This window comes from Carcharhinus amblyrhynchos, chromosome 13, assembly GCF_965287045.1.
Source record: "Carcharhinus amblyrhynchos chromosome 13, sCarAmb.v2.hapA, whole genome shotgun sequence".
Taxonomy (NCBI): domain Eukaryota; kingdom Metazoa; phylum Chordata; class Chondrichthyes; order Carcharhiniformes; family Carcharhinidae; genus Carcharhinus; species Carcharhinus amblyrhynchos.
The window spans coordinates 7,897,916-8,186,273 of NC_137336.1; the positions used below are offsets into that span (position 1 = coordinate 7,897,916).

Sequence of the window (288,358 nt, forward strand, 5' to 3'; positions counted from 1 at the left end):
AGTGAACAAGCCCGGTTTGGATCCTGTGACCCACTGAGGTGATGGAGGGCCCCTCATAACGGCTCACTCACTAGCCGAGGTTACCAATCCCTGTGCGAAAGGGTTAAATTATGAAGACGGGCTCCATGGACACAGTTTCTATTCTCTTGTGTAGAGAAGATTAAAGGATGATCTCATTCGGTTGCATAAGACGATTAAAGGATTGAATGGGGTAGATAGAGAGAAATGATTCTCCTGGTAGAGGTGTGGGGAATGAGGCAGCAGATCTTTAACATTAGAGCTAGACCAAGGAACGCTTCCTCACACAAAATCCCTGGAAATCTGAAAGTCTCCCTTGGGGTAGGGAGGTCAATTAAAAACAGCAAAACTCCAATTAATAGATTATTGTTAGGCAATTTACCCAGAACTATGGAACTAAAGCAAGTTAAGAGCAGATCAGCCATGATCTCATTGATTGGCAGAACAGACTGGAGGGGCTGAATGGCCTCTCCCAGTATCTGGTCACTTCTGGAAGTGAGGTTTGTCTCTGCGCATTGAATTTGTCTCTTCCTTTTTACACAGTCCGCATTCATCATGGACATTAACTTTTACTAAAAAGATAACTGGGAGAAGTCAGATTTGTTCTACCTCAGTGAGAATCAGTCACCTTGTGTGAGGAGGGGGAGAAAATATGAGGAGGCGAGAGACTAAGGTGAAAAATCCCAGTCCATCTTTTCCTGACAGCCCCTGGCTCAGCCTGACGTGACCAGCCTGACGTGCTTTCTGCTAATCCGTTGTGTCCCAGTGTGAGTTGCAAGGACCTGCAGCGTGCATGCGTCAGCCTCACCTCTCACCTCAGCAGGAGAGGGTTCAAATCCCACCACAGAGACTGGAGCACAAAATCTCGGCTGACACTCACAGTGTCAGTACTGAGGAAGTATCGCACTGTCAGAGGTCTTTTGGATGAAATGTCATCCCTCAGTTGGAATTAAGAGATCCCAGAGCAATGTTTTATCATATCAGGGGATATAATGTATATTATATCAGGGGAAGATGGTGGTGTGTCACTGGCTTAGTTAGCTAGGGTGATGCCCTGTGGACACAGAGTGTGTTACTGGCTCAGTTAGCGAGCGTAATGCTCTGTAGATGCAAGTTCAAATCCCGTCATGGCAACTGGAATCTAGACCTACAACTGAAAGTTAGCCTCCACAATGGTGGCCATGAAAGCATTGTCAATTATCATTAAAAACCCTACCTGGTTCACCAATGCCCCTTTAAGGAAAGAAATCTATTGTCCTTACCTGGCCTGGCCTACATGTGACTCCAGACCCATGGCAATGGGATTGGCTCTGAAATGGCCTCTCAAGCCACTGAGTTTAAGGGCAACTAAGGATGGGCAACAAATGCTGGCCTTGCCAGTGATGTCCACGCCCGATGACAGAATGAATTTCAAAGTATTTCTTCGGCACATGAGACTTAATTTGAAAGTTTGTGACTCAGGGATGTAGTAAACAGTGAGGAAAGTTGTAAGAAATTGGAGTAAAGGGCTGATTTAATGTGACGCATGGAAGTGTGAAGTGATTCATTTTGGCAGGAAGAATAATTAAAGGCAATATAAACAAAATGTGATATTTTTAAGGAAGTGTAGGAACAGATCCTGAGCTTTATAAGTGGAGCCATTGAGTACAAAAACAAGAGAGTTTAGCCAGGCTTTTTATAGAACTAGGCCTCAGCTGGAGACCTTTGGCCAGTTTGTGTTTTAAGAAGGGTCACAAAGCCTTGGAGATGGTGGGAAGTTTGCTAGAATTCCTGGAAAACCTTCCAGAACTTCCGGACAAGAGCAGCAAGTACCTGGGAACACCACCACCTGGAGGTTCCCCTCCGAATCACCCAGCGTCCTGACTTGGAAATATATCGCTATTCCTTCATTGTCGCTGGGTCAAAATAATGGAATGTCCTCCCTAACAGCACTGTGGATGTACCTACACCACATGGACTGCCGCGGTTTGGAAGGCGGATCACCACCACCATCTCAAAGGGTTGGATAATAAATGCTGGCTTAGCCGGTGATGTGCACAACCTGTGATTGAATAAGAAAAAGAATTGGCAATAGGGATAAAAGACCTAGGACCATGGAGAAAGAGGAGAATCTGGGATTGTTCTCCCTTTGAGCAGAGAAGGTTGTGGGGAGATTTGATTGAGACAATCAAAATCTTGCAAGGTTCTGATAGAACAAACAAGTAGAAACTGTTTCCAATGGCAACAGTTTCAGTAACTATAGGATACTGATTTGAGGAGATTGGCAAAAGAATCAAAGGCAACAGGTGGAAATTTTATTGAACATGGCAAGTTATTGTAAAGTAAAAAAGTTTATTTATTTGCCACAAGTAAGGCTTACACTAACACTACAATGAAGTTACTGTGAAATTCCCCTAGTCACCCTCTGTTCTTCCAGACTGCGGGAGGAAACTGGAGCATCCAGAGGAAACCATGCAAACTCCACACAGACAGTGACCTGAGCTGGGAATCGAACGCAGGTCCTTGGTGCTGTGAGGCAGCAGTGCTAACCACTGTGCCACTGTGCCCCTCATCATTTGGAATGCAGTGCTTGAGAGAATGGTGAAAGCAGAATCGATAATCACTTTCAAAAAGGAATTGGATAAATGCTTCAAATAATAAATAAAATTGTAGAACTGTGGGGAGCAGAGGGGGGCTCTAACTGGAGAATTCTTTCTAAGAGGCCACATGATCTGATGGTTCAAGTGGAATCCTTCTTTATTGTATTTCCAGTTATTTTGTGAGTCTAAGGGCAGAGTGTTCTTCTCTCCCATCTTTCTAAGAAGGTTCACGAGGATATTGCAGGGACTTGAGAAGTTGAGTTTCAGAGAGAGATTGAATAGGTTAGGACTTTATTCCCTGGAGCGTAGAAGAATGAGGGGAGATTTGATAGAGGTGTATACGATTTTGATGGGTATAGATAGAGTGAATGCAAGCAGGCTTTTTCCACTGAGGCTAGGGGAGAAAAGAAAACAGACGGCATGGGTTAAGGGTGAAAGGGGAAAAGTTTAAAGGGAATATTAGCAGGGGCTTCTTCACACAGAGAGTGGTGGGAGTGTGGAATGAGCTGCCAGATAAAGTGGTAAATGCGGGGTCACTTTTAACATTTAAGAAAAACTTGGCCGGGTTCATGGATGAGAGGGGTGTGGAGGGATAGGGTTCAAGTGCAGGTCAGAGGGACTTGGCAAAAAATGGTTCGGCACAGACAAGAAGGGCCAAAAGGCCTGTTTCTGAGCTGTAATTTTCTATGGTTTCTGTGGTAAGTCAATATTGACCCACTGAAACAGATGATGGTGTTGTTTATCTCACTGTTTTGTGTGAGAGAGCAGCCTGTGCACAAATTGGTTGTCGGGTTTCCTACATTGTTCCAGTAACGATGCTTCGAGAGTACTTACATAGAACGCTGGTAGTTCTCGGCAGGTCTGGCAGCGTCTCTGGAGAAAGGAACAAAGTTTGTGACCTTCCGATGGATCGGGTTTCATCCGCAGCATCTCACTTTGGCTCAAAACTATAGGATTGGCTTCAAAACGTTTTGCAATGTCCGGGAATTGCTCAGGTTGCTGTCAGAATGCAAGTTCAGTCTTTCTGAAAGTGGCAGAAATATATTTCCTGGAATTCCACTGGCAGGATCGATTCAACCTGTCAGGGTGGCTGAAGAATCTTTGTTGTAAAAGCAGCGTCGATGTTAATATGAGTTACACTGATCAGGCAGTTTTTGCTGAAGTATTCCATGCAACATCAGTGTTTGCAATTGAAGGTGTGTCACTGATTAATGGGCAATTTTGCTGTAATCATTTTTCCTTTGCTGGTCTCAGGCTCATCACTATGATGAAGGTAGAGACTGAGAGGTTGCTTCCCCAGGCTGGAGAGTCTAGACGAAGGGGCACAATCAGGATAATGGAGTCATTGAGGTTTATAGCATAGAAACAGACCCTTCGGCCCAACTTGTTCATGCCGCCCTTTGTTTTAAACCCCTAAGCTAGTTCCAATTGCCCGCATTTCGTACATATCCCTCTAGACCCATCGTACTCGATAATTGTCTGAACGCTTTTTAAAAAACAAAATTGTCCCCGCCTCTATTACTATCTCTGGCAGCTTGTTCCAGGCACTCACCACCCTCTGGACTCTTTTGTATCTCTCACCTTAATCTATGGCCTCTAGTTGTAGACTTCCCTATCTTTGGGGAAAGATATTGACTATCTAGCTGATCTATGCCCCTCATTATTTTACAGACTTCTATAAGGTTGCCCCTCAGCGTCCTACGCTCCAGAGAAAAAGGTCCCAGTCTATCCAGCCTCTCCTTATAGCTCAAATCATCAAGTCCCAGTAACATCCGAGTAAATCTGCACTCTTTCTAGTTTAATAATATCCTTTCTGTAATAGGGTGACCAGAACTGTACACTGTATTCCGAGTGTAGTCTTAGCAATGTCTTGTACAACTTCAACAAGATGTCCCATCTCCTGTTTTCAGTGTTCTGACCGATGAAACCAAGCATGCCGAATGCCGCCTTCACCACTCTGTCCACCTGTGACTCCACTTTCAAGGAGCTGTGAACCTTTACCCCTAGATCTCTGTAACTCTCCCCAATGCCCTACCATTAACTGAGAAAGTCCTGGTTCAATCCACCAAAATGCATCACCTCATATTTATCTAAATTAAACTCCGTCTGCCATTCATCAGCCCACTGGCCCAGTTGATCAAGATCCCGTTGCAATCGGAGCTAATCTTCTTGGCTATCCATTATACCACCAATCTTGGTGTCATCTGCAAACTTACTAACTATGCCTCCTATATTCTCATCCAAGTCATTAATATAAATGACAAATAACAGAGGATCCAGCACCAATCCCTGAGGCACACCATTGGTCACAGGCCTCCAGTTTGAAAACAATCCTCTACAAACATCCTCTGGCTTCTGTCATCAAGCCATAAGGCGCTAATCATTTAGGATGGAGATGGGGGGAAATTGTGAACCGTTGGAATTCACCTGAAGGTGTGGATGGCCCATCAGTGAATATATTTAAGACGGGAATAGACAGATTGGTTGTCTCTCAGGAAAGTAAGGGACATGGGGATTGGACGGGAAAGTGGAGTTTGTGCAAAATGTCAGCCATGGTCGTACTGAGTAACGGAGCAGGCTGTCAGGCCAAATGGCCAACTCTAGTTCTTATTTCTTAGGTCCTCGTGTTAGTGCTGGGGAATATAGGGCAGGAGCATGTTCTCCCACCGCAATTACATTATGGCTGATCTGAACCTAATGGCTTGTAAACATTGCCTCACATCCCTTACCATCCCTGGAAAACAATCAATCTCAATTTTGACATGAATAATCGGAACGCTGGCACAATGGTTAGCACGGTTGTCTCACAGCATCAGGGACCCAGGTTTGAATCGCGGTTTGGGTGACTATCTATGCGGAGCTGCCCCGTGTCTGTGTGGGTTTCTGCCGGGTGCTCTGGTTTCCTCCCACAGTCTGAAAGACATTCTCCCTCAATGTACCCGAACAGGCGCCAGAGTGTGGCTACGAGGAGATTTTCACAGTAACTTCATTGCAGTGTTAGTGTAAACCTATTTGTGACACTAATAAATAAACTTAAAACCTAAACTTAAAATTGCCATTTGTGGAAGAGAGTTCCAAAGTTTGTGTGTAGAAGTGTTTCCTAATTTCACTCCTGAATGTTTTGGCTTCATTTTTAGATTGTTCTCTCTTGACCCAGGCTCCACAACTAACAGAGTTATTCCCAACCTAACCTATCTTTGCCCCTTGACATCTTGAAAACATTGATTAAATCCTTTAACTTCCAGGGAATACAATCCTAATTTGCTTAGTCTCTACTTGTAGCTTAAACCTTGGAGTCTTGTTATCATTCTGCTAGGTCTATATTGCATGATCCTTCGAGGGCAGTTATTCTTGTTATGTTTGTGGTGTCCAGATCTGTTCAGGTTTGATCTAACCAGAGCTTTGTTTAGTTGAATAATGTCTTCCTTCATTTTCTATTCTAAATGGAGCACTTGCCTATTGTGTGGACAGAGTGTTGGCGTTGACTATGCTCGGTCAGGTATAGATGCAGAATGAAGCTTCCTCTAATCTGCCCCATCAAAATGCTTGACAGTCTCAGGAGCAGCGATCCCAGTGATCTAAGCACCTTGGGGGTTGGGGTGGTCAGATGATAAGCAGGAATGGCTTTGTTAAAGATAAATTGTGTTCGGTTAACTTGATCAAGCTCTTTGATCATTGAATCATGGAATCATTGAGTAGTTCCAGCCCAGAGGGGCCTTCAGGTTGTCATGAGCAATTCACCTCATAGAGACAAGGGTTCTTGATCCTTCCACCAGCAGATCCCTCATGATTGTGAACAGTTTTGTCAAATCTCCTCTGAATCTTTTCTTCTCCCAGGAGGACAGCCCCAGATTCTCCAGTTTAATGAGGATCCACATTCCTGGGAAATATTCTCGGGAATTGTTTCTGCGTCTCCTCTAAACCCTTCACATCCTTCCCAAAGAATTGGACACAACACTCCAGTTGAGGCTGAGCCAGAGTTTTATACATAAGCCATCTTGCTTTTGTAGTCTACGCCTCTATTTCTAAAGCTGAGGATCTGACTGCTTTATTAACCATACTCACAATCTATCCTGCCACTTTCAATAATCTGTGCGCATGTACAGCCAGGTTCTACTGCTCCTTCACACCCTTTAGAGATGTACGCCTTTATTTTATATTGTCTCTCTGCATTCTTCCCACCAATATGAATCACTTTCCACTTCCCCACATTAAATTTCATCTATCTCTTGCTCATTCTGTTAACCTGTTTATGTCCACTTGAAGTTTAACGCTATACCCCTCACAGTTTGCAGTACTAGCAGGTTTTGAAATTGCACCCTGTACATCAAAATCCTGGCCATTAATATATGTCAGGAAAAGCAGGGGTCTCAACACTGACCTGGGGAAAGTCCGCTCTAAACTGTCCTCCAGGCTAAAAGGCAACAGCTAATCTCTGTTTGCTGCCACTCAGGCAATTCTGTATCCATGCTGTTACTGACCCTTTTATTTCACGGACTCTAATTTTACTCACAATTCTGTTGTGCGGCACTTTATCAGCTGTCTTTTGGAAGTCCATGTACATCGCATTAACCGTACTACCCCCATCGACCCTCTCTGGTACCGCATCAAAAAGCTCAAGCAAATTCGTCAAAGATGATTTGCCCTTAAACAATTCCAGTCCAGCTTTCCTCAATTAATTCATCCAAGTGACTGTTAATTTTTTTCCCGAATTATTGTTTTTCACTGTTTCCCCACCACTGAGGTTAAACTTACAGGCTGAAAGTTTCTGGGCTTATCTTTACACCGTTTCTTAAACAAGTGTGCAACATTCGCAATTCTCCAATCCTCTGGCACCATTCCTGTGTCGAAGATTATGGCCAGTCCCTCTGCAGTGCCCCTGAATTATACAATAAATTATTAAATCTGCTTTAGTTTTTGATTTTTATATTAATGAATCGATGAAGTCTTATTTTAAAGTTGATTAATTTAGATTAGATTAAAAGCTTACCAGAATACTTACCTCACCTGCTTTCTGTTTTTCTCTCTCTCTATCTCTCTCCCTCTCTCTATCTCTAACTCTCTGTCTCTCTATCTCTAACGCCCCTCTCTCTCTATTTATGTCTCCCTCTCTCTTTCCGTCTATCTCTCTCTCTCTCTATCTCTATCTATCTGTTTCTCTCTATCTCTCTCACTATCACTCTCTCCCTCTCACTCTATCTCTATCTCCCTATCTCTCTCTCTATGTCTATCTCTCTTTCTATCTCTCTCAATCTCTATTTCTATCACTCTCTCCTTCTCTCTCTATCTCTGCCCCTCTCTGTCTATCTCTATCTCTCTCTCTCCCCCCTTTCTCTCAGTCTTTCTCTCTCTACATATCTGTCTCTCTCTCTCTATCTCTCTGTCTTTATCTATCTTTCTCACTATCTCTCCATCTGTTTCTCTCTCTATCTCTCTGTCTCTCCCTTTCTATCTCTCCATCTAATTCTCTCTGTCTCTCTCCATCTATATCACTCTCTCCCTCTTCCTCTCTATCTGCCTCTCTCTCTCTGCCTGTTTCTCTGTCTATCTCTCTCTGTCTCTATCTCTCTGTCTGTCTGTCTGTCTGTCTCTCTCTCTCTATCTGTCTGTCTCTCTCTGTACCTCTCTATCTATCTCTCTCTCTCGCTATCTGTTTCTGCCCCTCTCTCTCTGTTGGTCTCTGTCTCTCTCTCTATCTGTCTTTTTCTCTCTTGTTTCTCTATCTCTCTCTTTATCTCCCTCTCTCTGTCTCTTTATCTCTATCACTTTCTCCCCCTCTCTATCTGTCTGTCTATCTCTCTCGCTATCTGTCTCTCTATCTCTATTTCTACCCCCCCCATCTTTCTCTCTATCTCTGTCACTTTCCCCCATCTCTCTCTCTCTCTATCTGTTTCTCTCTCTCTCTTTCTCTTTATCTCTCTATCCCTCTGTTTCTCTATCTCTATCTCTTTCTCCCCCTCTCTCTCTCTACAATATATATACGATGTCACCTCGACATCACTTTGTGATTTCTCTCAGTGAGGAAGGTTAGAGAAAGGTTGCTGTTGTGTTTGTGGATTTTAAAATTGATAAAAATTTAATACATTTTGTTAAACAACCCCATAAGGGATTTAAAAAAGTGAAGCTAATGGAGGTAAAGGGTAGTGACAGTGTGAGTATCAAGTGGGGGTCAGTTAGCTCAGTAGGTGAGTTGATTTGACAGTGGTTCAGAATGTTGCCAATGAGTTGAGTCAATCCCTGCTCTGGCTATGATAGTTCAAGGTGGTTCGTCTTCTTACCCCATGCCTGATGTCGAGTGTATCTCATGCTATGTAACTTTTTGTCTCTCTCTAGTAGAGAGACAAGCCTATGCTCCTTTGTGCCTTCCACTGGGGAGGCAATGGCAATGTGTTACTGCTAGACTATTAATCCAGAAACTCAGCTAATTAATCCAGAAAATCAGATAACTCCAGCCTCTGCGAATGGAATTTCCAAACTCACAGACCACAGTCAGTAAGGATAGGCAACAACACCTCCTCCACAATCATCCTCAACAACGATGCCCCACAAGGCTGTGTTCGCAGCCCCCTCTATACCCCTTAAACACATGTGACTGTGTGGCCAAATTCCCCTCCAATTCTATTTTCAAGCTTGCTGATGACACCACCGTAGTGGGTTGGATCTCAAACAATGGTGAGACTGATTACAGGAATGAGATAGAGAATCTGGTGCAGCAACAATAATCTCTTCCTCAATGTCAACAAAATGAAGGAGATTGTCATCAACTTCAGGAAGCGTAAAGGAGGACATGCCCCTGTCTACATCAATGGGAATGAAGTAGAAAGGGTCGAAAGCTTCAAGTTTTTAGGTGTCCAGATCACCATCAACCTGTCCTGGTTCCTCCCCACCATGCCGACACTATAGTTAAGAAAGCCCACCAACACCTCTACTGTCTCAGGAGACTAAGTACATTCAGCATGTCAGCTACGACTCTCACCAACTTTTACAGATGCACCATAGAAAGCATTCTTTCTGGTGGTATCACAGCTTGGTATGAGCTCCTGCCCTGCCCAAGACCACAAGAAACTACAAAATGTCGCTCAATTCATCATGCAAATCAGCCTCCCATCCATTGACTCTGTGTATACCTCCCGCTGCCTCAGAAAAGCAGCCAGTTTCAAGGACCCCACGCACCCTGGACATTCTCTTTTCCACCTTCTTCCATCAGGAAAAAGATACAAAACTCTGAGGTCACGTACCAACCGACACATGAACAGTTTCTTCCTTGCAGCTGTCAGACTTTTGAATGGACTTACCTTGCATTAAGTTGATCTTTCTCTACATCCTGGCGATGACTGTAACACTACATTCTGCACTTTCTCAGTTCCTTCTCTACGAACAGTATGTTTTGTCTGTACAGCACACAAGAAACAATACTTTTCATTGTATGTTAATACATGTGACAATAATAAATAAAATCAATCAAATCAAATAATATTCATTCGAAACCCACCACAGCAGATGGTGGAATCTGAATTCCATAAAAAAACCTGGAATTAAGAACCTACTGTTGACCATGAAACCATTACCAATTGTCAGAAAAACCCATCAGGTTCACTAATGTTCCTTAGGGAAGGAAATCTGCCATCCTTACCTGGTCTGGCCTAAATGTGACTCCAGGGACACAGCAATGTGGTTGACTCTTGACTGCCCCTCAAGGACAACTAAGGATGGGCAATAAATGCTGGCCAGCCAGCGTCGCCAGTGTCCGACAAATGAATAAAAAAGATTGGCTTTGCATCAGAAAGCAATGGTGACTATTGTTCTCCAGTCTGGAGTGAAACATACAGTGAACTCCCTCGGGGGTTGATATTGGGACCATGACTTTTATATAGATTAATAATTTGAATTTGGGTACAAGGCGGGGACACAATTTCAAAATCTGCAGACGAGACAAAATTTGGAAATGTTGGAAACAGTGAGAAGTACAGTTACAGATGCTGAGGAGACACGCAGATAGTTTGGTGAAATGGGCAAACGTGACAGATAAATTTTAAATTAGAAAAGCGTGAAGCAATTGATTTCAGCAAGCAAGAAGTATGAGGAGTGGTAGTATAACCTCAATGTTAATGTTAAAATTGTACTGCTGTAGAATACATGTTTTAAATTGGTAATTAAACACAACTGTCCCCATTTGGGTAAGGGTTAGGGAATCACCATAAGAATCAGTGGGGCAGCACGGTGGCCCAGTGGTTAGCACTGCTGCCTCACAGTGCCAGGGACCTGGGTTCGATTCCCGGCTTGGGTCACTGTCTGTGTGGAGTCTGCATGTTCTCCCCGTGTCTGCATGGGTTTCTTCTGGGTGCTCTGTTTCCTCCCACACTCCAAAGATGTGTGGGTTAGATTGATTAGCCATGCTAAATTGACCCTTAGTGTCAGGGGAACTAGCTAAGGTAAATACATGGGATTATGGGGATAGGGCCCGGGTGGGATTGTGGTTGGTGCAGGCTCGATGGGCCTCCTTCTGCACTGTGGGGATTCTATCATATCAACATGTTCACTCTGGGTGGAACTGGGTGAGTCTTGTGAGGCAAACTAGAACAAGAGGTCACAGGTATAGGTTGAGAGGTGGTAGATTTAAAACTGAGGAACTAGTTCTCACAGAGGGTGGTGAATCTGTGGAACTCGCTGCCCCATAGTGTGGTGGAGACTGAATCATTGAATGGTTTTAAGAAGGAGATGGATATATTTCTAATGGAAAAAGGGATAAGGGGATACGGGAACAGGTGGAGAGGTGGATTTGAGATCAGCGAGAGATCAGGCATGATCTGATTGAATGGCGGAGCAAACTCGAAGGCTGAATTTGCCAACTTCTGCTCCTAATTCCTATGTATGTTCTGATGTTCCTAACTACAGATTAGGATGAATTTTAATAACTCTATCAGAGAGACAGGAACAATTTATTAACATTCTTCCTCGGCATTTTCCAAATCACTTTACGGCCAATAGCTTTATAATGTAGGAAACACGACAGTTATTTTCGACGCAGCAAGCTCCCACAAACATCAATGTGATAATGAATGGATAATCTGTTTTTTTAGTGATGATTGGTTGAGGGGTAATTATTGGCCAGAACATTCTCACTGTTCCTCATAGAATCCCTGCTGAACAGAAGGAGGCCATTTGGCCCATCGAGCCTGCGCTGACAACAATCCCACCCAGGCCCTATCCCCATAACCCCATGTATTTACCCTGCTAATCCCCCTGACACTAAGGGGCAATTTAGCATGGCCAATCAACCTACCCCGCATATTTTCAGACTGTGGAAGGAAACCAGAGCACCCGGACAAAACCCACGCAGACACGGGGAGAATGTGCAAATTCTGCACTGATAGTGACCCAAGTTGGGAATTGAACCCGGGTCCCTGGCTCTGCGAGGTAGCAGTGCTAACCAGTGTGTCACCATGCCACATGGTTTTTGTTTCCTGTTTACCTGAGAATGGCACAGAGACTGGTTCAAAGACTGTGACGGAGAGGTGTGATAGAGAGCGTGACAGAGAGTGGGACAGAGACTGTGACAGAAGCTGTGACAGAGAGTATGACAGAGGGTGGGACAGAGACTGTGTTAGAGAAGCAGGGCAGAGAGTGTGACAGAGGCTGTGACAGAGACTGACAGAGAGTGGGGTAGAGATTGTGGCAAAGAGTGGGATGGATCTAACAGAGAATGGGGCAGAGAGTGGGAGAGTTTCAGCTGATCTGAAAGACAGCACTTGTGCTAATGTTGTGCACTCACTGTGGGAACATCAGTCTGAATTAGTGTACTCAAATCTCTGGAGAGGCCTTGGTCACACATTTAAAAGCAAATTACTGCGGATGCTGGAATCTGAAACAAAAACAGAAAATGCTGGGAAATCTCAGCAGGTCTGACAGCATCTGCGGAGAGAGAATAGAGCCAATGTTTTAAATGTTGACTCTATTCTCTCTCCACAGATGCTGTCAGACCTGCTGAGATTTTCCAGCGTTTTTTCATTTTGGTCACATAAGGATCTGACCCTGAAGCAAGAGCCACTGATGACACTGACTGATGTTAATGGATCAAAACTTTCTAAATCGGGCCCCAAATTTCCTTTTCCCCATGTCCCACAACCTCACCCTGATCTCTGCCTTTGTTTCGTTAGCTTTGACCAGTCTTTCTGCTGCCCCGCTATGGCAATTTCAATCTTAGCCCAATTCTCTCGATACATTAATATATGGATGTCAGAGAGAGAGAGAGACGCAGAGACAGGGTGACGAGTCTGTTAAACTGTTAATTTGATTTTTAAATCCCCTTTCGATACCTGCAGCTTTCAAATTCCATTTTATTAGGGCTTTGTTTGCAGATAAGCACAATCTCGAATGCTTGGAGCAGAATCTAATTTTAGCTCTGACGTTCCTGGTGAGATGTTGGAAGAGAGAGAGAGCTGGCATTGAGGTGGATAACTGCTCTGCACTGTTCAATCACAGAGACCGGATGGAGGGTAGCTTTATCACTGGCTCCTGTGTATAAATAGTTCTGCAATAGTAAATCCTCCTGACATAACCTCAGTAAACAGGTGGTGAGGAAATGCACTGTTGTGCCAGGTTGAATTCGAGGAGAGTGTTTGATCCCACCCCACTCTCTGTCACAGTCAGTGTCCCAATGTCCATCACAGTCAGTGTCCCAATCTCTGTCACGGTCTCTGTCACGGTGTCCCGCTCTCTGTCACAGTCTCTGTCATAGTCAGTATCCCACTCTCTGTCCCACTCTCTATCCCACTCTCTGTCACAATCAGTGTCCCAATCGCCATCATAGTCAGTGTCCCACTCTGTCACAGTCTCTGTCATAGTCAGTATCCCATTCTCTGTCCCACTCTCTATCCCACTCTCTGTCACAGCTTCTGTCAGTCTGTGTCCTGCTCTCTGTCATAGTCTCTGTCACGGCCTCTGTCCCATCCCGGGCCAGTCGCTTTCCTTGGGCTGACCTGGGAGAAAGCTGCTCCGACATCGGCAATGGTGATCCCAGATATAGGTTCATCCAGGGTTTCCGGTGTGGAGGGTAAGCAGTCACTGACCTCTTGCTCAAAACGGGTGTAGAATGCATTGAGCTCATCAGGGAGGGGTGTATCGGAGCCGGCGATTTTACATGCCTTCATCTTGGAGCCTGTTATGTCTTGTAGACCTTGCCATAGTTGGTGGGGGTGGGTATGGCCAGCCTGGGACTCTAGCTTGGTCCGGTATTGTCTTTTGGCATCTTCGATGTGATCGCAAAAATCAATGTGAGCGTGACTGAACACTCTTCTTAAGATTAATTTGTTTTGGGAGGGTAAATATTTTCAGGATACTGGGGAGAACTCCCCTGCTAATAGATTCCTACAATGAGGTGGTGCACAGGAAGAGACCATTCAGCCCATCACACCTGGGACTCTTTATAAATAATGACCGAGGAAGGTGTTTGGGTTCACCTGAGAGAACAGGCGAGACATCTATTTAATGTCTGATATGCGAGTCAGTGCCACCAATGGCCTCAGTACAGCAACAGCCAAGGATTTGAGTTTGAGACTGCGGAGTGGGGCTTGTTCCAAAAGCCTCCTGACTCCGAGGTAAGGGAGCTGACAGCCAGTGAGCCAAGCCTGTCAGGCCGACATTCAATTATTATCATTATTTCACAGTCACAGCTTCTTTCAGATGCGCCCACGCTTCACAGATGCACCAATTCCATGGTTATTAACTCAATGAGCTGTTGAATGCGGAGCCGCATTTCTTCAAGTATATGTACTTAACCCAGCTGTCAAGTGGTCATTAAAGCTTCCAGTGGAAGTTGTTTAAAGGACAACACAGCTGCCTTGTTCAGAGATGTCTGCCATCTCGTTTATAAGAGATCTTTGGTCTGTGCGCAGTCAGGACCCTGACCTTCTGGTTGTTTGTCATTTTAACACACGACCCTGCTCCCATGTCCACAGCTCTGTCCTTGGCCAGCTGCAATGTTCCAGTGAAGCTCAACGCAAACTGGAGGAACAGCATCTCATCTTCCAACTCGGCACTTTACAGACTTCCATTCTCAACATCAAATTCAACACCTTCAGATCATTAGCTCTACCCCACCTCGGACCCTTTTCATTTTATTTAATTTTCAATTGTTCTCTACCTTTTATTTCTTTATTGTCTTTCTTTATTTTTCTTCCTCCTCTTTTCTCCTATTTTATCCTCCCTTTCCTTACCATTTCTCCCCTTTTTCTCAATTTTACCTCTCTCCCATCCATCCCCCCTCTTCCCCCACATTTTCATCTGTCACAGTTTACCCTCTGATTTCAGCTTCACTGCCATTTGGCCATTCACACCTTCTATTCTCTCTATGGATTGCTATGAGCAGCCTTTCCCTTTTGTTTTTGTGGCTCTGACTCATCTTTCATTCCCTCCCACTTTTAGCTTTGACAAAGTGTCTTCTGGACTTGAAATGTCAACTCTTTTCTCTCCTTACAGAAGCAGGCAGACCTGCTGAGATTTTCCAGTGTTTTCTCTTTTGCTTCTTGAGGGGTGATGTGCAGGGGACATGTAGCATCCAGAGGGCCTTGGGTTGGGGACCCCACTGGCTTGCTAACCATCTGGGAGACAAGAGGCATTGATTTTGCCCATGGTTCAGCGAGTGGACATTCCTTCTCTTCCTCAATGGTAGGAGCAGAACTGGAAATCCTCATCAGATTCCCACTCCCTCTAGAGTGGAATGATCTCTTTAACATCCTCCAGTCCTCATCTCAAAGGGGCTGAGATACAAAAGTATGTGGGGAGGCGGGGGGCTAATTGTGAAGAGGTCAGACCTCCATTGGAGTAAATCTGGATGACAGACCTCAGAAAGAATTGGCACACCTCGGAATGGACATGTTATTGGTTCATCAGAATGACTCTAGCACAAGAAAGGGATACACCTGGGAAGCCAGATTAAGTAAACTTGGCTTGTATTTGGTTCAACGTATAATGATGATATAAGCAACGTGTTTAAAATGATATTTGGGATTTGCTCGGCGAAATTTGTTGGGTGGCACGGTGGTTAGAACTGCTGCCTCGTAGCGCCAGGGACCTGAGTTCAATTCCAGCCTCGAGTCACTTTCTGTGGGAGCTTGCACATTCTCCCCGTGTCTGTGTGGGTTTCCTCCGGGTGCTCCGGTTGCCTCCCACAGTCCAAAGATGTGCAGGTTAGGTTGATTGGCCGTGCTAAATTGTCTCTTAATGTTAGGGGACAGGCAGGGTAAATATGTAGGGTTATGAGAATAGGGCCTGGGTGGGGTTGTGCTCAGTGCTGGTTCGATGGGCCAAATGGCCTCCTTCTGCAATGTAGGGATTCTATGATTCTATGAAATACAGAGCAACTGTATCAAGAACAAGGAGGCAGAATGGGTGCTGTTGAAACTGTCAAGACTGAGATTGATGGATCTTTGCTGGGGAAGGGTGCTGGGAGATATGGAGATGGATGGAGGTGAGGTACAGATCAGCCCTGATCAGATTGAATATTGCAATAGCATGGAGGGTTGTGTGGTGTCTGTGTGGAATCTGCAAGTTCTCCCCATGTCTGTGTGGGTTTCCTCCACTTTCCTCCCACATTCCAAAGATGTGCGGGTTAGGTGCATTGGCCATGCTAAATTACATAAGAACATAAGAACATAAGAAATAGGAGCAGGAGTAGGCCATCTAGCCCTTCGAGCCTGCCCCGCCATTCAATAAGATCATGGCTGATCTGTCGTGGCTCAGTTCCACTTTCCCGCCCTCTCCCCATAACCCTTAATCCCCTCTCTCATCAAAAACCCATCAACCCGCGTCTTAAAAATATTTAGCGAGGCAGCCTCCACCACTTCAACAGGCAGAGAATTCCAGAGATTCGCCACCCTTTGAGTGAAGAAGTTCCTCCTCAACTCCGTTCTAAACCGCCCCCCCTTTATCTTGAGGCTGTGCCTCCTAGTCCTACTGTCCTTCCTGAGCGGGAAGAGTCTCTCCACCTCTATCCTATCCATCCCATTCATCACCTTATACGTCTCAATGAGATCTCCCCTCATTCTTCTAAACTCTAACGAGTACAAGCCTAGTTTATTCAGCCTCTCCTCATAGCTCAACCACCTCAACTCCGGAATCAGCCTAGTAAACCTCCTCTGCACCCCCTCCAAGGCCAAAATATCCTTGCGTAAGTGCGGCGACCAAAACTGCACACAGTACTCCAGCTGCGGCCTCACCAATGCCCTATACAGCTGCAGCAAGACACCCCTACTTTTATATTCAATCCCCCTCACGATGAAGGCCAGCATCCCATTCGCCTTCCTGACCACCTGCTGCACCTGCAAGCTGGGTTTTTGCGACTCATGCACAAGGACCCCGAGGTCCCTCTGCACCGTCGCCTGCTGCAGTTTTTCTCCACATAAGTAATAATCCTTCCTACCATTATTCCTACCAAAGTGGACCACCTCGCACTTGCCAACATTAAATTCCATTTGCCAGTTCCTGGCCCATTCGCCCAGCCTATCTAGATCCTTCTGCAGACTCTCCACACCCTCCGCGCAATTTGCCGTTCCACCAATCTTGGTGTCATCAGCAAATTTCGACACCCTACACTCGGTTCCCTCCTCCAGAGCATCTACATAAATTGCCCCATAGTGTCCCGGGATGCATAGGTTAGAGGGATTAGCGGGGTAAATATGTGGGATTACAGGGATGGTGCCTGGGTGGGATTGTTGTCGGTGCAGACTTGATGGGCTGAATGGCCCCCTTCTGCACTGTAGGGGTTCTATGATTCTGTGAATGGCCTCATTTGCTCCCGATGAAGGCTTCATGGTTGGGAAGGGGCACTGGAAACAGGTTGCAGAGTGGCAGAGGATTCACAATATCCAGTGCAACAAATTGTAAGTTTTTAAATCCCTTGGCAGGTGTTTGAAAGTCATGACATTGATAGCAACATGCATACCACGTCCCGTTATAAATCTATTAAAGCCTTCCAGTCAATCTCATTGGCCACCAGAGCTAATATTGTCCCATGGACATCACTATTATATCCTATTTTGATATGGCTGTAATCAAAGACAGTGGGTCCTAGAAAGACTTGGCGCGCCACACATTCTCAGTCCGACCTCAGTCCCAGATCACCTTGTTCTAAAACAGTGCATACTCTGTCCATTTATAGCCTGTGTACCATAATATTATCTTCTTCTGAATAGTTACGATCAATAACGTGCCTACCTTTCAATCACAGGGCACCACTACTCCCAACTGTGTTCTTTACGCAATCGCTCTTTAAACAAATAGGGATGTGGACATTTCTGACAAGGCCAGCACTTATTCCCCATTCGTAAGGCGGAAACTAGAAACAGGAGTAGGCCGTTCGGCCCTGCGAGCCTGCTCCGACATTCAATATCCTCCCCCCTCCATCACCACCACCTTCTCAAGTTACTCTGTGAGAAGGTGGTGGTGAACCCCTTCTTGAGCCTTTGTGGGTAAACCCACTGTGCTGACAGGGAGGGAGTTCCACAATTTTGGCCAAGCGATGATGAAAAGAACAGTTAAGATATTTTCAAGCTGGTATGGCGTGCGTGATTTGAAATTTCAGGTGGTGGTGTTCCGATATGTCTGCAGTTCTTCTCATCTAAGTGGTAGAGGTTTGAAGGTGCTGTTGCAGAGGGAGTCTTGTCCAGTTGTTGCAGTGAATCTTGTAGCTAGTACACACAGCCACCACTGTGGTGGAGGGAGTGAATATTGAAGGTGGGGAATGGAGTGCTGATCAAGCGGGCTGCTTTTTATGTTTGAGCTTTTTGAGCGTTGCTGTAGGGAATGTGCCCACGTGACAGAGGGACTAAGATACTTCTGGACAATTTCTCCATCCTCTCATTGATTTTGCTGTTTAAAAGCTTACGCAGACCCAGGGAAATGAGACTGCCTTTCAGTTTAATGTTGAAGTGGCTCCTGTTGTAGGATGATGGATACAGTTCAGCAGGATTGAAGAGTTCATACATTGGTGAACCGAAACGCTACAAATCCACGGTGTAGGTACAAGCTCGGAGCTGTCTCCGTGCTGGCTGGTACACACGGCTCTGTCCAACACTAGACTGACTGTGGGTGCAGATCATGTGCTCTCTTACATCACTGTGTGGGTGGTACTCAGCCCCACATTAACCCTATATGTTCCAAACCCTAATACAACAGCTGTGAAGGCTGAATGGTTAAGGCATTGGAATCAAAATCAAGTGAGGCTTTCTGGAGCTGGTTCTAACCCTGCTCACTGCGAGCCTGACTAAAACTTTGTGGACAGCACGATGACAGAGTGGTTAGCACTGCTGCCTCACAGTTCCAGGACTTGGGTTCAATTCCGGCTTTGGGTCAATGTCTTTGTGTGGAGTTTGCACTTTCTCCCGTGTCCGTGTATGTTTTCTCCGGTTACTCCGGTTTCCATCCACAGTCCAGTGACAGTGAAGGAACGGGATATATTTCCAAGTCACCATGGCTAGTGGCTGGGAAGAGAATCTCCATGTGGTGGCAATCCCAGATATCTGCTGCCCTTCTACTTCTAGAAGGTAGAGGTCCCCTCAGCCGTCCAGTTAGATCTATCCTCCTGCTCAATCCCCATTGCCGTGGACATTTAGCCAATTCCTTTCTGCTTCAGGGACTGTGTCCCAGATCCTAACATTGTGTGACTTTGTCTCGATGGTGCATTTGCAGACAATCTGTGGAATGACCAATCACTGGAAATAGATCCGGACCTCCCTCCGGGGTGGAGAACAATCCGGGACACGAGTGGAACCTACTATTGGCATGTACCAACTGGCACCACACAATGGCAGCACCCAGCGTGCACCTCAGATATCAGCCTGGGCTCTGAGAAGCTCTCAACAGCCCTGTCACCAACCCTGGAGCACAAGGTGAGTGAGAATGGAACGCTCGGAGAGCAAGATCCCCATTTTAATCTGCGGTGTGAGCAAATCTGTGTGTGTGTGTGTGTTCCAGTGTGAATGTATGTGTGCATGTGCCAGTGTGTACATATGTTCATATATTCATATGTAAATATGTGTCTGAGTATATGCATCAGTGTGTATGCTCATGTGTTAGTATGCATACCAGTGTGAATGTATGTATTTATTTATGTGTGTTCATGTGTGAGTAAGTGTCTGCGTCAGTGTGTGTGTGTGCAAGTGTGAGTGAGTGTATGTGTGTGCATGCACATTTTGGGTATCTGTGTGTGTGTGTGTGTGTGTGCAGGTGTGTGTGTCATTGTGCGTGTGTGTATCATTGTGAGTGTGTGTCATTGTGACTGTGTGTCATCGTGTGTGTGTGTGTCATTGCGACTGTGCACATGAGCTGTAAGAGTGCGTATATGAGTGAGTGAATTTGAGTGTGCGATGGTCGCTGTGAATGGTGTGAGGGAGTGAGTATTATATTCTCCGGGAATGAGTGTTATATCAGCATTTCTGAGTCTAATCCTCCTGTTTCTGACTCTCCCAGGCTGTTGTCCCAGGCGCTGCCGCAGTTAATCGTGTCTCTCGGGCAGGCAAGTTTGAGAGCTCGATGCCTGCTTCCTCATCAATAAATCTGGGGTAAGGCAGCGTTATCCCGTCTCCTCAGCTGGGGAAGAGGGTATTACTGGATCGATATTCCAGCTTTTCTCAGTGAGGGAGCAGTGAGAGAGCCCTTCAGTATCGCTGCCCTGAATTCAATTAAATTAACTGACAAATTGAATCAATGTGTCCCCTATAACACATCAAATATCAGCTTTAGCAATGAATCACAGACTGCAGTATCCAGTCTGTTGCAATGCTGGGTGACATATACTAAGGCAGAGCACCTGGACACCCTGTGTTTGAATGTCACACCTTCCACTGAATTGGAAAACCACAGAAACATGGACAACATACAACACAGCACGAGGCCACTCGGCTCATCGTTGCCATGTCAACCGAGAAAGCACTACCCCGTCTAATCCCACTTTCCGACGACTCCTTGCCTGTAACCTTGTAGGTTACTCTCCCACAAGTGGGGACAGGGGGAGACATTGTGGTAATGTCGCTGAGCTTGCAATCCGGGAGCCCAGGCTAATGCTGTCTGGGGACGTGGATTGAAATCCCACCTCGGCAACCGGTGGAATTTAAATTCAATCAATAATCTGGAATTGAAAAGCAGTGGCTCTCAGTAACGGAGACCGTGAAACCGTTGTCGGAGAGACCCCGCTGGTGAAATCCGCTGGCCTTTCCTGGTTTGGTCTGCAGGTGGCTGTTCACTGAAGTAGCTTAGCAATCCGCTCAGCTCACAGGCAATTAAATTTGGGCACCCCACTGGGAAAAAGATACGAAAGTCTGAAAACACACACCCAAGAACAGCTTCTTCCCTGCTGCCATCAGACTTTTGAATGGTCTGATTACTAAGCTGATCTTTCACCTCGCCCTGTTGATTACTGTAATGCTATATTCTGCATCCTCTCCTGTCCTTTGCCCCTATGTACTCTATGAATGGTATGCTTTATCTGTTTAGCAAGAAACAAAACCTTTCACTATATCCCAATACATACGACAATAATAAATCAATCAATCAATCAAAAGCTGGCCTTGCCAGCGATGCCCAGACAAGAATTACTTCTCAAAAAAATGTGTATGATGTGGTCCCATCTCTGTCAGTCAGAGAACGAAACACTTTCTCCTCAACTCCCTCCAGCCTTTCCATCGATTACTCAATGTCCTCTCCTCATGGGAATTGCACTTTCCCATCTGATTTATCTAGACCCCTTGTAATGCTGTGCGCCTCAGTTATATCTCTCGTCAGCCTCTTTATCCCACGGCAAACATTCCCAAACGACGGTCCAATTTTCTTTTCTGAAATGCAAAATATCACTGACGCTGGAAGTCTGAAATAAAACCTGGAAATATTCAGCAGGTCAGGCGAGAGAAACAGAGTTAACCTTTCAGGTTGGTGACCTTTCAGCGAACTGGGAAACTTGAGAAATGGATTTTGAGCAAGAGAAGGTTGGTGGGGAAGGGGTGATGGGGACAGGGGGAGAGTTAGTGGGGAAGGGGAGGGGTTGGGGGGGCCGGTGGAGAGCAACCTCTCCAATCTTTTCTCATAGCGAAAATTCTTCAGTCCTTGAAGCATCTGTATAAACCTTCCCTGGTGTGGTCACATAAGAACATAATAAGAACATAAGAAATAGGAGCAGGAGTAGGCCATCTAGCCCTTCGAGCCTGCCCCGCCATTCAATAAGATGATGGCTGATCTGATCTTTCTTTAAACGTGATGATCCCTGAATGATTACTCATCCGGGGTCCAAGACTCTCAGAATCTTGGTAAAACTACGTTCCTAACATTATTTTAATGCAATTAATTCAAAGCAACACACAGTTCCAACTCCCCAGTCTATTTCAGGGTTTATTTCTCTTTAATCTCCCGTGCTCAGTCTTTGGGGGTTCCTGTCTTCACTCCACGGGTAATTATTTTTAAAGCGGAGCTTCTGAAAGGGTCCATCCACTCTGTGCCTCTGGGATCAGAGACCTCAATCAGCCCATGGCAGGAAAATATAGAATCCTACAGTGCAGAAGGAAGCCATTCGGCCCATTGCTTCTGCACCGAACACAACCCCACCCAGCCCCTATTCCCATGATCCCATGCATTTTTCCTAGCCCTTCTGATACTAAGGGGCAATTTAGAACCTAACCTGCACATCTTTGGACTGCAAATCTATCTAGTTCCTTCTTAAAGATATATGTTTCCACAGCCCTCTGAGTGAAGGAATATATCCTCATCTCAGTCCTAAATGGCACAGCCTGTCTCCTGAAACTGTGCCCTTTGTTCTAGACATCCTGCACGAGTTGAGCAACTAATCCAGGCTGACACACCCGATGCCAGCGCACAGGGAATGCTGCACAGTTGGGGCTCTGTCTTTCAGATGAGATATTAAATCGAGATCCTGTCTCAGGTAGAGATAATGGACCACGTCTTTTCTCAAAGAAGAGGAAGAGAGTCCTCCCCAGAGTCCAAGGACAATATTAATCCCTCAGTCAAGATCACAAAAACCTTATCATTATTATTGCTGCCTGTCTCTTCATTCATGCAAGAGATGTGGGCGTCGCTGGCTGGGTCAGCATTTAATGCCCATCCCTAATTGCCCTTTGAGAAGGTGGTGGTGTACTGCCTCCTTTAACCGCTGCAGTCCATGTGGTGTAGATGCACACACAGTGCAGTTAGGGAGGGAGTTCCAGGTTGTGACCCAGCGACAGTGAAGGAATGGTCAACATGTTTCCAAGTTAGGATGATGAGTGATTTGGATGGAACCTCCAGGTGATGGTGTTGCCAGGTATCAGCTGCCCTTGTCCTTCTAGATGGGAAAGGTTGTGGGTTTGGAAGATGCTGGCAGGAATTTTATCAGCGCATCCACCCCAGAATCAGAGCGGGCAAGACTCGCAGAACAGCATTCTCCGTTGGCCGTGGGTGGAATCTTACAAGCTTCAGGCGGGCGAGGTGGTACAGTTCCGGACGCTGTTTAAGGAGCGCTGTTGGGTTCCTGCACTGCATCTTGTAGATGATACACACTGTTTGCTGTGCAGAGATTGGCTGTCCCCTTTCCCACATTACAACAGAGACTACAATTCAAAATTGTCCGTTATGTGTGAAGCATGTCGACTCATTCACTGGATGTATGGTGGCACAGTGGTTAGCATTGCTGTCTCACAGCGCCAGGGATCCGGGTTCAATTCGGGTCACTGTCTGTGTGGACAAACAAAGAACAAAGAACAAAGAACAACACAGCACGGGAAACAGGCCCTTCGGCCCAACGAGCCCGCGCCGCCGTCCCACTGTCTCAGTGACTTATTCATGATTTTAGTCTACACCTAACGTGCGAGGATCAGGGAGGTCCAATTTAGGGACAATTTAGTACCCAATCAATCAGCCTAAAAGCTGGAGTGTGTGCATTCTCTCCGTGTCTGCGTGGGTTTCCTCCGGGTGCTCCGGTTTCCTCCCATTCTCCAAAGATGTGCGGGTTAGGTTGATTGGGTATGCTAAATAGCCAATTAGTGTCTAGCTAGGATAAATGCATGGGGTTATGGGGATAGGGCCTGGGTTGGATTGTGGTTGGTTCAGACAGGATGGGCTGAATGGCCTCCTTCTGCACTGTAGGGATTCTATGATGTGCAGAATATTGTTCAAATACAAGCCTTCCTTTCTTTTAAGAAGAAGTGCTCCATTTGGGACACCCTGAGATTATGCGAGGTTTTATAGTTCAATCTTTACCACTGATTTCTCAATTCAAATGGTTCATTCCTCAATAATACTTTCCTGTGTTGCAGAGCTGAGCTCCCGTGGCAGGACAGCAGCCTTCAGCTCAACAGTGATCCAGACTCAAAGGTACAGCCAGCTTCTGTCTCCTTTTTTTTATATGGGGAGCTCTCCAAAGTGTAATCGTATGTATAATTTACACACGGGACGATAAATTGGCCCGGATTCCCAAAAGAACTGTAATCCGATCCACGTTCACCACCACCACACTGATGACAAGCTCAGTCGAAGCAACTTCTCTCTGAAGTGCTGGATTCTGACAGTTCGCCGCCCGTGTAAAAGCCCATCTTTGTCATCTGGAATACTGTCTACCTTATCCGAGGAAAGATATCCTGGCATTGGAGGCAGTCCAGGGAAGGTTCACTGAGTTGATCCTGGATATGGAGGGATGAGAAGAGGTTGAGTAGATTGGGTCTGTGCTCATTGGAGTTTAGAAGAATGAGAGGTGACCTTTTTGAGACACACAGGATTCTCGGGGGGGGGGGAGGGGTGGGGTTGACAGGGGAGATGTTGAGAGGTTGTTTCCCCTTGTGGGAGAGTCTAGAACCAGAGGGCAGAATCTCAGAATAAGGGACTGCCCATTTACGACAGACGTGAGAAGGAATTTTTTCTTGCAGGGGGGAGCGAATCTGTGGAATACTTTACTGCAGAGTGTTGTAGAGGCTGGGGCGTTCGGTATGTTCAAGGCTGAGAGAGACAGATTTTTAATCAGTGAGGAAATTGAGGGTTATGAGGATAAGGAGCCAAGCGGAGTTGAGGATTATATTAGATCAGCCATGATCACATTGAGTGGTGGAACAGAATCGATAGGCCGAAAAGCCTACTGCTGCTCCTATGTCTTTATGATCTTATGCTATTGGCTTCATTCTATCTCTTACACAAGGTATCACAGTATAGCTTCACTGACAGAAGGGAAAATACTACAGTGTTTTTTACTAGTTATATTTCTAAACTGAAGGCCCCAAGGGGTTTTCTCACAGTGGAAATGGAATACAAGTGTGTGGAGGTTACATTAGAGTCCCACAAAGCCCTGGTCACACCTCCTCGAGAGTGACTGCCTTCAGCTCTGGCCACCAGGAAGGTGATATTGGCGTTGGAGGGGACACAACACAGATTCACCAGAATGATCGTAGAGTCATAGAATCTCTACTGTGCAGAAGGAGGCCATTCGGCCCATTGAGGCTGCTCTGCTATTTCAGGGCTAAATGGGTGAAGTTGTGAGGAGAGGTTTCAGAGCTTATTCTCATATAGGCCTTCAGAAGATTGGGGGATAATCGAACTGAACTGTTAAAGATACGTGAAGAGTTTTGCAGGATAGATACGGACTATTTCTTCTGGTGGGTGGGGTGGGTGGTGAAGGGGGCTGTGGGGGTGGGTGGCAGTGGAGTGGGGGGGTCGGGGGGAGTCCAGAGCAAAGGCAAAATAAACTTAAGATTCACTTGGAGTGATGTCAAGGAGCACTGTTTCATACAATGGATGCTGGAATCTGCATTACTCTCTCTCACAAAACTGTTGGGACTGACAGTCAACTGAAAATGTCTGAACTCAGACTGATAGATTTTTATTAGGGTTATTAAGGGACATGGGAAATAGGAAATATCAGGAAGAGCCTGCTCCATCATTCAATTAAATAACGGTGAATTCTACTCAATGCCATTTTGCTCCCACTATCCCTAATCTTTTTATTAACTAGAAATCTATCGATCTCTGCCTGGGACACACTCAATGGCTGAGCTTCCACAGCCTCTGGGGTAGAAAATTCCAAAGATTCACCACCCTCTGAGTGAAGAAATTCCTCCTGAGCTCAGTCCTGAACAACCTGCCCCTTATCCTGAAACTGTATCCCTGGTTCTCGATTCCTTCCCCCAGCCAGGGGAACATTCTTCCTACACTTACCCTGTCGTGGCCTGTAAGAATTTTGTGTGTTTCAGCGAGATCGTCTCCCTTTCTTCTAAACTCTAGAGAATTCTGACCCAGTCTCCTCAATTTATCCTCATAGAATAATCCTGCCATTCATGAATTAGGTGAACCTTTGTTTCACTCCCTCTGTGGCAGGTATAATCCTTCCTTAGATAAGGAGGGCAAAACTGGATTCTACACTCTGTGGAACCACGACAGGTAGATAAGAGTTGATTTGATTTGATTTCGATGTGTTTTATTATTGTCACATATATTAGCATACACTGAAAAGTATTGTTTCTTGCATGCTATATAGACAAAACATACTGTTCATAGAGAAGAAACAAGAGAGTGAAGAATGTAGTGTTACAGTCATAGCTAGGGGGTAGAGAAAGAAATCTTAATGCAAGGTAAGCCCGTTCAAATGTCTAATGGCAGCAGGAAAGAAGCTGTTCTTAAGTCGGTTGGTACATGACCTCAGACTTTTGCAACTTTTTCCTGATGGAAGAAGGTGGAAGAGAGAATGTCCGGGGTGCATGGGGGGGTCCTTAATTATGTTGGCTGCTTTTCTGAGGCACTGGGAAGTGTAGACAGAGTCAATGGATGGGAGGCTGGTTTGCTTGATGGACTGGGCTACATTCAAGTTGCGTCTTACTCTTCTAAACTCTAGTGGATACAAACTTAGCCTTTCCAACCTTTACTCCTAAGAAAACTAACCTATTCCTGAGCTCTAGCTGGTGGGGAGAACACCAGAATATTATGAACTGTATATGTTGATGTATTATACTGACTTTACAGGCTTGTGTGGAGCATAAACTGTGTCCTAGAGCAGTGAAGCTGAATGTCTTGTGTGGTGTAGTCAATGGAATGTGGCTCACTGTGGCATTTTCTAACTTTTGCTTCCTGAAGGAGCTAGTTTAATATAATATTTCCTCAATACCTAATAGTTTTCATTGTTGCTGCTCACTTTTTCTTTTATTACTTAATATGTTTGACAAATAAAGTTTAAGTTACAGTGATGGTATTTCTGGAGTTCTTGTGAGAATGTGTCATTGTCTGACATGTAGCTGCTGCTGCATAGTTGGGAAATGTGGTAGCTGATTTGCACGCAGCAAGATCCCACAAACCGCACTGAGATATTGTTTTGTGTGACGTTGCTTAAGGGATAAATATTGGCCCAGGACATAACTCTCCTAGCCTTCTTCGAAACAATGCCACTGGATCTGTTAAACCCATCTGAGAAGGTAGACAGGGTCCTCGGGTTTAACGTCCCATCTGAAAGGTGGCATCTCTGACCGTGGAGGAATCCCTCAGTGGTGCTGGAACGCCAACCTAGATTTTGTGGTCAAGTCTTCAAGGTGGAGCCTTGAATCCACAATCTCGTGACTTAGAGGAGAGTTACCCAGTGAGCGATGGCTGACACCTTCAAGAAGTTAATTGGAGAAGCGATGGCCTAGTGACATTATCGCTAGACTATTAATCCAGAAACTCAGCTAATGTTCTGGAGACCTGGGTTCGAATCCCGCCACGGCAGATGGTGGAATTTGAATTCAATAAAAAACAAATCTGGAATTAACTGATGACCATGAAACCATTGTCGATTGTCCAAAAAACCCATCTTGTTCACTAATGCCCTTTAGGGAAAGAAACTTGCCACCCTTACCCGGTCTGGCCTACATGTGACTCCAGATCTATAACAATGTGGTTGGCTCTCAATTGCCCTCTGAAATTGCCTAGTAAGCCACTCAGTAAGGGCAACTAGGGATGGGCAATATATACTGGCCAACCAGCGACACCAATGTCCTGCAAATGAATAAAAAAATGAATCCCAAACGTCAAAGTAGATGGAGATTTGGGTCCTGGTCACTCTTGCTTTGCTCTTGCCTCACTCTTGCCTCCAAATTTGTAATTCTGATATTAAAATAAAGCCCACATCAGTGTTACCTCATCACACTTCTTCTTGGTGTGATTCCTTTGCATATTGAGGGAACAGAAACAAACCTTGTCCTTTTTCTGGCCCAGGGATAGAATGCAAGCATAGCCCTCTGTGGAATTTGATGTTGGTCTCCTGTGCTTTCTCCTTTATGCAGTGCTTTGCAGTGAGGTCTCTGGGTTGGGTGGAGATTCCAGAAGAGGATCTGACTCCGGGGAAAAGCAGCATTGCCGTGAACAACTGTATCCAACAGCTCTCCTACAGTAAATCAGAAGGAAGACCGAGTGGGCTAGCCTGGGGAGAGGTGGGTTTACTCACTGATGTTGCCTCGCAGTGCCACTCCCCACTGATTGGTGTAAAACTTTCAAAGCCTTTGATAGAAATTGTGTTAAACTGGAGTGGACTCGAGCTCTGGGGACATTCCGAACCCTGAAGTATTATACGTTCATAAGAACAGAAGATATAGGAGCAGAACTAGGCCATTTGGCCCATTGCAACCACTCTGCCATTCGATCATAGCTAATATGTTCCTCATCCCCATTTTCCTGTCTTTTCCCCATAACCGTTCAACCCATTACCAATTAAAAATCTGTCTAAGTTCTCCTTAAATTTACTCACTGTCCCAACATCCTTTGGGTCTTTGGGGTAGCGAATTCCACAGATTAAAACTCTGTTTTAAATTTGCTACCCCCTTATCCAAACACCATGACCCCTCGTCCTCGAATGCCCCACCAGAGGAAGTGTCCGCCCCACCTTGACTTTATCCGTATAATATTGAGGTGAAACTACTCACAACCAGTCCCCAACATGTTGTACTTGGCTGGTGAGGTAGTGTAGTGCTCAGCTGATCTAGAAACTTGGAATAATAAATCCAGAAAACGGATTGCAAGTTCCATTGTGGATTTGAACTCAGAATGCTGGAAATTAAAAGCCGCCTGACTGCTCTCTCTCTCTCAGCTGGATGTTGACCAAGCTAGTGGTACAGTACGAAACACTAATACTGTTCTTGATCATGGGTTTATTGACAGAATGCAGCATTAGAAATGTCTGCTTTCTAACAACAGTGACCCAGCAATCACTCCTCGAATAAAAACAAATTTACAGCTCCTTAAAGGAATACGGTGAAATAACTCCGCCAAGGCTGGTGTCCCTCCACCAAATCCGGATTTATTTACAATAGCTACTAATATTCGGAGGGTAGTTCCCAGTACAGACTGTACACCCTGAGTGCCTGTAACGCCAACACTCTGTATTATCTGCAGGCTGCCCAGAATGGTCAGCATAAACTCAATCAGGGAGCTCATACTCTAACAGGTCCAATTCACAGACCTCGTTAAAGTAATTAAAAATGGCAACAGAATACAAAACATTAAAGGAAATGTGTCTAATTCAATTAAAATGTTTTTTTTTTCTGGGGCTGATGCATTCCCATCCCTGTGGTGCTCACCAATCATGAGAGGCCTCAAGCGTGCTGGCAGACCCCTCATTGTTCCCCCTCCACGGGCACCTGGGCAGGGACGTACCTGCAGAGTCGGGGCAGAAAGGTGGATCTCGCGGCTCCCCTGTCAGCTGCCTGGAGACGTGACCTTGGCCTGGAGCAGACCCACGAGGAGATCCTCCCCTCCATCGTCACCGCCCCCCCCGCCTCCCCCCTGCACTGGATGGATGAGTATTCAATTAAACAAATCTCTTCATCTGTGCACCTTAACAATGTAATGAACAAAAAAGAACATACCGTTAACCCAGGGCCCAGCCTGCACCACCACACCAACATGGCTGACTCTTAGCTGCTCCCTGAGGCGGCTCTACAAGTCATTCAGTTGTGTGAAAAACTGCCGCAAAGAACTCACCAACACCATCTCCTAGGGCAAACAGGGATGCGCAATAAATGCCATGCCTGCCAGTGATGCCACATCCCCTTATTTTTGTTTTAAACAATTATTTGATCATTGGACAGAGTGCGATATAAATCTCGCACTTTCGATGTGATGGAACGTGCTGGAAACACTTGGTGTCTCCGGAGAGGGTGAAAGAGACTGGGGGTGGGATTCTCTGGCTGCGCTCACTCCGAAACCGGAGAATCCCGCCTGAGGTCGCTGGACCTTTACATGGTCCACCCCCCCCCACAACTGCCCGCTGGGGGTCCTGTGGTGGGCGGGACAGGAGAACATTCCCCTGGAGTTTCCAGGTCACTGTTTCACTGGATTCAGGATTGCGAAGCTGTGAATTCACAAGCAAACAATTTATCACCATCACCCCAGACCACAGCCAAGGGTCAGAAGGGGTTTAGACAAAGTGAACTGCGCACAATTCGATTGAAATCGCTGAAAATTAAATTGAGAAGAAAGTTAAGGAAGATCCCCATCCTTGAAGAGCCTAACTGGGGCCAGTTAGAGACAGCAGTGGGAATTTGTGTGTGGAGCCGGAAGAGATTGGAGAGGCATTGAACCAATATTTCTCTTTGGTGTTCACGCAGGGGGACATAAATGTAGCTGTGGAGAACACTGGGTTACAGGGTTGTAAACTGGACAGTATTGCAGTTGATAAGGAGGATGTGCTAGATATTCTTGAGGGTTTGAAAATAGATAAGTCCCCTGGGCCGGACAGGATTTACCCTAGGATTCTCTGGGAGGCAAGAGAGGCGATTGCAGAGCCTCTGGCTCTGATCTTCAGGTCGTCGTTGGTCACAGGTATAGTGCCGGAGGATTGGAGGATGGCGAATGTTGTCCCATTGTTTAAGAAGGGGAACAGAGACTTCCCCGGGAATTATAGACCGGTGAGTCTTACTTCTGTTGTGGGTAAGATTTTAGAAAAAATTATTAGGGATAGGATTTATAGTTATTTGGAGAGTAATGAATTGATTGGAGATAGCATGGTTTTGTGATGGGTAGGTCGTGCCTTACTAACCTTATTGAGTTTTTTGAGAAAGTGACCAAAGAGGTGGATGGGGGTAAGGCAGTTGACGTGGTATATATGGACTTTAGTAAGGCGTTTGATAAGGTTCACCATAGAAGGCTTCTGCAGAAAATGCAGATGTATGGGATTGAGGGTGATTTAGGTAATTGGATCAGATAGTAAGTATTCGTCATGGAGTTCAGTTACGAGTGGTGTGCCTCAGGGATCTGTTTTGGGGCCACTGCTGTTTGTAATTTTTATAAATGATCTGGATGAGGGTATAGTTGGGTGGATTAGTAAATTTGCTGATGACACCAAAGTCGGAGGTGTGGTAGATAGTGAGGAAGGGTGTCTTAGTTTACAGGGGGACTTGGACAAGTTGCAGAGCTGGGCCAAGAGGTGGGAGATGGAGTTTAATGTGGAAAAGTGTGAGGTAATTCACTTTGGCAGGAATAACAGATGTGTAGAGTATAGGGCTAATGGTAGGACTCTGAATAGTGTGGATGAACAGAGGGATCCAGGTGTATGTGTACATAGATCCCTGAAAGTTGGGAATCAAGTAGATAGGGTTGTTAGGAAGGCATACGGTGTCTTGGCGTTTATTGGTAGGGGGATTGAATTTAGGAGCCGCAGCGTCATGTTGCTACTGTACAAGACTCTGGTGTGGCCGCACTTGGAGTATTGTGTGCAGTTCTGGTCCCCACATTATAGGAAGGATGTGGAGGCTTTGGAGAGGGTGCAGAGGAGGTTTACCAGGATGTTGCCTGGTATGGAGGGGAGGTCCTATGAGGAGAGACTGAGGGATTTGAGGTTGTTTTCGCTGGAAAGAAGGTGGCTAAGAGGGGACCTTATTGAAACATATAAGATGATTAGAGGTTTAGATAGGGTGGACAGTGATAGCCTTTTTCCTCGGATGGAGAAAGCTAGCACGAGGGGGCGTAGCTTTAAATTAAGGGGTGGTAGTTATAGGACGGATGTCAGGGGTAGGTTCTTTACCCAGAGGGTGGTGAGGGATTGGAATGCCCTGCCTGCTGCAGTTGTAAATGCGCCTAGTTTGGGGGCGTTTAAGAGATCCGTGGATAGGTTTATGGATGGAAAGGGTTTGGTTTAGGTTAGAGGGTCATTGCTTTTTAACTGGTCGGCGCAACATCGTGGGCCGAAGGGCCTGTTCTGCTCTGTAATGTTCTATGTTCTATGTTCTAAAACTCATTGGGAGCATGTGGCTCCGAGCTCTGTATTACAAAACTGATGTGGAGATGCCGGTGTTGGACTGGGGTAAACACAGTAAGAAGCCTCACAACATCAGGTTAAAGTCCAACAGGTTTATTTGTAGCAAATGCCACTAGCTTTCGAAACTGGCTATTCCTTTGTCAGGTGGAAGGAATAGCCAGTTCCGAAAGCTCGTGGCATTTGCTACAAAGAAACCTGTTGGACTTTAACCTGACGTTGTGAGACTTCTTACTCTGTTTACAAAATGGACACAGAGGCACTGGAGAAGGAGCAGTGAAGGTTTACAGGATGATAACAGAACTGAGAAAACATTGAAATTCTTTTCTTTGTACAAGAAAAGGGGCTAAGAGTAATGTGAAAATGATTCAATGTTTTGATAAGGTCAGAGATAGGGAAGATGTCTCTACTTGTGGGAAAGATCAAACTAATGAATAAACTCGAGAGTTCATGGAATCATAGAGTCCCTACAGTGCAGAAGGAGGCCATTTGGCCCATCAAGTCTGCACCGAAAATAATCCCACCCGGGTGTTATCCCTGTAACCCCACATACCCTAGCTCGTCCTGCCAGTAAGAGGCAATTTAACATGTCCACCTAACTGGCACATCTTTGGATTGTGGGAGGAAACTGGAGCACCCGGAGGAAACCCACACAGACATGGGGAGAATGTGCAAACTCCACACAGACAGCCAACAAAAGTCGGATTTGAAGTTGAGTCCATGGCATTGTGAGGCAGCAGTGCCAACTGCTGTGCCACTGTGCCGCTCCAGTTGAGATATGTAATTCTGCGAAAAATACTTGGTGGTTTCTGGCTCTTAAGAATAAGGAATAAGAGAGTTGGGTAACTGGTTGGGTAAATGAAATTTCAAACTGGGTGAATCGACCTGGGGACAGGGGGATGTCAGACTGGAGATGGGGATGTCAGGATGAGGACAAGGGATGTAAGGATAGGGGCAGCAGGATGTTAGACTTGGTATAGTGGGATTTTAGGATGGATACACTGGGATGTTGTGAAGGGTACAGCTAGTTGTTAGACTTGGTATAGTGGGATTTGGAGATGGATACATTGGGATATTGTGATGGGTACAGCGGGATGTCAGACTTGGTACAGTGGGATTTTGGGATGGATACATTGGGATGTTGTGGTGGGTGCAGCGGGTTGTTAGACTTGGTACAGTGGGATTTGGGAATGGGGATACACTGGGATGCTGTGTTGGATAAACTGGGATATTGGAATGAGTACAATGGAAAACTTGTGGACAAGTTTGTTTGGTTGAATCTGATCATTGAGACTTCTGACGTTCCTCCTGCAGGGTCAGGATATGGTGATGATTCTCAGGAAGGACACTCTCAGCCTAGTGGACCCTGTGGACCACAGCTTGATTCATTCTCAACCAATCATCAACATTCGAGTGTGGGGTGTTGGTTGTAACAATGGCAGGTGAGTTTGGACTTTCAATCCCTTTGCATTCTCGGGGGGCAGGAAGGAGTTTTGCTGAATGGACTGTGCAGATATTTCAAATAGGAACTGTTTCTGAGAGGCTAATATCCCTTGTTGTGTTTTGGGATTTGGGGACATTTATTGTCCATTAAAGTTTTGATCAATTTACTTCAGTGAGCAACCAAAGCAACCAGAATGTGAACCACAGTCTCAATCAGTTCAATTAACTTCAACTTGGCAAGCGTAGAGGGCGGGCGGCACTTACAATTGAATTAAGGCTGAAAGTTTGAACTCTCAACTCAACACCTCTACAGTTGCAGTGATCTCAGTGTCCCATCCATTGCCACTTAGTGATGAATGTCAATGAGCAATGAGCTGGATGTATTGTCGAGATGATCGCACATTTTATATATAGTAAACATGTTAAAAAGCTGCAATCCCGATCTAATTACCTCCCTCCCAGGCTCAGTGAGTTAATGAACTGCTCACTGGGTTTCTTCATGGGATGTGGGCCTCACTGGCAAGGCCAACATTCTTTGCCCTTGAACTGAGTGCCACATTTTTCTGGCTCTGGAGTTGTATGTCGGCCAGACCGGGTGAGGATGGCAGATTTCCTTTCCTAAAAACATTGATGAACTGGATGGTTCCAGCCAATGACAGCTTTGTGGTCACCATTACTGAGACAAGCTTCCAATTCCAAATTTTATGAATTTAAATTCCACCAGCTGCCTTGGTGAGATTTGAACCCATGTCCCCAGATCATTATCCTGGCCCATGGATTACGAATCCAGGACAACTACATCACCACGTGACGGTACAACTGCGCCACCATCTCTCCAACATGATTGTGGATTGGTGGGTTACGGGCTCAAAACCTAATCTGTGTCATAGAATGAATCCTAGGCCTATAATGTTATAGATTTCATAGAATCCTACAGTGCAGAATTGGCCCATTGAGTCAGCACCAACCACAACCCTACCCAGCCCCTATCCCTGTAACTCCATGCATTTCCCCTAGCTAGCTCCCCCGACACTAAGGGGCGATTTAGCGTGGCCAATCCATCTAACCCGCACATCTTTGGAGTGTGAGAGGAAACCGGAGCACACGCAGGAAACCCATACAGACACGGGGAGAATGTGCAAACTCCACACAGAAAGTGACCCAAGCCAGGATTCAAACCCAGGTCCCTGGCATTGTGAGGCAGCAGTGCTAACCATTGTGTCACTGTGTCGCCCTAGTCAATGTGAGGGTAAACTGACAATTTACTCTCAGTACTTCTGGGCTGGAAGAGGGGGTGGTGGAGTGGGGGTAAACTCACCCTCTGTAGCTACGACACAGCACCAGGAGTTGAGGCTGAATTGAGATTTCTCTTTGACTGTCGAATAGCCTTCATGATCCCATGTAAGGAACAATCTACCTGAATCAACAGATGAAGAACACAGTGGGTGCTCAGGGAATCTTAACCCCAGCAAGGAGTTGGCTAGGAGCCAGGGGTATACCTGTTTGAAAGATGCGTTGTTTTTTAACCAATGTGAATGGAGATTGTGGGGTGGAATGTTCAAAGAAGATGGAAGAAATGATCCTTTTGGCTGATGATCTGCCCAACATCGAGTGGGAGATCATGGAGAGCGCTTGGAACAATTCGGTTGTTTGCTGGTTTGACGTTTGCTCACTCAATGATTTTCACCAACTTGTCGCTTCCACTGGGCCTTATTTATAAACACAAAGGATCATGGGAACAGGAGGAGGCAGTCAACCCTCGAGTCTGATTCGCTGCCATTTAATGAGGTCACTGATGTCCATGTTTCCAGGATAGTGCACAGTGGGACCCAAAAGAAATGAAAGGGAACCTGAACAGGAGAGAATAGCCGCTCCCAGCATGCTCATGTTAAAGGGTACATTGGCTAATCTGAATCCCAACTTTAGCGACTCGATTTGATTGCGTTAACTTCAGTACCCGGACTTTAAGTTGTTAAAGAGAGGTTGGACAGGCTTGGGTTGTTTTCTCTGGAGCAGAGAAGGCTGAGGGGTGACCTGAGTGAGGGGTTCACGATTATGAGGGGCACGGACAGGGTGGATAGGGAGCAGCTGTGTGCCTTAGTTGAAGGGTCAGTTACGAGGGGACACGAGTTAAAATTGAGGGGCAGGAGGTTTAGGGGGGATTTAGGGGAGAAAAAGTGTTTCTCTCCAGAGGGTGGGGTGCGCTGCCTGGGAGGGTGGTGGAGGCGGGTCACCTCACGTCCTTTAAAAAGTGCCTGGATGAGCACTTGGCACGTCATAACATTCAGGGCCATGGGCCAAGAGCTGGCAGGTGGGAGTAGGTGGGCATCGGTGCTGAGTCGATGGGCCAAAGGGCCTCTTCTGCATTGTAGCATTCTGTGAGTTAACAAGAATCTATCAATCATGTTTTTGCATGTTCATTTTTCCCCATCCCAGCTTCAACAGGTTATTCTACTGGGGGGGTGGGGAGGAGAGAGTTCCAGTATTTTATTACTCTTTGTGGGAAAAGGTGCTCCCTGAGTGATGTGGCTGGAAATTTAAGGTTGTCCTGGATCCTGTTCTAGATTACACCCCGTCCCTCCCACACCCTGCCACTCCCCCCACCCCCGTCCCCCCCTCCCCACCTTGACCCCGACCCCCACCGGAGGAAAGAGTTTCCCTCTGTTTACTCTGTCGAATCTTTAATTAGAGCCTCCATGTCTTGCTATTTTATACTGGGATGAATACAGAGTCTCGAGGTGTAATCCCTTTAGGCCCTTCTGGTGAAGGTTAAACTCAGAGAGCTCCTGTAAAAGGCAGGACCCATTATATTCATAGAATCCCTACAATGCAGAAGAAGGCCATTCAGCCCATCAAGCATACACCAACAACCTTCCCACCCGGCCCCTATCCCTGTAAGCCCATATATTTACCCTGTTAATCCCCCTGAGACTTATGGACAATTTTGCATGACCAATCCCCCTAACTTGCATGTCTTTGGACTTTGGGAGGAAACCAGAGCACCCGGAGGAAACCCACGCAGGCACGGGCGAAGAACATGTAAACTCCACACAGACAAACCCAAGCTGGGAATTGAACCCAGGTCCCTGGCACTGCGAGGCAGCAGTGGTAACCACTGTGCTCCCATGCTACCCTTCATTTGAAAGGAAATTTAAAATCTACACCATCTGCCTCCTGCTCGGTATAAAGGTAGAAAATGCTGGAAAAGTCCAGCAGGTCTGGCAGCACCAGTGGAGAGAGAGAAACAGGGTTAAAGTTTCGAGTCTGTGTGACTTCTTCGGATTAGGAATCAGTCACAAGTTTAAAGCTTGCTCACGCTCCTTCTCTACTCAATGCAAACTGCAATCCCTTCCCCCACTGCCCGCTTGCTATTTGATTACCCTGATGTCTGTTGCTTTTAGCAGTCCGTGTAGAGAAGTGGTTGAAGGTCAGATCTGTATTATCCAAACACTGCTTGGATTGAAGGACACGCATCCCCAAGTGGCCGATGACTGAGGGACATTAAGGCTTTGCTGAATCTGACCTTGGCATCTCTGATAGCCATCCTGAATCCTTGAGCAGAAAACCTCTCATTCATTCAACTCCCTGAGAGGACAGGCGGAAATCTTTTCACTCCAATCTCGCTGCAGTGTATGAAATAGCACAGGGTGGTGCTGAAAGAATCTGATTGATAGGGACGTGGATCAGCAACAAAGGAATGGGTCAGATACCAGAGGGAGGTTCTCCACACAGAGGGACACCTGCCTGCAATAGCCTGCTGGGCTGGAAGGGATAATAAGCTGAAGGGACAGAGCCCAGTGGGAGAGTTGAGAGGGTTGGGTATTGGGGGGGCGGTCAAGGGGTAAATTAAGGGTGGGCGCGAGGGGGTTAGGAGTGAGAGTTAAGGGGCTGGAGGAAGGGACTTTGGTACATGAGTTCAGGGAGTGAAGGGAAGGGGTTTGATGGGGGAATTGAGGGAGTGGAGGAGGGGGTGTGCTGGAGGAGTTAAGGAACTGGATGGAAGGAGTAACATGGATGAGTTGAGGGAGTGGGGGAGGGGGCTTGATGGGAAGTTATGTGCAACGTATAAAGGGAGAGTTGAGATATTGGAGGGAGAGGATTTGGTGGAAGAGTTTGGGGACTGAACTGAGAAAAATCAATCCTGAAAAGCGTTCTGACTGTTACTATGTCCATATGAACCCTTGTATCTCGATTCCTCGATGTTGGCCTGTACTGGGTTTGTTATCATAGACCCCGACTGATCCCCTCAGTGACTATAAACACTGAATAATCCACACGCTATCTATAGCTACTTAACCCCAGTGGACACCTCTCCTGTCCTCATTTGATTATCTGTAATCCTCATTATTCATGTTGCTGTTTGACCTCCAGGAGCTTTGATGGAAAGCTGAGCTGAGCTTTGTATTTATCAGTTACAATGAAATTGATTTGTCAGGACTGATCTGTTAGTGACTCTCCAATATCGGATAGAGCTTACCATTCCGCACTCACTGCATTTTAATTCCAGATCAGAGGTGTCATGGGACTCAGGGCTTTTGAACTATCTGGAGTCAAGAGAATCATTGAATACTGCATCAGAGACCATTCAGAACATAAGAACATAAGAAATAGGAGCAGGAGTAGGCCATCTAGCCCTTCGAGCCTGCCCCGCCATTCAATAAGATCATGGCTGATCTGTCGCTGCTCAGTTCCACTTTCCCACTTTCTCCCCATAACCCTTAATCCCCTCTCCTATCAAAAACCCATCAACCCGCGTCTTAAAAATATTTAGCGAGGCAGCCTCCACCACTTCAACGGGCAGAGAATTCCAGAGATTCACCACCCTTTGAGTGAAGAAGTTCCTCCTCAACTCCGTTCTAAACCGCCCCCCTTTTATCTTGAGGCTGTGCCCCCTAGTCCTACTGTCTTTTTTGAGCGGGAAGAGTCTCTCCACCTCTATCCTATCCATCCCATTCATCATCTTATACGTCTCAATGAGATCTCCCCTCATTCTTCTGAACTCTAACGAGTACAAGCCCAGTTTATTCAGCCTCTCCTCATAGCTCAACCTCCTCAACTCCGGTATCAGCCTAGTAAACCTCCTCTGCGCTCCCTCCAAGGCCAAAATATCTTTGCGCAGGTGCGGCGCCCAAAACTGCACACAGTACTCCAGCTGCGGCCTCACCAATGCCCTATACAGCTGCAGCAAGACCTCCCTACTTTTATATTCAATCCCCCTCGCTATGAAGGCCAGCATCCCATTCGCCTTCCTGACCACCTGCTGCACCTGCAAGCTGGGTTTTTGTGACTCATGCACAAGGACCCCGAGGTCCCTCTGCACCGTCGCCTGCTGCAGTTTTTCGCCATGTAAGTAATAGTCCTTCCTACCATTATTCCTACCAAAGTGGACCACCTCACACTTGCCAACATTAAATTCCATTTGCCATTTCCTGGCCCATTCGCCCAGCCTATCTAGATCCTTCTGCAGACTCTCCACACCCTCCGCACAATTTGCCGTTCCCCCAATCTTGGTGTCATCAGCAAATTTCGACACCCTACACTCGGTTCCCTCCTCCAGATCATCTATATAAATGGTAAAAAGCTGAGGCCCCAGCACCGACCCCTGGGGCACTCCACTAGTCACCATCCGCCAATCCGAATAGCACCCGTTGACCCCCACTCTCTGCCTCCTATTTGACAACCAATCCTCTATCCACGCTAACACCCTACCCCCAACTCCATGTCCCTCGACCTTCTGCAATCACCTCTTGTGAGGTACTTTGTCAAACGCCTTCTGAAAATCTAGAAAGACCACATCCACCGGCTCTCCTCTATCCACCGCCCTAGACACATCCTCATAGAACTCCAGTAAATTTGTCAGACACGACTTCCCTTTAATGAAACCGTGCTGCGTCTGCTCTATCAAGCAATTCCCTTCAAGATGTCTCGCAATTTCCTCCTTAATGACAGATTCTAACATTTTACCCACCACAGACGTTAAACTAACCGGTCTATAATTCCCTGCCTTTTGCTGGCACCCTTCTTAAACAACGGCGTAACATTAGCCGTTTTCCAATCATCCGGCACTTCCCCGGAATCCAGCGACGTCTGGAAAATAACCACCAAGGCATCCACTATAACCTCCGCCATTTCTTTCAGAACCCTCGGATGCATTCCATCCGGTCCTGGGGACTTGTCCACAATCAGCCCCTCCAGTCTGTCGAGCCCATCAGACTGGATTTTAGCCAAAAAACAGATGACTGTTTTTGGGTCAAAGGATGGGTTGGGAGGAGGGGTGGTGGGGTGGGTGTGGGGGTGGGGAGGGGGGTGGGTTTGGGGTGTCAAATGCTGAAAAATATTTCCCAACATAAACTCACCTCGAACCAGTCCATTTATGGCTTTATCCAAGCCTGGCGGTTGGTTGAGTGAACCAATCTGATTGTAGTGAGGATTTTCTTTTAAAGGGTGGCCGATTTCTAAAAACTGAGGTTCAATTTGAAAAACTCGCAAAAGGCAAAGTTTCTATTCAAAACACGTCACCAAAATTTATTTTAAACATACGATCATACAAGACAGACAGTACATTAACACACGGCCAGCTGTAGGAGACCCTCAGAGGGTCAAACAGCCCCAGTTCAGCGCTGTGAATCCTCTCCAAAGATCTAAGGCACTCAGCCAAAATACAGAACAATTATACCTCTCATTAGCTAAGATACACCTCCTTATTAGCTTAGATTCAATTTCATTTAGTGTTAACATGTCAGTCCAATACAAGACAAGGGTATCTCAGTCAATTGCAGTATACCACTCGATATAATGATATTTCATTTGTCTATTTAATTTGGACATCTTCCCACTTTGACTAAACTCACTTCCTGGTTGCAATGTAGTTAAGGATGCTTCCATAGCTGGCACATCGCCAAGACAGAGAGGTATGTGTCGTTCTGAGCCCTAGAAAGACACTTAAGCCTGGACAATGTATGCCACAATAATATTACAATATTTGTCCTGGGACCTGAAACTTCCCTATTTCTGCTGACTAATGGATTCCTTGCTCTGAACTTCAGATATTTGATAACCGTTATATTTTGCAGCATTCGCATTTTTTGACTGAGACAAACAACACTTTGTACATTAAAAATACATTAATACTTCAATATATATTTTAAAATCGTATTCATTTTGTTTTAATACTGTTATTGCATTCACATATGAACAAACTGTTAACATTAACCCATTAGGTAGAATCATTTAACCCTTTCTAGTTACTCTGTCACCATAAGACTACATCTGTCTGTGAATCAGATGTAGCTGATTTAAAATTCCCTTCTAATTTGATCCAAGGAGGTAGGTTGCTATTTTAAGTATGGTAATGAGGCTTTCTAGCTTGATTGACAAGCTAGTCTTCCAAACAAAGAATCCAGTCAGTGATATCGTTGACGCTGTGGGGAAATCCTCAACTGCAGTTTCCCCATGACTTTCTGACTAAAGTGATCCTCCTCACGGTTTACATTCTCACCAAATTTTGTATCATCGCCAAATTTAGGTATGTTATTCTTGGTCTTATTATCTAAATCATGAATATAGATTGTAAATAGCTGGGGCCCCAACATGATCAGCTCATTAGTTACAGTTTGCTGCTCGAAAGAACATAAGAACATAAGAACATAAGAAATAGGAGCAGGAGTAGGCCATCTAGCCCTTCGAGCCTGCCCCGCCATTCAATAAGATCATGGCTGATCTGTCGTGGCTCAGTTCCACTTTCCCGCCCTCTCCCCATAACCCTTAATCCCTTCTCTTATCAAAAACCCATCAACCCGCTTCTTAAAAATATTTAGCGAGGCAGCCTCCACCACTTCAACGGGCAGAGAATTCCAGAGATTCACCACCCTTTGAGTGAAGAAGTTCCTCCTCAACTCCGTTCTAAACCGCCTCCCCTTTATCTTGAGGCTGTGCCCCCTAGTCCTACTGTCTTTTTTGAGCGGGAAGAGTCTCTCCACCTCTATCCTATCCATCCCATTCATCATCTTATACGTCTCAATGAGATCTCCCCTCATTCTTCTAAACTCTAACGAGTACAAGCCTAGTTTATTCAGCCTCTCCTCATAGCTCAATCCCCTCAGCTCCGGTATCAGCCTAGTAAACCTCCTCTGCACTCCCTCCAGGGCCAAAATATCCTTGCGCAGGTGCGGCGCCCAAAACTGCACACAGTACTCCAGCTGCGGCCTCACCAATGCCCTATACAGCTGCAGCAAGACCTCCCTACTTTTATATTCAATCCCCCTCGCTATGAAGGCCAGCATCCCATTCGCCTTCCTGACCCCATTCATCCCTACTCTCTGCCTCTTGTCCATTAACCAATCCTCTACCTAAACTAATACAATTCCAGGGCCCTTGTGCGCTAACCATTTGCATGGTAGCTTTCTGAATGCCTTTGGGAAATCTAAGTATACTACATCTAATGGTTCCCCTTTATCTATCATGCTAGTTATAACTATTGTATTGTGCATCTGTGTGCCATTGTGATGCAAAGGCGCTTGGCAGAGTAAAGGTTACCAGAGAGTAACACTGTCCGTGGTATGTTGTATTAAGTCACGTGGTAACAGACTCAGAGACAAGTCTACCTGCATGGAGACGCAGCATCATGTAAGATAATGTATGGGATCTGTGAATAATTAGACTAACAATAAACAGTTAATGTTTACAAATACAAATCTCAAGACACTTCTCATCACTGAGACACCACTGCAGCCACGAGATACATAAAGAACAAAGAAAATTACAGCACAGAAACAGAGCCTTCGACACTCCAAGCCTGCATTGCCCATATGCCCAACTGAACTAAAACCTGCTACTCTTCCAGGGACCATATCCCTCTATTCCTATCCTATTCAAGTATTTGTCAAGACGCCTCTTAAAAATCACTATTGTATCTGCTTCCACTACCTCCCCTGGCAGCGATCTCCAGGCACCCACCACCCTCTGTGTAAAATTTTGCCTCACATATCTCCTTTAAACCTTGTCCCTTGCACCTTAAACCTATGCCCCCTAGTAATTGACTCTTCCACTCTGAGACCTTCTGACTATCCACTCTGTCTGTGCCCTTCGTAACCTTGTAGTCTTCTATTACGTTGCCCCTCAACCCCCATTGTTCCAGTGAGAACAACATAGTTAGCTGTGGTGGGATCATCATACAACAGGGTGATCTGCTGTGCTATGAAAAGTGGCATTTTAAGCGATGTATCTAGAACAGCAACCCAAGGTTTGAAAAACTCAAAGCAGCTGGACGAGGGAGATGTACGCCTAAGAAGAAACGCTGAAGAAGCTTCACTACAGTCTTAGAAATTGAGGAATCCACCAGAGTGAGTAGACGTCCTTTGCGAAATCCCTGTGTGATACAGAATGAATGTACCTGCTCAGATCACAGAGACTTCTGAGAGCAACAACAAACATTGCAAGACTGCTGAGTGACTCTGAGTGAAACCTGGTCAGACCACAAGGTTAGCAAAAAATCATTAAGACCCTGCGTGACGCTGAGTTAAGGCCATTGGTTAGATCACAACATGTTGAGGAAAAGTACAAAGATTGCAAGGCTCTTAGTGGTGTAGAGTCAAATGCCAAAAACCTTCGACCTCATCCGTGGCTAGGATTCCCGGGAACCGCTGCAGTGAATGGAGAATCGCAGAAGGCTTTAAACAAGGTCCTGTATAACAGATTAGCAAATAAAATAAAAGTGCTGGTGATTGGGGCGTAGTGTTTTGAGATGGTTGGCAGGCAGGAAACAACAAACGGGAATAAACAGGTCTTTTTCTGAATGGTGGGCAGTGACTAGTGGGATTAGTGCTAAGATACCAGCTACTCACAATGTATACTGAGGATTTAGATGAGGAAACTAAATGTATTATCTCCAGATTTGCAGATGATGCAGAGCTGGGTGGGAGGGTGAGCTGTGAGGAGGATGCAGAGATCTTTTAGTATGATTTGAATGAGCTGATTGAGTGGGAGAATGCAAGGCAGATGCGGTATACTGTGGATAAATGTGAGGTTATCCACTTTGGTAGCAAAAACAGGAAGATAGATTATTATGTAATTGGGTATAAATTAAGAGAGGGAAATGTACAATGAGTGTCCTTGTACGTCAGTCGCTGAAGGTAAGCTTGCAGGTGCAGCAGGCAGTAAAGAAGGCAAATGGTATGTTGGCCTTCATAGCGAGAGGATTCGGATACAGGAGCAGGGATGCCTTGCTGCAGTTACACGGGGCCTTGGTGGGAGCACTCTTGGAGTATTGTATGCAGTTTTGTTGCCCTTATCTGAGGAAGGATGTTCTTGCTACAGAGGAAATGAAACAAAGGTTTAAAAGACTCATTCCTAGGATGGTGTGACTGAGGTTATGAGGAGAGATTGAGTTGGTTAGGATTATACTTGCTGGAGTTCAGAAGAGTGATGGAGGAATCTCATAGACACTTAGAAAATGCTAACAGAACATGCAGGGTAGATGTAGGAAGAATGTTCCCAATGGTGGGGGAGTCCAAAACCAGGGGTCACAGTCTGAGGAACTGGGGTAGGCCATTTAGGACAGAGTTGAGGAGAAATTTCCTCACCTGGAATGGTGAGCCTGTGGAATTCCCTACCATAGAAAGCAATTAAGGCCAAAACATTGCGTGTTTTCAAGAAGGAGTTAAATTTAGCTGTTGGAGCTAAAGGGATCAAAGGATATTGGAGTGGCAGGGGAGTTGGGACAGGTTACTGAGTTGAGTGATCAGCCATGATCGTAATGAATGGTGGAGCAGACTCAAAGGGCTGAGTGGCCACCTCCTGCTCCTATCTTCGATTGTTCTTCAACATCAAATGCGAAAGGAGTGCCTGACCTTTCACTAACATGATGTGGTGACTGAGAGAATGGAAGAAAAGCAGAAGCAGCTCGAGGAGACTCTCCTGAATGACAGAAAAATACAACTGAGTCACAAAGGGGTTTTGCAAAGAAAAGGAAAACCCATCAAAAGAGCCTCCGTCGCTGCGAGCTTCTCTCGGGTCAAAATGTGGAAAATTGCAAAGAGAAACAAAACTAATCTAACGTCACAATGAAGAAACTAAGCAATGTTCTATCTTCCAGCAGAAAGCCGACAGCTACAAGCATACAGAAGAGATGTAGAGGCACTTGAATGGCAAAGAGGGGGGCACTGAAAGGAAAAGCCTTAGAACGTTCCAAGCTGCAGGCAGGAAAGGAAAAGACAAAGAAAAGAAAAGGAAATCTGACCCGAAGGCAGAAGAAGAAAATGGGTTGGTTGTCTCAGACACACTGAAATCCACTGAGCTGAGTGAAAAGGCCCATTAGCTTCCAAAACAACTGGAAAACAAAATAGAAGTTTGGCCGAGATTGGGAAACAAGTGGGAATAAAGGTTCCCTTTGTGGAATGCCAATGGCTAGCAATATCCCACAGAAACAGAAAACTTTAGAAAGGAACAGAATGCACATTCGCCTCAGAATGTGGCCGGAAAAAGCAGCCGTGTTGTTAACAAAGCGAATCACAAATCAAAATGCAAATTAAATGGAGAAAACCAAGTGTGAGACAAACAGGGCACTTCCTGCACGTCAGCACACTGACAGACTGACAGAACCTCCAAAATCAAGATTGTCTGAATCAGTAACACCAGAGACCCTGCAGTGAGAGAGAAGGGATAGCAAGTAAACACTGTATTGCAAACAGTTATACTCTGCGAGAAGGGATGGAAGTTTTCTATTGAAAAGAAAGCAGGATGTTATGGTATGTATTTGCATGCCATTGTAATGTAAAGATACTTGGTAGAGCATGGGACTGAAGTATAACAGCTCTCACAGTATCATGTGTAATGAGAACGGACTCAGAGTGAACACTCTGGAAGCCTAGCTACATGGAGAAGCAGCAACATACTCGACAATATCTGGGATCTGTAAACAACTAACGACTAACAATAAATAGTTCATGCTTAAATGTGCAAGTCTCAGGATCTTATCATTGAGACTTGTAAAACAAAACCCGTATTATAATAACATCCTCAAAAAGTTCTAACCATTTTTCAAACACAGTCCTTTCATAAAACTAAATTGACTTTCGTAGAAGTTCTACTGTGCAGGAGGCCATTTGGCCCATCAAGCCTGCACTGACACAATCATGCCATGGTGTGGAGATGCCAGCGTTGGACTGGGGTAAGCACAGTGAGAAGTCTCACAACACCAGGTTAAAGTCCAATGGGTTAATTTGGTAGCACAAGCTTTCAGAGTCTCACTCCTTCTTCAGGTGAGCCTCACATTCCAACCATTATCTTGTAAATTGAGTTTGTGTCTCTACATGCCCTGTTTGTTAACACAACTCATCACTCACCTGAAGAAGAAGTGAGACTCCGAAAGCTTGTGCTACCAAATAAACCTGTTGGAATTTAACCTGGTGTTGTGAGAATTCTTACAATCAGGCCTTCCCCCTTAGCACCATATACTTACCCTGTTAATCCCTCGACACTAAGGGGCAATTTAGCATGGCCAGTCAACCTAACCTGCCCATCTTTGAACTGTGGGAGAAAACCCACTTAGACATGGGTGAAAGTATAAACTCCAGATAGACAGTCACCTGAGGCCAGAATTGAATGTGGGTCCCTGGCGCTGTGAGGCAGCAGTGCTAACCACTGTACCACCGTTCCATCCACAACTTTGTTTGATCATGCTATGCTTTTCTATGTGCATTGGTAAGACTTTCTCAACAACAGGTTCTAACAGTTTCCTAACAACTGATGTCAGAGTAACTGGCCTGTCGTTAGCTCCCTGTTTTCTCTTCCCCACCCTCCCACCCCCACCCCTCCACCCCCCCCATTCTCCAATAGTGATGATACGTTTGCCAATTTTGAATCTTCTCAGGCCATTCTAGAATCTAGGAAATTTTGTAGAATTGTAATGATGGGCCATCCACCATCTCTCCAGCTATCGTTTTTAGATCCCTAGGATATTGGCCATCAGATCCTGAAGGTTGGTGAACTTTAGTCCCTTGAGTTTCCATAATTCTTTATCTTTGCTTGTGTTGATTACTTGAAGCTCCTTGGTTATTTGCTATCTGATATCCAGTTTGTGTCTAATATGAAGGCAGACACCAAGTATGTGCTTGGTGTCTTTGCCATTTCCTCATTCCCCATGAATCCTTCTCCTGTTTCTGCCTCAAAGGGGCCAGCAATTATTTTAGCTAATCCCCTCCTTTTTGGATACTTGACAAAGCTCTTACCATCTATTTTAATATTCCTGGTTCGTATACTTTAGTTTTTTTTATTTTGTTAATTTTTTTGATGCCCTTTACTGGTTTCTAACTCTCAGGTTTGCGAGTATTCTTTGCAACATTAAAAGCCTCTTCTTTTAATCTAACACCACCCTTAATGTCCATGTAGGTCAAGGATAGAGCTTTCTTGCTAAGGTTTGATATTTTAATGAGATGCATTTTTGTTAGACATTTTGAATTGTTTCTTTAATGGCTTCCTGTTGTTTATTTATGACCATTAGCCTATTTACTCAATCAATCTAAGCCACCTCTCTCCTTACACGGTAATTGGCTTTGTTTAAGTTTAAGACCCCCGCTGAGGTTAGAATACATCATTTCCAAATTTAATATGGAATTCAATTATATTGTAATCATTTTTTTCCTCAGGGTACCTTTTACTGTAAATTACTGTGCGTCTCAGTGCACAATACCAGATCCAAAATGGCTTCATCCCAAGTTGGTTCCACACCATATTATTGCAGGAAACAAAAGCATTTAACAAACTCATCCTCCAGACTACTTTTGCCAATTCAATTTGTCTAGTTTGCACGAAGATTAAAGACCCCACAATTATAAAATTGGCTTTCTTAAATTCTCCAAATTATTTCTTGCTTAATGCTCAGACCAACTGTATAACTTCAGCTAGGGATTCTTTAAGTTGCTCCCATCAGGGTTTTATGGTCCTTGTTATTCCCAACTCCACTCAGACTTAGTCTGCTCCAGTTTTAAGAATCCTGTGAATCATTCTTTGACTGGGTGGGTGGGATTTCCCCAAGACCAGAAAATCCCGCTCGAAGTCAATAGACCTTTGCAGAGGGTTGTCCGCCTGCTATGATTCCTATGGCAGGCAGGGGGGGAAATTCCATCCAGAGTGTTTTGTCTTTCTCATTCTCCCTACCCAAATTTATCACCTAACACTTCGTCGTGTTGACTTTCATTCTCCGTGTTTTCCCTGTTTCACCCTGTCAATGAACTCCCTTGAAGTCTATCATCCTCTTCCTCACTGGTTATTATAGTTACAAGTGTAAAGTAATCTGCAAAGTTTGAAATTGCTCCCTATGTGCCCACGTCATTAATGTACATTTAATTCAGCGCTCCGTGACCAGGACCCAGCAGGAGTCAGGGATCCAGGACTGGGAAACCAGCAAGAATTAGATCCCAGCAACCATGATGCCATCATGAGTCAGGATTCTGGAATATTTCACCAAAGATTTTTTGATTTGCTTCAGTTTATTATTGTCACATACATTAGTTTACAGTGAAAGGTATTGTTTCTTGCACACTGTACAATCAAAACACACCGTTCATAGAGTACATAGGGGAGAAGGAAATGAGAGGGTACGGAATGTAGTGTTACAATCGCAGCTAGGATGTAGAGAAAGATCAGCTTAATATAAGTTAGGTCCATTCAAAAGTCTGACAGCAGCAGGGAAGAAACTGTTCTTGAGTCGGTTGGTACGTGTCCTCAGACTTTTGTATCTTTTTTCCCGATGGAAAAAGGTGGAAGAGAGAATGTCCGGGGTGCGTGGGGTCCTTAATTATGCCAAGGTAGCGGAAAGTGTAGACAAGGTCAATGGATGGGAGGCTGGTTTGCGTGATGGATTGGGCTACATTCACAACCCTTTGTAGTTTCTTGTGGTCTTGGTCAGAGCAGGAGCTGTGATACAACCAGAAAGAATGCTTTCTATGATGCATCTGTAAAAGTTGGTGAGAGTCTTAGCCACAGCCAAGTTACACGGCCAATCTGTGGAATTTATACTCAAATAAAAGCAAAGTGCTGTGAACGCTGGAAATCTGAAATAGAAACAGCAAATGCTGGATAAACTCAGCAGGTCTGGCAGCATCTGTGGAGAGAGAAATGTTACTGTTTGGAGTCCATATCATCCTTTTTTAGTTCTGTAGTACGATCATATGGACTTGAAGCAGAACTCTTTCTCTCCCCACTGATGCTGCCAGACCTGCTGAGTTTATGCAGCCTTTTCTATCTTTACTTGTGGAATGTGTACTTGTGTACCAGTTAGTTATTGAAGTAATAATAAGTTCTTTTGTTTCGATCTCTAGCTTTCTTTCCCCCTTTAAGACACTCCATCAAATCTAATTCTTTGATCAAGTTTTTGCTTATCTGCCCAACTATGTCCAAATGAGGATCAGTGTTAAATTTTGTTTTATAATGGTCCTGTGAAGCATCTTAGGACATTTTATTAGGCTCAGTATGCTGTATAAATATAAGTTGTTTGGTGATATAAAATATTTATATAAAATATCAATTTAAATGTTCTATGATTTTATTGATTAATGGATTGATTTTCTTTATGCTGCCATGGAGACAGAGACAGGTAGAGTCTCAATTTTTATGTCCTTTAAGTCTTCTTCCAGCAAGTCCATTTTTAAAATGAAAATGTTACGTATTAAACTGTTACAAAGAGCAGCATTTTTATAATCTATAGACTGCTTTCCTGTATAGGTTGTTACAGAGCAACTTGGTCCTCAGTGACTGAGGGTAACGCAGTGCATTTCCTTAATTAATCAGATTTTAAGATTGAGAATGAGATGAGCAAGGTGGCGAGGGTGGTTTACAATGAAATTGGGTACAGAATAGGGAGGAAAAGGAAGATCAGATAGAGGGAGAGCAAAGACAGGCAGGAAAGAATAGTAAGAAGAAAAAGTCAAATTTGACCTTTTTAAAATCTCTTGCAATTGATTGTATGCAAAAATAAAATTCAGCTGTCCAAAAGATGTGCGAGTTAGGTGGATTGGCCATGCTAAATTAACCCCAGTGTCAAGGGGATTGGCAGGGTAAATGTGTGGGGTTACGGGAATAGGGGCTGGGTAGGATGTGGTTGGTACAGATTTGATGGGCCAAATGGCTTCTTTCTGTACTGTAGGAATTCCATGATTCTAATTTGTTGCCTTTCTGGTCCAGAGAGAATGACTGGTGCTGCATGAATCATTTTCATGGGTTCTTACGCTCTTAATTGCCAGCCCTATCTCTCTGCACCAGTGTGACCAGGGGACTGGCAATTATATCGAGTTTTCCACAATTGCCAAACATCTCAAAGCACTGAAGCTCTTTTCTTGTGTGGTGACTGTTGGAATGTGGGAAATGCAGTCTCCAAAATGCACACAGCAAACTCCCAGTGTGATAGTGACCAGATAATCTGTTCCTGTGCTGGCGATGAAGGAATAGATATTGGCTGGGACTCCGGGATAAAAAACCTGCTCTTCTTCGAAATAGTGCCATCCGCCTAAGATGGCAAATGTGGCCTCAGTTTAATGCTTAATCAAAAAGGCAGCTCCTCTAACAGTGCAGCACACTCTCAGTGCCACATTGAAGTTTGATTTGATTCTGATTTGATTTATTATTGTCACGTGGATTAACATACAGTGAAAAGTATTGTTTGCGCTATACAGACAAAACGTGCCGTTCATTGGGAAGGAAAGGAAAGAGTGCAGAATGTAGTGTTACAGTCATAACTAGGGTGTAGGGAAAGATCAACTCAACGCGAGGTAGGTCCATTCAAAAGTCTGACAGCAGCAGGGAAGAAGCTGTTCTTGAGTTGCTTGGTACGTGACCTCAGACTTTTGTGTCTTTTTCCCAAAGAAGGAAGGTGGAAGAGAGAATGTCCGGGGTGCGTGGGGTCCTTAATTATGCTGGCTGCTTTGCTGAGGCAATGGGAAGGGTAGACAGAGTCAATGGATGGGAGCCTGGTTTGCGTGATGGATTGGGCTACATTCATGACCTTTTGTAGTCCCTTGCGGTCTTAGGCAGAGCAGGAGCCCATACTAAGCTGTGATACGACCAGAAAGAATGCTTTCTACGATGCATCTTTAAAAGTTGGTGAGAGTCGGAACTGACAGGCCAAATTTCCTAAGTCTCCTGAGAAAGTAGAGACGTTGATGGGCTTTCTTAACTATAGTGTCGACATGGGGGGAAACAGAACAGGTTGTTGGTGATCTGGACATCTAAAAACTTGAAGTGCCAACTAGATTAAGTCCCGGGGGTTGTATTTTATGTGCCCATGTTCAGTATGTTTTGGACAGGGTGGGAGGGGTGCCTGCCCATGCCCAACCAGCCCACTCCACCACCTTTCTGCTCCACCCCTGAGCTCACCCCCATTATATGGCAGCCTTGCCACCATATTCAAGGAGGTAATCAAAGGCCAGTTAGGCTTGTTGCCATGCCAATTGACCCTGGTAAATGCCGTGCCATCAAACGTTTGGTTTAGGCAGTCAGGCAGGAGTTGATTTTTTTTTAAACAAAGCTCTTCAGAAGGTAGGAAGGAAGGAAAGTTTGATTTTTGGGAGCTGGCTTATCATTGAACCTCTCTACTTACTTCCTTCCCACCCACCTGCAGCCTTAACTCTGCACCTCCCCTGTACTTACCTCCTTTCCCCCCACCCTACCACCCCCCCTCACCTGCGCAAACCTTCCCTGCCCAAGACCCCAGAGTTCTGCCTTTGGGAACCCCAGGGCAAACTTCCTTCTTCACCTGCAGTCCCAACGGTGGCCACTAGTGTGCCCTTGCAGTTGCCAAGTCCAGCCTTCGAGGGTGGGTCTTCATCCCCAGTGAGGGACTGTTGTCCCGCTTAGCTCTCGTTTAGACCCCCCCCCCCCCCACTCAATGTTTAATAGCTGCAGAGTGGGTGAGGGTAGACATGTTAGCTCTCTACCCAGTTTGTTTCCTGGGTGGGGCTGTTCAGCTGTCCAACACCCCCATATTATTCAGTCCTTGGAGCGGGAGTTGAATTCAGAACCTTGTGGCTCAAGAGCAAAAGTGCCATCAGCTAAACCACAAATGCCATTTGGAGTTAATGTTCGATCCAGAAATTTCTTCTGTATAATGGAAGGAGCTATTTGTGTGAAGTGGGCCGTGAGATTAATGATAGAACATAGAACATAGAACACTACAGCACAAACAGGCCCTTCGGCCCACGAGTTGCGCCGATCACATCAACACCTACCAACCTACAGACCTATCTATAACCCTCAATCTCATTAAACCCCATATACTCATCCAGAAGTCTTTTAAAAGACCCCAGCGAGTTCGCCTCCACCACCACTGACGGCAGCCGATTCCATTCACTCACCACCCTCTGAGTGAAAAACTTACCCCTAACATCACTTCTGAACTTCCCTCCTTGCACCTTAAATCTGTGTCCTCTCGTAGCAACCATTTCAACCCGGGGAAATAGCCTCTGAGAGTCCACCCTATCTATTCCTCTCAACATTTTGTAAACTTCTATCAGGTCGCCTCTCAACCTTCGTCTCTCCAGGGAAAAGAGTCCCAGCTCCCTCAACCTAACTTCATAAGGCATGCCTCCCAGTCCAGGCAACATCCTTGTAAATCTCCTCTGTACCCTCTCAATAGCTTCTACATCTTTCCTATAGTGAGGCGACCAGAACTGCGCATAATACTCTAAATGAGGCCTGACAAGGGTCTTATAAAGTTGCAGCATTACCACCCGACTCCTAAACTCAATCCCTCGATTAATGAAGGCCAGTACACCATACGCCTTCTTGACCACCTCCTCCACCTGCGAGGCCGATTTAAGAGTCCTGTGGACCCAGACCCCTAGATCCTTCTGCTCTTCAACACTACTCAGACTTCTGCCCTTGATAGTGTACTCGTTCATCCCGTTGGTTCTGCTAAAATGGACGACTACACATTTATCCGCATTGAAGTCCATCTGCCACTTCTCCGCCCAGTCCTGCATCCTATCTATGTCCTGCTGCAACTTTTGCCATCCTTCCAGACCATCCACAACACCACCGACCTTAGTGTCATCAGCGAACTTACTTACCCATCCCTCCACTTCCTCATCCAGGTCATTTATGAAAATGACAAACAACAAGGGTCCCAGAACAGATCCTTGAGGCACTCTGCTGGTGACTGACCTCCATTCAGAAAAAGCCCCATCCACAACCACTCTCTGCCTTCTGCAGGCAAGCCAATTTTGGATCCACAAGGCCAAAGGCCCTTGGATCCCATGCCCTCTCACCCTCTGATGTGGAGATTGGACTGGGGTGAGCACAGTTAGGAGTCTCACAACACCAGGTTAAAGTCCAACAGGTTTATTTGGTAGTACAAGTTTTTTGGAGTACTGCTCCTTCATCAGGTGAGTGCAAGACTCACACCTGTTAGACTTTAACCTGGTGTAGACTTCTTACTGAGTTGAGATTGATGAAGTATTGGTTAAGAAATCAGATTCTGGACATCTAAAGTCCAGCTAGTTAAGAAAAATAGAGAAATTAAGAAAAGTTTCCAAGAAGTTGGGAGTTAATGGAACAGAGGAAACTGGGAACCGGAACAGATTCCTGTTCAGTAATTACTGCTCAACATCACAGAGAGTTGAAAAGACATTGAATTGTGAGGGGCCAGAAAGTTATCTGCAGTGATGCTCAGATTTGTGAGAAGTTACTACAGTCTGGGAGACACTATTTGCAATAATTGTGGAAATCAGTGACTGGACCTCGGAGTTTGTGAAAAAGCCTTTAAGACAAAGAAAACCTGAAGGGAGAGACGAAAATAAACATGAAAATGAAAACATGCACACGCACACACACATACATGCGTACACACACAGACACGCGCACACACACACACAAACACATGCATGCACAAAAAGACACGCACAGCTACACACACACACGCGCGCACGCACATACACTCTCACGTGGACACAAGCACCAACAAGACTCAAGAATAATAAGGGAACAACAATTTATACCTCTTGAGAAAACAGTGCTGATTGGTTGGAAAGCGAACTCTGATTGGTAGAGGCGTTACCGTGGAGAATACAATGGGGAACAGTTAACTGCCAAGCTTTTATTCAAATTCAAATAGATAATGCTGATTGGCCAAGGCATTTTCATGGGGAATGACTCTCAGAATATTTTACCTTCAGGATATGCAAATGAGATTGAGCAGAACGACAAGGAAAAGAAACACTTGTGGAGACTAACAGAATCTCTTGGGAAATGTGTTTAAAATTTTCCATCAACCTGTAATAATGGCCTGGACCTCTTGGTCAGTGGTAAAGAAATGGCTCTCATTGCCTAGTGCAAAGAAAGCTGCACAAAAAAAATCTAGTGGGGTGGATTTCCCGCTTCATGCGAGCTGTTTGAAGGTGACTCCAAGCTAAGGGGATCTCCAAGGTGTCCAACCACATCAAGCAAGATATTCAGCCAATCACACTGATGTACTCTTACAGACAGTGAAGCAGGAAGTTAAATGGGTGAAAGTTTTCACTTTTCATTCAAGCTTTTTGAAGAGCAAAAATTGGGATTATGCACAAAGGATTAAAAATATCAAATAAGCCTTATTAAAAATATGTAAAATGGAGAAATTGAACATAAGAACATAAGAAATAGGAGCAGGAGTAGGCCATCCAGCCCTTCAAGCCTGCCCCGCCATTCAACAAGATCATGGCTGATCTGTCGCGGCTCAGCTCCACCCTCCCGCCCTCTCCCCATAACCCCTAATCCCCTCACCTATCAAAAACCTATCAACCCGCGTCTTAAAAATATTTAGCGAGGTAGCCTCCACCACTTCAACGGGCAGAGAATTCCAGAGATTCACCACCCTTTGAGTGAAGAAGTTCCTCCTCAACTCCGTTCTAAACCGCCCCCCCCTTTATCTTGAGGCTGTGCCCCCTAGTCCTACTGTCCTTTCTGAGCAGGAAGAGTCTCTCCACCTCTATCCTATCCATCCCATTCATCATCTTATACGTCTCAATGAGATCTCCCCTCATTCTTTTAAACTCTAACGAGTACAAGCCTAGTTTATTCAGCCTCTCCTCATAGCTCAACCCCCTCAACTCCGGTATCAGCCTAGTAAACCTCCTCTGCACTCCCTCCAAGGCCAAAATATCTTTGCGCAGGTGCGGCGCCCAAAACTGCACACAGTACTCCAGCTGCGGCCTCACCAATGCCCTATACAGCTGCAGCAAGACCTCCCTACTTTTATATTCAATCCCCCTCGCTATGAAGGCCAGCATCCCATTCGCCTTCCTGACCACCTGCTGCACCACCTGCAAGCTGGGTTTTTGCGACTCATGCACAAGGACCCCGAGGTCCCTCTGCACCGTCGCCTGCTGCAGTTTTTCGCCCCGTAAGTAATAATCCTTCCTACCATTATTCCTACCAAAGTGGACCACCTCGCACTTGCCAACATTAAATTCCATTTGCCATTTCCTGGCCCATTCGCCCAGCCTATCTAGATCCTTCTGCAGACACTCCACACCCTCCGCACAATTTGCTGTTCCCCCTATCTTGGTGTCATCAGCAAATTTCGACACCCTACACTCGGTTCCCTCCTCCAGATCATCTATATAAATGGTAAAAAGCTGAGGCCCCAGCGCCGACCCCTGGGGCACTCCACTAGTCACCATCCGCCAATCCGAATAGCACCCGTTGACCCCCACTCTCTGCCTCCTATTTGCCAACCAATCCTCTATCCACGCTAACACCCTACCCCCAACTCCATGTCCCTCGACCTTCTGCAATAACCTCTTGTGAGGTACTTTGTCAAACGCCTTCTGAAAATCCAGAAAGACCACATCCACCGGCTCTCCTCTATCCACTGCCCTAGACACATCCTCATAGAACTCCAGTAAATTTGTCAGACACGACTTCCGTTTAATGAAACCATGCTGCGTCTGCTCTATCAAGCAATTCCCTTCAAGATGCCTTGCAATTTCCTCCTTAATGACAGATTCTAACATTTTACCTACCACAGACGTTAAACTAACCGGCCTATAATTCCCCGCCTTTTGCCTGGCACCCTTCTTAAACAACGGCGTAACCTTAGCCGTCTTCCAATCATCCGGCACTTCCCCGGAATCCAGCGACGTCTGGAAAATAACCACCAAGGCATCCACTATCACCTCCGCCATTTCTTTCAGAACCCTAGGATGCATTCCATCCGGTCCTGGGGACTTGTCCACAATCAGCCCCTCCAGTCTGTCGAGCACCGCCTCTCTAGTAAAGTGAGATTGTCAGGACCAGCAAAACTTTTTAACACTAATTATGCTTATTTTTATGGCTGAAAATCCAATTCACACCCCATTCAACAAGATGTCATTTTTTAAGAGTTTTTAACAACGCAGCTAATACCTTAAAAATGGAAATGTTTGCTGATTGCAATCCCTTGGGGTTGGGGCAGCGGGGGACATCTACAGCAGGCCCTATGGAGAAGGATAGATTCGCTGAATGCACTTCTCAACTTCCATGTGTTACTGTACACATGCGGAATCTGAGAAATGCTGTCAGTTTCACAGAAGTGATGACAGTGAATGCTGACAGTTTCACTCTCATTACTGTAGCAAAGTCCGGCCCGATGTTATTGTAATGCACACACTCATCTGCATTTCTCTTAGATAAATTCTTTACTCATTTGTGAGGCATGGGCGTCGCTGGCTGGCCAGCACTTATTGTCCATCCCTTTTTGCCCTTGGAGAGCGGTTGACAGTCAACCACATTGCTGTGGTTCTGGAGTCACATGGAGGCCAGGCCAAGTAAGGACAGCAGATTTCCTTCCCTAAAGGACATTAGTGAACCAGATGGGTTTTCCCGACAATCGACAATGGTTTCATGGTCATCAGTAGATTCTTAATTCCAGGTCTATTTTATTGAATTCAAATTCCAGCCGTCTGCGGAACTTGAACACAGATCCCCAGAACATTAGCTGAATTAATAGTCTAGCAATAACACCACTGGGCTGTCACTCCCTCCTAAATAGACAATAATTAGTTTATTGATAAACTATTATGGCATCAAGTGCTGGATTATGCTGATGATGCAAAATAAAGGCGTATTTACAATTTATAACATGGTTGCAGACAATCATTAAAAGAAAGTGGAAAATAATAAAAGGATTGCACCATTAAGAACATTTAAGCACACTAATGATTACAATCAATGCGGATCTCCTTAATGGATAGAATAACAATGAAAGGTCTACTACACTCAGCATTTTGCAGTAAACGCTACCGGTCATTAGCAGGATCTTCTGGTCCCATCCATCAAGGGATTTGCCACTGAAGTCACTGGACGTTTGACTGGCTCACACAGTGATTACTACTATAGTTTTTTTAATTTGTTGGACATGGGCGTCGCTGACTAGTCAGCATTTATTGCCTATCTCATTGCCTGAGCACAGTTGAGAGTCAACCACATTGCTGTGAGTTTGGAGTCACATTTAGGCCAGGCCAGGTAAGGACAGCAGATTTCTTTCTCTAAAGGACTTTAGTGAACCAGATGGGTTTTTACAACGTCTGACAATGGTTCCATGGTTACTTAATTGTAATTGTAATTACTTGTGGTAAATGAAAGGATTGGCTATCTCCCTTCATTGGGTGTAACCCCTGAGCATTACCCAATAACCAAGATAAGTCACCTCCTCTGCTCGAAAAGTACACCTTACTCTCTTTAGGCACTCTCCTGCCTCCTGCAATCTCCTCAAAACTTCATCCCAAATGTTCCTCTTCAGTGAGGTGGACTAAATAATTAAACTAATGACAACTCTGAGGAAACACTGCAGTAAACTCTTCATATTTCACTAGAAGATGGTGCAAGCCAGCAAAACCCTGAATGGTAGCCGTGTATATTGGTGTAACCCCTCGTGAGTATTTCTGGTGACGTATTCTCTTAATGTATCATCCGGTTCTAACTTTTAGTAAGGATGACTTATGTTCAATTTGGTAAACACAGTAAGAAGTCTCACAACACCAGGTTAAAGTCCAAGAGGTTTATTTGGTAGTAAAAGCCACTAGCTCTCGGACCTCTGACCCTTTGTTAGGTGAGTGGGAGTTCTGTTCACAAACAGGGCATATAAAGGCACAAACTCAATTTACAAAATAATGGTTGGAATGCGAGTCTTTACAGGTAATCAAGTCTTAAAGATACAGACAATGTGAGTGGAGAGAGGGTTAAGCACAGGTTAAAGAGATGTGTATTGTCTCCAGCCAGGACAGTTAGTGAGATTTTGCAAACCCAGGCAAGTTGTGGGGGGTTACAGATTGTGTGACATAAACCCAAGATCCTGATTGAGGCCATCCTCATGAATGCGGAACTTGGCTATCGGTCTCCGCTCAGCGACTCTGCACTGTCATGTGTCGTGAAGGCCGCCTTGGAGAAAGCTTACCCGAAGATCAGAGGCCGAATGCCCGTGACTGCTGAAGTGTTCGCCAACAGGAAGAAAACAATCTTGCCTGCTGATTGTTGAGCGGTGTTCATTCATCCGTTGTCGTAGTGTCTGCATGGTCTCCCTAATGTACCATGCCTCAGAACATCCTTTCCTGTAGTGTATCGGGTAGACAACGCTGGCCGAGTTGCAAGAGTATGTACCGTGTACCTGGTGGATGGTGGTCTCATGTGAGATGATGGCATCCGTGTCGGTGATCTGGCATGTCTGGAGACAATACACATCTCTTTAACCTGTGCTTAACCCTCTCTCCACTCACATTGTCTGTATTTTTAAGACTTGGTTACCTGTAAAGACTCACATTCCAACCATTATGTTGTAAATTGAGTTTATGTCTATATGCCCTGTTTGTGAACAGAACTCCCACTCACCTGACGAAGGAGCTGTGCTCTGAAAGCTTGTGGCTTTTGCTAGATGGCCTACTCCTGCTCCTATTTCTTATGTTCTTATCAAACAAACCTGTTGGACTTTAACCTGGTGTTGTGAGATTTCTTACTATGTTTACCCCAGTCCAACGCTGGCATCTCCACAATTTGGTGTATGTCAGACTCCCAGCCAATTTCACAGACAGACCCTCTGTTTTGGGGATGGGATACCTATCCAGTTGTTCAGCCTGGTTTATCGCCAACTTGTAGTGCCCGCAGATATGGACGATCTTGTTTGGTTTAACTACTGGCACAATGGGTGCTGCCCACTCTGCAAATTAATCAGGCCCAATCATGCCCAAGTCTTTCAGCTGTTTTAGCTCCATCTTTACTTTTTCTACGAATGTGTAAGGCACAGGTCTTACTCTAACAAATCTTCCAGACTTACATGGATCCCTTCTTACAACCCTTTAATCTTTCCAAATTTTTCTTGGAATACTTCTTTTTATTTCCTAATGACCTCATTTTGGTCCACTTCTTTTATCTTAAAGATTTCCAGCCAATTCAGTTTAATCTCTTGGAGCTAGGAGATTAAACCCAGTCCTTGGTCTGACATCACCATCAGCGATAGCTGTGCTGACTGCTCTCTGTAATTCACAGGGGTTTCAGTTGTTCCTGCATGGTGGCACAGTGGTTAGTACTGCTTCCACACAGCGCTAGGGACCCGGGTTTGATTCCTGGCTTGGGTCATTATCTGTCCAGAGTCTGCACATTCTCCTCGTGTCTGCGTGGGTTGCCTCCAGGTGCTGCGGTTTCTTCTCACTTTGTAACTCCTGGATGTACTTTCTCGGCACTCCCTATCACTGTTGCCATTTCCATCGCCTTCTTAACTGTCAACACAGGCTCAGCCAACAGTTTCTTTTATATAGTTGCATTATCTACACTGCACACCAATCGATCTCTTAACATATCATTTAAAGCTGACCCAAAGTTGCAGTGCAACCCGCTTTGTCATTGCTACTAAGGTTGCAGCGGTCTCTGTTGGGGCCTTTCCCATCAAGTTAAAGTTATATCTTTGCCAAAGCTTTAAGATGGTAATGTTTTTAAGGCAAGGATAGATACATCATTGAACAGTAAAGGAATTAAGGGTTGTGGTGAGCGGGCGGGTAAGTGGAGCTGAGTCCACAAAAAGATCAACCATGATCTTATTGAATGGCGGAGCAGGTTCGAGGGGCCAGATGGCCTACTCCTGCTCCTAATTCTTATGTTCTTATGTAATGTCCATTTGCTAGCTCAATGAGCTCTGCAAATGTCTTCATGTCAAGAGCATCTGGGGACGTTAAATTTCAGATCAAGTTATCCCAAATGCGGTAAGCAAAATAACTTTCTTCATAACCTCCCCCTCCATTCCATTAGCTCTGAAAAAATATTCCAACCCTTCCACATACCGCATCCAGTTCTCAATGGTCTGGTCAAAGACTTCTACTCCCCTGAGAGAGGTTCCCTCTTTTTCAGTCTTTGACTAATCTGATTCACTCGGCAGTTTTGCATTGACATTCTCTTTGAATTCCTTGTCAGTGGAATCACTGTGATCTATCTCATTGCCAATGTGGTAATTGTAAAGATTGGCAACCACCAGTTAGTATTTAATGACCTATAATTGTTTATTTACAAGTGGATAATTAGACAGATAATTGTACAGATAATTATACTTTTGCAATGTTAATGCTTCCAGCTGTAGAGTCTGGCTGCAAAAGCCCACTCCCTGCACCAAGTCACCTGCGTTCATTCCCCATTGGATCACATGACCCTCCCAGTGTACATCCCGTAAAGGGGCCATCTACTCCAGTTGGAATGTCCCAGCCCCATGTTGTTAGATTTAGTAAATCAATGATTTACACACAGTTTACGAGCTTATAAAGTAAGGGTTTGGCCTCTCTCATAGTCTATCCACCTTATATCTCAATTGTGGAATGGTGTTTTTTCTCCTTAATTCCATTGTCCGTTCACTCTCACATGGTTGTGGCAAAAGGTAGTCCCAATGGAAGCTAGGGAGGGGGCGGCACGGTGGCACAGTGGTTAGCACTGCTGCTTCACAGCTCCAGGGTTCTGGGTTTGATTCCTAGCTCGGGTCACTGTCTGTGTGGAGTTTGCACATTCTCCTCATATCTCCGGATTCCCTCCCACAATCCAAAGATGTGCGGGTTAGGTTGATTGGCAATGCTAAAAAATTGCCCCTTAGTGTCCAGGGGATGTGTAGGTTAGAGGGATTAGTGGGTAAATACGTAGGGATAGGGAAGCAGGGTCTGGGTAGGATTGTGTTTGGTGCAGACTTGAAGGACCTCTTTCTACACTGTAGGGTTCTATGATCTAATTCAGAAACTTTTTAGCGAAGTCTAGACAGATCTTTTCTCACCGTCTAACAAGGGATTATAAGGTTCAGTTTTCCGATTGTCGGGAAGTAGTTTTGGTTTCAATTTCCATGCTTGTTTTTTGCATACTTTAGAGTTTGTTCCATTGCCTCGTCCATCATGGAATCGGAGCGGTGAGGGGGTGGGGTGGGGGTTGGGGGGTGGGGGGAGGGCAACAACGAAAATGCCCGTTGACCATGAGCTGGAATTTCCAGTCTCACTCGAGTAAAATCCAACTCATGATCTTTAATAAATCCAGCATTCCAAACAAACCTACGCTGCGTATTCAACAAATGGGTCTGACATTACTGTGAAACACAGTGAAACGGACAGGCTGAGATAGGCCCTGAGGTTTGAGAAGATGTGGATTTGTGCTATTAAGCATTTGATGTACTTGGTAACCCCACCGGAGGTCACTTTGAATATAGATTCTAACACGTTAGTGCACGTTTATTGTGCAATCCCAGCATGGCCTAGGAACATAGAAAATAGGAGCAGGGTAGGCCATTCAGCCCCTCGAACCTGCTCTGCAGCCATTTAGATCATGGCAGGTTTTCTACCTCAATGCCATTTTCCTACACCAACCCCATATCCTCTTGATATCATTAATGTCTACAAATCTATCGATCTCTGAATGAGCGTACTCAATGACTGAGCCTCTACAGCCTCTGGGGTAGAAAATTCCAAAGATTCACCACCCTCTGAGTGAAGAAATTCCTCCTCTGCTCAGCCCTACATGGCTTACCCAGTTTCCTGAGGGGGTGTCCCATGTTTCAGGACCCCCTCCCTCCAGCCAGGGGAAACATCCGTCCTGTGAGACCTCTGTAGGTTTCAATGAGATCGCCTCTCACTCTTCCAAACACTAGAGAACACAGGCCCAGTCTCCTCAATCTCTCCTCATAGCACAAGCCCACCATCCCAGGAATCAGTCTGGTGAACCTTTGATGCACCCCTGTCTATGAGGGAGGATTGGGTTTGAGAGAGGAAGGCGTGTTGGAGTTATGAATGAAACACAGTCCTGTAGAGTTGCATTTTTGCAGCTTCAGTCTCATGTAATTCACTGTTTACAGAATCCATAAAATCCCACAGTGCAAAGGGAGGCCATTCAGCCCATTGAGTCTGCACCGACCACAATCGCACCCAGGCCCTATCCTGATAACCCCTTGTATTTACCCTAGCTAGTCCTCCTGACACTTAGGGGTAATTTAGCACGGCCAAGCCACCTAACCCTGTTGGCTGTTGCCCATTCATTCAACAAAATGATTGCTCCTTGACATGTGACAGGCGTCACCTTGATCATGACACCCAGAGAATCAGGTCATCCACACATTTATAGTGATGAATAGGTATGGTGATATCAATACAGATACTGTTGATGGTAGCTAAACATATAATCAGACCCAATTTGCTTCCTGTTAGGGTGCCTGATCAAAAACCACAAAGTATGTTTTGAAGCCTAACTAGATTCCAACAGTTTTTTTTATTTTGGCATTAGTGTGAGGATAAGGTGTTTCACTCCAGGAATGATTCTATTGACCCACTGGGGAGCATTAATCAAAACAAATCTTATTTAGCAATACAGTTTAACTTTAGCAAATGAAATCACTTAACTTTTACCAATTGAAATACTTAAAAATGACAAAGTACACTTTTTAACTGCTAACCTATCTCTATTAGTTCCAATGTAAATAATATTCCTCTTATAGACTTAAACTCCTCTTCAAAATCAGTTAGCAAACAGTACAGGTTTACATGGTTTTACTTGTTAAAAGTCCTTGAGCCTTTGAACACCCCTGGAGATAGAGATAGAGAGACACCTGTCTTCTGACAGTCAAACAGCAGCCTCTAGAGAAAGAGAGAGAGAGACAGAGGCACATCTTGCTTCTTTCAGAACCAAGCAGAAACTGCCTGCTTTTCCCTTGAAGCTTAGCTCCTCCTATTAACACATGGCTCTGCCTTTTCTTAATCATCCTAATGAAAATCCTACTCTGAAACCCCAGAGGAAAAAAATCTAAGTAAACAAATGCATTCATGAAGATTAAAACAAACACCTCAATAGCTTAAGGTCATTTATTCTCCTGTGTTCTGAGCTGCCTGGTGCAGAATAACTGGCACCGTGCAAACAGATCTGAATTTTAAACATGATACAAATACATTTCTTAAAGGCACAGTGATGTCACAGACCTCAAAATAGAACATCACCCAACTAGGTCTATTCAATTCTTATCAAATGCATTGTTATCAACACATGATGGCTCACTCCTAATTGAAGGCGATGTCATAATCTAAAGTTTGAAAGTTTATTTATTAGTGTCACAAGTAGGCTTACATTACACAGAACAAAGAATAAAGAAAATTACAGCCACAGGAACAGGCCCTTCGGCCCTCCAAGCCTGCACCGACCATGCTGCCCGACTGAACTAAACCCTCTACCTTTCCGGGGACCATATCCCTCTATTCCCATCCTATTCATGTACTTGTCAAGACACCCCTTAAAACTCACTATTGTATCTGCTTCCATTACCTCCCCCAACATTTTGGAAGGTCTAGTACAGATAGGAAACGTACTGTAAATGGCAGCACCTTTAAGAGTATTGATAGGCAGAGGGATCTGGGTGTACAGGTACACAGGTCACTGAAAGTGGCAATGCAGGTGGAGAAGATAGTCAAGAAGGCATACAGCATGCTTTCCCTCATCAGATGGGGCTTTGAGTTTAAAAATTGGCAAGTCATGTTGCAGATTTATAGAACCTTAATTAGGCTGCAATTGCACACTACCAAAAGGATGTGGAGGCTTTGGAGAGGGTACAGGAAAGATTTACCTTGGCAGCGAGTTCCAGGCACCCTCTGTGTAAAAAAACTTGCCTCCTACATCTTTAAACCTTGCGTCTCGCACCTTAAACCTAGTAATTGTAATCTATTAACCCCTAGTAATTGACTCTTCCACCCTGAGAAAAAGCTCATGACTATCCACTCTGTCCATGCCCCTCATAATCTTGTAGACTCATAATCAGGTCCCCCTCCCTCTACCTCTGTCATTCTAGTGAGAACAAATCAAGTTTCTCCAACCTCTCCTCATAGCTCATGCTCTCCATGCCAGGCAACATCCTGGTAAATCTTTTCTGTACCCTCTCCAATGCCACTTGTCACGGTCCTCCATTCAGAAATGTACTCTTCCACTGCTACTCTCTGTCTTCCATGACCGAACCAGTTCTGTATCCACCTTGCCAGCTCACCTCCGATCCTACGCGACTTCACCTTCTGCACCAGCCTGCCACGAGAGACCTTGCAATGAACACTGCAATGAAATTACTGTGAAAATCCCCAATTCACCACACTCCGGCACCTGTTCGGGTACACTGAGGGAGGATTAAGCAGCCAATGCACCTAACCAGCACATCTTTGGGAGGAAATCAGAGCACCCAGAGGAAACCACGTGGACATGGGGAGAACATGCAAATTCCGCACAGTGACCCAAACCAGGAATCGAACTCGGGTTTCTGGCACTGTTAGGCAGCGGTGCTAACCACTGTGCCACCGTGCCGCTCATACATAGCTTTGCTGAAACTATTTGGCATCTGCCTCCTTTTGCTTTATGTACACCTTGGCTGACAGAGGCAGTGATTAAATATCTCACTGTAATGGCTTTTATTTTACACTAGTCATAGAATGCTGGTGTAATCTAACACAAACTACTTTATATGCACTAAGAGCTAAATAGCCTCCAAAGATTTCGTTGGCGCAGGTTTGATTGCATTCAACAAACATTTAGGACTCAATTTGGCAAAAAACCTGAAAGAATTACAAACTTAATTACTCAGAGTATTGTCCGTACATTTAGAGTTCGAGACAACAAGATCGGGTTCCAGGAGAGATCGGAAAATTGGACAGTGGAGATACTTACTAGCGCAATGATATATATCAACAGACAGACAGGCGAACCAGCGAGATGGGCGGAAACAGGGAGATGGGCAGACAGGCGGACAGAGCGGGATGGGCAGACAGGCAGACACAGGGGATGGCAGACAGTTGGACACAGCAAGATGGGCGGATACAGGGAGATGGGCAGACAGGCAGACACAGGGAGATGGGCAGACAAGCGGACATAGAGAGATGGGCAGACAGGCAGACACAGGGAGATGGGCAGACAGGCAGACACAGGGAGATGGGCAGACAGGCAGACACAGGGAGATGGGCAGACAGGCAGACACAGGGAGATGGGCAGACAGGCAGACACAGGGAGATAGGCGGACAGGCGGACAGAGCGGGATGGGCAGACAGAGCGGGATGGGCGCACAGGCAGACACAGGGAGATGGGCAGACAAGCGGACATAGAGAGATGGGCAGACAGGCAGACACAGGGAGATGGGCAGACAGGCAGACACAGGGAGATAGGCAGACAGGCAGACAGAGCGGGATGGGCACACAGGCAGACACAGGGAGATGGGCAGACAAGCGGACATAGAGAGATGGGCAGACAGGCAGACACAGGGAGATGGGCAGACAGGCAGACATAGAGAGATAGGCAGACAGGCAGACAGAGCAGGTGGGCAGACAGAGCGGGATGGGCAGACAGGCAGATACAGGGAGAGAGGCAGACAGGCAGACACAGCGAGGATTTGCATATTGGTCTTGATTTTTTAATTAATTTTCCTGAGTTTAGAAAGTAGTTCCCAGGGTGTGAACAATAGAGACAAGGCCACATATTTTAATCGTTCTTAGTGCCCCGAGAAGGTGATGATGATTTAAATTCTTGAACCACTGCAGCCCTGGTAATGAAGGTCCTCCCACAATGCTATTAGACTGAGAAGTCATGGAGAGGGAGGAGGCCATTCAGCCCCTCAAGCCTAATTCAGTCAGAGACTCTGGCTGATCTGTATCTTAACTCCATGGCTCTATATCTCTAAAAATGATCAGCTAGCAAATATTTATCAAGCTTGGATTTTGAAGTATTGAGTGGCAGCGATTGTTTTGTTGGTGGGAGAGAGGTACGCACCTTTACCAATCTTTGTGTGAAGAAATCTTTCCAAATTTCACTCCTGAGTGGCCTGATTTGAACATGATGGCCCACTTGCCCAGGCCTAGACTAACTCCTCTAAGCTGTCCATCTCTCTCTATCCTCACAACATCCTAAGAACCCCAATCAAATCAGGCCTAGGCCTTCAATATTACAGGGAATACAAATTTCTCTCCTCAATATCAAATTCTTCAAGCGCTGGGAACATTCCTGTGAATCTGCATTGAGTTGTGGCAGGTTGTAGTGGGCTGCTCTTGGATGTTGCTTCGGGAGTTGCCTATTGCTTCATGTCGTTAGTGTGCTTAAACTGGACCATCTCGAGGGCAACATGACAGCTCAGAGACTATCTCTGTTGCTGTGCGGACACATGGATTTGGGCCTGTGTCTGTGGGAGTTTGCACGTTCTCCCCGTGGTTGCGTGGGTTTCCTCCGGGTGCTCCGGTTTCCTCCCACATCCCAAAGATGCGCTTTTAGGCTGATTGATTGGGTAACAAATTGTCCCTATATTGGACCTCCCTGATCCTCGCACATTAGGCGTAGACTAAAATCATGAATAGGTCACTGAGACAATGGGACGGCGGCGTGGGCTCGTTGGGCCGAAGGGCCTGTTTCCCGTGCTGTGTTGTTCTTTGTTCTTTGTTTGTTCTTTGAGTTCCCGGAGCCAGTACATCCTTCCTAAGGGATAGTTCCCACAGCTGTACATAATTCTCTCGATGTGGTCTAACTAAGGCTTTGTTGTGATGGCCAATTTTAACTTCCTCAACACAGACTGGGATTTTCTTTAGTGCCAAGGACTAGGATGGGGTAAAGTTTGTTCAGTCTGTCCAGGAGTGCTTCTTGAGGCAAAATGTAGATAGGGAAAGGGCTATCTTAGATCTGGTATTGGGAAGTGAGCCCAAACAGGTGGGTGATTGATGTCTCAGTGGGTGACCATTTTGGGAAAGTGATCACAAGTCTATAAATTTCAAGATACTTGTGGAAAAGGATAGAAGTAGTCCCAGAGTGAAAGTACTAAACTGGGGGAAGGCTAACTACAACAGTATTAAGGCAGGAGCTTGGAAATGTAGACTGGGGGTAGGTAGCTGTTTGAGCATAAATCCACATCTGATATGTGGGATTTCTTTAAAAGTCAGTTGTTAACAATTGAGGATAAGCATGTAAAAATGAAGGATAAAGATAGCAAGATTCAAGAACCCTGGATGACAAGAGAGATTGTGACCTTAGTGGAAAAGAAGAGGGAGGCATACATAAATTACAGAAATTGAAAATGGTTAAAGTCTTTGAGGAATGCAAAGATAGGAGGAAACAGCTTAAACAGGGACTTAGGAGGGAAAAAAGGAGCAATGAAATGTCCTTGGCAGGCAGGATTAAGGCAAATCCCGAGGCTTTTTATGAGTATTTAAGTTGGAAGAGGGTAGCCTAGGAAAGAGTAGGCCCACTCAATAGTGGAGGGAATTTGTGTGTGAAGCCAAATAAAGTGGGTGAGGTCCTTAACAAGTACTTTGCATCAATATTCACAAAGGAGAAGGATGTGGTGGATGGTGAGTGTAGAAAGGAGGATGTTGACTTCGTAGAACATGTTGAAATAAAAAGGGAGAAGGCATTGGAGGTTTTGAAAAACATTAAAGCAGACAAGTCCCCAGAATACTGAGAGACGAAGGAAGAAATGGCTGAGGCCTTGGCTAAAATCTTTACCATGGGTGAGTTACCAGAGGATTGGAGAGTATCTAACATTGTTCCTCTGTTTAAGAAGGGCAGAAGAGACAACCCAGGAAATTACAGGTCTGTGAGCCTTACATCAGTAGTGGGGAAATTATTGCAGAAGATTCTTGAGGACAGGATATACAACGAACAAAGAAAATCACAGCACAGGAACAGGCCCATTGGGTCTCTAAGCCCACACTGACCATGCCATGGCTGAACTAAAGCCCCCTACTCTTCCGGGGGCCATATCCCTGTATTCCCATTCTATTCATGTATTTGTTGAGATGCCCTTGAAAAGTCATTATCGTATATGCTTGGAGTTCCAGCAGCGAGTTCCAAGCACCCACCACCCTCTGTGTAAAAAAATTTGCCTCGTTTAAATCTTGCCCCTCACACCTTAAACCTACGCCCCCTAGTAATTGACTCCTCCACCCTGGGAAAAAGCTTCTGACTATCCACTCTGTCCACGCCCCTCATAATCTTGTAGACTTCTATCAGGTCACCCCTCAACCTCTGTCGTTCCAATGAGAACAAACCAAGTTTCTCCAACCTCTCATCATAGCTAATACCCTCCATACCAGGCAACATCCTGGTAAATCTTTTCTGTACCCTCTCCAAAGCCTCCATATCCTTCTGGTAGTGTGGCGACCAGAATTGAACACTATATTCCAAATGCGGCCTAACTAAGGTTCTATAAAGTTGCAACATGACTTGCCAATTTTTAAACTCAATGCCCCGCCCGATGAAGGCAAGCATATTGTATGCTTTCTTGACTACTTTCTCCACCTGTGTCGCCACTTTCAGTGACCTGTGTACCTGTATACTCAGATCCCTCTGCCTATCAATACTCTGAAGGGTTCTGCCATTTACTGTATATTCCCTATCTGTATTAGACCTTCCAAAATGCTTACCTCACATTTGTCTGGATTAAACTCCGTCTGCCATTTCTCCGCCTGTCTCCAAGCGAACTACATCCTTCTGTACCCATATCTGGAACAGAATAGACTTATTTGTGATAGGCAGCATGGTTTTGTGAAGGGGAGGTTGTGTCCCACAAACTTGGTTGATTCTTTGAGAAAGTGACAAGAAGCATTGACCAGGGCAGTGGATGTTGTGTATATGACACGCTGGCCTTCATCGGTTGGGACACTGAGTGTAGGAATTGGAAAATCAGGTTGCAGCTGTATAAAACTTTGGTTAGGCCGCATTTGGAGTATTGTGTACAATTCTGGTCACCACACTACTGGAAGGATATCGATGCATTGGAAAGGGTGCAGAGGAGATTTATCAGGGTGTTGCCTGGCTTGGAGGACATGGACTACGAAGAAAAGTTGAACAAACTTGGATTGTTTTCACTGGAGCATCGGAGGATGAGGGAGGACCTGATAGAGATTTAGAAGATTATGACAGGCTAGAGTGAATAGTCAGAGTCTATTTCCCAGGGTCGAAGGGTCAGTTACTTGGGGGCATAGGTTGAGAGTGAGAGGGGAAAGTTTAAAAGAGATGTAAGGGGCAAGTTTTTTACACAGAGGGTGGTGAATGCCTGGAACGCGCTGCCGGAGGAGGTGGTAGAAGCAAAGTCGACAACAACATTCAAGAGGCATCTGGGTAGATACATGAATAGACAGATAAAAGAAGGATATGGACCACATAGAGGCAAGAAAATATTAGGTTAGTGAGGCATCTGTGTCAGCACAAACTTGGTGGGCCGAAGGGCCTGTTCCTGTGCTGTAGTGTTCTTTGTTCTTTGTGTAGCTGTAGGAAATTCCATCCTCTTCATATTCTAGTCTTCCATTTATAGAGCCAGAAAAAGTACTTTGGCCCATTGAGTCTCCACTGACAATATTCACCACTAAAGTCGCACTTTAAAGTCGCACTTGATACCATTTTCCAGCACTTGCCCCATATCATTGACGTTTCAAGAGATCATACAAATATTTTTAAATGTTGTAAGGTTTCTGGCCTCCACTACCTCCCCAGGCTGCACATTCCAGATTCCCACCACCCTCTGAGTTTTTTCTCAAATCCCCTCTGAATCTCCTGCCACCAAAATTATGCCTCTCATGATTGACCCCTCATCCAAGGGGAACAGCTGCTCCCTGTCATAAGGACATAAGAACATAAGAAATAGGAGCAGGAGTAGGCCATCTAGCCCCTCGAGCCTGCCCCGCCATTCAATAAGATCATGACTGATCTGAAGTGGATCAGTTCCACTTTCCCGCTTTCTCCCCATAACCCTTAATTCCCTTGCCTACCAAAAACCTATCTACCCACGTCTTAAATATATTTAGCGAGGCAGCCTCCACCACTTCAACGGGCAGAGAATTCCAGAGATTCACCACCCTTTGAGTGAAGAAGTTCATCCTCAACTCCGTTCTAAACTGGCCCCCTCCTTATCTTGAGGCTGTGCCCTCTAGTCCTGCTGTCCTTTCTGAGCGGGAAGAACCTCGCCACCTGTACCCTATCCATCCCCTTCATCATCTTATACGTCTCAATAAGATCCCCCCTCATCCTTCTAAACTCCAACGAGTACAACCCAGTCTATTCAGTCTCTCTTCATAGCTTAACCCCCTCAACTCCGGTATCAGCCTAGTAAACCCCCTCTGCACTCCCTCCAAGGCCAAAATATCCTTTCTGTTTTTATTTTAGATTTCCTGAAGTTGCAGGGTTATGGGGGGGGGCAGGCAGAAAAGTGGAACAATGTCTACAGTCAGATTAGCCATGATCTTATTGAATGGTGGAGCAAGCTAGATGGACTGAATGCCCTACCACTACTCAGATTGTTGTATGACCTTAGGAGCTACATTGCTCATGGTTTTATTTCCCATTTAGCTTTTGTACCCTTTTCTAACAGCCTCACATGTTAATTGAAATCCATCTGCCCCCTCACTGAATCCATCAACGTCTGGCTGTAATTGTTACCCTCGAATCGGGGCAAACGACCCCATGACAAAGACACTCAAACTCTCAAATTATTATAGAGCAAATCTCCTTTATTTTACTTTACCAATTTACCACAAAATTACACCAGGCATCAAGCTTTGTTATACACAAGATATTCATCCTCTGTTAACTGTTTATACTTTGAAGATTGCTCTTTCGCACTTCTTTCTTGCCAACTGGTCTATTCTTAACCTTCCCTCTGTTAAATTCTTTGTTGAATGAACATTGTCCCAAAGACACCGGTTGTCTACATAACATTATATGGGTAAACTTTTCCCCACATTCTCCCTTGTATAACATTTCAGACAATATTGGACAAGTTCATAGCACCTTGAAAGTGGAGTCACAGGTGGACATGGTCATAGATCATAAATCATAGAATCCTACAGTGCAGAAGGAGGCCCTTCAGCCCATCATGTCTGCACCAACCACAATCCCACCCAGGCTCTACCCCCATATCCCCACATATTTTACCCGCCAATCCCTCTAACCTAAGCATCCCAGGATACAAAGGGGCAATTTTAGCATGGCCAATCAACCTCACCCACACATCTTTGGACTGTGGGAGGAAACCGGAGCACCCGGAGGAGAACGTGCAAACTTCACACAGACATTGACCCGAGCCAGGAATTGAACCCAGGCCCCCTGGGGCTGTGAAGCAGCAGTGCTAACCACTGTGCTACCGTGCCACCCGGTGGTGAAGAAGGCATTCAGTACGCTTGGTTTCATTGGTCAGAACATTGAATACAGGAGTTGGGACCTCTTGTTGAAGTTGTACAAGACATTGATAAGGCCACACTTGGAATACTGTGTGCAATTCTGGTCGTCCTATTATAGAAAGGATATTATTAAGCTAGAAAGAGTGCAGAAAAGATTTACTAGGATGCTACTGGGACTTGAGGCTGGATATACTGGGGCTCTTTTCCCTCAGCGTTGGAGGCTTAGGAGTGCTGGTTTGAGTTATAAGGAGAGGCTGGACACACTGGGACTTTTTTCTCTGGAGCATAGGAGGCTGAGGGGTGATCTTTTAGAGGTCTAAATCGGGAAATCCGGGTGTTGTAAAATCGTGAAAACTGGCACTATTCGTGTAGCCGCTTTATGCCCGATTTTACAGCATTTTACAGCCACAAAACGGGTGTAAAGCGGCAGTAAAATCCTGCCCTTAGAATCCAATTTGTTTTTAAAAGTAAGAGAGTAAAAACAGTTGAGATTCCTTTGATTGTCCTCAAGGCTCAGATTGTTGCAGCCAGTTTAGGTCTGGTTTCTGGATACAGTTAACTGTAGAAGATATTTCAATTCTCAGGAGATCTTAATACATTGATAGATTTCAGATATGTTGGCTTCTTGAACCAATTAATTGACTTGTTCTGAGAGATAGAAGGAGAAAGAGAGAGGGATTTTCATTCTTCTCAGCCTTTCTCTGCTGTTGAATTCTCTCTTGCAAAAGTCTCCCACCAGGATCTGTGTGTGTGGCCGGTTGTATTTCTCACCTGTTGTGAGTTTCCGAGGAGCTTTAGGGTGGGTCTGTCTGCAGCAGGAACTGGTTCAACGTCCAGCGCCTTCCATCTGCAATCTCTTCCTTCGACAATATATAGAGACATATAAGATAATGGAGGGGATGGATAGGGTAGAGGTAGAGAGATTCTTCCCACTTAGAAAGGATAGCAGAACTAGAGGGCACAGCCTCAAGATAAGGGGGGGGGGGCGGGGGGGGGGGCAGTTTAGATCGGAGGAGGAACTTCTTCACTCAAAGGGTGGTAAATCTCTGGAATTCTCTGCCCATTGAAGTGGTGGAGGCTACCTCGCTAAATATATTTAAGTCATGGGTAGATAGGTTTCTGATAGACAAGGGAATTAAGCGTTATGGGGAGAAAGCGGGAAAGTGGAACTGATCCACTTCAGATCAGCCATGGTCTTATTGAACGGTGGGGCAGGCCCGAAGGGCTAGATGGCCGACTCCTGCTCCTATTTCTTATGTTCTTATGTTCAATGATGAGTTGTGATGGAACTGCAAATCGGCAATGTCTCTCTCTTTAAACTCCCTTTTGTGTCTGGGGTGGGAGTGGGGGTGGAGATGGGGGCAAATGGGGAGGGAGGGTGGGGAGGAGTGGGGGAGATGTGTCTCGTTTGCTTGTTCAGTGGCCTTGCATTTTTAGATAGTTTGCTTTGTCTCATTTCGAACTGCAAAGTCAGCAGCAAGTTTGAAAATCATGTTTTCGAAAGTAAAAGAGTAAAGCTTTATGACACTGAGGCCCTGATTTTACCGGAACACGTGGCCAGGGCCAACAGGGAATGCCGTTCCATGAACCTCGCCCGTCCCGATTTTGGGTTGGCCGTTCCTTTAAAATCAGGGCCCTCTGTAAAGGCGAGCTAGCGGGGTATAGACAGAGTGTGGGGAGTCAGGCAGACTATAGACAGAATGATGCTTCACCACAATGGCCAGGAGGTTACCCCACCCACCCCGCCAGCTCCCCCACCCAGTGGGATATTACAGCCCCGCTGAGGTAAATGGCAATTTCGCTGACCCACCAGGGGGAGGCGTGCCGTGTTGGGGGAGGTTAAATCCTGGCCAATGTTTTCTGCCGGCTGTGGGATATTTGCTAGCTGTGTTCACTATTGAATCTGTTTCTTTCCCTCCGGGTAGAGATTTTGCCTACGTGGCGAGTGACAAGGACACATGCATGCTGAAGTGCCACGTCTTTCACTGCAACACGCCTGCTAAAGCCATCGCCACCGCCCTCCATCAGATGTGCTCCCAGGCAAGTCCTCTTCATCTCTCTGGGCAACCTACTTCACGGCCGGGCTGTATCCTCTCTATCTCGACAGTGAATGCTGCTTTACCCCCTCGCTAACCCAACACTGGTTCACCATGTCTGCCCCATAAATGGTGTTTCTTATTATTCATTCACGGGGGATGTCATTGGTGAGGCCGGCCCTTGTTGTTCGTCCCTCGTCACCCTTGAACTGAGTGTCTCACTCGGCCACTTCGGAGGGCTGTTAAGAGTCAACTACATTGCGGAGGGTCTGGAGAAACATGTTGGCCAGACTGGGTAAGGACGGCAGATTTCCTTCCCACGAGTGGTCGATAGTTTCACCATTACTGAGACCAGCATTCAATTTCGGATTTTATTAACTGAATTTAAATTCCACTGGCTGCCGTGGTGGGATTTGAACCCCATAGTATTTATTTGTGTCTCTGCGTTATTAATTCTGTGACATTAACCCCAAGCATACATCTCCCTACAATGGTGGAAGATAAAGATTCCTTTGAGTGTAAGTTGAGTTAAGCTAACCTGTACAGGTTGAAAGTTTAAGTTTATTTTATTAGTGTACAATTAACGTTAACATTGCAATGAAGTTCCTGTGAAAATCCCTTAGTCGCCACACTTCAGTGCCTTTTTGGGTACACTGAGGGAGAATTTAGCATGGCCAATGCACCTAACCACATTGTTTTGGACTGTGGGAGGAAACCCACACAGACCCGGGGCGAACATGCAGATTCCGCACAGGCAGTGAGCCAAATCAGGGATCGAACCCAGCCCCCTGGCGCTGTGAGGCAGCAGTGCTAACCACTGTGCCACTGTGCCGGCTGGTCAAAAATCCTTCAGTGTGACAGTCAGTGGCTGCCTGGACACGCACAGTGGGGTCACTTCAAACTTTACCTAACAGTATAAAGGGGGTCAACGTTGATTTAGAAATGGTCCAATTCTCATTGCTATTTGCTCAAAGTTAAAACAACATCATAAATCACCTAATAACTCCCACCCATTCATCTAGAGTATTAACACAATCATCCAGCAGTGTGTTAACCAAATCCACACCACCCTGAAATCTAATCCCTTCTCCAATTTATTGCAGATCATGGCGGAACGAGCAGTGACGAGTGACTCATCCAATGTTGTGGGAACAGAGGAAGACATCTCTTCGGTCGACCTGCCTCTACAAGGTACCTTTACCTTTATGATGAATTATTCACTTAGCAGAGCTTGTTTACTGAGGTAGGAAGTTTACAACTGAGTCCAATAATAGTCTGGTAGAGTTGCAATTTCTTGGGCAGGTAATAAAAACTCACGATTTTGAAAGACTGATGCTGACGTGATTCAGTGGGTAGTGTTCCTACCTCTGAACCAGAAGCTCTGGGTTCATGACCCACTCCAGGACTTACTGGTTACGGAAGGTACATTCATAACACAGCCAAACAGGTTGGTTATCAGCCTGTAACTCCTTCCAATAAGTCTGGTGGCAGGTGGTAAGAAAGGGGAAGTTTGCTGGTCAGCCATACTGCAGAAGGCAGTGACAAATCACTGCAGCTCTTTGCCCAGATATGACCCATGGAGATCCATCAAAGATGCCAAAAGACAGTACCAGACCAAGTCAGAATCCCAGGCTAGCCACACGGACTCCCGCCAACTGTGGCAAGTTCTGCAAGATGTAACAAGTTATAAGATGAAGGCAGGTAAAATCACCAGCACCAATGTACGGTTCCCCGATGAGCTCAACGCATTCTATGCCTGTTTTGAGCAAGAGGCCAACGAGAGTACACCCCCCCATCCCGGACGAACCTGTATCAGAGATCACCACTGCCAACATCAGAGCAGCCTTCTCAAAAGTCAACCCACGGAAAGCGATTGGCCAGATGGGACAAGCACCCAGGTCCTGCGCACTCACAGACGTTTTCAACCTCTCTTTACACTAATCTTGAAGAAGGCGACCATCATTCTTATACCAAAGAAAAGCCATGATTATCGTCCAGTGACTCTGACATCCATTATTATGAAGTGATTCGAAAGGCTACTGATGGCACAAATCGATTCCAGCCTCCCAGACCACCTGGATCTACTACACTTCGCCTGTTGCTGCAATAGGTCCACACCAGTTGCCATCTCCCTAGCCCTGCACTCAATCCTGGAACACCTAGGTAACAAAGACATATGTCAGTCTCCTATTCGTAGACTACAGTTTAGCCTTCAAATTCGTTATTCCTAAGAGACTCCTCTCCAAACTTTGTGGCCTAGTGGTCAGCTCCTCCGTCTACAACTGGATCCTAGACTTCCTCACCCACAGACCACAGTCAGTAAACTTAAGCAACAACACCTCCTCCACGATCATCCTCAACACCGGTGCCCCACAAGGCTGTGTTCTCAGCCCCTTACTATACCCCTTATACACCTATGACCATGAGGATGGTCGGGGTGTGTGGGATCCTTAATTATGCTGGCTACTTTTCCAAGGCAGTGGGAAGTGTGGACAGTGTCAGTGGGTGGGAGGCTGGCTTGTGCGGTGGATTGGGCTACATTCATGACCTTTCGTACTTTCTTGCAGCCTCTCTCAGGAATAGACAAATCTCAGTGACCAGCTGTCTCCCGTTCTTTTCCAGTTGATTTCCTGAAGGCTGTAAGACAATCTGTGCAGAGGTTTCATGTGCAGTATATTGGCTGCCTCCCTGTGGCCAAGTCAATGGGTGAGTAAATCCCTTTGTGAAAGCTGACAATAGCCATGTTATCACTGAGCTCTGATCAGTGCCCGCATGAAGGGAAATGAGGCAAAAATAATCTCTCCAGCGCAAAACACAAACTTCTTATTTAAGCAGTTTTTAGAAGTATGAACTGTTCCGTTCTGCCAAGTTTTGTATTTAATGTTTATTTATTAGCCGCAAGTACGCTTACGTTAACACAGCAATGAAGTCACTGTGAAAATCCCCTAGTCACCACATTCTGGCGCCTGTTTGGGTACACTGAGGGAGAATTTAGCACGGCCAATGCACCTAACCTGCACGTCTTTGGACTGTGGGAGGAAACTGGAGCACCCGAAGGAAACCCACACAGACACGGGGAGAACATGTAGTCTCCACACAGACAGTGACCCAAGCTGGGAATTGAACCCAGTTCCCTGGCACTGTGTGGCAGCAGTGCTAACCACTGAGCCACCATGCCTCTCCCTTCTTTATTTTCCTGTAGGTGACTACTTCAACAGGGGAATTAGCACAGACCGCAATAATTGGAATTGAAAAAATTTTCTTATCCATTCTCAGAATGTGCGTATCATTCACGAGGCTAGTTTTTCCATAGCATCCCTTCAGTGCAAGAGGCCATTCAACCCATTGAGTCTGTACTGACTGTCAAACAGAATAACTTACCCAGGCCAATCCTCCCACCCTACACCTGTAGCCCTGCACATTTACCATGGCCAATCCACCCAACCCGCACATCTTTGGACACTAAGGGACAATTTTGTCTGACCAATCCATCTAATCTACACAGCTTTGGACTAATTATTGCCCATTCCTGCCCACCCTTCAGAAGATAAAGTAAAAGTAAAGTAAAGTTTATTTATTAGTCACAAGTAGGCTTACATTAACACTACAATGAAGTCACTGTGAAATTCCCCTAGTCACCACAGCCCAGTGTCTGTTTGGGTCAATGCGTCTTTCGGAATGTGAGAGGAAATCCACGCAGACACGGGGAGAACATGCAAACTGCACACGGACAGTGACCCAAGCCAGGAATCAAACCCAGCTCTCACGCGCTGTGAAGCAGCAGTGCTGACCACTATGCTACCGTGCCACTGCTGCAGCCTCTGTGGTGTAGGTACACCCGCAGTGCTGTTAGGGAGGGAGTTCTAGGACTTTAACCCCATGATAATGAAGGAACCTGAATGGCATACAGAGTATTCAGAGTTGGGGATAAGGGAGATCTCAGAGGAGTGTTCCAGATATGGACGGTATAATGTCAGTGTCTTTATTGTAGACACGAATTGTAGAAGAAACCATATCCTCAATCTTTGGAAAGGGTGAGTGAGTGAGGTTGTGCTGTTGGTTCCATCAGCTGGTTAATCTAGAATTGGATAAATAACTGGACTACAATGATCAGCTCTCCTCCTGGGCAATCTGAGCTTTTGATGAAGTGGCTGCTTGAGAATCAGATCCAATCCTGTGCCTCAACCAAGAATCTATTTTGTAACATGTGATCCTATATTGTGAGAGGGCTAAACTGGAACTTACCTCCCGGGTAATATTGATCATGGAAGGATGGTGTGAACTGACTGTTTAATGACTTGATGCTGAGTTGTAAATGTGCCTGCACATCAATGGGACATTCCAATAGAGGGTAAACAATGTGTTCAGTTTGAAAGTGGGAGGATGTGAAGTTTTAGAGCCTTTCCCATCTTCAATATTCACTTTGCAGTAAATGAAATACTTCTGAGGTGTAGTCACTGCTGTAATATAGGGAAAGGTGGTAGTCAGTTTGTGCACAGCAAGCTCCCACACACAGCCAGCTGATAAAGACGCAGGTCATCTGTTTTACTGATGTTGGTTGCGGGATAATTGTTGGCCAATGACACAGACAGGAACTTCTCCTGCTCCCCTTTGAAATTCATGGAATCCCTACAATGCAGAGGGAGACCATTCAGCCCATCGAGCCTGCACTGACCCATCCAGACCCTGTCCCCATAATCCCATGTATTCACCCTGCTGATCCTCCTGACACTACGGGGCAATTTATCATGGCCAATCAACTTCGCCTATACATCTTTTGGACTGTGGGAGCACCCGGAGGAAATCCACGCAGGCACGGGGAAAAATTGCAAACTCCACACAGTCAATCAAGGCCAGAGTTGAACCTGGGTCCCTGGCGTTGTGAGGCAGCAATAATAAACACTGTGCTATGTGCCTCCCTATTGACTGTGGATCCTTCTTATCCACTTGAGAAGGCAGCCCAAGCCTCGGGTTAACGCCTCATTCAAAACAAGACTTCTCTGACAGTGCTGCACTCTCCCAGTACTGCACTGGGAGTGGTCGGTGCAGATTTTGTGCTTAGGTCTCTGGAGTGGGATTTGAACCCATGAACTTTTGACTCATTGGACGGGATTTTACAGCCTCACTTGTCTCAAAATCGTAAAATCCCTCCGCTGGTCCACCCCTTGGCCGCTCCGAACCCCGTGGTGGGACGGGCAGTAAAATTCCAGCTTTTGAGACCAGGCTGACATCTTTGTGTTAAGCATTTGTGTTGAAAGGTCACAGATCAGAAATAAATGCTTCTGTTGTTAATTCACATTTGTGCGATCTTTGTTATCATATGCTTTTATCAGTAGATATTTTGTTGCAATACTGGGCCTTTATCCAGTAGAGTTTAGAAAATGAGAGGTGATCTTATTGAGATATATCAGATTCTGTGACAGGGTAGATGTTGAAAGGTTGTTTCCCCTTGGGGGACAGTCGAGGACCAGAGAGCATCATCTCACAGTAAGAGAGTGACCCATTGAAAACAGGGACCAGGAGGAATTCCTTCTCCTGAGGGGAGTGAATCTGTGGAATTCTTTACCGCTGTAGGGGCTGGGGCATTCAGAATATTCAAGTCTGAGAGAGACATTTTTAACCAGGAAGGGAATCGAGGGTTGTGGGAATAAGGTGGAAAAGTGGAGTTGAGGATTATCACATGAGATCAGTCACAATCTCATTGAATGGCAGAACTGACCTGATGGGCCGAATGGCCTGCTTCTGCTCCTAAAGTCCCGTACATCGTCTCAACCTCCTTTCTGATACCCTACACTGTGAATTATTCGCTGCCGTTACAAACTAATTGAGCCAATTGACCAGGACACCTAATTGATTTTTGATTATCTCCAAGCATCTGCTGCTAACCCGTTACATTCTAAAGTCAGAGGATGCTCACACATCCTGACACCTTATCAATTTATACCAGTTCTAACCGGACTGGTATAGCTTCATCCAGTTCCAGACAGACATGTAAACTAGGGATGCAAAAATACACTTACATTCTAAATGTTAATGTTTATTTATTAGTGTCACAAGTAGGTTTACATTAACACTGCAATGAAGTGATTTTGAAAATCCCCTAGTCATCACGTTCTGGCACCTGTTTGGGTACACTGAGGGAGAATTTAGCACAGTCAGTGTAGCTAACCAGCACGTCTGTCGGACTGTGGGGAGAAATCGGAGCACCCGAAGGGGACCCACGCAGACATGGGGAGAATGTGCAGACTCCACACAGACAGTGACCCAAGCCAGGAGTAGAACCCGAGTGCTGTGAGGCAGCAATGCTAACCTCTGTACTGCCCCCTGCTACAGACATTATTTTTTTGTTAATATCCAATTCAATCCAATCAAAGTCCAACTCAAAGTTTCAGCAAGTGAGACATTCCAGGTCCGAGTTGACAAGACAGGCTCACCACTTCCTGTCTTGGGCTTGATCTACATGGTCCAAGCTGATTGGAGCAAGAAATTGCACCTTCTCCAAGGCTTGATCCAAGCAGATGGAGATGGCAGATGGAATATAACGTTAGCAAGTGTGAGTTTATCCACTTTGGCAGAAATAATAGTAGGAGGGATTATTATTTAAAAGGTGAAAAGCTGCAGCATGCTACGGTGCAGAGGGACCTGGGGGTCCTTGTGCATGAGTCGCAAAAATCCAGTCTGCAGGTGCAGCAGGTGATCAAGAAGGTGAATGGAATGTTGGCCTTTATAGCGAGGGGGATAGAATATAAAAGCAGGGAGGTCTTGCTGCAACTGTACAGGGCACTGGTGAGGCCGCAGCTGGAGTACTGTGGGCCATTTTGGTCGCCGCACTTGCGGAAGGATATATTGGCCTTGGAGGGAGTGCAGAGGAGGTTCACTAGGCTGATACCAGAGATGAGGGGGTTGGACTATGAAGAGAGACTAAGTAGACTGGGTCTGTACTCGTTGGAGTTTTGAAGGATGAGGGGGGATCTTATAGAGACGTATAAGATAATGAAGGGGATGGATAGGGTAGAGGTAGAGAGATTCTTCCCGCTTAGAAAGGATAGCAGGACTAGAGGGCACAGCCTCAAGATAAGGGGGGGGCGCAGTTTAGATCAGAGTTGAGGAGGAACTTCTTCACTCAAAGGGTGGGGAATCTCTGGAATTCTCTGCCCATTGAAGTGGTGGAGGCTACCTCGTTGAATATATTTAAGTCACGGGTAGATAGGTTTTTTGATAGACAGGGGAATTGAGGGTTATGGGAGAAAGCGGGAAAGTGGATCTGATCCACTTCAGATCAGCCATGATCTTATTGAATGGCGGGGCAGGCTCGAAGGGCTAGATGGCCTACTCCTGCTCCTATTTCTTATGTTCTTATGATCTCATTTGCATCTTAACCAAAAGGCCAAGATGCTGCTTTAAAAATATTGCTTCAAATGAAGCCTCTGTGTAACCTCATGGCTTCAACATGTGCAGGATGTCAAACTACACTTGATCTTAGCCAAAAGCCTGAGAAGCCCCCTACTACAGACATGTGTTAAAGCTGCAGAATTTGAAGACATAACTATTTTACTAAGGCATGATTTTTCTCAATCAGTATTTCACTGGCACATATTTTATACGGATAGTTACATTAAATATATTTTTATATCAGTTCCTGGTTTAATTTGTTAATGGAGTATTTCTATTGTTTTGAATTCTCTCAATGTTGTTTTATTTCCAGGAATGAAGCTGGTGAACGGAGTGATCCGGAGTTTGTTGGATTCAGTGGACAGACGTGACTGGTCGCCAGTTCAGCTGCAAGTCACGGATACCACGCTGTCCGTGTGTAAGGGGGAGGTGAGCCCACGTTCACACCACTCACTCCATTTTCATTTTCCCGGGCCTCAATCCTGTGGGAACGCAGTTCACAATCAATCCGGAGGAACTCGTTGGCGGGAATTCTGTGGCCGTTCAGGCCGGCGGGATCTTCTGCCAGTTTCCCGGCAGTGTGGAGTGGCTACAATGGGAATTCTCACTGGTGGCAGCGGGACTGGAGGATCCTGCCGCCAGCACCGCCCAGTAAAGCACCACGGCAGGGCCAGAGAATCCTGCCCGTTATTCCGTCCGATCACGTTTCACATCACTCCTAGGAAGACTCCCTCCCTGTCTTTACTGATGTCCCATTTGGGATTGAGCAATGGCTGTGTGGCCAATGGTGAAGGTAACCCCACGGTCTACTAGCATGGTCCAGCTGGGCCGAATGGCCTGTTAGAGTTGGAAGTTGTACAGAGCCCTTTCTCTCTCGATTTTATCCATAGTACTCTGGTAATCCGTCTGCTGAAAATTTCCTGTTTTGTTCCTTCTAATATCCAATTAAGCTCCTGTTCCAGCACCTTCACTGCTTTGGAACCAGTAGTCACCTCCTTTAAGCACAGTGGTTAGCACTGCTGCCTCACAGCACCAGGGACCTGGGTTCAATTCCAGGCTTCAATCACTGTCTGTGTGGAATCTGCACATTCTCCCCATATCTGCATGGGTTTCCTCTGGGTGCTCTTGTTTTCTCCCACAGTTCGAAAGGCGTACTGGTTAGGTGCATTGGCTATGCTAAATTCTCCCTCAGTGTACCCAAACAGGCGCCAGAGTGTGGCAACTAGTAGATTTTCACATTAATTTCATTGCAGAGTCAATGTAAGCCTACTTGTCACACTAATAAACTTAGCATCGGACTGTTAGCTGCGCTTCAGTGGGTAGCTGTCTCGCTTTCAAGGTGGAAAAGTGCAGATTTAGAAAATAGATGCAGGAGTAGGCTATTTGGCCCTTTTGAGTCTGCTCCGCCATTCATCTTGACCATGGCTGATCATCGAATTCAATATCCTGATCCTGTCTCCCCCCTCATATCCCTTGATCCCCATAACCCCAAGAGCTATATCTAATTTCTTCCGGGATTCACGCAACATTTTGGCCTCAACTAGTTTCTGTGGTCGTGAATTCCACACATTCACACCCTCTGGGTGAAGAAATCTCTCCTCATTTAAGTCCCACTCCCGAGTACAGAATTTAAGGCTGACACTCGAGGGCAGTGTTGTGGGAGTGCTGCACTGCCGGAGGTTCAGTCATTTGGGTGACAATTGACTGCTCTCTCAGGTTGACCTGAAAGATTTCAGAGCTACTTTTTCACAAAGGAGCAGGAGTGGTCTCTTGGTCAAGAGTTCTTCAACCAATGCCTAAGATACATTATTTATTGATCTCAATACTGTTTGTAAAGTTTTCTTTTACTTCATTTATACCTTTGTCCCACCTTTTCTATTACCTCAGCTTATCTCTAGGCGCTCACACAGAATGGTGTGGTGCAGTGTGTTGTCATTGGATGAGTAATCTAGAGGCCTAGGGCAAGATTTGAATCCCACCATGGCAGATGGTGAAATTTGAATTAAAAGTCTAATAATGACCGTGAAACCATTGTTGACTGTTGTAATAACCCACCTAGTTCGGTAATACCATTTAGGGAAGGAAATCTGCTGTCTTTATCTGGTCTGGCCTACCTGTAACTCCAGGTCCACCGTGGTGAACTCTCAAAATGTCCTCTGAAATGGTGGGCAGTAAGGGATGGACAATAAATGCCCACATCCCAAACATAATAAAGTGCGTCACTTGGCAGTTCTTTGGAATGTAAATCTGAACATTTTTTCACATTATAATGATTGCTTTGTAGACAATTCTTAAAGCATCCTTTCCACATTGTATTGAGGAACACCTTTCGTTGTCTAAGCTTCTGGCCTTTGGGAAATGGTATTTGGATAGATATTCTAACAGAAGATGGCACAAATTGGGCCTAATTCCATGAACTGAAATCACCCTGAGCCATTCACGAGCAATTGGTCCTATCATAAAAAGCATTACAAGGTCAAAAGGTCATTGAATATTCAGCACAGCCACAATCCATCCCTGACAAGTGAATTTCAATATTGATAAGCGTGACGTACAGAGTGTAGAGGCTTCATTATCTTTGAAAAATAAGTGTCAAAATGAGGTTTAGAAGCAAAGAGGTCTGGCATACAGATCAGGAAAAGGTTAGGACTTTGGTTAATAAGATAATTAAAAAATAGACAACACACCAAGGTTAATTTCTAGAGCAGCATTTGATTTGGATAAAATTAGATTTTGTTGGAAAGGGAAATGGAACAGGAACAGCTATTAGTGAGTAATACGCACTGGGAATAAAAAGTAAAGAGTGAGAAATTAGAGGCGGTAGATGGAATTGTCCAGCTGTTCATGCCTCCCTGTCACTGCCAGTGAGAATGGAGAATTTGATTGGGCTTAGACTCATTGGAGTGTAGAAGAATGAGGCGCCATCTTAATAAGCTATGAAGAATTCTTAGGGGGTTTGGCAAGGTGGATGCTGAGAGGTTGTTTCCCTTGTGGGAGAGTCTCGGACCAGAGGGTATCATCTCAGAGTAAGGGGGTCACCCATTGAAGATAGAGATGAGGAGAAATTTCTTCTCTCAGAGGGGAGTGAATCTATAGAATTCTTTACCGCAGAGGCTGGGCCATTAAGTATGTTCGAGGATGGGATAGACAAATTTTTAAGGGAATCGAGAATTATGAGGACAAGGTGGGAAAGTGGAGTTGAGGATTATTGTATCAGAGCATTGAATGGTGGATCAGTCTCGATGGGCCGAATGGCCTACTTCTGCTCCTATGTTTTATGGTCTGTCCTTGCTGTGAGTTGAAGGATTTACAGGCTGGTAACCTGATTGGCTGAGTTATGAATTCACCCACCTTGACCATCAAGTCATGGGGTGGGATTCGAACCCTTTTATCTCACTGGCAGGGATCACCCAGGACATCCCCTTTTTCATAGGGCAGATGTGAAAAAATTGCTTCCACTTGTGGGGGAGTGCAGAACACGGGTCATAAATAGTCCCTAATAAATTGAACAGGAAATTCAGGAGAGAGCTCTTCACCCAGGGCGTGGTGAACATGTGGAAGTCTCCAGCAGAGAGAGTGGTTGAAATGAATAACGTGGATGTATTTAAGAGAAGGTTAAATAAGTAAAAGAGGGAGAAAGGAACTGAAAGACGTAGCAATAGAATTTAAATATTAGTCTCACAAGAAGGCTTACATTAACACTGCAATGAAGTTAATGTGAAAATCCCCCCATCGCCACACTCCAGCACCTGTTCAGGTACAACGAGGGAGAATTTAGCACGGCCAATGTATTCAACCAGGACGTCTTTCAGTGTGTGGGAGGAAACGGGAGCATCCGGAGGAAACCCATGCAGACACGGGGAGAACATACAAACTCCGCACAGACAGTGATCCAAGCCAGGAATGGAACCCAGGTCCCTGGCGCTGTGAGGCAGCAGTGCTAACCACAGTGCCACCTTGCTGCCCAACTGAGAGTGAAATGAATAAGGATGGGAGGAGGCTTGCATGGAGCATGAACAGACCAGTTGGGCTGAATGGTCTGTTGTTGTGCTGTAAATACACTGTGAGATGCCCCTGCCCCAGACGCCTGGGCTGACTAGAATGGGATGTATATTTTTTGAACAGTCTGTACTCTGTGTTCTGTTCAGGAGAGCAGGGAGCCGTGGTGGGAATGCCGTGTGCGCTACTTGACGTTTCTGGGGATCGGGAAGGACCCGCGCACTTTTGGCCTCATTGTGGACACGGGACTCCAACGCTTCGAGTGCCACGTTTTCTGGTGTGAGCCTGACGCCGGCTGCATCTCCGAGGCCATTCAGGCTGCTTGCGTGGTGAGTCTTGTTATAGCATCAGGTGTTGTAAAAGGGGGCCACTCGGTCCATCCCACATGCTGTTATTCCCATTCTCTACTGTTCTTTCCCCATTGCCCTGCAACTTAGAATCATGGAGAAATTGAATCTTGTATCATTTAAGAAGGACTTTGGGCAATCGTTTATGTGTTTGCTCTTAGAAAGAGCTATCCAATTCATTCCACTCTGCAACCATTGAGAAATTCATTGGCCCAGAGGAACTGAACCAAAGCTAACAGAATCTATAGCATGCACACCTGTAGAGGTTGTACACCTACAGAGGTGTAATGAAAAGATATGAGTGTAGAGTATTTCTTTCCATTTTATTTTATTTGTAGGGCGTGGCTGCCAGCATTTATTGCCCATCTCTAATTGCCCTGGTGGCGAGCCGTATCCTTGAACTGCTGCAGTCCATGTGGTGTAGGTAAACCCACTGTGCTGTTAGGGAGGGAGCTCCAGGATTGCAACCCAGTGACAGTGAAGGAACGGCTGACATACTTCCAAGTCAGGAAGTATATGGTGTGTGACTTGGAGGAGAACCTGCAGACGTTGGTCCCCATGTGTCTGCTGTCCCTGCCCTTCTAGATGGTAATGGTTGGGGGTTTGTAAGGTGTTGTTGAAGTAGTCCTGGTGAATTAGTGGTGTATCGTGTAGATGGTGCATGTAGCAGGTACTGTGCATCGGTGGTGGAGGGAGTGAATGTTGAAAATCTTAGATAGGCTGTTTTGTCTTGGCTGCTATCGAGCTTCTTGATAGCTGGAGTTCCACTAATCCAGGGATTTATGCAGAGTGATTGGGAGTGTTGGGGTTGTTCTCCTCAGAGGAGACAAGGTTAAGAGGAGATTTAATAAGGGTGTTCAAAATCATGAAAGAATTTGTAGATGTGCAAGGAGAAATGGTTTCTATTGCTGTATCGATAACCAGAGAACACAAACATAAGGTAATTGTCAAATGAACCAGCAGGGAGCTGAGGAGAATCCTTTCCCCAAGCAAGTTATTGTCAGTTGGAAAGTGCTGTCTGAGTGGAATCAGATATAACAATTGTTTTCACAAGAAGGTTCGGGAAGGAGACAGTCATCAACTTCAGGATGCATAATGGAGAACGTGCCCCTGTCTATATCCATCAGGACAAAGTAGAAATTGTTGACATTTTCAAGTTTTTAGGTGTCCAGATCACTGTCCTGGTCCCCCCACGCCGACACTAAAGTTAAGAAAGCCCACCAAAGCCTCTACTTTCTCAGAAGGCGAAGGAAATTTGGCATGTCAGCTCTGACTGTCACCAGCTTTTACAGATGCACCACAGAGAGCATTCTTTCTGGCTGTATCACAGCTTGGTATGGGCTCGTGCTCTGCTCAGGACCGCAAGGAACTACAAAGGGTCATGAACAAAGCCCAGTCCATCACTCAAATCAGTCTCCCATTCATTGACACTATCTACACTTCCTGCTGCCTCGGAAAAGCAAAATAATTAAGGACCCCACACACCCCAGACATTCCCTCTTCCACCTTCTTCTGTTGGGAAAAAGATACGAAAGTCTGATGTCACGTACCAACTGACTCAAGAGCAGCTTCTTCCCTGCTGCCGTCAGACTTTTGAATGGACTCACCTCGGACTAAGTTGATCTTTCTCTGCACACCAGCTAGGACTGTAACACTACATTCTGCACCCTCTCCTTACCTTCTCTATGAACGGTATGCTTTGTCTGTATAGCACGCAAGAAACAATACTTTTCACTGTATGCTAATACATGTGACAACAATAAATCAAATCAAATCAGAATGGTGGAAATAGAAGAATTTTCAGGGCAGTCGGTAAGGAGTAGGGGTGGAACTAATTGGATAGCTCAATCTAAAAGCCTGTACGGATATGATTGGCCAAATGTCCTCCATTTACACTGTGACCTCTTCCTGAAATTGGCATTGAATATGAGCTGTGTCAGGTTAGACTGAGCTGGATTCTATGATGAAGCATCCTTTGAAAGAGAGAGAAAAGATTGAAAATAATTCTCCCCAATTCTCTTTCCAAGGAATGATGCTGCCCCCTCCAGCTCCTGGGCTTTCTGCCCCTCTTTGAGTCCCATTGAGTTAACCGAGCTCTGCCCGCGCTCCTTGTGTGGTGTTGGTTAACCCCATGATGTCCTTCTGTCCAACAGCTGCAATACCAGAAGTGCTTGGTGGCCGCAACACCCTCATCCAGACCCAAGAGGGCCATCCGCTCGCCGTCGCCCCCCGCAGGTCTGAAGAAGCACCTGTCGCCCCCGGTGATTGACGGGGCAGGACCCGCACCCGGACCCCTCCTCTCTGCCCCCAAGTGCAGCGGTGGCTCCAACCTGAAGCGCGGCGTGCTGGCACTACTGGACACTTTCAAACATAAACAGTCGGTGTTACAAATACCGTAGTGTCGCGGAGGAAGGTGCTGGGGATGGGGGGGTGGAGAGAGCAGGGTGTGTAAGGGGTAAGGAGCTGCATTGGGTGGGGGGGGGGGGGGCACGAGGGGGAAGGAGTTATGTTGGGTGCAGATGGGGTGGGGTTGGGGGGGGGGGGGAGGGAAAGAGTTGGGTTGCTATGTCAGTTGATGATGATGGATGATGGGGAGGAAAGGTGTGAGGAGGAGAGGGCAGGGAGCTATTAGGCAGAGGGGTACGTGGGGGAGGCGAGGGAATGGGAGACGTTGAGGGGATGGAGGGAAAACACAGGAGGGAAGGATAGAGTTTTAAACAGTAGTGTATCTGAGGTGTTTGACAATTCTAGAAGTAGCTGTGAGTTGCATCCATTTTAATTTTGTACAAATGTTGTGGAACAAGGGGTAACGTTGCCAATTGGAAAGTTGAGGTTTGTACGGATGGTTTGGGATACGGAATTCCATCCGATTCTGATTTTGGCTGCAGTTCACACCAAGAGGGTCTGAGATTCCTTAAGCTGGGCTTCCCAATCTGGTGATGCCAGCGTGTAACGCTGCCCCTTCCCCGGCCACCTGCTGCTGCTTTCTGGAAGAATTCCCAGGGAAAAACAGGATCGGCAGGTTCTCTGAGCCCGTGGTTGTAAAGATTCGAGGGCTGGAGGAGGCCATTTGGCCCCTCGAGCCCTGTTCTGCCTCTCGGTGGGGTCATGGCTGATCAGGATCTGAACTCTAGTTGCCCATATTGGTTCCATATCCCCCCCGTAATGGGGAGGAAGTGCTTCCTGACATCACCCCTGAACAGCATGGCTCTGATTCTTTTTTTATTCATTCGTGGGACATGGGATTCTCCCATCCCGCTGCGCTGTGCCGAGAAATTCCAACGGTGCCCGATCCGTGGGATCCACGTTGGGCGTCCTGTACCGATAGCGCCGGATTTCCAGCGGTGTCAGCTCCATGCTGGAAATTGGCAGAGAGCCGCATAAATTATTTAAATAAACACTTACGTGTATTTGAAATACAATTAGCAGGCCCGGGACTGAATCCACTAGCAATTGGGGCCCCCCAGAGGGTGGTGCCCCCTGGGCATCGGCACCCTGGCAGTGCTAGCCTGGGTCCCCGGCACTGCCCAAGGGGCAAAGTGCCAATTCTGAGGGGGCATCTTGGCACTGCCCACTGGGCTGGGGGCACTGCCCACTGGGCTGGGGGCAGTGCCAAGGGGGTGGGGTCTAATAGGGGTGATGGGGTGGGGCCTGATGGGAGCAGCCGGTGGGGATGGCGGGGGGTGGGGGTGCGTTTTGCTGCCACTCTGCATTTTGGGATCGAGCAGAGGAAGGGAGGTCGGGCATCGGGTCAGGCAGAATAAGGGGGGGGGGGGGGGGGCATCAGTGTGGGGAGAGTGGGGGAGGGGAGCCTGCTGGGGGGGGATTTGGACTGCAAGGAGAGGTTAGGACTGTGACAGGGAGGATGGGTTGGGGGGAGGGAGGATGTGGGAGATGAAGGCTAGGGGGGAGGGGGCCGAGGCTGGTCTGGGCATGCACGGGGGGGGGGGGGGGGGGGTGCCAGCGATCAGGCCGTGCAGTGTCTCAAGTGCGGCATTGCAGGGGTCGTGGGGCTGGCCAGCAATCGGGAGGCCAGCAGACAGGGGCCACTGCGCGTGTGCTGATCTCAGCACCAACAGATTGGTGATGCGCAGTGACCCGCTCAGCGCTGTAGTGCCAGCCTCTCCTGCGGGCCTAGACCCCACTCCCTGCTCTCCAATGTAATTCACACTGGGGCACTCTGCAGTGCACAGAATGTGGGAGATTCTGCTTTGAACTCCCACTGGAAACAAAAACAGCGTGAATTACTCCGGTTTTCACGCAAATTTAACACTCAGAATTTTTGGGGGAGAATTCCACCCATGGGTTCAAATTCATAAGACCATAATATCTTGCAAAATGTAAATCCAATTAATAAAATATTTGGAATTGAACATTAGTCTCATGGTGACCATGGAACTTCATCCAGTTCACTAACGCCCTTTAGGGAAGGAAATCTGCCGTCCTTACCCGGTCCGGCCTACATGTGACTCCAGAGCCACAGCAATGTGGGCGACTCTTCATTGCCCTCTAAAATGGCCGAGCAAACCAAGGCATGATGGGATGGACAACAAATTCTGGCCTTGCCAGTGATGTCCTCATCCCACAAGAACTAAAGTACGATTTTAAAAAGCCCAATTTATGTAACCTTTCCTGGTAATCTCGTGCTCTTAGGCTCGGTTTCTCTCCAGTGAATCCCCCTCCAAAGTCGCTGTGGTAGCACCTGTCCCAGTGCGACCTTGGAGGGGAAAGACTCACTCCCCTCCCATACCCACCAGTGCCCACCCCCCTGCCCCCTGCCATCACCAATTAAGATCGTGGGATTCTTTTACATCGAAGGCAACGTTCGGTGAGAAGACACACCAGCTGTATAAGGTGCTGGTGAGGCCACCCCTGGAGTTACTGTGTCCAGTTTTGATCTCCTTACTTGAGAAAGGATAGACTGGCACTGGAGGGGGTGCAGAGGAGATTCACCAGATTGATTCCAGAATTGAGAGGGTTGACTTAAGAGGAGAGTCTGAGTAGACTGGGGCTATACTCATTGGCATTCAGAAGAATGAGGGGAGATCTTATAGAAACATGAGACAGTGGGACGGCGGCGCGGGCTCGTTGGGCCGAAGGGCCTGTTTCCCGTGCTGTGTTGTTCTTTGTTCTTTGTTCTTTGTTCATATAAGATTACGAAGGGAATAGACTAGATAGAAGCAGGGAAGTTGTTTCCACTGGCAGTGAAACTAGAACTAGGGGGCATAGCCTCAAAATAAGGGGGAGCAGATTTAGGACTGAGTTGAGGAGGAACTTCTTCACACAAAGGGTTGTGAATCTGTGGAATTCGCTGCCCAGTGAAACAGTTGAGGCTCCCTCATTGAATGTTTTTAAGGCAAAGATAGATAAATTTTTGAACAGTAAAGGAATTAAGGGTTATGGTGAGCGGGTGGGTAAGTGGAGCTGAGTCCACAAAAAGATCCGCCATGATCTTATTGAACGGCGGAGCAGGCTCGAGGGGCCAGATGGCCGACTCCTGCTCCTAGTTCTTATTTTGTCCTTCCCCACTGTCAGTGCAACCCTTAGCCTTCTGGATTCAGGTTACTAAACCCCCGCGGAATCAACACCCTTTAGTCTGACCAAGCCTCTCCGAAGGCTTCAGAAGGAATCATGCCAGCTCCCAGTTGGCGGTGAATTGTATTGAGACCCACGAGTGGCAAAGCGGGCAAGCTGTCCCAGGAAAGGTGGGTAATCTCTCCCAGGATTAAAGGCCAACAGGCCCCATGGAGTGGGCTGGTATTCAATGGGGTTTGGTGGATTAGCAGATGATCCAAAGGGTTAGATGTTTGGGGCTGAGATGATGGAAAATTTCTCTGGAATTCAGAGGGCTAAGAATCTTTGGAAGTCTCCAACCTGGAGGGCTGTGGGTTCTTGATCATTGAGTATATTCAAGGCTGAGATCGAGAAGTTTTGGAGCATTGAAGAATAAGGGATAGGACGAGTGAGTGGCGTTCAGGAAGGAGTGACATATGGTCTACTTCTGTTCCTATTTCTCATTTTTGAACTTCTTTCCAGGTGGTCTTCCTTGGTACGGGAAAGCTGGCACTGGGCTCCCGTCAGGGGGATTCAAAGGGGGAATGATGGCGTAGCCAGGAGTTCATATCAAACTCCCTTCTTGTCACTGGCAATCTTGGACTCTTGGCGTTTCACCCATTAAAGTTGCAGCCAATGAAAAATGTTCTTGAAGGTGATGCTATACAAAGCGAGCACAGGATTGGTGGGAAGTGATGTTGTCAACAACCCGTTGTTTATTAAATAAATGAAAATGTGAAAATGAGCATGGTGACAATTTTTAATCATTTGAGTCTATAGACATCAGGAGAATTCTTCTGACAGCAACTCAGCCTCACTACTGCAAATGTCCTTTGCAAATTCTCTTTGTGTTTTGCTCTCACTTCTTTAGCTCCTGCAAAAATGTCTGAAGTTTATTCCCTGACAAAATGAATGAGAAAAGACCGGCCTCCCCCTCCTCCCTCACTGCAGAGGCAACAGGAGATAATTCTCGATGAGGTGAACAGATAGGGTAGGAGGGGAAGATTGGAGAGAAACTGAGAAAGATGAAAGTTCAGCTAAGTTTATTTATTAGTATCACAAGTAGGCTTACATTAACACTGCAATGAAGTTAATGTGAAAATCCTGGGTCGCCACACTCCAGCATCTGTTCAGGTACATAGAGGGAGAATTTAGCTTGGCCAATGCACCTAACCAGCATGTCTTTCGGACTGTGGGAGGAAACTGAAGGAAATCCATGATGTGGAGTTGCCTGTGTTGGACTGGGGTAAGGACAATAAGTAGTCTCACAACACCAGGTTAAAGTCCAATAGGTTTATTTGGTAGTATTTACGGAGGGGGGGGAGGGATAGGGGAAGGGGAGGCAGGTCTTTTCTCATTCTTTCTATCAGAGAATATACCTCAGACGTTTTTGCAGGAGCTAAAGAAATAAGAGGGGAGCAAAATGCAAAAGAAGCGAAGAAAGTCCATGCAGACACATGGAGAATGTACAGACTCCACACAGACAGTGACCCAAGCTGGGAATCGAACCCAAGTCCCTAGTGCTGTCAGGCAGCAGTGCTAACCAGTGTGCTACCATGCTGCTCCAGGGTGGGAATATGGAATAGCAGATAAGTGGAAGCTCTCAATCTTGGTAACAAAATCCATAAGCTCTGTGTATATCTTGCTGTAAGTGAGAATGAAGAGGACGAGGGAGAGGAGGTTTAAGGAGAAGGTTTATAGTGAAGGAGTTCCAGGTTTTATCCAAGATATTCCTGGACTTTTGAACAGTCCAGCTCTACTTCTAATTAACCTCTGACCTTCCCTCTCTGCCTCCCACATTAACCAATTCATGGTCCTCCCACTTCAGTTACTGCTCCCCTCCCCTTCAAAACAACTTCCTGCCCTCTAGTAACACTGAAACACTCCTTATCAGAACGCTGAGGAAGAGTTATATGAACTCGAGACTTTAACTCTGTTTCGCTCACCACCACCAGACCTGCTGAGCTTTTCCAGCAATGTCTGTCTTCATTTTTTGTCAAACTTTCCTTCCTTATGCTGTCTGGAATCCCTCACATGGCTGGCCACAACATCCTCTTCCAACACCCTCTCCACCTTCGACCAGCAGGGTGGGGCTGCTCTCACCAGGTCCCATTTTTATGTCTAATTGTAACCAGAGCTCTCTTTCTCCTCCTGCATGCCGGTCCCCTTCTATTGTTGTCCAATTGCTTGTCCCTTGGTGATAGCATTGCAAATAGGTGACTTTCCACATGTAGCCCAGTGCCACCCAGCTCCATCTCCTCCCCACATACTACCAGTGAAATGTTGGATTGACTACTCCTGTCTTACCCTCATTCAGCAGAAGTTACTGCAGAAACTCAGGCCATCAGTAATGGTTGAGTTTTCTCTGTCCGAGTACAGTGCTCACTCAAAGCAGCTGACTCAACTCAATTCTGAAGCAAAGTCAAAACATTAACTCCCGTTTCTCTCTCCACAGAGGCTGCCAGCACTTTCTGCTTTTATTTTAACTCAGTGGTGTTGAAATATAAGCAACATCAAAAGTTAGTTTATTTATTTATTAGTCACAAGTAGACACATTAACATTGCAATGAAGTTACTGTGAAATTCCTAGTCACCACACTCCGGCGCCTGTTTGGGTCAACGTACCTAACTAACATGTCTTTCAGTCTGTGGGAGGAAACTGGAGCACCTGGAGGAAACCCACGCAGACACAGGGAGAACGTGCAAACTCCGCATAGTGACCCAACCCAGGAATTGAACTCGGGTCCTTGGAGCTATGAGGCAGCAGTGCTAACCACTGAGCCACCCACACGGTGGCAACATGTCGCTTGTGAACCTTTGGAATTGAGGCAGCACGGTGGCACAGTGCTGCCTCACAGCACCAAGGACATAAGATCCCAACTTAGGTCACTGCCTGCATCGAGTTTGCACATTCTCCCCATGTCTGTGTGGGTTTCCTCCAGGTGGTCTGGTTTCCTCCCACAGTCCAAAGATTTGTGGGTTAGATGGTTTGGCCATGCTAAATTGTCGCTTAGTGTCGGGGGGACTAGGTGGGATTGTGGCCAGTGCAGACTTGATGGGCCAAATGGCGTCCTTCTGCACTGTAAGTTTCTATGAATTCGCTACCCCAGAGAGCTGTGGGGTGCTCAGACGATGAGCATGAAGGTTGAGATCTTACAGGTATTTGGAGATGAGACAGGGTTGAGAATCAGCGATGATAACTGAAAGGTGGAGCAGGTTCGAGGAGGCCAATGTCCTACTCCTGATTCTTCTCATGGACAAACAGTGCTGATTTTCACTCTGTTCACTGGGCCCTCACACAGGTGGCAGGCCCACTTGGTTTATGAAATAAAAACAAAACAAAAACCTCACAATTCAAAGTCTTTATTTACAATCATCTTACAAGCCTGTTGCAGGCAGTGCTACGCTGGTGTGCTGTGCCATGCCACTGTGGCACCATCACAAGGCATGAGTGATGGTTCTGTTGCGCAGTTGTTGCACGTACTCCTTAGCCTGGTCAAAGCCGGTGATCTTCTTCTCCACCGGGGGGCCCCCTTCCACCAGCTTGACAAAGTAGTGGCAGTAGACTCTGTCCATGATGCCGAACATCCCTCTGCCGTGGTAACGGATCCTCTTCAGATACTGACCCTTACCGGAGAACGACTCGGCTGGGAAATGGGAGGTGCCGGGGAGGGAGAGAGAAAGAAAGAAGGGAGGGGGTTAAATTAAATGACGCCTTTCAGGAGATAGTCTGCTCTGCTCTTCCCTGCCTTTGAGTTCTGTGGCTCAGCAGGTAAGCAGTGGCCTGGTGGTATTATTGCTAGACTATTAATAATCCAGAAACTCAGCTGTTGTTCTGGGGACCCGGGTTCAAATCCCGCCACAGCAGGTAGTGGAATTTTGAATTCAATAAAAAATAACTGGAATTAAGAATCTACTGATGACCATTGTCGATTGTCGGAAAAACCCAATCGGGCTCACTAATGTCCTTTAGGGAAGGAAATCTGCCCTCCTTACCTGGTCTGACCGACATGTGACCCCACTGCCAGTCGGACTCTCAAATGCCCCTCGGGCAACTAGGGATGGGTAATAAATGGTGGCCCACGAATAAATTTTAAAAAAGCTAGGACAAGAGGTTCAAGTTTCATTCCAGAACTTGAGCTTAAGTGCCAGCCCTGAGGGAGTGCTGCACTGTCAGAGGTGCTGTCTTTTACAGAAGGCATTAAACTGATACCTGGGAACATCATCACCTTCTTTTGGTGGTTGTCACTATTCTAAGGAGGAGCAGAGGAGTTCTCACCAGTGTCCTGGTCAATATTTACTCTCTAATCTCCATCACATTATCCGATTATTATCACACTGCTGTTTGTGGGAACTTTCTATGCACAAATTGGCTGCCGTGTTTCCGACATTGCAAGAATGACTATACTGCAATGATTGATTTGCGATCCCAACAGATCTGAAAAGCAAGATATAAATGTAATCTTTTTCCATTTCAGATGAGCATCACTTTTGGTGTCGTGGTAACGACATTGGGCTGGTCATCCAGAGGTCTAGACTGATGCTCTGGGGACAGATGTTCAAATCCCACCACAGCAGCTGGGAAGAATTTTAGTTCAATTAATTACTAAATGTGGAGTCGGAAGCTGGTGATGCCATTATGAAAATTCACTTCACTAATGCCCTTTAGTGCCTTCACCTGGTGAAGCCTACCAATCCCAATTCGCAGCAGCGTGGTTCACTGGGATGTCCTGAGATTAGGAATTGTGTTATATCGATATAAAAGTACAGTACTGGTGACGGTGAGAAATGATTGGAGTGGGTCTTTACCTACATACAGGTTGGATCTGTACTCCAGATTGTGGTTCCTCACTGCCATTTCCTGAGCTTCCAAAAGAACCTGAAGGAGACAATGAACAGAAACACAATACAACAAAACATGTCAAAACCCAAGAGAGAGAGAGAGATTGAATTTATATACTGCCTTTCACAAGGCCAGGGTGTTGTAAAGCACATTCCAGCCAATGAGGTGCTCTCAGTATTGTTACTGTTGTAATGTGGCAGCCAGTTAGCGCACAGCAAGCTCCCACAACAACTTCTGCTTGTATCATACCTTTAACATGATGCTGTCCTGTTTACAGAATCATACAGCCTCCTCCGTACTGCTGTCAGACTTTTGAATGAACTTACCTTGCATTAAGTTGATCTTTCTCTACACCCTAGCTATGACTGTAACACTCCATTCTGCACTCTCCCGTTTCCTTCTTTATGAACGGTATGCTTTGTCTGTATGGCACGCAAGAAACAATACTTTTCACTGTATGTTAATACATGTAACAATAATAAATCAAATCAAATCATAGCTATTGGCACCTCTCCATGGTACACTGAAAAAGGAGGCCATTCAGCCCTTCAAACCTGTTCCTCAATTGGATCATGGCTGATCTGTGTCTGAATTCCACCTCCATGTCCCTGCTACCCTTATAAAACACATGATCATGAGGACTCCATCAGACTTAGAAATATCATTCCTCCCACAGTGCCACAGGCAGGATATTTACTTAAAGCAGTTTCCAGTGCCATTCTCTTACATCTGACTTAGAAACTCAGGGATTGAAGTTTTGCTCCAAAATCGTGTGCACAAAATCTTAGCTGACCCTCTGAGTGCAGAACTGGAAGAGCCCCACACTGCAGGAGATGCAGTTTTTCAGATGAGATGTTAAACCGAAACTCCAGCTGCACTCACTAGTTACAATTAACATGAGCTTTGCTCAGTGTTATTGGTTAATTGCAATTACACCTGTGCAACATCTTTGCTTTAGATTCCTCTGAACCTCAATAAACCATCTAGTCTAATAATTAGACTTTGGATAAGATGTTAAACTGAGGGCCTGTGTGTTCTCTCAGGATTTGGAAGATCGATATTTTCAAAGTAGCCAGGAGTTCTCCCAATGTCCAGGGCCAAATATTTATTCCTCAACCAACATCACTTAAGGGCAGCATGGTGGCACAGTGTAAAGACTGCTGCCTCACAACGCCAGGGACCCTGGTTCAATTCTGGCCTCGGGTCACTGTCTGTGCAGACTTTGCACCTTCTCTCCGTGTCCATATGGGTTTCCTGCCACAGTCCAAAGATGTGCAGGTTAGGTTGATTGGCTGTGTTAAATTGCCCCTTGGTATCGGGGGATTACGACACATTACAGATTACATATATGTCAGTATGTGGGGTTACGGGGATGGGGTCTGGATGGGATTGTTGTCAGTGCAGATTCGATGGGCCAAATAGAATCCCTACAGTGCAGAAGGAGGCTATGTAAAACAGATCGTCGGGTTATCACATTGCTGTTTGTGGGATCTTGCTGTGCACAAATTGGCTAGCATGTTGCCTACATTACAACAGTCATTACACTTCAAAAAGTACTTCATTAGCTGTAAAGTGCTTTGCAATGTCCTGGGGTGGTGAAAATTGCTATAGTAATGCTTTCGAAGTGGCAGTGTTTATAAATCAGCCCAGCAGGCAGGTTAGTGCTGCCAGTAATCCAAACCCCCTTGCCCTTCCTCTGATTCTCTTACCTCCAGCATAACCTTTGCTCCCTTTTTGTCATTGAACTGCAGCTGGGCAACTGCCTGGTCAAAGGTCATCCCTCTGATCTGCAACATGAACGTTGGAGTTAAAATCCTTCACATGGTTACATGAACCTCATGTAGCAACTCACCAAGGCTCTTTAGCATCCATGACCACTGCCACCTACGAAGACAAGGGCAGCAGATACCTGGGAACATCATCACCTCCAGGTGACCCACCGTCCTGACTTGGAAATTTATTGCCGTTCTTTCGCCGATGCTGGATCAAAATCCTGGAATTTCCTCCCTAACCGCACTGTGCGTGTACCTATATCAGATGGGCTGCCGCAGTTCAAGCTCACCAGCTCTTCCCAAGGGGTAATAAGAATGGGCCATAAATGCTGGCTTAGAAATACATACATTTGCAAAAATACAAATAAAGACAGGAGGAAAGTTGGGAGCAAAAAGCCATGTTTGCAGGATTGGTGGGTTGGGTTCAGTCCAAGCACTGACCAGAGCTGTCCACTTCTTCCATTTGGATTTTGTCTCTGTCTCATCCTGGGCGAGTCCTTATTTTCGGGATGGTTAGAAACTGGATTATATGCAGAAGGTGAACAGGTGACGACCCTCCTGCTCTGTGCAGCCTGGTCGATTGACACTTTTATTGGGGTATTAAGGCACTCCTTGGAAACTTGTACCGGAATGGGGTAGATAGAGAGGGGGAATCCAACAGGATGGAGTCTCATCTCCTCAATCCTGGGACATTGAGTGAACTCCTGATCACTTTGGCAAGGGATTACTGCCTCACTCAGCCAGCCCGTCCTGGTCCCAGTGGTTTGACATTATTCGTGCTGGTTAATGAGTGAGACCAGGCAAGCCTCCTGAATCCCCAACGACAAGTGAATGTCCCGGAGACGGAGAGGGTGGGGAATCCTGGTCAGCAGTGGGAAGAATGGGACTGCGATGCTGGGCCTCTCTGTTAAATCCCCTTTCACTTACTGTCACTCAGTCACTCGATTCCAGGTTGTATCAAAGGAGGAAAACCCAGATCCAATCTCCCCACGGAAACAGGCTGATGCTTCAACATAACATTACCATAATAACCAGAAAACACAGACTTAGCATTTATACCAAGTACATTGCCACAATAACCATAAAACACATTACCATTTACAGCACTTATATTACTAAAATAACCAGAAATACGGATATAGCATTTTCACCAGGTACGTTACCACAATAACCATAAAGCAAGCCTTTACCTGTCTTTATTAACTGAAGCATTGAATATAAGGAAAGGGCAATAATGAAGCTGCTGTATAAAACACTGATTAGGCAACAGCTAGAGTGCTATGTACAGTTCTGGTTGCCACATTATTGGGAGGATGTGATTGCACTGGAGAGGGTGCCGAGGAGATGCACCAGGATGTTGCCTGGATTGGAGCGTTTCAAGCATGAAGAGAGGTTTGCTAGGTTGGGGTTATTTTCCTTAGAGCAGAGAAGGCTGAGACGGGGCTTGATTGAGGTGTGCATGATTATGAGGACAGAGATAGGACGGGTAGAAAGAAACTTTTCCCCTTAGTAGAGGGGTCAATAACTGGGGGCATAGATTTACAGTAAGGGGCAGAGGATTTAGAGGAGATTTCAGGAAATTCATCCAGAGGATGGTGGGAATCTGGAACTTGCTGCCTTAAAGTGTGGTAGAAGCGGGAACCCTCACAACATTTCAGGACCATTTAAGATGAGCACTTGAAATGCCATAGCATCCAAGGCTACAGACCGAGTGCTGGAAAATGGGATTTGAACAGATAAGGTACTTGATGGCTGCCACAGACATGATGGGCTGAAGGGCCTCTTGCTGTACTGTAAAACTTGATGGCTCTAAATAATTTATTTATTAATGTCACAAGTAGGCTTGCATTAACACTACAATGAAGTTACTCTGAAAATTCCCTTACTCTAAGACTCTACCATTTTCACCAAATTACCACAATAACCACAAAATAGACTTACCATTTTTGCCAGATACCACATCTTGTCCTTGCTGTATTTGATTTGCCTCCTGCAGTGGTAAACCTCCTGTTGAAGCATAACGGACCTTTTACAATCAAACTCTCCATTCCTGCCACAATGCCTGGGCTGTGCTGGCACAGTGGGAGCACAGAGCCCGAGAGACTGCACATTCTGCCTGTTCTTCAGCAGAACTTTTAAAAAATGCTTTCATGGGACATGGGCATCGCTGGCTTTATAATTACAGATTTATTATTATTCAAATTTAAACTCCACCAGCTGCTATGGTGGGATTTGAACCCGTGTCTCCAGAAGTATTAGCCTGGGTTACTGGATTACTAGTCCAGTGACATTACCACTGCGCCACCTCAGAGAAGCATGGCAATGAGAAGATCAGACTCTGATACCTGAACCACGTGCCAACAGCTTCAGCCCTCCCACCCCTGGCTTGTGTCTGTAGGGAGCATTTTGAGCTGTGGTGATGTCTAAGTATTGCATCATCTTGGGATCGAACTCCGTCCCATAGACAGGTGGCCCGAGCTGGGATTCAAGCCAGTGACAAAAGGTGAGGTGTGCAGAGTTACGTTTGATAAATATTCAGAAGCCTCAGCTCAGGATCACCTGATTTGGACTTGTCCATGATTATCTTGCGCCATGGGAACTGTTCTGGTTTTCACGTTATAAAAAGATGGCAGAAGCTCTGGCGAAGACAATAAGAAAGGATTTTGTAGAATGGTAACAGAATGAGAGCACAGACTGAACAGTCTGGGATCCATCCTGTTGGTGGAGTGGTAATGTCACTGGGCTGGTAATCCAGAGGTCTGGGCTGATGCTGTGGGGCCAGAGGTTCAAATCCCACCACAGCAGCTGGGAAGAATTTTGGGCAGCACAGTGGCACACTGGTTAGCACTGCTGCCTCACAGTGCCAGGGACCCAGGTTTGATTCTGGCCTCAGGTCCCCATCTGTGTGGAGTCTGCACATTCTCCCTGTGTCTGTGTGGGTTTCCTATCCAGTTTTCTCCCTCAGTCCAAAGATGTGTTGGTTAGGTGAATTGGCCATGCTGAATTGCCCCTTAGTGTCAAGGGAAATTAGCGGGGTCTGGGTGGGATTGTTGTCTGCGCAGGCTCGATGGGCTGAATGGCCTCCTTCTGCACTGTAGGGACTCTATGATTCTCAAGAAAAGAGAAGGCTGAGGGTGTGATCGAGGTCTGGAAAATTATGCAAGGATGGCGGGAAAGAAAATGCTTCCAATTGTGGAACACTGTGAACAGTTTTGATCCCCTTATCTAAGGGGAGATAATACTGACATTGGAGGCAGCCCAGGGAAGGTTCACTGGTTGATCTGGGGTGTGGAGGGATTTTCTAATGAGGAAAGATTCACTAGTTTGGGCCTGTCCTCATCAGAGTTTAGAAGAATGAGAGGTGACTTTATTGAGACATAAAAGATTCTCAGGGGGGTTTGACAGGGTGGGTGCTGAGAGGTTGGTCCTAGATTGTCCCTCAAGGGGAAACAGAGGGCATAATCGCAGAGTAAAGGGGGTTGCCCACTGAAGACAGAAATGAGGAGAAATTTCTTCTCTCAGAGGGGAGTGAATCCGTGGAATCCTTTATCATAGAGGGATGTAGAGGCTGGGGCATTAAATATGTTCAAGACTGAAGGGAATTGAGGGTTATGGGGATAGGAAAATGGAGTTGAGGATTACCATATCAGATCAATCATAATCTCATTGAATGATGGAAAAGACTTGACAGACTGATTGGCCTGATTCTGTTCCTTCATCTTCTGCTCCTGCAGGAGTCCGGAATGAGATGCCATAAATCCAGGTTAATCCCTAATAGATCCAGTATGGAATTCGAGAGTAATGTTGTTACCCAGAAAATGAGAAAGTGATTGAGGTGAACAGAGCAGATACATTTTAGAGGAATCTAAATAACCTTTGATTCTATTTGCCACTGATAAAGATTAGATGAGAGTGGGAGAAGGCCCATGTGAAGCATAAATGGCAGCATTGACAAGGCGGATCGAATGGCCAGTTTCTATGCTGTACATTTTAAGAACAAGTGCAGCAAACCTACCACAGGTCTGCGAGGCTCGTCTGGAAGCTGTGGAGGGTAAAGCACTCGGTTCTTCCGCTCCCAGTTCTTTGCGGGTAGAGTGAGGCTGGTGTGTACGCGGGACTGTGGAACGATACTGCATGATGCAAGCAATCTGTGGAGGAGGAGAATGACAAAAGTTACACAGGAGATAGGAGAAGGCCAATTGGCTCCTCAAGCCTGCTCTGGCATTCAACAGGGTCACGGCTGATCTCAATACCATTTTCCCACACGATCCCCATATCACTTGATGGCATTAATATCTAGAAAGATATCAATCTCTGTGAAAAACATAGAATTCCCACAGCACAGGAGGCCATTCAGCCCATCGAACCTGCACCAACAACAATCCCACCCAGCCCCTGTCCCCATAACCCCACAAATTTACCCTATTAATCCCCCGACACTAAGGGACAATTTACTATGGCCAATCCACAAAACTTGCACATCTTTGGGCTGTGGGAGAGTGAGAGTCCTGTTCCCGATGTCCAATTAGGCCAACATTTATCACAACCAGCTTTATAAAAAGCAATTTAACTCGTCATTATCCACATTACTGTTCGTGGGAGTTTGCTGTGCACAAATTGGCTGCTGCATTTCCCACATTACATCAGTGACTATCCATCAAGTAAAGCATTTGGGAGATTGTGAAAGGCGCTACAGAAACGAGCTTCTTTAACCAAGGACACGGATTGTGAATGAGGTCTTACCTGGAATGAATGTGTGTTAGTAAATTCCTCACAGCAGCAGCACCTTGGAGAGAGAGAGAGAGAAGGTTAGAGCAGGAGAGAGACAGGGAGAGAGAGGGTTAGAGCAGGAGAGACAGAGAGAGAGAGAAAGAGAGGGGGTTAGAGCAGGAGAGACACAGAGGGAGAGAGAGGGTTAGAGCAGGAGAGACAGAGAGAGAGAGAAAGAGAGGGGGTTAGAGCAGGAGAGACACAGAGGGAGAGAGAGGGTTAGAGCAGGAGAGACAGAGAGAGAGAGAAAGAGAGGGGGTTAGAGCAGGAGAGACACAGAGGGAGAGAGAGGGTTAGAGCAGGAGAGACAGAGAGAGAGAGAAAGAGAGGGGGTTAGAGCAGGAGAGACACAGAGGGAGAGAGAGGGTTAGAGCAGGAGAGACACAGAGAGAGAGAGGGGGTTAGAGCAGGAGAGACAGAGAGAGAGAGGGGGTTAGAGCAGGAGAGACAGAGAGAGAGAGAGAGAGGGGGGGGGGTTAGAACAGGAGAGACACAGAGAGAGAGAGAGAGAGGGGGGGGTTAGAACAGGAGAGACACAGGGAGAGATGGGGGTTAGATCAGGAGAGACACAGAGAGAGATGGGGGTTAGAACAGGAGAGACACAGGGAGAGATGGGGGTTAGAACAGGAGAGACACAGGGAGAGATGGGGGTTAGATCAGGAGAGACACAGAGAGAGATGGGGGTGGTGTTGGGGGAGTTTAGAGGGACACAGACACAGAGGTGTGGGGGGACAGTGTGTGTCTCAGAGACACTCTCTGAGCTGGAGAGAGGGTGGGGGATGGTGGAATTAGAGGGGGGAGGGGGGGACACAGACACAAAGAGAGAAGGCCGGGTACAGAGACACAGTGAGTGTGTCTGAGGGACACTGACCCTGAGCTGGGCTCCAGGCCGCCATGTTGCTGCTTCAGACACAACCAATCAACACAGAACAGCAGAGCAGAGCGATCACTCACTCCGCGCTCGACAGCGCTGCCTGTCCCCGGGGCTGTGTCTAGGTGTGTGTCCGGGGGCTGTGTCTGGGTGTGTGTCCGGGGCTGTGTCTGGGTGTGTGTCCGGGGGCTGTGTCTGGGTGTGTGTCCGGGGGCTGTGTCCGGGGGCTGTGTCTGGGTGTGTGTCCGGGGGCTGTGTCTGGGTGTGTGTCCGGGGGCTGTGTCCGGGGGCTGTGTCTGGGTGTGTGTCCGGGGGCTGTGTCCGGGGGCTGTGTCTGGGTGTGTGTCCGGGGGCTGTGTCCGGGGGCTGTGTCTGGGTGTGTGTCCGGGGGCTGTGTCCGGGTGTGTGTCCGGGGGCTGTGTCCGGGTGTGTGTCCGGGGGCTGTGTCCGGGTGTGTGTCCGGGGGCTGTGTCCGGGTGTGTGTCCGGGGGCTGTGTCCGGGTGTGTGTCCGGGGGCTGTGTCCGGGTGTGTGTCCGGGGGCTGTGTCTGGGTGTGTGTCCGGGGGCTGTGTCTGGGTGTGTGTCCGGGGGCTGTGTCTGGGTGTGTGTCCGGGGGCTGTGTCTGGGTGTGTGTCCGGGGGCTGTGTCTGGGTGTGTGTCCGGGGGCTGTGTCTGGGTGTGTGTCCGGGGGCTGTGTCTGGGTGTGTGTCCGGGGGCTGTGTCCGGGGGCTGTGTCTGGGTGTGTGTCCCGGGGCTGTGTCTGGGTGTGTGTCCAGGGGCTGTGTCTGGGTGTGTGTCCAGGGGCTGTGTCTGGGTGTGTGTCCGGGGGGATTGCAAAAGTGCCCGGGACCCGTCCCCACAAACTGCTCCACTCTGGGAGCCCAGACACAGAGGGTGATACAGCCCCAGACACACAGAGGGTGATACAGCCCCAGACACACAGAGGGTGATACAGCCCCAGACACACAGAGGGTGATACAGCCCCAGACACACAGGGTGATACAGCCCCAGACACAGAGGGTGATACAGCCCCAGACACACAGGGTGATACAGCCCCAGACACACAGGGTGATACAGCCCCAGACACACAGAGGGTGATACAGCCCCAGACACACAGGGTGATACAGCCCCAGACACACAGGGTGATACAGCCCCAGACACACAGAGGGTGATACAGCCCCAGACACACAGGGTGATACAGCCCCAGACACACAGAGAGTGATACAGCCCCAGACACACAGGGTGATACAGCCCCAGACACACAGAGAGTGATACAGCCCCAGATACACAGAGAGTGATACAGCCCCAGACACAGAGAGTGATACAGCCCCAGACACACAGGGTGATACAGCCCCAGATACACAGAGAGTGATACAGCCCCAGATACACAGAGAGTGATACAGCCCCAGACACACAGAGAGTGATACAGCCCCAGACACAGAGAGTGATACAGCCCCAGACACACAGGGTGATACAGCCCCAGATACACAGAGAGTGATACAGCCCCAGATACACAGAGAGTGATACAGCCCCAGACACACAGAGAGTGATACAGCCCCAGACACAGAGAGTGATACAGCCCCAGACACAGAGTGATACAGCCCCAGACACAGTGATACAGCCCCAGACATAATAGATATCTCTATATATATAAAACACATACAGATCATCCACAACCCCAGACAGTATATCTACACCTTCCACAACCAGGCACAGGCAGAATATAGGTAGAAGAGGTTGTATGTATATTTATATCTTCCAGACACATAGACAGAAAATAGAGAGGGGGGAATATAGTTAAAGTTTTTTTTAGTCATAAGTTAGGCTTACATTAACACTGCAATGAAGTTACTGTGAAATTTCCCATGTCACCACACTCCAGCGCCTGTTTGGGTCAATCCACCTCAACAGTACGTCTTTCAGAAGGTGGGAAGAAACCAGAGCACCCGGAGGAAACCCACACAGACACAGGAAGAACGTGCAGACTCCACACACACACACACACACAGTGACCCGAGGCCAGAATTGAACCTGGGTCCCTGGTGCTGTGAGGCAGCAGCGCTAACCACTGTGCTACTTTGCCACCCTGATGGAAAGAGAATAGATACCTATATGGTAAGAGAGAGCAGAGAGAGAGTGAGAGAAGAGGATAATAAAGAGAGAGAGAGAATAGAGAAAGAGAAAAGACAGGTAGAGAGAGGGAATAGGAGAGCATAGAGGGTAGAGAATCGAGAATGAGATAGAGAAAATTGGGAGGGGAAGAATAGAGAGAGAGAAAGAGCAGAATAGAAAGATAACAGAGAGAATAGACAGGAGGATCAAGAGATAGAAGGGGAGAATAGAGAGTTAATAGAGAGGGAGTGCATAGAGAGTAGGTAGAATAGAAAGATAGAGGGAGAGAATACAGAGCAATAGAGAAAAAGGAGAGACAGAGAGGGAGAGAGAAGAAAAAGTGATACATTTCCCACAGTCCATTGAGAAAGGAAACAGGGGGCGAGACAAACATCTGGAAAGAGACAGAGTGGGAGAGATTAGACAGAGATAGATATACACAGAAGGATAGAGACATATACAGCGAAAAAGAGGGAGCGACAGTACTGGATATACACAGAAGAGGGAGAGATAAGGGAGACTGAAAACAGAAAGAAGTACACATGAACAGGTTCAGTTCCTGGCTTGGGTCACTATGTGGAGTTTGCACATTCTCCCTGTGTCTGCGTGGGTTTCCTCCAGGTGCTCCAGTTTCCTCCCACAATCCAAAAGGTTAGGTGCATTGACTGTGTTAAATTCTCCCTCAGTGTACCCGAACAGGTGCTGGAGTGTGGCAACAAGGGGATTTTCACAGTAACTTCATTGCCCTGTTAATGTAAGCCTACTTGTGACTAATCAATACTTTTTAAAAAACACATCCTAAAGATTAGAGAGTGACAGATAAATGGAGAGGCAGATAGATAGTGAAAGAAACAACATATTCTAAAGCTCAGAGGCACAGAGAGAGAGGTAGACTGGTGTGCATAGAGAGAAACTGAAAAACAGACTTGCCAGATGGTGATAGAAGGAAACAGGGTGAAAGAGACTGGAATATCACATGGAGAGAGAGATACAGGAATAAGATAAAGATATTCAGAGATATCAGGTTTTGCAGGATGGGATATACAAATACTTTTCAAAAATATACTTTATTCATAAACCTGTAAGAACATTACAGAACATCACACAAAGAGCAATAATATTCTAGTTCTTTATATTCATCCTGTAACTCTGAGATGCTTCAATAAAGAAAATGTTTCACAATGTGTCTCATGATCTTATTGAATGGCGGGGCAGGCTCGAAGGGCTAGATGGCCTACTCCTGCTCCTATTTCTTATGTTCTTATAAATGTCACAGTTATTTTAAAGGTTGTCCACATAGAAAGAGCTGCACTGTGAGGTGCTCCAGGACAACTCAGATCCATTCACTGTGTGTGTGGCTTCAAGGTCTTAGATATTCCTCCATACAGGGCTGGGGGAGAGGGTGAACACAGAGGGGGACAGGGACAGAGAGAGAGGGGACAGGGACAGAGAGAGAGGGGACAGGGACAGAGAGAGAGAGAGAGGGGACAGGGACAGAGACAGAGGGGACAGGGACAGAGAGAGAGGGGACAGGGACAGAGACAGAGAGAGAGGGGACAGGGACAGAGAGAGAGGGGACAGGGACAGAGAGAGAGGGGAGGGTGGTTTCAGAGGGAGAGGCAGAGGGAGAGAGAGGGACAGAGGAGGAGGGGGGAGAAAAGAGGGACAGAAAGAAGGTTAGAGAGAGGGACAGAGGGAGAGGAAGGGACAGACAGAGGGAGAGAGGGAAAGGAACAGGGACAGAGGGGGAAAGGAGGGACAGCGGGGTAGTGAAGCGTGGTTTGAGGGTAGGGGAGGGACAGGGACAGGGACAGGGACAGGGGGAGGCGCATACAGAGGAAGCGGGAGGGACAGAGACCGGGGCTGGGGGAGGAACCGGGGCTTCACACGAGGAGAGGCCGGGCCGGCCCGAGAGCGGGGCAGCTGCACAGAGCCGGGGCCGGTGTGCGGGAGGCCGAGGGCCGGGAGGAGCGGAGCCGGGACCCCGGGGGGGAGGAGGAGCGGAGCCGGGACCCCGGACCCCGGGGAGGAGGAGGAGCGGAGCCGGGACCCCCGGACCCCGGGCGGGAGGAGGAGCGGAGCCGGGACCCCGGGGAGGAGGAGCGGAGCCGGGACCCCGGGGAGGAGCGGAGCCGGGACCCCCGGACCCCGGGCGGGAGGAGGAGCGGAGCCGGGACCCCCGGACCCCGGGGAGGAGCGGAGCCGGGACCCCCGGACCCCGGGCGGGAGGAGGAGCGGAGCCGGGACCCCGGACCCCGGGCGGGAGGAGCGGAGCCGGGACCCCGGGGAGGAGCGGAGCCGGGACCCCCGGACCCCGGGCGGGAGGAGGAGCGGAGCCGGGACCCCCGGACCCCGGGGAGGAGCGGAGCCGGGACCCCCGGACCCCGGGCGGGAGGAGGAGCGGAGATGCCGGGGAAGGTGCTGACTCCCTCCCCGAACTGGTACTGCAGCCGCTGCAGCGACACCAGCCCCCGGGGCATCCTCGGCTTCGGGGCCAAGAACAGCGTCTTCCTCCTGGACATCAGCCCCAGGCAGCCCCTCATCCTCGGTACAAACTGCATTTATATATCGCCTGTCCCATCCCAGCACCCAGCAAAGGCGCTTTACTGTCATTCTGCAGACACCCCCACCCTCTAAACACCCTCAACATCCACCCCCACCCTCAACATCCACCCCCACCCTCAACATCCACCCCCACCCTCTAAACACCCTCAACATCCACCCCCACCCTCCAAACACCCTCAACATCCACCCCCACCCTCTAAACACCCTCAACATCCACCCCCACCCTCCAAACACCCTCAACATCCACCCCCACCCTCCAAACACCCTCAACATCCACCCCCACCCTCTAAACACCCTCAACATCCACCCCCACCCTCTAAACACCCTCAACATCCACCCCCACCCTCTAAACACCCTCAACATCCACCCCCACCCTCTAAACACCCTCAACATCCACCCCCACCCTCTAAACACCCTCAACATCCACCTCCATCCTTGAATCCGCCTCAAAATTCACCTCCTTTTGCCCTGACCCAATCCCCCTCCCCCTCAGCCCTCCCTATCTCAGTAACCCCCCCTCCCCAACCCTCCCTCTCTCAGTAACCCCCTCCCCCCGACCCCCCCATCTCAGTAACCCCCTCCCCCCGACCCCCCCATCTCAGTAACCCCCTCCCCCCGACCCCCCCATCTCAGTAACCCCCCTCCCCCCGACCCCCCCATCTCAGTAACCCCCCTCCCCCCGACCCCCCCATCTCAGTAACCCCCCTCCCCCCGACCCCCCCATCTCAGTAACCCCCCTCCCCCCGACCCCCCCATCTCAGTAACCCCCTCCCCCGCCCCCCCGACCCTCCCTCTCTCAGTAACCCCCTCCCCGACCCTCCCTCTCAGTAACCCCCTTCCCCCCGACCCTCCCTCTCTCAGTAACCCCCTTCCCCCTGACCCTCCCTCTCTCAGTAATCCCAACCTCCATTTCCCCAGCCCTCCACAATTCTCTGCCCTCTTGAGTATTTCCATGTTTCAGCTGCCTCTGAACTATGCCTGGAATCACCTCCTTATCCTTCTGCGCCTTGCTTGCTCGTCTGTGCCTCGCGTAACGCCCTTTAAGATTCCTCTTAAAACCTCTCTCTTTAACCTATCCTAATATCATCTTACGTGATGCGGATCAAATTTTGTTTTATAATGCCCTTCGTGAGATAGTTCGGGCTGTTAGAGGTGCCATATAGATAGAAATTGTTGAGGTCAGAAAGTGGTGAGCCTTATGCTAAAGGCAGAGATGTTGAAGGGGGAATAGTGGGGGAGTAGTGAGTGGCACAGTGGTTAGCACTGCTGCCTCACAATGCCAGGGACCTGGGTTCGATACCAGCCTCGGGTCACTGTCTGTGTGGAGTTTGCACATTCTCCTCGTGTCTGCATGGGTTTCCTCCCAAGTCTGAAAGGTGTACAGATTAGGTGGATTGGCCATGTTAAATTGTCAGGGGGATTAGCAGGATAAATATGTGGGGTTATGGGGATAGGGCCTGAGTGGGATTGTTGTTGTTGCAGGGTCGATGGGCCAAATTGCCTCCTGCACTGTACGGATTCTATGATTCTAATATCAGAGATTCCTTAGACTGGGAGGGTTGTTGGGGAAACTCCAGACTGGGAATAATAGTGGAGACATAACCCCTAATGATCTTCAAATGGAATTGGATCAGTAATGAGTGGGGAATGGAACTGGGAAAATTTTTGATTCCACTGACATGTATTTATCAGGATGATGTTTGCTTTTTTTAAACTCTGTTATCTTTCAGCCCCTCCTGATTTATAGCTGAACGGGAGAGGTGGGGGAGGTGAGAGATTATCAGAGAGTTTTAAGCTATGGGCTTATTTGCTGTGCAGTGCTATTGTGGAGTTTAACTGTCATGTGCTGTTCCTTTATCTTTCCAGGAGAGTTGGTGGGTCATGCCGAAAGGGTCACTGGGTTCACCTTTAATCACCACCCCGGGCTAACAGATACCTGCGCCAGTACATCTGATGACGGCACTGTCAAAGTGTGGGACATTCAGACTAAAACTGTACTCAAGGAGCACACGGCCCACCAGGTCAGTCATCCTGACACCGTCCAACTGCGGTTTTGATCATTTACCCGTTGATTTTTCTGACTGGTTCGTTATTGCAGCTTTGATTTGTACCAAAGAAAGTATTTCTGTGGGGCCTCCAACAATGTCCAGAATGCCCAGTGTCTAGTCTAATGTGGAGACTAGGGGATTTTCACAGGAACTTCATTGCAGTGTTAATGTAAGCTTACTTGTGACACAAATAAACTTTTAAAATAGAACTAAAGTTTATCTAATTCAATCAAAATGTCATCTTGGGGACCAGTGATTCACTGCAGCCCCCTGGCACCCACCAATTACATAAGAACATAAGAACATAAGAAATAGGAGCAGGAGTAGGCCATCTAGCCCCTCGAGCCTGCCCCGCCATTCAATAAGATCATGGCTGATCTGTCGTGGCTCAGTTCCACTTTCCCGCCCTCTCCCCATAACCCTTAATCCCTTCTCTTATCAAAAACCCATCAACCCGCTTCTTAAAAATATTTAGCGAGGCAGCCTCCACCACTTCAACGGGCAGAGAATTCCAGAGACGGAACACGTTAAGCGTGCCACAGACTCCGCATGCTCCCTCGCCAAGGACGGACTCTCTTTATAAATACTCAAAGTACTTAACTAAACAAATACCATTGTCTCTTAACAATATAATTAACGTAACCGTTAACACAGATCATTGATCTGATTTATTATTGTTACATGTATTAACATACAGTGAAAAGTATTGTTTATTTCGTGCTATACAGACAAAGCATACCATACATAGAGAAGGAAACAAGAGGGTGCAGATTGTAGTGTTACAGTCGTAGCTAGGGGGTAGAGAAATATCAACTTAATACGAAGTAGGTCTATTCAAAAGTCTGATGGCAGCAGGGAGACATTGTAATAGAGCATTGTTGGTTTAAAAAAGTTAGAAAAGAGGTTTAGAAGCATAGAATGAGAGTAAAAGATAGAATTAGAGGGAATGCTGGGGTCAGCTCGCGAGAACTCATCTTGCTGCAGCACCATCTTGGATTTTGTTTTGCACTGATCTTTCATCAGAATAAAAATATATCAGGGGAGAAACTGTATTTAAGTACATCCACAAGTGGTGGAGGTACCTGAGAACAGGGGAAGGGAGGAAGTTCTTGTTATTAGCCAAGGGTGCTTTATTTTCATTCTTTTGCCTCTTCCATGAACGTAGAGTGAGGGAAGGTGTTAGTCATGGAGGAATGGTAAGTGTGGATGAATATCCAATCTCCAACCATTTTGGTATGTGGACTAGGCGCAATAGGCCAGCTCATCATTCATGGTCTCAGAATATGGCGGCATTTAGGATTGTGATAAGAGATTTATTTACTCAGAATCTTTGATATTCTCCACCCCAGAGGGATGCTCTGGGGACAGCACGGTGGCACAGTGGTTAGCACTGCTGCCTTATGATCCTAAGAACCCGGGTTCGATTCCTGGCTTGGGTCACTGTGTGTGGAGTCTGCACTTTCTTGCTGTGTCTGTACGAGTTTCCTCCCACAGTCCAAAAATCGTGCCTTTTATGTGGATTGGCCATGTTAAATTTTCCCTCAGTATACCTGAACAGGCGCTGGAGTGTGGCGACTAGGGGATTTTCACAGTAACTTCATTTCAGTGTTAATGTAAGCCTACTTGTGACACGAGTAAATAAACTTAAACTGTTTGTGAGTGTTTTTGAAGCGGGGTGATAGATTTTTGGGCGCTAAAATAATTTGGAAAGTGTGCCGAAACTTGGAGTTGTGGTAGATCAACCTTGATCTTATCTGGATGGTGGAGCAGGCTGGGAGGTGTTTGTGTGGCCTCTAGCTGCTCTTTCCGATGTCCCTGCGTATAATTAACCCCAATGTTTAATTTGTTGCAGAGTCCCATCACCGCTGTCCATTGGTCTCCCCTGAAGAAGGAGCTGGTGGTGTCCGGGGATGAGAAGGGGATTGTGATCTGTTGGTGGTACAACAAAAATGACATCCACCACTTCTTCCCAGAACCCAGAAACATTTTCTGCCTGTCCTGCTCTCCTCACAATGAAGACCATGTGGCAGTGGGGTAAGAGAGGAAACTGTGTGTGCCTGATCTTTCCAAACAGCTCGATGTAAATTGTCACCAGTCAGTGAGATCCATTTAACCCAGTGTATTTTTATTTGTTCATGTGGCCACGTTACCCATCCCTAATTGCCCTCTGAAAGTGGTGGTGAGCAAACTTGAATACTGGTTGGCACAGTGGTTAGCACTGTTGCCTCACAGCGCCAGAGACCCGGGTTCGATCCTGGCCTCAGGTCACTGTTGGTCTGGAGTTTGCACGTTCTCTGCGTGGGATTCCTCCCGTAGTCCAAAGATGTGTGAACTAGGTGGACTGGCCATGCTAAATGTACGGGGTAATGGGAATAGGGCAGAGGAAATGGCCTGGATGGCTCTTGTGGAGAGTCGATGGAGATGCAATGGGCCGGATAAGGTAAGGACGGCAGATTTCCTTCTCCGGAGGACATTACTGAACCGGATGCTGGAAAATCCCAGCAGGCCTGGTAGCATCGGTTATGAGAGAAAAGAGCTGATGTTTTTCTAAAGCTTCTTTAGCAGCCACAGAACGTCCCAAAGTGTTTTAAGACTTTTTATGACGTATAGTCACTGTTGTGGCATAATAAACGTGGCAGTAAATCTGCACACAGCAAATGCCCACTTTGGATAACACAGCTGAGAATCAGGCCGAATATAGGTTTTGAGGAGAAGAGAGAGTATGAGAAGAAACTGGCAGCTAACTTAAAAGGAAACCCAAAGCCTTTTATAGGCACGTAAATAATTTTTAAAAAATTCTTTCATGGATGCGGACATCGCTGGCTGAGTCAGCATTTATTGCCCATCCCTAATTGCCCTTCAACTGAGTGTCTTACTCAGCCATTTCCGAGGGCAGTTAAAAATCAACCACATTGCTGTGGGTCTGGAGTCCCGTGTAGGCCAGACGGGTTAAGGACAGCAGATTTCCTTCCCTGAAGGACATTAATCGACAATGGAGTCAGTCACTGTTTAATTCTAGATTTTTAATTGAATTCAAACTTCACTTTTCTTCTTCCCCTTCTGCAGGTACAAAGATGGAATGATTGTCATTATCGATATAAACCGAAAGGGGGAGGTGATCCGCAGGTTGCGGGGTCACGATGGTGAGATTCACTTCCTGTCCTGGTGTCCACAGCTCTGTGAGAAAGGCCTGTTTGGCCACTGCGACACCACCTCAGGTAGGATAACTAGCCACCACCACCTCCAGCACTGCAGTAACAAGTTAACCCCACTGCGTTCAACCGGGGCTAGACTGAGCACTGCCTAAATAGAATGAACAGCTTTACCTGGTACTGTTCATTAGTGGGCCTTTTGGACTGACTAGTGAATGCTAGCGTCTGTACTCCTTCATTTAACCTCAACACCCTATTCTTCTATTTCTTTATCATGCATTTGTCAACTTCCTCCTTTGAAATGTATCTAAACAATTTACCTCAACTGCTCCCTCTAGCATCAAGACCCACATTCTCACCATTCGCTGAGTAAGGTTGTTTCTTGTGAATTCCTGTCAGATTTATGAATTAACATTTTATATTGAAGGCATCTAGTTCTGCTTTCCCTTACAAGTGGATGTATATTCTCTATGTCTGCTCTGTTAAAGCGTTCAATGATTTTATAGACCTCTATCAGATCAGCCTTTCATCTTCTCCTTTCTTGAGAAAACTCAATCTTTCTTGATAGTTATAACTTTTCATTTCTGGTATCATCCTCATAAATCTTCATTAAACCTTCCAGCCACTATATCCTTTTTGCATTATGGAGACCAGAACTGTCCATAGTATCTAAGTGTGACCAAACCGAAGTATAGATAATTTTTTTTCTATCTAGGATTATTTGCAGTGCAGTATTTGGAATTTTTATTGCACTTTTTCAACCTGTAGATCGTTGTAGCATTGCAGGTGGTTGAGATTGGATCTTATTGTTGTAAAAAGTGTCAAGAAAGTTTTACTCTGTATCTAACCCCGTGCTGTACCTGTCCTGGGAGTGTTTGATGGGGGACAGTGTAGAGGGAGCTTTACTGTGTATCTAACCCCGTGCTGTACCTGTCCTGGGAGTGTTTGATGGGGACGATGTAGAGGGAGCTTCACTCTGTATCTAACCCCGTGCTGTACCTGTCCTAGGAGTGTTTGATGGGGATGATGTAGAGGGAGCTTTAGTCTGTATCTAATCCCATGCTGTACCTGTCCTGGGAGTGTTCAGTTTTAGATTGGATGCTATTTTATTCCTCGTAACTGATGCACCATTGATTCACCAGGTGTAAATTCGAGTTGATTTTTGTTTGTCACCTAGAAATGGAGGGGCTGAACGGTGAACTTGTGAAAGAGGGCACTGCCAAGGACTGTTTCCTGGCATCCGGGAGCAGAGACCAGACAGTCCGCATCTGGAACTCCACAAACGGCAAAGGTGATTTTCTTCTGTTTCTTTGAATGTTATTTCTTTCGCCAAAAGAATGAAACTGAGCAAACGAGCCTAAAGTCTCCATTCCTGAAAGGAATTAGTGCTGGGATAGAAATTCACAAATCCAGAATTGCTGAAGGTACAAAGATTATGTCAAATGAAGCATAAAATTTCTCTAAGACGTTGATAGATTAAATGAATGGATTTCAGTTTGGGAGAATGTGAGGGCGTCAGGTGCCTGAAAGGGATAGAATTGGGGTCTTTCTAAAGCTCAACAAGTGGAGGTGCAAAGAGATATGGATGTCTGGGTGCACCAGTCATTAAAATGTCATTGGGAGGCAGTGGATGCCGTGGTGTTGTCGCTGGGCTAGTGATCCAGAGAGCCAGGGTAATGCTCTGGGGACCCAGGTTTGAATCTCACCACGGCAGATGGTGAAATTTAAATTCAGTAAAAATATGGAATCTACTGATGACCATGAAACCATTGTCGATTGTCATTAAAAACCCAACTGGTTCACTAATATCCTTTGGGGAAGGAAATCTGCCGTCCTTACCCGGTCTGGCCTACATGTGACTCCAGAGCCACAGCAATGTGGTCGACTCTCATCTGCCCTCTGAACAAGAGCAACTAGTGACGGGCAATAAATACTGGCCAGCCCGCGACGTCCATGTCCCACGAATGAATAACAAAGAAAATCACTGAGTGAGGTGAAGGGCTGGAAGATGGGGTAGAAGTTACTGTTCAGCGATACAAAGACCACATCTGGCGTACTGTGGGCATCTCATCTTAAGTGGCCTTGGAGGGATTGCAGTGTAGATGTGCTGGAATGATATCTGGACTGTAAGGGTTAAATTTCAGTGAGCGATTAATCAAACTAGGTTCCCCCTGGACCTAGATGGCTAAATGCTGATTTGATCAAAGGGGGACAGTGTTCTATTTTTGCTGGGTGGGGAGCCTATGAGTCAGGGGAAGAAAGTATAAAAATCAGAGTGTAATGTCCGAACTACATGAGAGGTTGTGAACTTTAAACAAAATGAAGAGATAAGATCTGCACGTGCAGATTCAAAGTAACACACAACAAGTTTATTCAAAGAGATGCTCTCTGTACAGAGCACATTCTGAAAGGAAAACAGTGGCCCTAATGACATCACCATCAAATCATTGAAGTAATCATATAATCACTTAAATATATTACATAGAACCAGACCTTTCAGGAGTGAAATTAGGAAACATTTCTACACTGAAAGGTTACAAAGAATTTGGAGCCCTCTCTCTTGAATTGATGCTTGATCAGTTATTAATGTTAAATCTGCAATCGAGGGAAATGTGGCAAAGCTCACACACAGGTCAGACATAATCTCATTGAATGGCGGCACAGGCGTGAGGAGCCAAATGGCCTCTCGCTGTTCGTGTGTTTCTGTAGTTAGCTCTGAAACATCAGCATCAAAACCCACTCTCTGGGTTATTACCACATTGCTGTCTGTGGGAAGTTGCTGTGTACTAATTGGCTGACACATTTCCCATGTTAGGGAAATGGTCACATTGGCTTTGGGATCCCTGAGGTCACCGAAGGTGCTATAGAAATGCAGCTTCTTCCCTCGCTTGAAAGGTCGATCACAGGCTCAAGGTGAGAGGGGCGAGGTTTAACTCCGATATCAGAGGGATGTTTTTTTACGCAGAGGGTGGTGGGGGCCTGGAAGGCGCTGCCAAGTAGGGTGGTGGAGGCAGACACGCTGCGATCGTTTAAGACTTACCTGGATAGTCAGATGAGCAGCCTGGGATTGGAGGGATATAAATGAATGGTCTAGTTGGACCAATGAGCGGCACAGGCTTGGAGGGCCGAAGGGCCTGTTTCCTGTGCTGTACTGTTCTTTGTACGATTAAAATGCGGGTATCTGAGGCAAGATTGTCCTCAATGTGCAACAATACCATTGGATCACTCGATTTTTTGGTAATGTTGTCAGAGGAAGCTTCACACTTGCTCCAATGGGCCTTGTGCAGAGCAACAACAGTAACAGGAGAGTGTATTTATATAGCGCCTTTAATGTAAAACCTCCCCCGGACAGTTCACGGCCAGCGACCGAGCAGCGACTTGAAATGCTTTTCTTTCCTTCCAGGCGTGCTGACCCTGAAGCTGCCGTCGATGAAGCGCAGAGGAGTGACTGACCTGGGGATGAAGGAACGGATTTGGCTCACTGTGCTTTGGCCTCAAACCCGTGTCACGCAACTGATCTCCAGCAGCTTTGGGTAAAGAGGCTCCCCTCGGCTTCCCGACCTGTTACACAGGCTGATCGCGGATCAGGTTTCAGCAGGGAAAAGCATGGGACGATATACAGTGCCAATCTGCTGGGATTACAAGGGTTTACATTTCGGGGAGGGGTTTCCCCCACGGGTTTGGCGGGTGATTTCATCAAACTATCCCATTCCCTTAACAACTGCCCTGCCCCCACCCCCTGCCCCCCGACTCCCTGTGCTCTCTGATCTCCATTAGCCCTTGCACAAGCAACATCTTGATGTTAAATTCAGATCCTTAATTTCACATTTGTGGCAGCCTGTTGGTTAGCACTGCTGCCTTGGGACCCAGGTTCAATTCCCAGCTTGGGTCGCTGTCTGTGCGTTCTCCCTGTGTCTGCGTGGGTTTCCTCTGGGTGTCCCGGTTTCCTCCCGTAGCCCAAAGATGTGTGGGTGAGGTGGATTGGCCAGGGTAAATTACACTAAATTAATGGATGGGGAGAGGGGCCTGGGGAGATTGTGGTTGGTGCAGACTCGATGGGCTGAGTGGCCTCCTTCTGCACTGTATTCTATAAATTCCTCTGTAGCCTTGCCCCTCTTCTGACCTCTAATTTGCACCAGCCCCAGAACCCTCCCAAGGTTTCTAATTCTGGCCTTTTGTGCGTTCCCAGTAATAATTGCTGCATCGTTGGTGGCCGAGTCTTCAGTTGCCTGGGTTCCAAGCTCAGCAGTTCTCTCCTGACACCCTTCCACCTCTCTTTCCTCCTTCAACACCTTTGAATATCCTACAAAGGTTCTGTGAAAATCTAAATTGAGGTTTATCCAATGAGTTAAAAGAATTGATGGAGGAAAAGGAAAGAACTCTGTTTGGGGAGGGGTCCCGAACAAGGGGGCATAACCTTCATAGAACCCCTGCAGTGCAGAAGGAGGCCATTCGGCCCATCGAGCCTGCACCAACCACAATCCCACCCAGGCAAAATTCCTCTAACCCTACGTTTACCCTGCTAAACCCCCTGACAGTAAGGGACAATTTAGCGTGGCCATCCCATGCTAAACCTGCACGTCTTTGCACTGTGGGAAGAAACTGGAGCACCTGGAGGAAACCCACGCAGACATGAGGAGAATGTGCAAACTCCACAGAGACGGTCACCCAAAGGCTGGAATTGAACCTGAGTTCCTGATGATAAAGTCAAAATCCCAAAGGAGAATGGAGTTATGGGTGGACTTGACGAGTTTGAGTCTTTTGCTAATGATATTATAGGAAGCTTCCCACTTGGTTCCGTGAGCCATGTGCAGAACACGGTCTCACTAATTAGTTACATAAGAACATAAGAAATAGGAGCAGGAGTAGGCCATCCAGCCCCTCGAGCCTGCCCCGCCATTCAGTAAGATCGTGGCTGATCTGTCATGGCTCAGTTCCACTTTCCCGCCCTCTCCCCATAACCCTTAATCCCCTTGCCTATCAAAAACCTATCAACCCGCGTCTTAAAAATATTGAGCGAGGCAGCCTCCACCACTTCAACGGGCAGAGAATTCCAGAGATTCACCACCCTTTGAGTGAAGAAGCTCCTCCTCAACTCCGTTCTAAACCGCCTCCCCTTTATCTTGAGGCTGTGCCCCCTAGTCCTACTGTCCTTTCTGAGCGGGAAGAGTCTCTCCACCTCTATCCTATCCATCCCATTCATCATCTTATACGTCTCAATGAGATCTCCCCTCATTCTTCTAAACTCTAACGAGTACAAGTTATACTTCGAACTCCCAAAATCTCCCGAACATGTCATTTCCAGTGATGTTAATGGAGAAATATTGCTATGCAGCATGTTGGTAAGGTCTGGAATGTGCTGCCTGTAAAAACTGATTCATACAAACATATATAGGAGGCCATTCAGCCCATCTAGCCTGCTCCACCACTCAATAAGATCATCAAATTTACTGAAAACGATATCAAAGTAAAGCTTGCCAGACCTGGTAATGATGGCAGATTTCCCTCCTGAAAGGACAGTGGTGGGTTTTTATTACAAATGCAATGGTTTCACATCAGAATTTTAAGTTCAGATTTTTATTCAATTCTGATTTCACCATCTGCTGAGGTGAGATTTGAACCTGGGCCCCCGGAGCATTACCCCAGGTGTCTGGGTTACTAGGCCAGTCACCGCCTCCCCTGAGAGAAAGGAGTCAAAAGATATATTGAAGGATGAGAGGAGGCCAGCGTAGGCCCAATGGGCAGAATGGCCTGATTGGGTGCGGTGTAGAGTGTGATCCTGAATGCCTTTCTTTGCAGGGGGGAGCTGCTGCTCTGGGATCTGACTAAATCTGGGAAGCAGAAATGGACTCTGCTGGGGTCAACATCAGAAGGACAGAACCACAACCGGATTGTCTTCAACCTGAGTTCAGTCTCCCTCCAGAATAACAGTGAGCTCGTGCTCTCAACTTCGATGGACCGAGATGTGAGTGCTTCAGATCATTTCCAAAGCTGCTGCACTGGTGTCTGAGATTACAGTCATATCCAGCTGTACTTAAACAAACATTCCAGCCACTTTATACATCTCGTTTTAATCGATTTTTACCTTCAGCTCCCCCCTGCTCCTTACTCTGACCCTCCTTCACTGCTGATATCAGGCAGAGGATACCAACTGGTTTAAAGGCTAAAGATTATTAGTGTCACAAGTAGGCTTATATTAACACCACAATGAAGTTACTGTGAAGATTCCGTTGTCACCACACTCCGCTATCTGTTCAGGTCCACTGAGGGAGAATTTAGCCTGGTCAATGCATCTAACCAGCACGTCTTTCGGACTGTGGGAGGAAAGCGGAGCACCCGGAGGAAACCCATGCAGACATGGGGAGAATGTGCCAATCCCACACAGACTGTGACCCAAGCTGGAAATCCAACCCAGTTCCTGGTGCTGTGAGGCAGCAGTGCTACCCACTGTGCCACCGGCTGTAGGTTGAGAGAGGAAAATGTACAATACAAGGATATACTCGCCACAGAGGGAATGCAACAGATGTCCACCAGACTAATCCCTGGGATGGTGAGATTGTCCAGGGAGGAGAGATTGAGGAGAGTGGGTCTGTGTTCTCCAGAGTTTAGAAGAATGAGAGGTGATCTCACTGAGTACAAAATTCTTACGGGGCTTGGCAGAGTAGATGTAGCAAGGAGGTTTCCCCTGGCAGGGGGCTAGGGGTGGGGTGGGGTCAGGTTGGGGTGCCAGTCTAGAATAAAGGGGCACCGTCTCAGAATATGGGACAGGCCATTCAGGAGCGGGGCAAGGAATTTGAGGATGGTGAATCTCGAACTCAGAGGCTGGAGAGGCCCAATCACTGAGTGTGCTCAACGCAATAATCTGAGATATTACAGATATTAAGGGAGATGGTGAGAAATGGCATTGAGGTGGATAATCCATGGTCACGATCTAGCTGAGTGGGACTGAATGGCCCATTCCTCCTATTTTCTAAGTTTTCCCCTTCTGCGTCTGTCTCCAGTAAGTTAAGAACCTCACTGACTGCTGCTTTCCTGTGTCCTAGGTGAAGTGTTGGGATCTGAACTCACTGGAATGTTCTTGGACACAGCCCACACTTGGTGGCTTTGTCTACAACTTGGCTTTCTCACCTGTGAATGTCGGCTCACTTGCTATCGGTGTAGGGGACAGTATGATCAGGGTGTGGGACACCCTTTCCCTCCAGAGTGCCTACGACATCAAGACCCTCTGGCAAGGAATCAAATCCAAGGTGACATCTGTAAGTAGCTGACCATGCATTTCTCCCTCCCTCTTTCCCCCCTCTCTCTCATGCTCTAATGTGCAGGTTCATGTAGACAGGCCCTGGCACTCACTAACCAAACTCCCAGCAATGGGTGACTAACCCCACTGCCCAGTGGGAGGGTTGAAGACTCTGAGGAGTGGGAGAATCGGAAACCCTTCTCGCGTTTTAAAATGAAGCATTTGGATAAGCACTTGGCGTGCTGTAGTCTCGAGGGCTACAGAGCTGGGGAGTGCCAGTAGGCTGGAACAGCCTTTCTTTTCTCTTCGTGAACATGATGGGCTGAATGGCCTCCTCTGTGCCACAGATATTCAATGAATCTATTACTCTACATCTCCACCTTTTGCAGCAGAATATTAAATTCTGCATTGCGCCCACAGCAGGAGACCATTTGGCCCGTCACACTTTGGCTAGCTTTTCGAACGAGCTTGCCAGTCAGTTCCACTCCTCCACTCTCGCCTCAGCCCTGTGATTATTTTTTTATTACCGACCGCAATCCCACCCAGGCCCACTTACCCAGCTAGTCCCCCTGACAGTGAGGGGCAATTTAACACGGTCAATCCACCTAACCTGCACATCTTTGGACTGTGGGAGGAAACCCACGCAGACACGGGGAGAATGTGCAAACTCCTCACAGACGGTGACCCAAGCCGAGAATTAAACTCGGGTCACTGGCACTGTGAGGTAGCAGTGTTAACCACGGTGCCACCGAAGATCCACAGCAATGTGGTTGATTTCTAAGTGCCCTCAGTTCATGAGCAATTAGGGACGGACAATAAATACTGGCCCAGCCAACGGCGCTCACATCCCCATGGAAAAAAAATTGTTAGTTGAGTTCTTATTGATTGTGTTTCTGTTGCAGTTGTGTTGGCACCTGACCAAGGAGGGCACGCTGGCATTTGGAACGGATGATGGCAAAGTGGGCATTTTTGACATTTATTCAAACAAGTAAGTAAAGAAAGAACATGGATTTGTATAGCGCCTTTCACTACCTCAGAGTATTCCAAACCGCTGAACAGGAATATCAACAGTGATTCTGGCCTCTCATTCAGGAGCTTGTGGGTTCAAGCCCCACTCCAGGAATTGAGTATTAAAAATTGAGGCCAACAGTTCTTGCTCAATGCTGCAGGAGTGCTGCGCTGTTGGAGGTGCAGTCTTTCCACCGAGGTGTTAAAACCAGGTCCTCGTCTCCCATCCGATCGGCAGTTCAAAGATCCCACGTGTTGCTGGAAGAGCACGGAAATTCTCTCTGGTGTCCTGACCAGCATATATCTTTCAACCAACATCACACAGTTGTTCTGGGTCTTTATCACATTGAACATAAGAACATAAGAAATAGGAGCAGGAGTAGGCCATCCAGCCCTTCGAGCCTGCCCCGCCATTCAATAAGATCATGGCTGATCTGTCGCTGCTCAGTTCTACTTTCCCGCTTTCTCCCCATAACCCTTAATCCCCTCTCTTATCAAAAACCCATCAACCCGCGTCTTAAAAATATTTAGCGAGGCAGCCTCCACCACTTCAACGGGCAGAGAATTCCAGAGATTCACCACCCTTTGAGTGAAGAAGTTAAGAACATAAGAACATAAGAAATAGGAGCAGGAGTAGGCCATCTAGCCCTTCGAGCCTGCCCCGCCATTCAATAAGATCATGGCTGATCTGTCGCTGCTCAGTTCCACTTTCCCGCCCTCTCCCCATAACCCTTAATCCCCTCTCTTATCAAGAACCCATCAACCCGCTTCTTAAAAATATTTAGCGAGGCAGCCTCCACCACTTCAACGGGCAGAGAATTCCAGAGATTCACCACCCTTTGAGTGAAGAAGTTCCTCCTCAACTCCGTTCTAAACCGCCTCCCCTTTATCTTGAGGCTGTGCCCCCTAGTCCTACTGTCTTTTTTGAGCGGGAAGAGTCTCTCCACCTCTATCCTATCCATCCCATTCATCATTGAAGTTTGTGGCATCTTGCTGTGTGCAAATTGGCCACTTTTTTGTTGCATTACAACAGTGAAGAATTACTTCAGTCTGCCTTGTAATACCTCTGAGGCCATGGAAGAGGTTGGAATACGAGTCACTCTTTATGTCTTTTAGAAAAGACTTTGAAGTGTGGCCTTGTGTCATAACATAGGAAGCACAGGAGCCAATTTGTGCATTCCAGCCCCATCTCTATATCTGTGATTCTCTGCAGTGTCCAAATATCTATCGATCTCTCACTGCCATGAACCTATCCATCAACCTGAATGCCCACTGCTCTTGAGTGGAAAATTCCAGTCCATTCACAACCCTCTGAGTGTGAAGAAATTTCTCCTTATCCCAGTCCAGAATGTCTGATCCATTTGTCGAGAGACTGTGACCGCCTCCCCCTCCCCCCCCCACCCAATAGTCCTAGTCCCTCAGCCTCTTTGCATTTGTCCTGTTGGAGAATTTGATACATTTTGATGAGATTACCTTTCATTATTCTAAACGCCAGAGAATACAGGCCCATTGTAATCAACCTTCCCTCGGATAACCCGCTCATCTTGGGGTACAGTTTTGTGAACTATCTTGCTCCTGCTCTCTCACAGCTATGACCTTTCTTGGGTGAGGAGGCCCAAACTTTACAGAATATTACAAAGATAATCTCTTCAATATACTGCAGTAAGATTCCTGTCCTCTTGTATTTATTTTCTTCATTTGTGGGACACTGGTGTCACTGGCTGGCCAACATTTATTGCCCATCCCTAGTTGCCCTTGGAGGGCAGTTGAGAGTCAACCACATTGCTGTGGCTCTGGAGCCACATGTAGGCCAGACCAGACAAGGACAGCAGATTTCCTTCCCTAAGGGACATTAGTGAACCAGATGGGTTTTTCCGATAATTGACAATGATTTCATGGTCATCAGTAGATTCTTGATTCCAGATATTTTTTATTGAATTCAAATTCCACCATCTGCTGTGGCGGGATTCGAACCCAAGTCCCCCAGAACATTAGTTGAGTCTGTAGATTAATAATCTTGCAATAATACCACTAGGCCATCGCCTCCCCATTCTGACCGTGGTCACGCTGGATATTAACTTGCTGTTGTTGCTTATAGGCCGCCTCAGATTTCCAGCTCTTACCACAGGAAGACTGTTTACACGCTGGCCTGGGGACCCCCGCTGCCTCCCATTGTGACTGGTGAGTACCCGCTTTGTGCTGTGACATGACACACGTGATTAACCCTTAACCTACCCGCTGACGGCCTCTGGGCTTTTTTTCCTCTCTCTGTGCCAGGCGCGGATGGTGATGGACCGGGCATGACCTTGTACAGCTGTGCGGGAGAGGGCATCATCCTCCAGCACAACCCCTGGAAGCTGACAGCCGACGCCCAGGACATTAACCGGTTAATCCGGGAGACCAATGGAATCAAGGTGGGTGTGATGCCAGGTGCTTTGTGAGGAACCTCAGGAAGATGCAGCTTGCTTGACCTGACTGAATGGTGGAGCAGGCTCGAGGGGCCAAATGGCCCATTCCTCCTACTTTCTATGTTTCCCCCTCTGCATTTGTCTCCAATAAGTGTTCAGTGTTGAGATTTTTATCTAGATTGCATCATCTGTAAATGGAAAACAGTAAATCTTTAAAGAAAATTAGAAAAATGCACATTTCTATAGCACTTTCCACACTCACTATGAGCCGGGCAGTGGTTGGCATTGCTCACAGGGCTGTGGGTTCGATTCCCAGCTTGGGTCACTGTCTGTGTGGAGTTTGCACATTCACCCCGTGTCTGCATGGGTTTCCTCCGGGTGCTGTGATTTCCTCCAACGTTCCAAAGATGTGTGGGTTAGGCTGATTGGCCATGCTAACTTGCCCCAAGCGCTCTCTTCGGCTCATCGAGTCTGCACTGACAACAATCCCACCCAGGCCCTATCCCTGTGACCCCACATATTTGCCCTCCTAATCCCCCTGACACTAAGGGGCAATTTAGCATGACCAATCAACCTAACCTGCACATCTTTGGACTGTGGGAGGAAACCGGAGCACCTGGAGGAAACCCACACAGTCAGGGGGAGAATGTGAAAACTCCACACAGACAGTGACCCGAGGCTAGAATCGAACCTGCCTCCCCAGAGCTGTGAGGCAGCAGTGCTAACCACTGTGCCACCTGTGTGAGTTCTTGAGTGTTGTTGGAGCTGCACCCATCCAGACAATGGGAGAGACTAGATGATCACTGCGTTTTATTGATAAATTCTCTCTCTTTATTGCCTTCCTGCCTGCTTTAGCATAAACTCCCCGGTCGCAGTGAACTGAACTGGAAACCTGATGGTAAAATCCTGGCTATTGGGAATGATGACGGGTGAGACGAAAATATCCTATTTCTCAATCTACTTCATCCTTTATTTAGAGATATATTAGTGTGAGCTCTTATATGCTCCTGTTACCTTTACGGAGACTTTTCCATTTTCTCGAGATTTTTCTAGACTACCATTTATTGCCCGTTGAGAAGGTGGTGGTGAGCTGCCTTCTTGAACAGCCGCAGTCCCTGAGGTGTGGGCATATCCACGAGTCTCACTGGGGTTGTGGAATTTGTAAAAATGGCTGCAGTGTTTGCACACGGAGTAAGTTTTGGGTGGCTTCAGTGTAACTCAGTGCAAGGGGCGTTGAGGTTGGTTTAGCTCAGGTAGAACATAGAACATTACAGCGCAGTACAGGCTCTTTGGCCCTCGATGTTGCACCAACCAGTGGAACCAATCTAATGACCCTCTAACCTAAACTATTCCAATATTATCCATATGTCCATCCAATGACCATTTGAATGCCCTTAAAGTTGGCTGGACAGCGGGTCGGTGATGCAGAGCGTGCACAGGGTGGGTTCAATTCCCAAACCAGCTGGGGTTATTCATGAAGGCTCCACCTTCTCAACCTTGCCCCTCACTTGAGGTGTGGAGCTACTCAGGTTAAGCCACCACCAGTCAGCTCTCTCCCTCAACGGGAGATATTGAATTTGACGACCAGCCATGATCAAAATGAAGGGCAGAGCAGGCTGGAAGGGCCAAATGGCCTACTCCGGCTTCTAGTTTCTATGAAACCTAGTCCTCTCAAAACATATGAATTAGGAACAGTAGGCCACTCTGCCCCCTCGGTCCTGTTCTGCCGTTTAGTAAGATCGTGCCTGGTTTGTTGATCAATACTTCTTTTCATTCCTTCATTGGACACGGGTGTCACTGGCCAGGTCAGTATTTGTTGCCCATCTCTCATTGTCCCTTGAGAAGGTGGTGGTGAGCTGCCTTCAACCGCTGGAGTCCATGTTGTGTAGGTACACCCACAGTGCTGTTGTGTGGGGGGGGGGGGTGAAGTTCTTTGACCCAGCAATAGTGAAAGAACGGCGATATAGATGGAGTACAGGAGAATTATGTTTGTGGGGAGAAGTGTAAAGGGGACCCCCAACAGATGTAGGATTCACAGAATTGTCCAGTACTTTTGGTCTCGCTGGGGCGACAGAGGTTGAGGGGTGACCTGATTGAAGTCTACAAGATTGTGAGAGGGTTGGACAGAGTGGATAGTCAGAAGCTTTTTCCCAGAGTGGAAGAGTCAAATACTAGGGGGGCATAAGTTTATGGTGCAAGGGGCAAGGTTTAAATGAGGTGTACGAGACAGATTTTTTTACACAGAGAGTTGTGGGTGCCTGGAACTCATTGCTGGGGAGGCAGTGGAAGCGGATACGGTAGTGACTTTTAAGAGGCATCTTGACAAGTACATGAGTGAGATGGGAATGGAGGGATATGGTCCCCAGAAGATTAGGGTGTAGTTAAGTCAGGCAGCATGGTCAGTGCAGACTTGGAGGGCCGAAGGGCCTGTGTGCTGTAACTTTCTTTGTTCTTTTAGTATGGAAGGAGAGCATTTTGATTTGATTTATTATTGTCACACGCGTTAGTACACAGTGAAAATTGTTGTTTCTTGCATGCTATATAGGCAAAGCATACTGTTCTTTAAGAAGGAAAGGAAAGAGTGTAGAATGTAGAGTTATAGTCAAAGCAGGGGTGCAGAGATCAACTTAATGTGAGATAGGTCCATTCTAAAGTTTGATGGCAGCAGGGAAGAAGCTGTTCTTGAGTCGGTTGGTACGCGACCTCAGACTTTGTATCTTTTTCCCAACAGAAGAAAAGTTTTTAAAAGTTTATTCATTAGTCACGAGTAAGGCTTACATTAACACAGCAATGAAGTTACTGTGAAATTCCCCTAGCTGCCACACTCCGGCGCCTATTCAGGTCAATGTACCTAACCAGCACGACTTTCAGAATGTGGGAGGAAACCGGACTACCCGGAAACCCACGCAGACATGAGGAGAACGTGCAGACTCCACACAGACCGTGACCCAAGCCAGGAATTGAACTCAGGTCCCTGGCATTGTGAAGCAGCAGTGCTAATCATTGTGCCACCCACAGGAAGTGGGAAGAGAGAATGTTGGGAGTGTGTGAGGTCCTTAATTATGCTGGTTGCTTTTCTGAAGTAGCGGGAAGTGAGGCTGGTTTGCGTGATGGATGGGGCTACGTTCACGACCCTTTGTAGTTTCTTGCAGCCTTGGGCAGAGCAGGAGCCCATACCAAGCTGTGATACAACCAGAAAGAATGCTTTCTATGGTGCATCTGTAAAAGTTGGTGGGAGTTGTTGTGGACATGCCAAATTTCCTCGGTCTTCTGAGAAAGTAGAGGTATTGGTGGGCTTTCTTAACTGTAGCGTGGGTGTGGAAGGAGGCCGTTTGGCCCATCGTACCTGTACTAGCCCTTCAAAAGAGCAACCCAATTTGTCTTGCTGATTGGCTGAGATGTGGCAGGGGCAGAGATTGGAATGCTTTTCTTGTGTCCTTACCTCATTGCTGTTCACTTGTTAATCTGACCCTCAACCCTCCTCCCTCTCCCTGGGTGTTGGGGCCTGTTGTGTGTCGGTTGGTTTGCTATCCTGATTTTGTGTATTTTTTTTCCTACCCCTGGCTTCTAGATCGATTGAGATCTTCCAGGCTCCTCGCTTGAAATTGCTGTGTAGCATTCAGACCCATCACAAGCTGGTGAATGCCATCCGCTGGCATCACCCACATGGCACACAGCCTGACCTCAGCTACCTGATCGCCTCTGGTTCCAACAGTGCCATCATCCACATTCATAACGTCAAGAGCATGCTGGGTAAGCATGCCTTATTCTTTCAAAACCCACCATGGTCCTTACCCTACTGGGGTTCTGGGATTAGTTCCACATTGTCCTTTGGGGACAGATGTTTATGCATGTGCAAGCTATTTGACAGTGGGAGCCATCGTGGCCAGGCGTGTGTCCCACACCCCCCCCCCCGCTCCACATACTTGAGTCACTGCAAGACTGGTTTAGTGAATCATTGAACCCTATAGTGCAGAAGGAAGCCATTCAGCCCATCAAGTCTGCACCAAATGCAATCCCACCCAGGCCCTATCCTCATAACCCCATGCATTTACCATAGCTAGTCCCCCTGACACTAAGGGTCAATTTATCACAATTCACCAATCACCTAATCCGCACATCATTGGAGTGTGGGAGGAAACCAGAGCATCCGGAGGAAACCCACACAGACACTGGGAGAATGTGCAGATTCCACACAGACAGTGACCTGAGGCTGGAATCGAACCTGGGTCCCCCGCGCTGTTGAGCCGCAGTGCCGACCGCTGCCACTCCTAAGCCGTCTTTGTCTGAGAGTAGCAGTGAGTGAGGAGGAGTGGGTGCGAGGGGCTGAATGGCCTTCTCCTCATGGCGAGAGCAGGCAGGGAGTTCCCCAGGTGTACACAGTGGGCTCAGATGACTGAGCTCCCCGTGGGCTCCTGCTGCCAGCTGTCTCCTGCCATCACCAGCTTGAGAGCAGACTTAGTCTGCTGTGTGCACCAAGCAAATTGCTCTAGTGTTAGCGCACACTCTCACTTGTTCTCCCACTCGCTCCCTTCCTATCACACACAAACTTGCTCACACAGTATCTCCACCACGCAGTGTGGAGATGAAGGTACAGCCTTGGTCAGCTTCAGGGCTGTTCAGTCTCTGGGGCTGGCGGTTGACGGGTTTCCGGTAACGCTGAGCGCTGCGCTGGTGTGTTTTGGCGCTTCCTCCTGCGTGATGTGAGTCGGGGTGGGTAGAAGTGCCACCCTGAAAGAAAGCCAGTAATTCCCCCTCTCTCTCTCTCTCTGTGTCTCAGAGGATCCCCCGGACACACCGCTAACCGTGACTGAACCGTTCAGAACGCTGCCGGGACACACCGCAAAGATCACCAGCCTGGCCTGGAGCCCGCACCACGACGCCATGCTGGCATCCGCCTGTTACGACGGCACGGCACAGGTACGTTCCCGACGGAGGAATCCGGGAGTTAAGGCAGAGGTCAAAAATCACAGACTTTCCGAAGTATGTTCAGGTATTCTAACCAGGGATCTGAATGATTGAGGCACCAACTCCTTGTATCCTCGTCCTGCATGTAGCTCTCTTCTAAAGAGCTGACGCAGGCATGATGGGCTGAATGGCCTCCTCCTGCCCAGTAGGGATTCTATAGAGTGGTTACAGCGCAGGAAGAAGCCATTCGACCCATCCATTCTGTTCTGGCTGTGCAAGAGCAACCAATATGGTCCTGCTCCCCACCTCACCCTGCAAACGTTTTCTCTTTAATTATTCAATTCCTTTTTGAAATTCCCAATTGAATCTGCTGCTCTCAGGCAGCGCGGCCCAGAAATGAGCCATTTGCTGTGTGAAAAATGTATCTCCTCGTGTCGCCGGCGCTGCTTCTGCCAATTAACTCAAATCTGTGTCCTGTGATTTGCCAAACTTCCACCAATGGGTCCAGTTTCTCTCTCCCTCTCTCTCTAATCTGCCCACACTCCTCGTGAACCAGCGCCGGATTTCCTCGCAACTTTCTCCTCTTCAAGGAAGCAGCCCCAGTTTCTCCAACCTGTCCACATCACAGAAGTTCCTCATCCCTAAATCTTCTCTGCACTCCTCTCCAAAGCCTTCCCGTGTTCCCTCGTGTGTGACAGATCACAGTGCAGAAGGAGGACATTTGCCCTATCGAGTCTACACCAACCACAATCCCACCCAGACCCTATTCCTGTAACCCCAAGTATTTACCCTGCTGGTCCCTCTGACACAAAGGGACAATTTTCCACGGCCAATCAACCTAACTCTCTCACCTTTTGGAGATCTGGACAGATGCAGTGCGTAATGGGAGGTTTACGAGGAGGTGTTTGTGGACTGTGGGAGTGAAAAGTCTGACAACACCAGGTTTTAATCCAACCGATTTATTTGATAGTAAACGCACAAGCTTACAAGATTCACCTGACGAAGGGACTAACCCCGAAAGCTTGTGCATTTACTATCAAATAAATCGGTTGGATTAAAACCTGGTGTTGTCAGACTTTTTACGGTGTTTACGCCAGTCCAACGCCGGCATACCCACATCATGACTGTGGGAGTAGCAGGATAGATCACGGCGCCGTCTCTTTCACACGACATTCTTTATTTCCTGCGCTTTATCCCCTGTTGCGAGCTCCCTTTGTGAAACCCTTGTGGAATGCCTCCTGTTTTGCAGGTGTGGGATGTGCTGAAGGAGGAGCCTTTGTGTAACTTTCGGGGACACATCGGGAGGTTGTTTGGGGTCCAGTGGTCTCCGGTTGATGCTGACTGCGTGTGGACGGGAGGCGATGACTTCACGGTGCGGCTGTGGGAAATTTCCAAACAGGAGCACACCCGACCACCCAAAGGTGCTGACTGCAGCTTCTCTATACCGAATGTTGTCTCGTTATTGCCGTGCCTTTTCAGTTTTAAAGTTTATTTATTAGTGTTAACAGTAGGCTGTCATTAACACCGCAATGAGGTTACTGTGAAAATCCTTTAGTTGCCACAATGTGGCGCCTGTTCGGTAGGAAACCGGAGCACCCGGTGGAAACCCATGCAGACAAGGAGAGAACGTGCAGACTCCACACAGACCAGTGACCCAAGCCGGGAATCAAACCTGGATCCCTGGTGCTGTGAGGCAGCAGTGCTAACCACTGTGCCACCCAACTGAGTTGTTCAGGATTGTATTCTCTGGAGCCCAGAAGAATGACGGGGGAATCTCCTAGAAACATATAAAATTCTAACAGGACTAGACAGGGTAAATGCAAGAAGGATGTTCCCGATGATGGGGGTGTCCAGAACCAGGCGTCAAAGTCTGAGAGTACCATTTAGGACAGAGATGAGGAGACAGTTCTTCACCCAGAGAGTCGTTATTCTGTGGAATTTGCTACCACAGAAAGCAGGTGAGGCCAAAACATGAGTGTTTTTAAGAAGCAGTCGGATTTAGAATTTGGGACAAAGGGGATCAAAGCTTATTGGGAAAAAGCAGAACTCAGTTGGATGATCAGCCATGATCATAATGAGTGGCAGAGCAAGCTTGAAGGGCTGAATGGCCTACTCCTGGTTTCTATGTTTATAAAACATATAAGATCCTCGGGGTCTTGACAGGATGGAGGCGGGGAGGATGTTTCCTCTCGCGGGAGAGACTAGAATCAGAGGCTGCTGTTTAAAAATAAGGGGTCGCCCACTTAAAATGAAGATGAGAATGTTTTTCTCAGAGAGGAGCGAGTCTGTGGAATTCTCTTCCTCAAAAGGCGGCGGAAGCAGAGCTTGTGAATATTTTTAGGGCACAGCTAGACAGATTCTTGATCAACAAGGAGGGTGAAAGGTTATTGGGGGTAGCCGGGAGGTTACAGTCAGATCAGACAGGATCTTATTGAATGGCGGAGCGGGCTCGAGGGGGCCGAGTGGTCCACTCACGCTCCAAATTCGAATGTTCAATGTGGACGCCTATGTGGATAGGAGGCGATAACTTCACTGTGCTAAACCATTCAGGAGTGAAGTTGGGAAGCACTTACTCACTCAATAGTTGGTAGAAATCTGGAATTTTCTCTTCCCCTTGTTGCGAAGTTGAGTTTGTAGAGATATAAGGGAATTGTAAAAAATGTGAAAGGGAAAGGAAACAGCACATGGTTCCTTTAAAAGCTGTTTTTGAATTTGGTACTAAAACGCAGAGTGCACAGAGCCTCCAGGTTGCAACACTTGTTTCAAAAGCACCGATCTTCAGGGCTGACTTGGTAACTAGTTTTCTCATTCTGCCAGCCTATCGGTTTTAAAAGGACCATCAGCTATTAAGAGCCTATTAGTTTTGAATTTGATAGTGTCGACAGCATCAGACCAGTCCCGGTTTGAGAACATTGCGAGGTCGTCGCAGGTATAAAGGCCAAAACAGCAGCCTTTTCCAGGAGAACATCTCCCAGAGAGGCCAGGGCAGCCATTCAAAAAGCCAGCATTCATCTCTCGAGCAGCTCCCCACTCCTGCCAGTTTAAATATCTCTTTAGAGAATTATCCAGCTGTCAACAGGATACCGAGTCAAAAAGACTTTACAGAAAGCAGACAACTACAGATAAATTCCAAAAGCTTTTGAATTCCATCAGGTCTAGTTGTATAATTTCTTTGAGAGTGACGAAAACTCTGTTATTACTGCTTTGGTAATGAGTGTTCCTTGTATTATTGAACGGCATTTCAGTCGAACCATACCTTAGTTACGATGTTACTTGTTTAATTAAAGTTCCTGGTTACTTAATTAAAATACCTTGTTAATTATTCACTTAAAGTGAGTGTCAGGCCTTTATATTAATGAACCTCTAAGCATTAGTTAAGAACAGATAAAACCTTTCCAAATGTTACGACGCGAGGTAAAGGGGATTAGTCTCTGTGTTCTAACATCCTCCCCAATCTTCCCAAACCCTGAGAATGCGGGGAGATAATTGGAACTTTCAAGATTGACAGATATTTATTCGGTGAGGAGGTCGAGGGGTACAGGGGAAAGGCAGGTGAACGGACATTAGTCGTGGCCTGATTGAATGGCAGGGGTGGGTTTGAGAGGCTGAGTGGCCATCTCCTGTTCCTGGTCTGGACGTTATAAATGTGTCTGATTATGGAGCAGTGATTATTGGGCGTGACTAATCCTGATGCTTTGATTCGAAAAGGTTGAGGGTGGAGCAATACGAAATGTTCTTTTTCAAACCAGGGAAGAAGGCGGTGGAGCTGGAGAAGAAAAGGGCCAACTGCTCCAAACCCAAATCTAAAAAGACCAAGAAGCGAAATGAGAAAGGGCAGGAAGAGGAGAATCGGGAGAGCATTGCGAGCAGCAGAAACAGTCTCGCTGATCGCGAGGAGGAGGAGGAGGAAGACTGTCAGGACGAGGCTGAAGGCCCAAGACTGGTCAATGGGATCTCCCAAACTCCAGGTACCAGTTTGACTTCTTTGACCCCTTCCCCTGATGTTTGTTGTGGTGTTGGCCATGTTTCAGTGGCAGAGTGGGATGGGGGAGTCATCTCCTGGAGCTCATGGCTTCAATGACTGGAGCCTCTGTAACCCATGCTGATTATGCTCTAGCGTTAGTACGGAGGGAGTGCTGCACACTCAGAGGTGCAGTCTAGCAAACCTGGTTTGCCCATTGCGGCCTGCTCCCACAGCTGGCATTTGGCAGGGGAGATGGGGGCTGTGGTTTTGTGGTAATGTTACTGGATGGGTAATCCAGAGGCCTAGGCTAATTTTCTGGGGACGTGGGTTCAAATCCCACCATGGCATATGATGTAGGAGCAGAATTTAGCCATTTGGCCCATCGAGTCTGCTCTGCCATTTCAATCATGGCTGATGCGATTCTCACCCCCTTTTTCCTGCCTTTCTCTGTAACCTTAGATCCCCTTACCAGTCAAGAACCTATCTATCTCTGTCTTAAATTCACTCAATGACCTGGGTTTTCTGTGGCAAAGAGTTATACAGATTCACCACTCTCTGGCTGAAGAAATTCCTCCTCATCTCAGCTTTAAAGGAGCGTCCCCTTCTCTCTGAGGCTGTGCCCTCGAGTTCTAGTCTCTCCCACTAGTGGAAACATCCTCTCCACGTCCGCTCTATCTAGGCCTCTCAGTATTCTGTAAGTTTCAATTAGATTCCCCCTCACCCTTCTAAACTTCGTCAAGTATAGACTCAGACTCCTCAACCACTCATATGACAAGCCCTTAATTCCTGGGATCATTCTTGTGAACCTCCTCTGATGTTACGTACATTGAAATAAATGTGAAACTGATGCCTCTTTCTCTTTCTCTCTGTGTCTCGCTCCCTCTCTGTCTCTGTCTCTCTCTTTCTTTCTCGTTCTCCCTCTCCCTCGTTCTCCTCCATTCCTTCTTGGCAGCATCACTGGAGGAGCCCGGGGTACAGGAGAAGATGGGTCCCATGGTTCCCAACACCCTGACAACCACAACAAACCAAACTCCGCCGGTGATGAAGGAGCGACTGAAAGATGAGAGGAAGAGGGAGAGACCAGGTAACTCTCTCGTTTGGCTGAGAAGATACATTGAGAGGTTTCTGCTTGTTCCTATGAGGATTCTGAGACCCGAGCATCTCTGTGTAGAGTTAAACACGCTCCGCTAATGTATATTCAGCACTTCTCTCCATTGAACTTCCCCCTCCCCCTTTCACTGTGACAATGTGAGTTTAATACCGTCAAATCTGAAATCATAGAATTCCTACAGGGCAGAAGGAGGTCATTTGGCCCATCGAGTCTGCACTTATCACAATCCCACCCAGGCCCTATCCCCATAACCCCATGCATTTACCCCGGCTAGTCCCCCTGACACTAAGGGGCAATTTATTATGGCCGATCCACCTAACCACCACATCTTTGGACTGTGGGAGGAAACCGGAGCACCCGGAGGAAACCCACGTGGGCACGGGGAGAATGTGCAAACTGCACGCAGACAGTGACCCAAGCCAGGAATTGAACCCGGGTCCCTGGCACTGTGAGGCAGCAGTGCCAATCACTGTGCCACCCTGCTGCCCTTGAACCAGTAGCACAGCCTGAGAGGGTGTTATGGACAGGGAGTTCCACTGCGTTTGCCCATGAGCGCACTCGGCACTGCAGCGGTTTGCAGTTGCCTTCAGTCTTGCAACTGACCAGGAAACACTTACTGTCTGCCACCAGGCACGCCCGAAGGATTTACCAACTGATAACCAATGTGTTTGGTCGCACGTCTCCCGTGGCCATCAAGTCCTGAAGTGCGGTTTGACCCAGGGCTCCTGGCCTGGAGGTAGGGGCAATACCCATTGTGCCACTTAATTCAAATCAACAAACCAGTTCAAATCAATCAAATCAAATAACTGAGTTCCAAATCCACCACAGAAAATGCTGGAAAAGCTCAGCAGTTCTGTCAGCACCTGTGGGGGGAGAATAGGGCTTTGTCATGACGAAGGGTCATGCAGACTCGAAACGTTGGCTCTATTCTGTCTCCACAGAGACTGTCAGACCTGCCGAGATTTCTGTTTCAGATTCCAGAATCTGCATTTAGCCAAATCTACCAGCTGACTGTGGCAATGAAGTTAAAAAGAATCTGAATTTGTACATGGCCGTTAATATTGACAGAATGTAGAAACAGCCTTGAGAGAGCGGTCACTGTTGGAGATAAGTGCAGCTGTTTACAGTGCTGAGTCTCTTGAACCAGCCTGCTGCTATTTGTGTTCCCCACCAGCCTCTCCCACCCTGCTCCATCTGATCCCATCAACATCTCCAACATTTCTCCATCTTTACTTAGAATCGTGTAGATGGAGGCCATTCGGCCCATCAAGTCTGCACAGACAACAATCCCACCCAGGCCCTATTCCATAACCCTGTATTTACCCTGCTGGTCCCCCGGACACTAAGAGGCAATTTAGCACGGCCAATCAACCTAACCTGCATGTCTTTGGACTGCGGGAGGAAACCCACGCAGACACGGGGAGAACGTGCAGACTCCACACAGTCAGTGACCCAAGCGAGAGTCAAACCCAGGTCCTTGGTGCTGTTAGGCAGCAGTGCTAATCACTGTGCCACTGTGCTGACCTGAATGTGGCCTCAATCTCTCAGCCCCGCCCATTCCCGAAAACCTTTCACCTCCCACCACTTGTTAATCATGAATTTACCTGGATTTGCCTTAAAAAATATAGAACACTACAGCACAAACAGGCCCTTCGGCCCACAAGTTGCTCCGATCATATCCACACCTACCAGGCCTATCTATAACTCCCAATCCCATTAAATCCCATGTACTCATCCAGAAGTCTCTTAAAAGACCCCAACGAGTTCGCCTCTACCACCCGACGGCAGCCAATTCCACTCACTCACCACCCTCTGAGTGAAAAACTTACCCCTGACATGTGGGTAATATTTAGATGGGTGATGTTGACAACTACCAAGAACTTGCATCTCTGTGGCGCAGTGAGTGTAAAAGGTCTCAGATCTGCTTCTCGGGAGCAGTGACCCAGTGTCTGCTTCCTTGTGTTGCAGAGGTCGCAGTGAGGAAAAAGAAAGGACGATCTGCCCTCCCGCTCAGTACGGCCAATGATCACCGATCAAAGGACGAGCTCCACGCGGACTGCGTGAATCTCGCAAACATCCTCTACTCGAAAGGTGAGCCGTGCACAGGAAGAGCCCACCACATTCTGAGTGTGGAAGGAAAGGATCTGTATTTATGTGGCACCTCGAGACATCCCCAAGCACTTCATTGCTGAGTAAACATATTCAGGGACACAGCCTCTCCTTGATTCAATAGAAAAAATGGTTCTTCATATATTTCCCCTTGTGGTTTATGTTGGCGACCAGATCAGAAACTCCAGGGTATGTTATGGAGTTAGCCTAGACCCCAACTTTATTTGATTTTGGCTTTAGGGTGAGCGTAAGATGTTTCACTCCAGCTGTGACTCCAGTGATCTGTTGGGAAGCTTTTATCAAAACAGACTTTATTGAACAACACAGTTAGAATATAACAGAAAGAATCAGCATAACTTTTACCAACTGTAAGGTTGTTAAGAAGGCGTACGGTGTCTCGGCGTTTATTGGTAGGGGGATTGAATTTAGGAGTCGCAGCGTCATGTTGCAACTGTACACAACTCTGGTGCGGCCGCACTTGGAGTACTGTGTGCAGTTCTGGTCCCCACATTACAGGAAGGATGTGGAGGCTTTGGAGAGGGTGCAGAGGAGGTTTACCAGGATGTTGCCTGGTATGCAGGGGAGGTCCTATGAGGAGAGACTGAGGGATTTGGGGTTGTTTTCACTGGAAAGAAGGCGGCTAAGAGGGGATCTTATAGAAACATATAAGATGATTAGAGGTTTAGATAGGGTGGATGGTGATAGCCTGTTTCCTAGGATGGAGAAAGCTAGCACGAGGGGGCATGGCTTTAAATTAAGGGGGGGTAGTTATAGGACGGATGTCAGGGGCAGGTTCTTTACCCAGAGGGTGGTGAGGGACTGGAATGCCCTGCCTGCTGCAGTTGTAAATGCGCCTAGTTTGGGGGCATTTAAGAGATTGGTGGATAGGTTTATGGACGAAAAGGGATTGGTTTAGATTAGTGGGTCAATGTTTTTTTTTAGAAATAAGACTGGTCGGCGCAACATTATGGGCCGAAGGGCCTGTTCCGCGCTGTAATGTTCTATGTTCTATGTAATACTTAAACATGACAAGATGTAAGTTTTAACAACTAACTATTGTTCCAATTTAAGCAATAACCTCACTACACAAATCCCTCTTCAGACTAAATTAGCTTAATATATAAGCTCACATGGATACTAGATTCCCAGCCTTTTAACATGTGGGGACAGATATATCTATATTCTGACGCCCATACAGCAGCCTCCAGAGAAAGATCCACCCCCAAACAGCAGAAACTCAAGAAGGAGACGTATTTCCTGTAGATCCCAGCTTCCAAAATCCAGAGAGAGGAAGAGACAGAGAAAGCTATCTCTCTTTAAAGATCCCAAGCAGCAGATGACTTGATTTCTCTCTGTAAGCTGAGTCACATGATTTTTTCTGTCAATCAATCTAATCAAACCCTACTCTGAAAAAGCCCAGGGGAAAACGCTGAAATGTCAGAACAACATTAGCCCAGATTAAAACAAACATTCTCGCAATTAGGATTATTTATGCTTCTGCAGTATCATCAGGAGCTGCCAATTACAGACAAAATGGCATTGGATAATTAGAATTGCCTGCTCAAACAAATCTTGCACAAGAAACATGGCACAAATACATTTCTTAAAGGTACAGTATTGTCATACTTACCCTCCTAGCTCTCGTGCCATCACTGAATGGGGTCTCTCACTTCTAAAGCTGTCATAATCTTGAACGTGTCTCTTGAATCTCCCCCTTGATCTCCTTTGCTCCAAAGAGAAGAACCTCAACTTCTCCCACCTAATCTTGGAACTAAATTCCCTCATCCCTCAAACCATACTGGGAAATCCCCTTTCAAGGGCCCTCCTACCCTCCCTGTAACATTGTCCAATATCTGATTGCCCCTTTTCCATGTCTGTGTTTGGACATCTAAACGGGAACAGGAAATTTTTTATGCTGCCTTTTGACAAATAGCCGGCCTTGGGGGAGGTGATGGCGTAGTGGTAATGTCACTGGACTAGTAATCCAGAGATCCAGGGTAATTAATGCACTGGGAACACCGGTTCAAATCCCACAATGGCAGCTGGTGGAATTTAAATTCAGTTCATTAAAAATCTGGAATTATAAAGCTAGTCATAATGGTGACCATGGAAGTGTCACTTATCATTGACTATCATTGAATCTCTACAGTACATAGGGAGGCCATTCGGCCCATTGAGTCTGCACCAACTCGATGACAGAATATCTTACGCAGGCCCGCACCCCCGTCTTATCCTTTAACCCCACTCATTTACCATGGCTAATCCATCTAACCTACACATCTTTGGACTGTGGAAGGAAACTGGAGCACCTGGAGGAAACCCGTGCAGACACGGGGAGAATGTGCAAACTCCATATAGACAGTGACCAGAGGCTGGAATTGAACCCGGGCCCTGATGCTGTGAGGCAACAGTGCTAATCAGTATGCCACCCATTGTCATAAAAACCCATCTGGTTTACTTAGAGAAGGAAATCTGTTGTCCTTACCGGGTCTGGCCTACATGTGACTCTAAGCCACAGCTTGACTCTTAAATGCCCCTCTGAAATGGCCGAGCGAGACCCTCAGTTGAAGGGCAATTAGGGATGGGCAATCCCACACTCACAGCCCAACAGAGAATTTAAAAAAAGTCGAATAGGAGCAGGAGCTGCGGTGTTGCTTGTGTTCAAATAATTAAATAGCAAATGATGATTTCCACAGTATTTACCACCCTCGGTGAATGTTTAACTCGTGTGTTGGTTTCAATGCATGTTCCTGATTAAAACCTGTGCATGGGGACAGCGCACTGAATTTTACAATTCATTCCCAGGATGTGAGTGTCACTGGTAAAGCCAGCCATCATCACCCATCATTAACTGCCCTGGTGGTGAGCTGCCATCTCCGTAACTATAACCGAGTGTCTCACTCGGCCATTTCAGAGGGTAGTTGAGTGTCAACCGCATTGCTATGGGTCTGGAGTCACGTGTCGGCCAGACTGGGTAAGGACGGCAGATTTTCTTCCCTAAAGGACATTAGTGAACCAGATGGGATTTTATTCCAGATTTATTTCATTGACAGAATTCCCCAGATGCTGTGCTGGGATTTAAGCTTGTATTTCTGGATCATTAGTCCTTGCTTCTGAACCAGTCCTGTAACATAACCACAGTGCTGGCTTACCCCTCAGCACATGCGATTGCCTGTTCTGTCCGGGAGGTTATCTCTCTAACTGTGCTTTCTGTCCGTGTTACTGTAGAGGGCGCGAGACAGAGTCGACCGGGGGCACAGGACGAAATCCAGCTGGGTCTCTTTGTGGACCGACCCGCTTTGTACAGGATGTTTGAAGAGGAAGGTAAGGCCCAAGCTGTCTGCGTCTGAACACGTGTTCCGTCTGGACTGAGCTGTCTGTGCCGGAGCCCTCGCTCCGTCTAGACTGAGCTGTCTGCATCATTGCACTGACATTTAGATTATTTTATAGAAATGACCTTTATTTCTTGCTGCAGTTTGAGTAATGGACGTGTTTGCTTGACGTGTTTGCTTGATGTTACTGAACAGGTCGGAATCATCTAGAGGCCGGGCACCCCGAGATTTGTTACCAGCTGATGTTGTGGAAAGGAGATGTTCGAGGAGCCTTGGAGATGGCCACCGAGAGGGGGGAGCTGAACGACACTTTAGTTGCTATGGCGCCTATGGGTAAGTTTTCTTGTCCCAATTTTTTTTTACCGGTACTCTGAGCCCCTTGGCTTCAACATTCACCCCCTCCACCACCGACAGACGGTGTGGACCCCCTCCAAGACGCACTGCAGCAATTCACCCAGGATCCTTCAACAGCACCTTCCAAACCCATCAACCCTCTTCTCTAGATGGACAAGGGCAGCAGATACCTGGGTATTCCACCACCTGGAGGTTCCGCTCTGAGTCACTCACCATCCTGACTTGCAAATATAAATATCTATCGTGAAGCTCACTGAGAAATCTCCACCCTAAACAAATCTCTTCCTCCCTCCCAGCTGGCTATGCCGTTTGGATGAAGACGATTGAGGCTTTTTCCAAACAGCTGTGTTTCCAGGAACAGTACGTCAAGGCTGCCACTTACCTCCTGTCCATTCACAAGGTCTACGAGGCTGTGAAACTGCTCCAATCTCACCAGCTGTTTCGGTAGGAGGGGTGGGGCAACAGGGGGGGTGGGGCGATGGGGGTTGGTGAGGGGAGTGGGTGGGGTGTGGTGAGGGGGGTCTGTATTGGGACAAGGGTTTGATGTTGATGTGTGGGACTTAGCTCTTGTTCCTGCAAACTGTGGGTTCACTGCCAGCCCCTTTGACTTGAGTATCAAATTCAAACTGGCAATTCCCAGTGCTGTAGGACCCCAACAATGCAGAAGGCCACTCGGCCCATCATGTCTGCACCGGCTCTCTTGTGTCGAGCCCCATGCACCCATCAATCCTGTGTTCGCTGATCCTGATAATGTCTCCATCTACAATCTTTATCTTTATTTTCAAATTCCTGTGTGGCTTTTTCCTCTCTCCTATCCCTGTAATCTCCAACATCCCTCTGAGATATCTGTACCTGTCCAGTTCACTTCTTGAGCATCCCCAATTCCCATCTCTCCACCACTAGGCCATGTTTTCAGCTGTTGGAAGTCCTGGAATTCCCTCCCTAAATCCTTTCCCTCTCTCTCTCTCTCTCTCTCTCCTTTTCCTTCTCATCCTTTAAGATACTCCTTAAAATCCATCTCTGTCCTGGTATCTCCTTCCGTGACTCTGTGCCTGGCTGTGCTACTGTGAAATGTCTTGGGGATACTTTCTGATGTTAAGGGTGCTATGTAAACGCAAGTTGTTGTTGTTGTTGTGTATGACGCTGTCCCTGTTTCAATAGGGAGGCCATCGCCATTGCCAAAGCCCGTCTACAACCCGACGACCCACTGCTGAAGGAGCTTTATACCAACTGTGCCAGCGTCATGGAGCGAGATGGCCATTACACCCTCGCTGCTAAATGGTAAGACTTCAGCTGCGGCAAAGAAATTGTCCGGAACGTTCCCCAGATTGCCTCGCGCCCACCAGTTCCCAACTCTGGGTGGAATTATCCATGGAGGAGTCATCACGTGACCAGCTGCTGCCAATTGCCGTGACCCTGCCATTGGTCAAATGACCCACCCATCGTCACGGAACCCATCTCCTCCCTCTCCCCCAGCCAATTGGAAGGCCAGCAAACTCTGCAGCTGATTGGACGATACTTGACCGTCTGTCAAACAGCCTTTTTAAATTCAATTTCGAATATTTTTATAACCGAAACTCAAAAAAGGAAATGAAATCGCACCAAATATTTATTTAACGTCTGTCTTTCATTTTGGGAGGGTTCATAGAACCCCTACAGTGCAGGAGAGGCCATTTGGCCCATCGGGCCTGCACCGACCCTCTGACTGAGTGCTGAGCCACGCCCCCGCCCTATCCCCATAACCCCACACATTTCCCAAGGCCGATTCACCTAACCCGCACGTCTTTGGACCGTGGGAGGAAAACAGAGCACACGGAAGAAACCCGTGCAGACACGGGGAGAATGTGCAAACTCCACACAGACAGTGACCCAAGCTGGGAATTGAACCCGGGTCCCTGGCGCTGAGAGGCAGCAGTGCTAACCACTGTGCTGCCCAGGTGTTGGCATCCCTGGTCACATCTGGCTTCTGAGTGAAGGAATCACCCGTCGTCTTGGTCTCCCTTTCTTTTGCGTTGGAAAGTCGAGCTCTGTGGTTGATGGCCAGGGTAGGTGTTCCGCTCGGTTTCAGACTGACCAGCGAGGTGCCTGGTTTGAAGCTCAGACCCAGTGCTGTGAGGTGATCTCGGGATGAGTACAGAGCATCATTTAGAGAGGGTGATTTACGTTGTTGTGAAAGGGCAGAAATGACATGAGGAGAGAATGAACGTCCCTTGTTCACGTCTCACCTGGAAGTGGAAACACCGTCAGGCATGGGGGGGAAGGTGAAAGTAGATTCACCAGAAGGAGCTGAGAGATTTTACCCATCAGGAAAGCTTGAACTGACTGCAGCTTTTTACTGTAGAAAAGGGAAGGTGGTGGGAGTGGCAGGAGTGGTGGGAATGGTTTGACCCAGTGGCTTATTTCCATTGGGAACCTCAGTGTAAGTAGATGGTGGGTTACAGGTGATCAACGAGCGGAAATCCTGGCTGATATGTGAAAACATAGAAACATAAAAGATAGGAGCAGGAGGAGGCCATTTGGCCCTTCGAATCTGCTCCACCATTCGTTACGATTATGGCTGATTGTCCAACTCAATAGCCTAATCCTGCTTTCTCCCCATAACCTTCGATCCCATTCGTTCAAAGTGCTATATCCAGCTGCCTCTTGAATACATTCAATGTTTTGGCATCAACTACTTCCTGTGGTAATGAATTCCACAGGCTCACCACTCTTTGGGTGAAGAAATGTCTCCTCATCTCTGTCCTAAATGGTCTATCCTGAATCCTCAGACTGTGACCCCTGGTTCTGGACTCTCCCACCATCGGGAACATCCTCCCTCCATCTACCCTGTCTAGTCCTGTTACAATTATATGAGTTTCAATGAGATTTCCCCTCGTTCGTCTGAATTCCAGTGAAAACAATCCTAACCTCGTCAATCTCTCCTCATACATCAGTCCCGCCAACCCTGGAATCATCTCCTCTTACATCACCCCAGCAGGAATTGATTCCGAAATGTGCCGGGGGTTTATGAGGGGGTTCGCTGTGGGGTGTATGGAGGGTTGGGGGGGCGGGGGTTGGATCTGAGATCTTGTGGTTTCAGTAACAGTGATTGGCCAATCCCTGTTCATTTTGCAGCTATCTAACAGCCGATTCGCCGTACGATGCGGCCAAGATCTTGGCAAAGAAAGGTGACGTGGCTTCGCTGCGGACTGCGGCAGAGGTGGCCTCCATCGTCGGTGAGAAGGAGCTGTCTTCCTTATTCTCCTCCAGATGTGCCTTGGATCTGATGTCTCTGCACAACTGGCTGGGGGCCCAAGATATCCTGCGCTCACAGGAGAGTTTGTTGGTGAGTACGGGGGAGAGTGTTAATCTTCAGCCTCTTTCCTGATTGGGTCCCGAATCCCCAGAACTGAGGGGTGTGACCATTAGAAGTGTGTAAACAGCTGGCCCTTCTGTCTCCTTGGGCGGCACGGTGGCACAGTGGTTAGCCCTGCTGCCTCACAGCATCAGGGACCGGGTTCAGTTCCCGGCTTGGATCACTGTCTGTGTGGAGTCATGATGTGGAGATGCTGGCGTTGGACTGGGGTGGTCACAGTAAGAAGTCTCACAACACCAGGTTACAGTCCAACAGGTTTATTTGGAATCACGAGCTTTCAGAGCGCTGTTCCTTCCTCAGGTGAATGAGAAAGGAGCAGCACTCCAAAAGCTCGTGATTCCAAATAAACCTGTTGGACTTTAATCTGGTGCTGAGAGATTTCTAACTGTGTGGAGCCTGCATGTTCTCCCCGTGTCTGCATGGGTTTCCTCCGGGTGCTCTGGTTTTCTCCCACAGTCCAAAGATGTGCGGATTAGGTGGATTGGCCGTGATAAATTAACCCTAGTGTCGGGGGGATTAGCAGGCTCAATGCTGCTCTGACATTCTGCCAAATAGGGGCCATTGGATTTTTTTCTTTGTGTCCAACCGGAGAGGGCAGTGGAGCTCGGGTTCAACATCTCTGGGAAACAGCACCCCTGGCAGGGCAGCACTCTGTCCGTACTGCAGCAGGAGTGTCAGACTGGAACGCTATGCTTAAATCCAAGGGCTGGGCTCGAACCCACAACCTTCTGACTCGGAGGCGCCTGCTACCAACTGCGCCACAGTCGTTGCGTTGATGACGGCACCTCAGGGTGCCTTTGTGCCACCCAGGAGCCGGCTTCAGGATTTGGATGAAGGAAAAGCTGCTACAGGATGGTGTGGGTGGGGGCGGGCGTGTGTGTACCGCTAATCGCCAGCTGTGTTTATCTGTTGGTTCTCACCTGAGTCGCGCCTTCACCATGCCGACATCTGCCTAACCTCTGGCTCCCGAGGCCTGTTCCAGCTGTAACTGTGTTTTCACTCTGTGCTCTCAGGGGCAGAGGTTGGTGCTGTGTACGTACGAGTTACTGTACCGGTACCTTGCCGATAGGGGTGTGATTCTGTGGAGGAGCATGAACACCCCGTGCTACAACGACTGGACCTTACGTCAAGACGAGCCGCTCGTTACCTCGGTCACCTCGGTCTGGCAAAGCGAGTTTGGCATCACGCGGGATGCCACGGAGCGGCTGCAGACGGCTCACCAGCAGCTGAGGACGTCGGAGCGTCCAGAAGCCTCTCCCAACACTCATCCCCGGCTGGTAACTACTACTTCTCTCTTCTCTTGCTCCCTCCGTCTGGCATGTCCTCCCTCCATCCCCCACCCGCACCGTTTACCCTCTTTGTTTCCCGATGCAGTTGCCTCCTGTTTTGAACCTGAGAGTCTCCCTGGGCTGATTGACTGCTGGAGGCATCGTGGACAGGGCTGCCCAGGGTCCGTATCTCAATACCCAACGGCTGTGAGCGGGAGACAGGAGTGTGATTGGGTTTCATATCTCCCCAGCCCCCTTTCTGTCCAGCTGTTAGGGAGGGGGAGTTCCAGGATTTTGACCCGGTGATGGTGCAGGAACGGTCGATGCGTTTCCAAGTTGGGGTGGTGAATCTTTGTCACTGTTGTCGGATGAAGGATAAACTCCTCAGCCCCGTGTCAGGCCGGTGCCTGGAGAGAGCAGACGGGGCCCCCGTGTTTGCTGTACGCAGGGTCACGCTGTGGTTCAGTATGGGTGGAACAGTGCCTCATTTTGGATGAGCCAATCCGAGAGAATGGAACATAACATTTAAAAGAAAGCAGGAGTAGGGCCCTCGGGCCTGCTCCATCACTCAACAAGATCATGGCTGATCTACCTGATTGGGCCCTCAATTCCACTTTACTGCCTGTCCCCCTTGACACTCTCGTCAATCAAAAACCTGTCCAACTCAGCATCGAGTATACTCGATGACCCAGTCCCCACCGCACCCTGGGGGAGAGATTTCCAGAGATTAATCACATCACCTCCATCCTGAATGGGCGACTGCCAGTGTGCGGAGTTCTGGATTTCCCCAGAGCCGAAACATCCTCGTAGTATGTACTCTCTCAAAGCCCCTTCAGAACCTTTCCACAGAATACTACAGTGCAGAACAGGCCCTTCAGCTCCTCGAGTCTGCACCGACACATCAGAAACACCTGAACTCCCATCTGATCCCACCCTCCAATGGTCCGTAGCCCTGAATGTTATGACGTGCCTAGTGCTCACCCAGGCGCTTTTTAATGGATGTGAGACATCCCACTCCCACCACCCTCCCAGGCAGCAAATTCCCAGATTGTCATCTCTTTCTGGGAAAAAAGGTTTTTCCTCAAATCCCCCTAAACCTCCCACCCTCACTTTAAACTTGTGTCCCCTTGTAACTGACCCTTCAACTTCTCAATAAGGTCATCTCTTATTCTTTTAAAAGCCAATGGTTAGAGGCCCAATCTGCTAAACCTTTCCTCCAAAACAAATCCCTTCCTCCCCAGAACCTTCCCTGAAATACTTCCAGTGCGGTTGTAGCCTTAAGTCTCAAGAGTGAAACTTGAATGTTCTAGTGCGGAGGAGAAATGAAGAGAGGTTCAGAAGCTGTGGAAAGAGATGACGTTGAGTTAAAGATCGTGGTGAGAGTTCCAGTAGTCCATGAGTAGAAGAGGGTGGAATATTCCATCCATATATCCAGGGATAGATGTTAATATTCTGGTGGAAGTAACAGGAATCTTCCTCTCTCTCAGCTAATGCTGCACTTGGCTCAGGAACTGAGTCTTGCTGTAACCTGGATGCTGCAATCAGACTGGACGCAGGGGGTCACTGTCCGGCTGAAAGCTATCCTTCGCTGTTTCAATGCCGAAGACTTCACTTTGATGCAGGAAATCAGCAAGATTGTTCTACCTGAAGGTAAGTAAAGCTCCCTCTACACTGTCCGCATCAAACACTCCCAGGACAGGTACAGCACAGGGTTAGATACAGAGTAAAGTTCCCTCTACACTGTCCGCATCAAACACTCCCAGGACAGGTACAGCACGGGGTTAGATACAGAGTAAAGCTCCCTCTACACTGTCCGCATCAAACACTCCCAGGACAGGTACAGCACAGGGTTAGATACAGAGTAAAGTTCCCTCTACACTGTCCGCATCAAACACTCCCAGGACAGGTACAGCACGGGGTTAGATACAGAGTAAAGCTCCCTCTACACTGTCCGCATCAAACACTCCCAGGACAGGTACAGCACGGGGTTAGATACAGAGTAAAGCTCCCTCTACACTGTCCGCATCAAACACTCCCAGGACAGGTACAGCACGGGGTTAGATACAGAGTAAAGCTCCCTCCACACTGTCCCCCATCAAACACTCCCAGGACAGGGACAGCACGGGGTTAGATACAGAGTAAAGCTCCCTCTACACTGTCCCCATCAAACACTCCCATCACAGGTACAGCACGGGGTTAGATACAGAGTAAAGCTCCCGCTACACTGTCCCCCCATCAAACACTCCCAGGACAGGTACAGCACAGGGTTAGATACAGAGTAAAGCTCCCTCTACACTGTTCCCATCAAACACTCCCAGGACAGGTACAGCACAGGGTTAGATACAGAGTAAAGCTCCCTCTACACTGTCCCCATCAAACACTCCCAGGACAGGTACAGCACAAGGTTAGATACAGACTAAAGCTCCCTCTACACTGTCCCCCCATCAAACACTCCCAGGACAGGTACAGCACGGGGTTAGATACAGAGTAAAGCTCCCTCTACACTGTACCCCCATCAAACACTCCCAGGACAGGTACAGCAGGGGGTTAGATACAGAGTAAAGTTCCCTCTACACTGTACCCCCATCAAACACTCCCAGGACAGATACATCACAGGGTTAGATACAGAGTAAAACTCCCTCTACACTGTCCCCATCAAACACTCCCAGGACAGGTACAGCACAGGGTTAGATACAGAGTAAAGCTCCCTCTACACTGTCCCCCATCAAACACTCCCAGGACAGGTACAGCACGGGGTTAGATACAGAGTAAAGCTCCCTCTACACTGTCCCCCATCAAACACTCCCAGGACAGGTACAGCACGGGGTTAGATACAGAGTAAAGCTCCCTCTACACTGTCCCCCATCAAACGCTCCCAGAACAGGTACAGCACGGGGTTAGATACAGAGTAAAGCTCCCTCTACACTGTCCCCCATCAAACACTCCCAGGACAGGTACATCACGGGGTTAGATACAGAGTAAAACTCCCTCTACACTGTCCCCATCAAACACTCCCATCATAGGTACATCACGGGGTTAGATACAGAGTAAAGCTCCCTCTACACTGTCCCCATCAAACACTCCAAGGCAGGTACAGCACGGGGTTAGATACAGAGTAAAGCTCCCTCTACACTGTCCCCATCAAACACTCCCAGGACAGGTACAGCACAGGGTTAGATACAGAGTAAAGCTCCCTCTACACCCCCATCAAACACTCCCATCACAGGTACAGCACAGGGTTAGATACAGAGTAAAGCTCCCTCTACACTGTCCCCCATCAAACACTCCCAGGACAGGTACAGCACGGGGTTAGATACAGAGTAAAGCTCCCTCTACACTGTCCCCCATCAAACACTCCCATCACAGGTACAGCACGGAGTTAGATACAGAGTTGAGCTCCTCTACTCTGTCCCCGTCAGACACTTTAAGGCAAGAGAAGAGAGGTACAAAATGGTCCAGTGGGACAATTTTTTCACACAAAGGGTGATGAGAGTCTGGAATGAGCCAGCAGAGTCAGTAGTAAAGGCAGGTACAATTTTACCTTTTAAAAAGCATTTATACAGCTACAAGGGTAAGACGGGTATAGAGGGATACGGACCAAATGCTTAATGGTAAAAACTGGGCGGCGTGGACAAGTTGGGCCAAAGGGCCTGTTTCCATGCTCTGTGACGCTAGTAATAAATCTGTAAATTCAGAAGAAACTTCTTTCCAAGGGAATTGTGAGAATGTGGAAATCGCTAGCACAGGGAGTGCTTGAAAGTGAGATGGAATTCAGGGCAGTGTTGATGTTTAGAAGAATATGATGGTAGAGTCAGCTGAAGAGGGGGTTGGAGGAAGCCCACGTGGAGCGGAGACATCAGCCTGACACGGTTTTGGTTAAATGACCTTTTTTTGATGTAAATACTTTGCGTTCGTGCTGTTGTCTCACTGTCCTGCTCTCTCTTCGCTAGGAGCAGATTTCGCCTCTGACCTGGAGGTCAAGCTGGCTGACACTGACCCTCTCGGCCTAGCAGCTCTCCAAAGCCTGCGCGCGTTCCTGTGTTACGGACAGGTGTACGAGCTGTGGTGGAAATTGGCCAAAGATCATTCTGGAATGTCACCGGCGGGCAGGCAGCAGAATGGCGCAGAGGAGCAGGTTGAAGTGCAGCGTGCAGGTGGAGAAGAGGAGGAGGATCCTCAGGCAGAGGGAGGGCGGACAAGCCCAGGCCCGGCGACTGAAGCCTCCGGCCTGCCCGACGCAACGCCGGAGTCCCTGACCGCGGCCGGCGAGCTCCTGGCCAGGTGCGCTTGCTGTCTCTCGCCCGACCACGCCAGGCACCAAGCCTTGCAGAGGCGCTTGGCTGACGTCCAGCGGGCTGTGACGGAGTTGGTCAGTCAGCATCAGATGCGATCGTCTGGGGCAGAGGGGACGCCAGAAAGCGAGGCAGAACCAGACCAGGACACCGAGCCGCAAACTGAGCCAGCAGAGAGCTCCACCCCAAACCATCGCAGCTCTGAGCTTCCTCTAAGGTATGACATCCATATTATAGGCCTGTATCCCTCTATAGCCATCTTACCCATGTAATTGTCTAAAAGCTTTATAAAAGACAAAATTATACCCGCCTCTACTACTACTCTCTGACAGACACTCACAACCCTCTATGTGAAAAAATTGTCCCTCTGGGTCCTTTTATATCTCTGACCTTAAACCTATGCCCTCTAGTTTTAGACACCCCTACCTTTGGGAAAATATATTGACTATCTAGCTGATCTATGCCCCTCATTATTTTATAGACTTCTGTAAGATTTACTCCTCAGCCTTCTACGCTCCAGGGAAAAAGGTGCCAATCTATCCACTCATTCCTTGTAACGCGATCCCTCGAGCCTACTCCGCCATTCAATAATACCACAGCTGATCTGAATGTAACTTCAACCCCACGTTCCTGCCAACCCCTGATAATCTTTCACCCCCCCCTCGTTAATTCAGAGTCTATCTAGCTCTGCCTTAAAAATACTGAAAAACTTTGCTTCCACTGCCTTGTGACACAACCGTGTCTAATTACTAGCCTGGTTCCTGGGGCAAATGGAATGTCCACGATGAGAGATTGTGTAGACTGAACCGGAATTCCCTGGAGTTCGGATGAATGGGCGGTCAGTGCACAGGAACAGCTGGAATTCTCGAGCTGTTTGACAGGGTCAATGGGGGCGGGCTGTATCCCACTGATTGGAGAGTCTGGGACTCGAGGATCACTGACTCGGGATGAGGGATGGGCCATTGCCAACTGAGGAATTTCAGAAGGTTACCAATCTTTGGAATTCTTAATGCCAGTGAATGTTCAGCCAATGTTTGATGGATTTTTGGGCATGAGGAATCTGGGGAGAAGGTGAAGAGAAGGTCAGCCATGATTAGCGGAGCAGCCCCGAGGGGTGGGTATGACCAACTCCTGTTCCTCATTGTCATTGGATAGCGCATAGTAACCAGGTGCCTCTTTAACCTGTACTTAACCCCCTCTCCACTCACATTGTCTGCACCTGTAAAGACTCACATTCCAACCGTTATCTTGTAATTGAGTTTGTGTCTGTATATGCCCTGTTTATGAAACAAATCCTCCACTCACCTGACGAAGGAGCAGCGCTCTGTGAGACTTCTTACTGTGTCCACATCAGTCCAACACCAACATCTCCATCTCATGGTAACCGGGTGACAGAGAGCAGAGAGACACTGAGCGTTCAGCTCACGGTTGGTTGGCGGGTTAGCTGGTTCCTGGAGGTGTCTGGTTGCAGTGGATAGGTTGCAAGAGTGACCTTGGTGTTCCTGATGAAAGGAAGCTTGCCAGGTTTCCCATAACTCCTTGGCAACTTCAACATCGCCTTGCTCCACTAGCCAACATTTCCACACATTCCCGCAGCTCCCGGATCTCCTGGGAGTGGCAGAAACTTGTAAGGTTTGACAAAGGAGGATGCTTTCTCTCAGGCTGCATTGTGGCCTGGGGTCAAGGGGCTGAGGATGGCCTTTGGCCTCCTGGGTCTGCGTCGGGGCCCAGGAAATGCGTTGGGCCTGGGCCGAGAGGGCCAGTTTGGGACATGGGATCGCAGCTGAGATAACCTACACAACAGCCATGGACAGGAGCCACTCTTTCCAGCGTGACCATGATGAAGGGAGGATGTCAAAGCCAGGGAGACTGTAGCCCTGTTGTACGTCACGCAACCTGAGCTGGCACCAGGAGAACAACGGGATGGGGCTGGGTGGGGGTGTGGTGGTGGGGGAGGTGGGGAACTAAAGGATAATTCCAAAACTAAGTGTCTTTTCTCCCTCTTGCCTCCACAGTAAAGAAGGGCCCGACTCCATGATGACTCTGATGGAAAAGTTACGTGGCATTAACCAGCAGCAGTCAGAGCTGACTGAGGGTGTGAAGGTACAAACGTTTCACTGCACTGTCCCCATCTCCAGCAGCTGTAGCATCGCCCTCTTCCCCACCACTCGTGCGCCCCCCACCCCCCCCCCCCCCTCCCAGATCGCCCTCACCCCTTGAAGGGTAGTCAGCGTTGTAATGGTGAAGACAGAGCAGCTAAGGGTGGTTATGTGACCAGATGAGTGATCCAGAGGCCTAGGCCAGTGTTCTGGAGATACGAGTTCAAATCCCAGCTCGTACTGAGGGCAATTTCAATTCAGTTCAGCAGAGCAAACCTGGGATGCCTCGGTAATTGGTCAACAAGGAAGTTACTGAAGTGTCGTGAGGGAGGTCCTCTGGGGGAGGAAATCTGCCGTCCTTACCGGGTCTGGCCTACACGGGACTGCAGAGCCACAGCGATGTGAGGACTCTGAACAGGCTGAGCGAGTCACTCGGTTACATTCAGGAAATAGTGAGCACCGTGTGGGTGAACTTTCAACACACGGACTGCAGCTCTGTGCGGAGATACCACCACCTTCTTGAGGGTGGTTATTGTTGGAGGGTAAATGCCAGCCTTACCAGTGTCACCCACACCCTTTCAACGAATAAATAAAGCCAGTTGGCAAACTCCTACAAACAACAGTGTAATAATAGCTGAATAATCTGTTTTTGTGATGTTAATTGAGGGATAAATATTGGCCTAGAAACTGGGGAGAACCCCCTGCTCTTGTGAATAGCGATGTACATTCATCTAAAAATACAGCATCTCATCCGAAAGATAGCACCTCTGACAGTGCCGCACTCCCTCAGCACTGACCCTCTGACACTGCGGCACTCCCTCGGTACTGACCCACTGACAGTGCCCCACTCCCTCAGCACTGACCCTCTGACAGTGTGGCACCCCCTCAGCACTGACCCTCTGACAGTGTGGCACCCCCTCAGCACTGACCCTCTGACAGTGCGGCACCCCCTCAGCACTGACCCTCTGACAGTGTGGCACCCCCTCAGCACTGACCCTCTGACAGTGCGGCACCCCCTCAGCACTGACCCTCTGACAGTGCGGCACCCCCTCAGCACTGACCCTCTGACAGTGCGGCACCCCCTCAGCACTGACCCTCTGACAGTGCGGCACCCCCTCAGCGCTGACCCTCTGACAGTGTGGCACCCCCTCAGCACTGACCCTCTGACAGTGCGGCACCACCTCAGCACTGACCCTCTGACAGTGTGGCACCCTCTCAGCGCTGACCCTCTGACAGTGCGGCACCCCCTCAGCGCTGACCCTCTGACAGTGTGGCACCCCCTCAGCACTGACCCTCTGACAGTGCGGCACCCCCTCAGCACTGCACCGAGAGTTTGAGTCTGGATTAGGATTTAAACCCACAATATTCGGTTTCTGATGTGAGAATGTTACCCTGTGAGCCACAGCTGACACTGAATTAACTTGCTCTGTTTGTGTGGTGCATTAACACTGGCACAGATTAGGTGGGCTGAATGGCCTCTGTGCTGTACACTCAATGGAGGTGACAGGCCGTGTAGGAACTGAGCTGTGATTTCTGGGTGTTTAGTAAATGTCTTGGCTCCTCTCCCTCTCCCCCTCTCTCCCCCACCTCTCTCCCCCTCTCTCCCCCACCTCTCTCCCCCTCTCCCCCCCACGACTACCCACCCCTCTCTCCCTCCCCCTCTCCCCCCCTCGACCCCCCCGCCCTCCCTCCACTCTTTCCACCCCTCTCCCCTCTCCTCCCCCCCCTTCTCCCCCTCCCTCCTTTCCCCCCCACCCCCCGTACTCTGCTCCTTTCCCTCTCTCCCAGTTCCTGATTGTTTTTCTCTCTTTTCTTCCAGCTTTATCCTTTCCCCGATGTTGTGGAAAGCTGCCTCGTTCTCCTGTCCATCTCCTCGCTCGTTCCCTCCGCCCTCCCGTGCGGGCTCCGGGAGCGGGCCCTGACACTGGCTCAGACCTACGGGTCGGCAAGGACAGAAAGGGCAGTGCAGAGATTCCTCCGGGAAGTGGCCTGAGAGCACGGACACTCGTTGGGAATGCTGCTATCGGAAGTTGTGATGTGGGGTCCTGGAGCCCGGGGGGGGGGGGGGGTGGGGGGGGGGATCAGCTCCTTGGTTTTTCTCCTCATTTTTAATCTTCACCAATCAGTTTGAGGCCCCCCCCAATCTTTGGGTTATGTGAGTGGGCTGAGAGTTATACTGCTGGCTGCGTTCAGCCATTCAGTCTGGTGAAAGGGCAGACACACACACATACCTTGGGGAGGGTATTTATAACCCAGTCAGTTACTGTTACACACACTGCAATCCTGAGATTACTCATCCCAGCACTCACTCACTATCGTCAGGAGTTTATTTTTATGGTTTATTTCTCTCTCTCCCTTTATGAATTTCTGTATTTCTGGAACATCTTGATGTCGATTCTAACATTTCACCACTTTTTCTAGTTCTGACTAAGTGAATATCACTGAGCATCTCTGTCTGACTCTCCTCATGTCCCTCACTATCTCTTTCTGCCTCAATATTACTGCCTCACTTCCCCCCTTTCTCCCCCTGCTTCTTGTATATCTCTCTCTCTCTCTCTCTCTCTCTTGTTTATCTCTCTCTCTCTCACTTCTCTCCCTCTTGTTTCTCTCTCTCTCATTTCTCGCTCTCTGTCTTGTTTCTCTCTCTCTCGTTTCTCTCTCTCTCCCTCCGCCTCTTTCTCTCTCTCTCCACTTCTTTCTCTCTTTCTCTCTCTGCCTCTTTCTCTCTCTCTCTCCCTCCGCCTATTTCTCTCTCTCTCCACTTCTTTCTCTCTCTCTCTCTCCACTTCTTTCTCTCTCTCTCTGCCTCATCTCTCTCTCTTTCTCTCTCTCTGCCTCTTGTCTCTCTCTCTTTCTCTCTGCCTCTTGTCTCTCTCTCTCTTTCTGCCTCTCTTTCTCTCCCACCTTCCTATTGCTGTGTTAATTTGAGAGTGATTTCTTGTGGGTGATTACAGGCAGACAAAGCCTCCCCTCCACCCCCCCCCCCCCACCCCCGCACTGCCCACCACCACCCCCACCACCCTGCCCCATATAGAATATCCAGCTCACACATTTACCCTCTGTGCTAAATGCAGAAAACTCAATCGACCTGAGTCACATCTCCACTACCCCCCTCACCTCCGCATTGTGTACACGGCTACAGTTAGACACATCCCAAGGAAAAGAACTTTGCCGCTGCCCTTCCCATTCAAACCTGGCCAGCCCTCACATTTTAGTGTCACCTGGAGTTGGATAGTAAAGAAGCGGGAGGTTAGATCAATGCAGCCCAGGCTTGACACTTTGACACAGGATGTTGCGATCCGGACTAGTTCAGGAAGCTTACTGGCCAGACCCTGGTCAGAATTCCCAGGGGAGTGAGATTGTGAACTAATGAATAGTTCAGCGGGGTATTAAAAGGGGTTTCCGTTTCAGCATGGATACCTTGGGGTGGGGGTGGGCTTTACCATCTTTCCGAAGCTCCATTGATGAAGTTACTTTGCTGTTTGACCAACAGTGAATAGAATAGTCTTTTTCTAATTTGTAATTGGGTTGTGAATATCATCTTTTTATACTAACAAACATTAATAAAAGTTATGCTACCAACGGTGATCTCAACTCTGCTTCTTGTTCACTGGACTTGTTCTCTCCTTGTTGTCCTTATTCATAATCCTGCTGCATCAAGTGGGATTGGCACGGAGTTGGTCTCCGCACCATAAAGAGAGCAGGACCACACCGGGAACAGTTACAGGACCATGTTATATCGAGCATTTATCTAACCCCATGCTGTACCTGTCCTGGGAGTGTTTAATGGGGACAGTGTAGAGGGAGCTTTACTCTGTATCTAACCCCGTGCTGTACCTGTCCTGGGAGTGTTTGATGGGGACAGTGTAGAGGGAGCTATACTCTGTATAACATTTATTAATTTGTCTGCATTTTTGAATGTTGTGTGTAGATTATGCTGAACAGACAATGAAGCCACAGAGCAGTTTGATCACTCTACTAGTGAATGATTACCAATGGGGACTAACTTTACAACTGACCTTGTCTCCTCATTGTGAGACCATGACCCCTTGAAGTCTATCCAGTGATCGCTACAACACGGACAGCTCAACCAACTTAGGGGAGAAGATACTCAAAGAGAATATTCATTTGAGGGGTTGGAGGATTGATGCAAACACAAATAAGGAGCAGGAGTGAGCCATTCGGCCCCTCGAGCCTGGTCTGCCGTTATGGCTGATGGACCGTGGTCTATTTTACATTTGCACTGACTCCTGATAACTATTGACTCCCTTCTTTAATACATCTCCCTTCGATAAGCCTGCCTCCGTATCTAATGAATGTTTTGAGAGGTTAATGCTGGCATGTTCCAGATCCCACATCATTACAGGTAGCTGTGTAGAACTGCTCTTAAACTGCTCCAATCTGTGGAGCCAAAGGGACCTCGGGGTCCTTGTGCATGAGTCGCAAAAACCCAGCTTGCAGGTGCAGCAGGTGGTCAGGAAGGCGAATGGGATGCTGGCCTTCATAGCGAGGGGGATTGAATATAAAAGTAGGGAGGTCTTGCTGCAGCTGTATAGGGCATTGGTGAGGCTGCAGCTGGAGTACTGTGTGCAGTTTTGGGCGCCGCACCTGTGCAAAGATATTTTGGCCTTGGAGGGAGTGCAGAGGAGGTTTACTAGGCTGATACCGGAGTTGAGGGGGTTGAGCTATGAGGAGAGGCTGAATAAACTAGGCTTGTACTCGTTAGAGTTTAGAAGAATGAGGGGAGATCTCATTGAGATGTATAAGATGATGAATGGGATGGATAGGATAGAGTTGGAGAGACTCTTCCCGCTCAGAAAGGACAGTAGGACTAGGGGGCACAGCCTCAAGATAAAGGGGGGGTGGTTTAGAATGGAGTTGAGGAGGAACTTCTTCACTCAAAGGGTGGTGAATCTCTGGAATTCTCTGCCCGTTGAAGTGGTGGAGGCTGCCTCGCTAAATATTTTTAAGACGCGGGTTGATGGGTTTTTGATAAGAGAGGGGATTAAGGGTTATGGGGAGAGGGCGGGAAAGTGGAACTGAGCCACAACAGATCAGCCATGATCTTATTGAATGGCGGGGCAGGCTCGAAGGGCTAGATGGCCTACTCCTGCTCCTATTTCTTATGTTCTGATGTTTTGTATTCGGTCAAACACACTTGAGTGCAGAGAAAATAGCAAACTCTCAATTAGCGGAGGTGGCCTCTAGATGGCACTGACACCATCCTCTCCATGGATATCATCACCTCCCGTTTACACAGTGAAACCATTGTCGATTGTCATTGAAAAGCATCCATCTGGTTCACTAATGTCCTTTAAGGAAGGAAATCTGCCATCCTTGTCAGGTCTGGCCTACATGTGACTCCAGAGCCACAGCAATGTGGTTGACTCTCAACTCTTTCCCTGAAATAGCCGAGCGAGAAACTCAGTTGTATCAATCGGTACAAAGGAATGACACAGGACGGACCACCTGGGATCAATTGAGGCACCGGAAAAGGCAACGACAAACCCAGCCCTGTCGACCCTGCAAAGTCCTTACTAACACCTTGGGGGGCTAGTGCCAAAATTTGGAGAGCTGTCTCACAGACGAGTCAAGCAACAGCCTGACATAGTCAGTCTCACGGAATCATACCTTACAGATAACACCCCAGACACCACATTCCTGGGACATCATTCAATACCATCATTGGCTGATCTCATCTCTGCCTCAACTCCACTTCCTGCCTGTTCACCAGAGCCCTTCAAACCCTCGTTTAAAAATCTGTCCCCCCAAAGTCCCGACATCTACTGTACTCAGGAGTAGTAAATTCCACACACTCACCACTTCTCACCTGTTTTAAATGCTTATCCTAAAACTATGACCTCTTGTTCCAGATAGTCCCACAAGAGGAAACATCGTCTCCACGTCTACTTTGTCAAAACCTTTTATCATCTTGCACACCTCAATTAGATCCCCCCCTTATTCTTCTAAACTCCAGGAAGTATCAGCCTAAACTGTCCAATCTCTCTTCATCTGATAAACCCCTCATCTCTGGAATCAATCCAGTGAACCTCCTCTGAACTGCCTCCAATACCACTACATCTTTCCTCAAATACGGGGACCAAAACTGTGCCCAATATTCAAAGTGCTGAAGGGAGGTTGAAATGTGAAGGATTTTACCTTTTTAAAAGGGGGATGGGGAGGAGGAATGGGATGATTGAAAAGGATGTCTGGGCTCGGGTAGAGGGCAAGAGTGAGAATTAAAGGGATCCGTTTATACATAGGGTCTATTTAGAATACATAAGAACATAAGAACATAAGAAATAGGAGCAGGAGTAGGCCATCTGGCCCTTCGAGCCTGCCCCGCCATTCAATAAGATCATGGCTGATCTGTCGTGGCTCAGTTCCACTTTCCGGCCCTCTCCCCATAACCCTTAATCCCCTCTCTTATCAAAAACCCATCAACCCGCTTCTTGAAAATATTTAGCGAGGCAGCCTCCACCACTTCAATGGGTAGAGAATTCCAGAGATTCACCACCCTTTGAGTGAAGAAGTTCCTCCTCAACTCCGTTCTAAAACGCCCCCCCTTTATCTTGAGGCTGTGCCCCCTAGTCCTACTGTCTTTTTTGAGCGGGAAGAGTCTCTCCACCTCTATCCTATCCATCCCTTTCATCATCTTATACGTCTCAATGAGATCTCCCCTCATTCTTCTAAACTCCAACGAGTACAAGCCTAGTTTATTCAGCCTCTCCTCATAGCTCAACCCCCTCAACTCTGGTATCAGCCTAGTAAACCTCCTCTGCACTCCCTCCAAGGCCAAAATATCTTTGCGCAGGTGCGGCACCCAAAACTGCACACAGTACTCCAGCTGCGGCCTCACCAATGCCCTATACAGCTGCAGCAAGACCTCCCTACTTTTATATTCAATCCCCCTTCGCTATGAAGGCCAGCATCCCATTTGCCTTCCTGATCACCTGCTGCACCTGCAAGCTGGGTTTTTGCGACTCATGCACAAGGACCCCGAGGTCCCTCTGCACCGTCGCCTGCTGCAGTTTTTCTCCACGTAAGTAATAGTCCTTCCTACCAAAGTGGACCACCTCACACTTGCCAACATTAAATTCCATTTGCCATTTCCTGGCCCATTCGCCCAGCCTATCTAGATCCTTCTGCAGACTCTCCACACCCTCCGCACAATTTGCCGTTCCCCCAATCTTGGTGTCATCCGCAAATTTCGACACCCTAACAGTTGTCACAAGGAGCTGTTTTGGGAGGAACAAGGATACCATTTACCAGGGAGAATTGGAAAATGTGCAAGAGGAAATCCGGTTCGAGGGGACGGGGAGTTCATAGGGCTACCAAACCTCCAGGATTGGCCTGGAGCCTCCAGGAACTGAAGATGAGTCTCTGGGACGTTGCTGTGTCCTGGAGAAACCTCGGCAGGACATTATTGGGATTTTTTTCTTTGAACATTTCTCTCTATCAGATGTAGAAATATTGACAATTGTGGAGAAAGGTTGTCTGTCTGACAGTTCAGGCTTCATCCAATTGGGTAATGAGTGTTTTTACTTTCCAGTTGGACTAGGAAGGTCAGTGTGTCACAAGGATGGATGTCTGGACCGACTAATGGCTGCAGCTTGGGGGCAAGTCATGTGATGAAACCTCCAGGAATACACTTCCATCAAATTTGACAACTCTGAAGTGTGTTGCCGGGATGGGGGGTGGTTAGCTCTTGTGAAGAGAGTGAAGACATATTGGGATCCTCCAATGCTGAATTTGCACAGTTCCACAATGGACTTTTATCAGGTGGGGGGGGACAGGTAGGGATGGAGTGTAGCGGAGCGGAGGAGTTGAATTGGATAATTAAAGTAAAGTTTATTTAAAGTTTATTTATTAGTAAAAGGAAGGCTTACATTCACACTGCAGCAAAGTTACTGTGAAAATCCCCTAGTCGCCACACTCCGGCACCTGTTCAGGCCAATGCACCTAACCCGCACACCTTTCAGACTATGGGAGGAAACCAGAGCACCCGACGGAAACACACGCAGACACGGGGGGAACATGCAAATTCCATACAGACAGAGACCCAAGCTGGGAACCGAACCCAGACCCCTGGCGCTGTGAGGCAGCAGTACTAGCCACTGTCTCACTGTGCTGCCCACAATTAGGATGCGGTCTGTGCTCTTCTGGTAACCCAATTAAACAGAAGGTTTGACGTCTGAATGAGGAAGCAGGGATATGGTAGAGTTTGAACAAAGGACAGGAAAAATTGGAAAGAGGTTCATGTAGATACTAAACATGAGCATTGAGTGGGACTGTTCACAGAATCCCTATAGTTCAGAATGTGATGACAGTGCAATCGATATAGATATTTACATATATTTATGTTTAAGGGAAATGTTTAAAAATTCAGCTTTTCTCTAGGGGTAGTTGGTATGTCTGGGGGGAATGCAGCTCAGATGTGGGGGAGCAAGATAATTACTCATTTCAACCTTGCAAGTGGTTATGTTAAGAAGGGCTAATGGATTTTTGTTTACTTGAATTCCTCTGAGATTCCTGATGAGAGTGATTGACAGGGTCATGTGATGATGTGGTTTAGGTGTCTGTAGCAGAAAAAAATGCTTTTGCAGAAAGTAATTTAGTTGCAGCTAAAACCCGGTTCAAGTTAGAAGAATTTTGCAGGCTTCTGGAAATCTACCTCTCTCCAAAAGCTTCAAGACTGTTAAATGTTAAGTCAAGTATGCCTGGGTTTGCTAACTATTTATTTAAAAGTGGATTTGATTTTGTGCATGAATGGGGCTTGTTTGGAACTGTGACTGTCATCAGCTAGCAGTTGTTTGCTTTCATTTCTAAATATTGTTCAACTGTTAATAGTTAAGCTGCTTCATTTGTTAGAGCTATATTTAAACTGTGTAATTAAATAATGTTTGTTTCACTATAGAAGATCTCTACTTTGTCAGTGGGATCACTCCTGGAGAGGAATATCCAACCCTCACAAAACAAAACATGAGGTCTAGTCTGACTTCCCAATATAACTGGGGGTTCTGGTGTGGGCCCCTGATAAGGAGGAAGGCCATTCAACTCATCAAATCTGCGCCAACCCTCTAAAACAGCAGTCTACCGAGGCCCACTCCATCCCCATAATCCCAGGCCTTGATCATGGCTAATCCATCTAACCTGCATATCTTTGGACATTAAGGGAGAATTTAGCATGGCCAATCCACTTGATCTGCACATAGAACAATCATAGGATCCCTACGGTCTAGATGGAGGCCATTTGGCCCATTGAACCTGCACTGGCAATAGTCCCATCCCAGTAACCCCATGTATTTACCCCCGACACTAAGGTTCAGTTTAGCATAGCCAATCCACCTAACCTTCACATCATTGGACAGAGAGAGGAAACCGGAGCACCTGGAGGAAACCCAGGCAGGGAGAATGTGCAAAGTTCACACAGACAGTCACCCAAGGCCGGGTCCCTGGCACTGTGAGACCGCAGTGTTATCCACCGTGCCGCCCCTGTACAGCATTCTGTGGAGCTGCTGTTTCAGTGACTGGAACCATCCCACTCAGCACAGAACAGGAGCAGGAAGGAAAAATACATAGTACAACTTTATAAAGACTTCTCTGTCTGCACTGCACATGATGTCGTGTCATTTACGAGGAGGTGTGGGTTGTGGAACAGTTTTGCATACCATTCACTCTCCATCATCAAACTGTTTTTATTCCATGAGGGACTGTTATTCCTCGCTTGTCATTTGCAAGTCTTAATAAGTGAGAATTTAGCAGGGTGTATATAGAGCTGACCACTAATAGCCAGTTTGTAGATTCTGAGCTGAACTTTTACTTACAGCCTCTGTCTCCCTCTGACTGTGCCTGGGTACCTGGAATTGTAGCCACTTCACTTGCCCAGTTAATGGTGGGAAATTGGGAAGAGTTACAGAACAAAGAGATCTAGGGATACAGGTTCAGAGCTCCTTGAACGTGGAGTCACAGGCGGACAGAATGGTGAAGAAGGCATTTGGCACACTTGGCTTCATTCATCAGAACACTGAATACAGTTGAGATGTCTTATTGAAGTTGTACAAGATATTGGTAAGGCCACACTTGGAATACTGTGTGCAATTCTTGTCACCCTATTATAGAAAGTATATTTTTAAACTAGAAAGAATGCAGAAAAGATCTACTAAGATGCTATTGGGAATTGATGGTTTGAGTTATAAGGAAAGGATGGATAGACTGGGACTTTTTTCTCTGGAGCGTAGGAGGCTCAGGAGTGATCTTACAGAGTTCTATAAAATAATGAGGGATATAGATCAGCTAGATAGTCAGTAACTTTTCCCAAAGGTAGGGGAGTCTAAAACTAGAGGGCGTAGGTTTAAGGTGAGAGGGGAGAGATACAAAAGTGTCCAGAGGGGCAATTTTTTCACACTGAGGGTGGTGAGTGGCTGGAACAAGCTGCCAGGGGTAGTAGTACAGGCGGTTACAATTCTGTCTTTTGAAAAGCATTTAGATAGTTACAAGGGTATGATGGGTATAGAGGGATATGGGCCAAATGTGGGCAATTGGGACTAGCTTCGGGGTTTAAAAAAGAGGGCGGCATGGACAAGTTGGGCCGAAGGGCCTGTTTCCATGCTGTAAAGTGGTGCCACCTGATTGCAGAATTAGAGGATGGTACAACAAGCCAGGAGGCCATTCAACACATCAGATCCATGCTAGCTCTTTGCGCTTTCCTGCTCTTCCTTTAAAACCCCACGTTTTAATTCTCCAAAGTGTTGTTCTGAACCTGCTGCATCTCTGAAGGCCCCGACACCCTCCAAACCCAACAGGCAGATGGGTGTGTTAACCAAATCAGCTGCGTGTCTGTCCAGAACGGGAACCTTATTGAAAGGTGAAACGTGTTTGTAAAGTTTTTCATCTTGCACTCATCAGGACAAACACAGGAATACCAAATTTCAAACAATCACAGCAATTTATACTACAGGAGGAAAAGGTGCTGATTGGTTGGCAAGTCACTTCCAAGTAGGACAGCACGGTGTGGCACAGTGGTTAGCACTGCTACCTCACAGCGCCAAGGACACAGGTTCTATTCCGCCCTTGGGTGATTGTAGAGGGGATTAAGGGTTATGGGGAGAGGGCGGGAAAGTGGAACTGAGCAGCGACAGATCAGCCATGATCTTATTGAATGGCAGGGCAGGCTCGAAGGGCTGGATGGCCTACTCCTGCTCCTATTTCTTATGTTCTTATGTAGAAGTTTGCACATTCTCCCTGTGTCTGTGTGGGTTTCTTCTGGGTGCTCCGGTTTCCTCCCACACTCCATAGATGTGTCGGTTAGGTGGACTGGCCATGTGTGGGGTAGCAGGGTTCGAACAAGGGGACAGCCTGCGTGCGATGTTCTTTCAAGAGTCGGTGCAGACTCAATGGGCCAAATGGCCTCCTTATTCGCTGTAGGGATTCCATGGATTGGCTGAGGAGTTGCCGTGGAGAAAACAGGTTGGTTGAATCATCCGGGAGTTTGGGCAGCCCATCAATCTCTCGTGGCTTTTTCCATGGCAACGCTCAAACACCAGCATTGATTGGGTGGGCCGAATGGCCTGTTCCTGTGGTGGAAATATTGTCCAATCAATGTAATGGAATTGGAGGATGTAGTGTCGTGGAGATGATGGGACGATTGGATTGTTTGAGAACTGGGAATACAGGTGTGTCAGGATACATCCCATGGCTAGAACTTCCAACACCTTCTACCAGCGAGACCAAGTCAGTGACTGCTCACCAGACCCGCCGCGGGCAAACCTGCTGGAAAATTCCGGGTTACACATACCTGCTCAATTTTCCTCCATTTTCTGCTGAGATCTTAGAGGATTACAGGACAGAAGGAGATTCCAGGGATCGTTTACAGAGTATCAGTAATAGCTAATGTTTATACAATGGATATCTCAGCCTGCAGAATCTAGTGTCTCACTCACAATACCTATAAATACAGGTAGTGGATATGCCCGTTAACAGCGGAAGGAGCTCTCTCTGTTGTGTTGGAATCACATTGATAATGATTGTTGACAGCTCATTAGTCAGGGGTTCCAGTCACATGAAGACAAGACCCTGTCACAGGGAACATAAGAACATAAGAAATAGGAGCAGGAGTAGGCCATCTAGCCCTTCGAGCCTGCCCCGCCATTCAATAAGATCATGGCTGAACTGTCGTGGCTCAGTTCCACATTCCCGCCCTCTCCCCATAACCCTTAATCCCCTCTCTTATCAAAAACCCATCAACCCGCGTCTTAAAAATATTTAGCGAGGTAGCCTCCACCACTTCAACGGGCAGAGAATTCCAGAGATTCACCACCCTTTGAGTGAAGAAGTTCCTCCTCAACTCCGTTCTAAACCGCCCCCCCCCTTTATCTTGAGGCTGTGCCCCCTAGTCCTACTGTCCTTTCTGAGCAGGAAGAGTCTCTCCACCTCTATCCTATCCATCCCATTCATCATCTTATACGTCTCAATGAGATCTCCCCTCATTCTTCTAAACTCTAACGAGTACAAGCCTAGTTTATTCAGCCTCTCCTCATAGCTCAACCCCCTCAACTCCGGTATCAGCCGAGTAAACCTCCTCTGCACTCCCTCCAAGGCCAAAATATCCTTGTGTAAGTACAGCACCCAAAACTGCACACAGTACTCCAGCTGCGGCCTCACCAATGCCCTATACAGCTGCAGCAAGACCTCCCTACTTTTATATTCAATCCCCCTCACTATGAAGGCCAGCATCCCATTTGCCTTCCTGACCACCTGCTGCACCTGCAGGCTGGGTTTTTGCGACTCATGCACAAGGACCCCGAGGTCCCTCTGCACCGTCGCCTGCTGCAGTTTTTTGCCACGTAAGAAATAGTCCTTCCTACCATTCTTCCTACCAAAGTGGACCACCTCGCACTTGCCAACATTAAATTCCATTTGCCATTTCCTGGCCCATTCGCCCAGCCTATCTAGATCCTTCTGCAGACTCTCCACACCCTCCGCGTGTCAGTGGTGCATTTTCCTCAGTTTGGACCTTGAATGGACACACATCACTCAGCCTTCCATCTCCTCCTCATGCCAGCTGCCCAGTGCCAGTTTCCACCAGAGTAGAAACACTTCCCATCCTTGCTGGGTGTGCCCATCCGCCCAAGACTGCATTAGGCAGGGGAAGTGGAACTTATTATTAGAGAAGGCCCAGGACTGAGAGTCCATGAGTGGCTAATGGTTTACGAGTGATAACTAGCAGCTCAGGGAGGAGTGTTGGTGACGGGCCAAGGATGGCACCAACTGCAAGGTGCCGAATGCATAAATTGAGGATGTAGTGGCAATGGGACAGGGCAGAGGGATGGAGGAATGGGGCAGAGAGCGGTGGGATTGGGACAGGGATGGGACAAGGGGATGGAGAAATGAGGCAGGTGGTGGGGAAATGGGACAGTTGGATGGAGGAATGGGACAGGTGATGGAGCAGGGGTTAGGGAGGAGGCACTATAATGGAGAATGGAAGTGATATCATGACAGGCTGAAACGTGGATGAAGGAATGAGCCGGGTGTTTGCATCTTGGGGTAAATGTTTAATCTGAGACTCACAATGAACCTTCACTTGAAGAAGTTCTGCTTCTGTGTGGCCAGTTTTATTTTCAATGTGTGACCTTTTTAAACATTTTTTGCACATGGATTAGTTAGCAAGAAGCACCATAGCTGTGTGGCTGCATACACACACAGTTTAATGTGAACATTGCTCACAACCTTTACCAAAGCTTAGCTGAAAAATGGAGGTGTCGCTGTGATTTAGTGAGGAGATCTCACACCTGGGACAGCACATTGTTGGTTCAAGCCCCCAAGGTGTATTCTGAAGCCAGACTAGACTCCAACAACATTTTTGTTTTGGTGTAAATGTGAGGAGAGGATGCCTCACTCCTATTCCACTGCCAAATTTTATCAAAACAAGCTTTATTCATAACACAGTTTAAACATAACTCTAACAAAATGAAGCAGCTTAACTTTTAACAGTTGAACAATAGTTAAAAAAAAGAAAGGAAACAAATTTAATTTCTAACTTATCACTATTTCAGTTCCAAACAAGCAACATTCCTCTTAGATGCAAAAATTCATAAATACAGTTAGCAAACCCAGGCATACTTGCTGTAAATTGGATTAACACCTTTGAAGCTTTCAAAGAGGTTTTGATTTTCAGAGCAGTTTACGAACTTTTGTCTTTAAACAATCCCAGCCAGAAACTAAACAGAACTCTTTTACTCTGATACGTACCTAGCTCCGCCCATTAACCACATTATCACATGACCTAAATCCATCTTCTTTTCCTTTAATCAAAAACCCCAGAAATCATAGAACTCTACAGTGCAGAAAGAGGCCCTTTGGCTCATCAAGTCTGCACCGAACTCAATCCTACCCAGGCCCTACCCCCATATCCCTACCTATTATACCCACTAATCCCTCTAACCTATGCATCCCTGGACACTAAGGGGCAATTTCTTAGCATGGCCAATCAACCTAACCTGCACATCTTTGGACTGTGGGAGGAAACCGGAGTATCCAGAGGGAACCCATGCAGACACGAGGAGAATGTGCAAACTCCACACAGACAGTGACCTGAGCCGGGAATCGAATCCAGGACTCTACAGCTGTGAAGCAGCAGTGCTAACCACTGTGCTACCGTGCCACCCATGTACTATACTGTACCGTGCCAGGAGACCTTTACTTTTGTAAACAAGAGTTCATTAGCTCTCTCCTAAGTAAACACTGCATGGTTAAAATGAGTAATTACCCTGTTCTCCCAGCATCTGAGCTGCATTCCCTCCAGACATACCAACTGCCTATAGAAAAAAATGAATTTTAAAATGTTCTCCTGAAACATTATAAAACACACAATGGCTGGAATCTCCAACCTCCCAGCCACATGTTTCCCGCTGCTGGAAGGTGGCGCGTTGTTTGGTAGCAGCGGGATTCTCTGGTCCTGCCTCTGGGAGTGGGAATTCCCATTGATGTCACCCCACGCTGATGGGAACCTACGGGCGGGGATGCGCTGCCAGCAGGACTGGAGTATCCCACCGGCGTGGATCTAGATAGGCTGGGCGAATGGGCCAGGAAATGGCAAATGGAATTTAATGTTGGCAAGTGTGAGGTGGTCCACTTTGGTAGGAAGAATGGTAGGAAGGACTATTACTTACGGGGCGAAAAACTGCAGCAGGCGACGGTGCAGAGGGACCTCGGGGTCCTTGTGCATGAGTCGCAAAAACCCAGCTTGCAGGTGCAACAGGTGGTCAGGAAGGCGAATGGGATGCTGGCCTTCATAGCGAGGGGGATTGAATATAAAAGGAGGGAGGTCTTGCTGCAGCTGTATAGGGCATTGGTGAGGCCGCAACTGGAGTACTGTGTGCATTTTTGGGCGCCGCACCTGCGCAAAGATATTTTGGCCTTGGAAGGAGTGCAGAGGAGGTTTACTAGGCTGATACCGGAGTTGAGGGGATTGAGCTATGAGGAGAGGCTGAATAAACTAGGCTTGTACTCGTTAGAGTTTAGAAGAATGAGAGGAGATCTCATTGAGATGTATAAGATGATGAATGGGATGGATAGGATCGAGGTGGAAAGACTCTTCCCGCTCAAAAAAGACAATAGGACTAGGGGGCACAGCCTCAAGATAAAAGGGGGGCGGTTTAGAACGGAGTTGAGGAGGAACTTCTTCACTCAAAGGGTGGTGAATCTCTGGAATTCTCTGCCCGTTGAAGTGGTGGAGGCTGCCTCGCTAAATATTTTTAAGACGCGGGTTGATGGGTTTTTGATAAGAGAGGGGATTAAGGGTTATGGGGAGAGGGCGGGAAAGTGGAACTGAGCCGCGACAGATCAGCCATGATCTTATTGAATGGCGGGGCAGGCTCGAAGGGCTAGATGGCCTACTCCTGCTCCTATTTCTTATGTTCTTATGTTCTTATGAATGGCTGGAGAATTCCAGTCCATACATCATTTCCATTTCACCACTATTATCACGCATCTTAAACATTCACTCCCTGTGCCACTGATGCTCAGTGGCAGCTGTGTGTACCATCTACAAGATGCACTGCAGCAACTCAACACCGCAACACTGCTTCAACAGCACCTTCCGAACCCCAGCCCCCTCTACCATCTGGAAGGACAAGGGCAGCAGAAACATGGGAAAACCACAACTTGCAACTGCCCCTCCAAACCACTCACCATCCTGACTTGGAAATATATTGGCCGTTCCTTCACCGTCGCTGGATTAAAACCCTGGAACTCTCTCCCTAACAGCACAGCGAGTGTACCTACACCACAGGGGCTGCAGCGGGTTCAAGAAGGCAGCTCACCACTACCTTCTCAAGGGGCAATTAGGGATGGGCAATAAATTCTCGCGCACAATCTGTGAATGTATTTTGTTTTATATTGCAACGGGGGCTGTTTAGGACCCCCCAGTCTGAACACTTTCACTGTGTACAGAAAAACCATGTCGAATGTAGATTAGTGAAAACTACCACAAAACCGGAGTCACTGGGGGAAAATGAAGCCGGCAACAGCTGCAGAAAGTAAGACTGCGAGGCCTGTGTCTCCATTAAACTGATCCGTGTCCATGGTTACCCTGCAAATTTAACCCATCCCATAAATAAACCAGTAAAAGAATTGACTGGAGCTGGAAGACTGACAGTGTAGCAGTTGAAAATTAAATGGCGACACCATACTTAAAAACTCTTAAAAGGGCGATTCCACCTTCTTGCTTTCGAAATGGGGACCACCACTTGCAAAGAGAAAATTATCAGTCGGAGTCTATAAATGTACTGATGGATTCAGCTTGTGGAATCCTGTCTGAAGCATCATTCCTCCTCTGCAAATTATTCCCGTCCCATTCCGATAATATCCACCATTCATGTAGCCGATTTAACCTGGGAAAACTCCCTAAGGCATTTCAGGTGGATTGGCCATGGTAAATTGTGCCTTAGTGTCTGGGGGATTAGCAGTGTAAATATTTGGCGTTGCAGGAATAGGGCCTGGGTGTGATTGTGGTCAGTGCAGACTCGATGGGCTGAATGGCCTCCTTCCGTACTGTCAGGATTCTATGATTCTGTCCTTGCTCCATTTTTCCGACCTATTTGCGCATTCCTCAAATCCGTTCGAGCTCAAAAATCAATCGATCCTCAGTTTGAATTTACAGAATGACTCAGCGTCTCTGGGATGCTGAGAATTCGAAAGGTTCAGTTCTAAAGCAACTATCCTGGGACTGTGACCTCCAGCCTGTCAGCATCCGCTCTGTCAGATATCTGAGAATGTATTACACACCAGTCAGACCACCTCTCAACTCTGCTGGCCCCCAGAGTCTCCCAATGCCCATTCGACTCAACCTCCCCTCAAAACACAACCCTCCAATCCCGGGAGAGATGGCACCAATGCCATCCACGCCACAGATATGGGGAGAGGGATGCAATTGGTCAACTCCACTGTGGAGAGACTGTGTGTGAATGAATGTTCGGCACGGAACATCAGGAGCAGGTAAGGGCCATTCAGCCCCATGGGCCTATCCCACCAATCAATAAGGTCGTGGCTAATTTCAATGCAGCCTCATCTCCACTTTCCTGCCTGTTCCCCATAACCCTTGAACTCCTTCTTGATCAAAACAATCAAACTCAGTCTTTACAATATCCAATGCCCCAGCCCCAACTGTTCTGTGTGGAAGAGAATTCCAAAGGTTCTTTGTGAGAAGAGATTTCTCTTTATCTCCCCCCATCTTTAATCTGTCATTCCCTCCCCCCAAGTTCTAAATCTCCCCACAAGGGAATCATCCTCCCAGCATGCATCCTGCCAAACCCCCTCTCAATCTTCTATTTTCAGTAAGATCACCTCTCATTCTGCGAACCTCCAATGGGTACAGGCCCAACGTGGTCAACCTTTCCTCCGAAGGCACCTTGTGTAGATGAATAGATCTGGTTCTGGGCTGGTAGATCAGTAAACAGAAGGTGGTGAGTTCAAATCCCACAATTGTTTGCAAAACGGAATTAAATAAATCTGATTATTTCTGCACCACACCAGCCTATTGCTAATAGTTATTAAATGTAGAAACTAGAAGCAGAAGTAGGCCATTTGGCCCTTCCAGCCTCCTCTGCCATTCATTTTGATCATGGCTGATCATCAAATTCAATATTCTCCCATTTCCCCAATCCCTTTAGCCCCAAGAGCTATATCTAATTTCTTCTTGAAGTCAGGCAACGTTTTGGCCTCAACTACATTTCTATGGTAGTGAATTCCACACATTCACCACTCCCTGGGTGAAGAAATTTCTCCTCACCTCAGTTCTAAAAGGTTTGTCCCTTATCCTCAAACTATGACCCCTAGTTCTGGACTCCCTCACCACTGAGGGCATTCTTTCTGAATCTACCCTGTCTCATCCCGTTAGATTTTTATAAGTTTTTATGAGATCCTCTCTCATTCTTCTAAACTCTAGTGAATATAATCCTAACTGACTTAGTCTCTCCTCTTGATAACTAATTCACTGATGTCCTTCAGGGGTAGGGAAACACTCACTCCTGATCTGATCTCAATACTATGCAGCTGACTCTCAAAACCTTAAGGGAGAGACACTGTGTATAACTTTATACAGTTATCTATATCCCCAGAGCTAATTCAATAAAAGGTCTCTATTGGGTTCCAAAACTATGCTTTGTGATGGAACAGCCTGATAGGCGTAGAGGAACATAGAAGATAGGAGCAGGAGGAGGCCATTTGGCCCTTCGAGCCTGCTCCACCATTCATTACGATCATGGCTGATTGTCCAACTATAGAAACATAGAAGATAGGACCATCACATGCACTCCCCACCCCACCACTGATGCACAGTGGCAGCCATGTGTATTATCTACAGCAACTCAGCAAGGCTCCTTAGGCAGCACCTTCCAAACCAGTGACCTCTACTATCTAGAGGGACACGGACAGCAGATACATGGGACCATCTACAAATTCCCCTCCAAGCCACTCACTGCACTGACTTGGAAATGTATTGCTGTTCCTTAACTGTCACTGGGCCAAAATCCTGGCTCTCCTTCCCTAACAGCACTGTGGGCATGCCCACACAGTAAAAAGTCTGACAACACCAGGTTTTAGTCCAACCTATTAGGACAGCTCAAACACCACCTTCTCAAGGGCAATTAGGGATGGGCAATAAATGTTGGACTTGTCAATAATCCAAGATCTCCTGTTCACCGCCCCCACCCAGATCCAATCTGATGCAAACAGGGAGAGGGCAGATTTGTAAAACAGAGACAGAGAGAGGGGATTGCAGCAAAGCACGGCAGCTCTTTGTTAGTATCCCGTCCAGGGTTCAATTCTCCGACGGGGAGCTACAAAGTTTGCCCTACAGCGCACCGTAAAAAGTCTGACAACACCAGGTTTTAGTCCAACCGATTTATTTGATAATAATTATTTGATAAATCGGTTGGACTAAAACCTGGTGTTGTCAGACTTTTTACTGTGTTTACGCCAGTCCAACGCCGGCATACCCACATCATGACTACAGCGCACCGGCAGGGTGTCTTTGGACAGCGTGGTGGAACTGTGGTTAGCACCGCTGCCCCACAGCACCAGGGATCGGGATTCGATCCCCGGCTTGAGTCACTGTGTGGAGTCTGCATGTTCTCCCCGTGTCTGTGTGGGTTTCCTCTGGAGGCTCCGGTTTCCTCCCACAATCGGAAAGATGTGCTGGTTAGGTGCATTGGCCGTGCTAAATTCTCCCTCAGTGAACCCGAACGGGCACCGGAGTGTGGGATTTTGACAGTAAATTCATTGCAGTGTTAATGCAAGCCTACTTGTGACACTAATGAATAAACCTAAAAATAAACTTCAGGTATGGCCTCGCCCAATCCGCAGTAAACTCAGGGGGGACATGGGTCACATTACGATCTTACTCCTTTATCTTTAACCTCCCGCATCATTCCCTCCTGTACCTCTTTGCTGACAAATGTAAAATGATTTGCAATCCCCTTTGCTAGGGGGAGGGAGGCACAGGGTGGGTCACGGTGCAGAATCCGCAGCCACTTTAAAATAGAAGCAGAGTGGGTTGAGCCACTGCAGTCTGCGCCACGTCAGGGAAGGGGGAGGCGTGGGCTGGGAGCCAGGCGGACAGAGGGAGGGAGCAAAGCGGCTGGAGAGGCAGAGAGAAGTGGACTGACTCTCAACTCGGCCAGGGTCGCCGCAGGCACCGGGGTGAGTATCAGAGAATTGTAAAATCACACACAGGACAACACATCCACTTGTTTAAACAAATGTAGCAAAGTACTCAGATTGTGTTTAAAAAATATATACATTTTTATCAAATAGAGACACAAAGTTTTTTCCTAAATGGGTAAATTTCATCTTTTGATGAAGATAAACTGTGTCAAACTATTTTCTAGAAGGATACATGAAATGTATCGAACCGGTTAGAAACATTCAAAATATTTAGTGTACAGAAGGAAGGACATTAAAGTAAGTTTGTTTTAAAGTTTAAGTTAAAATTAAATATTTTTGTGTGGGGGAGTGGAATAATTCAGTTGAAGATTGTTGGGTTATTTTAGAATGGTCTCAAAATTTAGAATGGTTTCAAAATTTAGAATGGTTTCAAAATTACCAAAGAAACGATAATTAAAATGAAATTGTTAGCTTTCAGAATAAAAACAACAGTTCTTTCAAAAGACAAGGTGCTAGCCAAGGGGATTTATGATGTATATCTTTTATAATGCAGTCTGTAAATCGCAGTGTTTTTTTTAAAAAAAATCATCCTTTTTTTTGTTAGCTAAGAGCTGTCAAGGTGATTCGAGTTTTCCAAAACCTGTAGGGATTAATTTTCTCTCCCCGCGGAAGATCTGAAATGGTGAAAGTCTGTTTTCCCTGAGAAGCGGTTCTAATCCGAGTGGGTTTTGATTGGGATTTCAGTTGAGAAATAGATGTCCCCTTTTTCGAGGCGCTGCAGTTGGGGACGGGGTTCTGCAGTGCTAGGGCGTGAAGACTGCATTGACAAGACACCATTGTGGATCAATAAATCCTTACCCCCGCTGGGAGATGTGTTCCTCTGGCAACTGCAGAGAGAGAAAGAAGTATTGAGTTGTATATTATTTAACTCCCCCCATTTATTATCGATTGCGTCTCCCCCCACCAAAAAAAATACACAATTCTGTAAACTGATTCTGTATCGGGTGGATTTGAGTCAACGACAGATTTGAAGATTGTGGTATTAAAGTGAGAAAACTGGATACCAATTTGTGCAGGCTCTGCTTGTAAAATGATTGGATTGTAGAGGGGGAAAGCCTGGCAACGCCCAGCCACCTGAGGAAGGGACAAGCTGTCCCCAAAGCTTGTGGCTTTTGCTACAAATAAACCTGTTTGGACTTTAAAATGGTGTTGTGGGATTTCTTTCTGTTTGACCCCTCAATAGCCAGGACAGAATAAAACTTGTACCTTTTTTTGTTTTTACAAAGTTTACCCACTCCCTAAAACCACAGCAGTGATTATAATTTTAACACCGTTATTGCATGTTATATATGTGAATTCTGACTAATCTGAATCCTGGTGCGTTTGGGAGTAATGTCTGTTTTCTCCCCAGGGTTTCTTGTCTGGTGCAGAGCTCATGTGGCGTTTACACACGGATGTTTCTACAGTTTTATGTTTCTTAAAATACAAACCTAGGTGATTGTTTTGGGGTTACTAGAATATTGCAGTAGGAAAGAATTCTTTTTTAACATTTCTTTTGCCTATAAATTCAGTTTCCACTTGTACTGAAATTGTGTTCTGCATTTCTGCTGGAGATTTGATAACACAGTAAGGAGTCTCTCAACACCAGGTTAAAGTCCAACAGATTTAGTCGGTGGTAAATGCCACTAGCTTTTGGAATGCTGTTCCTTTGTCAGGTGAGTCTTACTGTGTTTACCCCAGTCCAATGCGGGCATCTCCACATCGAGATTTGATAACACAGAGGAAGGAGTGACCTCTGTCCTTAAACCCCTTGCTGTTTTATAAATGGGGATGGAATTAAGGCTCAGTCCATACAGTAGTGCAAACTGGAACCATTTGAACCTGTTGGGTGTTAACCAGGCTGAGCAGGTTTATTGAACTCGTGATCTCTGGCCTTGACTAGCCTGGTACCACAACCACTAGCCAACTTTTATTCCCAGTCATATATTACATTGAATTACATAAATATACAGCACTGAAAAAATAGTCCCAATGGCTCTGTGCCCCCACAATCCTTTCCCTTTTAAGAACATAAGAAATAGGAGCAGGACTAGGCCAACCAGCCCTTCGAGCCTGCCCCGCCATTCAGTAAGATCATGGCTGATCTGTCGTGGCTCAGTTCCACATTCCCGACCTCTCCCCATAACCCTTAATCCCCTCTCTCATCAAAAACCCATCAACCCGCGTCTTAAAAATATTTAGCGAGGCAGCCTCCACCACTTCAACGGGCAGAGAATTCCAGAGATTCACCACCCTTTGAGTGAAGAAGTTCCTCCTCAACTCTGTTCTAAACTGCTCCCCCTTTATCTTGAGGCTATGCCCCCTAGTCCTACTATCCTTTCTGAGCGGGAAGAGCCTCTCCACCTCTATCCTATCCATCCCATTCATCATCTTATACGTCTCAATGAGATCTCCCCTCATTCTTCTAAACTCTAACGAGTACAAGCCTAATCTATTCAGCCTCTCCTCATAGCTCAACCACCTCAACTCCAGCATCAGCCTAGTAAACCTCCTCTGCACTCCCTCCAAGGCCAAAATATCCTTGCGTAAGTACGGCGACCAAAACTGCACACAGTACTCCAGCTGCGGCCTCACCAATGCCCTATACAGCCGCAGCAAGACCTCCCTACTTTTATATTCAATCCCCCTCGCGATGAAGGCCAGCATCCCATTCGCCTTCCTGACCACCTGCTGCACCTGCAAGCTGGGTTTTTGCGACTCATGCACAAGGACCCCGAGGTCCCTCTGCACCGTCGCCTGCTGCAGTTTTTCTCCACGTAAGTAATAATCCTCCCTACCATTATTCCTACCAAAGTGGACCACCTTGCACTTGCCAACATTAAATTCCATTTGCCATTTCCTGGCCCATTCGCCCAGCCTATCTAGATCCTTCTGTAGACTCTCCCCACCCTCCGCACAATTTGCCTTTCCACCAATTTTGGTGTCATCAGCAAATTTCGACACCCTACACTCGGTTCCCTCCTCCAGATCATCTATATAAATGGTAAATAGCTGAGGCCCCAGCACCGACCCCTGGGGCACTCCACTAGTCACCATCCGCCAATCCGAATAGCACCCATTGACCCCCCAGTCTCTGCCTCCTATTTGACAACCAGTCCTCTATCCACGCTAACACCCTACCCCCAACTCCATGCCCCCTGACTTTCTGTAATAACCTCTTGTGAGGTACCTTGTCAAACGCTTTCTGAAAATCCAGAAAGACCACATCCACCGGCTCTCCTCTATCCACCGCCCTAGACACATCCTCATAGAACTCCAGTAAATTTGTCAGACACGACTTCCCTTTAAGGAAACCGTGCTGCGTCTGCTCTATCAAGCAGTTCCCCTCAAGATGCCTCGCTATTTCCTCCTTGATGACGGATTCTAACATTTTACCTACAACAGACGTTAAACTAACAGGCCTATAATTCCCCACTTTTTGCCTGGCACCCTTCTTAAATGACAGCGTAACATTAGCCGTTTTCCAATCTTCCAGCACTTCCCCGGAATCCAGCGACGTCTTTTACCTGATCTTGCATGCTAGTTTTTTGTGATTTATGCACAAAGGGTTCCAAACCCCTCTGTGCCGCAGTCCTCTGCAGTCTTTCTCCATTTACATAATATTCAGCTCCTTTATTCTTCCTACCAGACTGCAGAAGTTCACATTTCCCTACATTATATTCCATCTGCCATGATTTTGCCCGCTCATCTAACCTGTCTATATTCCTCTGTAGATTCAACTCCATCAATATATCCCTCCTAATCCTTTCACCCTCATGTACCTAGCTGGCTTTCCCTTCACTGTATCTACACCATTCAGCTCACCCACTCCATGGAATCCTCATGGTATAAAAGGGGACCATTCGGCCCATCAAGTTGGTAGTGACAATCCCACCCAGGGCCCTGACATTTAGCACGGCCAAATCGACCTAGCCCGTATATTTTTGGTCTGTGGGAGGAAACCAGAGCACCTGGAAGAAACTCATGGAGCGCACATGCAAACTCCACACAGAGAGTCACCAAGGCTGGGATTGAACCCAGTGCCTGGCGCTGTGAGGCAGCAGAGTTAACCACTGTACCTCTATGCTGTTACACATTTATATTGCTCTCAAATGGAGTTTAATGATTAGAGCAGGAGGCCTCAATGATTCTGCTCACCCCCTTCAAACACACTGGGACTCATTGACACAGATTTTCAATCCGAGTGCTGTTCTGCTTGGGATATGCCCCGGTCTCCTGGTGATGCGTCCATTCACTGGGTTACCAGGAGCTATCTTCTGTCTGCTGCCACTTCTGGCTTTCTGACATCTGTGTATCTAGTTCCTCTTTGGGGGAGTATGACTGATTTCAAAGAGCCAGCATAGGCACAGTGAGCCAAATGGCCTCCTACCCTGTTGTATCATTCTGTGGTACAGGAAGGTGGGAGATATCCAGAGTGGCCAGTGAGTGGTTCAGTGTTGCAGTACATTTGGAGCTCTTGTTATTCTGTGAGGATTCTGAAGAATCTCGCACCCATTCGCAGAAGCAAGTCCGATCCTCACCCACTGACCATCACAGACTATTTGAAAAAGAGAACCAGACCAATTGGCCTGACTGATTAACGCTAGTGTTTGTGCAGGCTACGAACCTCCTCTCATAACCGCAATCTGTTTACCCCAGCACAGTGGTTAGCACTGTGGCAGCACAGTGGTTAGCACTGTGGCAGCACAGTGGTTAGCACTGTGGCAGCACAGTGGTTAGCACTGTGGCAGCACAGTGGTTAGCACTGTGGCCTCACAGTGCCAGGGACTTGGGTTCAATTCCCGGCTTGGGTCACTGTCTGTGTGGAGTCTGCGCGCTCTCTGCGTGGGTTCCCTCCGGGTGCTCTGGTTTCCTCCCAAGTCAGAAAGAAATGTTGGTTAGGTACATTGGCCATTCTAAATTCTCCCTCACTGTACCCAAACAGGCACTGGAGAGGGGATTTTCACAGTAACTTCATTGCAGTGTTAATGTAAGCCTACTTGTGACAATAAATAAACTTTAAACCAGTACCTCTATATCTAAAGATAAAAGCAAATTACTGCGGATGCTGGGATCAGAAACAAAACAGAAAATGCTGGAAAATCTCAGCAGGTCTGACAGCACATGGGGAGAGAATAGAGCCAACATTTTGAGTCTAATGACTTTTTGTTAGAGATCGCCCATCTCTATCCCTTTTACCATAGAGATCAGAGCGGCTCACAGTGCTGTAAGTGTGCTCCAACCCAGGTCTGTGCATGTTTAACGTGAATTCTATGTCTTTGAATTCTAACCTGGTGAAATCTGTGACTGAAACTTGTTACAATATTTTAGCCATCTTCCTGCAAGGTATCTGTGCTTGGCCCAGAACTTAAACCCATTGCTATACATCAACGGGTTTGTCAACAGAGGGCAGCAATGGAGGGCACCCTGCAACTGGGTTAGGGAGGGCCAAATTAGCCAAAATTACAACAAACTGGCTGATTTGTAGAACAACTTAGGCATGAATTGTTGGGGCTAGAGTTCTGGGCCCAGAAATATTTTCCAATTAAGCTCAACAAACTGCATTCTCTCCTCCATTTCCTCTCTTGGTTGGAGTTCAATAGGCTTGCAAAATAATCTGAGGTGTTTTTCTCAAGGTACAAAGAAAGAACAATGCCTTTTATATAGAATAGAGTCATAAAATCCCTACAGTGCACAAGGAGGCCATTCACCCCATCGAGTCTGCACCGACCACAATCCCATCCAGGTCCTATTCCCGTAACACCATGCAGTTATTCTGCTAATCCCCCAATACCCAGGGGCAATTTAGCATGGCCAATGCACGTAACCTTCACACCTTTCGATTGAAACCCACACAGACATAGACAGAACATGCAAACGCCTCACAGACAGTGACCCGAGACCAGAATTGAACCCAGGACCTTGGCAGTGTGAGACAGCAGCGCTAACCGCCTGGCATGGTGGCACAGCCTCCCGTTGCACTTGACGACCAGTGAAGTGGTTGTCAAGGGGCATAGGTTTAAGGTGCGAGGGGGCAAAGTTTAAAGGAGATATATGGGCTGAGTTTTTTACACAGAGGATGGTGGGTGCCTGGAATTCGCCGCTGGGGGAGGGAGTGGAAGCAGATGCGATAGTGAGTTTTAAGGGGCATCTGGATAAATACATGAATAGGATGGGAATAGAGGGATATGGTCCCTGGAAGGGTAGGGGGCTTTTAGTTCAGACAGGCCCGAGTCAGCATGGGCACGCGTGGAGGGCCGAAGGGCCAGTTGCTGTGCTGTAATTTTCTGTTCTTTGTACATAGTGAGTATCTGTTACAGAAAACCTTGCAGCCAATTTGTGCGTAGTAAGCTCCTACAAGAAGCAAGACGATGATGATGATTGGATCAGCTACGTCAGATGTTGGGCTGACGGTTTAGATACCATGCTAGGGTGACCCTCAGTGCCATGGCATGGTTTCCAGCCAATGGAGAGGGCAGACAGGGTCTTGGATTAATGTCTTCTCAGAAAGATGGCCTCTGCGGTAAGTACAGCGACAACCAGGAGTACGTTGCCCAGTCTCTGGAGTAGAATGAGCACTCTCTGCCAGCTGACTCGGAGCTGCTGTGTGCTGTGCCACAGTTATTGCTGCATTTGCCCTACTGCAGTTTTACCTGCGTCCATCTGCATGATTCATTACTCCTGAGAACAGGCTTTGTCACAGCAGGAACCACCTGCACATTGCAGAGCTTTGAGTGATGATAATCTAATCATTCGTCTCTGCTGAGGTTCATTATAGATTTAATTATAATCATTTTAAATTAAATTAACCTATCGAGCGAGCAGTGGAGCAGGATGTTTGAGGAAGTGCAGACTTTCTGTTGCTTCAGCCGATTATATTTACAGAGGAAATGATACACAATACTGACTAACGATCCTGCTCAATGATCCATGGAGAAATGCCTACATAATGGAGTGCTATGTATTTCCCAGCCTTTATCAGGGTTATAAATAATTTCTGACCCTCTTCTCTTTCTCTTTAGATTGTTTGGATTGAGTATCGGTTCTCGATTAACAGCAAACCATGTCTGCCAAAGGAAAGGTAAGGAGATTCCAAAGATGTGCAGATTAGTTGTATTTGCCATGCTAAATTGACTCGTGTCCGGGGGATTAGCAGGGTAAATATGTGGAGTTACGAGGATATGGCCTGGGTTCGATAGTGGTCGGTGCAGACTCGATGGGCTGAATGTCCTCCTTCCGCACTGTAGGGATTCTGTGATTCACTAAACCGGTCCTGTAGCGACTCAAGTGTGCAGAGCAGGGTGGGGGAGGATTCTGTTTAGCCCCTTGAGCCTGTGCCACTGTTCATTACTATCATGGCTGATTTTCTTTTTGTCTCTTTGCACATTTCCATCTACCCCAATAACCTTTCATTTTCTTGCCTGACGAGAAGAGCGGCACAGTAGCACAGTGGTTAGCACTGCTGCCTCACAGCTCCAGGGACCTGGGTTCGATTCCCGGCTCGGGTCACTGTCTGTGTGGAGTTTGCACACTCTCCCTGTGTCTGCGTGGGTTTCCTCCCACACTCCAAAGATGTGTGGTTGATTGGCCATGCTAAATTGCCACTTAGGAGATTAGCAGGGTAAATATGTGATGTTGTGGGATAGGGGCTGGGTTTTTACAGACTTGATGGGCCAAATAGCCTCTTTCAGCACAGTAGGGATTCTAATCTATCTGCTTCCGCCTTAAAAACATTCCATGACCCCCATCTCCACTGCCTTCTGAGGCAAAGAGTTCCAGAGTTGCACCAAACCCCTGAGAAAAATTCCCCTCGCTCTGTCCTGTAATAATAATCTCTAATTTTAGAACTGTGCCCCCTAGTTTGAGATTCATCCACAAGAGAAAACATCCTTTCCACATCCACCTTGTTAAGACCATTAGGATCTTGTATCAGCCAGGATCATATTGAATGGAGGAGCAAGTGTGTGGGCAAGATGTCCTTTTGGAGAGTCAGTGCAGACTCGATGGGCCAAATGGCCTCTCCTGCACTGTAGGTATTCTGTGTTCCTATGATCTAAGATTCTATTCTGCGACTGTAACAATCAGACAGCGTAGGGACTGATAATCATCAAACATTTGACTTTCACATACTGCACTGAATAATTTAATATTCCACAATATGTGCGCTGGATTCTAGCGATTGGGTTTAAGGAATGTCTAACGTACAATTGTGTAATTAACAAGTGGCTTGTTGGTCATCGGGGGGGGGGGGGAATGAGTTACACCAGCTTGTGATTGCGTGAAGGCTGGACTCCTCAAAGGAGAAAGGGATATTTCGGGGAGTCCAGTGGTTTTGAGGCCTGAGTTAGAGTGCACAATGAGTGGCAGTTTGCACAGTGAAGGAGTGGGGAGCACAGGTGAAAGGACATCCTTGGAACAAGAGAGGAGAGAGTGTTCAGATATCAAGTTTGGAACAGATATATAAACTGGGACTATCAAAACCACGCAAACTGAATAAACTCTATATTTATATCAGCAGTTTAAGGGGATTGAGTTCATATAACCAAATTTGCACAAATTAAAACAGAATTGTATAAACAGATATTATGTTTATGGTCCATTAGTTAGAGAGAAGCATTGAATTTGGTGTGGGAGAGTCTGGGACAGAGTCACACACTGGAATTCTACCGCCACGGAGTCGGAATGGGCGAGGGGCAGATAACCTCGGGCAGGAATTTCTGATCTCACTCGAGCAAGGTCACAATGTATGTATAAAGTTAAAATCAGAGCCAGGGAATTTGGAAGGAAAGCTTGAAAACATTTTTTTTCACTCTAAGGCTGGTGGGAGTGTGAAACTCTCTCCTATAAAAAGCATTTGGTGTTCACAGTTCATTATGTGAAATCTGGAAGTGATAGATGTTTTGCTAGCTAGGGAATTCGGTGATAACGAGCTGGGTAGAGATACAGAATCGGCTGTGATCTCTCTGAATAGCAGAAGGACGGAATGGCTGCCTCCTGCTCCTGCGCCGCTAAATATTGGGGCGGCATGTTAGCACTGCTGCCTCTCAGCACCAGGGAACCCGGGTTCAATTCCCGACTTGGGTCACTGTGTGTGTGGAGTTTGCACATTCTCCTCGTGTCTGCATGGGTTTCTTCCAGGTGCTCCGGTTTCTTCCCACAGTCCGAAAGACATGCTGGTTAGGCCATGCTAAATTCTTCCTCAGTGTACCCGAACAGGTGCCAGAATGTGGCGACTAGAGGATTTTCACAGTAACTTCATTGCAGTGTTTAATGTAAGCCTACTTGTGACATTAATAAATAAACTTATTTAAAAAAAAGAACATTCTCCCTCTATTTGCCACTGTGCCTAACAGAGTTAGAATAAAGATTTAGAAGCGTAGAACGAGAGTAAATGATAGAATTAGAAGGTGTGCTGGGCACAGCTTGCAAGCAGCTATCTCGCTCAGGTGCCATCCTTCTCTGAAGGAAAGGAGAGGGTGCAGAATGTGGTTTTACAGTCACAGCTAGGGTATGGAGAAAGATCAACTTAGCACGAGGTAGGTCCATTCAAAAGCAGGGACAAAGCTATTAGGAATAGCCCATGACCTGTACTTGTTGGAGTTTAGAAGGCCGAGGGGGGATCTTGTAGAGACTTGCAAGATAATGAAGGGGATGGATAGAGTAGCGGTAGAGAGATTCTTCCTGCTTAAAGGAAAACAGAACTAGAAGGCACAGCCTCCAAATAAGAGGGGGGCAGTTTAGAACGGAGTTGAAGAGGAACTTCTTCACTCAAAGGGTGGTGAATCTCTGGAATTCTCTGCCCGTTGAAGTGGTGGAGGCTACTTCGTTGAATATATTTAAGTCACGGGTAGATAGGTTTCTGATAGACAAGGGAATTAAGGGTTATGGGGAGAAAGCAGAACTGATCCACTTCAGATCAGCCATGATCTTATTGAATGGTGGGGCAGGCTCGAAGGGCTGGATGGCCTACTCCTGCTCCTATTTCTTATGTTCTTATGACAATATTTATCCTCAAACCGAGTCACTGAAATGGATTATCTGGTCTTCATCACATTGCTGTTTCTGGGAGCTTGCTGTGCACAGATTGGCTGCTGCATTCCCTTCCTTACAGCAGTGACTTTGTAATCCACTCCGTTGGTTGTTGGGCGCTTTGGGATGTCTTGAGGTTGTGAAAGGTGTTTGCGTACATACGCATCTGTATAATTTCTCTCTTTTTAATTGGAGTCAGTTCTCTGAAGGAATCACGCCAGCCTTTGTGGGGACACGGGTCAAGACCCACAGTTGGAGGAGGAGAATTTAGCTGACTTTGCCTAAAATACTTAGAATTGTAAGACTGAGTCTGTACAAGTTGTAATTTTGAGGTTTTAATGAATGCAGTAGGCAAACAAAAAAACATTCATTTTAACCGCTGACCTCAGCTTGTGTGATTATGCAGTAAGTTTAATGCTTCCCAATCCTCGCTGTGGTGTCTCGTATCAGAGCAGTGTTATGGGAATCTTATGGACACGAAATATGTGGAAGAAGAGTGTCACAGACCGCCGGGATTCGGGAATCCTTTCGAATATTCCGCTCATATCCATTTGTAACATGTGGATGGTGTTATAATTTGGTAGTTTTGGGAATGATTTTGGCCCCAGTGGTCAGTTGCCTGAGAGGTTACTGGAGTGCTGAAACCCCGAGGGTTAAAGGTGAACTCATGGATTGAAATTATGTGATGAGAAACTGATAATGTGCGGCGTTGTATTTGAGATTGCTGTACCTGCTGTTGAAACGGGTAGGGCATTGGATTGGAGAATTCCAGTGTGATGCGCGATATTGCACTGTGTGGGTTTAACTCAGGAAAAGTCCAGTCAGTCTCAGTAAACCCCTTAACAGCACAGGTAGCTTCTCATTGGCTGCGACTGAGTGAATCACATTCAGCTTTGAGTTCGGAGGCTCAAACCCCATCCCAGATCACAAATATCCAACTGCCAGGACTGAGGGGGTGCTGTCTCTCAGAGGAGCTCTTTTCGCTTTCTCTTTTTCTCTCTCTCCCTCTTTCTCTTTCTCGTTCTCTCTCTCTCCCTCTTTCTCTTTTTCTCTTTCTCTTTTTCTCTCTCCCTCTCTCTCTTTTTCTTTCTCTTTTTCTCTCTCCCCCTCTCTCTCTCTTTCTTTCTTTCTCTCTTTTTCTTTCTCTCTCCCCCTCTCTCTTCTCTTTTCTCTTTCCCTCTGTCTTTTTCTTTCTTTCTCTCTCTCTTTCTCTTTTTCTTTCTTTCTCTCCCCCTCTTTCTCTCTCTTTATCTTTCTCTTTCTCTCTTTTTCTTTTTCTTTCTCTTTCTCTCCCCCTCTTTCTCTTTTTCCCTTTCTCTCTCTCTCTCTCCCTCCCTCTCTTTATTTTCTCTCTCTCTCTCTCTCTCTCTCTCTCTCTCTCCCCCTCTCTTTCTCTCTCCCTCTCTCTCTCTGTGAAGGTGCAGTGTACAGAGTGGCTCTCCAGCTGTCTGTACACCACCCAGGAGCTGTTCAGACGGCCTTGTTATTTTGATGTTCCTGGCTGTGACCATATAAGAGAATGAGCTGAGTGCATTCAGCAGGAGCCAGGGAGAAAGGCTGTTATTTATAACTTGGCTGATCTGTGGGTGTAGCAGCTGTACAGTGAGTGAGAGCCCAGTGGTGGTGTATGAGGGAGGGGAGGGGGCCCTGGCTCAGCCTGTACCGTGAAGGATTTACCCGTAGGATCGATGAAGACAGGCAGCAGCAGTGTATTTGTGGAAAGAGCATTTCCCGGGGATGTGGTCCCCTGGGCCTTGTGCCGCCTTCAGCTTCTGTTTGGTTGATGTGCAGATCTCCATAGCAACAGGAGGAGGCCATTTGGCCCCTCGAGCCTGTTCTGCTGTTATGGCTGATCTGCATTTCAATTCCTTTCGGTCAATAGCCCCTGATACCCAGTCCTGACAAATATCACTGCATCTGCCCCAGATAACCCCACAGTGTCCACAACCCACTGTGGGGAGAGTTCAAGATTTCAACTTTACCCCTTGTGTGTAGAAGTGACTTCACTCCTGAACAAGCCAACTCTAATTGGACAATTATGACCCTTAGCCTGGACTCCAGAACAAAAAGAATGAATTTTCTGTGTCTTTTGCAGTCCTTTTAACATAAACCCCTCGATTGGATCACCCTTTCATCTCCTGCACCGGGGAAGTAATAGGTTAGTTGACACAGCCTGTCCGACCTAGGGCCATTCACCCTGTTAAAGCCCAGTATTATTCAGATCAATCTGCGTTACACCCATTCCAAGGGCCAATACAAAGCATTTAGACAGTTACATGGGGTAAGATGGGTATAGAGGGATATGGGCCAAACGCGGGCAATTGGGACTAGCTTAGGAGTAAAAACTGGGTGGCATGGACAAGTTGGGCCGAAGGGCCTGTTTCCATGTTGTAAACCTCAATGATTCTATGACATCCTTTCCAAGGTGCGGTGCCCAGAACATTAACCAATGGGTCTCAGCTCCTGGAGCACCGGGAGAACATTAACCAACCAGCCTCAGCCCCTGGAGCAGCTATATTCCAGATGAGGTCTGACCAATTCTCTAAAAGCTTCACTCTTGTATTCCAGCATTCCCTCGACATAAGGTCCAACATTCTGCCTTCAAACTGCATTTCGTAACCTGTGAATGAGCTTTAAGTAATTTTCTGCCTGAAGGAGGGAACGTTCTGGTCTGTAGTTCCTAGATGTGGTCGGGCTAATAGCGGACAGTGTGAGAGTAAATTCTGAAATATGTTCCAGGCCAATGAGGCTTCCACTCACGATTGGAAAGTGATGTTTCCTGCGTTCACAGGGGTGCTGATGGTACATTGGTCAGAGCCAAGTCCAGGAGAGCTGGCAACACAACACCCTCTAACCCTAATAAACCAAACCTTGCTGCTTTCTGTGAGAATATCCCTAACTACCAGCATTAAACTGTACATGAAGCTGGCACGTTTTTTTAAAGAGACACTTACGCCTATGGCAGATTGGTGCAGAAGGCAAAGTCGCGAGGGATCAGAAGTGAGCTGGCAAGGTGGATACAAAACTGGCTTGGTCAAAGAATGATATGGAGATGCAGGCGTTGGACTGGGGTAAACACAGTAAGAAGTCTCACAACATCAGATTAAAGTCCAACAGGTTTATTTGGTAGCAAATGCCACTAGCTTTTGGGGCTCACTGTCAGGTAAGCGGGGACTTCTGATCACAAACAGGGCATTTAAAGGCACACACTCAGCGTGACATGAACCCAAGATCCCGGTTGAGGCCGTCTTAGTGTGTACGGAACTTGGACCACAATGTCGTCACCTTCAACAACCAGTTCTTCATCCAGACACACGGAACAGCCATGGGGACCAAATTCGCACCTCAATATCTTCATGCACAGGCTCGAACAAGACTTCTTCACTGCCCAGGACCTTCAACGTATGCTATACACTAAATACATTGACATTTTCTTCCTTTGGACTTGGTGAACAATCACTGAAACAACGATATGATGACATCAACAAGTTCCATCCTACCATCAGACTCACCATGGACTATTCTCCGGAATTGTTTGCATTCTTGGACACGCGCATCTCCATTAAGGACAGTCACCTCAGCACCTCGCTGTACCGCAAGCCCACAGATAACACCTCAATGTTCCTTCTCCAGCTTCCACCCTAAACAAGTTAAAGAAGCCATCCCCTACGGACAAGCCCTCTGTATACATGCGATTCTCCTCATCTGAGCAGATCCTAACAGACACCTCCAGATGCTGAAAGATGCCCTCGTAAGAACAGGATATGGTGCTCGACTCATCGATTGACACTACCGATGCGCCACAGCGAAAAACTGCACTGACCTCCTCAGAAGACGGACACGGTGGACAGAGTACCCTTCGTTATTCAATGCTTCCCCGGAGTGAAGAAGCTGTGACGACATCTCCGGAGTCTTCAACTTGACATTGACAAAGATGAACATCTCGCCAAGGCCGTCCCCACTTCTTGCCTTCAAACAACCGTACAACCTCAAACAGACCATTGTCCACAGCAAATTACCCAGCCTTCAGGAGAACAGTGACCACAACACCACACAACCCTGCCACAGCAACCTCTGCAACATGTACCAGATCATTGACACAGATGCCATCACCTCACGTGAGAAAACCATCCACCAGATACACAATACGTACTCTTGCAACTCAGCCAATGTTGTCTACCTGATGATACACTGCAGGAAAGGATGTCCCAAAGCATGGTACATTGGGGAGACCATGCAGACGCTATAACAATGGATGAATGAACACCACTTGACAGTCACCAGGCAAGAGTGTTCTCTTCCTGTTGGCGAACGCTTCAGCGGTCATGGGCATTCAGCCTGTGATCTTCAAGTAAATGTACTCCAAGGCGGCCTTCACAACACACAACAGCGCAGAGTCACTGAGCAGAGACTGATAGCCAAGTTCCGCACACATGAGGACGGCCTCAGCCAGGATCTTGGGTTCATGTTGCACTATTTGTAAAAAAAAAACCCCCCATGACTTGCCTGGGTTTGCAATATCTCACTTCCTGTCCTGTCTGGAGACAATACACATCGCTTTAACCTATGCTTAATGCTATCTCCACTCACATTGTCTGTACCTTTTTAAGACTTGATTAGCTGTAAAGACTCACATTCTAACCAGTATTCTGTAAACTGAGTGTGTGCCTTTTATATGGCATGTTTGTGATCAGAACTCCCCACTCACCTGATGAAGGGACGGAGCCCTGAAAGCTAGTGGCATTTGCTGCCAAATAAACCTGTTGGACTTTAACCTAGTGTTTTGAGACTTCTTACTCAGTCAAAGAAGACAGAGGGTAGCAGTGGAAGGGTGCGTTTCTGAATGGAGGGCTGTGACAAGTAATGTTTCTTAGGGATCAGTGCTGGGACCTTTGCTGTTTGTGATACATTTTCCTCCAAATCATTTATATATAAGTGGTTTGATCAGTAAGTTTGTGGACAACACAAAGGTTGGTGGATTTGTGGATAGTGCTGAGGACCATCAGAGGATACAGCAGGATATAGATCAGTTGGAGACTTGTGTGGAGAGATGGCAGATGGAGTTTAATCCAGACAAATGTGAGGTAATGCATTTTGGAAGGTCTAATACAGATAGGAAATATACAGTAAATGGCCGAACCCTCTTAGAGTATTGATAGGCAAAGGGATCTGGGTGTCCAGGTACACAGATCACTGAAAGTGGCAATGCAGGTGGAGAATGTAGTCAAGAAGGCATATGGCATGCTGGTCTTCATCAACCAGAGCATTGAGTTTAAAAATTGACAAGTCACGTTGCAGCTTTATAGAAGCTTAGTTAGCTGGCACTTGGAATATAGTGTTCAATTCTGGTCGCCACGCTACCAGAGGGATGTGGAGACTTTGGAGAGGGTACAAAAAAGATTTATCAGGATGTTGCCTGGTATGGAGGGCATTAGCAATGAGGAGAGGTTGGAGAAACTTGGTTTGTTCTCTCTGGAGCGACAGAGGTTGAGGGGCGACCTGCTAAAAGTCTACAAGATTGAGAAGCATGGACAGGGTGGATAGAAGCTTTTTCCCAGGGTGGAAGAGTCAATTACTAGAGGGTATAGGTTTAAGGTGCGAGAGGCAAGGTTTAAAGGAGATGTACGAGGCAGATTTTTTACAGAGTACTGGGTGCTTGGAACTCATTGCTGGGGGAGGTAGTGGAAGCCAATACGATAGTGACTTTTAAGGGGTGTCTTGACAAGTACATGAATAGGATGGGAATAGAGGTGTATGGTTCCTGGAAGGGTAGAGGGTTTTAGTTCAGATGGGCAGCACAGTCGGTGCAGGTTTGGAGGGCTGAAGGACCCGTGCTGTAATTTTTTTGTTGTTGTTTGTTCCCAGCATGCCCTCCTAATTCTATCTTTCACTCTCGTCCTGTGCTTCTAAAACTTTTAACTTTTTGAATTCTCTAACAATGCTTTAATTCCATCAGCCTTTTGAATGGACCAACCTTGTATTAAACTGGTCTTTCTTGACATCCTAGTTATCATTGTAACACTACATTCTGTCCGTCCTTTTTGTATCAATAGTATGCTTTATCTGTATAGCATACAAGAAACAATACTTCTCGCTGTATACTAGTCTGTGTGACAATAAATCAAATCAATTTCAGAAATATACTAGCTAATGCCTCGCTCCCCCTGTGTCTCACTCTCTGCCAGTCTCATTCTATTACTGTCTGACTGTCATGAAATCTCCCTCTGTTTCTTTGCCTCTTCACACTCTGTCTCTTTATATCTCATGTTTCTGTTAATCTGTTACCTTCCCTCTTTTCTCTGGACCTGTTTCTGTCACCTTATCCCTTTTCTGCCACATTTTTACTCTCTCAATCGCTTTGTTTATCCCCCTTTGTTCTCTTTCTTTCTCTCTGTTTCTGTGTACCTCACTCTGTCTGTCCCTTCCCTCATGTGTCTCTCCCTTCCTGTTTCTCCCCTCTCTCTATCCATGTCCAGATCATTTTTAACATTTCCACCTCCATAACCTGCCCTACCTCAGCTCACCTGCTTCTGAAACCCTCGTCTACACCTTCCTTCCCTCCGGATTTGACCATTCCAGGCTAGTCTCCCACTCGCTACCTTGAGTCTATCCAAACCTCTCCATGTTTTAACTTGCAATTGTGCCCTCTTGAGCATCCAGTTTTAATCGCTCCACCATTTGGCCTCCACCTTCTAGCAAGGCCACAGCTCTGAAATTCCTACCCTAAACCTCTCCCTCACTCTCCTCCTTTCAGTCGCTCAGTCAAACTTTTGCCCTTCTGTTCTCATATCATCTTAATGACCCGATGTCAGACTAAAAAGCTCCTTGAGAAAATTTTATTATGGGAAAGGTGCAAATAAATTCAAGTTTTTTTTTGTCTGCCTCTGTTCTGTATCTGTTTGCCATTGATCGTTTCTCTGTCTCCTCATAACACTCTGAACCTCAGCACTTGGCACCTCCCCCAGTGCAGCAATGTCTGTCGCAGTGTCTAACCTTGAAATCTGGTTAATCTGTCACTGAGGGTTAGAGTGGCTTGCTCTTTCTGCATTGTGAATGCTGCAGTGTCTGCAGCATTGATTTTAAATTTACAATCCTTAAGAGTCCAAACTTCATTCATCAATGCGATGTTAAGTTTAATTTGCCTCTCTTTCATTAAGCTGCAATTAGGTGTGTGTGTGTGTGTGTAAACAAGACTATCCTTGTAATCTCTCAAACCTGTCCTGTCATTCAGTGCCTGATCTTTGCAACCAAAAGAGAAAATGCTGGAAAATCTCAGCAGGTCTGGAAGCATCTGTAAGGAGAGAAAAGAGCTGATGTTTCGAGCCTGGATAACACTTTGATCTTTTGCTTCTTGATTTGATTTATTATTGTCACATATTAACATACAGTGAAAAGTATTATTTCTTGCGCGCTATACAAAACATACTCTTCATAGAGAAGGAAACGAGAGAGTGTAGAATGCGGTGTTACAGTCACAGCTAGGGTGTAGAGAAAGATCAACTTAATGCGAGGTAGGTCCATTCAAAAGTCTGACAACAGCAGGGAAGAAGCTGTTCTTGGGTCGGTTGGTACGTGACCTCAGACTTTTGTACCTTTTTCCCGATGGAAGAAGGTGGAAGAGAGAATGTCTGTCCGGGGTGCGAGGGGTCCTTAATTATGCTGGCTGCTTTTCCGAGGCAGCGGGAAGTGTAGATAGTCAATGGATGGGAGGCTGGTGTGCGTGATGGATTGGGCTGCGTTCGTAACCTTGGCCACGTGTGTTGGTGCCGAAGCTTCCCACACTTGTGTATCAGCAGTATCCTAGGCAACTGCCTGCATTAAATCTTTGGGAATTAAGATGGACAATGTGGACAAATGGTGACACTGATTACGCACGTTGTGTTATTGTTAAACTTTGTATACGAACATACGAATTAGGGCCAGGAGTAGGCCATTCGGCCCTGTGCACCTGCTCTGCCGTTTAACAAGGCTCATCTGGCTGTGGCTTCCCACATTCTCACCTACCCCTGATAATTGAGTGAAGCTCTCTGAGAAAGGTTCCCCATCAAGACTATTGTTGGCTGTGGTGAATGTGGTAATTGGCTGCTCCCTGTATTACCCTTGGTGAGAGCCGCCTCGGGCTGGGTGGTCCATCCCCCCCCGCCTAGTATGGACACCCTGTGCAGTGTTCACCTGCCGTTCAGGGGGAAATCTTCTCCATCTGAGCCAGAAAGTGTTGATCAACGCAGATTACCAAGCAAAGCGACAACGTCCCATGCAAAACATGGCACCTCTGACTGTGCAGCACTCCCTCTGTGCGGCACTGCAGTATCTTTTAAGTAGCAATAGAACATTCCAGTGTGTCTCACAGGAACGTTACCAAAGAAAATTTAACATTGGGTCCCATACACTGGTATCTGGACAGGCAGCCAAAAGCTTGGCCAAAGAGGTAGATTTTTAAGGAGATTTTAGAAGGTAGAGAAGGAAAGAGAGAAGGAGAAGGGAGGTTTAAAGAGGGAATTGTAAAGTTGAAAGCCCCAGGGAATTGTAAGTGTTACTGGTGTGTGATCAGAATCGCAAAGCTCTACAAGTTGAAGTGGGAGAAGGGCAGAAATCTGAAAGAGTTAATGATTTATTCCCCAGTTCATTGTAACCCAGACCCTGTAGAGTGAACCTTTAACCCACAATTACTGGCTGTCGTACTCTCAAACCACATTATACTGACATCATAGCCTTCGTCTATACTGTAAGATTCGATTTGGCCCATCCTGCTGGTGTTATCCACTCTCAGCTCAGTCCGTATTCTGGATTTTTTTTTGTTCTTTTGCAAGTATTTATCCAATTTCAAAGTTACTATTGAATCTGTTTGCACCGCGCTGATCAGACAATGCATTCCTGATCTTAATCACTTATTGCATTTTCTCATCTCAATGACCTTCAATCCTGTGTTCTTTTGATAACCGGCTTTGTCCCGCCTGTGGTAAAACACCACCTTATCTCATGGGTTCCTAAGCCAGGGATTGTGACCAACCAACGCCCCCCCCCCCAACACACACAGTGCCGTTGGGACCACAGGCTGATCCCCTGGGATTGAGAGCTCTGAGGCAGCGGTGGTGACTGCCGAGGTGGGGATGGTGTCTGGGGCAGGAGTTTTCCCCGCGAATGGGACAGGTTTTGTTAGTTGCCCTGATTAGTCTGTCTTTGTGTCCTGATTGGCTGTTCACTTCCATGCTCCAATTGGTTGATTTGGGATTTCCTTGGATGTGTATTAGGTGTGGAGTAACGAATAGCAGTGCAGCTGTGGGAGCGATCGACAAAACCACTCAGAAATCTCTGCCCCCACTCAAATTCCCTCACCATTTAACAACTCCCCCTCGACCCTCTGAACAACTCTCTCCCTCTGCCCTGCTCAGCACCTCCGCCCACTCTCGCTCTGGGATCTTGGATTAATACAGGTTCCAAGAATCACCGAAGCCCAGCCAAGCCACATGGGATTAAAATTCACACTTTCATTTCGAATAGCGTTACTTTTTTACTGTACCCCTGGCACTGCCCAAGGGGCAAAGTGCAAATGCCCAGGGGCACCTTGGCACTGCCCACAGGGCATGGGGCAGTGCCAAGGGGTAGGCCCTGTTGGTGGTGGGGCTGGATGGGGGCAGGGCTTAGGAGTGATTGGTGGGTGTGGGGGCTTGGGGTCCCGCTGCTACTCTGCATTGGGATCGATGGGGGTGAGGGGGAGGCCAGCAATTGTGGTGAGGGAGGGGTCTGCACTGCAGTTGGTTGGGGGGGGGGTGGGGGGAGAGTGATTGGCACTGCTGGGAGGAGTGGGGGAACTGTTTGGGGAGGAGGCTTGAGATTGGGGTGGGGGGTTCAAGGCTGGCTGGGAATGATCGGGGGTGGCTGTGATTGGAGTTTTTGGAGGGGGGGGGGTGGGCAGCACTGTGGGGGTCCCAGGCTATCCAGCGATTGCTGGCAAAGAGAGGGCTGACCGTTCCGGGCCACAGCACGTGCGTAGAGACCCACTGGTTCTGTCCTCTGAAATCTAAAGGTACTCATGGTGGTGGCCTCTGCGTTGCACAGAGTGTGGGAGATTCTAGTGTGAGTCCCCACTGGAAAAAAACCCAGCATGAATTACTCCAGTTTTCCCGCAAATTTGAATGGAATTTTTTGGGAGAATTCCACCCATCTGGGGCCTAAGCAGTGATTTTTCTCTTTGAATTACTGACCGAGGAATCTTGCTCAGAATCTGGTCACATCATCAGAGAACCCTTACAGTGCAGAAGGCGGCCATTCAGCCCATTGAGTCTGCACCAACGATAGATGTGGTTGCTTTCAATGATAAAGCAGTTTTGAGATTTGAGTTCAGCGTACAGTAATTCTATTTAAGTGCGACTGTTCACTGACTTTATCGGAAGTGGAATGCTGGATTTACGTTGATAACTAAGATTGGCACAGCTTTGGTCAGCCGTGACGGCTGTGTAAAATATCTTCGACAAGTCACTTCTGTTCCTGTAACAGCCCAGGGCCACACTTCACTCGGTGTAAGTTAGACACACATCGCCCACTCCCAGCTACTCACACCAGCTGTCCCCACACTGCTGCCAGATTCCACCAGTGTAAAAATACTTCCCGTCGCTTCTGGGTGTGTCTGACAGCCAGTGTGACTGGACATCCGTTTTATTTGTTCACGTGGAATTAGGAAAATAGGAGGAGGCCATTCAGGCCCGTTCCGCCATTCATTAATATCACCGGTGATCTGTATCCTCACCCTATCCACCCACCTCGCCTTCATATCCCTTGTTTTTTGTAAAATTTTCAGATTTGAAATTATTAATTGAGATAAACATCGATTTTGTTTTCTTGTGGGAGAAAGTTCCATCCCTCCCCACATCCTGCTTTCCACCTTCCCACCTCCCATTTCGCCCGCCCCCCCCCCCCCCCCCCCCCCCCCCCCCGCACCCAACACACTTTTTTCCTCTGCTTTTTCCCAGTTCTTCCACCCATTTTTTTCCCCCTCTGTAAGACCACAAGATCTAGGAGTAGAACTAGGCCATTCAGCCCGTTGAATCTGCCCTGCTATTCAATGAGATTGTGACTGATCTGATGTGATAATCCTCAACTCCACTTTTCTGTCTGATCCCTATAACCCTTCATTCCCTTTCTGATTAAATATATTCAAGGTTGAGAGAGACAGATTTTTAATGGCCCAGTCTCTACAAACTGCTGTGGTAAAGAATTCCACAGATGAACTCCCCTCTGAGAAAGAAATTCCCCCTTATCTCCATCTTTGATGGGTGACCCCCCCACCCCCCCCTCCTTACTCTGGGATTGTGCCCCCTTGTCTTAGATTCTCCCACAAGGGAAACAACCTCTCAGTATGTCTCCTGCCACCCCCCTGAGAATTCTAGGTCTCAGTAAGGTTCTTCTAAACTCCAATCGATGCCCAACCGACTCAAAATCCCTCTCTACCCGGGATCAACCTACAAACCTTCACTAGCTGCCTCCAATACATTCCTTAGATAAGGGGAGTAAAGCTGCTCACTGTGGCACAATGGAATTGTCACTGGACTAGCAATCCAGAGACCCATGGTGATGCTCTGGGGACCCAGGTTCAAAACCTACCATGGCAGACGTTTAATTTATTATTGTCACATGAATTAGTATACAGTGAAAAGAATTGTTTCTTCAGTGCTATACAAAACATACCATTCATAGAGAAGGAAATGAGGGTGGAGAATATTGTGTTACAATCATAACTAGGGTGTAGAGAACATAAAAGAATTAGAATGAAGTTTTAGAAGTGTCGAATGAGAGTAAAAGATAGAATTAGAAAGTATGCTGGGCACAGCTTGCAAGAAGTCTCCAGTGCCATCTTGGGGGGGAAAAAAATAGTGACATTTGAACTCAATAAAAATCTGGAATTAAAAGTCGAATGACGACCACGAAACCATCGTCAATTGCTGTAAAAACCCGTCTGCACTGCGTACAGTTCTGGTCCCCCTCCTTTTGTAGAAAGGGATAAGGCGGGAAAGTGGAATTAAGGATTATCACATCAGGTTAGTCATGAATGGTGGACAGACTCAATAGGCTGAATGGCCTACTTCTGCTCCTATATCTTCTGGTCATCTCCTGATATATTCTCCATCGTACAGTATAGCTGCTGTCAGGGGTGTCTATAGACCACTGCCACCTGTAGCATCTTCCCCTTGTTATTTCTTACTTCCACCCATATGATTCTATTACTCCTGATCCAAGATCGCTTATTGCTATCGTACTTATTCCATCTCGTGTTAACAAAGCTGCCCCACCACCCTTTCCTAACTGTCCTTCTCAAAAATCACATACCCCAGAGTATTTAGAAAAAAGAACAAAGAAAATTACAGCACAGGAACAGGCCATTTGGCCCTCCGAGCTTGGATCGACCATGCTACGTGACTGAACTAAATCCCCCTACTCTTCCAGGGACCATATCCCTCTATTCCCATCCTATTCATGTACTTGTCAAGGTGTCCCTTAAAAGTCACTACTGTATCTGTTTCCACTACCTCCCCCAGCAACGAGTTCCAGGCACCCACCACCCTCTGTGTAAAAACAAAAAATTAGACTCATACATCTCCTTTAAACCTTGCCCCTTGCACCTTAAACCTAGTAATTGCCTTTTCCACCTGAGGAAAAAGCTTCATTTAATTCCCAGCTTTGATCTCCTTGTGATCATGTCTCTGTAATGGCTATGTGCATTTAAGTAGAGCCATTAATTTTGACCCTATTTGTTTTTTCCCCCTTTTCCCCCTATCCCCCCTCTACACAAAGACGCCCTTCCTAACTTTCTCCCTGAATGACCCAGCTCCCATTGTGGCCCTTCGCCCAAGATATCGAGGGGAAAGATTTCATCTCTCCATTTTTCAAAATCCAAACTATTTGATTTGATTTATTATTGTCACATGTATTAACATATGGTGAAAATGATTTTCTTATGTGCTATACAGACAAGGCATACCATTCATAGAGAAAGAAACGAGAGAGTGCAAAATGTAGTGTTACAGTCATAGCTGGGGTGTAGAGAAAGATCAACTTAGTGCAAGGTAGGTCCATTCAAAAGTCTGATGGCGGCTGGGAAGAAGCTGTTCTTGAGTCGGATGGTACATGACCTCAGATTTTTATATCTTTTTTCCCGACAGAAGAAAGTGGAAGAGAGAATGTCCGGGGTGCGTGGGGTCCTTAATTATACTGGCTGCTTTTCTGAGGCAGCGAGTCAATGGATGGGAGGCTGGTTTGTGTGATGGACTGGACTACATTCATGACCTTTTTATCAAATCACTTTAACCTCCTGTATTCCAGGGAATGCATGCATAGTTCATGTAATCACCCCTCTCAATCCAACACTTGGAACATTGCTAACATTCAGGAGAATCTCTTCCTTCCTAACCCAGTATATCCTTTCTAAGGTGTTGCCCAGAAGCATCATTCGCTAACCAGCACCACACACCCGAACATCTCAGCTCTCCTCCTGCTCAACCCAGTGCCCCAGCTGTTCCCTATTTATATCTGCTTAAAGACAATAAATTTCCATCACCTGTTTATCTTCTTCAAAGGCAGCACCGCAGGATGTGACTGAGTTTCTTACCCAGGCCCTCCCCCCCCCACCCCCCCAACCTATCCCCGTAACCGCACACATTCACCATGGCTAATCCCCCTAATCTACACACCTTGAGACACTAAGGGGTAATTTAACATGGCCTATCCACCTAACCCGCACATCTTTGGACAGTGGGAGGAAGTTGGAGCAGACACAGGGAGAATGTGTAAACACAGACAGGGACCCAAAGCGGGAACTGACCGCAAGTCCCTGGTGCTGAGGCAGCAGTGCTTACCACTGTGCCACCCAATACCAGACATCTACATCCTGCAGTAAGTGTCAGCATCTCAAGAAACTTCAGCTCTTACTAAAGACGTTACACTCACCACATGTCCTGGCCTGCAACATGACTGAAAACAGATTGAGAAATAACTCTTAAAAGATGGATAAATATTTGAAAGAGATTTATGAAGAGGGAGCAAATTGCTTAACTCTTTCAAAAAAAACCAGCAGAGGCCCAATGGGCTGAATGGCCTTCAGCTGTGCTATAAGATTCTATAATGTGGTGGATTCTCAATGCTCCAAATTGTCCAAACCATCAATTGAAAGTTTAAGACAATAGCTTTCTCTCTCAGGGCAATATAGGAAGTATTTTTAAAATTAATTCTGGGCGGATGGGTATTTATTGTCTATCTCTGGTTATCCCTTTGGAAGGTGGTGGTGAGCTGCCTTCTTGAACTGTTGCGGTCTGCATGGTACAACCACAGTACTGTTAGGGAGGGAGTTCCAGGATTTTGACCCTGTGACAGTGAAGGGATGGTGATTATATTTCCAAGTCGGAATGATGGGTGACTCAGTGTAAGAGTTTTATTATCGATTATAAAACTGCCTCAGTGGTTGGATCTTTTATTTCTCACAGGGCAGCAGATCCGGATACAGAGGCAGTGTCAAAGCCGCTCAGAATTTCTCTGCAAATCAAGATGCAGAAACACTCTACAATGCAATGAAAGGATTTGGTAAGTAGCTTCCTCTGCAATATAAAATCTTCCAAAACTGACACCAGCTTGGTGCAGTATTAGTGAGTACAGTCATGTACTGGTTTGTAAGGGGATTTTCTCAAGGGGGGGGAATGAGGTCTTGTATCCAGCTGATCTCAGCTAACACAAAAACTTATGAAGGACAGTATGCAGTTAGAGATTCATTATTTGACCAACACGTATTTGGAGAGGGAGATAGTCAGATGATTCCAACTTTCCCTCTGATGTTACATCACATGAGACAACATTTCTGAAGATTCGATCCTCCCGCCCACCTGTCATCCAAACTGGACGGTCCAATTACACTAATACACTTTGGCCAATAGCATTCTACCTCCAGCAGAATTAGAAATTCCTTAGTCAACTGAACCCACAGGTTCTTCCCCCTGTTGCCTAGTAACCTTACCTACACAAATCTGGTAAGTTTGAGGGTTGCTTCCAACACCTGTAGTCCTGGGAACGGGAAGGGAGTCACCTTCTCTGGTCTGTTTCTGTCCCTTTATCAGAGGAGGCTGAATCTGTCCATTCATCACAGCTAGAAGCTGAATCTTTCTATTCATTTCGATAAGCTTGGTTGCCTGTAGCTGCCTTGTTTGCCCCTGATAATAGGGTATACACTCTATGCTTCATTGTTACAAAAGAATGTGGTCCGTCTCATTAAACTTATTTCCCGTTATGGCTAGGGGTAAATTGCTTGTTGGCCAAAGCTCACAAGAAAATATAAAAATACAGTTTAAATCTATAATAATTGTTCCTAAATGATTATATATGTGCTTGTACAGACAGTATCTTTGTATAGTATATAAGTGAGACACATTGTGATACTTTTGATAAGGCACACTGTGGTCCTTATTTTAAACTAACCTACTTTGTTTTAGTAGCCTTAAGGGAGGGGTTTCTGTACTCCTGCATGTTTTAATTATCTAGACTCCAGGATCATTGAACAGGGGTTCAAATCCCACCAGGATAGTTTGCAAAATGAAATTCAGTTAAACAAAAAAAGCGGGAAATAAAGAAGGTTTTTTTTATATTAGTGTCATAAGTAAGGCTTACATTAACACTGTAATGAAGTTGCTGTGAAAATCCCCTAGTCACCACACTCCGGTGCCTGTTCGGGTACACTGAGGGAGAATTTAGCAAGTCTTTCGGACTGCGGAGGAAACCGGAGCACTCGGAGGAAACCCACACAGATGTGGGGAAAATGTTCAAACTCCACACAGTGACTCAAGCGGGGAATCAATCCCAGGTCCCTGGCACTGTGAGGCAGCAGTGATAACCACTGTGCCACCCATGGTGCAGCTTATCTTCCTTTTCGGAAATAAATCCTTACCCGGTCTGAGCCAGTGGGTGGTTTCAGACCCACAGCAATGTGGTTGACTTGGAAATGCTGAGTAAGACACTCCACTCCATCACAGCAGTTCCACAGTCACCTTCTCAGGGCAACTAGGAGAGGGCAATAGATGCCAACCTGGCTAATAGCATCCAAATCCTGAGGATTCTAGTGGGAGGGAAAATTCCTCAACTGTTGAACCCATTTGGAAACTTTGCTTCAATTTCTGAGCCATTGTTTTCAATTCTCGATCAGTGTCTCCTTTTCGATCAGGTGCTTGAAAGCGAAAGGACCCAGTTTATATTTTACAAAATTCTTCCTCAGGTTGTGGGCATCATTAGCTAGGCCAGCATTTATTGTCCATTTTTAATTGCCCTTGAGAAGGTGGTGATGAGCTGCCTTTTGGGTATGCAGGGACATCCTCTGTGCTGTTAGGGAGTGAGCTCTAGGGTTTTGACCCAGCGACAGTGGAGGAACGGCTGAAATAATCCCAAGTCAGGATGGTGAGTGGTTGGGAGGGGAATGTGCAGGTGGTGGTGTTCTGGTGTGTCTGCTGCCCTTGTCCTTCTAGATGGTAGAGGTCATGGGTTTGGAAGATGTTGCCTAAGGAGCCTTGGTGAGTTGTTGCAGTGAGAAAATGCTGGAAAATCTCAGCAGGTCTGGCAGCATCTGTAAGGAGAGAAAAGAGCTGATGTTTCAAATCCAGATTTTGCGATGTTCCAGCATTTTCACATTTGGTTTCAGATCCCAGCAGTAATCCAGTAGCAGGTGGTACACACAGCTGCCACTGTGCATGGGGGATGGAGGGAGTGGATGATTAAAGTGGTGGATGTGGTGCCAATCAAGCCAGCTGCTTTATCCTGGATTTTTCCTGATTTTTGTACATCTTTCCTTGGTCCCTGACCAAATTTTGGGAATGGCGAGAAGAGGCCGAGGCAGTGTTACCCACACTCTGTGGCAGTGTTGCTTTGTAATAATCAATATAGTCACACTCCCAGACTGAACGTGACTTGGGATTGTCTGGCATAACATGTAAGAACTGACACCCTGTACCTCTTTGACATTGAATACAGGCAGCGATAAAGAAACCATCATTGACTTATTGACTTCCAGATCTAACGCTCAGCGGCAGGAAATCTGTACATGCTACAAGACTCTCTATGGAAGGGTAATTTCTCATTTAGCGTTTTTGTGCGTGTTAAAATGTAATTATTTCTCCTTTTTTTTGACAAATCTCTGCTCCAGAAAGATGGTTGTTCAAGCTGCGAAGGGAGTCTGTCCTGGTGTGAGTTACACATTGTTGATATCAACAATCAGCCCATTTATTTTTCACGAGTTTATTTAATTCTCTCAGAAACGTGGTGGGTTTGAATTCACCGCCCCCACCCCCCACATCACCCCCAAACACATTCCATGTTCTAATCCTTTCTGATCAAAAAATTCTTCCTTGCCTTCCAGATTATGTTTTCCGCATTGACCCTGAGTTTGTTCCCACTTGTTACAGGTTCACTAACTAGTCCCAACACACCTAACCCACTCAACCATTCCAAATTTGAATCATCCCTTTAATCTCATCTTCCAGATATAACCAGATGTTTCTATTGTTGCTGCGATCCCAGTAAATCGCTTTCCCAATGGTCAAATGAGAGTACAGAGTGTGCTGTCAGAGAGCTAGTACAGTGGGATGGGCCAAATGGAGAAAAGGGAATAGGAGCAATTGGATTGCTCTGTCAGAGACAGTGCAGGTGAGATGGGCTGACCAGCAGAGATCCTGGGTCATCTCTATCCTTTTGTATTCAGTCTGTAGTCTTGCTAAGTGCATTCCAGCGCCGTCTCTCGGTACCCTAGCCCTCGTCAACCTTACAATATCCACACCCTCTTGCTCCAACAGTGCGACTGTAAAAGGCTTTTCATTATGTTTGTGTGTCATTTTCACATACCAGCTAAAAACCGTGTTAACACCCTCGTGGCATGTCCCCGAACCTGGTTATTTTTTAAAATGTTGCTGTTTTGGTAATGATACCTTGCTGTAGGTAAACTGTCTTCAGCCCCTAAAATGACTCAAAAACCCACATTTTTGAAAATTGCAACTTAGACACGTAATGATGGTGGGTGGGACGAGATATTTGTTAATCTACCCTTGGCGCTTATTGGCTGGTTTTAATTATCCCATTCAATCCAGCACATAATGTGGGCTCACTTTTAACATTTTAAGAGAAACTTGGACAGGTACATGGATGAGAGGGGTGTGGAAGGATATGGTCCAAGTGCAGGCCAGTGGGACTAGGCAGAAAAATGGTTCGGCACAGACAAGAAAGGCCAAAAGACCTGTTTCTGTGCTGTAATGTTCTATAGTGTGTTCACGTTCCCTGAAACAACTCCCTGGGGGTGTTTTTACCAAAAAATTTCTAAGTTCAGAATTAGCGTGAAAAGGGGAGAGTTTCAGATCCATTTTCTAGTGAGGCCACAAGTGTAATCTTATGCCACTCTATGCAAAAAAAAATTCTGCTAAATTTGTTTCGGGCCAGCAGAGGGAGGGGGCGGAGCCTAAATTCACCAGAAAGCCAGTAGCTGACAGCAGAGGGCGCAATCGCACATGTGCAAATCTCCTTGTTTGACCTCCCCAGCCGATCGCCGCCCCCCCTCGGGCTGGCATGAACCCAATTTTTCAACACTCATGATCTTACCAGCTCGCCCTGCCCACTGACCAGCACCGGGGCGAGAAGGTAAGATCGCCCCCTCTGCTGCATCTCATTCCTCTCCTTGCGGGCCATTCATTCCATAGCACTGTACTGTCTCTCTGACAGAGCCATCTATTTGATCCTCTTCTCTTTCTCCTTTCAGCCCATCGTACTGTACTAGCCCACTGACAGAACACAATGCTCAGTCCTCACTGGTGTTTTGTAGATACTGAAAGGACATTTCAACCAACGTGAGGGTGATTTACTGGGATTCTAACATTGGAAACATCTGGTTATAAAGGCAGATGGGGTTAAAGGGATGATCTCATCAAGGTGGGGAAATAATGAATGGGTTTGAGCAGGTTAAGTTTACTGGGACTTGGGAGTAATCTCAGGGTGAAGGCAGGAAGCATGATGTGGAACATTGAAAGGAATGTTTTGGTGGGGGAGGGAAAGGAAAACATTGGTTATGGAGTTAGCAAGGGCAAAATGATGGCCTGGTGGTGTTATCCCTAGACTATTAATCCAGAACCTCAGCAAATGTTCTGGGGTCCCATGTTCGAATCCCACCATAGCAGATGTGGAATTTGAATTTGATAAACAAAAATATAGAATTAAGAATCTACTGATGACCATGAAACTATTGTCAGGAAAAACCCACCTGGTTCACTAATGCCCTTTAGGGAAGGAAATCTGTCCGTGTGGCATACATGTGACTCCAGAGCCACAGCGATGTGGTTAACTCTCAACCGCCCTCAGTCACCTAGACTTGGGCAGTAAATGCTGGCCAGCCAGTGGTGCCCATGTGCCATGAATGAATAAAAAAGAAAGTACCACCCAACTATTGTACAAACTAGGCTTGTAATCTCTGGAATAGGGGAAATTCAAGCGTGCTTAAAATGATCAATGTTGTTCTGAATCCAGAACAGGGACTGAGAGCTGGGAATGTGAGAGCGGAGATATTCTGAAGTGATGTCAGGAATACCTCTTCTCACAAAGGGTAATGAAAAACAGAACTCTGCCCCCTTGCCCAGAGAACCCTGTGACTGGCGGGTAAATTGCTACATGTTGTGTTGGGTTAGTTACAGAAGCAGGGTGGGTTGATGGAGTTATAGATCAGACACGATTTAATTGGGCTCAAAGAGCTAAAGAGAAGTGATGCGTATTTTTGAAAATGATGACAATATTTCTGTCTCAGGATCTGATTGATGATCTGAAATATGAACTAACGGGAAAATTTGAGAGACTGATCATTGGCCTTATGAAGCCTCCTGCTGTGTACGATGCCAAAGAACTGAGAGATGCCATCAAGGTAAAACTGTATTCACTCTCCCATGGTTACCCAGTGAAAGTCTAGGCAGTTAATATATTGTCGGAGGGTCAGTGCTGAGGGAGTGCCGCGCTGTCAGAGGGTCAATGATGAGGGAGTACCGCGCTGCCGGAGGGTCAGTAGTGAGGGAGCGCTGCACTGTTGGAGATGAGACCACATCTGTTCTGTAAAGTAGATTTTAAAGTTTTGGAGCTACTATTCAGACAGGCGCTGGGAGTTGTCACTGACCTCCTGGTGCCATATTTCTCTGCAACTCACTTTGCTTTAAAAAAAACTCTCACTTCTGTTAGTGGGATCTCACTGTGCACAAACTGGGTGCTACAGCTCCTGCATTACTGCAGTGACAACGCCTCATTGCTGTAAAATCCCCGGGATAGCATGAGGTTGTGAAAGGTGCTATAGAAATGTAAGTTCTTTCATTCGGTTAATGCAAATAATTTAACATAATGATGACATGCAGCATGCTGGCAGTGTAATTCGCACTGCTGCCTCTCAGCGCCAGGGACTCGGGTTCAATTCCCGCCTCAGGTGATTGTGTGGAGTTTGCACATTCTCCCCATGTCTGCATGGGTTTCCTCCAGGTGCTCTGGTTTCCTCCCACACTCCAAAGATGTGCGGGTTAGGGTGGATTGGCCATAATAAATTGCCCCTTAGTGTCAGGGGGATTAGGAGGGTAAATATGTGGGGCTATAGGGATAGGACAGGGCCTGGGTGGGATTGTTGTTGGTGCAGGCTCAATGGGCTGAACGGCCTGTTTCTACATTGTAGATTCAATGACACCCAGCCAGTTGAAATTCAGTGGGAGTGTGATGCCAGCTGGAGATCATGGGCAGTTCTGTACCAGCCCAGCTGCCCTGTCAGACAGAGGTGGCAGATGCCAGTGGGAATCTTTGGGAGCAGCATTGGGACAGATTCCTGACACGTTCCTGCTACCGGGAGACCTGAAGCCTGCCTTAAAATCCTGTCCCACATGTTCAAATTGCGCCAATGCCAAATCAGAAAATATAATCCAATAAATCACATAACTTGCCCATAAGGAGAAGTTACACAAAGTTTGGTTCGCTGATTTTTGTTTTGACAAAACGCACAAAAAAACCCCTGCATTTCGATGAAACCTTTTATGATTTTAACATGCCCCGAGATGTCTTATTTTTAAAAATGCATTCGTGAAGTGTGGGCATCTCTGGCTGGGCCAGCTTTTATTGCCCCTTGGGGAAAGTAGCGGTGAGTTGCCGTCTTGAATCGCTGCAGTCCATGTGGTGTAGCACCCACAGTGTTAGGAAGGGTGTTCCGGGGTTTTGACCCAGTGACAGTGAAGGAACACCCGATCTGTTTCTAAATCGGGATGGTGAATTACTTGGAGGGGAGTTTGCAGGTGGTGGTGTTCCCCATGCGTCTGCTGCCCCTTGTCTTTCTAGATGGTGGTGGCGGTTGTGGGTTAGGAGCCTTGGTGATTTGCGCCTTGTAGATGGTACACACAGCTGCCACTGTGGACAGTGAGTAAATGTTGAATGTGGTGGATGGATACTAATCACACAGATTGCTTTGCCCTGGATGGTGTTGAGCTTCTTAAGAAACCCAGAGATTTGGGTACATAACCCGCAGTGCAGTACAGAGGGAGTGCTGGACTGCCGGAGATCCTGCCTTTCGAATGAACAGAGGCTCCCACTGCTCTCGCCTGTGGAGTCTGAGCATTATTTCCAAGAGCAGGTTAGGAATTGAACCTGGAACATGTGGTCTGAATGCTGGGGAAAATATCCAATCCATTGGTTTGAATGTATCTCTCTCCGTTAACAGGGACTTGGAACTGATGAGAAATGTGTGATTGAAATCCTTGCATCCAGGAACAACAAGCAGATCCACGAGCTGACAAAGGCTTATAAAGAAGGTAGACTTATAAACCTGAGGGTATCCGTATCCTAAACTGCGGAACTGCTGATCACAGCCCCCTCCCCATCCCTCACTCCGTGCCTCTGACCATCACTGCTCCCCCTCCCCGTGTCTCTGACCCTCACCCCCACCCCCCCCCCCGCCACCTCTTGGTGTCTCTAACCCTCATTGCTAACCCCCTCCCCATGTCTCTGACCCTCACTGCTCCCCTCACCCTGTGTCTGTGACCCTCACTGTTTACCCCTTCCCTTGTCTCTGACCCTCACTGCTTCTCAGAGAAGGTCAAACTCCATTTTAAGATTCTCACGATTGTTTCACATTCCTCCCAATCTCTGTAACCTCCTCCAGCCTCAGCAAATTCTGCTCTCCTCCAATTCTGGTCTCTGGCACAACCTTTATTTTAGTTACTGCATCATCGACGGCAATACCTTCTGAGGCTTTATTCTTAAGTTCCGGGATCTCCTTCCTAAACCCCTCCATCTCTCTATCCCTAAGGTACTGCTCAAAACCTGCCCTCTTTGACCAAGTTTCTGACCACCTTCCAAATACCTCCTGTATCTCAGAGTCGAGGTTTGTTGATCACACTCTAGAAATACCATCAGATGATCTGCTACAGCAAAGACAAGTTATTGTTGCTGTCTGGACATTTCTCTCCAATCTCCTGAAGCCTGGTTACCTCCCAGGCGGGGCAAAAACCAGAGTGAGAAATCCCTGGACAAATGAGGAGTATCCAATATCACTGCTCCCCGCTGTGTCTCTGACCCTCACTTCTCCCCTCCCCCTGCCTCTGACTGTCTCAGGCGAGTAGCTCAGCATTCCATTCTGTCCTCCACAATGCCAATACCTTACATAGAATATACAGCCCAGGAACAGACCATTCAACCCATGTTTGTCTCTGTTCCCCATAAGACCCCTCCCACCTACTCTAGTTAACCCTCTCTGTGTATCTTTTCATCCCTTTCTCCCTTTGTTTGTCTTAAATTCATCTACGCTGTTCAACATCAACCACTCCCGCAGCAAGTTCAACATTTTGGTTAATTATATATCTGTTTAATTATTTAATTGGGCCTCCACTTGCCCAGAGAGGCACTAACGGCAAATGAGTTAGCCGAGTTAGAAGTTCTATGCTTGTAATGTTTCATTCTGTAAATAAATGTCAAGTTGAATAAGGATTGATCCCAGTTCTATCCTTCACCACCTGGCCTACTTGCCTATGGCACATTTTGTAATCCAGTTTAAATGAAAGGTTTTTCTGAATTCCCTGTTCTGTTTATTAATGATTATCTTGGCTGTTCGTGGATACGTTTGTAATGGTTGCTGCCTTGTATCTAATGATGTTTAATCTCTTTGCACAGTGTATGAGTCAGATCTGGAGGCTGATATTGTTGGTGACACATCTGGACATTTTAAAAAGATGTTGGTGGTTCTTTTGCAGGTGCGTACAACACTGACTTTAACTACGAGGTGTTCAAAAAAAGTACGGATGCTGGCCTTCATAGCGAGGGGGATTGAATATAAAAGTAGGGAGGTCTTGCTGCAGCTGTATAGGGCACTGGTGAGGCCGCAGCTGGAGTATTGTGTGCAGTTTTGGTCGCCGCGCTTGCGCAAGGATATTTTGGCCTTGGAGGCAGTGCGGAGGAGGTTTACTAGGCTGATACCGGAGTTGAGGGGGTTGAACTATGAGGAGAGGCTGAATAAACTAGGCTTGTACTCGTTAGAGTTTAGAAGAATGAGGGGAGATCTCATTGAGACGTATAAGATGATGAATGGGATGGATAGGATAGAGGTGGAGAGGCTCTTCCCGCTCAAAGGACAGTAGGACTAGAGGGCACAGCCTCAAGGTAAAGGGGAGCAGTTTAGAACAGAGTTGAGGAGGAACTTCTTCACTCAAAGGGTGGTGAATCTCTGGAATTCTCTGCCCGTGGTGGAGGCTGCCTCGCTAAATATATTTAAGACGTGGGTTGATGGGTTTTTGATAGGCAAGGGGATTAAGGGTTATGGGGAGAGGGTGGGAAAGTGGAACTGAGACACGACAGATCAGCCATGATCTTATTGAATGGCGGGGCAGGCTCAAAGGGCTAGATGGCCTACTCCTGCTCCTATTTCTTATGTTCTTATGAATCTAGAATTAGCGAGACCATTCAGCCCCTCGAGCTTATCCACCGTTTATTAAGATCATGGCTGATCTGCAATCCATCTACCCATCTTGGCTCCATATCGCTTAACAATCTTGACTAGTCAATTTCTACCAATTTCAGGCTTAAGAATATTCGTTAGGTGAGCATGCTTTTTGTGGGAGGGAGTTCCACACTTCGTCCTGACTTTGGGTAGAGAAATATTTCTGACCCGAGGAATGGCCTGACTCCCACGTGAGCTGTATAAGGTGCTGGTGAGGCCACACCTGGAGAACTGTGTCCAGTTTTGGTCTCCTTACTTGAGAAAGGATATACTGGCACCGGAGGGGGTGCAGAGGAGATTCATTAGGCTGATTCCGGAGTTGAGAGGGTTGACTTATGAGGAAAAACTGAGTAGACTGGGGCTATACTCACAGAAATTCAGAAGAACGAGGGGCGACCTTATAGAAACATATATGATTATGAAGGGAATAGATAAGATAGAGGCAGGAAGTTGTTTCCACTGGTGGGTGAAACTAGAACTAAGGGGTATAGCCTCAAAATAAGGGGGAGCAGATTTAGGACTGAGTTGAGGAGGAATTTCTTCACACAAAGGGTTGTGAATCTGTGAAATTCCCTGCCCAGTGAAGCAGTTGAGGCTACCTCATTGAATGTTTTTAAGGCAAGGATAGATAAAATTTTGAACAGTAAAGGAATTAAGGGTTATGATGAGCGGGCGGGTAAGTGGAGCTGAGTCCATGACAAGATCAGCCATGATCTTATTGAATGGCGGAGCAGGCTCGAGGGGCCAGATGGCCGACTCCTGCTCCTAGTTCTTATGTTCTTAAACCTGAAAGAACTGAAACCTTTCAGTGACAAACCTATCCAGACCCCAAGATTCATAAGCAAAACCTAAACTTTCTTGGCACACCGAGATAAATTCAACTAAAGTTTATACATCGTTCAGAACAATAGCCACATTCCCTTTATATTCTGGTCCTCTAGCTCTGAAGGCTGTAAGTCTTGTGGGTAGCCTCCCTCCTCCTTAACCGAGAAGCTCTGGATTTCATTCCTTGATGGTCAAGGAAGCTGTGTTGATAATGTGAGCGTTATCCTGCGAATCTGCCCAACGCTCGAGTGTCAGGTGGTAAAAATGGGAGTAATTCCAAGCCAGTCTATATTGGAAGAAAAACAGAGCGCTTATCATCTCTAACCCTGGCTCCAGACTACAACATGTATGTAGAATAACTCAAACTCAGTGATTTACAACACCCAGTTATAAAGTCTAATGTTCCGTTAGCCTTTTGATTAATGTTTGTATCTGACTAGTACAATTTATTATAGATCAACCCTCTGGGCCTCCACTGTCCATAGTTTTTCTCATTTATCTTCTTCCCTGATCCAAAATGGATGAATCATAGAATCCTGCAGTACAGAGGGAGGCCATTTGGCCCATCGAGCCTATACTGACCACAAACACATCCAGGTCCTGTTTCTGCAACCCCACACTAGGGTCAATTTAGCGTGGCCAATAAACCTAACCAGCACAAGTTTGGAATGTGGGAGGAAACTGGAGCACAGAATGACCTGAGGCTGGAATTGAACCTGGATCTCTGGCACTGTGAGACAGCGTTGCTAAGCACTGTACCGCCCTCAAGTGAACTCTCATCTGTCGCACTTTTGCCTGACCACTTAATCCACCAGTGTCTTTTGATGTTATTCTCCTTTCTATCCTTCAGACAGAGATAGATAGGTTTTTGATTAATAAGGGGATCAGGGGTTATGGGGAAAAGGCAGGAGAATGGGGATGAGAAAAATATCAGCCATGACTGGTGGAGCAGACTTGATGGCCTGAGTGGCCTAATTCTGCTCCTATGTCTTATGGTCTACACTACTTACAATATCCCCAATCACAAATGGATGGTTTGCCATTCAGTAAGCTGGTTCCTAAATGTCTACCTCAACTCCATCTTCTTGCTAGCTCCTTATAATCCAAATACCTATTGATATCATTCTTGAAAAGACAATGACAAAGCACCCACAGTCCTCTGGAGGAGTGAATCCAAAGATACACAACCCCTCCGAAAGAAGAAATATTTCCTCATCTCATCCTAAACGACCGACCCATTACTCTGAGAGTGTGGTGCTTAGACTCTGCAGCCTCTCAGCATCTACACCATCAGCCCCCCGAGATTCTTGAGGAAGATAATCACTCAGGAAGACAGTTACAGAAATTGGGTCTTACAGATGAGGCTCCAGTTTAAATTTGGAACAGACCGGACCAGTTGTCCGTTTTAGTGAATGGCGGAGCAGGTCCGAGGAGAGATATCCATTCCCACTCCTGTTCTTCTGATCCATGCTCCGACCTCAACTTTTCAATATATTTAGTCATGGCAAACAACACGACGGAGAACCGTCCGTTCAGGTTTGTCACCGGGCAGAACGATTGGTGGTATTGGAAGTAGTGCAGCCAGGAGTGTGAACCGCAAACAAAACATTGCTAGATGAATGGTATCTCTTCACTGTATGTGTAGCGACAATATCTACTCTGACCCTGCATCGATGCACCTGATTTCCCAGCAGGGGACACCAGAGAGCAACTTGGGTGCTGGGAATCTGAGGGGTGCTCAGAATTCAAACTACTTTAACCTGATAGTAATGGGATTATAGTGTAGCGATGTGATTTTTACCCAATAGTAACCAGTGGTGTGATTTTTTTTTTTAACCCAATTGTAACCAATGGGCCAAAGGGCCTCTTCTGGACTGTATGATTCTTAATGCTTCTATAAGAAATACCCGATTGATTAACTTCTCTTGGTTGAAAGTTTCTAAGGATATAGATCAAATCAGCAAGTACGTATCAGCCATGATCTGATTGAACGGAGTTGAGGGGCTGAATGGCCTCTGTGTTCCTACAATGCAAATAGACTTTCAAGAAAGACGGGAGAAAGTAATCATTGCTTTCCTCGACTTGTGTTTTCCAGGGAACCAGGGAAAAAGACGATGTGGTCAGCGATGATCTGGTGGCCCAGGATGCGAAGGTAGGTCCAGTACAGGGGCTTGTCATTCCCCAGCCCTGACTGACTGTTAGTCCAGCTCCCCAACACCAACCGCACTGCTCACACCCAGCGCTGTCAAGGTAGCGGAGATTAGAGCAAAGGCCTCAAACTAAAATGGATTTACATTTCTTTAACACAGGAACCAAAATGCTTTACAGACAGTGAAATACTTCAGAATGTGGTGCACTTTTATAGCGCAGTGATTCGCACTGCTGCCTCGCAGCGCCAGGGAACCGGGTTCAATTCCGGCCTCGGGTCACTGTCTGTGTGGAGTTTGCACATTCTCCTTGTGTCTGCGTGGGTTTCCTCCGGGTGCCCCAGTTTCCTCCCACACTCCAAAAGATGTGCGGGTTAGGTGGATTGGATGTGTCACATTGCCCCTTAATGTTCAAAGATATATAGGTGAGGGGGATTAGTCATGGGAAATGTATCGGGTTATGAAGATAGAGCATCTTAACCAGGCCCTCTCCCTAGCCTATCAGAGAGTTGGTGCAGACTCAGTGGGCCTCTTGTGCGCTGTAGGGATTGTGTGATTAAACAGTTTCCCATTGGTGGTTCGTGTCAGTAACCGGATAACTGGAGTAAAATTGAGGAGAATTTATTATTACGCAGCGAGATGTGATGATCTGGGAATGCGCTACCTGAAAGGGCAGGAGAAGCAGATCCGATAATAACTTAAATAAAAAAATTGGATGAATAGTTATAGGTGGAAACTAATCGATGGCTAATAATACTGAGTAATGTGGCTGGCATGGACTCGATGGGCTGAATACCCATCTCTACCCTATATAATTCAATAACCTGATGAATTGCGGTCATTGTTGTAATGCAGGAAACACAGTCCCTGAATTGTGCACAGCAAGATCCCACAAACACCATTGAAACAATGAGCAGATAATCTGTATCTCCTTCCAGCAACGTTGGTTAGAAATCATTAGAAACTCTACAGCACGGAAGGAGGCTATTTGGCCCATCGAGTCTGTACCAACCGCCCCAGCTAGGCCCGATTTTCCCCGCAACCACACATATTTACCCTGCTAATTTCACTAACCCACGCATCCCAGGACACTAAGGGGCAATTCAGCATGGCCAAGCCGCCTAACCTGTGCATCTTTGGGAGGAAACTGGGGAGAACGTGCAAACTCCGCACAGATGGTGACCCAAGCCGGGAACTGAACCCAGGTCCCTGGATCTGTGAGGCAGCAGTTCTAACCGCTGTGCCACTGTGCCAATTATGAAGCAATATTTGGCCAGGGTGCCAAAAAAATGCTCCTATCACTCTTTTTTCCCCCCAAAGTGCCAGAGGATGCTTAATGTGTGCCTGAACAGACAGGCAGGGTGAGGCTAAGATCTCATCTACAAAAGAATAAGTTCCACAGACAAGTTGCACAATCTTGGCTTGCATTCCCTGGCATCTAGAGGAATGGAGACTGATCTGATCACTGTTGGAAATGCTAAAAGGAACTGAAAAAAAAAGATACAGAGAAACGATTTCCCCAAAGAGGGGGACAGGGCCTTCAAGGCAAAGGTTGTCAGAGTGTCATTGAGTAGAAGTGTAGAGAGAGAGAGAGAGCAAAGGTGGGTGGAAGGATTTGAGACAGAAGTCAGAGCCCAGTTCTGATTGGACGGGGAAGCAGACCTGAGTGGGCTGAATGGCCTCTTCCTGTTTCTAACGTTCCCGTGTTTAAATCCCGCAGGAACTGTATGAAGCTGGAGAACTTCAGTGGGGGACCACAGAGAGCACCTTTATCACAATCCTGGGAACTCGAAGCTTTTGCCATCTTCAGTTAGGTACAGTGACCGAGTATTGTGATTAAATCCATCATTTATCCTGATTTTCCCCGTGTCTGAAATGGATTTCCTGCCTCACGTGGGCTGTGATTTATTAACATGTTAGCTCTGTGTCGTACCTGAATTGTAGCTGCAGCTTTGGAATTTTCCTGTCACAGTGCATCCGGTGAAAATTTTAACTCCTCTGTGATGGCTGGCACCGGCTCGATGGGCTGAAGGGCCACTCATTGTGCTGTAAAACTCTGTGACAAATTGCCATCACTGTGTGTGATCTTACCGGCTGCTCACGCTCCGCTGCTGCTGCTGCAAGCGAGGACAGGGTATTTGGAGCTCAGATAAATCTCTCTTCACTGCAGGGGACCCAGAGAATCCCGCCAGTGTGAACAGCCAGAAGATTCAACCCCCACCGTGTGTGAAGGTGCATGTTTATATACACACGTATGTCTGTATACCTGTACATGTGCAGAAGCACGTATGAGAGTGTCTGTGTATCTCGGTGTATCTGTGCGTGGGGGTGCAGGTGTATCTGTGTGTGTGTGTGTGTGTGTGTCTCTGTATTGCTGACCTCTCTCTCCTGTGTTACCCCGCAGTGTTTGACGAGTATCAGAAGATCGCTGGGAAGGAAATTGAGGAGAGTCTGCGGAGCGAGCTGTCGGGCGATTTTGAGAAGCTGATGCTTGCCGTGGGTGAGATGAAACTCGTCGGCTGAGTCTGTGTGTGACAAAGCAGGGTGGGGCTGTGTAAAATCCTGAACCCCACAGGGCTTACTAACCAGTGCAAACTGCACCAAGACAGCTTGCTAATGAGCTCATTAATATCGTGATTTCTCAAAGCAAGTGCGGGCTTTGAAAATGCCGATGACTGACAGAGAGTGGCACCCAAGTGCTGACTGGGCAGCATTTTCCTGGAATATCCACTCACCCCTTCCCACTGAGGGTGTGGAGTCTGCAGGTTGGCCTGTTCCAGGATGGTTCAGGGACTGGCATCCAGGGCAGAAGATTCCCCTCCAGTGATGGATATCCTGTCCCGCAGAGGGGGAGGGAATAGGAATCACCCCTGCAGCAGTGAATGCCACCCTGACCACCTCCTCCCAAACCTCTTGCAGCCCGAGACACCCCTTGGCAAGATGCCCATGACCAATCTCTCCTGGCGACCCCTATACAGTGAGATAAAACCCCACTACAGTTACTGTTTTCCAGGCAAAGAATCATAGAATCCCTACAGTGCAGAAGGAGCCATTCAGCACATCGAGTTTGCACCAACTCTGAGTATGTCCCCCACTATATCCCTGTAAGCGCAACATGGCTAATCCCCCTAACCAACGCATCTTGGGACAGTGAAGAGAATTGAACATGGCCAATCAACCTAACCCCACCCATCTTTGGACAGTGTAAGGAAACTGGAGGAAACCCACACAGACACGGGGAGAACATGCTGGTTCCACCCAGACAGTGACCCGAGGCCAGAATTGAACCCAGGTCCCTGGCGCTGTGAGGCAGCAGTGCTAACCGCTGTGCCACAGTGTTGTCCAAACACTGATTGAAGTTTTGGTGAAAACAAAGTTTGGTCTCAGTCCCCGGACACATTTTGAGTGTCCTCCTCGAACTTCCAGCAGGGCTTGGGCAGTAAAAGGTGCGATAGTGCTCAGAATGTTCAGCGGGTCACTGTTGGGAGAGCATTCGGTCAAACATTAACAAGCAAAATGGAGCGTGGCCTTTTTATTGGGTTTTATAGCTGGCAAGTCAATTCTTGACCAGCACCTCAATGAGCCGTTAAACAGCCAATTTCTAGGACAAGATTCAACTCCTCTAATATGATGGCTTCTGCACTGTGTGTGTGTGTGTGTGTGTGTGTATGTACTAAACCAGCATTTTAAATTTCAATCTCCAATTAGGCCTCTGTGGGGGGGCTTTGCAGCGCTGGGAGAATCTGGGGAAGTTGCCCAAGGAATCTATCCAGAAAAATGGCTATTTTAAATGGACGTTCCGGTTTACTTCCCAAAAGCAACATCAGTATCCGTCTGGATTTTAATGACAGTAGCCATTGGGTGGCATGGTGGTTAGAGCTGGATCAAGGTTTGATTCCCGGCTCGGGTCGCTGTCTGTGCGGAGTCTGCACGTTCTCCCCATGTCTGCGTGGGTTTATTCCCGGGTGCTCCGGTTTCCTCCCACAGTCCAAAGATGTGCGGGTTAGGTTGATTGGCCTTGCTAAATTGCCCCTCGTGTGTGGGGGGATTAGCAGGTTAAATAAATGTGTGCTCTTATAGGAATAGAGCCTGGGTAGGATTGTGGTCAGTACAGATTCAATGGGTTGAATGGCCTCCTGTACTGGTAGGGATTCTATGAACCACAGTTTCAGGGTCACCGTTAGCAATAACCTCCCCCGCCCCTTCCCCTACAGCCTTTGCTGGACCCTCTCTGCCCCCTGTAGTCCCAATTTAACTGGATCTATCTATCTTTCCACTGTACCCCGAGGTGAGAGATTATTTTGTGGTAATGTGATTTCTTTTGTGTTTTCTTTAATGAAATTGAATCTGACAACTTACACTTGTCTTCTTTGTGTGTTTCTTTTTGCAACCCCCCCAGTCAGATGTGCCAGGAATACCCAGGAATATTTTGCCTGCAGACTGTACAAAGCGATGAAGGTAAAACAACAAAGACTCTTTTTTGCAGAAGTACATGGGGAAATAGGAGGAAGCGGGCCATTCAGTCCCTCAAACCTGCTTTACCATTCAGTAACAACATGGCTGATCTTTTGATGTCACTTCCTGCCTCATGGTCCGTCCTCACTCACCTTTCCCAACTCACCGGTGCAGGTCGCCACCGGCAAGGATCACAGATACCCCACACCAACAGGGACCAGATGTGATGGTCTCGCTGATGGGACTGAAAGCGATTGACATCCCCCTGCTCCCCCACCCACCGACCCACCCTTGGGTGGTTGGGGCAGAGTGGAGCAGTATCCCTTTGCCAGCCTGGCACCCTGGCAATGCCCATTGGGCACCTTGGCACTGCCTACTGGACACCAGGTTCTGATGGGAACAGAGCCTGACTGGGGGGGGGGGGGGGGTGGGGGTGGAGGTCAGAGGGTAGGATGTCCAAGGGAAAATAAGGAAGGGGTGAACTCTGCATCAGGGGCGGGGGGGTGGTCAGTGGGGTCAGCGATTATGGGTTGAGGCTGGCAATCCGGGGAATGGGGATGAGAGGTGGTACCAATCAGGGGGAAGGGTGGCAATTATGGGGCGGGGGAGTGGGGGTGCTGGTTGACAGATCTCGTAGCACACTGTCTATGCACTATACTAGGTGACTGGATGCCTGTACAATGGTGCCCCAAGGAGCCTTCAGCTGGCTTCCCAGTGTGCCTCAGCCCCTCCCAGATACCTCCCCTTGCTGGTGGGAGTCACATTGTGGTCTCTGTATTGCACAGTGTGCCATAACTTACAACCACTCACCTTGCTGGAAAAACGGTGAGAAATGTTCAACACTAATTTCTTCAGAGGAGATTCTGCTCCATAAATCCGGAAACATTCCATTTCCAATGAATAAATCCAAAATTAGTCTATTCCACTGAGTAAATCTAGAATCAGTTCATTCCTACTGAATAAATCCGGAAACAGTCCGTTCCCACAGGGCAAATCCGGAAACAGTCCGTTCCCACAGGGCAAATCCGGAAACAGTCCGTTCCGACTGAATTCTCTTTTGAAGTACAGTTCCTCAGGTTCTGTTGCAAATACAGCTGGCAACAACCAAATGAAAAACTTCGGAGACTTCCATGAACTCGGGACATCCCGAGCCATTTTTCCTTGTTCATTTGTGGGTTTTGGGGATCGCTGACAATTGTCACCCACCCTTAATTACCGGAGGGAAGGTGATGGGGAGCCGCTGTAATAGCTGTGTTCATCTGATAAAACTGAGTGAGCCACCTCAGAGGGTCGAGCACATTGCTGAGGCTCTGGAGTCACGTGTAGGCCAGACCGGGTTAGGATGGCAGATTTCCTTCCCGAAAGGACGAAGTTTTGTGACAATCCAGTTGTTTCTGGGTCACCCTTATTGATTCTATCTTTTTATTCTCAGTTATTGTAGATTTTATGTAGTGTTTTTCTGGACCATCACCAGATGTTTGACAGCTAATACACCTCCAGATAGTCATTACTGTACTGTAAGCAGTTAGATACAAGGTACAAACATGAACATTTTAGTTGACTAGATATTTGTCGAAAACCTCTGACTTTGTCCACAGCTCGGATTCTCCGGTGCCGCTGCGGTGCACGGAGTTTTGCCTGTGTGTCAAATTCTCCATTCTCGCTGGCAGTGGGGCGGGAATGGATGTGATTGGGGAATCCCACCTGTTGCTTTAATAAGGTTGAATAAGTGGTAAATATTTACGTAGAACATTGAAGAGAGCTTCTCTGAAATGGTAGACTTCCCAAGAGGGGGCAGCACAGTAGTTTGCATTGCTGCCTCACAGCACCAGGGACCTGGGTTCGATTCTCAGCTTGGGTCACTGTCTGGGTGGAGTCTGCAAGTTCTCCCCATGTCTGCGTGGGTTTCCACTGGGTGCTCCAATTCCCTCCCACAGACCAAAAGACGTGCTGGTTAGGGGCATTGGCCGTGCTAAATTCTCCCTCAGTGTACCCGAACAGGTACCGGCGACGAGGGGATTTTCACACTAACTTCATTGCAGTGTTAATGTAAGCCTACTTGTGACACAAATAAATAAATTAAACCCAGGCCTGGTTTAGTTTTTCATTTGAAAGCTGGCATCTCCAGCACTGTGGCACTCTCTCAGTACTGCACTGCGAGCACGGGGCCAGGTTATGTGCTCAGTGCTCTGGAGAGGGGCTTGAACCCATGGCTGTCTGCCTCAAATACTGAGCCATACTGACATTGGGAAGAGTGGGAGTGAATTCCTATCAGATGCTGAACTCTGTGTACAGTGTCCAGGTGTCCGTGGTGCAGTCACAATGGAATGAAGACTTCCTGAATCAATCCATTTACAGAGTGAATTCTAACGGAGGTATCTCTCTCTCTCTCTCTCTCTCTCTCTCTCTGCCTCTGCGCAGGGTATGGGTACGCGAGACAACACTCTGATTCGGATCATGGTTTCCCGCAGTGAGATCGATATGCTCGACATCAGGGAAGAGTTTCGGATGAAGTTTGAAAAATCGCTGCACAATATGATTCGGGTGAGCGGCAACATCAAGCTTTGAACTGCTGGGATCAGGCTTCGATCTACACATCAGCCTGAGATTTCCCGCTAACCTGGGCTAGCCACTTAGTATAAAAGTGATCATAATGCAGCACCGTGACACCCTGGGTTAGAGACAGAGGGAAAAAAATCACCCAGTGTCCTGCTCTCGTGTGTGTGTGTGTGTGTGTGTGTGTGTGTGTGTGTGTGTGTGGTTGTGTGTACAGGCGGGAATGGGCATGTGCATGTGTGAGTTGGTGTATAAGTGGATATATGAGGGTGCGTGTGAGTGGATGGTTGGATATGTGCTGAGTGTGTGTGTGTTTTGTGATGGGTAAGGACAGGACTGGCCCTCGATATAATGCCCTGTTACCCTGCATAATCCATCACTTGTTAAAGTGAAGGGAAGCTAGCAGCTTGGTTGAGTTACTCCAGAGTGACTGCCAGCCGGGTGTTAGCAGCGTATCGTGATGTGACTGAGCGGGACAACACCCTCGGCCTTGCTGCTGATAACCAGCTCCCTCGTTGGCGGGGAGTTACATTGGGCACAGGGCAGAGACAGGTGACTCATGCCCATGCCCCCGATTGGCAGAGCTGGTGTGATAACCCCTCTTATTGTGTGAGGAGGTAAAGGAATTCAGTCGTTTCCTCAGGCCTGTGGGGACCCAGCCCAGCAGTTAATACCATGGTGGGAGTTGAGGGATGGAATGTTATGCTATAAGAGCGCTGAAGGTTTGCACTGTATCGACACACTGCCCTCTATCACTGCTGTCCACTCCCTTTCAGAGTGACACCTCCGGAGATTACAAGCGAGCTCTGCTACGACTGTGTGGAGGTGATGATGAGTAAGTCTTTTCACCTTAACATTCATCTGTGTGAGATCAGTACGGATCAGCGCGTGCCAGGCTCCAGTTCCCGTTAATACCGAGGCTGCGTACGATCTGTTTGATCGTTCAGATATTGAGGGCTGGGAGGAATGAACAGAATCCTGAAAGGTTTCACTGAGATAAGTCAAGTCAGTTAATCCCAGAAAGGGGAAAGAGGCAGCTGGGAGGAATGGACAGGATAGACAGACGGATACAATTACCTCTGCTGGTGGGGGGAGTCCGGAGCTGCGGGGGGCTGTGTTAATGAGGGGCTTCTTCACAAATAAAAGATAGTGGGAATCTGGAACTCTCTCCTGCAGAATGTTACTGAGGCACAGTTGGAATGTCAAACCTGAGAATAAGAGGGTCTTGCTGAGCAAGATGATGCACTATTAAAGAACCAAACTGGGTTTGAGTTCGGGAAGAGGTCAGCCAATGATCTACTGAGTGTTAGAAGAGACTTGAGGGGCTGAATGAGTTGAGTTGGGAAGGATTGAGTGGGTTGGGATTAGAGTTGTGTTGGGTTGGGGAAGATTGAGTGGGATGGGGTTAGGTTTGAATTGGGTTAGGGGTTAAGATTATGGATTAAGGATTAGGTTTGAGTTGGGATAAGGATTGGGGTTTGAGTAAGGGTTAGGTGTTAAGATTAGGGTTTAGGAGTTAGATTTGAGTTGGGTCAGGGATAGGGGTTTGGATTAGGGTTAGGATTAGGGTTTCAGGGTTAGGTTTGAGTTGGGTTAGGTATTGGGATTTGGGTTAGGGTTAGAGGTTGGGTTGTTAAATTGGGAAGAGGAGAGTGATGAGGGTGTTGGCAACACTGCTAAGATTGAACCTCATGAAGATTTAGCAGGGAGTGCCTAGCTTTCATTATGCTATCGATAGGAGACAACAAGTTGCATTGACGTAGCACCTTTAAAGTTGTACAAGGAGCTAAGGTGCTTCAGTTTGATTGTCAGCCACATGAAGAGAAATCTTTGTCAGAGGTAGATTTTAAGGAGTGGCTTCAGGAGGAGAGAGTTAAGAGATTTCTGACAGGATTCCAGAACTGAGGCCCAGGCTGCTGCAGGCCTGATGCCTACTGGTGGAATGGCTAAAGTCAATGATGTGTGAATGGCCAGAGGTGGAGAGGGACCGAGATCCTGATGGGTTGTCAGGCTCCAGGGGGTGCGAGAGAGGAAGCCATGGAGGAAACAAAAGGTGAAGAGGAGATTTATAAAGCTGAGAGATGGCTAATCCAATCAGCAAATGGGGCTGAGTGAATAGGACATTGAGTGGGTTCAGATACAGTTGGCAGGGCAATGGGCTGAGCTCGAGGTTTGGAAGCTGGGTGAAGGTCCCGGCAGTGGATCAGCTGAGACAGGGCAACGTCACCGAGGGTGGAAACACGGATACGTTGTCGGCAGCTCAACTCGGGATCAGATGCAATCCGTGTTCCTGCGTTACTTTCCGAGTCCCGTTCCCTTTTACCCCGGGCCTCACCGCGTTGTTTGCTTGATGTTGCAGTGCTGCAGGCGAGTTCTTCCCCGAGGCTGCCCAGATTGCCTATCAGATTTGGGAAGTCAGCGCTGCGACTCGAATCGAGGTTTGGTTTACACAAGTCGCTTCCGCCCCTCTCTCCACCCCCCACCCCTCACCCCTCTGCCTCCGCCAACACTCTGCTGCCCTTCCACACACCTTCCGCTGGCTGCGAGCTTGCACTTGACCCGTCTGACAAAACGCACAGCTCCGATCTTAAAGAGACAGTATTCTCTGCTCGAGTGACTCGCAGGGTTTCTTTGGGGGCGGGGGGGGAGAGATTTAAATTTAAAAGCTTCACAGAATTGGAAAGGTGTTTGTTCAGAATGTCACTCAGGTACAGCAGTAAGGTGAAGTGAATTACAAACATTTCAAAATGTCACTCAGTCACGGTTCTACATGCATCGTGTTGCCCTCTGAACTGTTTCAATACAGTCAAAGAGCAGCAGGGTGGCACAGTGGTTAGCACTGCTGCCTCACAATGCCAGGGACCCGGGTTCGATTCCCATCTCGGGTCACTGTGTCTGCGTGGAGTCTGCACTTTCTCCCCATGTCTGCGTGGGCTTCCTCTGGTTTTCAGTCATCGTAAGATCCCGACAGTGCAGATGAGGCCATTGGGCCCATCGAGTCTACACCGACCACAATCCCACCCAGGCCCTACCCCCCTATCCCTACACGTTTACCCACCAATCCCTTTAACCGACGCATCTCGGGACACTAAGGGGTAATTTTGGCGTGGCCAATCAACCTAACCGGCACATCTTTGGAGTGTGGGAGAAAGCGGGAGGAAACCCACACAGACACGGGGAGAATGTGCAGACTCTGCACAGACTCTCATTAGAATCATTACCCGAGTGTAATTTTGACTGGTTTCTGAGAGTGTTGCCTTTGAGCGCCTTAGGTGGCATCATGGGAACGCACAAAAATTTGAACTTTGACCCCTATTAAGTCAGACATTGGTATCCCCCCGCCTTGTCCATAAAAATGGAGCTTAAACAGACTGATAGCTTCTGAAAATAAAGCATTTTGAGATTAATTTAATGCTCTAATTTTGATACATATCTCTAGTTAGATCATTGTATTAATAGAAGCTCAGTTATGGTATCAAATTTGAGAAAAATCTTTAAATCGCCCCCATAATGAATGAATATTCATTCGATATATTCACAAGATGGTGACTGAGTTGGGAGAGAGGCTTCAGAAACTCGCTCTAAGCCACCACCTAGTGGTCACAGCCCTCACCTACACTGTCACAGCACACTGTTTACATACAACTTTCCATTCTCAGTGTTTACCTGCACTGTTTCCATGTCGTTGCAAATTACTGATTAAAAGTCATGGCGACCATAAGAGCTGCTGAGGAAAGATTTTTAATTTTTATTTGATAAGATGATTATATAGTGCAGATTGAGGCCATTCAGCCCATTTTGCTCGTGCAATCAAATTGTCTCAACACCCGAAAAACACGCAGCAGACACTGGGGTACTGTCTCTTTAAGTGAAGATTTGGCTCGTGCCTCCTGCTGTCCCACTAACTCTGCTGTGCTCAACTGACGTTACCCAGCGATTGGAGTGTTACTATCAACGCACCGGGACTGACTGGAAACTTTCCACCAGCCTCTAATGATTCCTAATACCCTCGCTCTAACCAAACAACTCTTTCCCTGGTTTTTCTATGCTGCTAATTGATGAATGGGCTGACTGCATTCCTGCAATATCCTCCTGTTTACCTCCGAGCATTATTAACTCAAAAATACTCAAACCCGTGGTTCCTGTGTGTTTTACTGGGTTACAGACAGATCCCCAGTCCTGTGTGGGTTACTGGGTTGTAGACAGGGCCCCAGTCCTGTGTGGGTTACTGGGTTACAGACAGGATCCCCAGTCCTGTGTGGGTTACTGGGTTACAGACAGGATCCCCAGTCCTGTGTGTTTTACTGGGTTACAGACAGATCCCCAGTCCTGTGTGGGTTACTGGGTTGTAGACAGGGCCCCAGTCCTGTGTGTGTTACTGGGTTACAGACAGATCCCCAGTCCTGTGTGGGTTACTGGGTTGTAGACAGGGCCCCAGTCCTGTGTGGGTTACTGGGTTGTAGACAGATCCCCAGTCCTGTGTGGGTTACTGGGTTGTAGACAGGGCCCCAGTCCTGTGTGGGTTACTGGGTTGTAGACAGGATCCCCAGTCCTGTGTGGGTTACTGGGTTGTAGACAGGGCCCCAGTCCTGTGTGGGTTACTGGGTTGTAGACAGGGCCCCAGTCCTGTGTGGGTTACTGGGTTGTAGACAGGGCCCCAGTCCTGTGTGGGTTACTGGGGGTTTCCATCCACACTCCAGGTTCATTCTTAGTATCTGCTCTCAGTAGATGTTCTGTGTTGCTTGAACCGATGTCTGTAGTCCTCCACCCAGCCTCCCCATACCCCTCCATGCAGGTTGGCTGGGGTGTGGGAGCAACCAGTCATTCTCTATCCGTTCACTCTGGAAGAGAGTCTTCTGTGGTGCCCCCACAGTCAAATAGCCCACTGTTTTGAGGTGAGATTTGGAACTGTTTTTGAGACAGTGATGAGGACAGAAGACAGTCTGATGAATCATTTTCCTTTCCGATTTTCACATTCCTTTATTGAGTTTGCTTCCGGCAGAACCTTCCGGATCTCTCAAACTGTGTAAAACTGAAGTCTTCTCATTACGTCCGGTAGGCGTGTCACCATGGGAGCCGTGCACAGGAATAGAGAGGTGTTGCAATGAGGATTAGCCTCTCTCTCTCTCTCTCTCTTTCCTCTCTGTCCACACACCCACCTCCTCCCCGCACTGCTCCCCACACTAACTCTCTCCTCTCTCTCTCTCTCTCTCTCTTACTGACGCACTCTGGTTTCTTCCCAAACAGCTGAAAGGGACAGTGCAGCCAGCTCCTGACTTCAAACCTGAAGAAGATGCCAAGGCTCTCCGCAAGGCAATGAAAGGATTCGGTCAGTGATTACCCACAGAGTCAGAGAATGTTCCGGAACAAAAACGGGCCATCAAGGCAGAACCTGCCTCCCCCACACCCTCACCATCACCACCCTGATCCCGTGGGTATGGTTTCACAAAGGGGTGTTGCTTCAGGGTGAATAGACTCTGAGTGTTTGGTCAAATTGTGGCCATCGTTAGATTTTTATATCCAGATTTTGATTTGAATTCAGATTTCACCATCTGCTGTGGTGGGATTTGAACCTGGGTCCCCAGAGCATTAGCTATGGTCTCTGGCCTACTAGTCCAGTGACAATACCACTGCCCCCCCCCCCCCCCCCCAGATAGCAGTAGAAGTGATACAAAGATGTCAGATTGTCACAAAACCTCCAGCTAGTTTTAGGACAGGAAACCTATCCTGGAGTTTAGAAGAATGAGAGGTGACCTCAGTCCATTTCTGAAGGGGTTTGACAGGGTGGACACAGAGAGGTTGTTTCCGGTCCCCTTGCACCAACTGAGGAATCCAGAACACGGGATCGCAGTCTTGGAAAATATAGGGATTGGCCACTTAGGACCAGATGAAGAGAAATGTCTTGTCAGTGTCTTTGTAATTCCCTACCCGAGAGGCTGTGCTTGCTCAGACAGGGAATATATCCCAGACAGAGATTGACAGGTTTCTGGATGCTACGGGAGTTGAGGGATTTGGGGATAGAGTGGGAGCGGGGGTGGTTGAGGCGGAAGGTCAGCCATGATCTTATGGATCAGGCCCTGGGGTCCAGTAGCTGCCTCCTCCTCCTGCTCTGATTTTGTTGTCTGGTCTATGTGACTCCAGTCCCACATCAATGTGATTGACTCTTACCTGCCCTCTAGTGGCCCAGCAAGGTGCTCGGGTGAGGAGGGATGGGTGATAAAGGCGACTGATGTCCTCACCAATCAATGATTTATTAAATGCGTCTCTTGAGCCTATTCTACAGACCTTCAATATTCACTCTGCCAAAGAGCAGTTGCATTTTCTCCAGAGATAAGTCATGGACGGTGGCTTTGGGAGGTGAGAGTTCGGAGGGGTCTAGTCTTTAGCAGGTTGTCACGATCCGGAAGGTTCTATCCACTGCCCCCCAGCCGCGCGCGTGCGTTCCTCTGTGTTTACTTCTAATTTAAATATTTGTCACCTAAAAGCTGAAATGGCTTCTGTCCAGTTACTGAGCAGTGAATTCTTTGCTATACCCTCTTGTGATCCAGCTCTCAGACAGTGAGGAATCAGACAGGGTGTGAAAACAAACTCCATTTTCTTTTTGTCGCTGGTAGATTGGAATGGGAAACCATGGCTAAAGGATTACATTTATATAGCACCTTTTTACATCCTCTTACGATGGGGAGATGGTGGCATGATGGTGCTGTTACTACCTTCCATTCCCTATGGGCAGGGGTGCATTATCGACCCTCTTAGTCTCATCAGTGATTTGTTTTTGTTAAAGGCGGCACCCCTTTTACGGGACTGTCTCTTTAATTTGCCCCTCAGTTGGTTTGGTTTAGTTTAGTTGGTTACCTGATCTGCTTCAAAAAGGATGTTGTTGCTGCAGTAATAATCCCAGGCTAATATCCTGTGGCCATGGCACGGTGGCACAGTGGTTAGCACTGCTACCTCATAGCGCCAGGGATCTGGCTTTGATTCGCGACTTGCGTCACTGTTTGCACATTCTCCCCATGTCTGTGTGGGTTTCCTCCGGGTACTCCAGTTTGCTCCCAAAGATGTACAGGTTAGGTGAATGGGCCGTGCTCAATTTCCCCTTAGTGTTGGGAAACTAGCTAGGGTAAATGCATGGGGTTGTAGGGATAGGGCCTGGTTGGGATTGTGGTCATAAGAACATAAGAACATAAGAACATAAGAAATAGGAGCAGGAGTAGGCCATCTAGCCCTTCGAGCCTGCCCCGCCATTCAATAAGATCATGGCTGATCTGTCGTGGCTCAGTTCCACTTTCCCGCCCTCTCCCCATAACCCTCAATCCCTTCTCTTATCAAGAACCCATCAACCCGCTTCTTAAAAATATTTAGCGAGGCAGCCTCCACCACTTCAACGGGCAGAGAATTCCAGAGATTCACCACCCTTTGAGTGAAGAAGTTCCTCCTCAACTCCGTTCTAAACCGCCTCCCCTTTATCTTGAGGCTGTGCCCCCTAGTCCTACTGTCTTTTTTGAGCGGGAAGAGTCTCTCCACCTCTATCCTATCCATCCCATTCATCATCTTATACGTCTCAATGAGATCTCCCCTCATTCTTCTAAACTCTAACGAGTACAAGCCTAGTTTATTCAGCCTCTCCTCATAGCTCAATCCCCTCAACTCCGGTATCAGCCTAGTAAACCTCCTCTGCACTCCTTCCAGGGCCAAAATATCCTTGCGCAGGTGCGGCGCCCAAAACTGCACACAGTACTCCAGCTGCGGCCTCACCAATGCCCTATACAGCTGCAGCAAGACCTCCCTACTTTTATATTCAATCCCCCTCGCTATGAAGGCCAGCATCCCATTCGCCTTCCTGACCACCTGCTGCACGGGCCAAATGGCCTCTTGCACAGTAGGATTCTAATTTTGTGTCTGAATCCTATCATGGAAGCTGGTGAAATTAAATTAATTAATAGATACAATTGGGCAATAAAATCTGGCATTGGAAGCGGGTCTCAGTAATGATGACCACGTGAACCAGACCCATCTGGTTCAGTAATGCCCTTCAGGGAGGGAAATCTGCCCCCCTTCTCCCGGTCTGGCCTACGTGTGACTCCAGAGCCACGGCAATTTGCCTTCTGAGATGGCAATCTGGGGGTAATGAGGGCAGATAATAAATGCCAGTGACGTCCACATCCCACGAGAAAATGAAAAAGAAAATTGGAGCCTGGATAGGTCATTTGATCCCTCACACCTGCTCCATCGTTCAGTAAGAACATGACTAATCTTCAGCTGCAATTCCACTTTCCCGTCTATTCCTCCGTTCCCCAATTCCCGGAATCCTCAGAGCAGCAAATCCTTAAAGTGCCAGAGGCCTGTTCATCAGCTAATCTGATTTAGTGATGTTGGTTGAGGAATAAGTGATGGCTTCAGGGTGAATTCCTTGGTTCTTTACCGGAATAGTAAGCATTGGATTCTTTTGACCCACTTCAGGGAAGTTGGGGTCTCGGTTTAGTGCCTCTGACAGTACAGCACTCTTTCAGTACGGCACTGGGGTTTGTTCAAATCTGTCTAAGAGGGCACAAGGCCACCTTCACAACTCCAGGATGAGAGACTGGTGGTGAAGTGTTACTGTTCGCTCTGTGTTGTGGCAACATGTACTTAGAAACAGAAACTAGAAGCAGGAGTAGGCCATTGTGCTCTTCCAACCTGCTCCGTCGTTCATTTTGATTGTGGCTGATTCAATATCCTGATCCGATCTTCCCACCCATATCCCTTGATCCCTTTAGCCCCAAGAGTTATACCTAGTCACTTCTTGAAATCAGAATGTTTTGGCCTCAACTGCTTTCTATGGTAGTGAATTCCACACACACTCTGGGCGAAGAAATTTCTCCTAACCTCAGTTCGAAAAGGTTTACCCATTATCCTCAAACTATGACCCTTAGTTCTGGACTCCCCCACCATTGAGAACAGTGGATCTACCCTGTCTAACCCTGTTAGAATTTTATACGTTTCTATGAGATCCCCTCTCACTCCTCTAAACTCCAGTGAATATAATCCTAACCGACTTAGCCTCTCCTCGTATGACAGACCTGCCATCCCAGGAATCAGCCTGGTAAACCTTCGCTATACTCCCTCGAGAGCAAGGGCGTCCTTCGTCAGATAAGGACACCAAAACTGCACACAACATTCTAGGTGTGGCCTTACTAACTCTCTGTACAATTGCAGCAAAACATTCCTATCCCTGTACGTCAATGTTATTTAACTGCAACTACACAGAGTGATGGCAGAGACTATAAAGTTCTTTCCATCACATAGTCGACCGGGAATCTTTCCCGCTTTTACCGCCTGTTACTGGCACGCGTTGGAAGGATTTTGCAGGTCGGTGCTCGACCGGTTTGGCTGCGTTATCGACGCACCTTCATTGGCCATCGGGTCCCAGACTGCGACTGGAAGGTGGAGCTTCCGGCTCCCAGACAAGAATGCCACCCACTGCGCCACGAGAACATTTCCTCTGAATCCTCGCTGACTCTGCGGGGAGCCACGTTTGGGTGTGCTCAGAGAGTGAAGGGATTGAGGGGGATTCACTGAGCAGGGTTGAAATGCCTGACCTATTCCTGTGTCTGGGACGTGCTGTGTTTGTGGACGTTGCAGCTGCGACGGCAGATTGACATCTTTTTTGTTTAAATTTCCAGGCACTGATGAAGAAACAATTATCAATATAATTACCCAGAGAAGCAACGCACAGAGGCAGCAGCTGCGACAGCAGTTCAAATCCCAGCTGGGCAGGGTAGGTCATCTTAAAGCTCTGATACTGGCAGATTTTCCAGCACTTTCTGTTTTAGTTTTAGATTCCAGCCTCCGCAGCGTTTTGCCCTGATATTAGGGTAACTCACCCGCCCTACCATGCGCGTCAACTTACTCATGGAATCGTATAGTCCAACAGGAGGCCATTCAGCCCTTTGAATGCTGTGCCAGCTCGTAGGCAGACTATCCAATGAATCCCATTTTCCCACTCTTTCCACAAAATGTCAGGTTTAATTTCAGTTATGTATCCAGTTCTGTTTCAGAGACAGCAACAATGGAATCTGTCTCCACCTCCCCATCCAGCCTCAGCACCACATCCCTGCTCTTATATTCTAGCCCTCTAAAAATGAATGCTAACATTGAACCTTCAAAGAGCCCTGAACCAGGACTCCCAAGTCTCTTTTGTGCTTCAGATTTCTGAAACCTTAGAAAATAGCCCAGGCCCCTCTCTTTTTTTCTACCAAAGTGCATCCTTCTGAAAGTGTGGTGCCTGTCGTTTTCAGGTTTGTAAGGGTTAATGTGTGGGACTGTGTAAAACCACCTCTCTCTATTAGTGTGAGTTTTAGAGGTGCAGATGTGATGGGCCAAAGGGCCTTTTCTGTGCTGTATGATTATAATAATAAGGAAGATATCACGTGACGAAGTGTCAAGAGGGAGAGGATGTTCATGGCTTCAGCAGTGTAACACCTTGTCACGGGTAATGGTACATAATGTGGAGATGCTGGCGTTGGACTGGGGTGAGCCCGGTAAGAAGTCTCTCAACACCAGGTTAACATCCAACAGGTTTATTTAGTAGCACAAGCTTTTGGAGCGCTGCTCCTTCGTCAGGTGAGTGGGAGTTTGTGATTACCTGTAAAGACTTGCTTTCCAACCATTATCTTGTAAACTGAGGTTGTCTTTATATGCCCTGTTTTTGAACATGATTCCCACTCACCTGATGAAGGAGCAGTCCTCCCAAAGGTTGTGGCTTGTGCTACCAAATAAACCTGTTGGATTTTAACCTGGTGTTGTGAGACTTCTTACTAACTGTACATAGCCTGGGTGTATATAATAAACCAATTATTATTCAGGTACACCAACATCTCGGTAGTCCTCCCTCAGACTAACCAACAAATAACAGAATTGGAGCGTATTCTCCAACTGAGACCTAACCAGCTCTTGGTGTAGGGCTGTAACTCAGTACTGATACGCTGTTTATGTTAGATACCACCCCACGTGCTGTTTTGTCAATCAGATAGGTGGCAGTGGTACGCAGTGTTTCTATAAAGCTTGATGTGCCTCTGCATTCAGCTGCAGCCTGACATTCATATCTTCGCCGTGTGAACTGTATGCCGCAAAGGAAGAAGGAAAATCTTGCATTTCTAAAGCATCTTTCACATTCTCACTGTGACAACAAGATGAAATAATTTTGTATTGTAGCCAATGTTGCAATGTGGGAAATGCAGCAGCTATTTTTTTTACGCAGTAAGTTCCCCTAAACAGCAAAGTGATTGTCACTGGTTTTAGCAATGTTGATCTAAGCAAAAATATTGGCCAAGAACACAATTCCTGCCCCGTTCTCCAAAATCATGCCATGGATGAAGGACAATGTAATTTTAGGAAGCGCTGAGGGGGACTGTGATAAACTTGAACTGATTAGTATTGGTGGTTTAAAAGTGGATAAATCTCCTGGCCCAGATGAGATGTATTCTAGGCTGCTCTGAGAGGCAAGGGAAGAGATAACAGGGACTCTGACACTAATTTTCAAATCCTGTCTGGCCACAGGAGAGGTGCCAGAAGCCTGGGGGACAGTTAATGACAACTCATTATTCAAGAAGGGAAGTTGGGAAAAATCAGCAAATTACAGGCCAGTGAGTCTAACATCAGTGGCCATGAAACTATTGGAAAAAATTCTGAGGGACTGAATTAATCTCCATTTGGGGAGGCAAGGATTAATCGAGGATTGTCAGCATGGCTTTGTCAAGGAGGGTGGAAAATCATGTCTTACAAATGTGATTGAATTTTTCGAGGAGGTGACTAAGTGTGTAGATGAGGGAAGCGCAGTTGATGTAGTCTACATGGACTTCAGTAAGGCTTTTGATAAAGTCTGACAAGATCGAAAAGGTAAGAGCCCACGGGATCCAGGGCAATTTGACAAACTGGATTTGAAATTGGCTTAGTGGCAGGAGACAAAGCGTGAAGGTCGAAGGCTGTGTTTGTGACTGGAAGCCTGAGTCCAGTGGTGGGTCCCATGTTGTTTGTAGTGTACGTTAATGACCTAGGTGTGAATGTGAGGGGGATGATCGTAAACTCACAGATGACATGAAAGTTTGTGGTGTGGTAAATAGTGAGGAGAAAATCCTTTCTGATTTATTATTGTTGCATGTATTAGTACACAGTGAAAAGTATTATTTCTTGCACGTTATACAGACAAAGCATACAGTTCATAGAGAAAATGAGAGGGTGCAGAATGCAGTGTTACAGTTATAGCTAGGGTGTGGAGAAAGATCAACTTGATGCAAGGTAGGTTCATTCAAAAGCCTGATGGCAGCAGGGGAAAAAGCTGTTCTTGAGTCATTTGATACATGACCTCAGACTTCTATATCTTTTTCCTGATGAAGAAGGTGGAAAAGAGAATGTTCAGGGTACATGGGATCTTTAATTATGTTGGTTGCTTTGCCGAGGCAGTGAGAAGTGTAGGTAGAGTCAATGAATTTGGTTTGCGTGATGGACAGGGCTACATCCATGACCTTTTGTAGTTTCTTGCACTCTTGAGCAGAGCAGGAGCCATACCAAGCTGTGAGACAACCAGAAAGAATGCTGTCTATGGTGCATGTGTAAAAGTTGGTGAGAATTGTAGCTGACGTGCCAAATTTCCTTAGCCTTCTGAGAAAGTAGAGGTGTTGGTGGGCTTTCTTAACTATAGTGTCGACATGGGGGGACCAGGACAGATTGTTGGTGATCTGGACATCTTAAAAACTCTAAGTTCTTGACCCTTTCTACTTTGTCCCTTAATTGAATCCATAGAATCTCTGAAGTGCAGAAGGAGGCCATTTGAGTCTGCACTGACCCTCCGTCAGAGTAACCCACCCAGGCCCTACCCCCATGGGATGTTAGAGTGTGGGTTGTGAGGGGGAGAATGGGATTAGAGTGGGTGGGATATTAGAGTGTGGGGAGTGGGGGATAAGGTTGAATGTCCAACTGGGTGTCTGATACAGCAACACATGAAAAACACAGAAAATGCTGTAAGTCCTCAGCGGGCCTGTGGAGAGAGTTAACGTTTTGAATCAATGACACTTTATCAGATTATGAAGGGGCTAAATGGTCTGGCTCTATGCAATGAACGTTCTGATTGGGTGAAATAACTTCATGCTGCATTTCTATGAACGTTTTTGCTTCTCTCTAGGATCTGATGGCAGACCTGAAATCGGAGATTGGTGGCACTTTACAGAAGATCATTTTAGGTTTAATGATGACTCCAGCTCAATATGATGCAAAGCAATTGCAGAAAGCTATGCAGGTGAGAAATGCCGAGCGTGGTTGTAGCGAAATGTCAGCAGCTTATCAATTACACTGGTAGATGTTTGTTAATATCAGTTACGTTGTGAAAGATCAGAGAGGCAGGCGACGGGTAATAATTGTCTTTGAGTAGATCAATGGGAGAAAGCTGGGGCACTGAGTTGGAGGGGAAGAGCTGAACAAGTCAGCAATCGCTCTGAGTGGAGAAAAGCTCCATGTCTTGGTTTTGATTTCTACAATGGATCCTGTTAATACTTTATAGGGAGGAACTCTGTCTCTCATTGGGCAGGACTCTGTTCCCAGACCACCCTCTGTAGCTCAGCTTTTGACTTTATCCCTTGGGAAATGAATGGGTTTCCATTCCTTAGAGAAGGAAAATAAAGATATTTGCATTTTCTAAACCTCCTGAATGTCCCAAAGTGGTTCAAACCTACTGAGTACTTGTTTTTTGAGTGGGTACTGACTATGGTAATTTAGAAACACGGCAACCAACCTGTGTACAGCAAGCTCCCACATCAGCACTGGGATAAGGAATGATGAAATATTCTCTATTAGTGATGTTTTCTGCTAGGAGGCCAGCCAATCACTGCTGTTCTTTGAAATAGTGACCTTGGGATATTTTACATCCATTTGAAAGGGTGGGAGGAGTCGTGGTTTTAACATCCTTTTTAACATCTCATCCGAAAGGTAGACTCTCTGACAGTGCGGTGCCCCCTCGGTACTGGGCCTCTGACAGTGCGGCACTCCTTCAGTACTGACCCTCTGAACTTTACCGCCCTGCCTTCCACAGAAATCAGAGCAGCCGAAGGGGTGGACAATGGGAAGGTCTGTTGACCTCGGGCGGGACTTTCCAGTTTCAGGTTGACAACACCGTAAAATCCCACCCTTGGTTGCTAAGTGGCAGGACAGGCCTGCTATTTCTGATATAGTCTGTCTTATCTCCTTCTGTTCTTAACCTCTGCAGGGCATGGGCACTGATGAGAGGGCACTGATAGAAATCCTGACCACAAGGACAAACGACGAGATAAGAGCCATCAACGAGGCCTACAAGGAAGGTGAGGAACTGCACACAGGAGATGGCTTTTCACATCCTCTTGGCCGGGGAATGTTTTGGAGATGTGTTATTGGTTTTGCTAATCCACGTTCTATCGAGACGGCAGTGAGAATGAGGAACTCAGTAAAAGAGCGAAGTCTCGGGATTTTTTAATCCAAAGGCCTACAGAAGAAAAGTGACTTGCATTTCTCTAGCGCCGCTCATCTTCTCGAGTCACTTTTCGACGAAGAATCTTTTAGAAGCAGGTTTTTAATTTCTTTTTACCCCATTCTTGAAGTTACAAAGCCAGTGCTCAGAACGGACCAGGGCAGACCGGAATCCATCTCCTTGCCCGCTCCAAAAACCAAATTCAAATTGAATCCAATTCATGGTCCTCATAAGAGAGACAAACAAGATCCAAGCTGACAAGAGAAGGTATTACACCCCATGCCAGGCTCAACCTGACGCTTGATCTGAGCCAAAAGGCCGAGAAGGGCCTTTCTTGAGAGTTTGTGGTTTTTTTTTGTACATTTTTTGGTACTTTATTTACAATCAAGAATCCAAATTGGCCCAGTCAAAGTCTCCACAAGAGAGACAAAACAAACCCAAGCTGACAAGACAGGACTTGCTTCCCATTTGGCCGTGATCAAACAAGATCCAAGCTGACAAGATGAGGCATTCCACTCCCTCCTGAGCTTCATCTTAGCCAAAAGGCCCAGGTGGTTTTAAAAGTTGCTTCAGGTGAAGAAACCTCAGTGTAACCTTATTGGCCAAGACCAGATGCAAACCAGATTTACACTTGATCTTAGCCAAAAGGCCAAGAAGTGTTTTTTTTTAAAGTTTCTGTCCAATCAAAAAACCAAATTGGTCCAATCAAAGCAAGAGAGACGTTACAGATCCAAGCTGACAATTCAGGCTCCACTTCTCTTGGGTTGGGCCTGATCTACAAGATCCAAGCTGATAGGAGCAGGAATTACACTTCCTCCCGGGCTTGATCTGAGCTTCAGATTTAGCCCGATGGTTTCAGATGAAGCCTCAGTGTAACCTCATTGACTTCTAACAAGTGAATAGGATCAAAAACTTCACTTGACCTGACCCAAAAGGCCAGCGTTATTGCTGCAAAGCAGGATTTAAGGTGGATAATTCACACACACACACAGCAAGATTCCATAAAGAGTCAAATGGTCATGACCAGATAAGCTGGTTCAGGAAAGGTATCAGCCTATCAGATATATGCTGCAGCAGAGGGAAAGAGAGGATTAGAGAATGTGAAGGTTGTTTGGGAAGTTTAATTTCAATCCCAAACAGGATTTGTTGGGGTGAATGGATTTTTCCTTGTTGTTTTCAGATGTTCATATGAATTAGGGCAGTGCTCTTGTAATGAGTCTTTGGAGACAGAAGTCCCATCACTCAAATGCCTTTATTTACCATTTCAACAGCAGTACACAGAGTGCTCGCAGTCAGCAGTCTACCTTTGGGAGTGCCAGAGGAACTGACACTCCCCAGTTAAATACAAGGAAAAGACTCCCTGATTGGCCTATTAATTGACTCCTTAATCAGGGAGTTCATACTCCAATAGGCCAACCTCAATGGCCTGATTGAAGTCATTACGGTACTGGGCATTGGTAAGTCCCAGTGGCACAGATCCCGCTCTCCCCAGTACTGGTACCAGTGTCCACCAACTGGAACCCACTCAAAGAACAAAGAAAATTACAGCACAGGATCAGGCCGTTCAGGTCTCCAAGCCTGCAATGACCATGCTGCCCGACTTAAAAACCCCCTGCCCTTCTAGGGACCATATCCCTCTATTCCCATCCTATTCATGTATTTGTCCAGATGCTCTTTAAAAATCATGATTGTATCTACTTCCACTACGTCCCCCAGCAACGAGTTCCAGGCATCCACCACCCTCTGTAAAAATAAATAAATAACTTGCCTTATACATTTCCTTTAAACCTTGCCCCTCGCACCTTAAACCTACGCTCCCTAGTAATTGGCTCCCACCGTGGGGAAAAGCTTCGGACTGTCCGGTCTGTCCACGCTCCTCATAATCTTATAAACATCCATCAGGTCACCCCTCAACCTTCACCGTTCCAGTGAGAACTAACCAAGTTTCTCCAACCTCTCCTAGAATCATAGAAACCCTACAGTGCAGAAAGAGGCTATTTGGCCCATTGAGTCTGCACCGACCACTGTCCCACCCAGGCCCTACCAGCATATCCCTATAGGTTTGCCACTAATCCTTCTAAGCTACACATCTCAGAACTCTAACGGGCAATTTAGCATGGCCAATCAACCTAACCCGCACATCTTTGGACTGTGGGATGAAATCGGAGGAAACCCATGTGCACACAAGGAGAATGTGCAAACTCTGCACAGATCTCCTCATAGTTAATACCCTCCATACCAGGCAACATCCTGTTAAATCTTTTCTGGACCCTCTCCAAAGCCCTCCACACCCTTCTGGTACACTGGGGGAGAATTGGGTACACTGAGGGAGAATTTACCACGGCCAACGCAACTAACCAGCACGTCTTTCAGACTGTAGGAGGAAACGCACGCAGACACGGGGAGAACATGGAGATTCCACACAGACAGTGACCCAAGCTGGGAATCGAACCTGGGTCCCTGGCACCGTGAGGCAGCAGTGCTAACCACTGTGCCACCATGTCACCCAAGGCTGTTGTAAAATATCCAAGGCTGGATGAAGAGTAGGGGAGAGGTTCTCCCTGGCAATCATTATTGATTATGTTCCGAGTGCGGCCTAACTAAGGTTCTATAAAGCTGCAATGTGACTTGCCAGTTTTTAAACTCAATGCCCCAGCTGATGAAGGCAAGCATGCTGTATGCTTTTTTTTTGACTACTTTCTCCAACTGTTGCCAGTTTCAGCGACCTGTGTACCTGTGCACCCAGATCCCTCTGTCTGTCAATACTCTTCAGGTTCTGCCACTTACTGTATATATTTATTATCTGACCTTCTAAATTGTATTACCTCACATTTGTCTGGATTAGACTCCATCTGCCATCTCGCACCAGTCTCTAATCCACACATTCATTTCAATAATCTTATTTGCCCTATGCCAATTTGCCCATGGCTCAGGTAATAATCCAGAAATTAGTGATGTTTGAGGCTCTGCTTCTAAATTTGGAGTCTAGTTCCTCATATTCTCAATGCAGAATCTCTTCCCTCGTTCTGCCAGCATCCCCAGTTAAGGAGGGATGTGGCCATTGGGGTGGGATTTGAACACCAGGATAAGAATCTGAAAATAGAGGCAATGTCGGACCAGGAATTAGTGTAAGTCAGGGCTCGATGTGACTGGAGATGGGGAACACAGTGAATGTCTTCATGGAATTCTACAACAGCTATAGGGAGAAGTGAGATGAACAATAGGGGATTAATCTGTCTATGTGATGGCAGCTACAGGGATCAGGCAACAGAGTGAGCCTGGGTAAGATACTTTGTTGGAGAGATGGTGCAGAGCCGATGGGCTGAATGGCCTCTTTTGCACTGTAGGATCCTATTCTAAGCTGAAGGATGAATATCGTTTTACAACACCAGGGAGAACCTCTCCCCTACTCTTCATCCAGCCTTGGATATTTTACAACAGCCTTGGGTGACATGGTGGCACAGTGGTTAGCACTGCTGCCTCAGGGTGCCAGGGACCCAGGTTTGATTCCCAGCTTGGGCCACTGTCTGTGTGGAATCTCCATGTTCTCCCCGTGTCTGCGTGGGTTTCCTACTACAGTCTGAAAGACGTGCTGGTTAGTTGCATTGGCCGTGGTAAATTCTCCCTCAGTGTACCCAAACAGGCACCGGAGTGGAGCGACTGGGGGACTTTCACAGGAACTTCATTGCGGTGTCAATGTAAGCCTACTTGTGACACTAATAAATAAACTTAAATATTTAGAGGGCAGACCAGGCCACGGTTTATCATCTGAGTGGAAAGTTTGTTGATCAGACAGTGCTGCATTCCCTCAGGGCTGGACTGTGTGCTCAAACCTCTGGGCAGGGTGTCTCAAATCCATGACCTTTTGACCCAGGGTCACAGTGCATACAACACGGCCCAATCTCATTATTAATAGCTCTCTTGTCATATTGATACAACCTTTCTTTCCTCTGCAGCCTATCACAAGAGTTTGGAGGACAGCATCGGCTCTGAGACATCTGGTCACTTTAAGAGGCTTCTGATCTCACTGATTCAGGTAACAAGTCAATCAGGACTTTGGGTTAAATATTTAGCTCTTTGAGGTTGGATTTACATTGTTTTTCTGCCGCAGTCCATCTTCCTTACACTCCCTTTCCACACCCTGAGGCTTCAATTCTGGAATCTTCTTTTCAACAGGAATTGTGCCTAAAGTATGTAAAAGAGAGGCTTTTAACAACAGATGTGGAAAGACTGGTTTGACCGAGCTAAAGTACTGTTGCAGTCCCTTTCACATTGGGCAGACTGCTTTGCAATACACCTCCTCCCTCCAGTCTGTAGGTGTGACCCTGAGATATCACCATATTCGCTTTGTCCCCGGCTTGCTGCAGTGCCCCAGTGAAGCCAACACGAGCCCCAGGAACATTGCAGTTCATTGTTCAATCAGGCACTTTACTCCCTTGTCAACCGTTTTAGATATGGAGTGGTTAGCACTGCTGCCTCTCAGCGCCAGGGACCCGGGTTCGATTCTCAGTTTGGGTCAGTATCTGTGCGGAGTTTGCACGTTCTCCCTGCATCTGCGTGGGTTTCCTCCGGGTGCTCCGGTTTCCTCCCACACTCCAAAGATGTGCGGGTTAGATTGATTGCCCGAGATAAATTGCACTTTAGTGTCCAAAGATGTGTAGGTTAGGGAAATTAATGGGGTAAACACATGGGGTTATGTGGGTAGTTTGGGTGGGACATTGCATCAGAGAGTCAGTGTGGGTTTAATGGGCTGATCTTCAGCACGATAGGGATTCTGTGATAACCTCTGCCCTAGTTTGGTTTTACTCTGCTTCTTAATTTTGGATGGCAGCCGTTTACTTATAAACACATCTTCTGTTTATTTTCCATCACCGTTTCCTTTGTCTGTGTTATCTAACCTCCTCTGTCTTCCATGCCACCACAGAGCTTCCCTTTCTGTTCTTCCTCACTCACTCATTCACTGCAACATTTCAAAGTTTTTGCCCCTCCCTGAGGAGAGGCCAGAAAGGTTAGTTCTGTTTCTGTCTCCGTGGAAACTGCCAGACCTGCTGAGTACCTGTTTTCATTCAGCAGGGTTTTGCGTTGGTTTGTACCACGGGGGGGGACTGTGTGCACTTCAGGGCATCGCACCACAGGTAGGATAAATTGATCTTGGATGGAGTGCAGCATAGTCTCACCAGAATATTAACAGATAAGATTGGTATGGATTAGTTAGGCGTGGATACGGAACCAAGGCAGGTGGATGAAGTCGCAGGTCTGCCATGATTAAATGGGATGAAATTAAATGGAAAGAATAGGCCCGAGGGGCTGAATGGCCTCCCCGTTACACAATTTCTTCCTGTGAAGTGGCTCCTCTGTTTTTTAGGGATCAAAGATTATGGGAAGAAAGCAGGATTGGGCTGAGTTGGACAATCAGCCGTGATTGTGATGAATGGTGAGGCAGGCTTGAAGGGCTGAATGGCCTCCTGCAATGTCTGGAGGAGTCGGGGTCATTGGAGGAGATAAGATTATACAGTAGAACCATTTTTAGTGATGAAAGAACACTGAGGGAACTGAGACACTCCAGTTCCCATTCAGCTGTTTCTTGTGTCTGGTTTTGATATGATTCATGTAATTTAGCTGAACTTGATGCCCTTCACATCTGGAAGGGCTGGAAACCCTCTCCCTGACCGAGCCTCCCCACTCCAAAGGAAGAATTTGCAATTATAAAACACATTGCAGGCCTCCAGCCGATTAAGGTGAGAGGAAAGATTAGACAAACTAGTATTCCCAGCTCTAGAAAAGGTTGAGGCGTGACCTGATTGAAGATTTCAGGGTTTTGGAAGGAATTGAGAAGGTAAAAGAAGAGGAATTGGTGGAGTGCCCAGGACACTTAACCTTAAAATCAGAGGCAGACCAAACTGTGATACAACCAGAGAGAAAGAAAGCATTCTCTCTGGTTGTATCACTTCCATAGAAAACATTCTCTCTGATTGTATCACAGTTTGGTCTTTCTCTCTAAAGACCAAACTGTGATACAATCAGAGGAAATGTTTTCTATGGAAGTGATACAACCAGAGAGAATGCTTTCTTTCTCTCTGGTTGTATCAGTTTGGTCTGTCTCTGATTTTAAGGTTAAGTGTTCTGGGCACTCCACCAATAGAAGACATTCCTCTTCTTTTACCTTCTCATTTCCTTCTAAAATCTTCAATCAGGTCATGCCTTAACCTTTTCTAGAAGGTTTTATACTGTTCTCTAGCCGAGGGAAGCTCTTGTACTTTAAATTCTTTCAAAGGGGTGTTAAGTAGGGCTTTGTGAGACAGGGGTACTTGAGCACATGTGGAGAGAGTGGGGTTAAGACAGATTGGTGAGAGGGAACTGGGCAAATGGAAAAGGCTCTTTCAGCAGTGGAATATCTTGAGTATCGAAGGCGCCTCGATCACCTTGCACCAATCACCACCTTCCACCAATTGCAGTCTTGGGTTCTGGCCACTGGGTGACACTGGTGCAATCTGTAAAATGTGACCATAGTGAAGGGGCTCTTATGCCTCTGGGGGGCCCAGTGGCACAGTGGTTCGCACTGCTACCTCCCAGTGCCAGGGACACGGGTTCCATTCCAGCCTTGGGCACCTGATTGTGTAGAGTTTGCACATTCTCCCTGTGTCTGAGTGCGTTTCCCCTGGGTGCCGCAGTTTCCTCCCACCATCTGAAAGATGTGCAGGTTGGATGGATTGGCCGTGGTAAAATGTGTGGGGTTACAGGGGTATGGCAGGGGGTTGGGCCTGGTAAAGGCGCACTTGTTGCTGAATGGAATCTTGAGGGGATAAGTGCTCCCAACCATCCAGGATTGGATCCTCCTGAATGTTGTTACAAACAAGATCCATGAGGAATGCATGTGATTTTTTTTAATTGTTTTTTTTGAACTCTTTTGTTTGTTAGCTCCATTTGGAGAATGAAATAGGTTCTTTGAGGGGTGCTGAGATGTGAAAGATGTTCTACAATTGTTATATTCTATAATTTATCTTGTTGAAATGGAGAGGCTAGGTTGGGGGGTCGGGGTGGTCAGTGACTTTGAGTTCTGAAGGAATTCCGAATTACATGAGGATATCTCAGAAAAACACCTAAAATGGGAACTGATGTCTCAGTTCCCCTGAGATTTTCATTCATGGTTAAAAATATCTCGGATGTAATACTTTTATCTCTCCCAATATTCCACACTTGCCTACACAGAGGTTCTGATTCATAGGGACAGCTCTCATAGTAGGAGGAGGCCATTCAGACCTGGAGCTGAATTCAGTTGGATCATGACCTGTATCTTCATGTACCTGCCTTGCTTCCTTTAACCTTTAGTGCCTGTTGCTAACAAAATCTTATCAATCTCAGCTTTGAAATTTTCAATTTTTAATAATTCGTTCACGGGATCTGGACTTTGCGGGCTAGGCCAGCATTTATTGCCCATCCCTAACTGTGTACAGTCTTTGGTCTGCCTAGTCACTCTGCATCACCTCAAAGTTATGATGTGGAGATGCCGGCATTGGACTGGTGTAAACACAGTAAGAAGTGTGTTGCCAGGCTTCTTACTGTGTCCACCTCAAAGTTGACAGCGCAAGGCCAAACTTGGCAACAAGAGATTAGGAAGGCAGGTAATCCTGGGAGCAACAGACACTCTGTAGTGTCTGTAAATTGTTGCATGTTCACAGGCAGTGTTGGCATTTAAAGCAATATATTGCTTACATTCACTGTATAAATGTCTTATAGCCTTCCAGTGGAGTCTCTTACAGAGGCCTTTCTCTGAAGGAATGCTCTCCATTTGTGTGCTTGAACAAACTATTGTGTAAACTCTGAGACGCCAATGAGTAGCTCCTAAGAAGCCAATGGTGACAGTGGCCATGTCTTCCACTACCTGGGCCCGAAATTCTGGAGCTCCCTCCCTAAATTTTTCCCATGACCTCACTTTGCCCTCTGAAATATGGCAACATAGGAACTAGGAGCAGAAATAGGCAAATTCAGTCTTTCGCGACCACTCCGCCATTCAGAGAGGTCATGGCTAATCTCTCCCTGGTCTCAAACCCACCTCCCCACCTGTTCCTCATATCCCCTTATCCCTTTTATTTTATCAGAAATATATCTATCTCCTTGAAACCATTTAACAATTCAGATTGCACCGCGCTCTGGGGCAGCGAGTTCCACAAGTTCACCACCCTCTGTGAGAAGTAGTTTCTCCTCATCTCAGTTTTAAATCTAACTCTAAGCCTAACCTTTTGACTAATTTGTTTATCTCTCCAGTTTCGATGCTTTATGTATTAAAAAGAAATGCTCTCCTTGATCATCCTGGGGCCTCTGGTTATGTTAAAGGTGCTCTGTAAAAGCAAGTTACTGTTGTCAGAAATATATTGCCTGAACGTGGCTCAGCCCTAACGATGTCATTGCTTTTCTTTTACACAAGGGAAACCGAGAGGTTGGGGAGGCAGATCTGACGCGTGCCATGGAGGATGCAAAGGTATTGAATCGGGTTAAACGTTGAGCATTCAGTAAAGGGGTGGGTGGGAGATAAAACTCGCTCTTTAATTAACATCGTTACCCATTTCTTCCATTACATCAAACCATGACTGGGGTGAGAGAGGGGGGAGAAGGGAGGGGGGGTGAGCGGGTGGTCACCTTCCAAATCATGATTGTTCAATACATCTGGAGAATGGCTCTGGCTTTCTGAGTACAGGTCCCTGCTGGGTTTGGGCTGCTAATTCTCTAGGATTACTGCAGAGGCTTGGTGGCACAATGGTTAGCACTGCTGTCTCTCAGCTCCAGGGAGCCGGGTTCAATTCCCAGCCGAGATCACTGTCTGTGTGGAGTGTGTACATTCTCCCCAGGTCTGCGTGGGTTTCCTCAGGGTGCTCCGGTTTCCTCCCATAGTCCAAAGATGTGCGGGTTAGGTTGATTGGCAGTGATAAATTAACCTCTGGTGTCAGAGGGATGTTCTCCACACAGAGTCGCTGAACAGAGACCGATAGCCAAGTTCCGCACACATGAGGACGGTCTCAACAGGGATCTTGGGTTCATGTCGCACTATCTGTAACCCCCATGACTTGCCTGGGTTTGCAAAACCTCACTTACTGTACTGTCTGGAGACAATACACATCTCTGTAACCTGTGATCAGTGCTCCTTCCACTCACATTGTCAGCCACTTCAGGTCTTGAACAGCAGGTTAGGTGTAAGGATTCGCATTCTAATCAGTAATCTCTAAACAGTCTGTGCTTTATATGCTCTGTCTGAGGCCAGAACTCTCCATTCACCTGACGAAGGGACTAACCCCAAAAGCTTGCGCGTTTACTATCAAATAAATCAGTTGGACTAAAACCTGGTGTTGTCAGACTTTTTACTGTGTCAGAGGGATTATCAGGATAAATATGTGGGGTTATGGGAATAGGGCATGGGTGGAATTGTGGTTAGTGCAAACCCGATGGGCGGAATGGTCTCCTTCTGCACTGTAGGGATTCTGGGAGATAAAAATATGACGTCCCAACACCAGTGCAATCAAAACCCGGAGAAAAATCATCGGAGAGTTTTAGCCAGATGGCTAGCGTTTCTGTAATTCAATTTCCTTGGATGTTTCTGTATTGGAGGAAGGAATGAGCATTTCATTAGCTGTGACCAGCTCTGGGACACTGAGGTTGTGATGGGTGGGACCTAAATGCAAGTCTTTCTGTAAAGTGTTTTCTTGAGACCTCGAACTTAACTTATGTCCTCCGTCCTCACCTAAGTTTCGAAGGGCCACGGCTGGAATTCTCCAGTGTCGCACATCCTGCCCCTGCTGCCATTGAGAATGGGGAATTTGGCACTCGGCCAAAACGCCGTCTGAATTGATTTATTATTGTCACATATGTTAACATACACGAAAAGTATTGTTTCTTGCGTGCTATACAAAGCATGCCTTTCATAGAGAAGGAAACGAGAGAGGGCAGAATGTAGTGTTACAGCCATAGCTAGGGTGTAGAGAAAGATCAACTTAATGCAAGATAAGTCCAGTCAAAAGTCTGATGGCAGCAGGGAAGAAGCTGATCTTGAGTCGGTTGGTTCGTGACCTCGGACTTTTGTATCTTTTTCCTGAAGGAAGAAGGTGGAAGAGAGAATGTCCAGAGTGTGTGGGGTCCTTAATTATCCTGGTTGCTTTGCCGAGGCAGCGGGAAGTGTAGACAGAGTCAATGGATGGGAGGCTGGTTTGTGTGATGGACTGGGCTAAATTCATGACCCTTTGTAGTTGCTTGTGGAATTGGGCAGAGCAGGATCCCATACCAAGCTGTGATACAACCAGAAAGAATGCTTTCTATGTTGCATCTGTAAAAGTTGATGAGAGTCGTAGCTGACATTTTCCTTAGCCTTCTGAGAAAGTAGAGGTGTTGGTGGGCTTTCTTAACTATAGTATCAGCGTAGGGGGACCAGTACAGATTGTTGGTGATCTGGACATCTAAAAGCTTGAAACTCTCACTGCAGTGGGACCAGAGAATCCCAGCCCTCATTATCCAAACACTGGGCCACAGAAAAATGCATCCAACTCAGAACTGAATACACAACCCATGAGAGAAGGGATGTTAAGATTGGAATCCTTTAGGCTTGCTGACGTAGAAGGTTCTTGGTTCAAGTCCTGCCCAGGCTGACGCTCCCAGTGCAGTACTGAGGGACTTCCGCATGGTCAGAGGTGCAGTCTTTTGAATGGGAGGTCAAACCGAGGCCTCTGAGCTAAGTGCAAAATTCCTATGGCGCTGATTTAAATTTGGGGAGTTCTCCCCGGTGTCTGGGTCGATATGAATCCCACAGCCAACGTCACAGTGCTCGGAGGTTGGAGATTACTGTGTGTAAATTGGCCACCGTGTTTCCTGCAAAATACCAGTGACTTAATTGGATGTAAAGCGGCATGGTGGCATAATGGTTAGTATTGCTGCCTCACAGCGTCAGGGATCTGGGTTCGATTCCCCGCTTGGGTCACTGTTTGTGTGGAGTCTGCACGTTCTCCGTGTCTCTGGGTTTCTTCTGGGTGCTCCGGTTTCCTCCCACAGTCCAAAGATGTGCGGTTTAGGTGCATTGGCAATGCTACATTGCCCCGTGGTGTCCCGGGACGCATAGGTTAGTGTGATTAGCAAGGTAAATATGTGGGGCTACGGGGATAAGGGCAAGGTGGGATTGTGCAGATTTGATGGGCCAAATGGTCTTTTTCCATGGAGTTTCTGTGAAAGTAGCTCAATAACAGGGGTACAGTAACATAGTTGCTTGGTTAGTAAGAGGGAGGGCATGAGTTCAAGTCCCAACAAGGCAGCTGGCGGAATTTAAATTCAGTGAGTAAAATCTAGAATTGAAAACTAATCTCAATAATGGTGACCATCAAACTGTCATCGACTGTTGTAAAAACCCATCTGGTTCACTAATGTCCTTTAGGGAAGGAAATCTGCTGTCCTTACCTGGTCTGGCCTACATGTGACTCCAGACCCACAGCAATGTGGTTGATTCTTAACTGCCCTCTGAAATAGCTGAGCGAGACACTCAGTTCATGGGCAATTAAGAATGGGCAACAAATACTGACCTTGCCAGCGATGCCAACATCTCAGAATACTCCATTAGAGGAAGTGACCATCCTCACCCATTCCCATTAGATGGGTCTTTGGGTGGCCAGGTATTCCAATATTCTTATTGCCAGCCATATGAGTTCTTGCTAACATGACAGAAAAAAATATTCCTCTCTTTTCTTCCCTTTTACTATGCCAACCACATCAGCTTATAGCAGACTATCTGGTAAGTCTCTGTTAAGTCTCACTGTTGTGTCAAGTTAAACACTCTTCCTTATTGGCTCATGGGCTTTTTGTGGTTCAGTAACCGATACCATTGGACTTTTGGTTTGAATGCACAATTCCAGTTTTTAATTCTGGAATTCTCTCCCTAACGGCATTGTGGGTCAACCCAAACAAGTGGACTACAGCGATTCAAGAAGGCAGCTCACCGCCACCTTCTCGAGGGCAATAAATGCTGGCCAGCCAGTGACGCCCACGTCCCACAATTGAACACTTAAAAAACTAAGTTTTCCCCCTCAGGATTTTCAGACAAGTTCAGGAATTACACCGGGTCACCTTGAGGGAAGGAATGTGATGTTAGTGTACCTTAAGTTTTTTTTTAAATCATGATCTCTGCAGCTTTCGCAGTCAGTGTTTCTCAGCTCACAGCCTAAGTTGATGTCATTATGTTGCCGAGCTGACTATGATGAGTTCTTTTATTGCTACTTAAGTGGTTTAAATGGGGTTGTTTGTGTTTAAGAACCAGATCCTATTGGATTTCATATGGTGACAAACCATTACATGATGGAAGGAGGGAGAGGAGAATAGTGTCGCTAGGGTTAGATGCAGAAAGGAGTTGTGTGCCAGCATGGACCAGTTGGGCCGAAGGGCCTGTTTGTGTGCTGTAAATATTTTCTAATTCTATTCCAATCCTTTCTGAATGTTAGGAATTGTGCAGCTCAACCGATGAGGACTCGGGTTCCATGGAATCAAAGTTCATCAGTGTCTTATGTATGAGGAGCTATCCCCATCTCAGACGAGGTGAGCTTTAACCGAGTGTGCTGGTGAAGAAGTTCCTCTTTGCCCATCCTCTCTCCTACTATCGACTCCTGTAGCCTGTTAGCTGGGGCTGCCTTGGCCCTGAGATATCACTCTGGAACTGAAGGCTGTTGTAATGACTTTGCCGAGGCCCTCGAGATGTGGGCCTGTTAGAATACGAGCTCCCTGATTGAGACAGTTAATGAGGTCCAATCTGGGAGCCCTGCAGAGGTCTATAACCTCTGCTATATATGGACTGTTGTTTAAAAGGTAAAAAATTGCAGCATGCTGCTGTGCAGAGGGACCTGGGTGTCCTTGTGCAAGAATTACAAGGAGTTGGTTTATAGTTGCAACAGGTAATTAAGAAGGCAAATGGAATTTTGTCCTTCATTGCTAGAGGGATGGAGTTTAAAAATAGCAAAATTATATTGCAGCTGTAAAAGGTGCTGGTGAGGCTACACTTGGAGTACTGTGTACAACTTTGGTCTCTTTACTTGAGAAAGGCACATTGACACTGGAGGGGGTGCAGAGGAGATTCACTAGGTTGATTCCGAAATTGAGCAGGTTGGTTTATGAGGAGAGACTGAGTAGACAGGCTATATTCATTGGAATTCAGAAGAATGAGGGGGGATCTTATTGAAACATATATAAAAATATGAAGGGAATAGATAGGATAGAAGCAGGGTGAAAGGAGCATTGCCTCAAGGATGGCACAGTGGTTAGTTAGCACTGCTGCCTCACAGCGCCAGGGACTTGGGCTCGATTCCCGGCTTGGGTCACTGTCTGTGTGGAGTCTGCACGTTCTCCCCGTATCTGTGTGGGTTTCCTCCCGGGTGCTCAGGTTTCCTTCCACAGTCAAAAATCTGCGGGTTAGCTGGATTGGCCATCTTAAATTGACCCTTAGTGCCAGAGGGATGAGCTAGGGTAAATGCTTGAGGTTATGGGGATGGGGCCTAAGTGGGATTGTGGTCAGTGCAGACTTGATGGGCTGAATGGCCTCCTTCTACTCTGTAGCACTCTGTATGAAAATAAGGGGGAGCAGATTTAGGACTGAGTTGAGGAGGAACTTCTTCACCCAAAGGGTTGTGAATCTGTGGAATTCCCTACCCAGTGAAGCAGTTAATGTTCTTTCGTTGAATTTTTTTTTAAGGCAAAGAAAGATCTTTGAACAGTAAAGGAATTAAGGGTTACGGTGAGCGGGCGGGTAAATAGAGCTGAGTTCACAAAAAGATTAGCCATGATCTTATTGAAAGATGGAGCAGGCTCGAGGGGCCAAATGGCCTACTCTTGCTCCTAGTTCTTATAGAATGTGGAGTGTCGTGGTTACTGACACTCGGGATGTAGACTCTATACTGGGGAGTATCTGTCTGAATATGAGTATCACTTGTAAGTAAATCCGGATTTGATGAAAGGACACTGGTTTCATGGGAGTTACTTCAGTTGTGTGTTCAGATTCCTCCCTGATAATAAATCCAGGCTAACATTGCCTGTCGTGTGAGACCTTAAACCTGATATCTTTCTGATCTCTCCACTGGATGTAAAAGATGCCGTGGCCACAGTTTTGAAGAAGCTTAGGAAGTTCAGGCCACAGTTTGCCCCTCTCTCCTTTAACCCCCTCTGCTTTCCCACTCCTCCAACACCCACCCAAATCCATCGCTGATTCTCAACACTCCGTCACTTCCAAACTCCGTCCCCAATTTCTCAAAACCTCCTCCAGCCCTTCAATCCTCAGATCTCTGCACGCTGAGGTATTCCCAAATTTCATCCCTCCACCATTAACAGCCGTGTCTGCAACTGCCTGGGACTTTAGCTCTTGAATTCTCTAACTAAACGTCTCCACGTCTCTCTCTTTCTAAGATGCTCCTTAAAACCAACCAAATTTGTCCTAATGTCTCCTTATGATCAGCTGTAGTTTGCTATCCTCCTCTGAAGCCTATTGAAATGATTCACTGGGCTAAAGGCTTGGTAAATCTTCATGTTGTTCTCACTGCGTTGTGTTGATTTGGGTTCCTTTTTTTTTTGTTGCAGTTTTCCAGGATTACATTAAACTCACCAACAGAGATATCGAGCAGACTATCAAGAATGAAATTTCGGGAGACCTGAGGAACGCACTCATGGCTATCGGTGAGACCGTGCACCTCATCCCAAATTAAATAACCACAGCCACACGCTCACGCACATGCTTGGCGCGCGTGCCCACTCTGCGCAGACCTGAGGCTGGAATCGAACGTGGGTCCCTGGCACTGTGTGGCAGCAGTGCTAACCCCTGTGCCACCGTGCTGCCCCCCCCACTCTCCCATCCCCACACCACCAGTAGAGAATAAATTAAAAAATTTATTTCTTTAAAAAAAAATGTATTTATTACTCACAAGTAGGCTTGCATTCACACTGCAATGAAGTTACTGTGAAAATCCCCAGTTGCAATGAACCCACCCTTGCGCTGCTATTTACTTAGCCGTACTATCTCATTTGATAAAGTACGTTCCTGGTAGCTCCATTCCAAAGGTGCCAAGTATGAATTGTGAGAAGGGGGAATCAGATTTCCCCATCGTCCCGCTGCCAGGACTCAACAGAGAAGTGCACCTTAATCAGATGGAATGACACTGGGGTAATTCCCGAGTCCTTCCTGCAGGTTTCCCAGCCCGCCGAGAGTGAGTCAGCTTTCGGTCAGCGGATTGAAACTGTCTGTCTCTACGATTTCCTTCTCCATCCCGTTGTTGGATCGTTCTTTACTCTCTGCTGCTGATGCCCCTTCACCCACTGGCAACTTCCCCCCCCCCCAGTGCCCCTTCTCCCTAGCGTGCGCGTGTCGGTCTTTTTGCGAATCAGAAATACTTCAAAACGCTGCGATTGGTGGGTCGAAAGATCTGGAAGAGAGCGGGCTGGCAGTCTGTCTGATCCCTGGTGCGGTGCCAAGTGTGGCTCCGTGTGTAACACTGTCACGTCAGAAGGGTTTTGAGTTCAAGTTTCGCTGTCGGATTTCAGCAAATTCCCTCCCCTGACAACCCAATCGTAAAATCCCTAAAGTGCAGAAGGAGGCCATTCAGCCCATTGAGTCTGCACTGACTCTTTGACGGTGCCTTACCCAGGCCCGCACCCAACCCTATACTCGTAAAGCTGCACATTCTTCCTAGCCGGTCCACCTGACCTACACACATTGGTACACTAAGGGGCAATTTGTCACGGCCAATCCACCTAACCTGTACTGTGTAGGAGGAAGCCGGAGCACTTGGAGGAAACCCACGCAGACATGGGGAGGATGTGCAGACTCCACACACCGACAGTGACCCGAGGCTGGAATTGAACCTGGGTCCCTGGCGATGTGAGGCAGCAGAGATAACCACTGTGCCACCGTGCCACGCACTAGCTAATGATAAGCCAGTGATAGCCTGTCCCTTCCTTTCTAAGTGGATATTAATAAGAACATAATGATCTAGTAGCACGAATAAAATGAAGTCCTGTCCATCAGTCTGGTGCCCTGGCCAGCATCCCTGCTTCGACCCACGCCAAACGATTTTGATTAGCCGGCTGCTTAACTCAAATGCTGTTTTTGGGATCTTGCTGTGCTCCGGTCAGTCTGGTGATGTTTGGTGCTGCTGGGTTTTACCCCATTGCGCTGCACTGCTGTTCTGTGAAGCTTCTGAGCTGCCACTAGGTGCCAGGTAAATGCAGGTTGACCAAAGTGGGGTTCTTAACTCCACCGTTGGCAGCCGTACCATCAGGTGCCTCTGCCTGAAGCTCCCCACTTCCCTCCTTCACTCTCCCCACCCCTCCGTTCCCCCTCAGCCGCTCCTTAAAACCTACCTCTTTAACTGGGAGTGGGGGGACCAAAGTCATCCTATTCCCTTACCTAACATGAAGGTGTAATGGCCCTTCACTGAAATACAATCAGAATAATACAGAAGAAGGAGGCTATTCAGCCCGTCAAGCCCGTGCCAGCTCTTTGAAAAGCAATCTCATTTGTCCTGAAACTTTTTTAATATTGTTGAACCTGTTTTCACCGTGCCGTCACTCGCAATGAGTCCAACTCGAACTTTGTCTTTTTGGAACTGCTTTGCGATTTTCTGCTATGTTTAGAGTAGTTATATAATGCAAGTTCTGGGTGGCACAGTGGTTAGCACTGCTACCTCACAGCGCCAGGGACCCAGATTCGATTCTGGCCTGGGGGTCACTGTCTGTCTGTGTGGAGTCTGCACGTTCCCCTTGTCTCTGCGTGGGTTTCCTCCGAGTGCTCCGGTTCCCTCCCACACTCCAAAGATCCGCGGGTTAGGTGAATTGGCCGTGCTAAATTCTCCCTTGGACTCAGGAGATTAGCAGGATAAATACGTGTGGTTACTGGAGTAGGGCCTAGGGAGGGATTGTGGTTGGTACAGACTTGATGTGCTGAACTGCCCCCTTCTGTACTGTAGGGATTTTATGATTCTAAGTTGTTGTATACACCTTAGCGTCACCCATTTCTTTGTTTCCTCTCTCCTAGTTCGTTCCATCAAGAACAAGCCGGCCTTCTTTGCCGAACGCCTCTACAAGTCGATGAAGGTAAATGAACAAGATTTCACTAACCTCATGTAATTCTCTTCATCCCCATGGATTTACAGCTTAAAACATCAATCACGCTCAGAGCACAGACATACCTGTGACCAACCCTGTCACACCTTCTTACAAAACGTGGCATGTGGGCATTGCTGGCTAGGCCAGCATTTATTACCCAACCCTAATTGCCCCTTGAGAGGGCAGTGGTGAGCTGTCTTCTTGAATCGCTGCTGTCTGTGTGGTGTAGGTACACCCACAGTGCTGCTAGAGAGGGAGTTCAAGCATTTTGACCCAAGGAACAGGATATATTTCCAATTCAGGATGGTGAGTGGCACGGAGGGAACCTTCCAGGTGGTGGCGTTCCCCAGGGATCTACTTATCCTTCTAGATGGAAGCGGTCATTGATTTGGTAGGTGCTGGGGAGGGAGTCTTGGTGAGTTGCTGCAGTGTAACTTGTAAATGATGCACACGGCTGCCACTGTGTCAGTGGTAGAGGGATGAATGTTTAAGATGGTGGATGGGGCATTGGTCAAGTGAAGTGCTTTGTCCTGGATGGTGTTGAGCTTCTTGAAGATGCATGGGATTTAAAGGGAGATAGTGCTCGGGCAGTATTGCAGAATGGTGTTAGTGTACAGGAAGTTGTAGAATATAAAAACAGGTAGGTCTTGCTGCAACTGTACAGGGCACTGGTGAGGCCGTAAATGGAGTACTGAGAGCGGTTTTGGTCACCGCATTTGCAAAAGGATATATTGGCCTTGGAGGGAGTACAGAGAAGGTTCACCTGGCTGATACCGGAGATGAGGGGGTTAGCCTATGAAGAGAGATTGAATAGACTGGGTCTGTACTCGTTAGAGTTTAGAAGGCTGAGGGGGGATCTTATAGAGACATACAAGATAATGAAGGGGATAGATAGGGTAGAGATAGAGAGATTCTTCCCGCTTAGAAAGGATAGCAGAACTAGAGGGCACAGCCTCAAAATAGGGGGGGGGGGGGGGGTGCAGTTTAGAATGGAGTCGAGGAGGAACTTCTTCACTCAGAGTGATGAGTCTCTGGAATTCTCTGCCCATTGAAGTGGTGGAGGCTACCTCGCTGAATATATTTAAGTCATGGGTAGATAGGTTTCTGATAGACAAAGGAATTAAGGGTTATGGGGAGAAAGCGGGAAAGTGGAACTGATCCACTTCAGATCAGCCATGATCTTGTTGAATGGCGGGGCAGGCTCGAAGGGCTAGATGGCCTACTCCTGCTCCTATTTCTTATATTCTTATAAGTTCACGTGGGAATATTGAATTTGAAATGCTGCTTTCCAACGCAATAATAACTGGATTTTTCTTCCTTTTTTAATTGGGTAAAGCTCCGCAGCCATTGGAGAGTTTTGGAACTTGGATCCTGCTTGACACCATCCAAACCTCCACAGCTGAGCCCCTAATCCCATCCCCCTCTGTCCTGAGGGACCTCCTGTGTGGGACCTGGGTGCTATCCTCCAGCCTGAACTGGACGTCCTCACCAAGACCATTTAGGAATCATAGAATCTACAGTGCAGAAGAAGGCCATTTGGCCCATTGAGCCTGCACTGACAACAATCTCACCTAGGCCCTATTCCTGTAACTCCATGTATTTACCCTGCTAGACCCCTGACACTAAGGGGCAATTTAGCACAGGCAATCAACCTAACATTTTTGGACTGTGGGAGGAAACCAGAGCACCTGGAGGAAACCCATGCAGGCATAGAACATTACAGCGCAGAACAGGCCCTTCGGCCCACGATGTTGCGCCGACCAGTTTTTTTAAAAAAAACACTGACCCACTAATCTAAACCAATCCCTTTTCGTCCATAAACCTATCCACGGATCTCTTAAACGCCCCCAAACTAGGCGCATTTACAACTGCAGCAGGCAGGGCATTCCAATCCCTCACCACCCTCTGGGTAAAGAACCAACCCCTGACATCCGTCCTATAACTACCCCCCCTTAATTTAAAGCTATGCCCCCTCGTGCTAGCTTTCTCCATCCGAGGAAAAAGGCTATCACTATCCACCCTATCTAAACCTCTAATCATCTTATACGTTTCAATAAGATCCCCCCTTAGCCTCCTTCTTTCCAGCGAAAACAACCCCAAATCCCTCAGTCTCTCCATGGGGAGAATGTGCAAACTCCACACAGATAGTGACCCAAGGCTGGAATCAAACCCAGATCCCTGGCACTGAAACAGCAGTGCCATCCATTGCACCACCCATTGACATTCAGCCACACTGTAATACCTGTTCTGCCTTGACATCTCTCCCAGAGCTGCTTAAACTCAACTTCTCAAATGTTCAAAATCAACTCCCTCATCCCAATCTCCGGTTCCCACATCGTAAACCGTCAAAGAAACCTCACCCATCTCTCACCCACGGATGTGCCGACCTCTAGCTTGTTTTCGGTGGGTCGCGTTCAGTTTCCTCATTGCTTTGTTGACAAGTACCGCCATGGCATCATTGCTACCTCGACAATGAGCCTATGACCATTGAGAGAGAGCGAGAGACCACATGAAACGATTATCCTAGCAGCAGAATAATACACTGCACCATCCCTGACACATCGCTGCCATCAGACTCTGTAGCTGATCATGAGCAGAGCCAGAGGGCATCTTCTTCTTCCACCATGTTCATGAATGCCAATGATCTCTCCAACCTTCACAGTCCTCAGTGGCAGTGACATTGCTCCCCAATCTTGTACCAGGTCTGCTTCTCATGCTGTTGGTGTATTTCCTGTTCTGTGGCCCTCAGTTTTACTAACCACGACTAGATATTGTAGCTAGCCTCCTAAGATTAATGCCCAAACTGTTGGTAATCGTTGGCAAAAGTTCTTAACGCTGGCCTGTTTTTCCTTGAGAATTCCTCATTAGTGGTGTGTGTTCTCCAGTTTATCCTCCTCGCATGTTTCCGAAAGTACGGATGAGATTTTCCAGCTTTGACACTGGTGGCATCGTGGGAAACTGTGGAGCACGGCTGACTCTTAACAGGTCTCCAAATTTTCCCGTCCTACTCGTGATGAAACCCGCAGGCGTTAGAGCTGTAAAATCTCGCTCCACATCTGTGCTGCCTTCCGACTTATGTATATTCCAACTTCCACATCCATTCACTAACACTAACCAGTGTGCCTGGATTGGTCGTTAAGCATAGATCAGGAGGGCCTATAGGCACTTTTCTCAGTTTGAGAGAAACAGTTGGTTATACACAGCTTGAAAAGCATCATTCAGCCAGCTAGGAGAAAGGTGAGGGGGCAGGTCCCCCTGAAGCAACAGGGAACTGTTATTGAACCCTTGCTGGGAGCATTATTCTACACCCCACTCCAGCCATCTAAGCTAACCAAGCCTTAGTTTGAGATCGCTTTTAATGACCAGGAAATTTGATTTGATTTATTATTGTCACATATTAATATAGAGTGAAAAGTATTGTTTCTTGCGTGGTATACAGACAAAGCATACTGTTCATAGAGAAGGAAAGGAGAGACTGCAGAATGTAGTGTTACAGTGATTGCTAGGGTGCAGAGAAAGGTCAACTTAATGTAAGGTAGGTCCATTCAAAAGTCTGACAGCAGCGGGGAAGAAGCTGTTCTTGAGTCAGTTAATATGTGAACTCAGGTTTTTGTATCTTTTTCCCGATGAATGAAGAGAGAATGTCTGGGATGCGTGGGGTCCTTACTATGCTGGCTGCTTCGCTGAGGCAGCAGAAAGTGTGGATAGAGTCAGTGGATGGGAGGCTGGTTTGTGATGAACTGGGTTTTATTCATGACCTTTTTGTAGTTTCTTGCGGTCTTGGGCAGAGCAGGAGCCATACCAAGCTGTGAACCAACCGGAAAGAATGCTTTCTATGGTGCATCTCTTGTACTTTTGGTCTTGACTTTGATCTTTGATGTGCTTTCTTAGGGTGCAGGCACTGATGACCGAACACTGACCAGGATTATGGTGTCCAGGAGTGAAATTGATCTGTTAAACATCCGCCATGAGTTCAAGCAGATGTACGATGTATCGCTGCACACCTTTATAGAGGCAAGTTTTCAGGAGCAACCATCCAATCTTAACTCTACTCCAGCAATGTCAACTTTCCTTCTCTGCGGCAGGACATCCAATTAGTTGCTGGGATCAGGGTGAGATTTGTCCCATCATCCCTTGTGCCTGCTGACTTGCAGCAGCTCCCAGTTCACCAACACCTTCATAAGAACATAAGAACATAAGAAATAGGAGCAGGATTAGGCCATCTAGCCCTTCGAGCCTGCCCCGCCATTCAATAAGATCATGGCTGATCTGTCGTGGCTCAGTTCCATTTTCCCACCCTCTCCCCATAACCCTTAATCCCCTCTCTTATCAAGAACCCATCAACCCGCTTCTTAAAAATATTTAGCGAGGCAGCCTCCACCACTTCAACGGGCAGAGAATTCCAGAGATTCATCACCCTTTGAGTGAAGAAGTTCCTCCTCAACTCCGTTCTAAACCGCCTCCCCCTTATCTTGAGGCTGTGCCCCCTAGTCCTACTGTCTTTTTTGAGCGGGAAGAGTCTCTCCACCTCTATCCTATCCATCCCATTCATCATCTTATACGTCTCAATGAGATCTCCCCTCATTCTTCTAAACTCTAACGAGTACAAGCCTAGTTTATTCAGCCTCTCCTCATAGCTCAACCCCCTCAACTCCGGTATCAGCCTAGTAAACCTCCTCTGCACTCCCTCCAGGGCCAAAATATCCTTGCGCAGGTGCGGCGCCCAAAACTGCACACAGTACTCCAGCTGCGGCCTCACCAATGCCCTATACAGCTGCAGCAAGACCTCCCTACTTTTATATTCAATCCCCCTCGCTATGAAGGCCAGCATCCCATTCGCCTTCCTGACCACCTGCTGCACCTGCAAGCTGGGTTTTTGCGACTCATACACAAGGACCCCGAGGTCCCTCTGCACCGTCGCCTGCTGCAGTTTTTCACCCCGTTTGTAATAGTCCTTCCTACCATTCTTCCTACCAAAGTGGACCACCTCACACTTGCCAACATTAAATTCCATTTGCCATTTCCTGGCCCATTCGCCCAGCCTATCCAGATCCTTCTGCAGACTCTCCACACCCTCCGCACAATTTGCCTTTCCCCCAATCTTGGTGTCATCAGCAAATTTCGACACCCTGCACTCGGTTCCCTCCTCCAGATCATCTATATAAATGGTAAATAGCTGAGGCCCCAGCACCGACCCCTGGGGCACCCCACTAGTCACCAACCGCCAATCCGAATAGCACCCATTGACCCCCCTCTCTGCCTCCTATTTGACAACCAATCCTCCATCCACGCTAACACCCTACCCCCAACTCCATGCCCCCTGACCTTCTGCAATAACCTCTTGTGAGGTACCTTGTCAACGCCTTCTGAAAATCCAGAAAGACCACATCCACCGGCTCTCCTCTATCCACTGCCCTAGACACATCCTCATAGAACTCCAGTAAATTTGTCAGACACGACTTCCCTTTAATGAAACCGTGCTGCGTCTGCTCTATCAAGCAATTCCCTTCAAGATGCCTCGCAATTTCCTCCTTAATGACGGATTCTAACATTTTACCTACCACAGACGTTAAACTAACAGGCCTATAATTCCCCGCCTTTTGCCTGGCACCCTTCTTAAACAACGGCGTAACATTAGCCGTTTTCCAATCTTCCGGCACTTCCCCGGAATCCAGCGACGTCTGGAAAATAACCACCAAGGCATCCACTATAACCTCCACCTTCAATTTGGAGTTCTAATCTGGATCATTATTTGGAATATTTGCCTGGCTATGGGAACAGGCAGTAGGTGAATTGCTCCTTCAGAGGGCCAGCAGAGACAAGGCAGGCCAAATGGCCACCTCCTGCATTGTACACAATCTAGGATTGTGCTCAGATTCCACCATGTCCAAATGTGACACCACACAAGGGGATTTTGGGTCAGTTGACCAAAACCATGGGCTGGGATTTTCTGACCCCATCGCGGCCGTACCTTCCACAGGAGATTCCGCCATCTGGCCAAAAGTCCACTGACTCTCCACGAGTCTGGACAATTCCAGTGCCAGGCGGGGCTGGAAAACCACACCTTTGGCCAAAGTGGTCGGTTTTCAGGAGTGTGTGAAAGGAGGAGAGGGCGAGATGATTTGGGCAGGGAGGGAATTCCAGATTTTCCAGCTCAGGCAGAAGAGGGCCGCCAGAGGTGGAGTGAACTTGTATGAGAGGCCAGAATTGGAGGAACAGACAGGTCCTGGAGAGCTGGGGGGCTGGAGGAGGTTGCAGAGTTGGGGCAGTAACAAGAGTTGAAGAGACCGGAGAATCTCGGGTTGATTCGCAAAGCAGAGGAGGAATTGGGGAGATTTGATACACGTATTCAAAATCAGGAGTTCTGATAAAATATCAGAAGGTGGCGCAGCGCCTCAGCGCCAGGGACCCAGGTTCAATTCCGGCCTTGGGTCACTGTCCGTGTGGAGACTGCATGTTCTCCCCATGTCTGCGTGGGTTTCCTCTGAGTGCTCCAGTTTCTTCCCACTCTCCAAAGATATGCAGATTAGGTTGATTGGCCATGATAAATTAACCCTAGTGTCAGGGGGATTAGCAGGGTAAATAAAGGGTTACAGGAATAGGGCCTGGGTGGGATTGTTGTCAGTGCAGATCGATGGGCCAAATGGCTTGTGCACTGTAGGGATTCTGGGTAAAAAGGGAGGACCGTTCCCACTGGGTAGGAGGGTCAATAATCACAGGGAACAGATAACAAAGAAACAGAGGTGCGATGAGGAGAACTTTTTTCACATGGCAAGTTGTGATCTGAGAGGGTGGTGGAAGCAGGTTTAACAATACCTTTTCCGAAAGGAATTAGGTTTATACTGGAAAGTTTAAAAAAAAAATGCATGGCAGTAGTGAAAAGGGGAGTGGTTCTAATTGGATAACATTTTCAAAAAGGGCTGAAACTGTAACGATAGGCAAAATGGCCTCCTTCTCTGTCCAGATGATCTGGAGGAGGGAACCGAGTGTAGGGTGTCGAAATTTGCTGATGACACCAAGATTGGTGGAACGGCAAATTGCGCGGAGGGTGTGGAGAGTCTGCAGAAGGATCTAGATAGGCTGGGCGAATGGGCCAGGAACTGGCAAATGGAATTTAATGTTGGCAAGTGTGAGGTGGTCCACTTTGGTAGGAATAATGGTAGGAAGGATTATTACTTACGTGGAGAAAAACTGCAGCAGGCGACGGTGCAGAGGGACCTCGGGGTCCTTGTGCATGAGTCGCAAAAACCCAGCCTGCAGGTGCAGCAGGTGGTCAGGAAGGCGAATGGGATGCTGGCCTTCATAGCGAGGGGGATTGAATATAAAAGTAGGGAGGTCTTGCTGCGGCTGTATAGGGCATTGGTGAGGCCGCAGCTGGAGTACTGTGTGCAGTTTTGGTCGCCGCACTTGCGCAAGGATATTTTGGCCTTGGAGGGAGTGCAGAGGAGGTTTACTAGGCTGATACCGGAGTTGAGGGGGTTGAGCTATGAGGAGAGGCTGAATAAACTAGGCTTGTACTCGTTAGAGTTTAGAAGAATGAGGGGAGATCTCATTGAGACGTATAAGATGATGAATGGGATGGATAGGATAGAGGTGGAGAGACTCTTCCTGCTCAGAAAGGACAGTAGGACTAGGGGGCACAGCCTCAAGATAAAGGGGGGGGCGGTTTAGAACAGAGTTGAGGAGGAACTTCTTCACTCAAAGGGTGGTGAATCTCTGGAATTCTCTGCCCATTGAAGTGGTGGAGGCTGCCTCGCTAAATATTTTTAAGACGCGGGTTGATGGGTTTTTGATAAGCGAGGGGATTAAGGGTTATGGGGAGAGGGCGGGAAAGTGGAACTGAGACACGACGGATCAGCCATGATCTTATTGAATGGCGGGGCAGGCTCGAAGGGCTAGATGGCCTACTCCTGCTCCTATTTCTTATGTTCTTATGTTCTTATGTCCAGATTGCATGACCTCCCCAGGAGGTAATGGGGCGAAGGATATTAATTTGATGTTTGTTTGCAGGGAGACACTTCGGGAGACTACAGCAGTGTCCTGCTGGCCCTGTGCGGCGATGAGGACTAGAAGAGATTGACCCGTTGGACCATGTTGCTGTTGTCCTCTACCTTTTTGGAGCGATACAGGGCAGAGGCCATCAGGCTGCAGTGCTGAAGCAGGGCCTGTCTAGATGTCAACGCGGGAAAGGGATTGTCACCCTCCCACCCACTGCCTCACCCCCCCACCCCACCCCCTCCCACACCACATTTGTGTCTATCAGAACGTTGAGCCAGGAGTTAAGTTTGATGAGTTTTATTTTTGATGCCTTTGTGTGTCATGGCTAACCATCCAAGTGGTCCAAGGTATTTAATGCAGCCAAACACCTCCCATAATTCCACAGTCCAGCCACCAGAGGCCTAAATTTCTTCAGCCAGCATCGAGCTCTGGGGTGAAACATTTCACGAAGACTTTTGCGGTGCTCAGCTCTGCAGATGTGACTCCTCTGCCTCTCCACCGGGGAGGTTCACCTAATCCCAGCCACCAACATGCCACCCACCATGAGGGCACCGTGCCCCACAAACTGCCTTGATGCCACACAACCTTGTCACCCTAGTCTTCTACAAGCTCTGCTGGATCTTGAAGGATTGCTGGTTAGGATCTGCGACCCTCATTTTCAAAGCAGCTCCATGCCAGTCCGGAACTGCGTCCAGTTAAGAATCCCTGCCTTCCCTTCCCGTCGCTATGGCTCCTGTAGCCACTGTTAACTCCACCTCCAGTCTCTCCTCTCCTGCCTCGAGATCTCTCCACTTCACTCCCTCTTTTCAAGAACTCCTCACTCTGCCTGCCTGCTGTTTGACCTCCAAGTTTCACAAATATTTCAGTTACATTTTATTAATATTGCTTTCAAGATATCGCTCTCATTTCGTGTTTGAAAGGTTTTCTTCTGAAACTGTAAATTATTTAAGAAATCTTCCCGATTTTTTTTTTAAGTTCCCAAATCTCCATCCCTGTTGTCCATCTTCCGATTTTCTGCCTCCCCTCAACTTCTTCACCAGCCTCACCCTCCCACACTCCTCATCCTTTCCATCTCCCATTTCCTCCCTCTCCCCACACTCTCCATATGTCACCCCCACCCTCTCCATCTCCAGATTCTTCCCCTCCCTACACCCTTTCCATCTCCTACATCCTCCCCCACCCCAAACTCTCCTGCCCTACCTCCCCCTCACCCGCACCCCCTCCCCCCCCCCCCCCCCCCCCCCACAACCCCTCCACCTCACCACCTCCCTTGACCCTCTCCGCCTGCCCTCCCACTTCCACTCTCTTGCCCTACCTCCCCTGACCCTGACCCTGACCCTGGCACTCTCCACCTCACCCCCCACCTACCCCCCCCCCCCACTCCCTCACCCTTCACACGCCTCCCTGACTGCCGGGTCAAATCACAAATTTGCCAGGGGGAATGGAATTCAAAATCGTGACCACTATTCTCAGTTTTGCCTCAATTGTTGGGTGAAAGTACCCACAATGAACCCAACCAGAGTGAAAGAAAACTGCTTTCCAAAAATAACATTATTCGGATGACAACTCTTTCTTTGTAATCCACATTTTTCTCAATCCATTTTTAATGACAGGAATTTGGAATGTCCAAGGAGGCAGGAATGGAATTCCTCACCTCTTTCTTTGGGAATTGAGTGTTTTATTCACTAATTTCCCTCCTGAGCTCCACTAAAACAAATTCCATCATGTTTTCATCTCCAATTCAACTCTAGAAGCCTTGAGCTTACACACAGACACCAGCCAATCCTGGGCTTGATAATGAGTTCCATCGGATCGCACAACTCCAATCTATTACTTTTTAAAAACTTTTATTCCATCCTTTAAAAAAAAAACAGTTTCCAATTTGAGCCCAGTTCGCGGTTCCCAGGCATGAGACAAACAAGATCTAAGCTGCCGGGATGAGGTGTCACACTTCATCTGAGCCAAAAGGCTGAGATGGCTTCGAAAAATTGCATCAGGTGACACCTCAGTTAGACTTCATTGACTGACTACCCCTGATCATTGACTCTACCCTAGCCTGAGAGATCAGCTTGCCTGATCACTCACTCTAGTCTCCGATTTGTTGTAGAAACCAACAGTTTTGGCAGTGAGAGTAATTGATGTGGAGTCTGATACATTTCCAGTGGTTCAGTCTCAGCCGCATGACGATTCTTAACCCTCCCCTGCATTGCTCGCCAGCTTGCCTTTTTGTAAATTTCATTAAACTTGTGACTATCCACGTTTCTCGCCTCTTTGTTTTGTTCTTTGTGACGTCAGCACGTGAATTTTCTTTTAGATTAAAAGTGAAATACTTCAGAAGCCCGAGATCTGAAAGAAACTGCTGGATAACAGCAGAGCACTGCCCCTCTGACGGTGCGGCACCCCCTCGGCACTGCTCCTCGGAGAATCAGTGTTTGTTTTGCGCTGGGAGCAAGGGTCATCGATCTTGCTCTCCAGTTGCCATTTGAACCCATTTACGCTGTCCAAGGCAAATCTCCATGGTAACAGTGTCATAACCCTCTGTTTGGAAAAAGTCTCATCTGAGCACAACTTCTGTTTTTCTTGCTTCCAATTTCCTCATTTCTCAGAAGAGAGTCAACCCAATATTGGCCAATGGTCCCGTTGCCACTAGCAACCGCTCCGCTTCAGCCATGTTTCACTTCTTAATCTCCAGCAGGTCAACTTAGTCACCGATAACAACTTGCATTCGTATAGCGCCTTTAACATTGAGAAACATTCCAGCGAAGACTTCCTTAGTTTGACTTCTGTGCTTAAACTCTGGGAGCAGTTTTTTTGAAAGTTCATCCACTGGATGTGGGCATTGCTGGCAAGGTCAGAATCATTTATTGCCCATCCCTAATTGCCCTGGCCCTTGCTGTGCCATTTCAGAGGGCAGTTAAGAGTCAGCCACATTGCTGTGGCTCTGGAGTCGTATGTAGGCCAGACCGAGTAAGAATGGCAGATTTCCTTCCCTAAAGAACATTAGTGAACCAGATTCGCTTTCACAAGAGTGAATTGGATGTAAATTCTAGCAGGGAGCTGATGGCCTAGTGGTATTATCGCTGGATCATTAATCCAGAAACTCAGCTAATGTCCTGGGGACCTGGGTTCGAATCCTGCCACAGTAGATGGTGGAATTTTAATTCAATTAAAAAAAATCTGGAATTTAGAATACGCTGATGTCTGTGAAACCATTGTTGGAAAAACCCATCTGGTTCATTAATGCCTTTTTAGGGAAGGAAATCTGCCGTCCTTACCTAGTCTGGCCTACGTGTGCCTCCAGAGTTGCAGCAATGTGGTTAACTCTCAACTGTCCTCTAAGCTCAACTAGGGATGGGCAATAAATGCTGGCCAGCCAGCGACGCCCATGTCCCACGATGAATAGAATAAAAATTCTACCAGTTGCTGTGTGGGATTTGAATCTACGTCCTCACAACATTAGCAGAGGCATCTAGAGGATTGGTCCACGACTTTAGCGGGATACCCTCTTTTCCCCCATCCTATACACTTCCCATGATGACACTTTGAACACATTTACATTGTCCACTGTGGATGTTGACTGCAGTGTTATTTGACACTGAACCACAGACAGAGATATTAACACGGACAACCAAAGCTTTAAACTGATGGGTTGAATTTGAGGCGTTAATGTGAGGAGGAGATAGGTTATGGGAGGGGAGCAGCTTTTTAAAAAGTTCATTAATTGGATGTGGGCATTACTGGCAAGGCCAGAATTTAATAACCCCAGCCCTTGCTGTGCCATTTCAGAGGCCAGTTGAGACTCAACCACATTGCTGTGGCTTGGGAGTCACATGTGGGCCAGACCAGGTAAGGACGGCAGATTTCCTTCTCTAAAGGACATTAATGAACCAGATTTGCTTTCACAAGAGTGAATAACCAGGGGATTTAAATCCTACAGGGGGGGTGCGATGCCCAGTGTGAATATCATGAGATGATCTGGAGATTAGGGCCTTGATGCCCGATGGCAGAGCAGTCAATGTTGGAGTGATTAACATTGGTCCAGGGTGGGTGGAAGGGAGAGGGGTTGGGGGTGGAAATGGAAGGATGTGCCGGGGTGGGGGTGGAAGGATGTGCCAGAGGTGGAGGTGTGTGCATTCCACGAAGGATTGTGGAAATGGAGGAGTTCACAGAGACGGTGGGGACCGGCAAAGCCACAGGAGGATCTGAGCGCAAGTGCGAGGATTTTGAAGCTGAGATGTCGTTGGGCCTTGGCGATGATCTGGGCCACTGGAAACGGCCTCTTGTCCTGAGAATCGAACCACAGCATCCTTCGCCCTTCTTTACCATCCAAACTCCTGACAGCCAGAAATAACCTGGTTTTATCTTGCACTAGTCTCTCAGATCAAGTTAAAAGGTGTGAATTATTGGTTATTTCCGCTGACTAAATAAAAATGAGCCAAAGGCTGGAGGGGCAGAAATAACTTGTGCCTCAGTGAGTTGCTGTGAGGGGGAGTGGGCTGCCTTGAGTGGTGGAAGCAGATTTAATCGAAACCTTCAAAAAGGAATTGGATAAATACTTGAAGGGGTTTGTGAGGCTGTGGGTAAGAATCAGTGAGTCTGGAATAGTGGGAAGGCCCCTTGGAAGGGCTAGTATAAGCATGATGGACTGAATGGTTTGTTGTATACTGCATCATGCTATGGTTCTTTTTTAAAGTTTATTTATTAGTGTTATAAGTAGGCTTATATTAACATTGCAATGAAGTTACTGTGAAAACCTCCTGGTTGCCACACTCTGACACCAGTTCGGGTAGACTGAGGGAGAATTTAGCACGGCCAATGCGCCCTAACCAGCAGATCTTTGGATTGTGGGTGGAAACGCGTGCAGACACAGGGGAAAATGTGACAAACTCCACACAGACAGTGACCCGAGGCTGGAACCGAACCCGGGTCCCTGAAACTGTGAGGCAGCTATGGGTGGATTTTTGAGCTGGGGAGAATCTAAGCCTGGGGAGGAGGGGGAGGTGAGGATTTCAATGCGCTGGGGTAAAGATCCAACAGCCGCACTGTTAACCGAACCTCTCCTGGCAGCTTGGGAGGGAACGAAAATGTATTTGAAAGGATTGCGTACAAGCTCACTGCTTTTCCTGACAGGAAGTCTTTATTTACAATCTGCAAATTGTTGAACACCAGTTTCACACTTGAAGCAGATCGCAACAGCTGGAAATCCCCATCCGCATCGACATACCCCATCATCCGATCCGCTTTGATGGTTACAGCTAGCAATGTTTTGAAAGGAACTAGATATCTCTTATTGAAAGGTTTTTATGGTGCTCGGAGATGTTTGCCTTGATTTTCGATCGTGGGAGAAGAGGTCGGGTCTTGGCTCTGAAAGAGAAACCCCTTTCTTTAACTCTTGAAATGCCACCTTGTGGCTGTGCCAAACTTTAACGCCAAGGTCAATTACTACAACAACAGCAATTTTCATTTATATAGCAGCAGGGTGGCACGGTGGTTAGCACTGCTGCCTCACAGCGCCAGAGCCCAATTCTAGCATTGGGTGACTGTATATCTGGAGTCTGCACATTCTCTCCGTGTCTGCATGGGTTTTCTCCAGGTGCTCCGGTTTCATAGAATCCCTACAGTGCAGAAGGAGGCCATTTGGCCCATTGAGTCTGCGTCGGCCACAGTCTCACCCAGCCCCTATCCCGCAATCCCACACATTTACCCTGCAAATCCCCCTGACACTAAGGGACATCTTAGCATAGCCAATCCACCTAACCTGCACTTCTTTGGACTGTGGGAGGAATCTGGAACACCCAGAGGGAACCCACGCAGTCGCGGCGGGGAGTGGGGGGGGAGAATGTGCAAACCCCACACGGTGACCTGAGGCTGGAATTCAACCTGGGTCCCTGGCACTTTAAGACAGCAGTGCTAACCACCGCGCCACTGTGCTGCTCTTCCACAGTCCAAAGATGTGCCGGTTAGGTGGGTTGGCCATGCTAAATTGCCCCCTTATTGGTGTCCCAAGATTTTCAGGTTGGGTGGATTGGCCATGCTAAATGCGTGGGGATAGGATGGAAGGGGTGAGATGCAGAATCGATGGGCAGAATAACCCCTTTCTGCACTGCAGGGATTCTGTAGCACCTCTGACATTCCACAGGAGTGTAATCAGACAAGAAAAATAATTGACAACAAGTCAGAGAAGGAGATACTGGCACGATGCACTCGATGCTGGGTCAAAGTGGTAGATTTCAAGGGGTCTGTAAGTGAAATATGAACCTGAGTCTTTGAACGTGGTCCACAATTGAGTTAAATCATTGCTGATCTGTAACTTAACTCCATCAGCCCCACCTTTCCTCCGTGACTAACTTCATCCAACAGAAACTGATCAATCACAGTTTTGTGATTTTAATTGATGCCCAACCCTCAGTAATCTTTCTGGGGGAGAGTTGCAGATTTCCCTTTGTGTGGAAAAGTGTCTCTGCACTTCAAACCTCAAGGTTCTAATTCCTCAGCCCTGGACTCTTCTCATTCGAGGGAATAATTTTACCTAATCCAATCCTGCAATCATCCTTTACGCCTCAGCTAGGTCACACTTAATTCAATTGGAAGTTCCAGTACAACTGGTACCAGTACATCCAGTTCTGAATGGTAATCGGATAGATAGGCGCTAATGGAACTGATGGTTTTACCAGTAATACGGGTTGGAACAAGTTATTTTCTCCATTTGTCCTGTGGTATTTGGGCTCTATTCACGAGCTGTGTTTATTGCTACAACAAGTTCTCCATTGCATGTCTGAATCAAGATTAACTGTTATCAATAATGAACTGAAAGTGTGTGTGAGTGTGCACATGTCTGTGTGTATAAAGTTTATTATTGTCGCAGATAGGCTTACGTTAACATTGCAATGAAGATATTCTGAAAATCCCCTAGTCGTCACATTCCGGCACCTGTTTGGGTGCACTGAGAGAGAATTTAGCATGGGCTCTGGGAGGAAACTGGAGCACCCGGAAGAAACCCATGCAGACACGGGGAGAACATGCAAACTCCACACAGACAATCACCCAAGCCAGGAATTGAACCCAGATCCCTGGTGTTGTGAGACAGCAGTGCTAACCATTGCGCCCACCGTGTATGTTGGTGTGTGTGTATAAATGTGTGCATGTATCTTTTGTGTGTGTGTGTGGTCGTGTGAGATCAAACACAAAATTAGTTTTGTCTGGATTCACATAGAGTGATTCCAGACAAAACATTCAGAGGATAAGTTTGAGGGAAAGCTGTGGGAATTTTATGATGAGAATCGTTCTCTTCCTGATTGTACAGTCAGCCCAGCCACATGTTTTCCTTCCTAAGCATAACAATCATTGCAGGGGCTCTGGTCCGTGTGAACCCGGACAGGAATCTCATACTGAGAGATGTAGTTCTGGGCTGTAACATATTGAGAGGCTGGTCTGACTCCGTTGGAAACCAAAAAAATCAATTTTTATTCACTTATGGGACGTGAGTGTCACTGGCTATGCCAGCACTTGTTCTCTATTCTTAGTTGCCTCTTGAGAAGGTGGTGGTGAACTGCCTTCCTGAAACACCCACAGTGCTGTTAGGGAGGGTGTTCCAGGATTTTGACCCAGTGACAGTGAAGGAACGGTGATATATTTCCAATTTAGATGAGGGGGGTGGTGAGTCACTTGGAAGGGCATTTACAAGTGGTGGTGTTCCCATGTATTTGTTGCCCTTGTCCTTCGATATGGCAGTGGTCATGAGTTTAGAAGATATTGACTAAGACACCTTGGTGAGTTCCTACAATGCATCTTGTGGATAGTACACACTACTGCTACTGTACAGCACTGGTGGAGGGAATGAATATTAGTGGAAGATGTAGCAATCAAATGGGCTGCTTTGTCCTGGATGGCGCTGAGCTTATTGAGTGTTGTTGGAGCTACACCCATCCTGGCAAGTGAGGAGTATTCCATCACACTCCTGACTTGTGCCTTGTAGATGGTGCCAGGCTTTGGAGGGGTCGGGAGGTGAAATACTCTGTAGGATTCTTACCTTCTGACCTGCTCTTGTAGCCACAGTATTTATGTAGCTAGTTCAGGGGAGGTAATCACCTATTGGTATTATTGGTAGACCATTAATCCAGAAACTCAGTTAATGTTCTGGGGACCTGGGTTCGAATCCCACCACGGCAGATGGTGGAATTTGAATTCAATAAAAAAAATCTGGAATTAAGAATCTATTGAAACCATTGTCAGAAAAACCCATCTGGTTCACTAATGTCCTTTAGGGAAGGAAATCTGCTGTCTTTACCTGGTCTGGCCTACATGTAACTCTAGAGCCACAACAACAAGGGTGTGTAGGGATGGGCAATAAATGCTGGCCAGCTAAGGATGCCCTTATTCCATGAATGAATTTAAAAAATTGCTTTCTGGTCAGTGGTAACTTCCAGAAGATTGATAGTGGGGGATTTAGTGATGGTAACACCATTGAATTTCAAGGGGCAGTGGTTAGTGTGTCTCTTATTGGTGAAGGTCATTGCCTGGCATTTATGGGGTGCGAATGTTACTTGCCACTGGTCAGCCCAAGGCTGGATATTGTCCAGATCTTGTTGCATTTGAACATGGACTGCTTCAGTATCTGAGGAGTCGTGAATAGGACTAAACATTGTGCAATCAATAGCGAACATCCCCACTTTGGACCTCACGATGTAGGGGAAGGTCATTGATGAAGCAGCTGAATATGGTTGGGCCTAAGACACTATCCTGAGGAATTTCTTTAGAGATGTCCTGGAGCTGAGATGACTGACCTTCCACAACCACAACCATCTTCCTTTGTGCCGGGTGTGACTCCAACCAATGGCCCAGATTTGATAATAAACTAATAAGTGATTTTTGAGATTCTGAGCACAAATTGGTAAAGCACAAATCCACTAGTGTGACATGACCTTTCATCTCCAAGGGTCATTCTGACTCGAAGGGTCATCCTGGCTCTATTCTGTCTCCACAGATGCTGTCAGATCTGCTGAGACTTACCTCACTTTTCTCATCTCATTTTCCAGCACTTAGCCTTGGCATCTCAAGTGCACATCTAAATGCTTCTTAAATGTTGTGAGGGTCTCTGCCTCCGTCACCCTTTCAGGCAGTGAGTTCCAGACTCCCATCACTTTCTGGGTGAAAAACGCTTTCATCACATCCCCTTCGAACCTTCTGCTCCTTACCTTCAATCTATACCCCGCTCATTGATATTCCTATCAAGGAGGGAAGTTTCTTCCTGTCTACTCTATCTATGCCCCTTTATACATTTCAATCGTGTCCCCCTCAGTCTCCTCTGCTCCAAGAAAACAACCCCAGTAAGTCCAATATCTCCTCTGAACTATCCCTCATCTTGGTTGTATGGATCTCACTCAAGGTTCCATGCCGAGCCCATGCTGAGTCTACCAATTGTGGCTTAGCAAGTAACTCCTAAAGAGATGGGATGAAAAGTGGAGAAAGAAGGCACAATGGTCCAGTGGTTAGCACTGCTGCCTCACAGCACCAGGGATCCAGGCTCGATTCCCTACTTGGGTCACTGTCTGTGTGGATTCTGTACATTCTCCCCATGTCTGCTTGGAGCTCCTCCAGGTGCTCCAGTTTCCTCCCCTGAAAGACATGCTGGTTAGGTGCATTGGTCATGCTAAATTCTCCCTCAGTGTACCTGAACAGGCGTCGGAGTGTGGCCACTAGGGGATTTTCACTTCATTGCAGTGTTAATGTACACCTTACTTGTGACACTAATAAATAAACTTCAAAAATGGAAAATTTATGTTGCCTACTTGTTAATAATGAGCTTGTGTTGCTAAGAGCGCTTTTCAAAATGTCCCAAAGTGCTTTACAGCCAATTAAAATCGTTTTGAAGTATGGTCAGTATTGTAATGTAGGAAACACAACAACCAACTGATGCACAGAAGGGATCCGCGATGGGTTAATGACAGATCATCTGCCGTGTTGGTTGAGGGGTAAATATTGGCCGGGACACCAGGGGAACTCATCAAATTGTATCTCTGACATCCACATGAGAGGGCCTCAGTTTAGCATCCTATCCAAAAGAGTGTGGAGCACTCTCTCTCTGCACAGCACTGGGGTCATAGAGTCAAAGAAGTCTACAGCACAGGAAAGGCCATTTGGCCCATCATATCCACACCAGTCAAAAACAACCACCTAACCATTCTAATCCCATTTTTCAGCACTTGGCCCATAACCTTCTCCGCCTTGGCAACACAATTGTAAATCTATTGAGTCAAAGAGTGTCTGCCTTGTTTATGTGGCCAAGTCTCTGGAGACTGAATACAAAGCCTTCTGACTAAGAGACACGTGAGAGAGAGAGAGAGAGAGAGAGAGAGAGAGAACAACCCACATATCCACAGCTGACACTGTCTGAAACTTCCCCAAAGCATTTGGGTTTAATAACCAGTGGTCTGGTGTGGTGTTCCCATAAAGGGATATATGTCACCATGGAAACAGAAACTTACCGAATTCTAAGAGCCAAATCTGATGTCATCTGATCAATGCTGCTTTGTTTATTTTCGAGAGATCAGCTCTCAGACTCGAGAACATCCCTGGCAAAGTCAATATTTATTGCCCATCCCTAATTGGCCCTTGAGAAGGTGGTGGTGGGCTGCCTTCTTGAACCGCTGCAGTCCAGTTAGCGTAGATACACCCACAGTGCTGTTAGGGAGGGAGTTCCAGGACTTTTACCCACCCACAGTGAAGGAACGGTGATATATTTAAAAACGGTGAGTAATCTAGAGGAAAAGGCGCATGTGGTGACGTTCCTATCTGTCCGCTGCCCTCGTCCTTCTCGAGGTCACGGGTTTGGGAGATTGGAGGATCCTTGGTGAGGGAGACAAGATTAGAAAGATGTGTTGAAGGGGTCTGAGAACTTGCAGACTCCACCCAGGCAGTGACCCAGGCCGAAAATTGAACCTGGTTCCCTGGCGCCGTGAGGCAGCACTGCTGACCACTCTGCCACCGTGGCACCTCACACTAATCATCGTAATCCAATCATCATTAATGATTATTTGAATAGGAACAATGTGCAGGGATATGGGGAAAAGGAAGGGGAATGACCCCCAAATCATAATGGTCTTTCAGAGATCCAGAACAGACTCTTTCTGAACCATAAAGCTACTGTGAAAGCTAACAATACTGTTTGTGATAACTGTTTGCAGTGCAGCATGTAATTAGGAACATCAGAAAATGAGGAGAACATTGAGTCCCCACACCTCGTTCCACCATTCAATGAGATCATGGCTGACTGGTGACCTAACTCCATCTTTGCCCCAAACCCTGAACACTGCTGGTTAACAAGAACCGTTCAATCTCGGTTCTAAAACTAATGATTGATCAAACAGTTACTATTTGTGAAACAGAATTCTAAACTTCTACCACCTGCGTTCACTAAATCCATTCCTGAAAGGTCTAACTCTGATATTTAACCAATCTCCAATCAGGTTTTCTCTCCTTATACTATCAGTTCCTCCAGTTGGAATCCTGAATCCACACTGCGACCAGGGAGCTGGAGGGACTGAGTACTTAAGGGGTTGGATGTGGTGTGAAGCAAGTGACCTGCCTAGTCCTGGATGGTGTTGGGCTTCCTGACACGTTTATTCTGTGTTGTTTTTATTGGCGTCGCTAGGGGAGAGGTGATGGACTATTAATCCAGAAACTCAGCTAACGTTCTGGGGATCCGGGTTCGAATACCGCCACGGGAGATGGTGGAAATTGAATCCAATATAAAAAATCTGGAATTAAGAATCTAGTGGTGACCATTGCCATTATCAGAAAACCCATTTGGTTCACTAATGTCCTTTAGCGAAGGAAATCTGCCGTCCTTACCTGGTCTGGCCTACTTGTGAGTCCAGGACCACAGCAACGTGGCTGACTCTCAAATGCCCTCTGAAATTGGGATGGCTATAAATTCTGGCCAACCAGTGATGTCCATGTCCCACAAATGAATAAAAAAACAAGAAGGCTTACATTAACACTGCAATGAAGTTACTGTGAAAATCCCCTGGTCGCCACACAACGTCACCTGTTTGGGTACACTGAGGGAGAATTTAGCAACTAACCAGCACGTCTTTCAGATAGTGGGAGCAAATCGGAGCGCCCGGCGGAAACTCACACAGAGATGGGAGAACGTGCAAAGTCCGCACAGACAGTGACCCAAGCTGGGAATCGAACCTGGGTCCCTGGCGCTGTGAGGCAGCAGTTCTAACCACGGTGTCACCGTACCGCTACGCGCTAATCATCATAATCTAATCATCATTTATGATTATTTGTTTAGAAATAATATGCAGGGTATGGGGAAAAGGAAGGGGAATGACACTAAGTCATAATGATCTTTCGGAGATCTGTGGCAGACTCCTTCTGAGCCATAACAATACTGCGATACTGTGAAAGTTTACAACACAGAAACAGACTGCGTGACTCCACATGGGACTCCTTCCATTTCACCTCGCCCCCTTCAACACATCTTTCTCATCCTTTCTCCCTCATCTGTTTATCTGTCTTCTCCTGAAATATATCCATGCTTTTGACCTCAGCTACTGCCTGTGGTAATATAAATACATAGCAACATACAAATGAGGAGGAGGAAAGGCCAATCAGCCCCTTAAGCCTGTTCCACCATTCTCGAAGATCGAGGCTGATCTGATTGTGGCCACTATCCTGCCTACCCTGATAAACATTGACTCCCTTGTTAGTCGAGATTCTATCTCTCAGTGCCTTAAAATTCCATCCCAAGCACTTAACCAATTCCCTTTACAAAGTTACAATGGAAACTGCTTCCACTGTCCTTTCTGCACCTTTCAGATCCTCACAGCATCAAAGAGATGTTTCCCCTGGTTCGCTAGACTGCCAGTAAAAACAGTTTCTCCTCAAATTACTCTTCCAAAAACTTTCATGATTTTGAACAGCAATGTTCAACCTACTTGTAGAATCATAGAATCCCTACAGTGCTGAAGGAGACCATTCAGCCCATCAAGTCTGCACCAACAACAATTCCATCTAGGCCCTATCCCCATAACCCCACATATTTACCCCATCAATCCCTCTAATCCCAGGACACTAAGGGATAAAGCATGGCCAATGCACCTAATCTACACACCTTTGGGATGTTGGAGGAAACCGGAACACCCGGTGGCAACCCACGCAGACACGGAGAGAATGTGCAAACTCTGCGCAGACAGTGACCCAAGCCAGGAATCGAATCCAGATCCCAGGGGCTGTGAGGCAGCAGTGCTAACCACTGTGCCACCGTGCCACCCATAGCTTATCTCCTCTTAGTTAGTGAGGAGAACAACCCTAGCTTCTCCAGTCTCTCCACATTTGTCATCACACTCAGATTAACCAACAGGGGAGCCCACCCTGCCCCAGGTAAGGAATATTTCTCAGAAGCTTGGGGTATCAAAGAGCAGGGCCGTTACAGTGTCACTGTGAGCGGGATGGTGGGAATTAACCCTCATTAAGAGGAGAAGAATGATCATCGATCAGGAGTGTGCCTTTAAAGCAGCAAAGTTTATAAAATCTCTGGTCTTTTCATCACCAGTAAAACAGGAACTAAAACTGACAAAAACCAACATCCCCAGTGTCAGTGTCTAAATAGAGAATTAAAACATCCACACTTTAAAAGGAAGGAAAAAACATCGGTTTTCAAAAAAGTTGTGAAAATATTTGCAACCTGATTTTGGAAACTGCAAATAAGGTTGAAACTGATGAGTAGGAAATTGACCTTCTCTGGACAATGCTACCTGTATTAATGAACTTGTACCAAATCCCACTCAGCCACCTCCCGACACTGGCTGCCAGTTGAGTAACGTCTCCATTTTAATTTTTCAAATCCCTCCATGTCCATGCCCTTCCCTATAACCTCCTCCCACTTCAGAACCCTCCGAGATAAAAAACAAAGAACAAACAGAAATACAGCGCAGGAAAGGCCCTTCGGCCTCCAAGATCTAAACTAAGAAACCTTCTGCCCTTACTCAATCCATATCTCTCTATTCTCTCCCTACTCATGTACCCATCCAGATGCCTCTTAAATGTTGCTAATGTGCCAGCTTCCACCACCTCCTTTGGCAACATGTTCCAGATACCCACCACTCTCTGCGCGAAAAACTACCCCCGCACATCTCCTGTAAACTTTCCCCCCTCCCTTTGAACCTGTACCCCCTTGTAATTGACCCTTCCACCCTGAGAAAAAGCCTTTGACTATCCACCTTGTTTATGCCTCTCGTAATTTTGTAGACTTCTATCAGGTCTCCCCTCAGCCTCCTTCTTTCCAGTGAAAACAATCCAAGTTTACTCAACTTTTCCTCATAGCCAAAACCCTCGAGACCAGGCAACATCCTGGTGAACCTTCTTTGCACTCTCTCCAAAGCTTCCGTGTCCTTCTGGTAGTGTGATGACCAGACTGTACGCAATACTCCAAATGCGGCCTAACCAAGGTTTTATAAAGCTGCAACATGACTTGCCAACTCTTGTACTTGATTGGATTGAGTATCTGTGTTCTTCTATTTCTGCCTCCCACGTATCCCAAATTTTATTCGTTTGGCAATGATGGCCATGCCTCCAGCTTTCAGGATTGCCACCTCTCCCAGACGGGCAGGGAGTTTACCAGAATTAGCATCAATTTCCCGATGGCCAAAGAAAGCATTCCGGGAGATTGGAATGCGATGTTTCCTTGTTTGCAAATATCTCTCCTGCACCTGTGCGCAACGATGGGCATGCTGGGCCTTATATCCATTGGAGTTTAGAAAAGTAAGAGGCATGAATTGAAGCATTTATGTACCAGAGGGGACGTGGCAGGGTGGATGTGGAGAGGATGCTTCCTTTTGTGGGTGAACCTAGAACAAGGAGGCGTGGGGTGCCACTGTTTAAAAGTAAAGGGATCAGACATTTAAGATGGAGGTGAGGAAAAATAAAGTCTTTCAGAAGGTCACAAGACTTTGGAACTCTGTTCCTCAGAGGGTGGTTGAGGAAGAATCTTTAAATATTTTTAAGGTAACGGGAGATAGATTCTCGATAAGCAAGCGGGTGAAAGGTTATTGGTGCGATTTGGAATTGAGGTGAGAATCAAGTCAGCCATGATCTCATTGAACGGTGGAACAGGCTCCAGGGGCTGAGTGGCCTCTTCCGGCTCCACTGTAAGGATTCTATAACATTCTCAGTGGGCTCAGACAGCCAAATAACAGCTCCTGTTCCAATCTTCCTGTTGTTGGTCTCTTTTCAAACTTGATTATATTTAGCTCTACGATCTGGCCCTTTGCCATTCTTAAAAAGAAAAACATTTTTTTGTTGGCTTATGCATTGTATTACATGGAATATTAATCAGGTCAACGATGCCTTATCAGTAGTTTGCCAGTAATCTCTCTATCCTATTCCTGAATTCCTATCCCATTATGCTACTTAAAAAGGGGATTTCCAGAGGCAGTGATTAGCCAAGACTGTTGATTGAAATCTGTTCCTGTGCTAGTTGGGTAAGGGGACAGAATGTACTGTTCATTCTCTGACTCAGCGTGTCATGAGGTCAAGGCCCCACTGTGGGGTTTGGGCACAGAATCCAGGCTGACACTCCCCGTGGCAGGACTGACGGAGTGCTGCACTGTCGGTGATACTCAAAAGGCTGAGGTGAAACAGCAGGCCAAGGCCCCGCCTGCCCTCTTCGGGGAATGTGCAAGCGCCACTCCGTTGACTGGTCATAGAGTAGGCGAGTTCTCCCCATCTCCGAGGACAGGTCATCCTAAAACAATTATTGTCACATTGAGATACACGGGCTCTTGCTCTTTGCTGCTCTCTTTCCTACATTACAACAAGAAATATACTTGAAAAGTATTTCCACGTGCTTTGGGATCTCCTGAGCTGGTGAAATGTCCTTCTTCAATCAGCAAGATTTTGTTTTCAGGCACTGGAATCGAGTGATTATGCAGTTGGCACGGTGGCACACTGGTTAGCACCACTGCCTCACAGTGCCAGGGACCCACGTTCAGTTCTGGCCTCAGGCCACTGTCTGTGTGGAGTTCACATGTTCTCCCCGTATCTGCATGGGTTTCCTCCGGGTGCTCCGGTTTCGTCCCACAGTCCAAAGATGTGGAGGTGAGTTGGATTGGCCGTGCTAAGTTGTCCCTTCATGTCCCAAGAAGTATAGGTCAGAGGGAATAGCAGGGTAAATGCATGGGGCTATGGGAATAGGGTGAGGAAGGTGGACTGGAGTAAGATTCTCTTTCAGAGAGTCAGTGCAGATCCAATGGGCAGAATGGCCTCCTACCACACAGTAGGGATTCTATGGTTCTAAGTTTAAGAAGGCAACAGAATGTTGGCCATTATTACAAGGAGAAATTGAGTATAAAAGTAGGGAAGTCTTGCTAAAACTGTACAGAGTCAAATGGCTTCTTTCTGTACTGTAGGAATTCTATGATCCTATGGGCGGGGTTTTCCGTCTGCTCTCGTCCCAAGACTGGTAAGTCCTCCCATTCCTGAATTCACGTGCCCGCGATGATTCCCACGGTGGGTGGGATGGAAAAATTCTGCCCTCTGGGGCAAAATGGGAAGATAGAGTTAAGATATAAACTGCCCATGCACCAAATGAATGGCGGAACAGGTTCGAGGGGCTGAATGGCCTACTGCTGTTCCATCTTTACAGCTGTACATTTGTTACGTTACATTGTGGACAATACCCGGGCCTGTTAACATCTGGAAACTGCTTTTAAATCCTACCTGGAACAAATTTTTTAACCAAACAACATGAAGCAGTCCCCAGTTCGGCATTTACCGGCACTTGAGACAGATACAGAGGGAAAAGGGAATGAACAAGAGGATCTCTGATTTAAAGTGGATTCTATATTTCAGCTCAGTAAAGGCACTGGAGAGGTGACAAGGTTGAGGGGATTACTGTGACGGGAATGTGAAATGAAACCATTTCTTGAGACAGAACAAACAAAAAGCTGATAATGAAAGATTGAAGCTTGCCCGGAGAGGGTGGAACCCAAGTGAAGGGTGTTTCATTAAAACATTGAGCGTGAAGCAGAGAAACAGGCAATCAGCCCAATCGATGTCAGCCTATAGTTTATTCTCCATATAAACCTTGACCAAATTACTTCACCTCACTTAATTAGCCTGTCGATCTGTTAATTCCTTCCTCCCTAACATGGTTAATCAGCTTGTCCTTATGTGTGTCTATATTATTCACCCTAACCACACCCTGTGCCAACGAGTTCCACATTCTGCATAAGGAACTTAGTCCTGAATTACTCCCTCTAGCAGGTAACTCCTCTCCTTTTCTAGAGAAACGAGCTCCAGACTCTTCAATCTTTCCTGATTACCTCGGGTCCCACATTTCAGAAGCTTCTGAAATCCCTTGTTTAATTTATTTGTGACTATCAGCATTGTGGCACAGTGGTTAGCTCTGATGCCTCACAGCGCCAGGGTTCGATCCCCAGCCTGGGTCACTGTGCGGACTCTTCATGCTCTGCTCGTGCCTGTGTGGGTTTCCTCTGGGTGCTCTGATTTCCTCCTACAGTCGTGCTGAATTCTCCCTCAATGTCCCTGAACGGGAGCCGGACTGTGGTGAGTAGAGGATTTTCATAGTAACTTCATTGCAGTGTTAATGCAGGCCCAATTGTGACACTAATAAATAAACATATTTATGACCCTAGCTCGTTCATCCATAATCATCCATGGTGTCTGTTTGCTGCAATTCTGTGCATTGCTGTTATTCCTCCTCTCTCCCCATGCAGTAATAGTGCGCAAGAAACAATATTTTTCACTGTACTCTCATACATGTGACAATAATACATCAAACTAAATCAAAAAAGTCTGTTCTTTCCTGATGTTTTATTGTCTATTGCTGCAGCTGTAGATCTCTATTGCTGCAGCTGTAGATCGCTACACTTGAGGATCCAGCTCCACTGCTCATAGAAACCTTAATAGACGCACAAAAGAGTTTGTTTCTGAACCCAAAGACAGGTGACACTTGCATGTTCTCTATGTGTGTTTTGAGACTGAAGAGGTATTCACCAAGAAAACTGGATTTTAACCAAGAGAGTTGAGGTGTGAACTGTAGCTCAGAGGCTGGTACCCGTATAGAGTCATAGAGGTTTACAGCATGGAAACAGGCCCTTCGGCTCAACTTGTCCATGCCACCCATTTTTTTAAAACTCCTAAGCTAGTCCCAATTGCCCGCATTTGGTCCATATCCCTCTATACCCATTGTGCCCATGTAATGTCTAAATGCTTTTTAAAAGACAAAATTGTATCTGCCTCGACTACTGCCTCTGGCAGCTTGTTCCAGACACTTATCACCCCCGTGTGAAAAAATTGCCCCTCTGGACACTTTTATATCTTTGCCCACTCACCTTAAACCTATCCATTCTAGTTTTAGACTCCCCTACTTTTGGGGAACGATATTGACTGTCTAGCTGATCTGTGCCCCTCATTATTTTATAGACCTCTATAAGATCACCCCTCAGCTTCCTGGAGAAAAAAAGCTGATCCATTCTATCCCTCCCTATAAGTCAAACCATCAAGTCCCAGTAGCACCCTAGTAAATCTTTTCTGCACTCTTTCTAGTTTAATATCTTTTCTTTAATAGGCTGACCAGAACTGCACACAGTATTCCAAGTATGGCCTCAGCAATGTCTTGTACAACTTCAACATGACAGCCCAAATCCTGTATTCAATGTTCTGACCAATGAAACCAAACACACTGAATGCCTTCTTCACCACTTTGTCTATCTGTGACTCCACTTTCAAGGAGCGAGGAACATATCTTGGAATTGAGGAGTTTGTGTGTTCGTGCCCTGACTCAGAGACCACAGCATCCAAATCAATGTGTAACTGAGAGGGTGCAGTGTGTGTGTCTGCATTCCCCCCCCAATCTGCCCCTACCAAAATAGTTCTGATCAAAGTCAAAAGGCAGAAATCCCTTCTCCGTTTCTGGGGTCTGGTTGTGTTTGTCATTATGGGGCCTGGTTGTGTTCATGGTGCTGAAGCCTGGTTGTATTTATCACTATGAGGCCAGATTGTGTTCATAACTATGGCACCTGATTGTGTTTATCACTATGAGGTTGGCTGTGTTTATAGCTATGGGGCCTGGTTGTGTTTATCCCTCTTGGGCCTAGTTGTGTTTATCGCTATGGGGCCTAGATGTGTTTATGATGCTGAAGCCTGGTTGTGTTTATCACTCTCAGGCCTGGTTATGTTTATCGCTCTGGGGCCTGATTGTGTTTAGCGCTATGGGGCCTAGTTGTGTTTATGGTGCTGAAGCCTGGTTGTGTTAATCACTCTCGGGCATTGTTGTGTTTATTGCTCCAGAGCCTGGTTGCATTTATTGTTTTGGTCTGATTGATATTATCATTCTCCGGCTGAGCTTTCCACCCCGGTTTCTGATTGTAATGAAAAGCTTAGAGGCAGCCATGAATAGAATCACCACGGGATAAATATAAATGCAGTCACTGTGACATTTAAAGGGTGACCTTAGCTTGTGGGTTCCTGTGGAAAGCGTGAGGACTGCTGAAGGGTTAGGGGAATAATATTCTGTCAGGTGTATGCTCACATGGAACCGGTTCAGCTGCTCTTGAGGTCGACCGAGTTTCACACAAACACACACAGAGAGAAGAAAGAAACCGGTTTGGAAATCCCCAACTTTCTTTTATTTCTAGGTATTGAGAAGCACAGGGCTTCCTGCTCTTTGCTTTGCACCTAGCAACCTGTCACTAAGTGAGGTGGTTCAGAGAGATCAGCAGAGATAACCCCTGAATGATGAGACATTAAAGCTTAATGAAAAGGCCTGTGTAGAAATCCACAGGTTAAAACGCAGGTGGACTTTCCTAACTTAAAACAAAATTTTTTGGTTTTGGGCCAATGACTAACATTCTCCTTATTGCCTGTGGCTTATTGGGCAGTGCTGTCTCACCCCAGAGACAGATACAGAGAGACACAGAGTGTGAGTGTAATTCAATGCTGTATATTCCTTCCTGTTTTAAATTGTTGACCACTGCCTGTGTGTGTTTGATACGTTCAGAGGAGAAACACTGTGGACCTACATTACAGACACAAATAATCATAGAATCCCTACAGTGCAGAAAGAGGCAATGCTTCTTTTTATCCATTTTGTGGGACATTCAGGCTGGCCAGCCTTTATTGCCCAGTTGCCCATTTCAAGGGGCAGTTACATTGCTGTATCTCTGGAGTCACATGTAGGCCAGGCCAGGAAAGGACGGCAGATTTCCTTCCCCAAAGGGCATTAGCGAACCAGGTGGGTTTTTACAACAACCGACATTTCATGGTCAGTAGATTTTTAACTCCAGATAATTTTTATTGAATTTAAATTCCACCATCTGCTGTGGCAGGATTTGAACCTGGGTCCCCAGAACATTAGCCGTGTTTCTGGATGGCAATAATACCAGTAGGTATCGCCTCCCCGTTGAACCTGTACTGACCACAGTCTCGCCCAAGCCCTATCCCCATAACTCTGTGTTTATCTTGTTAATCTCCCTGACAATATGGGAGAATTTAGCATGGCCAATCGACCTAACCCACACATTTTTGAACTGTGGGCGGAAACCAGAGCACTTGGAGGAAACCCACACAGACACAGGGAGAACACGCAACTCTGCACAGACAGCGACCCGAGGCCAGAATCGAAGCTGGTCCCTGGTACTGTGAGGCAGCAGTGCTAACCACTGTGCCACTCATTGTTTTTGACACAGATCATGTTGTGGGTTCAAGTTCTAGCTTTGGGGACTCAAGCCTATAAACCAGGCCTGTTGTCCCAGTGTTGTCCTGAGGGAATTCCACTCTGCGAGGGGAAATAGCTTCCAGATGAAGCATTAACAAAGGCCCATTGCCCTCTCCGATTGATATAAAAGATGCTATTTTGACGAGCAGTGGAGTTCTCACCAGTATCCCAGCCAATGTTTATGTCTCAATGAACAATTACTAAATATTGTGTTGTTATCATAGTGAGGGAGATTACGATGGAGCTGTATAAAATGCTGGTTAGACCACAGCTAGAGTATTGTGTACAGTTCTGGTCACAATATAGGAAAGATGTGATTGCACGAGAGAGGGTGCAGAGGAGATTCACCAGGACGTTGCCTGGGATTGAGCGTTCCAGCTGTAAAGAGAAGCTGGATAGACTAGGCCTGTTTTCCTTAGAGCTGAAAAGGCTGAGGGGGGAACCTGATTAAGGTGTATAAAATCATGAGGAACATAGACTGAGTGGATACGGAGAAACTTTTCTCCTTTTGTAGGACTGTCAATAACCAGGAGGCATAGAGTTAAGGTTGGAGCAGGAGATTTAGGGGGGATTTCAGGGAAACTTTTCTCACCCAGAAGGTGGTGGGAATCTGGAACTCGCTGCCTGAAAGGATGGTGGAAGCGGGAATCCTCACAACATTGAAGAAGAATTTAAATAAACACTTAAAATGTCACAACATACAAGGCTGCAGACCAAGTGCTGGAAAATGGGATTGGCATAAATAAGTGTTTGATGGTCGGCATAGACACGATGGGCCAAAGGGCCTTTCTCTGTGCTGTAACACCCAATGGCCAGAAATCTCCGACTGTTCACGCCGGTGGGATTTTCCCATCCCGCTGCAGTGAACCTCCGTCTTCATTGCAGTGGGACTGTGGAACGAGCGGGCAGTAAGACCGCACTCAATGAAAATACTTCCATAATCTCTATTTCAACCTTCATTCTCCGTTTGAGCAGAAGTAGGAGTACAAAAAGGATAATTTGTTTATGACATTAGTTGAAGGATGAACCTTGACTCAGGGGAGAACTCCTCTGCTCTTACTCATGGGCAGATAAATGGGGCTGGACGACGGATAAGATCTATTTAAATGGCAGAAGAGGTTTGTGAGGCTGAATAACCTGATTCTATCTTTGTTCAGATCAGATCAATATTTTGCTGCCTGCCGCTCAGTCTTATACGGTGGACAAATACCTACAAGGAGACACCTTATTCGTACCAACAATATTTATTTAAACCCACACAATCAATAATCACCCACCCCAACCAACAATAAGTTACCTTACAGAAAATACTAGAATTCAAGTCCAATACAAGATCTTGACCTAACTTTGCGTGACTGGGCAAGTTCCCAAGCAGATATTGGCCTTTATCTGTGCGCTGGTCTCAGTAGTCGTCTGCGTAGTTTGGTCCTTTGGTCTGGTATTCTGGCTGTGGTCTTTCTTCCTGGGTGTGGTGGTTCTCCTCTTGCTGGCGATGTTCACCACTGTTTTAGCTTGTTTGTGGGGTCAGAGAGAGATTCCTGGTTCTGCAGCACCCTTTTATACCCCATTTGGTTTCACTCCCCTTTTTTTGCCGTTGCCAATCAATCGATCAGGGCTTGATCACCCTGATCAATAAGAGTCCAATCAGGTTCTACCACACCGATCTCTGGGTGTGTCCCTAATGGCCATGTCTGTAGGTGTTGGAGGCACATAGGTCACATACCTTCCTCCTAAATAAGGATCCACGGTGCCCTTATGTCTGGTACACAACCCAGTGTGACCAGAAAGTCTCTTTCGTCCTGGAGATGACCCATATCCTGTTTATTCACTCATCAGGGTTGCAGTCTGTTTGTCTTTAAACTGCGGCCTGTTGGTTTAGTTTCATGCCCAATTGTCCCAGAGTCCTTTACAACTCGCCATTTTAGATGGCCTGTTTGGCTACAATTTCAATTAATGTTTAAAATGTGCAATACTGTACTTTGTCCTTGTTTTTTACTTACTTATTTATTCACATGATGTGAACATCGCTGAAATTATTGCCCATCACCAGTCGCTCTTGAGAAGTTGGGGGTGTGCTGCCTTCTTGAACTGCTGCAGTCCATGTGGTGTAGGTAGTGCTGTTGGAAGGAAATCCCAGGATCTGAGTGACAGTGAAGGAATGGCGATATATTTCCAAGCCAGGATGGGGCATGACTTGGGAGGGAATTTCCAGGGAGTGGTGTTGCCATTGTATCTGCTGCCCTTGTCCTTCTAGATGGAAGAAATCGCAGGTGGAAGCTGCTGTCAGAGGAGCCTTGCTGAATTTTCACGGTACACACTGCCGCTGAAGATAGTACACACTGCCGCTGAAGATAGTACACACTGCCGCTGAAGATAGTACACACTGCCGCTGAAGATAGTACACACTGCCACTGAAGATAGTACACACTGCCACTGCTGTGCATCAGTGGTGGAGGGAGCGAATGTTGAAGGCGGTGGAGAATGGGCTGGATGGTGGCGGGTTCTTGGAGCTGCACTCATCCAGGCAAGTAGCGAATGCTCCATCATACACCTGGCTTATGCCACACCAATGGTGGAGAGGTTAAAAGCACAACTGGGGTAGCACAGTGGCACAGTGGTTAGCACTGTTGCCTCACAACGCCAGGGACCCGCATTCGATTCTGGCCTCGGGTAACTGTGTGGAGCTTGCACGTTCTCCCCGTGTCCGCGTGGGTTTCCTCCGGGTGCTCCAGTTTCCTCCCACACTCCTAAGATGTGCAGATTGGCTGCGCTAAATTGACCACTCCATAGAATCCTACAGTGCAGAAGGAGTCATGATGTGGAGATGCTGGCTTTGGACTGGGGTAAACACAGTTAAAAAGTCTGACAACACCAGGTTTAAGTCCAACTGATTTATTTGATCGTAAACTCACAAGCTTTCGGGGTTTGTCCCTTCATCAGAACTCTCCATTCTTCTGACGAAGGGACAAACCCCGAAAGCTTGTGAGTTTACTATCAAATAAATTGGTTGGACTTAAACCTGGTGTTGTCAGACTTCTTACTGTGCAGAAGGAGCCCATCGAGTCTGCACTGACCACAATCCCACCCAGGCTCTATCCGCGTAACGCAACAAATTTACCCTGGTAGTCCCTCTGACTAAGAGGCAATTTAGCCTGTCCAATCCACCTAACCCGCACATCTTTAGAGTGTGGGAGGAAACTGGAGCACTTGGAGGAAACCCGCACAGACACAGGGAGAATGTGTAAACTTCACACAGACAGTGACTTATAATATAGATTCTAATAGTGAGTTCTGGGTGAGTTTAAGTTCACAGAAAGTGGATGATGTGGGTCAGGCCAGGAACGTGTTGGAATAGTCAAGGCTGTAACTAAGGGGGAGGGTATGAAAGATAAGCAGGGCACTATTGCATTTTTTTCAGGATTGAAGTTGAATTCAGAGAGGTGATCGGTCTCTTTCAGGGAGGCAACGGCCTAGTGATATCATCACTCGACTATTAATCGAGAAAGTCAGCTAATGTTCTGGGGGCCAGGGTTCAAATCCCACCACAGCAGATGGTGGAATTTGAATTCAATAAAAAATATCTGGAATTGGGAATTAGTGTCAGGGGATAAGGTCTGGGTGGGACTGTTGTCAGTGTGGGCTCAATGTGCCAAATGGTCTCCTTCTGCACTGTAGGGAATGTATGATCTGTGAAGCGACAGTAAAACTCGCTCGCATGTTGTGGTACAGGCAGCGAGGATGAAGTGGAAAATCACCAGGCAATGAATAGGATTAATCCTTCCCTTGAGGCATAACACGTAATGACTAAACATACTTAACTGGGGATTGCTTTGATGCTTAGATTTTGACATTAAGTCAACAATAGCTGGTTGAGCAGACATAAAGCTTGCTGACATTTGGTGACAAGTTGCGTTTCCTGAAGAACTGTGCCCTTAGTCAGGCTGCAGGAATTTGTCCTTAAACTATTAACCAGAGGGATGAGTGCAGAATGGAGACATCTGAATCACTTCCGTGACTTCCTCCTGTGCCATTGTCTTTCGGTGACTCCGCTCCCCCGGTTTTTAAGGCTGGGCGTTATTTTGTCTTTGCGTTGCTGTGACTAAATAAAATAAAACTGGAAACTTTCATCACCGGTGTGGGTGATGCCAGGGACCCGTGTTATGTTCAGGGGTGCTGAACTGGAGAAGACAATCTGCTTACTGAGTAACTGGAAGGGTGGCACGGTAGCACAGTGGTTAGCACTGCTGCTTCACAGCTCCAGGGACCTGGGTTCGATTCCCGGTTTGGATCACTGTCTGTGTGGAGTTTACACATTCTCCTCGTGTCTATGTGGGTTTCCTCTGGATGCTCCAGTTTCCTTCTACAGCCCAAAGGTGTATGGGTTAGGTTGATTGGCCATGCTAAAATTGCCCATAGTGTCCTGAGATGCGTAGGTTAGAGGGATTAGTGGGTAAATATGTAGGGATATAGGGTTAGGGCCTGGGTGGGATTGTGGTTGGTGCAGTCTTAAGACATAAGAAGACGTAAGACATAAGGGTGAAATGGCCTCCTTCTGAACTGTAGGGATTCTAAGTCAAGTACATTTTTTTTATTCATTCATGGGACATGGGCGTCGCTGGCTGGGCCAGCATTTGTAGCCCATCTCCAGTTGCCCTTAGAGGGTGGCTCAGAGTCAACCACATTGTTGTGGTTCTGGAATCACATGTAGACCAGACCAGGTAAGGACGGCAGATTTCCTTCCCTAAAGGACATTAGTGAACCAGATGGGTTTTTCCGACAATCGACAATGGTTTCAGGGTCATCGGTAGATTCTTAATTCCAGATAATTTTTATTGAATTCAAATTCCACCATCTGCCGTGGGGGGATTTGAACCCTGCTCCCCAGAACATTAGTTGACTTTCTGGATTAATAGTCGAGTGATAATACCACTAGGCCATTGCCCCCCTGAAAGAGACCGATCACCTCTCTGAATTCAACTTCAATCCTGAAAATATGCAATAGTGCCCTATTTATCTTTCATACCCTCCCCCTTAGTTACAGCCTTGACTATTCCAACACGCTCCTGTCCCAACCCATGTCATCCACTTTCTGTGAACTTAAACTCACCCAGAACTCGCTATTAGAAGCTATATTATGAGGTTAGGTGTTTTTAATGCAATGATTCATCCAGGGTTTTGTTCTGCAAAGGTAAGTTGACTGTGAGAGGATTAAGACCTTTTATTATATGTTTTTATTTATAGAATCATAAACATCCTACGATACAGAAGGAGGCCATTTGGCCCATTGAGTCTGCACTGTCCACAATCACACTCAGGTCCTATCCCTGTAACACCACCTATGTACCCTACTAGTCCCCTAAATTGCCCAAAGGGCAATTTAGCATGGCCAATCAACCTAACCCGCACATCGTTGGACTGTGGGAGGAAATCGGAGCACCTGGAGGAAACCCACACAGACACGGGGAGAACATGCAGGCTCCGCACAGACAGTGACCTGAGGCTGGAAATTGAACCCGGATTCCTGATGCTGTGAGGCAGCAGTGCTAACCAATGTGCCATCGTGCTGCCCCTTATGTGAGGTACTCACGGCTATTTCTAACACTTTAAAAACTGAACAAACACCTCTTAAAATGGATGATTCTACGTCTGCCTGTGACTCTCAAACAAAAGGAGCTATCTGGACGTTTGAAGGAATGTGATCCTTGTTATCTCGGAAAAGAAGCTAACAACTGCTTGTAAGCAACATTGACCAAACTCAAAGAGAATGATACAAAGGCCATCTGCATTTCACGACGCTGATTGGCCAACTTGAATTTATTCATTCCCTTGGGCAAAGGCTTCTTGACCCTTCTTTCAATCCTTAATGTTTGAGACATTTCACCATCTCAGGACACAGGCAAGGGATACACATTCTCTGTGGAGGACAAGGGGCAGAATTCTCCCACAGAAATTCTAAGTGTGGAATTTGCGTGAAAACTGGAGTATATCACACTGTTTTTTTTCAGTGTGAGTTCAAAGAGGAATCTCCCACACTTTGTGCATCCCAGAGGCTGCCAACATAAATATCATTAAATTTCAGTATTTCCTCCTGAGAGGCTGAAATCAGCGTGCTGAGCGGGCTATTGCGCATGCGTCGATCTGACAATGCCAAGTTCAGCACATGCGTAATGGCCTCACACTGTTGGCCTCCTGACTGCTGGCCAGCTTTGTGTCCCCTGCAATACCGGCCCTATTGCTGACCACCCCCAACCATTCCCAAGCCCAGCCCCCTCCCCATTTATTTTTGCCCCTCCCCCCAAATGTCTCAGCTCCCCCTAAGTGCCAAAGCCCCCAGCAGGCCGACTGTCTCCCCACCCCTCCAGCTACCCCACCCAACCCACCCCAATCACTGATCTCTCTCCTTCTCCCACTAAACCCTATGTAGTGGAACCCCCTCACCCACACCGAGCACCCCTTGGTTTCCCCCACCCAAGAGGCCCCACCACCTAGGCTCTGCCCACATAGGCCCCTCTCCCTTGGCACTGCTCATGTCTGATGGGCAGTGCCAAGATGCCCCCTAGGCATTGGAACTTTGACCCTTGGGCAGTGCCAGGGTCATGGGCTGTCATAGCCAGGGTAGGGTGCCAATGTCCAGAGGTACCCCTCCATCACCTGACCATCTGGGTGTCCTGATTGTGCCCCCCCCCCTTCACTCCAGTGGGGCTCAGCTGTTCGTTCTCCGAATGTGGGGAGACTGATTCTTCTCATTGAGTGAAGTCAACACCACCGCAACAGTGAATAATACAGCATTGATTTTCAGCCTGTCAACCTCTGTGAAGGAATACTTCATTGGACTTTGATTCAGAACTCTGGAACCCATGCAAAATATTATTTCTCTGTGGTTTCCACACATTAAATCTTTCTTTTCTCTTTCCCTCTTTTATTGTATGTCTGCAAAGGGAGCGATATGTGACTCAATTCTCTCTGTGCTTTGGGTGTGTGCAAATAAACTAACCCTTTGAGTTCATCGAACCATGAGTTTGCTCCGGGGTTATTAATAGGAATTGGATCAGACCAAACCCGAGGGGCTGGGAAATGTGCTGCGGCTTATAAGGGTGAAACAAATCAAAACACCTCTCTATGTATGGATGGGTGGTGAAAGAGGAAAAAAATTGTTGTTAAATTAACCATCTTCCTGTCTAAAACATGACGATTAAAGAGAGTAGCATTATGTAAGTGCTGGCATGCATTACAGTACTTTCCCAATGGAGAAAGAGCCATAATGTCCTCATTTTATTAGAAATATATATATATATCTCCTTCTTGAAACCATTCAATGATTCAGACTCCACCACGCTCTGGGGCAGCGCGAGTTCCACAAATTCACTATCCTCTGCGAGAAGTAGTTCCTCCTTATCTCAGTTCCAAATCTACTGCCTCTTGACCTATACCTCTTGTTTGAGATAAGATGGAATGTTTGGTCTACATTTACTTTGTCAATCCCTTTTATTATTGTTTTCGAACTGATCCCCTCTCTAAATGTTTCTCCAGTGAGTACAAGCCCAAACTGTTTAATCTCTCCTCATGCGGGCAACCCTTTCATCCCTGGAATCAACCTGGTGAACCTCCTGAACGGCTGCCAATGGACGTGGGGTGAAGTTTAGGGGATGCATGAGGTGCCAGCATCAGAGGAAGGCAGAAAGCTCGTAGGGTGGTAAAGCTGCAAGAGACCGTGGGGATAAGGATGGTGAGGATAGCGAGGGAGATAGAATATAAAAGTAGGGAGGTCTTGCTGCAACTGTACAGGGCACTGGTGAGGCCACAGCTGGAGTACTGTGTGCAGTTTTGGTCGCCGCATTTGCGTAAGGATATTTTGGCCTTGGAGGGAGTGCAGAGGAGGTTCACTAGGCTGATACCGGAGATGAAGGGGTTGGACTATGACGAGAGACTAAATAGACTGGGTCTGTACTCGTTGGAGTTTAGGAGGCTGAGGGGGGGTCTTATAGAGACATATAAGATAATGAAGGGGATGGATAGGGTAGAGGTAGAGAGATTCTTCCCGCTTAGAAAGGATAGCAGGACTAGAGGGCACAGCCTCAAGATAAGGGGGGTGCAGTTTAGATCGGAGTTGAGGAGGAACTTCTTCACTCAAAGGGTGGTGAATCTCTGGAATTCTCTGCCCGTTGAAGTGGTGGAGGCTACCTCGCTAAATATATTTAAGTCATGGGTAGATAGGTTTTTGACAGACAAGGGAATTAAGGGTTATGGGGAGAAAGCGGGAAAGTGGAACTGAGCCACTTCAGATCAGCCATGATCTTGTTGAATGGCGGGGCAGGCTCGAAGGGCTAGATGGCCTACTCCTGCTCCTATTTCTTATGTTCTTATGAGGTCATGGAGGGATTAGAAAACAAGGATAAGAATTCTCCAAATTGAGGACGTTGTCAGGGTGGGAGTCAACACCAGTGAGCAGAGGGAGAGAGAGCTGAGGGGGCAGCCAGCAGCATGGCACTAGAGTTTCCATCAAATCCTTCACAGAAGGACACCATTTAATATAAAATGGTAGTGAGCCAGCTTGGGGCTTGGTGTGATTTTTCTTAAAAAAACGATAAATTGGCAATAACTGAATTCGATTAAGTAAATTGTTAATCGAATGGTCCTTCTGAAATGTGGCTCAGATAGTTTGAGACATAGAGAGAGAGAGAGAGAGGGAGAGAGAGAGACAGTGCTCCTAGTCTCGGGTCTCGACTGGTTTCCTTACTCAACGGGATTTCCCCATCAGTCACAGACATCAAAAACCCTGAGTTAGTTTGAGAGCACCACACAAGTTAGTCTGGCTGCAGACATTGCGGACATTGCTTTGGTGAGTAACCATATTTTGTTGCGAAAGGTTTGTTACAACATGCTCACACAGTCGCCCAGGCACCTCCACCGGGGAGGGCTGAGCTGTCCTAAGTTCTGGGGGTGGTGGTAAACTTCAACTTTCTGTTAGTGAATAGCTTGCGAGTGAGTTAAAATCAGGCCCGGGCTCTTTGTTGAAAAAACAGAACTCCTATCATTTTGAGCAGTGGCAAATGATCGGTTTTTCCTCCAGAGTTCAGTTTTCCAAATGCGGATTTAAGTTTTAAATTTAATTATTCTCGTAATCAACCCTAGCAGTGAAATTGGGTGTTTTTTACCATTGAGAAATTTGTGGTTTTAAACACTTTATTCTAACATTGTCCGCATTTAACTATCAGTTTAAGCCGCATAACATATATATATGCCAGGATGGTGAGTGGCTTGGAGGGGATCCTTCAGGTGGTGGTGTTCCCAAGTATCTGCTGCCCTCGTCCTCCCGGATGTGGTGGATTGGAAGGTGCTGTGGAAGGAGTCTGGGTGCAGTGTATCTTGCTGCCACTCTGTATCGGTGGTGGTGGGAGTGAAAGTTGAAAGTGGGTGGATAGGGGTGACGATCAAGCGAGCTGCTTCCTCCTGGATGGTATCGAGCTTCTTGAGTGTTGTCGGAGCTGCACCCATCCAGGCAGTTGAAGAGAGATCCATCACACTCCTGACCTGTGTCTTGTAGATGATAGACAAGCTTTTGGGGGAACATGGAGTGAATTACTCACTGAACGATTCCCAGCCTCTGATCTGCTCTTGTAGCGACAACAGCCTCTGAGTGTCTCTCTTCAAGCAAGGCAGATCCATTACTTAACTTATCCTTACAATTATCTGGTGTGCGAGTGAAGAGCAAGGGAAATATCTTGGGACAAGGATCACTCCAAGGCATCATCTTTTCTGCACAGAAATTGGGAATAGTTTTAAATGTTCCAGTAACCACGAGAATCCTTTGCCTATGAGCTAGTCATTCCTCACCTTGGGAATGAGCTCTTCAATCAAGAATGTTGCTGAATTGAACATGGAAAACCATGGGGTAACCTGGGAGTGACCATAGAAAACATCTTAGAGAACATCATGAGCCATCAATAACAACCTACGTTTATATAATGTCCAGGATGTGGTAAATCTCCCAAAGCACATCAATGTTGTAAAAGGAAATTTGACACTGAGCCATATGAGGAGGTGTTGTAACAAGTCCCCTCATGGGGCAAATCAATCAGGTTGAAGTGTGCAAATCTTATTGCAAGCTCTCTCAATAAAGTAATAGCGTCACAGAGGTTTCAGCATGGAAACAGGCCCATCCGCCCAACTTGTCCATGCTGCCCAGTTTTTACTATGAAGCTAGTCCTAATTGCCTGCACTTGGCCCACATCCTGCTATACCCATCTTATCCACGTAACTGTCTAAATGCTTTTTAAAAGACAAAATTGTACCTGCCTCTACTACTGTCACTGGCAGTTTGTTCCAGACACTCACCACCCTTTTGTATCTCTCCTCTCTCACCTTAAATCTATGCCCTGTAGTTTTGCGAAACGATGTTGACTATCTTGCTGATCTATGCCCTCATTATTTTATAGACCTCTACAAGATCACCCCTAAGCTTCCTATGCTCCAGAGGAAAAAGTCCCAGTCTATCCAGCCTCCACTTAAAACTCAAACCATCAAGTCCCAGTAGCATGGTAGTAAATCTTCCCTGCACTCTTTCTAGTTTAATGATATCCTTAATATTATTAAATATCATCTTTCTCTCTCTCTCTGTAAGTAGTGATGTCTTATCAATAAACGGTTCTTCAATTACTCCAGTCTTTCTACAATACTACAGGAGATTTTGGGACAGTGTTCGAGAGGGAGTTTGTGCGGGATTTTCCCAAGCTTGGGCCTAGGCAGCTGGAGGCACGTCTGCCAAGGGTGGATTGATTCAAATTGAGGGATGCACTAGTCACAAGGACTTGGAGGAACACAGATCTTGGGTGGATGAGCTGGTTGGATTTACAGGGTGAGTGAAGAGGTGAAACCTTGAAGGAATTTGTAAAGAGCATGAGAACTTTAGAGTCAAGGATACTGTGGTTCATGAGTCAATGGGCATAGGGGATGAATGGAACTTGGTGTGAGTTAGGATGTGGGTAGCAGACTGTGAAGTTTTGGAGTGGCCAGAGTGGAAGACAGGCAGAGCTGTGGATCAGTCACATTTTCAGATAATGGATGAAGGTTTCAGCAGACTGAAGGCAGGAGAAAGGCTGAGTGATGTTAAGTCGTTAGCAGGATGTGGCAGAATCCTGGACCGGAGGTCACAATCTCAGACTAGGGTCAGATGGATTGGCCATGCTGACTGTCAGGGAATTAGCAGGGTAAATACGTGGGGTTATTGGGAAAGGGCCTGGCTGAGATTGTGGTCGGTGCAAACTCAGTGGGCTGAATGGCCTCCATCTGTGCTGTAGGGATTCCATGATAAGTGGGTCACCCACTGAAGGCGGAGATGAGGAGGAATTTCTTCTCTCAGTGGGGAGTGAATTTGTGGACTTCTTTACTGCAGAGGCTGGGTCGTTGAGTATGTAAAAGGCTGAGATAGGCAGACTATTAATTGGATAGGGAGTTGAGGGTTATGGAGATAAGGCAGGAAAATAGAGTTGAGGATTACCATATCAGATTAGAAATGATCTTATTGAATGGCACAGAAGAGGAGATGGGCTGAATGGACTTCTGTTCCTATGTCATTTTCTCATTTCTAATTACCCTTGAGGTACAACTGAGTGTCTTGCTGCGCCACTGCAAAGAGTCAACCACACTGCTGTGGATCGGAGTCATATGTAGGCCAGACCGGGTATGGAGGTGGTCACAGAGGTGGAAGTAGTCAGTTTTGATAATGGAGAGGACATGAGGTCAGGTGCTCAGATTAGAGTCAAATTGGCCACCGGGGTTCAAACCCCCGATTAATTCTGGACCAGGTTCGACAATAACTGTGGCACAAATATAAAGAACATCACCCATAAAATAAGAAGACTTTCCTGTGAGAAACATCAGGATAAACTTGGACTCAAATTGGGGGAAAGTTGTAAAACAAGCTTGGGTAAATCCAGGAGAAAGCTTGGGAAATCTTTGGGACTGTTTCTGAAAGTTTATGAAGCGCATTTGGAGAAAATGGTGAATCAAATTTATGGTTAATCATGAAGCCAAACCGGAGAGCACCATGGATGGAACTTGGGGAAAACCTGTGTCCAAACCTTTGGCGGGGGGGGGGGGAATCTTTATCGAGAGTTGGGAATTAATTGCGATTAAGATCACAACACAAGACGTAGCAGCAGAGGTAGGTCACTCGGCCCATCGAGTCTGCTTCACCATTCGATGGTTAAGATGGGGAAATCATTGAAGGGACACGGGGAAAAGAAAGGCCAAATGTGAGAAAGATAACAAACTTGAGAAAAATCACTGTGAAAATCTAGGATATGGAACAAGCCTTTAAAAAGGCTGCCTTGAGGAAAATCAGGAGGGTCCATGATGCATGATAAGAAGTCTCACAACATCAGGCTAAAGTCCAACAGGTTTATTTGGAATCACGAGCTTTCAGAGTGTTGTTCCTTCATCCCACACTCACCTGATAAATGAACAGCGCTCCGAAAGCTCGTGATTCCAAATAAACCTGTTAGACTTTAACCTGATGTCGTGAGACTTCTTACTGTGCACACCCCAGTCCAACACAGGCATCTCCACATCATGCCCGCCATGATACACGGTTGGTTTTGGAGCCCTGGGTATCAGGGTCAAGTGTGGTCTACAGCTTTCTCCCTGTGGCCAGTGCTCTCTCTGTGCTCCTCCCCATGCTCCCGCTCCCCCAGAACTCTCTCCATTCCATATTGCCCCCAGCATACTCTCGCACCACCACCCTAGCTTCCCCTGGTCCCCTCAACACACCAGAACAGCCTAACTCAAATTATAAATTTCTGAACCCCCTTGTTCTGGTCTCCCTCTAAAGAGGAAAATGTTTCTCTTTCATCATCTTTAGTCATTTTGGTCAGATCACCCCACCCCCCCCCCATCTTAACCTCCTTAATTCATGGACACATAGGCTTAGCCTATGCAACCAGTCCTTGTCCTGTAACCTGCTGGGGTGCAGAATCAACTCTTCAGAAATTTAGGCCACTCCGATTAACCTCATTCTCAGCAGGAATCCTGACATCTAGTTGGTGACCAGTGTTACAAAGAGTGAATCTCTGTCCTCCTCCAATTCTGTCCTGTTCTTATCCCTGGTTCCCACCACTTTCCCTGCACCATCCGTGGCTGTGCCTTCAGCCATCTGGGCCTGAGACTTGGATTTCCTCCCTAAATCTCTCAGTTACTTGACCACTCTGTCTCTCTCGGTCTCCTTCTTCAAGCCCACCAAGCCCACCTCTTTGACCGACCACCAAACCATTTGATGCTGAGAATGGTTAGGGTTGGGAATGCCCTTTGGCGTGAACGCATTTGGAAAGATAAGGAAACAGATTCAATTGGAGCTGTCCAAAGGGAAATGGATAAGTACCTAAAGGAGAAAAGAGTTTGCAAGGATATCGGGAAGAGCAGACAGATTAACTGCATTCAAACGAGCTTGTGCAGACTCGATGGGCCAGATGGCCTTCTATGTTGCGCTATTCTTTGTTTCTTAGGAACACAGCAGCAGAAGTAGATTGTTCGGCCCATCGAGACTATTTCCCCATTCAAACAGATCATTGCTGGTCGTGTACCATTTCCCCCTTTATCCCCATATCCCTTGATGCGATTAATATCAAAAAGTCTGATCAAATTCTGTCTTTAACACGTTCAGTGTCGGAGCTTCCACAGCCATCCAAGGTGGAGAATTCCAACGATTCACCAACCTCTGAGTTTTTTTTATTCATGGGACCTGGGTGTCACTGGCTGGGCAGCATTTATTGCCCATCCCTAGTTACCCGAGGGCAGCTGAGAGTCAGCCACATTGCTGTGGCTCTGGAGTCATATGTAGGCCAGACCGGGTAAGGATGGCAGATTTCCTTCCCCAGAGGACCTTAGTGAACCAGATGGGTTTTTCCGACAGTCGACAATGGTTTCATGGCCATCAGTAGATTCTTAATTCCAGATTTTTTTTATTGAATTCATGTTCCACCATCTGCCGTGGCGGGATTCGAACCCGGGTCCCCAGAACGTTTTTTGT

At 47.0% G+C, this 288,358-nt stretch overlaps 4 protein-coding genes and 1 long non-coding RNA gene across 7 annotated transcripts; 3 read left to right on the forward strand and 2 right to left on the reverse strand.

Annotated features, from left to right (window-relative positions):
• The first annotated feature begins 13,604 nt into the window (after window positions 1-13,604).
• On the forward strand, window positions 13,605-87,083 carry apbb3 (amyloid beta (A4) precursor protein-binding, family B, member 3). The gene is made up of 12 exons (XM_080201204.1): window positions 13,605-13,650; window positions 19,284-19,483; window positions 20,064-20,155; window positions 23,891-23,948; window positions 27,869-28,015; window positions 33,148-33,275; window positions 72,821-72,935; window positions 74,035-74,122; window positions 75,554-75,637; window positions 80,637-80,752; window positions 84,472-84,651; window positions 86,823-87,083. Exons 1-12 carry the CDS (start codon window positions 13,605-13,607, stop codon window positions 87,066-87,068), a joined length of 1,500 nt encoding a protein of 499 aa, XP_080057330.1. The 3' UTR covers window positions 87,069-87,083.
• A 6,486-nt stretch (window positions 87,084-93,569) lies between these two features.
• Window positions 93,570-102,587, reverse strand: mrpl22 (mitochondrial ribosomal protein L22). The gene is made up of 7 exons (XM_080201030.1): window positions 102,479-102,587; window positions 101,581-101,623; window positions 100,853-100,985; window positions 98,779-98,844; window positions 96,775-96,852; window positions 95,032-95,101; window positions 93,570-93,869 (listed from the first exon to the last, which is right to left on the reverse strand). Exons 1-7 carry the CDS (start codon window positions 102,501-102,503, stop codon window positions 93,661-93,663), a joined length of 624 nt encoding a protein of 207 aa, XP_080057156.1. The 5' UTR covers window positions 102,504-102,587; the 3' UTR covers window positions 93,570-93,660.
• Window positions 102,588-106,958: 4,371 nt separating this feature from the next.
• On the forward strand, window positions 106,959-151,861 carry gemin5 (gem (nuclear organelle) associated protein 5). 2 transcript variants are annotated; one of them, XM_080201252.1, is made up of 28 exons: window positions 106,959-107,138; window positions 109,022-109,176; window positions 111,056-111,237; window positions 112,270-112,421; window positions 113,533-113,646; window positions 115,759-115,888; window positions 118,155-118,320; window positions 119,399-119,611; window positions 120,495-120,580; window positions 122,699-122,781; window positions 122,878-123,014; window positions 123,864-123,937; window positions 126,580-126,761; window positions 127,789-127,928; window positions 129,166-129,337; window positions 131,666-131,884; window positions 132,833-132,964; window positions 134,960-135,082; window positions 138,329-138,424; window positions 138,628-138,765; window positions 139,083-139,230; window positions 139,948-140,067; window positions 141,901-142,111; window positions 143,155-143,418; window positions 144,897-145,059; window positions 147,360-147,918; window positions 149,717-149,804; window positions 151,620-151,861. In XM_080201252.1, exons 1-28 carry the CDS (start codon window positions 106,997-106,999, stop codon window positions 151,791-151,793), a joined length of 4,563 nt encoding a protein of 1,520 aa, XP_080057378.1. In that variant the 5' UTR covers window positions 106,959-106,996; the 3' UTR covers window positions 151,794-151,861. The 2 variants fall into 2 exon arrangements, with proteins under 2 accessions (XP_080057378.1, XP_080057379.1); XM_080201253.1 differs by having other exon boundaries at window positions 147,366-147,918.
• A 618-nt stretch (window positions 151,862-152,479) lies between these two features.
• Window positions 152,480-152,764, reverse strand: LOC145351683 (uncharacterized). The gene is made up of 2 exons (XR_013888440.1): window positions 152,688-152,764; window positions 152,480-152,602 (listed from the first exon to the last, which is right to left on the reverse strand). It is a non-coding gene; the product is annotated as an uncharacterized LOC145351683 (long non-coding RNA).
• Window positions 152,765-169,901: 17,137 nt separating this feature from the next.
• Window positions 169,902-254,763, forward strand: anxa6 (annexin A6). Of its 2 annotated transcripts, XM_080201255.1 has the most exons (25): window positions 169,902-169,999; window positions 177,025-177,083; window positions 194,506-194,602; window positions 197,027-197,121; window positions 199,833-199,946; window positions 201,762-201,852; window positions 203,210-203,289; window positions 206,953-207,009; window positions 208,725-208,818; window positions 209,409-209,504; window positions 211,404-211,462; window positions 213,881-214,003; window positions 214,792-214,850; window positions 216,375-216,453; window positions 219,263-219,344; window positions 223,678-223,772; window positions 227,175-227,288; window positions 228,252-228,342; window positions 232,445-232,524; window positions 236,914-236,967; window positions 240,953-241,046; window positions 243,072-243,167; window positions 245,521-245,579; window positions 249,483-249,605; window positions 253,602-254,763. In XM_080201255.1, the coding sequence occupies exons 2-25, from the start codon at window positions 177,066-177,068 to the stop codon at window positions 253,659-253,661; spliced, it is 2,010 nt and encodes a 669-aa protein (XP_080057381.1). In that variant the 5' UTR covers window positions 169,902-169,999; window positions 177,025-177,065; the 3' UTR covers window positions 253,662-254,763. The 2 variants fall into 2 exon arrangements, with proteins under 2 accessions (XP_080057381.1, XP_080057380.1); XM_080201254.1 differs by lacking the exons at window positions 240,953-241,046; window positions 243,072-243,167; window positions 245,521-245,579; window positions 249,483-249,605; window positions 253,602-254,763 and adding an exon at window positions 240,232-240,279.
• The last annotated feature ends 33,595 nt before the right edge of the window (window positions 254,764-288,358 follow it).

Bases quoted from the DNA above. Each gene is read 5' to 3' on its own strand.
- apbb3 (XM_080201204.1), top strand. From the start codon at position 13,605: ATGGTGATCCCAGATATAGGTTCATCCAGGGTTTCCGGTGTGGAGG. The intron at 13,651-19,283 runs GTAAGCAGTCAC...GTGCATTTGCAG, and splicing joins CAGGGTTTCCGGTGTGGAGG to ACAATCTGTGGAATGACCAA. The intron at 23,949-27,868 runs GTACAGCCAGCT...TCCTTTATGCAG, and splicing joins ACAGTGATCCAGACTCAAAG to TGCTTTGCAGTGAGGTCTCT.
- mrpl22 (XM_080201030.1), bottom strand. From the start codon at position 102,503: ATGGCGGCCTGGAGCCCAGCTCAGG. The intron at 98,845-100,852 runs GTAGGTTTGCTG...ATGCTTCAACAG, and splicing joins ACGAGCCTCGCAGACCTGTG to GAGGTTTACCACTGCAGGAG. The intron at 93,870-95,031 runs GTAAAGACCCAC...CCCATTTCCCAG, and splicing joins CAGATCCAACCTGTATGTAG to CCGAGTCGTTCTCCGGTAAG.
- gemin5 (XM_080201252.1), top strand. From the start codon at position 106,997: ATGCCGGGGAAGGTGCTGACTCCCTCCCCGAACTGGTACTGCAGCCGC. The intron at 112,422-113,532 runs GTAGGATAACTA...TTTGTCACCTAG, and splicing joins CCACTGCGACACCACCTCAG to AAATGGAGGGGCTGAACGGT. The intron at 118,321-119,398 runs GTGAGTGCTTCA...CCTGTGTCCTAG, and splicing joins CAACTTCGATGGACCGAGAT to GTGAAGTGTTGGGATCTGAA.
- anxa6 (XM_080201255.1), top strand. The intron at 214,004-214,791 runs GTGAGCGGCAAC...ACTCCCTTTCAG, and splicing joins CGCTGCACAATATGATTCGG to AGTGACACCTCCGGAGATTA. The intron at 223,773-227,174 runs GTAGGTCATCTT...GCTTCTCTCTAG, and splicing joins TCAAATCCCAGCTGGGCAGG to GATCTGATGGCAGACCTGAA.